The 288,358-nt window shown below is 38.9% G+C and overlaps 1 protein-coding gene across 1 annotated transcript; it reads left to right on the forward strand.

The window, feature by feature from the left end:
- Positions 1-38,404: 38,404 nt before the first annotated feature.
- On the forward strand, positions 38,405-219,701 carry LOC150085857 (SH2B adapter protein 2-like). The gene is made up of 6 exons (XM_090374274.1): positions 38,405-39,449; positions 129,485-129,586; positions 176,581-176,696; positions 193,614-193,684; positions 207,047-207,234; positions 217,698-219,701. The coding sequence occupies exons 1-6, from the start codon at positions 38,697-38,699 to the stop codon at positions 218,094-218,096; spliced, it is 1,629 nt and encodes a 542-aa protein (XP_090230400.1). The 5' UTR covers positions 38,405-38,696; the 3' UTR covers positions 218,097-219,701.
- Positions 219,702-288,358: the final 68,657 nt, after the last annotated feature.

Below are 288,358 nucleotides of genomic sequence, written 5' to 3' on the forward strand. Positions count from 1 at the left end.
TCTCTGGCCTCCACAGAGTTCTGTGTCACTCAAAAAGAATGCAACGCGAAGATGGGGGAAACCCCTGGTGCCGTCAGACAATTAACACACGTTACACTTTAAAAAAAAAAAAAATTTAATGGTAATGAGTATCTTGGTAGGATGGCCATATTCCGGTGTGACCGAACACTCCGGTGTGAAGTGGTTTCTCCACCAAGACAATGCCAGACTTCATACGACTAATATTGTGCAGGCAGTGATCACTGCGAGAGGTGCCGAGGTTCTGCCACATCTCCCTATTTCACCGACTTAGTCCCGTGTGATTTCTTCCCCTGTTTCCACGTCTGAAGAAAGCTCTAAAAGGCAAGTGTTTCGCGTCCGACACAATGATTCTCGCAGTCTTTCGAAAAATGGCTTGCAAGAAGAATTTAATGCGTGGATGAAGTCGGTGGGTGGTGAAGGTGTGTAAAGTTCAAGGGAGAGTATTTCGAGAAGCAGAAATCCATAGAAGATTCAGATGATAACATTTAAGATAAGGTCTTGCACCAGTCCGCGAATTAATTGATCACCCCTAGTATAATGGGTCAAATAAAACATTTATTTAACCAAAGTAAGTAAATAAATACAATAAACAACAACAGCAAATCTTAGTGGTAACGTTTCTCGAGCCTAGTAGGACTTCTTCGACGGTAAACACTTTTGATCTAGACTTGCCAGACGAAAACCGATTGGAATCAGCACCCGAAGATCTATCTAGTATATCGCGTATAACATCGGATCGGATCTCTCCGCTGTCTTTTTTCCTTTTTCCGTTTTATTCTTCATAATCACGTAATTTACATATAATTTATTATTTCGATTATTGGTTATAATCGATTATGCCCATCATTAGTCCTGAATTGATCCTCAAAGTACGACCCACATGTTATGAAACTTCCTATACGTTGCGCGGTCAAGACCAAAGGCAATGGTAGCTAATACAGACAAAATCCAACCAATTTGAAAATAAGTACATTTGTATGTGTCTAGTTAACCGGCTGTCGAGCAAACGATTTTTATTGCTTCAATTGCGGAGAAGATTTTTTTTTTATTCTATAATCAGTATTATTATTATCCTTCAGCTAAAAAAGGAAGGTGACTGAACCTCTTGATTTAATCCATGCCAACTGAAACTGCCAGAGGTAATGTGAAGCCTCAGTTCTTGCTCAAGTTTTATTTATGATATAAAACAAGTTCAGTTATTGTTTCGACATCAAGAATTTTAATATGCAGTTACAAGCGTTGATGATTCGTGTATGAATTTCAAAAACAATTTCGTGCTGCGTGGGGAACGGAGATTATACAGTGTGATGCCAAAAATCAGAACATACTTGAAATTTTAGGATATTTGGTTTTATTCAGTTTATTTATTAATTTATTTCATTTATTTGTTATAATGTATCAGTTGTCATTTGGTTATTTAAGTGTAACGTTCTAAATCTCGTGGTAAGATTTAGTCATTTTTTTAATATAATTTAATTTGTAATGTAATTTGTTTAATGCCAGTTCTCGTCACCTTAATGTCTTATGTAAATTAACGGCACCCTATATCATTTAATGTCATCTTGTTTTGTTATTTAATGCCTCTTTTCATCTGTAAATCCCTGGCCTTTTGGCCGTGAAGGGAAAGTGCAATAATATTTAACCTTTTAAGAAAGGTCAATATCTAACTTACACGTTCTCAGTGGGTGGGAAACACAATCTAATAGCCAGTTTCACTTGGGTTAGTCTCTATCAGTACATGTCGCAATCAGGTAAGCATACTGATCTAAGTATGGTGTGGGTGTCTCACAGTCTGGGTTAGTCATAGCATGGTTGTTTCTACTGGTCTCAAAAACTTTTTGAGCCAACTCAGAGAAGGCCATGTAATGGGTTTCATCAGAGATGAGTAGTTTCTCATCTTTGTGGTTTATAGGCCCAATCTTGGACATAAGTCCACATCAGTGGGAAAGGTAATTGGGGTAGCCATAAAGAACATGGGCCCAATCCTCATTAGCTACATTTTGGATCATGGGCAAGGCCCAGTTGGTACAACTTTGCGTTCAGAGAACCACGCCCTGTTAACAATAATGTGGCACAGAGTCCAGGCAAACTAAGGGGGAGGTTTAGAGAAAATTAACTGGCCCACGAAGTGGCTACTGACATCGGCCACGAGTGCAGAGTACCCTATCTCCTCGTGGTGTGGGCTGGGTAGGTGCATACCTGGCGAAAGTGGTGCACGCTTTTCTCCCTGTCGGGTCAGGGCTATCAATTCCCGGGACGAATCGTAGACGCAATGAGGAAGCTCGGTAGCCACCTGCTGTCGACGAATTGATACCACCGCACCTTGCTGTGTCGTCCTCTGAAAGAGGTGGGGGACCCACCAGTTCCATCAACTTGGAGTTGTTCTGTTTGCCAAAGGTGTTTTTCCACCAAATCGGACTCGGGGGTGTGCTTTCGTCGAGCTCATCCCATCGTAGCTAATGCGAAGATTGAAACCGGAAGATCCCGTACACGTTGGGCAGAAGAGGTCCTTCTCCTGGCTCATTCTAAGGTAGTGCTCAGTGCCTTCCGCGATAAAAACATCAACCAGCTTCTATAGACTCGTTTTCCCCATCGTTCCATAGAGGCAATTAAGAGACGGAGGAAAATGCCTTCTTATCCAGTAATTGTGCAGCGACTTCTGCGTGAGAGTACAGTAAGTGAAAGCTCTATAACATCTGTCCCAACAGGTGGGACTGACTCTGTTATAGCATCTGCTATTACTGACCATACTTCTCCAGAGCGTCCCGAAGAAGAAGAAGAAGAAGAAGTGTGATGAGAGTAGTGATGTTCCATCAGCGAAGGAGGCTTTGTATGATCAGAAAATCCATTAATTTTCCCCACTGCCGGATTAAAACCTTCGGTCATCGTATGTTGAAAACCTCTCTCGCAGAGGCACTGGACAACAGAAGATTTTGAAGAATTCAACAGATATATTGCAACGGTTCTTATGGAATCCGACGTCACCATTCATAGACTGGCCAGAATCATAGAGACTCAGCAAGAGGCTCAAGTGGTTCGTGATCCGGAATCTCTGCTGACTAGACGCAAGAAACGAAAGACGGAATATGCAAAGGTCCAGAGTTTATATCTGAAGAATCGTAAAAGAAATGCGGTTCGGATCCTGGATGATACATAATTAGATAATGGTGCCATTATTATTAACAGTTTAACAGTAGTAATGGGAGGGAATTATAACCGAATGCTTTTCAGTACACGTGTAGGCGCCTCCGTAGCCAGGTGGGAAGGAGCAGCAGTGCCTAGCACACGCTTCTTGATTAGACCGGCGTTCGAGCCCGTCACCACCAAATACGGAGGATGCGGAAAGGTCAGGGAATGACCACCGCATATCCCGGAGCAATATGGCCTTAGTTGCTAATGCTCCTAAAATCCAAACAACAACAGTACACGTGTTTGTCTTGACCATAGCCTGAGGGGGTAAGGGAAAAATTGGTTTATAATTTACGGCGGTTGTTTATTTTTCTCTCGGTAGATGGTGTTAGTTCTAATTTCAGAATTTAGGTTTTAGATTATTGTTTTTTGGAAGGGCGGGGCGCAAACTGCGATCGTTATGCGTGGCGAGCAGAGATTTTCGTGCAACTGTGCGGGTTTCCTCGTTAGATTTGGGTTAGATGTAGGTTTTGAATGTATTGGTTGTGACATCATAGTAATTTTTTCTGAATAATTTTAACGTTAATTTTGTGGCAATGCATTTTGGGTCTTGGGAAAGGTCTATTTTGGGGATAGTGTGTGTGTTCGTGTCTAACGGCACGTTCTATTATGGGCATTTTATTTTGGCGTGGTTATGGGGACTGTCGCCCGCCCTCCGTCGCTAACCCATGTGAGCGGGATAGAAAACCTTGCGGGATGAAAAACTTTTTTTTCCTGAAAGATAAAAAATTCTTTGCATCTGCAATGATTGTTCTTTTCTGAAAACTGTAATTTGTGAAAATCGAGAACTAGACAATTCGATTTTATTCTGGTTATATTGTTCTTTGGAATTAATGGATATTTTCCCGTTGAAAACAAACCTATACAGAATATTTTTTTCTATCGTCAACAGTTTATTTTTATTCCTATATTTCTTTCCGCAGTAATGTTTACGAATCACAAGGACTGATAAAATTTCAAAAGAAAAGTATTCAAAAGCATACAGCCCTTGTGATTCCTAAACATAATTACTGTGGATAGTACACACAGTAATTATGTTATCCACGGTGTGGAGTAAATAACGTGAGTCATCCGACCAGCACACCTTTTTCCAATCTTCTAACGTCCAACTTGCATGCTCTTTGCACCAGGCGAGTCTTTTACGCCGATGAACCTTGGTTAGGAGAGGATGCCGTAGGGGTCTTCTACTGGTATAACCCATACGTGCGCGCGTGCGATGCATGGTCATGCCAGATATTGTTCCGGGTTTGCCCACGTTATATTGGGTAATCAACTCTTTAACAATGCTGCGCCTGTTCGCCTTTAACATCCTGACGTTTGCTTTTATGCCGTCGAGTCGTTGTTTGACCATTCTGACGCCAGTCCTGGTACACTTTAACTACGGCGGCTCTCGAACACTCCACCAGTTCAGCCGTTTGGAAAATCGAGGCACCAACTCGTCGAGTACCCACAATCTGTTCTTTATCAAAGTCCGATAAATCCTTCCTTTTACCCATCACGCTCGGAATTTTACTACATACTGAACCACTGACACCTTCTCTATGCTACGTAGATCGACTAACTCCGCACTCTCGTACCTCACGTGGTCGCATTGTTTTCATAGGGATGGTCATAATTCAGTGATCACTCAGTGTATGGTACAAGAGTTTTAGATCGAAAACAGTTCGCCGAATTTCCGAAGATTGAAGCTTGAAGTAAGAGCAGAGATTCTGTTAGAAAATTCAGTGGTAAACATGGGATATATCTGGAAAGATAGTGGATGAATTTCATTTGTTATGATTCAATTTGCTGTATCAAATATGTATAGTGCGGGTTCCATATAAGAGCAGCAAACTCTGGTATAGGGAGTACAGTTGCTTTGAATAAAATCAGAGGTTGTTTGAATCTACATGTCTGCCGATTGATGAAGGCAATTTGTTTTTTCGCTTGGAATAATATATTTCTGATATGTTTATCAAACCCACATCTAGCGGTAAAAGTAACACCCAGATCTTTAACATCAGCAACTCTGGTAATCGGAATATCCTTGATGTAGTATTGGTTTACTAAAATCATAGATTTTCTCGAACCTGCAAAACAGATTGAGCTGCAATTCCTAGGATATATCTCCAGACCGTTTAAAGTAACCCAATTACCAAAACAGCAGAGAGCAGGTTGAAGATTATCTGCAACAACTTCTTTGTTGACCAGTGAGCAAAGATTCCCATCATCTGCAACCATTAAAATCTTAATGCCACCTCCCTCTACAAATTGCGGTAGATCATTAGAATTAGCATTAGTTGAAGCATATGATGCAAGAAACCAGGCTTATACAGCATCAGCCAAAAAAAAAAAAAAAAAAAAAACCCTTCCCATTTCACCCATCAGTTCACTCCCAATGTTTGTCTAGTTCAGACTTAAATTTATTTAAGCTATCAACTTCCACAACAGATGGAAGTCTGTTCCAGCAATCAACTACCCACTAGCTAAAGGCAAACTTCCGCACATCGATTCTACAACTATCTTTCTCAATTTGAATCTATGCCACTTCGGGTTCTTAATCTGAGAAAGCGCAAGTACCCGGTGAGCATTGAGCCTGCTCAAATCATTCAAGGCCTTATAAACCTCAATCAGATCACCTCGCAAGTGCTAGTCTCCAGATGCTGCAACTTTCAGACCTTAAGCCTTTCATAGTAAGAGCACCCCTTTGTTTCTCTCACAAATCTTGTTGTCCTTCTCTGTACTCGTTCCAGCAACTCCACATCCTTCCTAAAATGAGGCCTCCAGATCTGTACGCAGTACTCAAGGTGTGGCTATTACCTTATACAAAAGGGATAATCACCTCCTTGTCTCTGTAGAAAAATTCCTATATATCATTGACAAAATTCCATGACCTGCTCTGGCAGTCCGTCTGCACTGCTCAGAGAACTTCATATCTAACTGCACAATAACCCCCCAGGTCTTTTTCATTCTCCACCTCACTGAGTGTAATACCACACACTTCGTACGTTTCTCTTCGGTTACTGCTACCCATATGCAGTACTCTGCATTTGCCACTTCTAAGTCCATCTGCCTAACTTTTCTAGAAATTGTTTCAGTATCATACTGTCTTTACTCACATGAACAACCCAGACAACCTTTGTATCTGCAAACTTGGACATTAAGCCTGATTGTTATTTGTTATTTGGTTTTTAGGAGCATTAGCAACTAAGGCCATATTGCTCTGACCTGATATAACTTCATCGATATCATTGATAAATACACAAAACAACAATTGGACCCAGCACCGAACCCTGGGGGACTCTGCTAATAACATTAGTTATTAGCAGTACTCAAGGTGTGGCTATTACCTTATACAAAAGGGATAATCACCTCCTTGTCTCTGTAGCAAAATTCCTATATATCATTGACAAAATTCCATGACCTGCTCTGGCAGTCCGTCTGCTAATAACAGTATTTATTAGCAGAGTCCCCCAGGGTTCTACGTAGAGCAGAGTTCATTTATGACCACTCTCTACCGTCTCCCACCCAACCATCCCTTTATACATTGCAGCAACTTGCTTTTAATGCCATATTGCTCCAATTTGTACAGAAGTCTTCCATGTGCAACAATATCAAAAGCTTTCCTAAAATCCAAGAATATGATATCAAAATTATTTTTTGCATCCAGTTCCTTTGTAACCACATCGTAGTATTCAATAAAACTGGTCAGACAAGACTTCCCCTTAACAAATCCATGCTGTACCTGAACTATTACAGCAGACTTGTGTAGGTAATCCTATATCACCACTTTAACCAGGGACGCAATTATTTTACCCGAAACAGAAGTTAAAATAACAGGTCTATAATTATTTGTGTCACTCTTTACATCCCCTTTGTGATTTGGGGATATATCTGGTCTCAACAATGCTCTCATAATTATGGCTAAGGGTTTGCTAACTTCCCTTGCTGCCTCCTTCAATATAACTGAATAGATTCCATCTTCCCCAGGTGCCTTTTTTATGTTTAACTTCAACAATTTCTCCTCCATTTTGCTCCCAGTTATTACAAAATCACTTAGCTCCCTTTTAGAGTTTGATAAACGTTTGGCATTCCCCTCCTTAAACAACTCCTCATGTATGAATGTGGATGCAAAATACTCATTCAGTTTATCAGCTACTTGAGCAGGACTATTCATAGTTGAACCATTTTCTAGAGTTTACATAAGTAAATAACTCTTTGCTGTTTTTCTTTGCATCCTTTGCCAAAGATTTCTCGTAATCTGCTTAATCGACTGCCTAATCTCTTTTGTGACTTTATTACAGACTAGCTTATATCTGGCGTAGGCTGCTGTGTCGTCTGATAATTTATATGCATCCCATGCATTTTTCTTCTCTGCCACGAGCCTCATTAATTTATGTCATCCATTTAGGCCTGAACCTTGAACAGTGTTTCTTAGTTGGTATGAAAAGCCCAGTAGCCTCCAAGATTAAGTCCCTGAATGCTGCTCATTTACAATTCACCGTTGGTATCATCATTAGTTGATCCCATGGTATAGAATTTAAAAACTGTCTGAGACCACTGTAGTCACCTTTACGAAAACAAAATACCTTCCCTTTACCCTGTATGGTAGTTACATCTTTAAGTAAATCCCACAGCAGTACACTATGATCACTGTCACCTAGTGGTTCCTTTATCTGCAAATGCTTAATGCATGAATAATCACTGCGGATAATCGGTTCAAGAGTATTATTCCCTCTGGTTCCCCTGGAACATGTTGGTGTAGAAAACAATCCCCCAATAAATCCACAGAAGTCTTGGTAGCGTGCGAGTGATCAACTCACAAGTTCCAGTCAATATCTGGAAAGTTAAAATCCCCCATTACAAGACTTCTGATTTACTCGCTCATTCTATTTCTCTGCACAATTGTTCGTTGCACTCATCAGAGTTATTATCCTATAACACTCTCCTACTTTCATTTTTACTTTCACAGTGCTTATGTCACGCCAAATAGACTAAACATTGCACTGTCCACCAATGTCAACTGGATGCGCTTCCTTATATTTTATGTTTCTTGACTAAAAGCATAACCCCTTCTCCTTTCCTACCCTGTCTACCCTTTCTGTACACAGTGTATTCCTCAAATTCCACTTTTATACCTCATATCTGTGCGACACCATGTCTCTGATATCCCAACATTATCTGCCTTTGATGTCTTGATCAGCACTTCAAATTGATCAAATTTATTTATTATACTTCTAGCATTGGTGTCCATGCAAAATTACATGCACCTGTTCCTACTCTTAGTTATCCTAACACAGCCCATGTGTTTACTTGTTCCATGATGACTCCCAGCAGCTCTTGAAATCCCCAGCAACTTCCTCTCTAGGTTGCTGCTCATTACAATAGAAGCAGTGCACGAATCACTTTTGCCTCTGCCTGCAGCTACTGTTAATCTTTCTGTGAATCCCCCCAAGCTAACAGTTTTCCGACCCACCTAACACTGCCTTGACAGTATAAGCAAATATTTTTGCACCATTTTTACTTAAGTGTATCCCATCCCTGTAGAAGCAGTCTCTCCTGTTAGCAATCACAGACCATGTTGAAAAAAAATTGTACCCCGTGAGCCTTGCACAATCTCTGCAGGGGCGAATTGCTTGACGAGGCTCTCATCATATACCCCCACCTATCGTCTCTGGGTAGAAATGCAAACACTCTCAAATTTAATCCTAACTCGCGACTTCTTTTCAACATTGACCTGTACTTGTCAAGTAAATCTGCCGATCTCTTACTCTTGAAGTGATTAATGCCAACGTGTACAACAATATCACCTTTTGTGCCCTCAAAAGATGATATCTGCCCTACAACGTCATGAACTTTCATCCCTTGCAGACATACCCTGGTCTTGTTCCTCCTGACCTTTTTTGCATAATATATTCCCCGTCTCACTGACAATAGGGTCACCAACAATAACTAGTTCCTGTGGGACCAGCTCATTCTGCCTTGAAAATTGTCGCTATGTTTCCTGATGCACAGGAATGAGCTCTGGCGTTCAGTTGGGCAGCTGAGAGCTTGATGGGGCCCTCATATTACTTTCTTCGAAGGCATCTACCCTGTACCTCAAACTCTCATAGACACCCATCAGAACACTGAGTTGGTGCCTTTTTTCTTCACACACAAAGACACCCTCCTTGGCTAGATCATGTCCTATTCTAGAAAGATGTGCAAACATTTCACATTTTACACATTTATTATTTATTTTTTTATTTTATTTTTTTTTAAGGACCTAGCCGCCGAAATCCCAGGAAATTACACGGGGCGTAAGTAGGACAACGTTGGGCCTTAATAGGGGTCCAACGGCTAAATGACCAGATGAACAACGGTACAGAACACAACACATGAACAATTCCCACACACTTTTAAATCTCTGGCATTTCCCAGTGAACTGGTTCACCACAATGAAAGCAACGCGGAGATGGGGGAAACCCCTGGTGCCGTAAGACAACAACACACACACACGCTTACACTTACATTTTTAGACAGCAGAGATGGGGGAAACCCCTGGTGCGGTTTGACACGAACACACCTTACTTACAATTTTAGACTGTGATGCGTTGGAGAATCGCCCCCTTGGTTCTCCCCGAGCCACAGTACTTCTGTTACTTTGTGCTCGTTGCCTTGCTGCTCTATTCTAGGTCGTGATTCCGTTTAAGTATAATTTAATTAACAATGAAATTTAATAAGATTAATAAATTTACTAAATAAATGATGATACTATACTAATCTAACAGATTTCTAATACAGTGCTACGTATTTTGCGATCTGGTTTAATGTTAAACCGTACGTTATAAAGTTCGGGATTTACGTTACGCTATTCCGTATCGTATAACAATGGGCGCAAGTTATGAACAGTGAATTCTACGGTCGCTAAGTATTAACTTTCAAAATCGCTATCTAAATTTAAAATAAACCACGGAGACTAGAAGTATAAAGCTACATATCGAAAATAATTTAGTATAACAATTACGTCAATAAAACGACTAAAGATAAATAAAAACTTAGCATTCGCTGGAATTGAAAAAATCTTGGTCAACATATGGATCTTTGACAAAGATGGTGAATAAGAGAGTCCCAGATTAAACCGGACGAGTTCCTTAAATTTTGGAAAGACCTCTTCTATGCCGAGGAGACTCCACATAGTTCTCAGATAGATACCCAACACTCTGTGAATGAAGATTTGAACAGGAGCTCGTATAAACCGATTACTCCAAGTGAATTGAAGAGTTCCTTTCCAGATATTTCGTCATCTCCTGAGCCAGATAGAATTGCCCATGTTGAGGAACATTCCTATAGATTGCCTGAACAGTCCAACAGATTGTCTGAATCCTTATATTTGGCATATAGCTTGTTTGTACTTAAAAAAGAAGTCTCCTACTTCTGCAGAGTATCGACCAGTATGTGCGTCCTCGGTTAACCAATTAGTACGTCATAAATAGTATGCTTTACCTCTGAGCTTGAAATGAACAATCATCGAGTGCTGACAGTTTCATCTCGCATTCAGATTCGTAATAAACTTGCCGACTCTCAACAATGTAGTTTTATGTACGCTTAGTAGAAACTAACATTGTTACTTGATTTCAGTCTATTTATATTGTTATACGCATTTATATTGTAGGCGTATATTGTATATACATTTTTTTTTTTCTTTTTTCCCTTTATGAAACCCGCAAGCAGGAAAGGTATCAAAACCTAAGTTACTTAGTACTGTGCATGTGTTGAAGGAGATGGGGAGGAAGAGGATGCTGGAAATTCTGCTCTGGTGACTAAACATGGGTTTCACCACTTCAAGCCTCCAATTATATTATATTAGTGCTATTTTATATTAGTATTAGTACTGGTAGTACCGTTCATGGGTTGAGGAGAGAAGGTGGGTGATGCCGGAAACTTTGCTCTAGAGACTAAACATGGGTTTAATATTGTACCCATTTTTATCCTGCAAGAAATTTTCGAAATCATTATCAGGTACACACGAGAGGTATAATATTTACTGTGCTAAAAGTAAATATACTTTATTTGCTTTTAAAATTTTTAAATTTCTATTTTTATTATTTTAATTATAACCAATATTTGCCAAATATGTTTATATTTTTAGTATAAAAATAAAACGCAATCACACGATTTTATTCGTTTATTATTCATTTTTGTAAATACTGTATTATATTATTTCGTGTTTGTAACTTAATTTTTGTATTGTTACATATTTCCTATCTTTATGTACATACTTTAGAGTTTTCAAATGTTAAAATCTTTTGATATGTATAAACAGTTGTTTCCATATGTAAGCCGAATAATTCCCACCACCTTTTTTTTAATGCGAACAAACAAAATTTGTGCCAAATTTGAATTATTAGGAAGGGGAGCAAGAGAGTGAAAACTTTTCGTACTCCTGCCTCCCTTCTGTTTTGTACGTCGTGCAAAATTAAACTTTGTTCCTCATAATTTATAGTAGCTGGCACGAAAGGTGAAGAATAATAATACATGCATAATAAATGTTTGCTGGTGATTTAAAGGTAGAAAGGGTGAGTCCTTTCTACCTTTAATAACCAGAATCAGGCCATTGTGCTTCAAATTGACTTAGACTGGTTGTACAAATTGTCTGAAAAATCAAGTGATTTTACTATTTGTTCTCAAAGAATATTCAATGAAATTTAACCGCAAGTGTGGCTAATGATGTGTGTCTCGCCTTGATAATCATTTTCACTGACATTTAATGCTTCTAATGCTTCTAAATGCAAGACTGCATCTGAGAAACAGAAATCCAGAAGTTAATTATAAGCTTAGAGGGGGTAGTCAAACGTTGTTCAGAATGAAAAAGACTTCGAGGTTACGATTCAAGACATGAAATTTTCCATGCAGTGTATACAAGTAGTATCCTATATATGATATAAATAGGACTTTCTCAAGTAGGAAAAGGGATGATATAAGACGTTGGTAAGACAGCATTTAGAATACTGTGTTTAGGTCTGGAGGTCACACTTGAAGAAAGACATAGAGCTTCTAGAAGAGTTCAAAGAAAGGCAACCAGATTGGTGAGGGATTCTAATCCACATGAAGAACGGCTTAGAATAGAAAGTGCGGACTTTAAAGCTTGGTAACTAGACTTCTTAGGGGGGGGGACCTAACAGAAGTATATAAGGCACCGAAGGAATCAGTAAAATGAAGGCGGGAAGTATCATTTTACTGGTAGAAGAGAGAGAACCAGGAGACTAGGAACCTCAGAGGTTTCTAATCTACTGGAAGTATTTAAGGCTTTTAAAAGCAAAATAAAATGAATGACGGGGATATATTCGCGTTCGCAGGGGAAACTAGAAAAGGGCGCAAACTATATAATTTTGGGAAGGATAAGAAGATTAAAAATTATTCCTTTTCGGATAGTATGTTCTTTATCACTAGAATAAACTGCACCCATAAGGTAGCTGAAGTAGAGTCTGGCAAACTTCAAGGTAGAATTGGACAATTATTTTTTATCGACGGAATTTTGCGATCGATTGAGGGATTTATTTTATTTTTTTATTTTACTTTTTATTATTTTTTATTTATTTACTGATACAGAATAAGTTGGCTTCTTTGCACCGTTTGGCTGATTTATACTAATACTAATCAGTATTAAAGGTCTCCACGTTGCACAACCACAAATAATATTACACAATAGTTGGACCAGCAATCCAACAAATGGTATTCAATAAAGTCATTCACGAGTTCTATCCTAATGAAGATTAAATTATATACATTATGTCATCATCTGACGTCATGTACAGTTTAAAGTAACTTTTTACTGTAACTTTAAACTCGGTTAACCAAACTTAAGCAGATAAATACAATATTTTCCAGATTGCGGTCTTTCATTTACAGTATAAATATAAAAATAAAATAAAACACTTTTAGAGAATAGTAGGTTAGGTAAACAATTTTTGAATAATAATGGCATTTTTTTATAATGCGCAGTGAGTTAAGTAAAAATTAATATAATAATATGAGGTAAAATGAATTACAAATAACAGCATAGAAAAAAGAGAGAAAATAGATAAATAAATAAATAATCATAAACAAACAAACAAACAAATAAATAAATAATCATAAACAAACAAACCAATAAATAAATAATCATAAACTAAGATGCATATTATCTTATCAAGAGGCCACAACATGACTATGGTTTATGGAAGCACAAAGTACATGTACAGTATTTCGATTAGCCAGACAGTCAATGACAGAAGCCACTACCATTCAGTTCACTACCAATAAAGGCATCTACAAAATTTTAAATAAAATAATTTAGTAAAATTTTTACTGAATTTGCACTAAACTATCTGGCTAATCGAACTACTTTGTGCTTCCATAAGCCATAGTCATTTTGTGACTTCTTGATAGCTAATATGTACCTTGGTTTACGATTATTTATTTACTTATTTATTTTTTATTTATATATTCTTTCTATCTTTTCTATGCTTTTAACTGAAATTCATTTAACTTCATCTTATTACATTAATTTTTATTTAACTCACTGCGCACACCCTTAGCCATAATTATGAGAACTCCCTTGGACTCAGGGGAAGTCCCATGGATTGGAGGTGACGGGGATACATGTATCACGAATTCACAAAGGGGGTTTAAAGGGGGGGTGCAAATGTATCACAAATTCACAAAGGGTGTTCAAAAAGTGGCACAAGTAACTACAGACCTGTTAGCTTAACTTGTATTCCGGGAAAAATAATGGAATCACTGGTTAAAGAAGCATTGCAGGATCATCTAGACAAGACTGCAGTAAATAGTTAAGACAGCATGGGTTTTGTTAAAGGGAGGTCTTGTCTGACCAATTTGATTGGATACTATGATGTGGTCACAAAGGAACTGAATGACAAAAATAATTTTGATATCATATACTTGGATTTCAAGAAAGCTTTTGATACTGTTGCACACGGAAGACTGCTGTACAAATTGGAGAGGTATGGCATTAAGGGTAAGCTGCTACAATGGATAAAGGGATGGTTGAGTGGGAGACGACAGAGAGTGGTAATCAATGGACACTGCTCTTCATGGACAAATGCTATTAGTGGAGTTTCCCAGGGTTCGGTGTTGGGCCCATTGTTGTTTTGTATATTTATCAATGATATTGATGAAGGTATATCAGGTTTAATGTCCAAGTTTGCAGATGATACAAAGGTTAGCAGGGTTGTTAACGACAGTATGCTACTCCAACTGGATCTAGATAAGTTGGAAAAATTGGCTAAGAAGTGGCAACTGGAGTTTAACATTGACAAATGCAAAGTACTGCATATGGGTAGAAATAACCGAAGAGAAATGTACCAACTGGGTGGTACTACACTCAGGGAAGTGGAAAGTGAAAAAGACCTTGGGTGGTTGTGCAGTCAAATATGAAGTTCGCTGAGCAGTGCAGACGGGTTGCCAGGGCAGATCATGGAGTTTTGTCAATGATATATACGAATTTTGCTAACATGGACAGGGAGGTGATTATCCTGTTATACAAGGCAATGGTCAGGCCACACCTCCAATACTGGTTACAGATCTTGAGGCCTCATTTTAGGAAGGATGTAGAGTTGCTAGAACGACTACAAAGGAGGGCAACAAGATTGGTGAGGGGAACAAAGGGGTGCTCTAACCAATAAAGGCTAAAGTTCTGCAAATTTCAGCGCCTGGAGAGTAGGTTATCTGATTGAGGTGTATATGGCCTTGAATGGGTTGAGGTGAATGCTGATGGGATTCTTCCTCTTGCTCAGACTAAGAACCTGAGGGGGCACAGTTTCAAATTAAGGAAAGAGAGTTGTAGAATAGATGTTGGGAAATTTGCCTTTAGGGTTTTTTTTTTTTTTTTTTTTTTTTTTTGGCTGGTGATGCATAAGCTTGCTTTCTTGCATCTACTAATGATAAAAAAAAAAAAAACCATTATTATTTAAAAATTGTTTACTTAACCTACTATTCTCTAAAAGTGTATTTCATTTTACTACCCGTTCTCCGCTATAGCTTCTTATGCTTGTAACAGTGTGGGTCCCATATGTTCTACGTATTCGCCAAATTTTCATAACCATTCCGTACTTTTGTTTCCCCTAGTAAAAAAGTTTGTAGAAAGCCCTCCTAGGCCTTTGCCCACTTTAACCCACGGTTGTTCACATTAAGGCAGGCGCACTGGTATCTCACTTTATTGAAACCGTAACTATTCGCCCTCCTGAACACAAATTTTAAAAAGTCTAAAAAAAAATTTTATTATCACAACAGCTAAAGTAGTAATTTCTATATATATATATATATATAATGTTTTCCCTAGCTTTACTGGAATGGCTTGTGAATATTTATCAATGAAGGACATCAGCAGATTGAAATACAGCTTATTTCACAATGGGTAAAATCATTCTCCTACCCCTCCAATGTGACTGGTGACTGACTTTTATGTAAGAATTTTTTAGTGCCTTATATGAAACTTGTCATAGCCAGTGACTAGAGGTTTAACAAACGTAACCGAAACAGATACTACATTATAGTCGAGAAAATTTCCAAACGCGGGTCCAAGTCATTCGCTAGCTCATTCTGTATACATTTCACCCACATAATTCTTTGTGCTGACTGCTTACGTAAGCAATGCATTTCTGGGACCAATGGTTAGCTGATGAAGAGGGATGGAAATATAAAGTGAATTCGTCGCGGAATAGGTAGTAAATGATGTTGACCCGCTTGTGAAAATTCTCTCAACTATAATTTCCAAAACTTATGTAACGCACCTACTTTGTAACATATTTTCCACCTACACTAAATATACAAATTAACAGATCATTAACTGCCCAAAGAGCGCTTATCTAAAATACATCGTTTCAAATAACATAGCCTGACTCAATGCTTTCGTAACCGCTGACATTGCCCGTATAGCAACATAAGATGTGCTGAAGTCGTTGACATAATGTAGAGTATATCATAAAGTAGCAGGCATAAAAGTGTGCTTATTTGGTGAACTGACCAGTTACATTAGGAATCGCCAATGTGTTAGGAACGGCTGAAAGGAACAACGTACCTGGATATTTGTGTTGAAGAGACATTGAAAGGCATAAGATAGATTTTGCATCGGGTCGGGTCATGGGCGTCCCCAGAGGGGGGGCAAACGGAGCACTTGCCCCTCCCTGGGATCGAGTAAAAAATTCCACAAATTATAATCGTAAAAGTGATTGAAATATGTAACCTTACACCCTCGACCATGGGACGCTTTGTCTGCCTTAAAATTTTATTACGGGTTGACCGGTTTCGGCCCTCGGCAGGATAACCATAGAACACGTGTTTCATCTATTGCAGCAATAAAACACGTGTTCCTGTTTTTGGTTCATCGACTGATATTCCCTAAATTTTACCAGAAGTTTTGGAACATTGCAACTATTTCCCTTCTATTAATTCGGCAATAACTATTGGTATGACATTACCTGTTACGACCTGTACCATTGAAAGAAGTTTCAGCACCTTGAGACGTGTGAAAACATGGTTAAGGTGTCCACTATCTCAGAAACTCGCTTATCAGGTTTATGTATGATTAGTGTGCACAGGAAGAAACTAGAAGAGGAAGCGGTAAAGAAGAAATTTATTGAAAATGTCATCAATAGGTTTGCAAGCGATAGACGGAGAATTCAATTTTTATACAATACGTGATTATTGAAATTATTATTATTTATGTATATATATGAAGTTATGTAAAAGAATATAAGAAATAGAAAAGGAGAAAGAGTGACAGAACAGATTAATTCCATCAAATTTATGATTGTACATGACATCTGTCTATATATAACAATTTTTTAGTTAATTATAATACCAACTATTAGTAAATTAATAAGAGGAGTTTACCTCAATATAGTACGTGGCACACTTCCGTATGATACCCTCCAGAAATTAAAACGGAAAAAACGAAAAAATCGACAACTTACCGGTACATTAAAGTAAAATATAAATAATTAAATAATCAATTTAACACAATTCAAAATCAATTCAAAACAATTAAAATTCAAATTAACTCAATTAAAAGAATCTAACGAAAATATTCAAAACGATTTTCCTGAAGGAATTGAAGTCCAGAACATACAATATTCCTGCACTTTTTGGTCAGGTAAAATTACACAAGCCTGGATTTCCGATTCGACCTATTGTTTCCTACAGGAACTCGGCATTTTCGGCCTTAGCCACACATGTATATAACATTATAAAACCTTTTAGACAGGTTATACAATTTGGGATTAAGAATTACGATACATTATTTAATAATCTTAAAGACTGTAGACTCGGCGACAATGACAATTTATTCTCATTAGATGTTACCTCATTATATACGAATGTAAACGTTGAATACACATTAGATATTATTTGGGATATGTTAAATAAAAACTCGACACCGATTAATTATACGAAGCTGCCTATTAAGGAAATTTTTCACTTAATTAAACTATTAGTTGAGGCTAACTACATCACCTTTCGAGACAAGGTGTACAAACAAATTTTTGGATTACCAATGGGTTTGAGCCTGAGTGGCTTAATGTCAGAGATCTATCTCTCAACGATTGAGCAGATACATTTGACACCTTTTCGTCCCCGTATCACATACTATGGGAGGTATTTAGACGATGTTCTAGTTATTACCGATAGTAGTACTATCCAAGACATTTTACATTCGTTTAATAATATTCATTCTAGACTCAAATTTACATTGGAAAGGGAAGATACGGATACTAAGTCATTAAACTTTCTAAATTTCACGCTTACCCGGGACTCGAACAAAATACAATTTAGCATCTATCGAAAACCCACAAACACCGGTATGCTTCTACATTATAATAGCTACCACCCGTTCACCTACAAAAGATCGATTATCTTTAATCAATTTCTTAATGCCTATAAATATTCAACGACGGATTCTGTTTTGGACTCAGAAATACAAATATTAACTAGCAGATTCTTGAACAGGGGTTATCCCATTAACACAATAAATCGAATTAGGGTACAAGCTAAGGATAGGATACAAAATACTGCACCAATCAACAATAGTAATATCAAAAAATACTTTATTTCTGTCCCATACGTTGAACAGTGGCACAAATAGCTTAACAGATTCTTTAAAGATACCGAATTTAAAATTATAGCTAGGCCTATACGGAAGTTACACACTATACTGAACAATCGCTCGGTTCTTTCCGCGTTCGCAACACAAATTAATGATCTAGTATACAACATTTCTTGCAGTGATTGCGACTCGTCTTATCAGGGTTCGACGCGGTTTTCTCTTAATATTCGTGTAAATCAACACGAAGCCTCAGTTCGTGCTTCTCGTTCAGCAGCCGTCAGAATTAGCCTTTCATGCCATTAACGAAAAACATACTTTTTTATTTAACGAGGCCAAAATACTTAACGTTCAACGTAATTATACGCGACTATTAATTGCAGAAACCGTTGAAATTAAATTACACGAGAATTCTGTTAATGTTCGGCGGCCATATTTGATCTCCGATGCGTGGACCTTTACGCGCATGCGCGAAGACACATAATCACTATTTAAGTTGCAGGTTTAGCCTGATAAAAAAAAAAGGAAGGTAAATCGTTTTGAATATTTTCGTTAGATTCTTTTAATTGCGTTAATTTGAATTTTAATTGTTTTGAATTGATTTTGAATTGTGTTAAATTGATTATTTAATTATTTATATTTTACTTTAATGTACTGGTAAGTTGTCGATTTTTTCGTTTTTTCCGTTTTAATTTCTGGAGGGTATCATACGGAAGTGTTCCACGTACTATATTGAGGTAAACTCCTCTTATTAATTTACTAATATTATTATCAACGTAGAACATATTGAGTATTACAGCTCTGATTCATACTATCTAATAACAACTATATAAATTGGAGAATTTAGCATTAAAGTATTAGGGGTGCAAACTATACTCATTAGTTCAAAGGGCCAAGTTTAGGTAACCTAAGTTGGACTTCTTTGTTGTACCCTATAAATAAACATAAAATAGTAAAATTAAAATGGGGCCTCGAATTCTGGGTGCTGAAGTGGGCCAACTTGTGGTCGCACCAGAACTACACAACATCTAAATCTACTCTCTGTTGCAACCTGCAATATACGCCCATAGTCCACAGAGCCCATGTGCTAAAAATAAAGTCATTCCTTAATCTGTGCTCAGCTAAGCAGGATCACATCAACATCTGGAACACGGTTGGTTGGCGTTTGCCAGGCAGACATCTCCGTAGTACTCCCTCCCTGTGCTCAAGGCTCCAGCGGTTACAGAATTTCAGGAGACACTTCCCTAATGTGACTCTGGACACTCTCAACTCGCTCAACATCGACATCGACCTGTGGACTATAGACAAGGCATATCGCGATGGCATCTTGGCCCATCTTGCTGTTTGTAAAGGACATTTGTGTAAGTGCCGATCTTAGCTAGCCGATGTCATTTCATGTTCTGCTCAACTTATAGTCCGTTTTCGCTGTAATTACTACTTCATTCATTTTACATTCTGATTATCATCTTTGCTTTGATCTATTAATTATTATATAGTTATTATTATTCTTATTATATATACATATATATATATATATATATATATATATATATTTTTTTTTTTTTAATATAAAACAAAATCACTTGTATAAACAACAAATTGTAAGATTCCTCTGGATTTCTGTGTACGGAATCATTATTGTATAAAATTTATGTTAATAAAGAATCTTATTATTATTATTATTATTATATAGCTAATTATAGACATATGGATACATTGAATGGAACGTTAACTAAGACTAACTCAACTCAATATATCCCATCAACAATTAGCTGAAGCTATCTGTTTCTGTTTGCTATTTGCCATCTGGAAAATGGCAAACAGAAATGAGTATAGTTTGCGCCCCTAATAATTTTATGCTAAATTCTCCAATTTATCTAGTTGGTATTATAATTAACTAAAAAATTTGTTATATATATATATTAATTCTTGTTTCCTTTATATTGTAAATTTATATACATTACGTATGTGTTTTTGTATTGATGCAATACTGTATTCTATAATCTACTTGTTTAATTAAATAATTAAATAAAAATTTACTGATGTAATTATTTGTCTCCAAGCTTCCCCCCCCCCCCCGGAAAATTTTCTGTGGACGCCCATGGGTCGGGTGCAGTTCCAGTTTTTGCATGTAAATAATTTAATCCAATAATACCAAAAAGTAATATATTAACTCATAAAGCAATTGTTTTATTAGTTTTTTTGCTAATTAACATTATTTACTAAATTATCATGAATGTACCATATATTTATTGAAATACAGGCAACACAATTACACTACTGATATTTTTGCAAATTGCATACATTCCCCTAAAAGGTACGATTGGTTTTCTAGATTTCAAACTACTGTATTATTTTTTAACCTCTCTCTCTCTCTCTCTCTCTCTCTCTCTCTCTCTACTATCTCTCAATATCACGTTAACAGGTGCGAAAAGAAAGAAAAAAAAAAAAAAATAGACGCCCTTTGTCGATTTCAGATCTATCTATGATTATGACGTTATTATTATCTCTTTCTTCACTATATGGTTTCCCCCCTGGTACCGGAGTCGGGTACTAGAACCAGGCGCGTGTGGTTCAGTTACAACCATTACTGATTGAGCTCTCTGACCACCAGCGATCCTGAACACACTACCCAGTGTTTAGATGGGACCATCTAATGCCACATATATAAACTATGAGGACCTGCAATGCCTCCTAATAACAAGGACAAGATTTAAGCCTGACGTAGCCCAGTCAGGAACGAGAGTGCATAGCACGCGTTCCTTGAGGGACCGGGGTTCAAGCCCATGACTACTAAATACGATAAATATTTGTATTGACGATTTATTAACTCTACTGACTTGGTTATCGTGTCGGAGTATAAACAGAAAATTTAAATTAAATTAAATTAAATTTTAATTTTTACACGCCGCTGAATCAAGAGTCGCACTTACTCGAACGGAGGACGACTACAGAGCGCTCTCACGCTTCGCCCAGGACTTATTCTCCAGGAGAAGAACGTTGATTGCTATTCAAGGTACAAAAAACAACTCGAACTAGATGAAGTGACAACACACACAGGAAATTCGAAATTTGGGATATTCCATTGCCTGGTTGGACAACAAATAACCCAGCCAGTCACGCAAATTGAACCTAGAGTGGACCAAAAACTACCAACATCAAGAAAAGAAAAAAAAAAAAAAACCTCATCGGACGGGGCTTTCCCCACGAATGAGTCACAGTGGACCTCCGACAACTGATATGGACTAACACTGACTGAGAAAACTCCAATCTGGCGTCATTAGCAAGAGGGAGACCGTGCTGTCCCCCTCTCCTTTCCTCCCCTCCACCTCACTCTTCACCTGGTGAGGCATGGGCCTGCCTCACTGATACTCTGGGGCCAGTCTGCGCGGGTAGCACAGTGGTATCGTCACCGTCCTCCCCACGCCGGGTGGAAAAGGCCTGGGTTCGAATCCCGTCGATGACGCAAGGAACTTTAATGGGCTTTTTTCACTCCGTTGCTGAGTTAGTTGGTCTCAGGCGTAGATAGCAAGGTTTTTCTCCCCAGTAACTGGGGTTTTTCCGTCCAGCAAAACAGGCAAATCAACCATAGAACATACGTAATTTACAGACACAAGTACGGGTTAATGTATTTAATTACGGGCAACCCTTAAATAATAATTTGATAATAATTTGAATTGATACTCTGGGGCCGTCTTCCCTATTGTCCCCATACTTCTGTCTCTCATCCCCCTAGTCTTCAGTCTCCCTTCCCTCTCTAGCTATCGCACTACTAGAGTTTGACCCTTGTCAAAACTACACAAGCCCCCACATTCAAAATTTCTAACTCTACCCAGCATATAACTATATCTCTTTAGGCCTGACCTAATTTCTAGCGTTTCTTTCCCCTATCCTCCATTTTTTTTTTTTTTTTTTTTTAAGGTCTTAGCCACTGAAATCCCAGGAAATTAGGTGGCAGGACCTGGCAGAGTAAATATCTAAAATACTGGTGTACCTGGTTTGCCTCCACGGCGCTTAGTGTGGGCAATGGTGGGTCTCATGGGCTCCAACGGCTAAAAGCCAGATGAACAACAGAACATAACACTACACATATCCAACCATATGATTACAAACCAGACCCCATTTCTAGTCCACATGATGAGCTGTTTTCCATTCAAATCGATCGACAGCAGCTTCGTCAAGCCATCAACTCGCTGCGTCCGTCATGCACCGCTGGCATCGATAAAGTCCCGCATTTCATCGTAAAGTGCCTCAGTCCATATATCCTTGATCCTCTGCTCTACTTGTTCAACTCCATCCTCTCTCATAGAGTGTTTCCTGCATCCTGGAGCAAATACAGTCTTGCCCCACTACCTAAAGTTCAACTACCAAGCCAGCCGAAGCACTATAGACCGATTTCCACTTCATCCACGCTCCTAAAGCTACTGGAAAAAGTCCTTCTTCCGCATATAACACGCCATCTTCTTCCACAATCATCAAAACAACTCCATTATGTTCTCCCTAATAGATCAACTGTCTCCAACCTTCTGGCAGTCCAAACGGAAATTTTAAATGCATTTGAGGCCAAATCAGAAATGGCGGTTGTTTATGCCGATATTGAAGCTGCTTTTGATAGCCTCAACATCTCAGCCCTTCTGAATCTCCTAACCAATTTCTTTCGGATCAAAGGTGACGTTTTCGCTTTTCTGCACTCGCTCCTCCGGAATAGAACAGTGTACCTCACTCATCATAAGCTCTGCTATACCCGATCCATCAATGCTGGTGTGCCGCAAGGTGGCGTTTTATCGGGGTTACTTTTTACCGCCCTCCTTATTCCATTTGTGTGTAACAGAGATGATGTCATTACCTACGCCGACGATATAAAGTTCCTAACGGAAATACCACCATCAGCCGACAGGGGAGTGATCACATCGGAAATCTGTAATAAGATCACAGCTTTCTCTAACCACCTCATCCATTTCGGTCTCAAACTGAACCCCCAAAAATCCGTTATTATGGTTTTTTCTCTGAAGAAGTGTCCCACATCCATACAACCCTCACTGCAGGGTGCAGTTATTCCAAGTGTTACTAAACACAAAGATCTCGGTGTAACCTTCGACCCAAACCTTAGGTTCAACTGTCACATCGAATGTGTTCTACGCAAGATCAACCGAATGCGCTGGATTGCCCGTCAACATCTTCTTCATAACACAGACGCAAGAACCACAATCAGATATCTGGAAACCATTGTGTATCCTACCTTTCTGTATGCCTCTGAAATATGGGCATCCGCAGTACCTTCTCTCATGAAGCCCATCTTCGCCAGTGAATACTGGATGTTGAAGTGGGCAACCCACAAACATCGACTCCCCCCTCAGCAGAGGACCACCAGCATGGCCGACCAACTCCAAATCCCGCGGCTGCCTCAAATAATCAGCATGAGGAGAACTGCGACCACAGTCAAAATGCTGGTTGGAAAAATCAACTCCCCTGACTTCTGGGATATATGCCAGTGGCATGTTCCACTTCCTTCCTTACGAGCCACCCCTCTTCTTCAGCTACAACGGAACAGGCTGAAGATCAGTGACAGATTCCTACCTGGACAAGTACTTCCTACAGTACAAGCCCTGCTAATGATCGGAGTTGACCTGCAGAAATTCGCTTCTGATCGCAATTACAGGCGCTCGTTGGCCGAACTTGTTCCCCTTTTGTTTGGCCCCTGATGTCGACTCATACTGAAAACTCCATCTACTATCTCCTATGAGGCGCATAACGGCACGTCGCAGGCAAATCGACGAACTGTCTCACAAGAAAAGACGATACCGAACATCAATTTGGCACTGTGAAAAATTCTGACTCGTGTGAATATGCTTAAATATGTGCTTAAATATTATGCACATACCTTGGTGTACTGTCTGCCTCACAACTATACATACTCGTATCTATTGAATGGCTAATGCTACGTTTTTAATTGTTATGTAATCTTTTATACTGCAAATTCTTATACTGTACATATTTTTATATTACCCTATATCATTGTCAAGCCCCTGGCCTCCTGGCTGTGGCGGGCACATTATTGTATCTGTATCTTTACTGTACAATAAAGATTTTCTTCTTCTTCTTCTTCTTCTTCCAATATCCATACACTTTTAAACCTCTGGCCTCTACAATGTTCTTTATCACATCACAATGTATACTACGCGGAGATGGGGGAAACCCCTGGTGCCGTTAAACCCTAAACACACTAAACACTGTACCCGGTGTTCAGGATCGCGGCTTTCTTGAGTTCCTTGTAAGTGCTCTCTGGGAGGCCTATTGCTGCTAGGTTTTTATGGAAGCTCTTTGGCACCAAGCCTGTGATTGATACGATGAACGGAATGGCCGTTACTTGTTTCATATGCCACATTTCTTTGATTTCCTATCTAAGGTCTGTGTACTTCCTAATCTTTTCTTAGTATGCTTTCTGGGGGTTTTTGGTGTTGGGTACCTAGGTCGATCAGGTAGGGCGCCTTTTCCTTCTTGTCAGTGAAGACAAGAAGGTGTTACATCCAGTCTACTGTGCGGGATCGTCTTCTCTCATCTTACGGAGCAGCCCTACAACTTGTGCGAAGGGGTTTCTGGTACAGCCTGAGGTTCCTACTTATAATACAGTATACAGTACTTTCTTTGATGGACTGGTATTTCTTCGCTAGCTTCTGATGAATTATCCTGGCGACCTGGTCGTGCCTATGAGTGTACTGCGTGAGTGATCACTTGCATCCCGTGATGTGCTCGATTGTTTCTGAGGAAGGTAGCATCATCGACATGTGTTGTCGTCTGTCACTTCGGGATAATTGGCAGTGTATCTTCTGTAGTTCCTGGCGTTGATTACTTGGTCTTGGATGGAAAGCATCAATTTTTCGGTCTCGGGAAGATTCTCCCGCTCATGAGCCATGCGTTGAAAGTCTCATAACATACATATAGTCTTGATGGAAGACATTGTAGTGCCTGCCATACAGTGCCTTCTTCGCCCATTTTTCTTCTTCGTTTCTTCTGTCTAGGTAGGTGGGGTCTTATCGACTGAGATTGAACGGTTGTGCCATTTGCCTATCTTCCTTATGCCCTAGTAGATTGGCGCTGTGTGTTTTTCTGGAAGTAATCCTTCAGGTTTTTAATCGCATTATTCTGTTGTTCGATGAGGTCTGCAAATCTCCTACTTCTTTCTGGGTATGGTCAGTGTCTCAATGGCTGCCGTTGGAGGCCCTTCGTCATCACTGTCCTAGTCCTCATGATCTCTTCCGGCTAGATGCCCTATGATCCCGATAAGTTAGTACAGGGACTGCGTAGGTCTTTATGGCTTTGACTGTGTTCCTTCAGTTTAGTTTTGCCTCCGTAGCCAGGTAGGAAGGAGCAGCAGTGCGTAGCACATGCTTCTTGATTAGACCGGGGTTCGAGCCCGTCACCACCAAATACGGAGGATGCGGAAAGGTCAGGGAATGACCACCGCATATCACGGAGCAATATGGCCTTAGTTGCTAATGCTCCTAAAATCCAAATAACAAACAAACAATCAGTTTAGTTTTGCATTTAGCAGGCTTCTGAGTCTCTGATGACATTTATCGGTCAGGCGGGAATTAGTCTGATTGTGTTTTAGATGTTCAGTTTGCATCATTCCTACCCACTTATAGATTTCCCCCACTATCATCGTGGCTTCGATCTGTTTACCAGCCAACTCGTAGATTATTCCGATGTTCGTGCTGAACTCTTCGGTGATTCGGCATAACTGTTTGAGTTGTTCCTCGGATGCCGGTAGAGATTGATCATCCATATACATCAGGTGGTAGAGGAACTTCCTCCATTCTTTAAGGATATATCCATACTTGCTAGTATTAAGCACGGTGGATAGTAGGTTGAGTGCTAAAGAGAACCATAGTGAGCTCAGAGTGTTCATCCCCTGATGGGGATCGGTTTTGTCGTGATGTTCCCGACCTTGATGGCAATCTTCCATTTCGTCATGGTTGCTTCTTTGCTTCTATGAAGTTTGTCACTGTCGGGATGATTCTGTAGATATTCAGTGTCTCTTTCAGCTATCTATGGGACACGAAGTCGAAGGCCTTGCAGTAGTCGATGTCTACAGATTGCGGTGCTTCTTGTAAGCTTAATTAATAATTGCCGTATCGTTATGCAATTGTTCCATGAGTCCTCTGCTTATCTGGTTGCAAATTTTCTGTTGTTCCGGCTCTCTAAGTGATCAGATATCTACTTGGCAATGCATATGGCCAAGATCTTGTACGTTGTTGGGAGTCAGGTGATCGGTCCCTGTACTTCTCAAGATTTTTGATATCTTGTCTTTAGCCTTCAACTAGGTGATTTTCTGAGTCAGATGCTCTGAGATTGTCTTGGTGTGCGTTATCATCACGGTACACTGCTCCACTAGATGCGTGTGAGTACTGCTAAACTTCTTGTACCAGCAGTTGTGGATGTTGTCTATACTTGCTATTCGCGAGCTGTGGGACTTCCTGAGTACCTGCTGTTGTTCTTCTTCCTCATTAATCTCCCATCCTGCTCTTGCTTCCTTGGTTTTCTTCCGTTCTAGGTCTAGTTCCTGGGAATTATGTTTAACTACTGCTCCAATGGAGCAGTGAAGTTAGACGTAATGTCCAATACTTCTCGATCGCCTTCTGGTCAGGTGAGCCGTTATCCTCCTTCTGCTCTTGTTCGATGATCCTGTAGAAAATTCTTTGGTTTTCATTGAAGATCCGGTTGTTTGTTTTCCTCTGTATCGTTAGCTTATATCTGCAATAGGCTTCTGTGTCGCCTGATAATTTATATGCATCCCATGCATTTTGACTCTCTGCCAAGAGTCTCAATAGTTCATCTGACATCCATTTAGGCCTAAACCTTGAAAAATATTTCTTAATCGGTATGAAAAGCCTAGCAGCTTCTAAGATTAATTCCTTGGATGCTTCCCATTTAGAATTTGCAGTTAGTAACATCATCAGCTGGAGCTGGTCCCACTGTACAGAATTTAAAAACTGTCTGAGACCACTGCAGTCACCTTTACGAAAGCAAAAACCCTTCCCTTTACCCCTCATGGTAATTATATCTTTAAGTACATACCAGATCAATTCAGTGTGATCACTGCCACCTAGTGGTTCCTTTATCTTCAAATTCTTACTGCGCGAATAATCATTGCTGATAACCAGATCAACAATATTATCTTCTCTGGCTGCCGCTCAAACATGCTGCTGCAGAAAACAATCATCCAATAAATCCGCAAAAGTCTTGCTAGGGTGCGAGTGACCATTCCACGAGTTCCCGTCAATATCTCGGATGTTAAAAGCCCCCATTATAATAGAATCCGATTTACTGGCCTACCTCTGTACAATTGTTCGTTGTACTCATTAGAGCCATCGGGCCTATAGCACACTCGTACTCTCATTTTTGCTTTCCCAGTGCACTGGGAAAGCAAACATTGCACTGTCCATCTATGTCAACTAGATGCTCTTCTTCATTAGATTTTATGTTTTTCTTAATTAAGAGCATATCCCCTGCTCCCTCCCTATCCTTTCAGTACACATTGTACTCCCCAAATTCTAATTCTGCATTCCTTATATCTCTGTGACACGACGTCTCTGATATCCCAACAATATCCGCCTTTGATGTCTTCACCAGCACTTAAAATTCATCAAATTTATTTACTATACTTCTAGCATTGGTGTACATGCAAACATACATGCACCTATTTTTATACTTAGTTACTCTAACACAGCCCATGTATTTTTTTGTTTCATGTGACTCCCATTGAGTCTGTGAAACAATCAGCACCCCGCCCTCCAGGCCGCTGCTCATTCTAATAGAAGCAGTGCAAGAATCACTTTCACCTCTGCCTGCGGCTTCTTTTAAAGTTTTATTAGTCTGTGAATCCTCCCACGAGCTAGCAGTTTTCCGACCCACCTAACACTGTCTCGATAGCATCAGCAAACACTCTTGTACCACTCTATTTAAATGTGTCGCATTCCAGTAGTAGCAGTCTCTCCTGTTAACAAGCCTACAAAAACTCTATCTAAATTAAAAATAACGACCGGAACTAGAACAATAAAGCTACTTATAAAGTACAATAAAATATGACAATTAAGTAAATAAAATGGCAAAACACTTATGCTTTTTTGGAGCTTGTAATTTACATCTGGAACTTGAAAGAACAGTCAGCGCCCTCCTTGTTGTTGAGCTAATGGTACTATTCGTTGACTGAGGTGGTGTGTGACCTGTCAAAGGATTCTGATGGGTCTCTGTTTCGGTATGATGTGGATTTTTGTGGGTCCATTTCCTCGAATTCTGCGGAGGCATTCTTCTATCCGTCTTTTATTCTGAATATTGCAACCTCGTCTGTTCCTATTTCGGCTGTTCCGTATTGTACTTCTTCCTCCTCCTCTAATTCTGGTTCGGTATTTTCCTTATTAGTTCTTTTTTTGTAGTTGGCCACTCTCATGCTACTTTATTTTTCCAAAAAGATTGCAGGAGCTATCAGTTTCTTCGTTACGATGGTCCGGCGATGGTCGGCTTTTCACTGTGTTTATGTTCTTTGTATTTATAAAAAAACAAAAAAAAAAACAGAATGATCCTAAACTCCTTTGGGGCATTCTGTACAAGGTAATCGATCTCCACCATGGTTCAATCATAGTTGTGGACCACCTCCTCATGTAGATGGGCACTGGGCAGTCTTTCCAAGTGATCGCCTTCCTGGTGGCAAGTGGTGCCAGACGATTAAACAACATAACAATACAAACTGCACAAACCCAACATTACACACATTTCTAGCCGTTTTACAGAGTTTTATATCACCATAGAGAACCATGACAGAGAGTTGAGCTAATCTACTGAAGCTGCCCTACATAAGAATAATATACACTCCTACATGTTTCCACACAGCCACTTAACAAAAAAAATTGCGTTGTTGTTGGCTTTTAAGCGTATCAGCAACTTTATACCACATTGCTCCAATGCGTATTATGGTGGCATGTGTGTTCACGGGTCGATTTACACGTTGTGCACGATGAAAAACCTGAAATAACTCACTGAGAAAGCTTCACTTCCTTCGCCTTAGATAGGCTAATCACAGTCTCCCTAAAGAAGACTTTACCAATTCTTTCAGTCACAGACGGAAATCGAACCCAGTCTCTCGGAGCAGAGAAACCACTATACTGTCACGAACAACATAAATTTGTAAAATTAATTATATTAGTTATATACTGGTTTGCAAAACTTAAGGACCAACACTATTTCTAAAGGTTACAACCACAAAATCTTTACTTAAGGTACTCTTTACTGATGAGAGTAGATTCAGTCTCAGCAGCGATTTTAGACGTCAGCTAATCTGGCGAGAGGTTGGCACAGGGTATCACCCCGCAAACATCACTGAAAGGGATCAATATGGCGATCGAGGTGTTCTCGTCTGGGGAGGCGTATTCCTGAATGGATGTACACAACTCCAGATACTGGAAGGCGGTACTGTAACTGGTGCACGCTACTGTACTGAGGTAATATTCCCTATGTGTGTTTGTTTCGAGGTGCCATTGGCCCCGAGTTCGTGTTTATAGATGATAACGCCACACCCCATCGCACTGCAGAGGTTGATATGCTTTTGGAAAGTGAGGATATTGTTCGTATGGGTTGGCCTGCCTGTTCCACCACCGATCTAAATCTCATCGAACACATATAGGACGCTCTGGGGAGACGCCTAGCGGCACGTCCACACCCGCCAGAAAATGTTCACCAGCTGAAGATTGCGCTGACAGAGGAATGGACGATGTTACCGCAAGAACTTATCAACAACATTGTTTCTAAGTATGGACATTCTTTTGGTCTTAGAGGTCACCTTCCTACTTTTTTCAGAATTTTTTTTTTAACACGACTCTTCCAGGTTCGTTTTAAATCCAGTGTGTCCTGCTTTTTTTTTTTTTTTTTGTCAAGAGCAATGAGTTCTCCAAGGCTCTGTCCTCAGTGTTACGCTGTTTGCAGTCAAAGTTAACTCCATTACAAAACAGCTGGACCTTCAGTAAATAGTGACTTGTATGTAGATGATTTTAGTATTTTTTTGTCACTGCTGTAGCATGAGAGTGATTGAACGACAATTGCAACAAGCAGTCAATCATCTTAGTTCCCGGGCTTTAACCAATGGGTTTAGGTTTTCTGCCCAAAATACCGTTTGAGTGCATTTCTGTCGGAAACGGAATCTACATCCTGACCCGGAACTCAGACTTGGACAGAATCCAATTCCTGTGGTAGCAGAAACACAATTTTTGGGATTCAACTTTGATCAAAAGCTGGCATTCCTACACCATATCCGTCAGCTTAGAGCAAAATGCATGAGGGGTTTGAACGTGCTCACTGCTATCTCCTCCAACTTTTGGGAAGCAGATAGAAGCACTTTATTGTGTCTATACCGAGCACTCGTTCGCTCTAAACTTCACTATGGTTCCCAAGCTTATTCTTCTGCTAGAAATTCTGAACTCCGATGGCTTGACCCAATCCACCATAAAGCCATCCGGATTGCAAAGGGGGCATTTCGTACTTCGCCTGTCCAAAGCCTATACGTTGAAGGCAAAGAACGACAACTGCTGACGTCGAAGCATTAATGGTGGTTCATTGGCTTCAACGTATAAAAATAAAATCCTTGCCTGACCACCCTACGTGGACATCTGTTTATATGCCATGGTGGGAAAATCTATATAATACGCGTAAAACTGCCAGTCGGCCTTTTGGTATCAGGATTCAAGAGTTGGTTCATGATATTAACTTCATGTTGGATAATATATCCACGTCAGACATGCAAGTTCTTCCTCCTTGGAATATACGATTTCCATCTTTTGACTTCACTCTTAGGAGTTGGCTGAAAGCTAACACATCAACATGTATATATCGGCAACTCTTTGCAGCACACCGTGCCGAATATCCCGACTTCATGCCGGTTTATACAGATGGCTAGAAGTCTGAAGAGTACGCGGTATCTACTTGTGTTTTTCCAAGCAAAACAATCTGCAATCGTATTCCGTATGAATGTAGCATATGCACTGCAGAGCTACACGCAATAGAACTATCCTTGGATCATATAAAAACCCGCCAGTATCAAAGATGCATGTTATATACCGACTCCCTAAGTGTATTACAGGCCTTATACAACGTGAGAAGCACTCACCCAGTATTATGTTGGGTGCAGCAAATATTATACTCCCTTTCAGAGTTAAACTTTGATATTCGCTTTTGCTGGATCCCTAGCCATGTTGGTATCAGAGGCAGTGACTTGGCTGATGTAGCAGCAAAATCAGCAACGCCACAAAGTCGCATCCGCTTGTCAGTCCCATATACAGACTGCAATAATCTACAAAATATTATGCGCACGTTGGCAAGGATCTTGGACTCGGTGCCCTACCATCAAGATAAATGAAATTAAGCCTGTAATAATGCATTGGCTTTCTAGTCAGCGTAGGGTTCGCCGAGAGGAAGTAATTCTTGCTCGGCTACGCATAAGACATTCTCACTTGAGGCATTCGTTTTTGCTGAGGGCTGATGATTGTCGTGTGTGTAGCCATTGTAAAGAAAATTTAACTATTCGTCATATTTTAGTAGAATGTACATTTTTTAGTAATGAATACCGTTTATGTTTTACCCATCTGTCTGAGCCTTATACTGTACACTCAGGCAGATTTTTATCGGACGATGACAATGTGTCAGATGTATTCAGGTTTTTACAACTGATTAATCTATATAGTTTTATTTAGATCGCTTTAATGTTTAATATATTATAAAATGTTTTATGCCATATATCTGTTTATAATATATTAACTAGATATGTTACTTTATATTTATATTTTATTACCTTAGACTTGGCGCAGAATAGCTTTAGATGCTGGATGCGCCATAAAACTCCTAATAACCAACCAACCTTTATAACAGTGAGAATTCCACCTTCATTCATTTTACTAACCTCTCAGTGCCGTATAAGCCTCAATCAGGTCACCGCTGAGGCCTGGATTCCAAGTTCTGTAGCCAACATAATCGGAGTCTTTCCTCATACGGTCGTCATTCGGCCGTCTCACCATTCGAGTTCTCTGTCTTCGGACCCTTTCAAGAAGCTCGATGTGTTTTTTCAGATGAGTTCTCCATACTTGAACACAGTGTTCCAAATGTGGTCTTACAATTGCCTTATACCTTGGGATTATGACCTCCATTTCTCTACAGGATAACGTCGATAAATCATCGATTGAACACCATGGGCTTTCCGGGCTGCCTGTTTACGCTGTTCAGAAAAACCTGAAATCTGCTCGTATTGTAACACCCAGATCCTTTTTCCTTTGCATTGGACTGTTTTTAACTTCAAATCTGCTCGTAATGTAACACCCAGATCCTTTTTCCTTTGAATTCCACTGTTTTTAATTCTACTCCACCAAGTGTATAATTTATTTGTGGGTTGCTATTTCCCAAGTGTAAGACATTTAGCACCATTAAAACATAGCTGCCACTTCTCTGACTATCTTTGAAGCCTGTTCAAGTCATCCTGGAGCGCTGCTTGGCACTGATCATTAACGACTCTGCCAATATTTACGTCATATGCAAATTTCAACATCACGCCATCTATCCCTTCGTCGATGTCATTTATGAAAATGAGAAACAAGTCGTACAAGAACCGATATATGAAGTACCCCCCCCCCCCCGCTGACGTTACACCAATCTGAAGAATATCCATTAATCACAACCCTCTGCCTTGCAGCCACCCAGCAATCCATCTCTGAATCTTACCAGTAATCCCAACCTGTTCAAGCTTACAGTAACCGCTCATGAGGGACCGAGTCAAATGCTATGCTAAAATCGAAATAAACTATGTCGAAATTGTTCCCTAAATCCAGCTGATGAGTAACTGTGTCAAAATAGCCTACTAAGTTAGTTAGGCATAATTTAATCATTGCCTCTAAGATTATTCCTACCACTGAAGTCAGATTAACCAGTCTGTAGTTACCAACTTCCCTCTTAGAATTGCTATGTATTGGTGATACATTGGCACTCCTCCAATCCAAAGGAATTTCTTCTGAGTCTAAATATGCCCTCAAAATTAACCTCAACGGTTCAATACACTCCCTCGCCCTCTCCCTCAAAACTACAGGGTATATCACATCAACACCGGGAGCCTTATTTGCCTTGATGCTCAAGAGTTTTTGATGAAAAATCATCTGTAGTTACGATACCACTAATTCCATATGGCCAAGCCTCATCGTACAATCTTTTCTCAGTACGAAGGATCTTTCGTCAGTAAAGACCAATGCAAAGTACCTATTCAATTCATCCACAACATCGGCTGGGTTATCTAAGACTTTCCCACACCTAGTACACAAGGGTCAGATCAGATTAGCTTTCTTCTTCATTGTATTCACATACACGAAAAATTCCTTGTGCCCATTCTTTGCTCTCTTTGCTAATGCTTTCTAATATGGAGCCTTGGCCTCCCTGACCTTATTGTGGTGATATTACAGATCAACTTGTACCTCTTGTAGGCTTCAGAACTTTTCATCGCTCTGTAACTGTCCCACGCTATCTTTTTCTGCTCTATCTGACCAGCCAGCTCCGCAGTCATCCATTTCGGCATCCTCCTCCAGCAATATTTTCTTAAAGGTATGTATGCGTTCCTGGTATCCGTGAAATTTGCTTTAAAAGTATTCCATAATTCAAATGTATTGACCATCCCTTGGCAATCCGCCGAATTCACAGATTCCGGCGGATTGCCAAGTTGTGTATGGTGTATCTACACCGATATTATAAAAAAATAAATAAATTTTCTGTTTAAACTCCGGGACGACCAGACGGTCAGAGTTCACAAGATAGACAGAATACAAGAAACAGCACCGTATTTAGTAGTCACGGTCATTCAAGGCACACGCGCGCCTGACCACTAGGCTACGGCAGCCTGTATATATAGCTATAGTAACGTATTTATGCATTCATAGCTGAGGAAGGGACACACACAGAGTCGAAAGCTTCTGTATTTTTTTTATCAAAAGAAGCGAGCTCAGGGGGCGAAGCCCCCTAGTTATTATTAAAATAAATGACCATGGATTTCTGGTTGAAAAAAGGAACTTTAAAACGAGAAGCAATTACTTCTAGTATTGCATCTGTGGTCGATGAAAACGAATACAATATTGTCACACTTCAAAGCGAGGAAAAACAATCGCAGCCTTTTGTTCCCCAAAAATTCGAAGTGAAAAAACAGGAACCAACTAATAAAAGACCAAAACGAAAGTATGATGACAGTTATTTGAATTTCGGCTTAACATGTGTTGGAAATAAAGATGCTCCTGATGCACAGTGAGTTGTAGTAAACAGTTCTTTGGCTCTCGCTAAACTTGTGTTTCGTAAGCGTTCATTAAATATGTGTTCAGTAAATATACACGTGTTCCGTAAATATATTGTGAGAATATGAGATGAAAAGTGTTCTGTAAATATATTGTGAGAATATGAGATGAAAAGTTTTCTGTAAATATATTGTGAGATGAAAAGTGTTCCGTGACTAAAAAAAAAATTGAGAAACGCTGGTCTATAGAAACGATGAGGTCGCGACTCATACCGGAAATGCCCGCGGGCATTTCCGTTTGAGTGCTGATTTCCTGGACTTTGTATTGTAAGTGGACCTTGTAGCAACCATAATCTAAGTAAAATCTGAACTTTACAAAGATCACGAAATTTAAATTTACAATATATTAGAGAATTTATGTTAACAAAATATTGCAGAAATTACACTGTTGACAAAATTTAAATCACTAAAGAAGTTAAATTTAAGCTACTGAAGAACGTTACGAAATTCCCGCCAAAATATCGATAACAAAGGCTATCTGAATATTAAGCTGCAACTTTCCGAATACTTCACAAATTTAAACTTACAATATACTACAGAATTTAAATTAACAGAGTATTACAGAAATTATACTGCTGACAAAACTTTTAATCACTGCCGTTAGCGGAGTGATCAGGCACGAGAGTGCATATGTACATGTACTTTGAATGACCGGGGTTCAAGCCCGTGACTGTTAAATACGGTTCTCTTTCTTATTATCTCTATCTTGTGAACTCCTCTGACAGTGTGGTCATTCCGGAGTATAAACAGCAAAGCAAAAAAAAAAAAAAAAAAAAAAAAAGCTACCTACCGAAAGTTACGAAATTTTCGCCAAAATATCGATAGCAAAGGCTATCTGTTTAAGATAAGGCTGCAGCTTTCCAAATGCTTATCTACACACAAAAATAACGTAACCAACGCCACTATATGAATTCAAACTATATATTAATTACAGTTTAGTATATTAAAATAAAATAAAAACTCAAAATTATTTCAAAAACTGAAATGAATATTATGAATATGTTTCTTCCTTTTTATTTCCAATTCAAATGCATTTTAGTATTACTTTTATGATTGATTTATTTTAATTTTAAGCTAATTATTGCATTATTGCATTAATTTTAAGCTAATTATTGCATTGCACCTATTTGTAGAAAATTTCATAAAAATTTCCTTAATACGTTATTTCATTTCACTTCACCTTATTTATTTCTCTTCTTCTTCAGTGTTCCTCTCTTTGCAGAGGTTGGCTGTCATCTTCGCAATGGATGAACGTGAGACAGAAGCCCTAAACAAACCCTCGTTACTCTGATCATACCACTCTCTGAGATTTGCTAACCAAGATTTCCTTCTTTTCCCACGACTTCCTTTTCTATTGATCTTGCCCTGGATTATCAATTGCAACATCTTATATTTTTCATTCCTCGTCAAATGTCCTAAATATTTTAGTTTCCTCTCCTTATGGTGTTAGTTATTTCTAACTTTTTTTTTTTTTAATATTCGTCTCATGATCTCATCATTCTTTATCTTATCAGTCCTTGACACACTTAACATTCATCTGTAACACCACATCCCAAAAGCATTTATCTTATTCTGGATCTTCTTTGTCAGTGTCCAGGTCTCAGCTCCATAAAGGAAGACAGACAAGACAAAACATCTCAATATTCTTGTTCTTATAGGAAGCGTAAGATCACTGTGGCATAGAAAATTCTTCATTTTAAGGAGGGTTGCACATGCTTGTTCAATTCTTGAGCGTACTTCAATAGAATGGTCTCGGTCCTCGCTCAGCATACATCCAAGATTGTGATAACTTTTAACTCTTTCAATTTCTTCATTATTGATTATAATTTTTGTTTGCACTTCTTTCTTAATAATCACCATAAATTTTGTTTTCTTGATGTTTAACTTCAGACCAAAATTTTCACTTATACTATTAACTCTATCCATTAATGCTTGTAAACCCTTCTCAGAGCTGGCCAGCAATATAGTGTCATCCGCATATCTGATCACATTTATTGTATTGCCATTAATCTTTATCCCTTCTGTACATCTCTCTAAAGCTTCTTTAAAATTTTCTTCAGCATACGCGTTGAACAATATACGTAAAAGCATACAACCGTAACGAACTCTTCTTTTAATTTCTATCTCTTCCGATTTTTCTCTTATGCATATCTTTGTTGATTGTCCCCAATACAAATTCGCCATTATTCTGATGTCTTTATTATCAATTCTAATCTTCTCTAATATTTGGAACAGTTTGTCATGTCTTACCCGATCAAAGGTTTTTCCATAATCCAAGAAGTAAATGAATACCTCTTGGTTCACATCTCGAGTTCTATTAGAGTCCGAACTGCAAACAGGGCTTCTCTGGTATCCAGTCCTTGTCGAAAGCCAAATTGAGAATCACTAGGTGTTTCCTCACATCTTTTATAAATTCAGTTGTGTATTATCCTTAGAAGTACTGTATCTTCAATGCATGTCTCATCAAACTAATTGTTTTAAATTGAGAACAACTATTTGCATTTGCACATTTCTGTGTAGGTATGAAGGACGATCTCAACCGTTCTCTGGGAATTTCTTCAGTCTCATACATCTTTTTAAGCAGACCAACCAGCACCTCCACCTTTATTTATTCTGTTTTTGCGGATATGCTTCCAGTTACTGAAGGTGCGGGTCTAATAGTACGGCTTTTTTTTTTTTTTTTTTTTTTTTTTTTGGTAGTTGTTGGCACATCGGCTTCTGTGGCCATAATGCACCTCCCAAGGTTTTTGCAGTACTTTGATCCAGGACCGAGGCGGGATTCGAACCCGCGACGTTTGGGTTGCCAGGCGGGAACTTTACCCACCCGGCTAGCCCGGTCGGCAATATTAGGGCTGCACAGCACTCTGGCTTGAGGTATCAAACAAATATAGCCGGGTGGCTCAATGTTGATTGTGCGTTTGTTCATAGACTTGAGGTAGTTCCAAAAGTCCAAGACTGATACCAGATGATCTGGCGGAGATAAGACCAAGGTCAACAACCTGGAATGAAGACTTGAGTATTTTCAACTGCTAGCACAAAGCACGACAATCCCATCTTAACTGAGTTATAATCCGATGGTTGCCAAAGGAATTTCTGTGTGATCCTCTATTATACCAAGTTGTACTTCTAAGCAAGACGGGCAGCCGATGATGTTTGTATCCTCAACATCAAAGGAGACAGAGTGAGCCTGAATCTGTGTAGACAGCACGCTATTTATTTACAAAAATTTCAGATTTAATAAATATGCATTTAATATCGAATAATGCACATTACGTTTGTATACCAGTAAGAAACGCTGGTTTACATTAAAAAAATGCCTTTCGAAATAGGTTTTTTTTTTTTTTCCCCATATTTATTTTTGCCATATACATCAGAGTGTTTTTTTTTTTTTTTCCCTGTATTCACAGTTAATTCAATTGTATTATCAATTCTGCCACTTTCTCACTTACACACACACACACATGCGTACGCGACCGCACTAACGCACGTCAATGATTACACTAAAGGAAACTACACTGCACTAAAGGCGGTATACCGTTTACACAGTAATATAAATTTTATACTTAACCAATATTTTGCGAGCATCTGGAATACGTGATACGATTATATTCTCGAATAATAATCTTTTGAGTGTCCTCTTAGCTTTCATATACAGAAAAGATAAGAAAATGTTTCCCCCTAAATTTCGCTTTGTGACGTTCCTGACACTGATTGAACGTCTTTTGTCCTCAATGCGTTCGCTCTCTGCTGGTTCATTCAGCTCGCGTGCAGCAGGCTGCCGCCACTACTACCACTAGGCTGGCTGCGCTGCTGGAAGTTTCAATTTAGTCCATTAGCTAGAAATCCCTGTTGTCATTGTCGGCTACTCCCGTCCTCGATACGTCATAAGTTACTCCCACCCCCTTAGTTTACGTTTCCCCCAGATTATAAAACACTAGTTTAAATATTAAAGTCTGTCTCCTCGTTCCGGACTTGCCGTAGTGCCCGCAGCGGTTATTGACATTGCGCATCTTCGGCTGCGCATTCAACTTCTATCATGGCGGCAGGGTGGGGGATAGCTCGCTGTGTATGTGGATAATCTCTGTTTACCAGTTTCTGGTGTGTGTGTACGATCTATCAAGTATGGCTGACCTAGTCGTGGCCGCCACGGATGAAAGTGATGTGCGTTCACTTTGGCCTGACTTTTGTCGGAAACACGCTCGAGTGGCTGCTACAGAATTCGCTCAAAGTTATCGAATGTTCGTCCTCGACCATCCTACCACTGGTCGCGCAGTATCGAGCAATGACTTTGCCAGGAAATTCCTCGATTTTTTTCTTGATCATTTCGAAGCAGAGGTCAGGAAAAAAAGTGGAGACCCTCGAGGAATTTCTGGAGCTACTAACGGACATGGGGGTCAAGAAACTGTAGTAACTGACTCCTCTAGAACGCGATCTAAAGCGCAGGAGACGACGCAAGACAACCTCCGCGGACTTGCTGCCAATCATGAAGATTACAGTGACCTCTCCGACCCAGAGGGAGAATCTCCGAAGAGTCACCACAGGCCTTTCTTTCGAAGGCTTTCATTCAAAGGATTAAAACGAGGAAAAGGGCTATTCCACAAGCAACACTCAGATGAAGTAGAATTGTCCCACCACGAAAGGAGAACCAGGGGGCACGAGAAAACAAAGTTAGCTAAAATAGTAGTAGAATGTGTCAGGGAGGGGACTGTAAGTTATCTTACGGGGGACAATTTGGATGGCAGACATAAATGGGAGAAGTGTCGGCTCGCTCTAGTCAAGACGACAGGCGGATATATGCTAGAGTTCTATTCTCCACCAAAGGTAGGTCTCATTTATGTTTCATTACAGAATACGTATTCTGATTGACAGTAGTTTAAGCTCAACGCGATATATACAGTATTAATTTATATTCTGCCCGTCTTTAACTTACTCGAGGAATCTCCATCGCCTTGAATTTTCTAATTTGATATGCGAATGCGCCCTCTACTGCACCCTTTTAACGTTCATGTTAATCGGCTCTCATCCCATTATACAGTATTTCATTCCGAGTCCATTTTTCATCTCCTTTAATTTATACTCCTCCCTCTACTCTACCTGAGCTAGCACACAGACGAAATTATTATTAAAGGCTTACATATGAATTAAAACATATTCAAAAATAAAAATGCTGCTTACGGCATAACTGAACACAAATCAATCGAAATCATATACGTGCAAGGGTTAAATATATAAATGAAAGTAATGCATTATATATTTCCTACAATAATTTCTAGTCCTAAATATATTCCCACATATATTTTGGTACAATACGGCATTTTTCATATATTTAAATTTCTTATGCATAAATAAATAAAGCTTAAAAACATATAAAAATAATTCATACGATAAATGACAGTATTATACTACGTGAAATTATTAATAAAATAGGTTTTATTAAACTCATATAGAATACAAGCTCAATTTCTACACTACATTGTTAGCAGGTGACGTTTTAGGATACTTACTGAACCCTATCATCAGACAATAAATGCTATGGCTCTATGGATATTGCCCTCTTACTTCCTACATCGCACAATTTAATATAGTATATATAGTATATAATTTACCCTATGGAGAGAAACCACGTAAGTTGTCCTTCCACAACTATATTAAAAAATAATTTCTCTTATATGTAAAGGTTATTAATAACTATCCTCTAAAGATATTGCGACTATCCACATAATCTGGGGAAAAAGCAATGCATTCTTTGATATTTTAACTTCAGATTTGCTTTATGGGAATGGTAGCAATATTTTCAAAAACAGCAAAATCTATTGTAATTTCATTCATACATGCATGCATGCATTGTAATTTCATTTATTCAAGCAAAATAACAACAGAAGCACTGCAAATAAGAAATAAATGCACATGCTACAAAGAAAAGGAATTTTAGGTTAATTAAATAAAAAAACTTTTTTCGCTATAATAAGGCAATAAAATCTCTCTCTCTCTCTCTCTCTCTCTCTCTCTCTCTCTCTCTCTCTCTCTCTCTCAGGACTAGGAATGGAAATTATTATATTGTTATAGTCATCTATGATTGAAGGAATAATAAGAAAACTGAAAATTAGGTTTCCAAATATGCGAAATAGTACGATAATCACACTGCAATTAGAAGTGTATTTTTGCTTGGAAAACCCCTGTATTTCTTTATTTTTAAATTATTTGAAAAACAAACGCTTCCGTGAAATTAATTTCACAAGAATATTTAGGTGTGCTCACTGTAAGTTAGTGAAGATCATGAGTAATTCAATACAAATCTAATAAACAACACATATAGTATTTCTACTATATCATTACGCTGACCGTTCAGCTGAAATTCAAGATCTACAGTGAAATATTATGAATTGTTTTTCGTTAATATACTTCCATTGTGTCTTATGATTGATATGATATGAGTTTAATGTAGCCATTAATATTTTACATATATACTGAGCCTGCACTTTATCTTTCTCTCAACAATGATCACATCATACATCACTTAACTGAGCTATTTACAGTGCACGCGGAAGCGTCGGATAACGCATACAGTACTGTATACCGATTTCTTTTTCTGACTCACTGTCACATAACTGTCACTGTTTACCACTGCGCTCATTTCGTTTTACATGCAACGCCCTCTACGACAATTAATATATTTGTTCCTTACTGACTGACTGACTTGCAGCCTGCAATTTGGTAAATTCCAACGTTTGTTGCTGCCGTATATGTGCAACTTTCTTCGTAAAAGTAACTGCTTGATCTTTTTAACTTTTATGTTGCAATAACCCGTTTATAAACAGCTGGCACAAACTGGATTTATATTAGTCAACATACTGGAATAACAACGTTACATTTGGTCTTACTGGGTTTAAAACGTGTACACAGATAAAAAGAACTTCCGCAACATTCACTAACAACTGTATAAATTAAGACTAACTGAAGCAGCGCTGAAAGCCATTTTGGCCTGGACCTCAAGTTTTTCAATATATATATATATATATATATATATTTTTTTTTTTTTTTTTTCAATAATTACGGCGTTTGCACATCAAAAAACTAGAAAGTATCTGTTAGAGGTATCTGAAAACTTCAAAATTTTAAGTGGCTGGTTTCTCTGGACCTCTGAGTGGTCCAGTAAGAATACACAATAAATGCGAACTTAGCAATGTTAATTTGCATTGAATTATACATTTAGTACTGAAACGTCTATCTCTAATTCCCAGTAATATGAATAGGGTGATGCGAATGTGAACTCTGGCTACAGGCCCAAATGGAATTAAAGAAAAGACTCAGAAAATTGAATTTATAATGGAAATGCGACCACAATTTCTAAATTTATTATTGTTGTTATTGCTGTTATATTATTTCTCCCTTCATGGGGTGCAACTCCACGAAGGGTATTGCTACCAAGTGCATAGAATGGTTGTTATGACTGGTGTTACTGTTGGTCGAGGAACTCTGACCATCCTACAGCAGTCTGTAGGAATAAAATTAGCAGAAGGTATACCTGTGAATGTTACGTATGCAGTATTGCCTAAGAATCATATTCTAATAAATTTTATTATTTTAATTTTCAGTAAATATTTTTATAATATTTGTTTTTTTTTTTTAAGTCTTTCAAAAACCAGAATGTATACGCTATTCACCTAAAAAAATCCAGGGGTATACTGCGTATACCTGGGTTGACCTTCCACTATAGCCCTACCTGCAAGTGTTCAGGATTGCAATTTATCTAGAGTTCCTTGTAGGTGTTCTTTGGGAGACCTATTGCTGCTAGGATGTTATGTATGGTCTTCGGCACCATACTGGTGGTTGGCGCGAGTAATTATTATTATTTAAATCAATTATTATAAAAGCCTATTTATTATTTTTTTTTATATACAAGCTAACGACAAAAAAATTATTTTTATATACCAGATACAAAATTTTGGATAACAAATTTTAAATAATTATTGTTTATTTTATACTTCGTTTCAATTATTAACTTAATAATATTAAGTTAATTATTATAATATAAGTTTATGATATTATTATTATTTGACAAATAAATTTAACATAACTTCATTATTAAATAATAATTAATTGCAAAGGTACATTTCTGATACAGTATTTGGTTCGTAGATGCCAAAAATCCTAATTGGCGTAAAGCACCACAGCAACTAAGTCATGAGCCATCAGTACGTTTTTTTTTTTTTTTTTTTTTTTTATATAGTGTGTCTGTATTTATGTGTATTCCTCGGCTTCCTTGTTTTCTGGACGAAAAACCCGAGTTTCTGGAATATAAAACTACTGTCCCCGTTTGAAATTACATTAACCTACTAACTCGGCCACGTGAAAAAATGTGATAATGTTTCTGCGATCGAGACGGGATTTGAACCTAGACCTTTCGCATGTGGCTGGAAGGACGGTGATTCAACTACCGTTAGGGCCATTGTAGATAATAAAACGATATCTGTAATAGTGTAGGGAATTATTATTAAATGCATTTTATTACTTTATTTAAAAAAAAAAAAAAAAAAGGAAGAAAGAAAGAAAAAAAAGGAACAAATGATTAGCATCTCAGAACTGAATGCTGAACAATTTACGAGTATAACTGTGTTTCTTATGTTTTTCTCTTCTCGCAAAATCCTGGCTTACTTGCACCATATGACCAATACAATGCGGGGGGACACTTGTTTGAGTTCACCAAGGGTCGAGAACACATGACTGCTAAATACGGTTAATTACTATGTTCAAAATGATTAGTTCTAAACCCTTCTGACTCATGTGCTGGAGTACAAACATAGCATTTTTTAATACTGTTTTACTAAAATTACTTATTTTGAGAATCGAATAATTATTGCATTAATAACTCGACAATAGTGGGAACTGGAACAGTGGGAGAAGATGACAATGACTCCCCAATTTTATTATTATTATTATTATTATATTTATTTATTTATTATTTATTTATTTTTCTGGAAAGGACAAGGTATGTATCCTTCACTGGAGGGGAAAAAATTCAAAAATGAATATGTTAAATTGTAAAATAGAGTGAAATCTGCACAAATGTGTCACCTATGAATTTATAAATATCTAACCGACTCAGACAAGTTGGTACTTGTGGAAGTTTACTATAAGCTGACATTAAATAAGCCATAATCGTTAAATATGATTGGTTCATAACCTTTGTTAAAATTAAATCTGATATGCAGTATAAAAAAAATTATCAATGAAAAGTTACTTTTATTATAAACTTCTATTGTACTAAATGCATATGTAAGGGAAGATCGGGTTTAGCTGTGACAACGTCTAATTGTTACTCTGTTAACTCACATTTTGCTAGTTACTGGAGACTGTTTCTTATAATAATAAATTCTCCTTATCAATGATAACAATATACTATTAAACAGAAACCAATATCGTCTTTATAAAGTTGAGTAACTAAAAATAATAAATTAGGAAATCTGTATGTAGCACATACAGTTTCCTATTTTCTCAAAATTACACTTATAAAAATTGTGCTAGTGTATCTGTATTTTGCGTCGACAGTCCACAAATCAGATTAATGCCAAAGTTATTAATTAATAAAGCAATAAATCCTCTGGCCTTATGAGGTTGTCCCAGAGTATAAACAGAAAATTTCCTTATTATTTAAATTCTTGATCCGATTATTAGATGAGATTATAAATTTAGATGACTCATAAATAAGCATTAGGAATTCTTCAGGAAATGCAATCCCAAAAAATGAATGGAGGAGTAAATTTGACATTTCATTCAAAACAAATATGACTTTTCCCAAAGCGGTAAAAGAAGGGGGCGCTGGGAAACTTACCTAATAACAGTTTTCAATCGGGGTGAGCCCATCTCAGAAATCATATTTCCACAAAGGCAAGGATTAGGAGAGAATGAAATGAGCAAATTGGGGTAAAGCACCGCTGAATATGGCGGTTATCTCTCTATACAACAAAATAATTTTGATATCATATACAGTACTTGGATTTCAGGAAAGCTTTTCACTGTTGTACATGGAAGACAGGGGTCTGGTTTCGCAGGGCAACTATTTACAACAACAAACGTAAACTGGGAACCATCCAGCGCACCATCCTTCTTACTATTACAAGGGCATGCTGCACAGTTAGCAACCCAGCCCTTCAGGTTCTTGCGGGCGTCCTTCCGCTTGATCTGGAGGTTATTCGAAGGGACCCCCACTACTGTCTATCCAGGGGTATACCAGCAACTATCCTTGGACACTCCATCAATAACCTGAATGAAATCAGGCAGGAAAAGAAAAAAATTGCCATCCTACTACTTCAGACCTGGCAGGACAGATGGACTGCTACCGACAAGGGCCCAATCACCAAGAAATTTATACCTTATGTGAATGCCGTATTTCCTAAATCTCCAACTTGGTTTTCTCCTGGTCTTCATACCACCTACCTCATCACTGGACACGGATCAATAAACCATAAATTAACATCCATGGGAATCATTGACAACCCCTACTGTGCTTGTGGTGAAATAGAAGACTGGAACCATCTAGTATATACCTGCCAACACTATGAGGACCTCCGCAGCATCCTGTTTACTCGTATACAAGATAACCCTCAAGGAAACGAACACTTATTCATCACAGAAGAAAACTACTACTATGAGTTTACCAAGTTTGCACAAAGCCCTCTTCACAAGACGGAGCACCCTATTGCCAACACAAAATAGGAACAACCCAAACATCTGATCCTAACTGGCCAACCGATCTTAACCTGGATAGGATCAACTGACGTATGGACCATCTCATTCCTCAGTGGCAAATTGCACACAGCTCTCTTGCTGCCTTATTTATCGTCCTTCCCGGGTTCCCCTTTCAACTGATGGCGCTTATTGCTCCATTGATAACCTGGAGGATACCTTCGCCTACATCCTCCATATTTCTAGCTATACCCTCCTTTCTTGCGTACACTCTGTACTTCCCCAACTCTACCTTTTTTTTTTTTTTTTTTTGTCTCCGTCCAGGAAGCTCTGGCGACCCTGGCGGAGACAAGCCAGAGAATAATGGGCAGACTGGCTACCTCCTAGTGGTGTGTGCGGGCAACGTGGAGTCCCACTAGGGGCCCTGCGGCCAAATGCCAGGACACACAACAGAACCTAACGCAATATGTCATATACAACACACAACACTTTTCTGGCATTTACAGTAGTACTGTATTCCTTCACAGCGAACATATGGCGCAGATGTGGGAAACCACAGGTGGCGCCTGACCCTAATACTATGCACACTATGTACATGGAAGACTACTGTACAAATTGGAGCACTATGGTATTAAGAGTAAGTTGCTGCAATGGATAAAAGAATGGTTGAGTGGGAGAAAACAGAGAGTGGTAATCAATGGACGCTGCTCTTTGTGGACTAATGTTATTAGTGGAGTCCCCCAGGGTTCGGTGTTGGGCCCACTGTTGTTTTGTATATTTATCAATGATATTGAAGATAGTGAGAAGTAGCAACTGATGTTTAACGCTGACAAATGCAAAGTACTGCATATGGTTGGAAGTAACCCCAGGGAAACGACCAACTGTGTGGTACTACGCTTAATTAAGTTAGTAGAAAATGAAAAAGACCTAGGAGTAATTGTGCAGTCAGATGTGAAGTTTTCTGAGCAATGCAGACAGGCTGCCAAAGCAGGTCTATCTCTTTGTATAAGGCAATGGTCAGGCCACGCCTTGAGTACTTCATACAGGTCTGGAGGCCTCATTTTAGAAAGGACGTTGTTGTTGTTGTTTGGTTTTTAGGAGCATTAGCAACTAAGGCCATATTGCTCCAGGATATGCGGTGGTCATTCCTTAACCTTTCCGCATCCTCCGTATTTGGTGGTGACGGGCTCGAACCCCGGTCTAATCAAGAAGCGTGTGCTACGCACTGCTGCTCCTTCCCACCTGGCTACGGAGGCGCGAAAGGACGATGAATTGCATGAGCGTGGAACGAAGTTGTGCGCTTACCACGAAAGGCTAAAGTTCTGCAAATTGTAGCGGCTGAGGACTAGGCACCTCCGGTGTGAGGGGGGGGGGCATAAATTCAAATTTGGGTTGAGCACGCTGAATTCTGATGGGAACCTTCCACTTGTTCAGATTACGAACCAAAGGGGGCATAAATTCAAATTAAGAAAAGACAGATGTAGAATAGATGTGCAGTAATTTGCTTTTAGCCACGGGGTAGTTAATTGCTGGAACAAACTTCCATCTGTCCTTGTGGAAGTTGATAGCTTAAATAAATTCAAAGAGGAACTGGACAAAATTTTAGAGGGAATAGTTGTGTGAAATTGGCTTTTCTTTTCTTTTCTTTTTTTTTTTTTTGGCTGATACTACAGAAGCTCACACGCTTGCTTTTTTGCATCCCATTCCTTCATTACTACTACTACATTAAAGTTTTCCTACTAGTGATATTTATTTTTTTTACTTTTAGTTTTCCTACTAGTGATATTTATTTTTCCTACTAGTGATATTTATTTATTTTATTAAAGTTTTACTACTAGTGATATTTGCTTTTTTGCATCCCATTCCTTCATTACTACTACTACATTAAAGTTTTCCTACTAGTGATATTTATTTGAGCCAATGGGAGAAGTGGGCGGGGCAATTATATCATTACAAATGCGCAGGTAAATAATTACATAGGTAATTTCTTTAATTAAATTTCGATCAGTGCGTTATAATGTTAGCATAATGTTATTATTATACAATAGAAAACTATACAAATATTTACAAAAAACAACTATTTGCAATCATACCTCTTCTATATTGAGATGATGGGACCCTTCATCAACTGACATTAATATACAAAACTCGTTACAATGGAACATCAAATGATGCCGGGCATGATCGTGTAATCGACAGTGAAGCACGTGCACGATGTTGGTGAACGTTAAATGGAAGGTACACAAATGGGTTACTGGCCAGTTAGACACTTGCTATTGACAATCTCGAGTGTGTATGGGACACATACCAAAGTTCGCCGATTGAAAGACAACTTCCTCCATAACGTTCACTAACCTCGTGCACGTGCTTCACTATCTAATACATGACCACGCCCAGCGTCATTTGATGTTCCATTGTAATGTCAGCTGATGAAGTGCCCCGATATAGTTTTTATATTTGTAAATAGTTTAAATATTTGTATAGTTTGTAAATATTTTAGTCCTGCTCTTTCGAATGCAACAATATTCCTCATGCATTATGGAACCCGAAGCAAAAGGCCTTTTCCTAAGTGACCTATGTAAATGCAGGTAAATACAGGTAAAATAATGGAGTCACTGTTTAAAGATGCTTTGCAGGATCATCTAGACAAGACTGCAGCAATAATTCAGACACAGCATGGGTTTGTTAAGGGAAAGTCTTGTCTGACAAATTTGATTGGTTATTATGATGTGGTTACAAAGGAACTGGATGCAAAAAATAATTTTGATATCATATATTTGGATTTCAGGAAAGCTTTGGACACTGTTACTCATGAAAGACTATGTACAAATTGGAGCAAAATGGTATTAAGGGTAAGTTGCTACAATGGATAAAAGGATGGTTAAGTGGGAGAAGACAGAGGGTGGTAATTAATGGGTGCTGCTCTTCGTGGACTAATGTTATTAGTGGAGTCCCACAGGGTTCGGTGTTGGGTCCACTGTTGTTTTGTATATTTATCAATGATATTGATGAAGGTATATCAGGCTTAGTGTCGAAGTTTGCGGATGATACAAAGGTCGGCAGGGTTGTTAATGACAGTAATGTCAGTGTGCTACTGCAACAGGATCTAGATAATTTGGGCAGATGGGCTAAGAAGTGGCAATTGAAGTTTAACCTTGACAAATGCAAAGTATTGCATATGGGTAGAAGTAACCCCAGAGAAACGTACCAAATGTGTGGTACTACACTTAAGGTGGTAGAAAATGAAAAAGACCTGGGAGTAATTGTGCAGTCAGATATGAAGTTTTCTGAGCAATGCAGACAGGCTGCCAGGGCAGGTCATGGGGTTTTGTCAATGATATATAGGAATTTTGCTAGCAGGGAAAAGGAGGTGTTGTCCCTCTGTATAAGGCAATGGTCAGGACACGCCTTGAGTACTGCGTACAGGTCTGGAGGCCTCATTTTAGGAAGGATGTCGATTTGCTTGAGCGTGTACAGAGAAGGGCAACAAGATTGGTGAGGGGAATGAAGGGATCCTCTTACTAAGAGAGGCTTAAGTTCTTCAAATTGCAGTGGCTGGAGAATAGGCACCTGCGCCGTGATCTGATTGAGGTGTATAAGGCCTTGAATGGGTTGAGCACGCTGAATTCTGATGGGAACCTTCCACCTGTTCAGATTACGAACCAAAGGGGGCATAAATTCAAATTAAGAAAAGACAGATGTAGAATAGATGTGCGGAAATTTGCCTTTAGCCAGCGGGTGGTTAATTGCTGGAACAAACTTCCATCTGTCGTTGTGGAAGTTGATAGGTTGAATAAATTTAAGGAGGAACTGGACAGGCATTTGGAGGGAATGGTGTGATTTTTTTTTTTTTTTTTTTGGCTGATGCTGCATAAAGCATATGATGCAAGAAAGCATACACTTGCTTTCTTGCATCACGTGCCACTACTACTAATACAGTCGGATCACTATATAACGAAACTGATCGTTCGCTTGAAAAAATTCGTTATACAGAAATTTCGTTATAAAGAAATATGACCTTTTCAACAATGAAAAATACTGTAATTCACATTCAGTAATACAGTAAAATATGGGAAATAAATCAGAAATAAGTGGGAATGAATATATTTTCTTACATTTTAAAACAATTAATTTATTAATATCACATATTAAGAAATGACTACTTACATGATGCGCACAATATATTAGTAGACTTAAGAATTATGTCGTAAAATATTTAATTATTTTTTTTTTTTTTGTACACGGGATTTTACTGTACATCGTTCATAAAAAATGTTCGCATTTGTTGAAGCATCAAATAGATTTTCTGGCACATTTTATTCACACTGAAGGCCTCGACGCAGTTTAAAATGCTCTCAACATTTTATGTTTGGAAGGTTTAACATTGCCCTAATTTTCATCCAACTCATCGTCGATATTGTCACCAGTTCTTTGAATATTCTCCAAAATGTTGGAGTCACTCGGATATTCTGCTACTGTGACATCGTTATCAACTCTTAAAAATTCTTCAAGAACAATTTCACCACTGATCAAACCTCTCGCTTGGAATTCTTCCCAAGATTGCTCAATATCTGGTAGCAGTTCATCCCTCTCATCACTGTTAAACGGCGTTTAAACAAAACCTACTTTTGCAAACCAATTCTTAATCGTTGTTTCCGTCACATCTTGACTCCACACATTTGCCAACTCTGATAAGCACATCCGCAAATCTATAGGTTGGTTGGTTTCTATTCTCAGTATAATTTTTTTCAGTATTCCAGGCATTAGAAATTCTTGATAATGCCTTGGTCCATTGTTCATTAGCTGCAGTTTAGACGAGGTATTCGAAGGGAAGAAAACAAGCTTCACACTTGTAAGTTTCGAAATTACCAAGTGAAGGTGGGCAGGCCAGTTGTCGACAATCAAAGCGATTTTTATGTTTTCTTTCGTTCTTTCTATCGAATCTTAAAATCCACTGTTCAAAAGTTTCATTTGTCATCCAAGCTTTTTTGCTGTAATTGTAGTCCAACTCTAACGACTTTACTCCTCTGAAACATCAGTGGAGTAAAGAGCCTACAAGAGTATAAACAAGGTGGGAAACACGCAAACGGACCACCCGAGCAAAAGATGATCGAGGAGTTCTGGGGAAACGTATGGAGCGGTGAAAAAAAAAAAAAAAAAAAACTTTATTAGGGTTACCCGTAAATGATTACATTAACCCGTATTCGTGTCTGTAAATTGCGTGTGTTCTCTGGTCGATTTGCCTGTTTTGCTGGACGAAAAAACCTCAGTTTCTAAGGGGAAAAACCTTGCTATCTACGCCTGAGACCGACTAACTCAGCCACGAAGTGAAAAAAGCCCACTAAAGTTCCTCGCGTCATCGACGGGATTCGAACCCGGGTTCCACCCGGTGTGGGGAGGACGGTGACGATACCACTGTGCTACCCACGCAGACTATGGAGCGGTGAAGTAAGACATAAGGACGTACAAGAGAGAATGGGAGGTTCAGGAAGAAGCACAACAGTCGATCAGGAAGTTCCATAACTCGCGAACCGCAGGAATAGATAACGCCCACAACTATCAGTACAAGAAGGTTCAATTGCCCACACACAATCACCTAGCAGAGCACTTCACGCGAATGATAAGTCACCCAGAGATCTTACTCAAGGAATCACATATCTGAAGGCTAAAGCCCAAGATACAAGAAACTCGGCGAAATACAGACCGATCACATGTCTCGCGATGTACAAGATCCTGATCAGCTGCATAACCAAGAAGATATCAGACCAACTGGAGAGCCAGAACACCATGCCCGAACAGCAGAAAGGAGCAATTAACCATTAATGCCACAGTTATAAAGTAAAGCTACATGAAGCGCCGCAACCTATACACGGCCTACACCGATTACAGCAAGGCCTCCGACTCTGTGCCTCATAGCTGGCTAATAAAGACGCTGAAGATCTACAAAGTCAATCCGACAATGACAAACTTCCAAAAGCAACCATGACGAAATGGAGTGCCACCATCAAGGTCAAGAACATCACAACTGGACCGATCCCCATCATGAGAGAAATCTTTCAGGGAGATGCCCCCTGAGCCCACTGTCGTTCTGTCCAGCACTCAACCTGCTGTCCACCATGCTCAACAATATCAAGTATGGAGATAACCTCAAGGAAGGAAGGAAAAACCTGTACACTCGCTCCCTCCTGATGTACATCGATGACATCAAGCTCTACCGGCAATCAAGAAGCAACTACTCTGGATCACTGAAAAATTCAGCAATGATATCAGGACGGAATTTGGTCTAGACAAATGCAAGATCCAAGAAATGCATCAGGGAGAATTAGTCGGCTGAAACTACCAAGTGCAGACTGGTAAAGAGATCGAAGCCATGACAGGGTAGAGACCTACAAATACCTGGGGATGATGCTGGCTGAGCAGTTAGAACACAAGGAAATCAAGGCCTTCCTGACTGAAAAATACCATCAGAGACTTAGAAGCCTGCTCAAAGCAAAGCTGACCGGAGGGAACGCAATTAAAGCCGTGAAAACACCTATGCAGTCTCAGCGCTAACATACTCTTTCGAGATCATAGGTTGGACTAACACCACGCTGGAGGCTATCATGAGAAAGACAAGGGCAATAATGACCAAGAGCCGCCAACATACCAACCGAATTAGCCATGTAGAGATTGACAACAGTTCCGAAAGAGGGTGAGGCCTGATAGACCTTATCGAGCAACAGAAAACAGGGATAGCTAACCTGAAGGATTACTTCCAGAAAAACACAGCAACAGTCTACCAGGCCATAAGGAAGATTTCTTATATAATAAAGATTTCTTCTTCTTAGTTTCCACTTTTCATATGGAATTTAAATAAGCAGTGCCAAGAGGAAAGTTATCTTTATAAAGAAGTATTTATTTCATTTATGATTGTTATTTGGATAACTAGAAGACTTATGACGCTAGTAATATTATTCTTATAATTATTATAAGAACCACACTATGGTGTGTTAATTTTAAGCCTGTTTTTAGCTTAATGGGTGAATAAGAGAAGGATCTACAAACGTATTCCACTACATAACCGCATTAGATTTCACTCTTGTATTGTAGAGTGAGGCGGTATGTGCGTTAAACACAAGTTTGATAAGGATTCTGAAGCTGGCAGAATCGAATGCTGATGCCAGATCAAGATAGCATCAATTTAGCATTTAAGTTTATTGCATCAGTGGTATGGAATGTAGTCTCAAGGATTAGTAATCATCGAGGTATTTTTTTCACAGTCATAGTCAAGTCTGACTTTTGGAAAGCAGGAGATGTCGTAATTTATCAAAAAGGGGGGAAAATGCAAGAGGTTGCTGAAGAAAAGCAGAGAAACACGGGATTTTTTTTTTTTTTTTTTTAAATCTAGACTTGGTACTTGAAATAAAATTTCACTAACAACGTACATATTTTATAGTAACATGCAGCCATTGTACTGATTACAAGTACAGTATGCTTTCAAACATGGGTACATCTAGGACGTTTGTCTGTGGATTTTTGTTTAAATTGGTTGCCTGATAGCACAAACTGGTTATGATTGCTCCAAGGAAGATACTGTTTCAGACTCTGTCCTTTTCGGAAATATTAAGTCAGATTTTGTCTACAGCAATGGCCTTGATGTCTGGACTTAACTGACAAGAGCATTTCCACAGTTTCATCCAACGGGAAACTGAACTTTTTTTCTTTTCTTTTCTTTTCTTTTTTTTTTTTTTTTTTTTTGTCATCTCTCTGAATATCTTTTCAAGCTCGGCACTGCTACGAGAAATTGTTAAAATGAACATAACTTTAAATATTTTATTATATTTCAAGTTTCCTTCTGCGCTTGTCAGTTATCCAACCAAGGACCACTGTATATCATTCTTTTTTCTTTAATAATAGATTCCGGTAGGTTCTCACACTAAAATTGGCAATACTGACTCTGAATTGATACTGGAAAACACCGGAAACTTATCCAGAAAAAATTTCAAATATTAAAATGATTACTGCCAAGTCTGTAAATACAGAACAAGGTACATGTGAAAGTACAAGGCTTGTGCTATCTTGGCATTTAAAAGAACGTTTTGGTTACCACATTTGTGACTACAAAATGCAATCACGTGCAGCCATACAGTACTTCCTCACTGAACATAAGAACAAAATCTTCTCTTATTTTACAATCCTTGACCTTGCCGATAGAGCTGCCTTTCATACGAAGTATCACATATTAATCATAGCTTCCTGAGCTAAAGGAAAGATAAACATCATATTATACTTAACACGTACTGTATATTTTAGTATTACTTTTAAATCCTTAACTTTTATAAGGTCGAAAGTGAGACACCAGAATAATTTAGTATTTTTTATTTTTATTATTATTATTTTTTTCTAAATTTCTATATGAAATTTAAAGGTAAGTTCCTAGAGAAGAGATAGAGATATAAGTTTAGAAAGTTTAAAGAAAGTTAGGTTTACTTTGTTTTCAAGGATTGTACTTTCTAAGAGTAAATCGGTGCCGATAAAGAAAAAAAATTATATAGTTCGTTTTAGATTTAACAAATTAAAGAACTTATTGAACTCCGAGATTAGTGAGGAGATAGCAACAGCATTTTCGGTTAACTGAGTAGATTTGCACTCGGTTTTGATGGAGGGGTAAAAAAAAAAATCTTCAGTACATCCCCAGAAATTATACTGTTGAAATGTAGAGGCAAATACAGTGTGGAATTAAAGAAACGAGTCATGTATTGGTTTTAAAAACAATACTACTGTGCCATTTATTAAACAGTAGTGTCGAAAAAGCAAAAGCAATAAAGGTTTACGTCTGTAGAGTGTGTTAAGCGTCTAAATTAATTGTGTCTATAATGCGTGCATTCCTTGGTCGGATTTGCCGTTTGCTGTACGACAAAACCGAGTTTCCGAGATTGGGGAGAACCCATGCAATCCTCACCTGTGACTAACTGACCCGATCACATTGTGAAAAAAGCCCATAAAAATTCTTCACATCAACGACCGGATTTGAACTCGGTATTTTCCGCACGGTATGGGAGGACAGTGATTATAAACACTGTTGCTCACTAGGATCGCGAAGATTCATGAAGCCAAATGCTGCGGAGATGTTAACTGCTATAATATAAAGATTGGATTTAATATTCCAAGGGTTGGTAATTTTACAGATAATGATATCTAAACAGGTGGTATCTGAACTCTTCGGAGTACAGTAAGTAGGCCATAGTCTCCAGTAGGATACGAGAAGCAACTTTGAAATATGCATTTCTCCAGAAGTTTTATTGTGAAAAGAGATAGAAATCGGTAACTATACATACAGTTTTAGTTAAATTTCTTCGCTCAATCGTAGAAGCTTAAATTTAACCTATACTAACCTGTATGCAAACTACACAATTTTAAACACTGAATACAGAATATTTAACGATTGGTTACTGGTATAATGGCTACAAGACACATACCGCTTTAGACAGCTATACAATTTCCACATGTCTGATCCTGTGAGGCAAGGGCGGACTGGCTAAAAGACTTACCGTGGAAACCCCGGTGGGCCAGAGGCCAAAGACCGATGGACGCCGGTGTTATTTTGGCCATAAACACTAGTATGAGGCCGCTACGAGTTTTCTCCAGTAAGAATTTTTGACGCCTCTGCTGTGAGGTCTAGTTGAACAACAAAGACGAGTATATCCGTAACACTGTTTCAGTGACCCTTCTACTTCGTTACAGCATAACTTGAATAAAATTTACTTTCTGCTTGTTTTTATAAAGAAAAATAAAATAAAAAAAATCTACAAAAAATTCAGTGATTCTTGTATTTTCCTTGTTGATTTTAAGTTCATTAGAGATTCCGTTTGAATTACAGTATATGGAATTTAATAATACTGTAAATGGTTGCTAGTTACTGGAATTTTTCAGTGTAATGAAAACTGATAGCGGTCCTACATTTATACCCATTAGGCGAAAGTTAAAAAGTCATACAACTTCATATACTAATATGAAGATAAATGTGTATCTTTAGCATCTACATCAAATTATGTCTATCATTAGTAACTTTGATGAAACTCAACCAACAACTTCAAAGGAACGTAAATCATCTAATTTCCTCCGCGAAGTCATAGGTCGTTGAACCAAAGCTTTTCCTGCGAAAACCTAATTCGAATGGAGACAGGAAGAAGAGAAAACCTAAAATATAAGCAGATAAGCTAGAGAAAGCTGTCAATTTTAAAGAGGAGAAAATCAGGCTTCTGCTATATGCATTAAAAAAATATATATATATATTTATAATGTAACGAAGAATAGAAATCATAGAAGTAACCTAGTCTTATGATGTGCGACTCTCCTTCAAAAATCGTTTCCAAATGATTAAAAATGTATACGGCGCCTCTGGGCAACATGACAGGAAATTATAAGCATGCAGAAACATGAACCATATAGGCCTCTGTAACATATATACAATAAGCTAAATTTAGTTATCTCAGCTACATTCTCAACAAAATAAATTTATTGCTAAAAAGTAATGATGGATCCTAAGACGTTTGAACGGGGTTAGAAGTGATCCATTCGAAGACATCTTTCACGAAAACCATCTCTGAGACGCCTTATTAGACACGATTCAATATAGACACCATTATGGACAAAGATTTGTCCATGGCTGCCAGTGATTAATGGAAAGATAGATGCATCTGAAATATAGGTAAAATAGGTGCACTGCGAGAAAGCTGGAGGTAGAAGGCAAACAAATGAGCAGAAGCCTGAAAAACAAGATGCAGGATATTTCAGAGACTACTGGGAGTCATTGGGGTACAAGTAAACACATGGGTTGTATTAGGGTAGCTAAGAATAGAAACAGGTGCATGTATACTTGCGTGTACACCAACGCTAGGGGTTTAGTAAATAAATTTGATGAATTTGAGGTATTGCTCAAAACATCAAAGGCAGATACTGTTGGGATATCAGAGACGTGGTGTCACACAGATATAAGGAATGCAGAACTGGAAATTGGGGAGTACAACGTCTACCCAAAGGATAGACAGGATAGGAAGGCAGGAGGGGTTATGCTATTAGTTAAGAAACACATAAAATCCAAAGAAGTGAAGCCAGTCGGCATCATTGGATAGTGCAGTGTCGAGTCAGTTTGGTGTGACATAAACATTGGGAGATCAAAATTGAGAGTAGGAGTGTGCTATAGGCCTAATGACTCTGATGAGTATAATAAGAAACTGTACAGGGAAATAGAGTGGGCCAGTACATTAGAGAGTCTTATAATGGGGGATTTTAATTTCCCAGATATTGACTGGAATTTGGGGGCTGGTCACTCACACACTAGCAAGGCTTTTGTGGATTTATTGGATGATTGTTTTCTACATCAGCATGTTCGGGAGGCAACTAGAGGGAGAAATACTCTTGATTTGATTATCAGTAGTGATTATTCATGCATTAAGAATCTGCAGATAAAGGAACCACTAGGTGGCAGTGATCACAGTGTGCTGAAGTGGGATTTACTCAAAGAGGTAACTACCATTAGGGGTAAAGGGAAGGGTTATTGTTTTCGTAAAGGCGACTACGATGGACTGAGACAGTATTTAAATTCCATACAGTGGGACCAACTGATGATGTTACGAACAGCAAATTCAAAATGGGAAGCATTCAAAGAACTTATCTTGGAAGCTACTAGGCTTTACATACCAACCAAGAAATATTGTTCAAGGTTTAGGCCTAAGTGGATGTCAGATGAACTAATGAGACAAATGGCAGAGAATAAAAATGCATGGGATACATACAAATTAACAAGTGATACAGAAGCCTATGATAGATACAAGTTGATCTGTAACCAAGTTACAAAGGAGGTTAGGCAAGCGAAGGCAGATTACGAGAAATCTTTGGCAAGAGTTGCAAAGAAAAACAGCAAAGAGTTCTTTACTTATGTAAACTCTCGAAGGAAGGGCATGAATCAGATTGGTCCACTTGATATCGATGGGTCAACTGTTGATGATCCTGCTCAGGTAGCTAACAAACAAAATGAATACTTTGCATCGACATTCACACATCAGGAGTTATTCAGCGAGGGGAATGCCAGAGGTGTATTCAACTCGGGCAGTAACTACAGAATCTTGTAATAACTGAGAGTAAAGTGGAGGAGAAATTGTTGAAGATAAACACAAGAAAGGCACATGGGGTGGATGGGATCTATCCAGTTATATTAAAGGTGGCAGCAAAGGAAGTAAGCAAACCCATAGCCATAATTATGAGAGCTTCCTTGGACTCAGGGGAGGTACCCACAGACGGGAGATGTGCAAATGTGACCCCAATTCACAAAGGAGGATCAAAGGCTGACACAAGTAATTATAGAACTGTGAGTTTAACTTTTGTTCCAGGAAAATTAATGGAGGCACTGGTTAAAGAAGCACTACAGGATCATCTAGACAATACTTCAGTTATAGCTCGGACACAGCATGGCTTTAAGGGGAAGTCTTGCCTGACCGATTTGATTGGATACTATGATGCAGTCACAAAAGAACTGGATGCAGGGAATAACTTTGATATTATATACTTGGATCTTAGAAAGGCTTTTGATACTGTTGCACATGGAAGACTGTTGCACAAATTGGAGCAGTGTGGCATTGGAGGCAAATGGCTGCTATGGATAACGGGGTGGTTGGGGGGGGAGAAGACAGAGAGTGGTAATCAATGGACACTGCTCATCGTGGACTAATTTTATTAGTGGAGTCCCTCAGGGTTCAGTGTTGGGTGCATTATTGTTTTCTGTATTTATAAATGATATTGATGATGGCATATCAAGCTTAATGTCCAAGTTTGCAGACGATACGAAAGTTGGCATGGTTATCAAGGACACTACTGACACTATGCTGCTGCAACAGGATCTGGAAAGGTTGAGCAGATGGGCTGAGAGGTGGCAAATGAAGTTTAACATTGACAAATGTAAAGTACTACATATAGGAAACAGCAACCCCAGAGCAACGTATCAACTCTGTGGTACTACACTGACAGTGGTAGAGAATGAAAGGGACCTGGGGGTGGTTGTGCAGGCAGATATGAAGTTCTCTGAGTAGTGCAGACGGGCTGCAAGAGTAGCTCATGGTGTATTGTCGTTGATATATAGGAATTTTTCTAGCAGGGATAAAGAGGTGCTTATTTCCTTGTATAAGGCAATGGTCAGGCCACACCTAGAGTACTGTATACAGGACTGGAGACCTCATTTCAAGAAGGATGTAGAGATGCTGGAACGAGTACAGAGAAGGGCAACAAGATTAGTGAATGGAACAAAGGGGTGCTCTTACGAAGAAAGGCTTAAATTTTGCAAATTACAGTCTGGAGACTAGGCACCAGCGAGGTAATCTGATAGAGGTGTATAAGGCCTTGAATGGTTTGAGCATGTTCACTGCTGATAGGATTCTTCCTCTTGCTTAGAATAATCACCTGAGAGGGCATAAATTCAAATTGAGGAAAGACAGATGTAGGATAGACGTGCGGAAATTTGCCTTTAGCCAGCGGGTGGTTGGTTGGTGGAACAGACTTCCATCCTTTGTCGTGGAAGTTGATAGCCTAAATAAGTTTAAGGCTCAGCTGGACAGGTATTTCGAGCAAACAGAGGGGTGAAGTGGAAGTGGTTTTTTTTTGGCTGATGCTGCATAAGATTGCTTTCTTGCATCAAATGCCTCTACTATTGCTAAATCTACAATGCCCTTGGAACTGAACCCGTGATATTCGTGGAGGAAAAATATATACAGAAACGGGCACTGAACAACATGGTCTTTCTCACAAAATCTGCAATGTACACCATTGCAAAGACTGAGTTGGTCAAATACTCATCATCATTAGGTAGCTTCCTATTAAGAGTTGCATGTGTCTAGAAATTCCTTTTCGCCATTCGTCTCTATCACGGCAGTCTGCTTCATCTGACTTATTTTCTTTCATTGCCTTTGTCTCGCACCTTTGATCCATATTTGATTGGTTTGCTTTGATTCCTATTTTCTTATGGTTTCCATTCACGTACCTTTTTTGGTCATTTTTTATTCCATTCTTTTTACATGTCCAAACAAGACGTCTTATTTTAAATTCTTTCATTAAGGAACTACTGTACTTGTTTCCATTTGCCTTAGAATCCTTTCATTCCCAATGGGATCATTCCCATTACTAACTATGTTAGTATTGGGAATGATCCCATCGACGCATGGGTCGGGGAGGTTGTACAGAAATTGCACTATACCCGTTCGACAGTATGAAGAGTGTATCGGGAATACGCCGTTTCCGGAATAACTGTCATCGTGGATAGCGCTGTGGGCGGAGAAAGGTGGTGGATGAACGTGGCTGTCGACGTCTGTCTCGCATTGTTTCAGCCAACCGGAGAGCGACAGTGGCACAAATCACAGCCGGCCTTCAACGAAGCAGGTGCTAGAAACGTCTCCACCAAAAACCATCACGCGATAATTAGCTGCAATAGGTTATGGGAGCCATAACCTATTGCAGGTGTTGTCAATGGGACCCATTGCTAACACCACGATACAAGAAAGAACATCGGAACTGGACCTTGGATGGCAGACGGTCTCCTGGTCCGATTAGTCAGTTATTTCGAGCGGACGGGAGTGTGCGTAACTGGCGGAAACCGCACGAAGCTATGCACCCGTCATGTCACCAAGGAACTGTTCAGGCAGGTGGTCAGTCGGTAATGGCCTGAGGCGTGTTCAAGTGGCATACGTTGGGTCTGACCTCTGGTGCGTCTGGACGCATCTCTGAACGGCCCAGGTTACGTGTCCATCCTTGTAGACCATCTGTATCTCTTCATGGTTATTGTGCAACCACAGGACAATGGACTCTCCCAGCAGGACAATGCACCTTCCCACAAAGGCGTAGTGACTAGAGCATGGTTCTAAGAGAATTCCGCAGATTTTATTACCATGGAATGGCCTCCCCGTTCGCCGGACATGAACCCTGTAGAGCATCTTTGGGATGCTGTGGAAAGGTCCGTTCAAGCTTTGGATCCTCCACCCAGGAATGCTAAGGAATTATAGGCAGCGGTGCAGCAAGCATGGTTGGAAATACCTGTGGAACGCTTTCGTGAACTAGTGGACTCAATGCCTCGCCGTGTGACTGCTCTTATCAGGGCGAAAAGAGGGCCTATCATTACTAGGTAGGTATCCCATGATTTCTCTCCACTCAGTGTATACATGCACCTCTCCTTACTCTTAGTTACCGTAACACAGCCCATGTATTTACTTGCTCCATGATGACTTTCCCCCAGTCCCTGAAATCCCCATACCTTGCTTCTCAGGCTGCTGCCCATTCTAATAAAAGCAATGCAAGAATCACTTTCGCCTCTGCCTGTGGCTACTGTTAATCTTTCAGACTGTGCTTCCCACCAAGCTATCCGTTTTCAGACCCACCTAACACCTCGATAGCATCAGCAAATATTCTTGCACCCTTTCTATTTAAGTGTTCCCATCCCTGTAGAAGCAGTCTCTCCTGTTAACAAGCACTGACCTATAATTGATAGAGCTTAACTTATTTCATTTTCGCCTACTTAATGTGAAATTAATTTATCCATATCTTATATAGTGCACGCCGCTTATTGTGATCATAGATAACGTTACCATTCATGTAATCTTATCACTTTTATGAAGTCCCGATCAGACGTATACTAATACATAGAAAAAAACGGCATTCATTGTTGTAAGCAGCGTTCGGTTTTGTTATTTTTTTTATTTTATTTTTTGCCTTAACATCCCAATTTGTTCCTGAACTCATATGTTGCGTAATTAGTTACTGCTCTTGCTTCGTATAGTTCGTACAGTTGTCGGTTTCATTACTCCGTGAAAAAAGTACTGTATCTGTGACAATATGACTGTTTTACAGCAGATCATTAACCCTTTCTAATTCTTCATTTTAATATTTTCTTTATTTGTTTTTAATGGTTTGTTAACAGTTTTTCGGAAACATTGAGTTAACTTTTTTTTTTTTATGACTTTCTCGAAGAAACAGTGGACATTCAAATTGAAGTATTTTAGTCTGCTTGATTTTCAAGTTTTCTTTCATTCCACTTGCACATTTTTATATACATGTACATATTTTCGCTCTGCTTCAACAAACAACTGCATTGTTGTGTCATGGGTACTGTTATCGATAAAGCTGTGTCCCGAAGTGATTCTAATAAGCGGCGTAAAGTTCATTTATTTTAATAAATTTACTTTCAAGTTAATTTAAATTTTTTAGCTAATTTCAATAAAAGTTGAAATTTTTTAATTTCAACTTTTATTATAATATTATCTACATATTTATATCCAAATGCAGTTCATTATTCAATCAGTTGATGTTACCTCATTCGCTATAACTATAATGTACTTCTATGCACATTGTTACTGGAACCATCGCTGTTATGTACGTATTCGATTTAAAAATATATATAATAATAAAATAAATACTGTAATAAAATACAATTTCGCTGCTATAGCTGGAGAAGGCCAATTGGACACAGCTGGACAATTTCACTGCGTTACGACGATTGAGACAGAATAACAGGTGCTTATGAATTGAGAATTAAAATTTCATTTTAAAATAAATAATTTTTCTTTTTCCTGAAAGGAAATGAAATTCGCAGTAACTGAAAACTGTGAATTGGTATTAATCACTGATGCTATTTACAGAACATACAGTAAAAACCTAGATAATTCCGACTAGTGAAAAGTATGAATTACAGAATACAAAGAAACATAAATATTTGCAAGTCACAGTTCATAAAACGAAGCATATTTATTCACAAACGAATAGTACGATTATTTTAAGTGTTAATACTTAACTATAAATGTAATCATGTGCAGACGGTCCTTCCAAATGGCACTGATGTTTTTTGAATAAATTACAAATTTTCTTGAGTACTGTCCTATTGTATTGCTGTTTCATAACGTCATCCTTCATTTCTCTTCAAGCGAAAAAATTTTTCGAATTCCTCGTCAAAATTAGCAAATTTAAGAATAGTACTGAGACAACTTTTGGCTTCGTAATTTTAGATTTTTCTTTATTTTAGCCTTCCGTAGCAGCCTAGTCGGCACGATACATCGCCATCTTCCACTCGTTTGGAGAGGTCTGGGTTCGACGATTGTAGGAATTTCTGAAATCCTCTTCACTTGAGGCTGTAATTAGCCGATCTCAGGTGGAGGGTGTACAGTTTTCTATGCGAGTTATTCCAGATTTGTAGTCCACACAACATGCAAATCGGCCCGTGAACACACACTTCTACAGAAAGAAATACACTTGCGGTTATGGGAACATACTTGGGGGCCGTTAATAAAAATATTTATTATTATTATTTTATTTATTTATTATCATTAATTTTTTTTTTCCTCTCTCTGCACTTCCCACTTTACTTACAGATTTTTCTTCTTGAACTGCTTTTGCCGTTTTTTTCCCACCTTACCATACAGTATTCTGTTTTGTATTCATTTATTAGCCACGTTCTTATATCAACCAAATTAATACACATTTTGAACACTTTCTCTTTGAAATCAATCAGTTTACACGTCTAAATAAATAAGAACATCGCCATCGTTTAATAGCGGTTTTTTTTTTTTTTTTTTTTTCCCCTGACATTTACGAATTGTACTCTGCTGTACAGTTAAAAATAGTACATTTTATGTTATAATTTTTAATACTGTACTGGGCACTGTTCGTCCCCCCCCACTCCTTTCCCCATATTGTGTCCTGCTCACCGTCGTTAAAATCTCCACAAGAGAGAGGGAGAGAGAGAGACCGTATGCAGCTGGGTATCATTCCTTAATCGATAGATTATAATTATAAAATTCTTGCTTAGGAAAACTCTCCGATCTCCATAAAAAATATATAAAAAAATGCAGTACGAATACTGCATTTTATAAAAAGCGAATAGTTTCATAGTGATCGCCTGGGGATGTAGATATAATCTTCCGGTACCATCCACACAATTTAACTGGCTACACGACTGTAAGGACAAAACCGTTCTGATAAATTAGTGGCCTTCCCTCACTGACGATCTAAGCCTGCAACACTCCTTAAATATTAACATTAATGATAGCTATTACATAAACTTTTTTTTTTTTTTTTCTAGCTGAAATTAACGTATATTTCATGGCATGCCTTACCAAGATGGGATGATGTCCTTGACGCTGACGGCCTGTCGAGTGTTTAGACGGTCTGACGAAAGGGTTAAGAGCGGAAGCAATTTCCTATTGTTACACAATGCATGATACTGTCCGTACAGGAAACAAACTACTAAAAAGTTCGAGTATGGTTTTCTAGCAATAGCAGTCAAAATCTGAAGCTAATCCCTGTTTTACCACCTACACAGCCGAATTTTTCAAGCGTCAGTGGGAGTTATTTTATTCTGTTCCATAAGAGCTCTCATCGGTGTCTCCCTCATGAACACTTATTCTTTCTTCTATTTTTTTAAACATCATATACACTATTTTGACAAAATATATTCATACTAATTTATTATATATGAAATACTCACAATGAAGTCCAATTCAGCTCTCTCAGATAGCACAATGATTACGATCGCTAGTCTTCCACCACACGCTACGGAAAAGACCTGGATTCGAATTCCGTCAAGACGGAAGAAATTAAGTTCGTTTTCTCGCACCGTGGCCGAGTCAGTAGTGAAAGGGTTGCATGGTTTGTTCCTTGAAAACTTGGATTTTTCTCGGTTAGTGGTAGTAAAAAATGCAAGCAGCTGAAATGGACTATCGAATGAACATATTCTTATTATCCTAAATAACGCACGGATTAGTGCAATCGCATCATTTTTATACATAGCAAACTACCCAAAGTAGGTAAATGGCATCGTTTTAATTACCGTATATCTCATATTGTGAAAACCTTCACAACGAGTTGCCTTGATATTGCACCTCCAATAAGTAGCGCTTCATCAATAGAGAAGACTATTGTTACTTTTTCTCGGCGGATACCACGACCCAGACGGTACCGTTTCAAGGCTTTTTGACTTCTCTTCAGTGGATGGAAAGGTGCCCTAGTGTTGCTCTAACCAGTACGTCAGTAAACTCCCACGTAGCTTGAGGCCTTGCTGAAGGATGCTTTTTTTTTTCTAAACAAATGAACGATGTTCAATTGTTTAGAATAATAACAGCATGTTCACTCGTTTTGCATACGAATAGAAAGCACTATAGGTCCGGCAAATTCGTAGGCCCAGATTTGCGCAAGGGAAACAAGTGACTTGGATTCTTCTCCATTATCTTTATTATTTTAAGGAAGTATTTCTCATTTCTGGAATTTGCTTAATATGTGTGTACAGTAGCATAAGGAAATAAAATTTCTCAAAATTTAATGACTATTGAAATTTACATTATTTAAATAATTCAATGAACTTAAGTAAATATGTTAAATACCAAAGTAAAAATTCTGAGCAAAAACTTCTTCCTGTAGAAGTTTAAAGAAAAACTACTTTTGCTTGTTTTGGAAAATGTCTCTTCTGTGCATAGCTAACAGATTTCACCTATTTAGCTTAAAACAAATGTTAGACACTTTCAGCTAACAATGGGCATTCTATATTACTCGTTTCTCCTTTCAAGATTAATGAACTGGATTATAAACTCAATTCTGATTAGATGAACTTCTAAGCATGTTTTGTTCCGTGCCAACAAACTTGGCGACGGCTGTAAGTAATGCTGCAAAGCAGTATTACATATTCATTCGACTCTTTCAGAAGCCACTAAATACTGTAGTTCGATAATGGTGCCTCTTATAAAAAAAAACTGAATGCACCATTTTCTTTAGCGCCTTAGAAAACCCCTGAGGGAAGGTGAACGGGGTCTCTTGGGCTATTTTGAACAGTGCTGTTCCCCCCCACTACATCCTCCCTGACTTTTAGTCTATATCTTCGCCGGCTTTTTCTCAGAAACTATTATCGTAGAGGGACAATTAACCCCTCTATCTTTTCCTCTAAGAGAATCCTTGTAGCCTGTGCTAACGGATTTCCGCTAATCCAAAGATATCGTTAATCCGACCTTAACGGTCACTAAAGAGGAAGCTGCAAATATACTAATCTGTATATTAGTATATATACTAATATACTAATCTGTATATTTGCAGCCTATTGACATGGACCATATAGATGCCAGATCGCTCTTACCCTCACCAGGGCCAGATGGATCATGAAATCATAGAGGCTCCGATGACTCGCGATCGGGACTCGTAAATACCAAGCGGACTAAAAGGACTGCCCCTAAGATAGCCAAACGAGCTGAAGATTTGGAGAGGTCCTCCGCCCCAAATAGCGACCAACATGAAGCTACAACCTTAATTCTCCTCCCGGGACCCACAACAGACCAAGTCCTGACTTTACGGACGAAACTGGAAGCGCTCCTGGCCCAGCAATCAAATCGCATAACAGCGACGGTCAGGAGTGAGTTTATCCGCTTGTGGTCTAACGTGGAGCACATTTTGCTTGACCTCCATATCGACAATGTAAGGCTGAAAGCAAGAGGTTTATAATGAGGAAAGGGAAAAACAAATGCAACACTGCCACCAATTCTATACCAACATGTTGAGGACACCCACTTCTGCGGACATAACCACTGCTAAGTTGACTTCAAAACTAAAGAAGACTATCATCAAAGACCCACACCTAGTACTCCTTAAGCAAAAAAGAGGACTCCAGCTCGGAATCAAGCGAAGCAGTCAAAACGACTATAGTCCAAATTCTACCTAATGACCTCAAGAAAACTGAAATCAAATCATTAAGAAAAACCAGAACTGCTGGAGTAATCACTGAACTGGTCACTAGAGAAGAAGCTCAATCTATTCTCGACAATCCAAGTATAGCGTCAATTGGACTCAAGCTAAAACTCCTAGAAAGAAAGACCCCTCTATTCTTGTTTGACGTGGACAGCGAATTCGGCCCAACTCGACTAAAGGAGGAATTTATACGTAGGAACCTCCAGTTTGCTTAAATGGGGACGATCTCCAAGGTGCACATCAAACCAAAATGCAAAACCAAGGCGAAATCGTCTCAAGCCTGCAACTGGGTTATTGACCTTTTTCCTGCAGCCTGGCAAACTGTCAAGCTACAAAAGAGGATTTTCCTTGGCTGATCTAACTGTCTGCGCGGTAGCACAGTGGTATCGTCACCGTCCACCCCCACACCGGGTGGAAAAGGCCCGGGTTCAAATCCCGTCGATGACGCGAGGAACTTTAATGGGCTTTTTTCACTCTGTGGCTGAGTTACTCGGTCTCAGGCGTAGATAGCACGGTCCCCCCCCCCCAGAAACTGGGGTTTTTCGTCCAGCAAAACAGACAAATCCACCGTAGAACACACGCAATCAACAGACATAAGCCACACAGCACGGCAGATGAATTTAATTATTCGGGTGGCCTAAAAATAATAGATTGGTTTAGTTTTTTTTTGGCGAGCAACTTTAATGGGCATTTTTCACTCCGTGGCTGAATTAGTCAGTCGGTCTCAGGTGTAGATAGCAACATTTGTTTCCTCAGAAACTGGGGTTTTTTCGTCCAGCAAAACAAACGAATCAACCAGAGAACACACGCAATTTACAGACATAATTCATATATGGATATATGTAAGAAATTACCTGGAGACCCTAATATAACAGTTTGGTTTTGGTTTTTAGATGGTCTAGATACCGCTTCTGGGAACACACACACACTACTGTCCCTAAATGCTTCCTGAGTTGTTATTATTATTATTTGGTTTTTAGGAGCATTAGCAACTAAGGCCATATTGCTCCGGGAATGTGCGGTGGTCATTTCCTGACCTTTCCGCATACTCCGTATTTGGTGGTGACGGGCTCGAACCCCGGTCTACTCAAGAAGCGTGTGCTACGCATTGCTGCTCCTTCCCACCTGGCTACGGAGGCGCCCATCCTGAGTTGTAAATTTGGTCATACAACCCACACTTGTGCCCAACTGAACTCGACCAGCGGCTATTGAGCCCAAACGGGACATGATTTCTTCACTTGTCCACACAAATCTGAACCTCTCACTCTCGCAAAATGCAAGGCAGCCAGGCTAGATGCTTTTCACTCTATCAGAGGCAGTAAGTGTGCTGTATATATATCAAGGCTAGAAGGAATCAACAACTTAGAGCCGACTATGTCAGCAGGCCTAAGCTATTTAACACCAGATCTCTTAAATTTATTCAACTAAATACTCAACAGTGGACTCCCAGGCTTTCGCCTGGAAGGCCACTGTTGTGCACATTCCGTCAATAACCACTACTATGGTTGCTTCACTCTTTTTTTTTTCATCGTTAGTGGTTCCATGGGCTCCTGCCCAGTCATCTCCATACATTGCTGAACAGGACAAGATACACTGGCGTGCAAAACTTAAGGATCAACACTATTTCTAAAGGTTACAACCACAAACTCTTTACTGATGAGAGTAGATTCAGTCTCAGCAGCGATTCTGGACGTCAGCTAATCTGGCACACGATATCACCCCGCAAACATCACTGAAAGGGATCAATATGGCGGTCGATGTGTTCTCGTATGGGGAGGCGTATTCCTGAATAGATGTACACAACTCCAGATACTGGAAAGCGGTACTGTAACCGGTGCACGCTACTGTACTGAGGTAATCCTTCCCCATGTGCGTCTGTTCCGAGGTGCCATTGGCCCAGAGTTCGTGTTTATGGATGATAACGCCATACTCCATCGCACTGCGGCTGTGATATGCGTTTGGAAAGTGAGGATATTGTTCGTGTGGATTGGCCTGCCCGTTTCGCCGCCGATCTAAATCTCATCGAACACATATGGGACGCTCTGGAGAGACGCCTAGCGGCACGTCCACACCCACCAGAAAATGTTCACCAGCTGAAGACTGCGCTGACAGAGGAATGGACGATGTTATCGCAAGAACTTATCAACAACATTGTTCTAAGTATGGACAGGCGGTGCAAAGCCTGCATCGACATTAGGGGTGGTCATATCTCCTACTGAGGACCACCTCTTCCCTTTGTTGTATCTTTGGCAGTGACGCATCTGTATCATGGCAGCCAGTTCTATGTTGCCATTTTTGAATAAAGTCCCTCTGTACTGTTTTGTTTCCGTTGTGTTGTCGGTGTTGTTTCCTTCCTCAATTTTGTACCTCACGAGGTTCCTTTGGTATGCTTTTCCCATATCCAAGCCACTCCTATGAGAAGCTACAGGTGAAAACCTGACTGGTCCTTAAATTTTGCACACTAATGTATTACACTGGCTATAACATACCTGAGAACCGTTGCTGATACTCTTCCTAACAGCAGTATGATTATAGGGGATGATGTTAACTGCAGGCCTCCCTTCCTGGCATAGCTCCACAGAAGATCAGGAGGCCAAGCACAATAGTCGGCACCTAGACGAATACCTTGTAAACTCACCCTTCCTAATTCTGTTGTTATTTTGGTTTTTAGGAGCATTAGCAACTAAGGCCATATTGCTCCGGGCTTATGCGGTGGTCATTTCCTGACCTTTCCGCATCCTCCGTATTTGGTGGTCACGGGCTCGAACCCCGGTCTGATCTAGAAGCGTGTGCTACCACTGCTGCTCCTGCCCACCTGGCTACGGAGGCGCCTTCCAAATTCTGAACTGTCCCAATAATCCTCCGACTTTTTCAAGTACACTCTGTGAAGCCAATATCAATGCCACAATAGCAACCAGCTCTATTTCCAACAGTTTCCAACTGGTGAGTCAATGAGGGGTTGGACCACATCTGACCATAGAGCCATCACCTTCTAGCTCTCTAGGTCTATAGATACTTCTCCACCTACTGGACAGATGGACAACTATGCTATTCGCAAGGCTCATTGGAACTTCTTCTCTACCGTTTTACAACCTTCCTTCCAAAATGCAAGCTTTCTTCAGGAACTGGCCCCTTCTGACTCCAATAGTCACAAAAGGAAAATTGCAGAAGTTATCATCCAAGTATCAATTACAGCCATGAACAGGAAAAATCCTTTCCCTGGTGCTGTTCTGTGGTGGTGCCCAGAGCTGGCCCTTGTTTGTCGCGCGGTCCACAGGAAAACCTTCCAGTGTGCCAGTACCTCATGGTCCCAAGTTGAAGCCTTTAGGAACAACTATAGGAACGATAGGAACTAGTACACGGCTCTCATTCGTTCCAGGAATGAATATTCCAGGTCTCCGTGGGAAAACTTTGTTGTCACCACGGGGATCTTGGACCCTTGTTGAGATGTATATAAGATCATCACCAATAAGCCCCCCAGAGGGGAGGTGGTTAATTCTACTCTTACCCTGCAAGGATCCATGAACACTACCTGACACGATTCGGTAACAATATATCGGATGCTCTCTTCCCTTCTGAGGAAAAAACTACAGCGGTCCTAGTCAAAATGAAAAACAAGTGTCCTGGCCCTGATCAAATAGAAACAAAAATCCTTTAAAAAAATCGCCGAAATGAATCTCAATGCTCTTCTGGAGCTTTACAATAATTGCCTAAATTCTGGAACCTATCCGGATGATTGAAAAGTGGCCAACATAAAACTGACTCTTAAAAACCCCGTCAAGCCCCTGGCAGAACCAGCCTCCTACTGCCCCACTGCGCTGCTCTGTTATCAGCAAACTCTTCAAAAGACTTCTTTTCTACAGACTGGATCAGCACTACTCAAATCAGACAACCCAATTTGGATTCCGAATGGGCAAATGTACCGAGGATGCCATGCACCAGATAATCTCTGCCAAAACCAGCAGTAAAAACATCTTAGCTTTATCTGTTGACTTTGCTGGGGCTTTTAATATGCTCTGATAGTCCAGTACACTTAGGCGTTCTCGTCAGGCCAAAGTTACAACAAATCTATATGGATGCCTTCAAGAGGAAGTAACAGGAAGATCAACGTTAGTACCACCAGTGCAGCAGCCACCATCATGTCCACAGGGGATTCCCCCAGGGCTCTCTCTTCGGCCTTTCCTGTGGAACACCGTGCTCGATGATTGTTCACAAACAACTTGAGTTCTGTTCCAAAATTTGTGGCCAGAGTTAGAATGCGACGACTTCATTCTAACCCTGTCCACAAATACCAGAATCCCTCGAACCTCAGGAAACCACTCTCTACAGTATCTTTAGAAAGGGCCGATCATCATAAGCTACAGATCTCTCCGACAAAACCCAAATCCATTCTCCTCAAAGGCACCCTTCAAAACTATTAGACCACCACAGATCAAACTATTCACAGAATTGAAATACCTTGGGATTATTCTAGATATTAAACGTAACTTCTTTTATCACCTGTCCTATCTTCATGTTGTTGTTGTAATTTCAGGAGCATCGGCAACTAAGGTCATATTGCCCCGTATCTACTCTCTGTAAATTGCTTGTGTTCTAGGGTCGATTTTCTGTTTGCTGGTGGAAAAACCCGAGTTTCCGGGAGAAAAAACCATGCTACCCTCGCCAGAGACCGACTAACTCAGCCACATTGTGAAAAAGGCCCATAAAAATTCCACCCGTCGTTGACGGGACTCGAACTCAGGTCTTTTCCACCCGGTGTGGGGAGGACGGCGATCCTAAGAACTGTGCAACCTACAAGGATAATATCTTCATCTAAAAGTCCGTAACTGCACCTCCTTGATTAAAAGAATCAACTGGACTGATTGGGGGTTTGCACTGCTATTCTCTTTTACTACTTTATAAAGCAATCTTTCTTCCTGTTACGACTGATGGCGCTGGAGTGTGCTTCTCCAGAGCTACGAATTTCAGGAATTGCAAGAAACTTTACACAATCCAGCGATGCATCTTCTGGCGATCACCTGGCCTGCAGGTGTCCTCCCCTACATCTAATTTATAGAATAGGACTCCACTTCTGCCTCTCCCGAGCTATTCCAGCAACAATACTTGACCACTATCAATACTAAGAAACTGTTTCTACTAAAAAACCGATTCCCAGAATTTTGTACCGGACATTGCACTTGTATATCCCAGTCCTCCTCCTCAGTTCTTTCCAGGCCTATATATCATCTTTACTCACTGAACTATATAAATCAGAAACTGACATCACTGGGTATTTCTGCTGACCCCACTGCCAATCTTGCACCTGACCACAGGGTCAGGTGAAAGATTGGCACCTCCTAGTTTACACCTGTCCACTCTATGAAAACCTCTGCTGCCGACTCATATCTACCATCCACGACCTTCCCAGTGACAGGGAACATCTCTTTATCACGGAGCAGCTGTACTATCAAGCCTTTACTAAGTTTGTGCAGAAACGTTTTGCAAACAGACCAGCCTCGTGGCCACAGGAAACTGCACTATCCCTGACTTTGACTGACGGAACCTAATTAAATTCATTCCTCAACTGAAGGCAGTGATTCATTCACACCAACTTGATTGACGATGCCTCATAACCTGTACTTAGCTGACACCAACCTTCTCGGGCAGAGACACTAGAGATACTAGGCTGGCTCCCTGGACTTCCAGGGTAGGATTGCATACCTGATACAGAAGCGGATTACTGAGTTCTCCTAGCTCACGCCAGATGACCATCACACGCACCTCCCTTGACGCGTGACTCTTTCCCACTCTTTAGAGGGCCCCTTCCCTATGTTTTGCCTTAGTGGGGGCAGTCCCATCACAGCCCGGCGGACGCCATCCTCTACATTCACCCCGACACTCTTTTTCCCCCTCCTGTGACCTCCTTATCATTTCCTATATTTTACTGCCTGGCCTACTTCATGGTGAGTGAAGGGCAACATGGGGTCCCAACAGGAGTACCTGCAGCTAAACTGCCAGAAAAACAATGACGGGATTTGAACCCCATCCTCCACACACTGGGCGGAAAAGGCCAGGGTTCAAATCCCGTCATGATGCGAGGAACATTTATGGGCTGAGTAAGTTGGTCTCTCAGGCGCAAATAGCAAGGTTTTTTCCCTGCTATTTCTGGTTTTTCCAGACCAGAGAACAGATGTAATTTATGGACATATTAAACATGGGCAGATGACTTGGTTCTCGTGTGGCCCTAATATGACAATTTATGTGCTTATTACTTGGTGTACATAATGAGTCAGTAGTATACCTATTATTTATAAAGGCAAAGCGCGCACACCACGAGCCTATATATATATATATATTTTTTAAATTATAATTTTTGGCATCAGTTCACTATACAGAATCTGTATTTACATAAAATTACTTTTCTTCTAGCAGGCTGGGCACTGAGGGTAACATAGTTTTTCTCCCAGCAACTCGGATTTTTCGTCCAGCAAACAGAAAATTGACTACAGAACACACTCAATTTACAGACAGTATACACGGAGAAATATGGCCTTAGTCGCAGATGTTCCTAAAACCCTACTGCTACTGCAACAGTTCGGTACTGAATCCCTTGGGTATTCGAAAACTAGAATCAGAGATTCAGTGAGATTCTTTCTTTCGTTAAAGGCTACTGCTGCTATGATAATGATGACTTATTTCGAAGGGACTCGATGACTCAAGTCACTGATTCGTGACGACTGAGTCGAATCAGCTACATGACTTGTTTTGCCCATCAATAGTGTAATAATTTTTAGTTAACTCGTAATAGAAATAACCCGCGAAGTAAACGATCTTTTAAAGTCATGATTAGGATTATCTACTCCGCGTTCTTCAATGAATTCTCGAAACAATCTACAAGAGAGCAGGCGTTTTTCTTGTTCCGGCTTATTCAGTTCTTGGACCCAGTGAACATAACATGGACGGAGGTGTAAATCTTTCAAAACCTTGTATGTGCTACCATATGACAAACCTGGCTGCAATACAACACTATTCGAAAGAGACCACTTCAATCCTTCAGTCACTTCATCCACTTTAATTTCGATCACAATGTACGGTCTTCCATTCCGTTTTGACTGACTTCAAGCAGTTCTTATTTTATGGAAATGGTCCACCAGTCTTGCTATTATCGTCTTACGAGGGAATGAATGCAGCATCCAGATATTTCCTGTGTAACTCTTTGAACACTGTGCATATGAATTGAACAGTCTTTTACAATTATGAATACACGCTGGACCAGGGAACACGGCATCTTTCTGGGCAAGTAATACTACTATCGGCGACTACTGTGCTTAACAGCATTCTTCTAATTATATCTATGGACAAAAATGCAAGTAATAACAGCATTTTCAGGTAAATGTGCAGCCATCTAAACTTTGGGTTACTTGACACTTGACTTGTATAATGGTTTTTAGATTTAACTGTACAGACCAGTTATATTTTACTAAAACCCTTTTATTTAATTTACTAAAAGTCAATCAATGACTACCGTATGTAATGAAGTATGTAACGCCCTCGTGGGTAGCACAGTTGGTAGAATCGCCGTCCTCCCCACACCGGGTGGAAAAGACTAAAGTTCGAGTCCCGTCGATGACGTGAGGAATTTTTATGGGACATTATTCACAATGTGGCTGAGTTAATCGGTCTCAGCGATGGCGGCATGGTTTTTCTCCCGAAAATTCGGGTTTTTGTCCAGTAAATAGAAAATTTACCACAGAACACACGCAAGTTACAGACAGTACATACGGGGAAATATGGCTTTAGTCACATCAGCAAGTAAGGCTATACTGATATGTGCTGATGCGCCTAAAACAAACTCTATAACTCATTGTGTCATTAGTTTTCCAGTATAATGTGCCCTCTCTTTCAAGAGGATGTTAGGGGTGAAACCAATAATGGTTTAAACTGCTATAAGTAAATAAATAAAACTATTTCACATGTTTTACATTTTCCACTCTTGATCTGTTCATTAACGTGAACAATTTATTCCATCATTTGTTTATGTCTGTTTATTGGAAAAGTTCTGCATATCCACTGAAATTTTTAACCGTCATTCTAAAGGGCAGTTGCAAGAGGTTTCCCTAGATCCGCTGATGAGAAGGGTGTCTACAGTCCAGCGGTTCATTAAAGTGTTCCAAGGGGTTCGCACTAAAATTTCTGTAATGGCCTCTGCTTAGATTTACATAAGTATATTTTTGTAAACTAAAAATAATTTAATATTAATTTATGCTGTTGGGTTCAAAATTGTATTTATTTCTGGTTTGGGTCATGCGCCCTTACATAGGGAGCATGCGCTACAGGATATTAGTGGGTGGGGGATATTGGGTGCGAACGTGCTGATCATCATCCCCCCCCCCCTCTCTCTCTCTCTCTGGGTAACTCGGAAAGTAGGCGCCTCCGTAGCCAGGTGGGAAGGAGCAGCAGCAGTGCGTAGCACAAGCTTCTTGATTAGACCGGGGTTCGAGCCCGTCACCACCAAATACGGAAGATGCGGAAAGGTCAGGGAATGACCACCGCATATCCCGGAGCAATATGGCCTTAGTTGCTAATGCTCCTAAAAACCAAATAACAAACAAACAACAAACTCGGAAAGTTTTTTTTTTTTTTTTTGGCCGGTGCAGCATAAGCCTCAGGCTTCCTTGCGCTATATGATATGGCTGTTAATAATAATACGTATCGCTCCGTTCAGTCACGTGTTAGCCTAGTGCAGTGGTTTTCAACCGGGGTGTCGCAACAATATTCCAGGGGTGCCACGTAATTTGGGTTTAAGTTACTTAAACTTATTATTTTTTAATTTATGTTTATTTCATTATAAAAAGGTGTACAGTATCTTTTTAATTTTGTGGTGATCTATAATTTATGTTTACTTAGTACCTCTATATAAAGAATAAAATTATATACTGTATATATATAATTTGTATTATGAAATGTAATTTTTATAATTATATTATTGTAATAAATATCATATAACATATTTTTTAACATTATATATATATATATATATATATATATATATATATATATATATATATATACGGATATATACAGAGAGAGAATCGGATCTAACAGGAAGAAAATTGAGTAGGGGCGCCGCTGTTGTTTTGGTTTTTAGGAGCATTAGCAACTAAGGCCATATTGCTCCGGGTATATGCGGTGGTCATTCCATGACCTTTCCGCATCCTCCGTATTTGGTGGTCACGGGCTCGAACGCCGGTCTAATCAAGAAGCGTGTGCTACGCACTGCTGCTCCTGCCCACCTGGCTATGGAGGCGCCAGGGGTGCCGCAAAATAAAATAAATTACTTAGGGGTGCCGTTATTAAAAAAAAAAAAAAAAAGGTTGGAAACCACTGACCTCGTTACTAAGACTTATAATTAATTTAATATCTTACAGTATATCTACTATTTACTATCTTACAGTATAAAGTAAGATAGTTTACTATCTTACTTTATTTATCGTGCTAAATAAAGATGTTTTCCATACTATATTTTTTTTTTCATTCTCAAAGACCGTTGTTATGTGTAGGTACTTAATAATCATTTTATATTATTACGCAGTATTGCTTATAAAAACGTAGTACTGTATTTTATAATAAAAATTCAGAACTATTATACGATTTCAGAGAATATAGGCTTAGTGGTTAGCGATAAAATTATTATTTTGAAAGGGGTTCGCGAATCCAAAAGGTTGGTAACTGCTGGAATGCACAGCCAGTCGTTGTCAGCGTTCTCATTTGGGATAAATGCAAAATCAGTACACATTCGGAGGTGCAGTCTGAGTTCATCTTCATTCTTTTAGTCGCTTGTTAGTGCTATGTGAATCCACTAATCTTAGCGGCAGATTTTTATGACGATAAAAGAATAAATAAATAAATAAACGAAGCAGATTTCTCAGAACAATATACGTAGTTCTAGCACAGCCAATAATGATGGCTGCTTGTTCACAGTTCAATGATACCAGCAAAGGTGTATCAGGTATATATGTACCGGTATATCAGGCTCAGTATTATCAGTAATGCATTGTGCTGTATCCATCTACCTAATGAGAATTCTGAATCGATTATGATAGCATTGGAAAAAAATCAAGAGATATTTCAACCGCAGGTGAGGGGTTAAAAAAAAAGTACGCGAATAAATAAATACATTTTCTGTTTAGGTTGCCGGTCAACCACATTATGGTGAAAGGAATTCTTAACTAACATTATTGCAACAGTGCCAAATACTGTTTGTAGTAATGAAATTCGGTATTATCTAAACAGTTTGTAATTCCTTGCTAAAAAGGAGAACAATATGCCAGCCTTAAATTTTTTACATAACTTTTTTCACGACAAAGTTTTCAATCCATATTCATTATATTTTATCAACTTGCGTATTCTCTGTATGTCAATTAGGCACAATTTATATTGAATAATGCACTTACAGGCATTCAAATCCTCTTTTTAAACTTTTGCATTTGTCCTTGATTTAAATTCATTTGGGGATTCATATCGACTTTTAAATTCGCTTAAATATACATATACAGTTTATAGGCGCGTTAGCATATATGCATAATGCGCCTATTGTCTTCAACATGTCCGTCCAGCTGCACGTAACAACTCGACCAAGTGAACACATTTTTATGAAGTTTTATGTTTAGGCCTTTTAAAAAGATTTGTCGAATCATTCCAAATTTCATTAATATCAGACCAATAGAAATTCGGCAATTATGGTTTCTTTATTTATTTTCGTCCCTCGTGTTCCAGCGAATGAATTTTCATGAAATTTTATATTTTAAGAACGATTTTTATCAAGCTTTGATAAAAGGCTTGATAAATCGGACCAATAAATAATTAAAATCGGACCAAGAGAAATCCGGCATAATCTTCCCCCCCCTCCACAATAGAAATCACATAGGCTATTCATACCGTACATTGCAGTTGAAGTACTAGATATCATGCTTGTTGGAAGAATGAACAAGCAAAGTAGCGGATCCGCAGAAACGTAATTTTCTCGGTTAGAGCATAAAAGTCGTTACTCTTTGCTCCGATTTTCGTTTCTTTTTTTTTTTTATAAATCATGAATTATTACTATTTGATAACGTGTCTGAAACACAACGCTCTGTGTATATTAACTTGTTTTTTAAATGCATCATTACATTTTTAATTATATTATTTACATTATATCAAAGCACATCACACAGTGCTAAACTGGAGTGTTTTACCTGATTCCAAATGTTAAGTAAAATAAAAATCCAAAAAAAAAAAAAAAATACTAGAATGAATTAAAATATACTTTTATCTGAGCTTTATTTTAACTATCTTTATTTTATCTGTCTATACATTTATTTTAATGTATAGACAGATATAGCAACATTAATTAAAATATAATTAACTAATAATAATAATTATTATTATTATTATTTATCATTTGTGCGCCATGCACCTATAATCTGTTTGTTTGGGAATTTTTAGGCGCATCGGCATCTATGGCCATAGCGCGCTACCTATAATCCGTCCATTCGCTGATTAAGCAAGTTTCAGTAGCTACAGAGCTCTAGAATTCGGGTGCAAGAATTAGTGTTGGGACTACCCAGTCTTTCGTGCCGCGACTAAGATGGAAGGAACTCTTTGTTTGGATTTAGGATCTTTATCAATTGTGGGGCTCGAATGCATTAAACCCGCAGCACTCCCTCCTCTCTAGAACCCGCTCTGTAAGCCACATCAAGTTTGATTTTCTTCCCTGTTTATTAACATTTCTCGTTTACGTTGCCTTACGACAATTAACAAGTATGAATAATTTTTTACAAATCGTACTACGAATGAGAAGTGATTAAAGAGCAGTAAGTTAACATTGTGTGAGATATTAGATCTGTTAGTGAAGACGGAAGTAATCAAAGTACCGGGTGGTTATAAAATAAGTTTCCCTATTCAGGAGAGCCTAGTGTCAAAACGGTTAGAGACAGCGCTGCCAAAATCGGTGGGTATGTCATTTAGGGTATGGGAAAGTGATTTGTAGAAGAAAAAAAAATTAGTTCAAATTTCCGCCACCAGAGTAGAAATTGGCACTGTAAACATGAGATGGAATACTTAACTTAGGATTAGATTTTAATATCAGAACTTAAGAAATCTATAGATATTGTTCTATGCGCTTTCCTTCACTTTCCTTTAAATATTGTTCTATGCGCTTTCCTACGACACAGTTTCGCGTAGTATCTCATTGGGGATGTTGGCTACATGCTGTTTAATGCTTGCTTTCAAATCGACAAGCGTCTGTATGCCGCCACGGTAAACTCTGTCTTTTAGGTATCCCTATATCCAGAAATCACAGGGATTGAGATCTGCTGATCGGGCTGGCCAGAACTGCGGAAAATCTCTAGAAATTATGCGATCATTTCTGAATGTTGAACGGAGCAGTTCCTTCACTTGTCGACCATGAACACTACGGTCTCCAAGCATTGCCTTTCTTGCAGAGCGGGAATAATGTGATCTCTTAGAAAAGCGCAGTACCGAGCACTAGTTACCGTACACCTTACGAGGCCATGAGGTGTAGACTCTTCAAAGAAAAATGGCCCAATTATAAACTTTGCTGTGAATCCACACCGTACTGTAATGTATGGACTTTGTAGTGGTCTTTCATACACAGCAGATGGACGAGAAGTTCTCCATATTCGGCAGTTTTGTGCATTTACAGCCCCACGAAGGATGAAATGTGCCTCATCAGACCAAAAGATCATTCGAGCCTATGTATCGTCAAGTTTCATTCGAGCCAGAAATCGTAGGGCAAAGTCTATTCGTTGTTGCTGATCACAAGACTTTAGTTCTTGCACTACGTGAATCTTGTACGGGAGTCGGCGTAAAATTATTCGAAGCACTTGGCGTACAGTAGACCAAGGAAGGTTCAAGTCTCTTTTCACACCTCTGGCACTACTGACTGGTAGCGTTTCGCATTCTGACCTGGAGGCCATTGCAACCGCCACTTCATCCACTACCTCCGTTCCGATACGTGGTCGTCCCCTACCTGGAATTACACCTAACTTCCCGGGCACTTCAAATTTCTTTATTAGTTTTCGAAGCCTCACTGACGTCAAAAGGTCCTTTACGCAAATCTTATCTGATATTCACGTAGTGCTGCATTAGCACTACTATTATTCTGGTAGAACAGTTTTACTAAAAGAGCACTTTTTTGTAAGAGCCATAATGATTATTGACGTTGGTCCTTCTGCTTTTATCTACAGGATGTCATTTGCGTAAGCAGCGTGTCACAAGTAAATGAGTTCAAAAAAATTTGAACTAATTTTTTTTTCTTCTACAGATCGCTTCCCCATACCCTAAATGACATACCCACCGATTTTCACAGCGCTAACTCTAACCGTTTTGACACTAGGATCTCCTGAATAGGGAAACTTATTTTATAACCAACCGGTACATAACGCAGTGCTAAACTGAAGAAGAATTTAACCCAAAATTTGTGGCTATCCAATTTAATGTAATTCATGCCGCTGCTGCATAAAGGCATATTCACTGGTATAATCGCATCAGACAGAAAAAGGCTTTTGAAAGTCCAGGGATAAGTGATATGCAATGTAAACCATTCGTCGCCCTATCCTTGTGGTTTTTAATTAAGATATACGATTACATATAAGCATACTAATAAATGTGCTCTTCAAGGATTTCCTTACTCTTTCTCTTTACAATGGCCGAACTGACAGAAGAGAGAGAGAGTTAAGAATTTAAACGTTAAAAGATTTACATTACGTCACAAACTACAAACTTGCTTGAGAAGTCGATGGCAGGAGGGGAGGTGAAACATCCAAACTTTCCCCATCCTTAAGATTATATATATACAGGGTGTTTCAAAAGTGATGGTCAATAATTTAAAAGTGAACTGTGCACACTCCAATATGAAAAAAAAAGCCTAGTAAACATGGGTCCTTAATGAATCGTTTTCGAGATATTGCACATTTCTAGTTGGGATTCACCACTGACTTGTTTGTTTAGGTTAAGTTATAGAATAGTCAACATGGAAAGCGGTTACAGCAACAAAGAGTACGCAGACATGCACTTCATGGATGGTAAAGCCAATGGCAGTGCACTCGAGGCTGCAGGTTTGTACCAAGAAGCATTTCCCCACCGAAGGCAGCCCAACAGGCGCACATTCATCAGGGTACATCATCACCATAGAGAACATAGGCGCTTCGCACATGGAGTACGAGCAGGTAGGCCCAGAAGCATGATGTTGAGGAAAGGTTGTTAGAAACAATAGAACAAAATCCAGGAATTTCGACAAGGAGGGTTTGCTCTGCAAGAGCGTGTACTGAGTCTGAGCAGTGCGTGGCGAATTTTACATCGCCAATTACTGTACCCCTACCATATCCAGCGTGTACAAGGTCTCGGCATACAGACTACCCTCCCAGAGTGAACTTCTGCCAGTGGATGCAACAACAGTATGTCCTGAACCCCCAATTTTTAAACCACATTTTGCTCACTGACGAAAAAAATAAAATAAAATTTCCTGTTTATACTCCAGTAAGACAACCAAGTCAGTAGAGTTTACAATAAATAGTAAATACAAATATTTATCGTATTTAGTAGTCACGGGCTTGAACCCCGGGCCCCTCAAGAAACGCGTGCTATGCACTCTCGCTCCTGACCACTGGGCTACGTCCAAGCTGGGTTTACTCGTGATGGTATTTTTAATTTTCATAACTGTCACGTTTAGTCCGCCGAAAATCCTAATGCAATTCACGACATCAGCAACGTTTCTCGTTGAATGTTTGGGCAGGACTACTAAGAGACTGTCTAAATGAACCACACTTTCTGCAAACAGGCTAATAGGAGAGCTGTACCTTCAGTTCCTGCAGAATGTTCTTCCAGACCTCCTTGATGATGATAATGTTCCACTTCAGCAATGCCAGAACATGTGGTTTATGCATGATGGTGCCCCGGCACATTTTGCTCGAGTTGTGATTCGGTATCTAACTAGAAGGTATGGTCAACGGTGGATAGGTAGAGGTGGGCCTGTAATGTGGCCTGCCAGATCACCAGACTTAAATCCTATGGATTTTTGTATCTGGGGTCCTGTAAAAAGCTTGGTGTACACTACTGACATTAACACAGTTGAGGAATGGAATTGCAGCGTCGGGTTGAAGGAGCCTTTCAAAACAGAAATGACTCGGGAATGCCTGAGAGAATTCACAACTCAAGTGCAGAGAAGACTACAAAGCTGCGTAAGGATGCAAGGACAGCATTTTGAACACCTTTTGTAACATCCTGTAAAATCCTGTAGTGTTGAAACCAAAAATTAAAAATGTATTACTTTAAGTTTAATAAAACCACCCTTAGCAAAGGATTCACAGCTTTTTGTTAAAATAGTGCTCCCATAGTCAGTTGTGGATCTTAACAGAAAATGTGCATTATCTCGAAAACGATTCATTTGCGGCTTGATGTTCACTGGGACTTTTTTGCTTATTTTAGTTTGTACTTTTCAACTTTAAATTTCAAAAATGACCATCATTTTTGAAACACCCTGTATATATATATTCCAGGAAGTGTAGGCCAGTTACTATTATTGGTATTAGTATTGATATTCGGGTTGATCGAAAGATATCTAATAGGAATATTATGTCAAAACTAATAGAAATTTGGCAGGAAAGATGGAATTCCAGTGTGACCGGAGCTGTGACCAGGAGGTTTATTCCTGATGTAACTTTTAATGTAGATTATAAGAAGAATAAGTTGTTTAATTTGAGAACGGAGACTTCTTACTTATTAACTAGTCACGGATCCTTGAAGGGCAAGTTGTGCGAGCTAGGGATAGAGTCTGACCCGTATTGTGTTTGTCAGGCTTTAGAGACTTGAGACCATGTGCTATTTGATCGTTCGGTTTACGATCAGATGAGAATTAGTAAATGCTGATTTATGCAGAGGTAATGAACATAAATTGTTATCTAGGTTTGAGTATTTTCAGACATTTCAGGAGTTTGCCAGAAGAGTAGGTAGCTTAATGTTCTGATTGACAGTGATTAAGTTTTGTTTTGTATCTATGTCTCAGCCGTTTTTTTTTTTTTTTTTTTGCGCTGGCATCTTATAATGCGGGATTATTGCTGAATCAGCCTAGATAAATGTTTTTTTTTTTCTTTTTTTTTTTGCAGACAAACAGAATAATTTTTTTAAAATTTTATCTATTTATTTTTATTATTTCATTTTTATTTTTTTTTTTTGATGGCATCACGAACTGATGATGTTTGTGAACTCCTGACTGCTTGCATTTTTTTTTTTTTTTTTTTTTTTATTCCTTTGCGCAGGCAAAAGAATACAAAAAAATACTTGTGTGGGCAGCCAGGATGCGGTGAAGATGACACCTATCGGTATTGCACTTCATCCGATAGGTGTGGAGTTCGTGCACTGTGCACAGACAGGAACAGCTGACCCAGACCGGGCTCTAGGGATGGGCACCGGAAGGCAATCGCCAATTTGGTGTTTGCTCCCCGGTGACAATGCTTTTTTTTTAATTAATTTTTTTTGCTATTGGTAGATGTTCTGCTTGATACTCATACGGTGGAGATGGACTTTAAGTCTAGGTGCCACCTTACATACATCAATATACCATACTATACTGTATATATATATATTTCAAAAGGTGAGAAATATGAAAAGGGAAACAAAAAAATACTGAAGTTTGCAGTGAAAGGTATACAGTGAATGATAAGACACGAAGAAAGCCATATTCAGCAGCCATACACGAGATAAAAGGTGTGTGTCCTCTTTAAGGAACGACCTTTCCCCTACCCCTTACGAAAGGTTTCCAGTTTAAACAGCACATGAATTTATCTCGTATGAAATTACTGTGCGGTTTTTATTCGTATTTGTGCAGGTGACGTTTTACGAAATACAACGTCCGTTAGTCAGGGGTAAGGCCTCCGTAGCCGAGTGGTCAAGAGCTGGAGTGCAGTAGCACACGCTCTTTGAGTAGACCGGGATTCAAACCCCTTGACTGCTAAATACGGTCGATCTGCCAACTCGCACTGGACTAGCGTGGCAGATTATGGTCCATTTCCCTTAGCATGAATTGTTGAGAAGGCTTCCATCCTGCAGTAGGGTGATAATGGCTGCAGTTTACTTTTACTTTTTACAGAAGCCTACAGAAGTATTGCCAAAGGCAGTAACCGAGACTTCATTGAATGGTACCAGTACCACAAGACGATTTCATTTCGTTTATTTTATTTTATTCACGTAAGAGGTATAGTCCATTTACAATCTCCATAACATTGACAGTTGGACTTGGCAGTTAATGTACTAAGACAGTTAATATATAGCTGTCGCTTCTATTTTGAAATCTGCACACAAACACGACATCACATTGCTTATCAGTTTCTGAAGTAAACATTTAATTCAGTTAATCAACTGCTTAGTTACCGGAAATATAGTAAGGAAGTTTCATAATCAGACTGTCTTCAGTATCAAGTTCATACCAGTCTGTGCAAAAAAAGAAAGAAGGTAACTGGTACAGGTGTTGGATGAATGCACTACTTTCTGTCGTCAGAAGTGAGGGACCTTGAGTTAGTCGTGCCTGGATCAACAAAGGAAAAGTAGGCCAGCTTGTCGTTTTAAACTCCACAAATAGTAACACACCGAAGTCTAGGTAAGCAGCCTGCATACAGGTGACGTCTTTTGCACGTGGTAATGGATAAATATAACGAGTGATAAAGTATTTTGTTTGTCGCTGTTCGCGAAATGGCCAGTTCGCGAAGGCGCGTCAAAAATGTTCGTCCGATAGGTCTGTTTCCATAAGCAACCATTGTCAAATTATTATTATTATTATTATTAGCCATATGGCAAGGAAGCCTGAGGCTTATGCTGCACCAGACAAAAAAAAAAAAAAAAAAAATTCTGAACCACCCCGAGGGAGAAAAAACAAGAGGAAGAAGGGAAGGGAATCACTAAGAAAGAGAATGTTAGTGTCAATATTTAGGAAAGGCTACCTTCAGTTACTTGTTCGTAATTCGACAATGAACGGGTAGGCTTTACTCTCCTTTCATTTTAATTGATACCTTATCAAGGTCAGCAATGAAAAACAGCGTTGTTTTCGGTATCTTGTCGCAAAATATTTTCCTAGAGCACTACCATGATCCTGGAGCCACCCACAGTTCCATGGAACCGGAAGTTGTCTCGTGACTACTGTTTGCGTCAGAGGCAGGTAGTAGCAGTAAACAACTCAAATGACGTCATTTCTAATTACTTCTTAGAGGCTCTTTTAAGGCTCGTGAATTTGAGTCTGTAGAACATTGTGACATAGCAGAGAATAATTCCGTAGGTTGTACTAAAGAGCAGGGCATTTGTTTTAGGCTTGGGTGAATTACGTGAAACAAATACTCTATTGGCTTTCCTGCTAACTGCATTTCAAGCTCCCTGATGTTTTACTGCTAATAAACCCCTGGCTTGTAGCCGTGAAGGGAGTTGTATACAGCAATGTGCTTTCTGTATATAATAAAGAATTCTTCTTCTTCTTCTAAATCTGAACCACGTTTTCTGGGGAAATTTTTAAAGTTACTTAAGATTTGCTCTAATTTTTTGCAAAAAAAAAAATATATATAATAATAATAAATAAAAAACCCCGAAAATATTGGTGGAGATACTAGTGGTTTATTTTGCATTTTAATAGATTTTAGATATGGGTTATTTTTATATACCAATGAAAATACGTAAAAACAACCTGAGCAATATCAAAGGCTACGTCCTCCTGTAACGTATAAGATGACCGGACACTGAATTTCTTATACACTAGACCGGGTTAAAACCATTTTAACTTCCTCCGACTGCTGGTTTCTGTGATTCCTCTTTTTACCATTCAGCAGTAATTGGCCATCATATTGACATTCCATCCTGCTTGATATACTTTTTTCCAGTTCTTTTAATATCCAACCCCCAGGGGCTCACATCCAGTGAGTATGGGCTTGGCACATCCAGGGTCCTGAACTGGATATCATCATTCTTTTCTTTCTTGGTGATTCCTCTCTCTCTCTCTCTCTCTCTCTCTCATTGTAACTCGGGAACTTTTTTTTGGCTGGTGCAGTATAAGCCTCAGGCTTCCTTGCACCATATGGCAAAATAATATCCAGATGGAATCTTTCCCACCTGCTCTTCACTTAAACTACCTCACTTTTCCGGGAAATTTGAGAGTGCAAGAAGTCTCCTTGACACTCATATTGCAGCCAAGTCTTCTGAACTTCACCAGTATGCCGCTCACGATCGTCTCATCTGGGTGTTTATTGTTTCCCAGAAATTGCTTACTGCATATTTCAAGCCAGTTCAAGTGTCTATTTCAGTTTGGTTCATGGATCTTTCAAATGCAGAGCAGCGACGTTTTGTGGATTTGATATTCAACAAAAAATTCCGATTTTTTCGTATGTAAGCGATGGGAATTAAGTGCAAACGTACTTGAAGCAATTTTTTTTTTTTTTTTCCAGAGTTTGAGCGAACCGCTTCATTAAACCTACACTGTGCTGCCACTTTATTAGGTACATCTACCTAGTAGCGTGTTGAGCCTCCTTTAGCCTTCAAAACAGGCTGAATTCATCTACGCGTGGATTGAACAAGAAGCTGAAAACATTGTGCAGGAATGGAGTACCATGAAGACATGAGTGTGTCACGCAGTTCCTTCAGATTCAACGGAGGTGTAGGCCTGCAGCAAACTGCCCTTTCCAGCTCATACCAAAGATGTTCAATAGGATTGAGATCAGGGGAACTGAGCGGGCCACTGCAGCAAGGAAAAGTCATTGTCATGTTCCTGGTACCATTCTATAGTGATTCGGGCTTTGTGCACCGGTACATTATCCTGCTGGAAGTAACCATCTGACTGAGGATAAACTGTTAACATGAACAGATGCACTTGGTCAGCAACAATGTTTAGGTACGATGTGGCATTCAGACGTGAATCTATTGGTATCAATGGTTCCAACGTGTGCCAAAAACAACATTCCCCACAGCATAACACTGCCCCCACCACCTTGCACGGCAGTCATCTGACATGACAGGTCCATGGATTTATGTTGTTTTCACCAAATTCTGAGCCTTCCATCAACATGATGCACCAGGAACTTCGACTCATCAGACCAAGCAACTGTTTTTCAATCCTCAATAGTCCAGTGCTATTGTAGCTGTGCCCACAGGAGGTGTGCTCTCTTGTTCTTCACTGATAACAAAGATACGCGATGTGGCCGTCGGCTGTTGTAGCCCATTCACAACAAAGTCGACTAGTAGTCCGTTGCGATATTTTGTTCTGTGCACCACGGTTGTATTCTGACATGTGCGACATTGTGACTCTTCTGTTTGCTTGCACAATTCTTGCCATCCTCCTCTGACCTTTCTCATCAATAAGCTATTTTCTTCCACAGGAGTGCCGTTGAGAGGATGTTTTCTGTTCGTTGCACCATTCCTGATACACCCTTAAAACTGTGGTACGTGAAAAGTTCAGGAGAACTGCCGTTGCAGAGATGCTTTGTCCAGCATGTCTTGCACCTACTATCATGCCACATTCGAAGTCTGTTAGATCACTCCTCTTCCCCATTCTTGCTATGGTTTGTACACTTAACTGATGCTAGAAAGGTTGTTCTGCTGCATTTATATCCACAACTGTGGTCATGTGACTTGCAACGTTGTGGGACAACCCATTTGCGTGCACAGCAGGGGTGTACCTAATAAAGTGGCAGCATTGTGTAGCTTTATATGCAGAGGAGATAAAAGTACCTTGTTTTGATTTACTAATGGCTCGTCTTTAATATTCTTTGAATCTGGTGTCAGGCACTGTCTTGATGGCCACCTTTTCTTTCCTAATGTTCGCTCCTTGTTCAAAATCTCACTAGCACCGGAAGCAATTCATTTTTATGTAACCAAGTTGTTGGCCAAATAGCAGACCAATAACTTTAAATAAAATTCCACACACTAGCCACTCATGATCCTTGTAGTGATTTGTTCCCAAAAGAAGTTTAACATTTTTTGTAGTTTCATTTTAAGTAATCTACGTTTCCATTATGACCAACTGCTTTGAGGCTTTGCTTCGATGATTCAGTAAATAGCCTCCATTCTGTTGGTTGGTACAAAAGTCATAACTGCAGGTTCTTGCAATATATCACTGAGCCCTCTTCGGAAAATTTTTTCATGAAGTCTATATTGTGAAAAGACTTCCTCGGTCCAGATTCTTAGATTTCAGTCTTGACCCTAAAAGCTTAGTAGACCCTGTGGGTAGATTTAAATCTCTCATCTTTAATTAATAAATAACCTTTCTGTTTATATGGCAGGATAGTCACATCGAGTCACAGGAATTTACACGGTAGAGACTAAACACGGTAACTAACATATTGTGTAGTTATCACATGGGCGAAACAGACCACATGCACAGCTTTTTACTGGAACACGGCTACTCGGCCTAAGGCCCAGCATATAATTATGGCAAAGTGCCTGGACCATGCATCATTGAAAGAAAGACTATGAATAACTGAATTTGTAATACATTTTAAAAATATGCCTATAACTATTATTATCTAAATCCATTATTATAAAAAATAAAACTATTTTATATAAAAGCATCAAGGATAATAAAGTAATAATTATTATTTTCTACTATTGGCCTAAATTTAAAAATAAACTAATGAACGTGACTGGAAATAAAAATCTAAATACAGAGTACCATTTAATATGATAATTAGGTCAATAAAATGGGTACTATCTTACTAGAATTCAGCCTTCTGATGGGCATTTATGAGGAACAGGGTAGATACCCTTGAAGGAATTAAGTTGGGTGCCCATTAAGCTCTCAGCTGACCACCTAAACGCCAGAACTTGGGCGCATCAGGCAAGCAAGGCGGAAACCCCCAACAAAGTATCTATTGTCGGTGACTCCATTGCAGTGGCATAGCCAGGGTACATTGTAGCCCTGAAGACGAAATCTTGTATTGTGGCAGTTTTTTTAGAAATATTAAGCATATACATTGTACAACTTACTTAAGTATTTATTCAATAGTTTTAACTTTTATATCTATAATTCATCATTCTTTACAATTAAATTACATACAGCATACACTGACTTTAACTGTCATTAACACGCTTGCACCACTACGTTACAATAGTGACGTCCACCCCAACTAGCCCGTAGCAACAGTCTCACACGTGATTTCTATTGGGTATAATATTTCTTGAGTATTTTGGAAGTTTTCGACGTTCTTTAGGAATGGATTATAATTTTCACAAGTGGTAGAGTTCTGCTCATTTTACCTGAAACAAGAAAGAACTATGAATGAAATATTACTGTGCTAACCAGGCATGGCTAGATTTAAACTTGTTGTGACCCTAAGCTATAACATGTATGAGATCCATCTCTTTCTTACAGTTCACCTGTGACAATATTAAAAAAAGGATTTTTTAAGATGGAACAAGATACCTTGTAACATGAGACCCTAAGCTGCAGCTTGTTTCGCTTATATGTAAATCTGGCCCTGTAATCAGGAGGACATCTAAATTGAAGACCCTTTGATCCTCGCATAAGTCAATGACGTTCTGAAACTGATCTTTGCATTGGGACAAACCCCCTTCCAGTAATTCGCATTTATCTCCTGGTGTTCAGACAAGAAGTGTTAGCACTGGCATTAGTAGAGGCATTTGATGCAAGAAAGCAAGCTCATGCAGCATCAGCCATAAAAAAAAACCACTTCCACTTCACCCCTTGAATGGGTTCGTTCGAAACACCTGTCCAGCCGAGCCTCAAACTTATTTAGGCTATCAACTTCCACGACAAGGGATGGAAGTCTGTTCCACCAACCAACCACCCACTGGCTAAAGGCAAATTTCCGCACGTCTATCCTATATCTGTCTTTCCTCAATTTGCATTTATGCCCTCTCAGGTGATTATTCTGAGCAAGAGGAAGAATCCCATCAGCAGTGAACATGCTCAAACCATTCAAGGCCTTATACACCTCTATCAGATTACCTCGCTGGTGCCTAGACTCCAGACACTGTAATTTGCAAAACTTAAGCCTTTCTTCGTAAGAGCACCCCTTTGTTCCATTCACTAATCTTGTTGCCCTTCTCTATACTCGTTCCAGCAGCTCTACATCCTTCTTGAAATGAGGCCTCCAGACCTGCATACAGTACTCTAGGTGTGGCCTAACCATTGCCTTATACAAGGGAATAATCACCTCCTTATCCCTGCTAGAAAAATTCCTATATATCAATGACAATACACCATGAGCTACTCTTGCAGCCCATCTACACTGCTCAGAGAACTTCATATCTGCCTGCACAACCACCCCCAGGTCCCTTTCATTCTCTACCACTGTCAGTGTAGCACCACAGAGTCGATACGTTGCTCTGGGGTTGCTGTTTCCCATATGTAGTACTTTACATTTGTCAATGTTAAACTTCATTTGCCACTTCTCAGCCCATCTGCTCAACCTTTCCAGATCCTGTTGCAGCAGTATAGTGTCAGCAGTGTCCTTGACAACCCTGCCAACCTTCGTATCGTCTGCAAACTTGGACATTAAGCTTGATATACCATCATCAATATCATTTATAAATACAGAAAACAATAACGGACCCAACACTGAACCCTGAGGGACTCCACCAATAAAATTAGGTATAAGCTAATATCCACTAATAAAATTAAGATGAGCAGTGTCCATTGATTACCATTCTGTCTTCTCCGCCTCAACCACCCCTTTATCCATAACAGCAATTTGCCTCCAATGCCACACTGCTCCAATTTGTGCAGCAATTTTCCATGTGCAACAGTATCAAAAGCCTTTCAAAGATCTAAGTATATAATATCAAAGTTATTCCCTGCATCCAATTCTTTTGTGACTGCATCATAGCATCCAATCAAATTGGTCAGGCAAGGCTTCCCCTTAACAAAACCATGCTATGTCCGAGCTATAACTGAAGTCTTGTCTAGGCAGTGCTTCTTTAACAAGTGCTTCCATTAATTTTCCTGGAACAGAAGTTAAACTCACAGGTCTATAATTACTTGTGTCAGCCTTTGATCCTCCTTTGTGAATTGGGGTCACATTTGCACATCTCCAGTCTGTGGGTACCTCCCCTGAGTCCAAGGAAGCTCTCATAATTATGGCTAAGGGTTTCCCTACTTCCTTTGCTGCCTCCTTTAATATAACTGGATAGATCCCATCCACTCCAGGTGCCTTTCTTGTGTTTATCTTCAACAATTTTTCCTCCACTTTACTCTCAGTTATTACAAGATTCTCTAGCTTACTGCCAGAGTTGAATACGCCTCTGGCATTCCCCTCGCTGAATAACTCCTCATGTGTGAATGTCGATGCAAAATATTCATTTAGTTTGTTAGCTACCTGAGCAGGATCATCAACAGTTGACCCATCAATATCAAGTGGACCAATCTGATTCATCCCCTTCCTTCTAGAGTTTACATAAGTAAAGAACTCTTTGCTGATTTTCTTTGCATCCCTTGCTAAAGATTTCTCGTACTCTGCCTTCGTCTGCCTAATCTCCTTTGTAACTTGGTTGCAGATCAACTTGTATCTATCATAGGCTTCTGTGTCACGTGTTAATTTGAATGTATCCCATTCACTTTTCTTCTCTGCCATGTGTCTCATTAGTTCATCTGAAATCCATTTAGGCATAAACCTTGAACAATATTTCTTAGTTGGTATGTAAAGCCTAGTAGCTTCCAAGATAAGTTCTTTGAATGCTTCCCATTTTGAATTTGCTCTTGGTAACATCATCAGTTGGTCCCACTGTATAGAATTTAAATACTGTCTCAGACCATCGTAGTTGCCTTTACGAAAGCAATAACCCTTCCCTTTACCCCTAATGGTAGTTACCTCTTTGAGTAAATCCCACTTCAGCACAGTGTGATCACTGCCACCTAGTGGTTCCTTTATAAGCAGATTCTTAATGCATGAAGAATCACTACTGATAATCAAATCAAGAGTATTACTCCCTTTGTTGCCTCTCGGACATGCTGATGTAGAAAACAATCATCCAATAAATTCACAAAAGCTTTGCTAGTGTGTGAGTGACCAGCCATCAAATTCCAGTCAATATCTGGGACATTAAAATCCCCCATTATACGACTCTCTGATGTACTGGCCCACTATTTCCCTGTACAGTTTCTTATTATACTCATCAGAGTCATTAGGCCTATAGCACACTCCTACTCTCAATTTTGATCTCCCAATGCTTACGTCACACCAAACTGACTCGACACTGCACTGTCCACCGATGTCGACTGGCTATAGGCCTAATGACTCTGATGAGTATAATAAGGAACTGTACAGGGAAATAGTCCTCCCTTCCTATCCTGTCTATCCTTTGTGTAGACGTTGTACAACCCAAATTCCAGTTCTGCATTCCTTATATCTGTGTGACACCAAGTCTCTGATATCCCAACAATATCTGCCTTTGAAGTTTTGAGCAATACCTCAAATTCATCAAATTTATTTACTAAACTCCTAGCATTGGTGTACATGCAAGTATACATGAACCTATTTCTATTATTAGCTACCCTAACACAACCCATGTGTTTACTTGTACCGCAGTGACTCCCAGCAGTCTCTGAAATATCCTGAATCTTGTTTTTCAGGCTTCTGCTCATTCCAATAGAAGCAGTGCAAGAATCACTTTCACCTCTGCCAGTGGCTACTGTTAATCTATTAGTCTTTGTATTCCCCCAAGCTAGCAGTTTTCCGACTCATCTAACACTGCCTCGATAGCATCAGCAAATATTCTTGCGCCTTTTCTATTTAAGTGTATCCCATCCCAGTAGAAGCAGTCTCTCCTGTTAACAAGTACAGTCCAGGCTGAAAAAAATTCTACCCCTTGAGCTTTGCGCAATCTTTCCAGGGCCGAATTGATCGACAAGGCTCTCATCATATACTCCCTCCTATCGTGTCTGGGCAGAATTGCAGACACTTTCAAATTCAACCCTAATTCACGGCTTTTTTTCAACAGTGACCCGGCAGAATTACTTGTTAAGTAATTCTGCCGGTCTCCTACTCTTGATAACATTAGTGCCAAAGTGTACAACTATATCACCTTTTGTGCCCTTAAAATGACCAAGCAGAGTAAAGCGTCTGTTTCAATCACTCCAAGGCATGCAGTTTTGGAGCAAATTAACTTTTCAAGGAGACATTTTCTCAATGATGACATTTCGAAAAAATGTATTGTGCAATCTTGGCTAATTTATTCACCAAGAGCAAAAAAATTTATGTTATTGCTTTTGTTGCTGATTATATGCTGATAAAAATAATAAACACTACAATAAAACTACAATAAACACTGATTAATAAGCACAGTATACTCTCTGCATATGTAGCCATTCACAGAGTATACCTTCTGCTAATTTTAAAACTACAGCACTGCTCCATGGGATTAGACAATAAGGCTAAGAATATTAAAAATATAACTTTTATTCAATAATTAGAATTACTGTATCGATAACTATAAATAATAGTAATCAATACAGTGACAATAATAATTTAAACATTCTAACTTAAGGGATATTTTTAAATATATACTCTATTGATATTAATTTTTTTATTTTAGAGTATGCAATGTAAGTTTTTTAAAATATAATCCACTGTTAGTAGAATAATTAATGGCAGCATGATTATGAGGGGTTAATGATAATTATTAAGAATACACACTTGATTAAAATAATGGTACAAACTATTTAATACTTGAACACCTTGTCATAAAAACTTGACTCCTCATCTCATGTACACACAAAATCCAAAACAGCAGTACTGACTGTCCAGAGTTGATGATGTGTTTTTTTTTTTTTTTTTTTTTTTTCAAGATCGACTTCTCTGCTTATTGCAAACTCATGTAGCTCAGATTTTGAAAGAAATCTGATTTAGGGCAGTTTGCAATACATCAAAAAATTCTCTGTTGAAAGACAGAACATTTGTCTTAACTCTCTGTGCAATATTTCTGCATTCTTACAAAAAAAAAATTCTTATGTTAGAAATGCTCAGTAGAAAAACTTGTGTTGTAATTCTAATTAAATCAATAATAAAGTTTTGTGATTTGTGATATTTCTACATCTAATTAACCTTGTTTAGAAAAATTAAAAAATATACAATGTATAATGTGCAAAATATTATTATTAAGAACAGGATTTTTTTTTTAACAAACTATTATAGGTAAAGAATGCATATGTCTCATGTTGAGTAGACCCATATGTCTCATGTTGTTGATTTTTTTTAAAAATAAAAGTAGTTAAAGTACTAACCTGAAGTTTTTTAACAGCAAAATCCTTTTCCCATTTTCCCATCACACTCTGAGAACTTCACTCCTGAATAAACTTTCAAAGGTAAAGATTGTTAAAGCATTAATTTTAATGCCATAAACACTAATTTTTCTGTCCTGTAAACTCACCTATAAAATAGAGGAAGGAAATGAAATATTTAAGGAAAGAAAGAAAGAGAGAGAGAGAGAGAGAAAAAAAAAGAGATATAAACTATCATAACAGTTTCATTTTATGAAATACAGTACAGTAAAACTTCATTAATCTGGACCCTCTATAATTCAGACCGCTTTTTTGTGTATGTAATTTACTTATACAGAATGGCCATTTTTTCCTAAATAAGAATTTATTTATACAATTCCACAACTTTTTTCTGAAGGATTTCACAATCACTTTGTAAAAGAAGTGAAGGTTAGGGAGGCTGAATATGAGAAAAAAAAAAAAAAAGGCTAAGAGAGTAAAGAATGGAGACAAGGAGTTGTTCATGTATATGAATACATGCGTTGAATATTTATTCAACAAGTTAACCAAGTAGTGAATAACATAAAAGAAACACGACTTCCTAAATTGAATACACATGACAGTTCAGCTTTACGAGAACTTCGGGAAATAAGGACATTATTATACAGAGGGCAGATAAAGGAGATACAGTGGTAATACTAGATAAACATGATTATATTAATAAGCTAGATTCAGTTGTGTCTGATACCTCCACTTATCGTGAAGTAGACCCGGCACTGTTTACCAATTTGGTAAATCAATAAAATAAAACGTTAACCACGTATCGTAAAAACGACTACATTACTATGGTTCAGTTGGAGCTGAAATCCAGAATACACAATATTCCTGCACTTTTCGGTCAGGTAAAATTACACAAGACTGGATTTCCTGTTCGACCTATTGTTTCCTACAGGAACTCGGCATTTTCAGCCTTAGCCACACATGTATATAACATTATAAAACCTTTTAGACAGGTTATACAATTTGGGATTAAGAACTACGATACATTATTTAATAATCTTAAAGACTGTAGACTCGGCGACAATGACAATTTATTCTCACTAGATGTTACCTCATTATATACGAATGTAAACGTTGAATATACATTAGATATTATTTGGGATATGTTAAATAAAAACTCGACACCGATTAATTATATGAAGCTGCCTATTAAGGAAATTTTTCACTTAATTAAACTGTTAGTTGAGGCTAACTACATCACCTTTCGAGACAAGGTGTACAAACAAATTTTTGGATTACCAATGGGTTTGAGCCTGAGTGGCTTAATGTCAGAGATCTATCTCTCAACGATTGAGCAGATATGTTTGACACCTTTTTGTCCCGGTATCTCATACTATGGGAGGTATTTAGACGATGTTCTAGTTATTACCGATAGTAGTACCATCCAAGACATTTTACATTCGTTTAATAATATTCATTCTAGATTCAAATTTACATTGGAAAGGGAAAATACGGATACAAAGTCATTAAACTTTCTAAATTTCACGCTTACCCGGGACTCGAATAAAATACAATTTAGCATCTATCGAAAACCCACAAACACCGGTGTGCTTCTACATTATAATAGCTATCACCCGTTCACCTACAAAAGATCGATTATCTTTAATCAATTTCTAAATGCCTATAAATATTCAACGACGGATTCTGCTTTGGACTCAGAAATACAAATATTAACTAGCAGATTCTTAAACAGGGGTTATTCCATTACCACAATAAATCGAATTAGGGTACAAGCTAAGGATAGGATACAAAATACTACACCAATCAACAATAGTAATATCAAAAAATACTTTATTTCTGTCCCATATGTGGAACAGTGGCACAAACAGCTTAACAGATTCTTTAAGGATACCGAATTTAAAATTATAGCTAGGCCTATATGGAAATTACACACTATACTGAACAATCGCTCGGTTCTTTCCGCGTTCGCAACACAAATTAATGATCTGGTATACAACATTTCTTGCGGTGATTGCGACTCGTCTTACCAAGGTTCGACGCGGTTTTCTCTTAATATTCGTGTAAATCAACACGAAGCCTCAGTTCGTGCTTCTTGTTCAGCAGCGTCAGAATTAGCCTTTCATGCCATTAACGAAAAACACTTTTTTATTTAACGAGGCCAAAATACTTAACGTTCAACGTAATTATACGCGACTATTAATTGCAGAAACCGTTGAAAATAAATTACACGAGAATTCTGTTAATGTTCGGCGGCCATATTTGATCTCCGATGCGTGGACCTTTACGCGCATGCGTGAAGACATGAAGACATAATCACTATTTAAGTTGCAGGTTTAACCCGATTTGGTAATTTTCATTCCTGTGATCACGACATACGGTCGAAAAGCGTTGTCAGCTTCAGGAAGGAAAATCATTTTGAATATTTTCGTTAGATTCTTTTAATTGCATTAATTTGATTTTTAATTGTTTTAAATTGATTTTGAATTGTGTTAAATTGATTATTTAATTATTTATATTTTACTTTAATGTACCAGTAAGTTGTAGATTTTTTCATTTTTTCCATTTTAATTTCTGGAGGGTATCATACGGAAGTGTTCTACATACTATATTGAGGTAAACTCCTCTTATTATTTTACTAGTATATGAATACAAAGGAGAAAACGAATCAGATCAGACCTTGTGTACCATGTGCGTGAGAAAGTCTTAGATAACCCAGCTGATGTTACTGATGAATTGAATAGGTATTTTGCATGTGTTTACTAATGAAAGACCCTTCATGCTGACCCTTCAAGTAAGGCTGAGCCATATAAAATTAGTGATTTTGAAACAGATGACTATTTAGTAGAAAAACTTTTGAGCCTAATGGTAAGGCTCCTGGAGTTAATAGAAGTATACTGGGTAATTTTGAGGGTAACAACCAGAGAGTGTGTTGAACCATTAAGGCTAATTATGAGGGCACTGTTGGACTTGGAAGAGATTCCTTTGGATTAAAGAAGTGCCAACATATCTCCAATACAGAAAGGCAGCTCTAAGAGCTATAAAGGCAGTTCTAAGAGCTATATTATGGTAGATATAAGCTATATTGACACAGTTACTCATGAACTAGATGCAGTGAACACTTTGAACATAGTCTATTTGGATTTTAGCAAAGTATTCAAGACATCAAAGGCAAATATTGATGGGATATAAGAGACATGGTGTTACACACGGATATAAGGAATGCAGAATTGGAATTTGGGGAGCACAATGTGTACAGAAAAGATAGACATGATAGAAAGGGAAGAGGGGTTATGCTGTTAGTTAAAAAACACAAAATCTAAGGAAGTGCATCCAGTTTATGTGGGTGGACAGTGCAATGTTGAGTCAGTTTGGTGTGACATAAGCACTAGGAAACCAAAATTAACAGTAGGAGTGTGTTGTAGGACTAATGACTCTGATGAGTACAACGAACAACTGTACAGAAAAATAGTGGATTTTAACTTTCCAGATATTGACTGGAACTTGTGAGTTGATCACTCGCACACTAGCAAGACTTTTGTGGATTTATTGGATGACTGTTTTCTATCACAGCATGTTCGAGAGGCAACCAGAGGGAGTAATACTCTTGATCTGATTATCAGCAGTGATTATTCATGCATTAAGAATCTGCAGATAACGGAGTTACTAGGTGGTTCAGTTATCTGTAATAGATGGCAGTGATCACAGTGTACTGATGTGGGATTTAGATATAATTACCATCAGGGGTAAAGGGAAGGGTTTTGCTTTCATAAAGGTGACTACAGTGGTCTTAGACAATTTTTAAATTCTGTACAGTGGGAACAACTGATGATGTTACCGACCGCAAATTCTAGATGAGAAGCATTCAAGGAATTAATCATGGAAGCTACTAGGCTTTTCCTAGCGATTAAGAAATACTGTTCAAGGTTTAAGCCAAAATGGATGTCGGACAAACTAATGAAACTCATGCAGAGAAGAAAAATGCATGGGATGCATAGAAATTATGAGGCAACACAGAAGCTTATGGTAGATATAAGCTAGTCTGTAATCAAGTCACAAAGAAGATTAGGCAAGCAAAGGCAGATTACGAGAAATTTTTAGCAAAGGATGCTAAGAAAAACAGCAAGAACTTCTTTACTTGTATAAACTCTAGAAGGTAGGGGATGAATCAGATTGGTCCACTTGATATCGATGGTTTGACTGTTGATGATCCTGCTCAGATTGCTGACAAACTGAATGAGTATTTTGCATCTACATTCACACATGAGGAATTCTTTAGGGAAGTGAAGTACAGAAGCTTATTAAACTCTAACAGGAAGCTTAATGATTTTTTAATAATTGAGAGCAAAATGGAGGAGAAATTGTTGAAATTAAACACAAGGCACCTGAGGTGGATGGGATCTATCCAGTTATATATAAAGGAGGCAGCAAAGTAAGTAAGCAAACCCTTAGCCATAATTATGAGAGCATCCTTGGACTCAAGGGGAGGTCTGCATCGTGGACTGGAGATGTGCAAATGTATAACCAATTCACAAAGCGGTATCAAAGGATGACACGAGTAATTATAGACCTGTTAGTTTAACTTCTGTTCCAGTGAAAATAATGGAGTCACTGGTTAAAGAAGTACTGCAGGATCATCTAGACAAGACCACAGTTACAGTTCAGACACAAAATGGGTTCGTTAAGGGGAAGTCTTGTCTCACCAATTTGATTCAATAATATGATGTTGCAAAGGAAATATATGCAAAAAATAATTTCGTTTGCATATACTTGGATTTTAAGAATGCTTTTAATACTGTTGCACATGGAAGATTACTGTACAAACGTGAGCTGTATGGCATTAAGGACAAGTTACTGCTATGGATAATGGGATGGCTGAGTGAGATAAGACAGAAAGTGGCAATCAATAATGGACACTTGAACTGATGTGGAGTCCCCCAAGATTTATGTTGGGCCAATTGTTGTTTTTTGTATTTATCAGTGATATTGAAGGTATATGCTTAATGTCCAAGTTTACAGACGATACAAAAGTGGGCGGGGTTTTATTGGCAGTAAAGATAGTACACTACTGCAACAGAATGTAGAAAGTTGAGCAGATGGGCTGAGAGGTAGTAATTGAAGTTTAACATTGACAAATGCAAAGTACTCCATATGGGTAGCAGTAAACCCAAAGAATTGTACCCACTGGGTGGTATTTCACTTAGGATGGTGGAGGATTAAAAGACCTGGGGTAACTGTACAGTCAGATATGAAGTTTTTTTTCCTGAGCAGTGTATACAGGCAGCAAGAGTAGGTCATGGGTTTTTGTCAATGACATACATGAATTCTGTGGGCAGGAATAAGGAGGTGATTATCCCCTTGTATAAGGAAATGGTTAGGCCACACCTTGAGTACTGCATACAGTTGTGGAGACCTCGTTTTAGGAGGAGCTGCTGAAATTTGTACGGGATATAGAGCTGCTGAAACGAGTACAGAGAAGTGCAATGAGAGTGGTGAGTGGAAGGCTTAAGTTCTGCAAAGTGCAGTGTCTGGAGACTAGGCACCTGTGAGGTGATCTGATTGAGGTCTATAAGGCCTTGAATGGCTTAAGCAAGCTCAGTGCTGATGGGATTCTTCCTCTTGCTCAGATTAAGCACCTGAGCGGTATAAACTGAAATTGAGGAAAGATATTTGGAGAATAGATGTGCAGAAATTTGCCTTTCCCCAGTGAGTGGTTGATTGCCAGAACAAACTTCTATCTGTTGTTGTGGAAGAAGATAGCTTAAATAAGTTAAAGCAGAACTAGACAAACTTTTGGAGTGAATGAATGGGTGAAATGGAAGGGGTTTTTTTTTTTTTTTTTTGGCCAACGCTGTCTAAGCTTGCTTTCTTGCATCATATGCCTCTACTAATGCATTTGACTCAGTCCCACACGACAGGATACTGTACAAGCTATAACATGTTGGGATTACTGGAAAATTTCTAAGATTGACTGCTGGGTGGCTGTGATTAATGGATATTCTTCATATTGGTAGCATCAGAAGTGGGGTCCTCCAAAGATTGGTTCTTAGACCTCTGTTTCTGATTTTCATAAACAATGAAGGGATAAAAAACATTATGTCAAAATTTGCGGATGATGTAAAGAGTGAGAGAGATATTAACGATCAATGACAAGCAGTGCTCTGTCAGGATAACTTGAACAGATTTCAAGATAAGTGTCAGCTATGTTTTGATGACATGTTGTTGTTTGTTTGATTTATTGGTGCAACGGCTACTAAAGCCAAAATGCTTCTATTACAGTCTTAATTGGTATGGGTTTGGGTGTTACAGTTGCCGAATACCAATCCCAAAATAACTTATACACTTTGTGGGGTTGAATTAAATCAGTAGAGGAAGGTATCCTGAAGAGATAGGGAGGTCAACATATTTCCAATTCAGAAATAAACATAATTATACAAATATGGATTTGAGTGCTTTATTATCTTACCACTCATCACAAAAAATGTTATCCAATCACAAAAAATATCTATCATAGGGCATAAAAAAGTCTAATATCTGCATCTTGCAAATTCTTTGACTCCCTATATGATTTTTCTGTATTACAAACAGAAAATTTATTTTATGAGTATTTGTTGGGGGGGGGGAATATGCCAAAGAGTTTCTCATTATTTCCCATAGACTATCCTTATGGATACTCTCTTTATCATATATTCTCCTTATGTTGTGAAAAGACAACTAAAATTATAAGGGTACAAAAGGTGATATAGTTGTACACGTTGGCACTAATGATATTAAGAGTAGGAGACTGGCACAATTACTTAACAAGTTCAGGTCACAGTTTATGAGAGCCTTGTCGATCAATTCGGCCCTGGAAAGATTGTGCAAGGTTCAAGGGTTAGAATTTTTTTTTCAGTCTGGTCTGTACTTGTTAACAGGAGAGACTGCTTCTACAGGGATGGGATACACTTAAATAGAAAGGGTGCAAGAATATTTGCTGATGCTATCGAGGCAGTGTTAGGTGGGACGGAAAACTGTTAGCTTGGGGGGGATACAAGGATTAACAGAAGCCACTAGCAGAGGTGAAAGTGATTCTTGCACTGCTTCTATTGGAATGAGCAGCAGACTGGAAAACAAGATGCAGGATATTTCGGAGACTGCTGGGAGTCATTGCAGTACAAGTAAACACATGGGTTGTGTTACAGTAGCTAAGAATAGGAACAGGTGCTTGTATACTTGCATGTGCACCAATGCTAGGAGTTTGGTAAATAAATTTGATGAATTTGAGTTATTGCTCAAAACATCAAAGGCAGATATTGTTGGGATATCAGAGACGTGGTGTCGCACAGGTATAAGGAATGCAGAACTCGAATTTGGGGAGTACAATGTGTACAGAAAGGATACACAGGATAAGAAGGGAGGAGGGGTTATGCTAATAGTTAAGAAATACATAAAATCCAAGGAAGTGAAGCCAGTCGACATCGCTGAACAGTGCAGTGTCGAGTCAGTTTGGTGTGACATAAGCATTGAGAGATCAAAATTGAATAGGAGTGTGCTATAGGCCTAATGACTCTGATGAGTATAATAAGAAACCGTACAGGGAAAGAGAGTGGGCCAGTAAATCAGAGAGTCTTATAATGAGGGATTTTAATTTCTCAAATATTGACTGGAATTTGTGGGTTGGTCACTGACACACTAGCAAGGCTTTGTGGATTTATTGGATGATTGTTTTCTACATCAGCATGTTCGGGAAGTAACAAGATGGAGTAATACTCTTGATCTGATTATTAGTAGTGATTCTTCATGCATTAAGAATCTGCAGATAAAGGAACCACTAGGTGGCACTGATCACAATGTGCTGAAGTGGGATTTACTCAAAGAGGTAACTACCATCAGGGGTTAAGGGAAGGATTTTTGCTTTCGTAAAGGCGACTACGATGGTCTGAGACAGTATTTCAATTCTATACAGTGGGACCAACTGATGATGTTACCAACAGCAAATTCAAAATGGTGAGCATTCAAAGAACTTATCTTGGAAGCTACTAGGCTTTACATACCAGCTAAGAAATATTATTCAAGATTTAGGCCTAAATGGATGTCAGATGAACTAATGAGACATATGGTGGAGAATAAAAATGCATGGGATACATATAAATTAATGGGTGACATGGAAGCCTATGATATATATAAGCTGATCTGTAACCAAGTCAAAAAGGAGATTAGGTAGGCAAAGGCAAATTATGAGAGATCCTTGGCAAAGGATTCAAAGAAAAACAGAAAAGGGTTCTTTACCTATGTAAACTCTAGAAGGAAGGGGATGAATCAGATTGGTCCACTTGATATCGATGGGTCAACTGTTGATGATCCTGCTCAGGTAGCTAACAAACTAAATGAATATTTTGCATCGACATTCACACATGAGGAGTTATTTAGCGAGGAGAAAGCCAGAGGTGTATTCAACTCTAGCAGTAAGCTAGATGATTTTGTAATAACTGAGAGGAAAGTGGAGGAGAAATTGTTGAGGATAAACATAAAAAAGGCACCCGGAGTGGATGGGATCTATCCAGTTATAATAAAGGAGGCAGCAAAGGAAGTAAGCAAACCCATAGCCATAATTATGAGAGCTTCTTTGAACTCGGAGGAGGTACTCATAGATTGGAGATGTGCAAATGTGATCCCAATTCGCAAAGGAGGATCAAAGGCTGACACAAGTAATTATAGATCTGTGAGTTTAATTTCTGTTCCAGGAAAATTAATGGAGGCGCTGGTTAAAGAAGCACTGCAGAATCATCTAGACAAGACTTCAGTTATAGCTCAGACACAGCATGGTTTTGTTAAAGGAAAGTCTTGCCTGGCCAATTTGATTGGATACTATGATGCAGTCACAAAAGAACTGGATGCAGGAAATAACTTTGATATTATATATTTGGATCTTAGAAAGGCTTCTCATACTGTTGCACAAATTGGAGCAGAGTGGCATTGGAGGTAAATTGCTGCTATGGATAAAGGGATGGTTGAGGGGGAGAAGACAGAGAGTGGTAATCAATGGACACTGCTCATCGTGGACTAATGTTATTAGTGGAGTCCCTAAGGTTCAGTGTTGGATCCATTATTGTTTTCTGTATTTATAAATGATATTGATGATGGTATATCAAGCTTAATGTCCAAGTTTGCAGATGATGCAAATGTTGGCAGATGATACAAAATGTTGGCAGGGTTTTAAGGACACTACTGACACTATGTTGCTGCAACAGGATCTGGAAAGGTTGAGCAGATAGGCTGAGAGTGGGAAAATGAAATTTAACATTGACAAATGTAAAGTACTGCATATGGGAAACAGTGACCCCAGAGCAACGTATCAATTCTGTGGTACTACACTGACAGTGGTAGAGAATGAAAAAGACCTGGGGGTAATTGTGCAGGCAGATATGAAATTTTCTGAGCAGTGCATATGGGCTGCAAGAGTAGCTCATAGTGTCTTGTCAATGATATACAGGAATTTTTCTAGCAGGGATAAGGAGGTGATTATTCCCTTGTATAAGGCAAGGGTCAGGCCACACTTTGAGTACTGTATACAGGTCTGGAGGCCTCATTTCAAGAAGGATGTAGAGCTGCTGGAATGAGTACAGAGAAGGGCAACAAGATTAGTGAATGGAACAAAGGGGTTCTCTTACAAAGAAAGGCTTAAGTTTTGCAAATTACAGTGTCTGGAGACTAGGCACTGGTGAGGTGATCTGATAGAGGTGTATAAAGCCTTGAATGGTTTGAGCATGCTCAATGCAGATGGGATTCTTCCTCTTGCTCAGAATAATCACCCGAGAGGGCATAAATTCAAATTGCAGAAAGACAGATGTAGAATAGATGTGTGGAAATTTGCCTTTAGCCAGCGGGTAGTTGGTTGATGGAACAGATTTCCATCCCTTATTGTGGAAGTTGATAGCCTAAATAAATTTAAGGCTCAGCTGGACAGGTATTTCAAATTAACGGAAGGGTGAAATGGGAGTGTTTTTTTTTTTTTTTTTTTTTTTGGCTGAGGCTGCATAAGCTTTCTTTCTTGGATCATATGCCTCTACTAATGTTAAATTATTATTATTATTATTACTAGCCATATGGTGCAAGGATGTCTGAGAGGCTTATGCTGCACCAGCCAAAAAAAGAAAAAAAAATTCTGAACCACCCCAAGAGTGAGAGAAGTAGAAGTGAATCACCAAGAAAAAGAAGAATGATGATATAGGTTAATTTAAGGTCTAATAATTTCTCTGAAAATTTTTAATGGCAATGTCTGCTGCTTGAACATTGATGCTGCAAATAATTCGTCTTCATTCTAGTCACTAATCATTTTTCTTTCTTTTTTTTTTCTTTTTTACGTTTCTTGGGGATGTCATCATTCTCAGTCACAATTATTTTAAGATAACAGTCATCTTATAAACTTTTAAAATAATAGATATCTCAGCTATTATAGTTTGAAAAAAACTAAACATGGATAAAATTCATAAACAAACCGTATTAATATGTTGAATATCTGAATATGAACAGCAAAATGCCAATATACATATATATGTATATTGCTAATCCTTTGAAATAATCCTATGCCATTCACATTATATTAACAATAAAATGAATACTGGACCCACTGTATCAACTAACTGTTGCATACCATAAGCAAGTGATTCATGTAAAGCAACTCTTTGAACATTGCATGCCATGGCAGCCTCACACAACAGCCCACAGTGAGAATTTTAAAGTTTCTATTATTGCAAAAATTTGGAAAAGTGCTAAGTGTAATGTACAGAAATATTTGAGCTTTTAACAGTAATAATATCATATGTATGTGTTGTAGTGATCATAAAACTTGAGAACAGCAGAAGTGGCATGGTCCTTGAATTGCATTTGTTGTGGTCTCTGAATATTTAATATTCTTTATGTTATGATAAAACTTGAAAAGAAGCACTAAATCTGGTATGTGCCAAGCCCATACTCACCAGATTTAGTGAGAATCCCAGGGTCCTGAGCTGGATATCATAATTCTTCTTTTTCTTGGTAATTCCCTTCTCTCTCTCTCTCTCTCTCTCTCTCTCTCTCTCTCTCTCTCTCTCTCGGGATAATTCAGAATTTTTTTTTTTTTTTTTTTTGGCTGGTGCAGTATAAGCCTCAGGCTTCCTCACACCATATGGCTAATAATAATAATAAAACTGAGAGGGAAAGGCTTGCTAAAGAATATGCACAGGCTTTCTTTGGCAAGAAACACAGATCAAAGGGAACATAAACTTTGGATTGTTGGAAAAGACCTATCTAGTGTTGTGGAAGTGGGTAATTCAAATAAATTTAAAGATTAAATAAATTGTTAGAAGGTGTGCATAAATGAGGCTGGTTCTCTTTTTTTTTTTTTTTTTTTTTTGGCTGATGCTGTTTAAGCTTCCTTATATAAAGCAATTTTCAGCTTGCAATTTAGCAGTTAGCCAGCCCTTGAACCTTGCTACTTTGACAACTAAAAAGCAATGACTAAAATAACCAGATGTCGGCAGGTTTGAAGCAGACCACATTTTTCAATCCATAATCACCCACACCATCAAATCAAGTCATGACTCCCAGTCCATATTTCCTCTTTCAGCCTTCCATCCATCCTCCAATCCCTTCTGTCCCATGGATGACATCATTTCTCCCTATTCTGATTATAAATTCTTGGATTCTGACCATCTAGTGAATATATGTGGAATCACCTCGTGTGATTTCACATATAATAAGTAGATGGTCAGAATAACTGCCTCCTTATGCCTGCTAGTAAAATTCCTGTATATCAATGACAAAACCCCATGAATCGTCCTGGCAGCCTGTCTGCATTGCTCAGTGAACTTCATATCCCACTACACAATTACCCCCAGGTATTTTTCATTTTCAACTACCCTGAGCATAGAACCACACTGTTGGTATTTTACTTTGAGGTTACTGCTGTCCATATGCAGTACTTTCCATTTGTCAATGTTACGCTTCAATTGCCATTTCTCAGCCCATCTACCTAACTTTTCTAGATCCTGTTGTCATTAACCACCATGCCAACCTTTGTATCATCTACAAACTTGGACATTAATAGTAGTAATAGCATTTGCCATATAGTGCAAGAAATCCACAGGTTTTTGTTGACTGGCAAAAAAAAAAAAAAAAAAAAAACCCAAAGGCCAGAAAGAAAATACGGCTAAGGTAAAGGAAAGCCAACACAAGAACCACGCGAAACTTTGAGAAAACTTACCAGGCAAAATCATTTCTCGCTACCACAGTTTTTCCCTGCATTCTTAGTAAACAGATGGTGCGTGTTATCGGTAGTGGCAGTAGAAGTCGATAACAATGTATTGATTAGTTTTTTTCTCATTATTAAAAGCATATTATCAGAGTTCATGAGTGCATTGAAATTTACTTATGGGTACACCCTCCAGACTGCCTCAGCCTTAGGGTGTTTATCCCTTTCCCCTCTCGCTGTTTTAAGCTGATACAAAAACGACTTCTACAGACGGAGCTGTTGTTATTGTTGTTGTTATTTGGTTTTTAGGAGCATTAGCAACTAAGGCCATATTGCTCCGTTGTTGTTGTTGTTAGGTTTGTTGGTGCATCAGCAACTGTGGCTATAATGCACTGATTTCTGACTAGTATATCTTTGCTGTTGATGCTGATTCTGATAAAAATTTAAACAAGGTGATATTTATCAATTGATTTTAGGAAAACAAAAACGTCATCCATATCTTGACGATCTTCCAGAATATTACGTAGTGTTAATTGATTGCAATTTTTGGAAAGTAAGGAGAAAGCAGTTTTTCGTTCTCTTAGATATAGCGGGCATTCGATAACGATATGCTTTACAGTGAGTGGACATGAACAGTTACTGCATTGTGGGGCATCTTCCTTTCTTAATAGATAACTGTGAGTGAGGTATGTGTGACCTATGCGCAGTCGTGCTAGTACAGTTTCTTCTTTTCTATTTCCTCTCAGACTGGAGCGCCACTGTTTGGGTTCTTTCTTTATTTCAAAAAGTTTGTTATGTAATTCTTTTTCCCATATATGTTTCCACTGTTCTTTAGAGGTCTGCTGTATAATGGATTTATAGTCAACATAAGGTGTCTTGAAATTGTAAGAAATAGGATTTGAAGCATTTTTGGCAGCTAAATCTGCCTGTTCATTTCCTGGGATTCCAGAGTGACCAGGAATCCAACAAAAAATAATGCGGTGACCACGTGCATGAATTGCCATTAACTGAGTCCAGATTTGTCGTACCAGAGGATGACTGTTGGGGCGTTTACTTTGCATACAATTGACGGCACTTAATGAATCGGTATATATTATGGATTGAGTATATGAGGCTTCTTTTATTTTCTCCAGGGCTAGTAAAATACCATACAACTCAGCAGTATAATTACTACATTCTGAGGGAAGCTGTTCAGCAATGATAGCATCCGGCAGGACTACAGCTGTACCAACCTTACTGGCAGTCTTGGATCCATCTGTATATATCTGCATATAACTCCTAAACTGAATTGAGTGGGCCAGATGTAATTGTCTGATGTTAATATCTGGAAGATTATTCTTCCCCCATTTCTGAAAATATCTGTCAACGTATATTGTGGGTATTTGCCATGGCTGGATTTGCATGCTAGTATCCTGCATTATGTTATTCATGCTGATTCCCCAGCTAGTGTTTAGAGCTTGAAGCCTAATGCCAGATGGTTTGTTGAGACGTGATTTAGTACGATAGAGGTTTTCCCATTTTGGTCTGAAGAGATATTGCCATATAGGGTGATGTGGAAGGCTGCTGATTTTTGCGGCATAGTTTAGGAGAAGAATTTGTCGCCGAAGGTCTAGCGGCGGTTCATTGGCTTCCGTATATAGACTTAAAATGGGAGATGTACAAAAGGCACCCAGTGCTATTCGAAGTGCGCTATGATGAATGGGATCAAGCCATTTCAGTACACTTGGCCTGGCTGAGGCGTATGCAGGAGATGCATAGTCTAAGCGGGATCTAATTAATGAGCGGTATAAATGTAGCAACATGTACCGATCTGCACCCCATGACATAGAGGAGATTACTCTGAGAATATTTAGTTTCTTAAGACAGCTGGTACGAATATATTTTATATGTTCAAGGAAGTTTAATTTTTTATCAAGTATTATACCAAGAAAACGAGTGCTTGGTTGAAATGTAATACAATGGGAGTCTAACTGGAGGTTTGGATCAGGATGTAATGTACGTTTACGACAGAAGTGTACTGCAGTTGTTTTCGGTTTAGAAATTCTGTAGCCATTGTTTTTGGCCCAAGAGACTATTCTATTAATGGTGACTTGTAGTTGTCTCTCAATAAGTCGCATATTTTGAGAATGACATGAGATGGCAAGGTCATCAGCATACAGGTATGCATCAACTGTGTTAGGTATACTATTAGTTATAGAATCGATCCTGATGGCAAAAAGTGTTGCACTCAGCACTGAGCCCTGGGGAATTCCCTCTTCTTGAACATATGTGCCAGAAAGTGACGAGTGGTAGAGGACTTGGAAGGATCTGTTAGATAGGAAGTTCTGAATGAATTTCGGGAGATGACCCCGAAGACCAGATTTATGTAAGTCCCGAAGAATCCCATAACGCCAAGTTGTATCAAATGCTTTCTCGATGTCAATGCATATCATAACAAAGTGCTCATTTCTTAGAAAGGCGTTCCGAATATTTGCTTCTGCTTTGATAATGAGATCGAGCGTCGATCTACTTCTCCGAAAACCATATTGGCTTGGACTCAGAATGTTTTGAGTCTCCAAATACCACGTTAGTCGGGTGTTAAGCATTTTTTCCATTGTTTTTCCCAAGCTACTTGTTAAGGAGATAGGTCGATAGTTTGCTGGGTCTGTGTGGTCTTTTCCTGGTTTCGGGAAGGCTAGCACATAAGAATGGCACCAGCTGGTGGGGTAATATTCCTCTAAGAAAATTCTATTATAGAGTAGTAAGAGAGCACTTAATGATCTTTCACTTAAATGGGAAATCATTGAGTAATAAATTCCATCAGGACCTGGAGCACTGTGTTTCACTTTTGTGAGCGCATTAAGCAATTCAGTCATGGTCAACGGCAGATTGTATGAATGTTGGAGAGCGGAATTAAAATTCAGTTTATACTTTTCTGTATTGCGTTTTAGCATCTGAAAGGCTGGTTCATAGGCGGAGACAGCTGAGAGTGATTCAAAAGACGAGCCAAATGCATTAGCAAGTTCTTCGGGTTCAGAAATTTCGTTTCCTCTCAGAAATTTCGTTTCCTCTCAGGAGTGTAAGGAGATAAGGCGACAACTCAGCGTTGTTATGGGCCTATATGAGAGCTTGAAGGATAGGGTGGATGCCCTCGAAGGATTACAAGTGAGGGGCCCATCAAGCTCTCAGCTGCCCACACCAATGCCAGAGCTTGCACTTGGTCATCGCGGAACACAGCGGCAACCCCCAAGGCAGAATGCGCTGGTCCCAAAGGAACTAGTAGTTGTTGGTGACTCTATTGTCAGGGAAACGGGAAACATGCTTTGTAAAAAGGATAGGTGGAATAGGACCAGGGTATGTCTGCCAGGGGCAAAAGTTGATGACGTTGTAGAGCGGATATCATCTTTTAAGGGCACAAAAGGTGATATAGTTGTACACGTTGGCACTAATGACATTAAGAGTAGGAGACCGGCGGAATTACTTGACAAGTACAGGTCACTGATGAAAAAAAGCCGTGAATTAGGGTTGAAATTGAAAGTGTCTGCAATTCTGCCCAGACACGATAGGAGGGAGTATATGATGAGAGCCCTGTCAATCAATTCGGCCCTGGAAAGATTGTGCAGGGCTCAAGGGGTAGAATTTTTTTCAGCCTGGTCTGTACTTGTTAACAGGAGAGACTGCTTCTACAGGGATGGGATACACTTAAATAGAAAGGGTGCAAGAATGTTTGCTGATGCTATCGAGGCAATGTTAGGTGGGTCGGAAAACTGCTAGATTGGGGGGATACAAGGACTAATAGATTAACAGTAGCCACTGGCAGAGGTGAAAGTGATTCTTGCACTGCTTCTATTGGAATGAGCCGCAGCCTGGAAAATAAGATGCAGGATATTTCAGAGACTGCTGGGAATCATTGGGGTACAAGTAAACACATGGGTTGTGTTAGGGTAGCTAAGAAAAAGAACAGGTGCATGTATACTTGTGTGTACACCAATGCTAGGAGTTTAGTAAATAAATTTGATGAATTTGAGGTATTGCTCAAAACATCAAAGGCAGATATTGTGGGGATTTCAGAGACGTGGTGTCACACAGATATAAGAAATGCAGAACTGGAATTTGGGGAGTACAATGTCTACAGAAAGGATAGACAGGATAGGAAGGGAGGAGGGGTTATGCTATTAGTTAAAAAACACATAAAATCCAAGGAAGTGAAGCCAGTCGACATTGCTGGACAGTGCAGTGTCGAGTCAGTTTGGTGTGACATAAGCATTGGGAGATCAAAATTGAGAGTAGGAGTGTGCTATAGGCCTAATGACTCTGATGAGTATAATAAGAAACTGTTCGGAGAAATAGAGTGGGCCAGTAAATCAGAGAGTCTTATAATGGGGGATTTTAATTTCCCAGATATTGACTGGAATTTGGGGGCTGGTCACTCACACAGTAGCAAGGCTTTTGTGGATTTATTGGATGATTGTTTTCTACATCAGCATGTTCGGGAGGCAACTAGAGGGAGTAATACTCTTGATTTGATTATCAGTAGTGATTCTTCATGCATTAAGAATCTGCAGATAAATGAACCACTTGGTGGCAGTGATCACAGTGTGCTGAAGTGGGAGTTACTCAAAGAGGTAACTACCATTAGGGGTAAAGGGAAGGGGTATTGCTTTCGTAAAGGCGACTACAATGGACTGAGACAGTATTTAAATTCTATACAGTGGGATCAACTGATGATATTGCCAACAGCAAATTCAAAATGGGAAGCATTCAAAGAACTTATCGTGGAAGCTACTAGGCTTTACATACCAACTAAGAAATATTGTTCAAGGTTTAGGCCTAAATGGTTGTCAGATGAACTAATGAGGCATATGGCAGAGAAGAAAAATGCATGGGATACATACAAATTAACACGTGACACGGATGCCTATGATAGATACAAGTTGATCTGTAACCAAGTTACAAAGGAGGTTAGGCAGGCGAAGGCAGATTACGAGAGATCCTTGGCAAGGGATGCGAAGAAAAACAGCAAAGAGTTCTTTACTTATGTAAACTCTAGAAGGAAGGGGATGAATCAGATTGGTCCACTTGAGATCGATGGGTCAACTGTTGATGATCCTGCTCGGGTAGCTAACAAACTAAATGAATATTTTGCATCGACATTCACACATGAGGAGTTATTCAGCGAGGGGAATGCCAGAGGTGTATTCAACTCTAGCAGTAAGCTAGAGAATCTTGTAATAACTGAGAGCAAAGTGGAGGAGAAATTGTTGAAGATAAACACAAGAAAGGCACCTGGGGTGGATGGGATCTATCCAGTTATATTAAAGGAGGCAGCAAAGGAGGTAAGCAAACCCTTAGCCATAATTATGAGAGCTTCCTTGGACTCAGGGGAGGTACCCATTGACTGGAGATGTGCAAATGTAACCCCAATTCACAAAGGGGGATCAAAGGCTGACACAAGTAATTATAGACCTGTGAGTTTAACTTCTGTTCCCGGAAAATTAATGGAGGCACTGGTGAAAGAAGCACTGCAGGATCATCTAGACAAGACTTCAGTTATAGCTAGGACACAGCATGGTTTTGTTAAGGGGAAGTCTTGCCTGACCAATTTGATTGGATACTATGATGCAGTCACAAAAGAACTGGATGCAGGGAATAACTTTGATATTATATACTTGGATCTTAGAAAGGCTTTTGATACTGTTGCACATGGAAGACTGCTGCACAAATTGGAGCAGTGTGGCATTGGAGGCAAGTTGCTGCTATGGATAAAGGGGTGGTTGAGGGGGAGAAGACAGAGAGTGGTAATCAATGGACACTGCTCATCGTGGACTAATGTTATTAGTGGAGTCCCTCAGGGTTCAGTATTGGGGCCTTTATTGTTTTCTGTATTTATAAATGATATTGATGATGGTATATCAGGCTTAATGTCCAAGTTTGCAGACGATACGAAGGTTGGCAGGGTTGTCAAGGACACTACTGACACTATGCTGCTGCAACAGGATTTGGAAAGGTTGAGCAGATGGGCTTCGAGGTGGCAAATGAAGTTTAACATTGACAAATGTAAAGTACTACATATGGGAAACAGCAACCCCAGAGCAACGTATCAACTCTGTGGTACTACACTGACAGTGGTAGAGAATGAAAGGGACCTGGGGGTGGTGGTGCAGGCAGATATGAAGTTCTCTGAGCAGTGCAGACGAGCTGCAAGAGTAGCTCATGGTGTATTGTCAATGATATATAGGAATTTTTCTAGCAGGGATAAGGAGGTGATTATTCCCTTGTATAAGGCAATGGTCAGGCCACACCTAGAGTACTGTATACAGGCCTGGAGGCCTCATTTCAGGAAGGATGTAGAGCTGCTGGAACGAGTACAGAGAAGGGCAACTAGATTGGTGAATGGGACAAAGGGGTTCTCTTACGAAGAAAGGCTTAAGTTTTGCAAATTACAGTGTCTGGAAACTAGGCACCAGTGGGGTGATCTGATAGAGGTGTACAAAGCCTTGAATGGTTTGAGCATGCTCAATGCTGATGGGATTATTCCTCTAGCTCAGAAAAATCACCTGAGAGGGCATAAATTCAAATTGAGAAAAAACAGATGTAGGATAGATGTGCGGAAATTTGCCTTTAGCCAGCGGGTGGTTGGTGGGTGGAACAGACTTCCATCCCTTGTCGTGGAAGTTGATAGCCTAAATAAGTTTAAGGCTCAGCTGGACAGGTATTTCGAACGAACAGAGGGGTGAAGTGGAAGTGGTTATTTTTATTTATTTATGTTACTTTTTTTTTTTTTTTTTTGGCTGATGCTGCATAAGCTTGCTTTCTTGCATCAAATGCCTCTACTAATGCTAATGCTAATGCTAAATAGAATTGGGGAAGTAATAAGTGGGTATTTGCCATTGATACGTTTGATTTTTTTCCAGACTGTAGCAGTATCTGTGAATCTGTTTATTGTGGCAGCATAGCGTGACCATGCTTCTTTTTTACTCGTTCGTCTTATATAACGAGCCTTAGCCCTTGCTCTTTTAAACTGTAGGAGGTTGGCTGTGGTTGGATGTTTTCTAAACTGATTCCAGGACTTATTTCTTTCTCTTTTAGCAATGCTACATGCTTCGTTCCACCACATTTTTGGATGGAGTCGGATTTTAAATGATGATTTTGGGATAGCGGATTCAGCGGCTGTCATTATTCGTTCTGTGATATAGCTTACTGCAGAATCTATCTTGTCAGTAGCAATGATAGTGGAATCTAAATGAGCTATTTCTTGATATTTAGCCCAGTTGGCCTTGTCAAATTTCCAAATTGTTCTAATTCTGTTGATCGGAGGAGAACGTGTACAGAAGTTACAGATGACTGGAAAGTGATCACTACCAAGAGGATTGTCAGTAACTGTCCAGTCAATGAGAGGAAATATTGTTGGAGAACATACTGTTAGGTCAATGGCAGAGCTTGAGCCAGATGGTACATGAATATATGTGTGATCACCTGTGTTTAAAATAGTTAGATTGTGTTTATCCAGGAATTTCTCAATTATTTTCCCTCTGCAGTCAAGTTGTTGAGAACCCCATAGAGGGTTATGGCCATTCCAGTCACCCAGAATACAGAAAGGAGCGGGTATTTGTCCTACTAGGTCATCTAAATCAGCAAGGGTGTAAGCGTGGTTTGGTGACAGATACAATGAGACTAAGGTTATTGTTATGCCTATGGTGATACGGGCTGCAATTGCCTCCAACGGTGTTTGCAAGGGAACAGGTCTGGAGGGAATTGAAGAGTTTACTAACAGCGCCACTCCTCCGTGTGCTGTATTAGAGCAGTTTCTATCTTTTCTGTACATGGTGAAGTGTTTAACTGTTATAGATACTGCATTCGTCAGGTTTGTTTCTTGTATGCATGCTGCGACGGGCTTATATTCACTTAGGAGATCGTAGAATATTGCTCCGGGATATGCAGTGGTCATTCCCTGACCTTTCCGCATCCTCCGTGGTGGTGACGGGCTCGAACCCCGGTCTAATCAAGAAGCGTGTGATACGCACTGCTGCTCCTTCCCACCTGGCTAAGGAGGCGCCGCATACGGTGCTCCAGCCTGCCTGCCTGTCTTACGGTGTTTATCCCCCCCCTTCCTGCTGTTTTTACCCGATACGAAAACAACTTCTACAGATGGCGCATGTTATCAGTAGTGGCAGTATAAGTCATTTTGCTATCAAATTAAAACAACAGGAAGGAGGGGATAAACACCCTAAGACTGAGGCAATCTAGAGGGTTTACCCCTAAGTAAATTTCAGATGCAAAAGCGTTACATTCATGAATTCCAATAAGCTCCTCTTAATAATGAGAAAAAAACTAATCAATACATCATTATCTACTTCTACTGCCACTACAGATAACATGCACCATCTGTTTACCAAAAAGGCAGGGAGAAACTGTGGTAGCGGGAAACGATTCTGCCTGGTACGTTTTCCCAAAGTTTCTCATGGTTCTCGTGTTGGCTTTCTTTCCTTTTAATGAAAATACAAATTATATGATTCCCTCCTCACACAGATAGCTATCCAATTGACCTTTGAATTTATTCAAACAATCAGCTTGAACTATCTTTGAGGGCAACCTCAAATTTGATGTTATTCAAATTCAAATTTATTTATTCAAACCTGAATTTATTCGAACAATCAGCTTCAACTATCTGTGAGGGCAACATTTTCCAACCCACCTAACATTGCCTGCTATTGAGGCAATGTTAGTTGGGTCAGAAAACTGCTAGCTTAGAGGGATTCAAAGACTAAAAGATTAACAGTAGCCACAGGCAGAGGCAAAAGTGATTCTTGCGCTGCTTCTATTGTAACAAACAGCAGCCTAGAGAGCAAGTTGCTGGGGATTTCAAGAGCTGCTGGGAGTAATCATGGAACAAGTAAATACATGAGATGTGTTAAGGTAACTAAGAGTAAGAACAGGTAAATATATACTTGCATGTACACCCCAATAAATCAGAATGTCTTGTAATGGGGAATTTTAACTTTCAGATATTGACTGGAACTTGTGCATTGGTCAATTGCACGATAGCAAGACGTTTGTGAATTTATTGGGGATTGCAGCAACATGTTCAAGGGACAACCAGAGGGGATAATACTCTTGATTTGATTATCAGCACTGATGACTCATGCATTAGGAATTTGCAGATAAAGGAACCACTAGGTGACAGTAATCAGTGTACTGATGTGGGATTTACTTAAAGATGTAACTACCATCAAAGGTAAAGGAAAGGGTTTCTGTTTTCATAAAGGAGATTACAGTGGTCTCAGGCAGTTTTTGAATTCTATACAATGGGATCTACTGATGATGTTCTAAAAACAGTGAATTCTAAATGAGAGGCCTTCAGGGAATTAATCTTGGGAGCTACTAGGCTTTTCATACCAACTAAGTTCAAGATTTAGGCCTAAATGGATGTCAGATGAACTAATGAGGCGCGTGCCAGAGAAGAAAAATGCATGGGATGCATATAAATTAGCAGGTGACACAGAAGCCTAGGGCAGATATAAGCTAGTCTATAATCAAGTCACAAAGGAGGGAAGGCTGATTGTGAGAAATCCTTGGCAAAGGATGCAAAGAAAAACAACAAAGACTTCTTTACTTATGTAAACTATAGAAGGAAGGGGGTGAACCAGATTGGTCCGCTTGATGTTGACGGTTCGACTGTTGATGCTCCTGGTCAGATAGCTGACAAACTGAATGAGTATTTTACATCTACATTCGCACATGAGGAATTCTGTACAGAAGGGGAGGACAGAAGTTTACTAAACTCTAACAGGGTGCAAATGATTTTGCACAAAAGGTGATATAGTTGTACACGTTGGCACTAATGATATCAAGAGTAGAAAACTGGCAGAATTGCTTAACAAGTACAGATCACTGTTGAAAAAAAACCGTGAAATAGGGTTGAATTTGAAAGTGTCTGCAATTCTGCCCAGACACGATAGGAGGGAGTATATGATGAGAGCCTTGTCTATCAATTCAGCCCTGGAAAGATTGTGCAAGGCTCAAGGGGTAGAATTTTTTTTCAGCCTGGATTGTACTTGTTAACAGGAGAGATTGCTTCTACAGGGATGGGATACACTTAAATAGAAAGGGTGCAAGAATATTTGCTGATGCTATCGAGGCAGTGTTATGTGGGTCGGAAAACTGCTAGCTTGGGGGGATACAAAGACGAATAGATTAACAGTAGCCACTGGCAGAGGTGAAAGAGATTCTTGCACTGCTTCTATTGGAATGAGCAGAAGCCTGAAAAACAAGATTCAAGATATTTCAGAGACTGCTGGGAGTCATTGCGGTACAAGTAAACACGTGGGTTGTGTTAGGGTAGCTAAGAATAGAAATAGGTGCATGTACACATACTTGCGTGTACACCAATGCTAGGAGTTTAGTAAATAAATTTGATGAATTTGAGGTATTCCTCAAAACATCTAAGGCAGATATCGTTGGGATATCAGAGACTTGGTGTCACACAGATATAAGGAATGCAGAACTGGAATTTGGGAAGTACAACATCTACAGAAAGGATAGACTGGATAAGAAGGGAGGAGGGGTTACGCTATTAGTTAAGAAATACATAAAATCCAAGGAAGTGAAGCCAGTGGACATCGCTGGACAGTGCAGTGTTGAGTCAGTTTGGTGTGACATAAGCATTGGGAGATCAAAATTGAGAGTAGGAGTGAGCTATAGGCCTAATGACTCTGATGAGTATAATAAGAAACTGTACAGGGAAATAGAGTGGGCCAGTAAATCAGAGAGTCTTATAATGGGAGATTTTAATTTCCCAGATATTGACTGGAGTTTGGGGGCTGGTCACTCACACACTAGCAAGGCTTTTGTGGATTTATTGGATGATTGTTTTCTACATCAGCATGTTCGGGAGGCAACTAGAGGGAGGAATACTCTTGATTTGATCATCAGCAGTGATTCTTCATGCAATAAGAATCTGCAGATAAATGAACCACTAGATGGCAGTGATCACCGTGTGCTGAAGTGGGATTTACTCAAAGAGGTAACTACCATTAGGGGTAAAGGGAAGGGTTATTGCTTTCGTAAAGGCGACTACGATGGACTGAGACAGTATTTAAATTCTATACAGTGGGACCAACTAATGATGTTACCAACGGCAAATGCAAAATGGGAAGCATTCAAAGAACATATCGTGGAAGCTACTAGGGTTTACGTACCAACTAACAAATATTGTTCAAGGTTTACGCCTAAATGGATGTCAGATGAACTGATGAGGCATATGGCAGAGAAGAAACATGCATGGGATACATACAAATTAACACATGACACAGAAGCCTATGATAGATACAAGTTGATCTGTAACCAAGTTACAAAAGAAGTTAGGCAGGCGAAGGCAGAGTACAAGAAATCTTTGGCAAGGGATGCAAAGAAAATCAGCAAAGAGTTCTTTACTTATGTAAACTCTAGAAGGAAGGGGATGAATCAGATTGGTCCACTTGATATCGATGGGTCAACTGTTAATGATCCTGCTCAGGTAGCTAACAAACTAAATGAATATTTTGCATCGACATTCACACATGAAGAGTTATTTAGCGAGGAGAAAGCCAGAGGTGTATTCAACTCTAGCAGTAAGCTAGAGAATCTTGTAATAACTGAGAGTAAAGTGGAGGAGAAACTGTTGAAGATAAACACAAGAAAGGCACCTGGGGTGGATGGGATCTATCCAGTTATATTAAAGGAGGCAGCAGAGGAAGTAAGCAAACCCTTAGCCATAATTATGAGAGCTTCCTTGGACTCAGTGGAGGTACCCACAGACTGGAGATGTGCAAATGTGACCCCAATTCACAAAGGAGGATCAAAGGCTGACACAAGTAATTATAGACCTGTGAGTTTAACTTCTGTTCGAGGAAAATTAATGGAGGCACTAGTTAAAGAAGCACTGCAGGATCATTTAGACAAGACTTCAGTTATAGCTCGGACATAGCATGGTTTTGTTAAGGGGAAGTCTTGCCTGACCAATTTGATTGGATACTATGATGCAGTCACAAAGGAACTGGATGCAGGGAATAACTTTGATATTATATACCTGGATCTTAGAAAGGCTTTTGATACTGTTGTACATGGAAGACTGCTGCACAAATTGGAGCAGTGTGACACTGGAGGCAAATTGCTGCTGTGCATAAAGGGGTGGTTGAGGGGGAGAAGACAGAGAGTGGTAATCAATGGACACTGCTCGTCGTGGACTAATGTTATTAGTGGAGTCCTTCAGGGCTCAGTGTTGGGTCCATTATTGTTTTCTGTATTCATAAATGATATTGATGATGGTATATCAGCTTAATGTCGAAGTTTGCAGACGATACAAAGGTAGGCAGGGTTGTCAAGGACACTACTGACACTATGCTGCTGCAACAGGATCTGGAAAGGTTGAGCAGATGGGCTGAGAGGTGGCAAATGAAGTTTAACGTTGACAAATGTAAAGTACTACACATGGGAAACAGCAACCCCAGAGCAATGTATCAACTCTGTGGTACTACACTGACAGTGGTAGAGAATGAAAGGGACCTGGGGGTGGATGTGCAGGCAGATATGAAGTTCTCTGAGCAGTGCAGACGGGCTGCAAGAGTAGCTCATGGTGTATTGTCAATGATATATAGGAATTTTTCTAGCAGGGATAAGGAGGTGATTATTCCCTTGTATAAGGCAATGGTCAGGCCACACCTAGAGTGCTGTATACAGGTCTGGAGGCCTCATTTTAAGAAGGATGTAGAGCTGCTGGAACGAGTACAGAGAAGGGCAACAAGATTAGTGAATGGAACAAAGGGGTGCTCTTACAAAGAAAGGCTTAAGTTTTGCAAATTACAGTGTCTGGAGACTAGGCACCAGCGAGGTGATCTGATAGAGGTGTATAAAGCATTGAATGGTTTGAGCATGCTCAATGCTGATGGAATTCTTCCTCTCGCTCAGAATAATCACCTGAGAGGGCATAAATTAAAACTGAGGAAAGACAGATGTAGGATAGACGTGCGGAAATTTGCCTTTAGCCAGCGAGTGGTTGGTTGGTTGGTGGAACAGACTTCCATCCCTTGTCATGGAAGTTGATAGCCTAAATAAGTTTAAGACTCAGTTGGACAGGTATTTTGAACAAACAGAGGGGTGAAGTGGAAGTGTTTTTTTTTTTTTTTTTTTTGGCTGATGCTGCATAAGCTTGCTGTCTTGCATCAAATGCCTCTACTAATGCTAATGCTAATAACTGAGAACAAAGTGGAGGAGAAATTGTTGAAGTTAAACATAAAAAAGGCACCTTGAGGGAGATGGAATCTATCCAGTTATATTGAAGGAGGCAGCGAGGGAAGTAAGCAAACCCTTAGCCATAATTATGAGAGTATCATTAGATCCAGGGGAGATCCCCATGGACTGGAGATGTGCAAGTGTATCCCCAATTCACAAAAGGGTTTCAAAGGGTGATACAAATAATTATAGACCTGTTAGTTTAACTTCGGTTCCAGGTAAAATATGGTCACTGGTTAAAGAAGTAATACAGGATCACGTAGACAAGACTGCAGTAATAGTTCAGCCACAGCATGGAGTTGTTAAGGAAGGGTCTTGTCTGACCAATTTGATTGGATACTACAATGTGGTTACAAAGGAACTGGATGCAAAAAATAATTTTGATATCATATACTTGAATTTCAGGAAAGCTTCTGATATTTTTGCACATGGAAGACTGCTGTACAAATTGGAGTGATATGCCATTAAGGGCAATTGGCTGCAATGGATAAAGCAATGGTTGAGTGGGAGATGGCAGAGAGTGGTAATAAATGGACACTGCTCTGAGTGGACTATTTTTTTTTTTTTTGTTAGTTGTTGGTGAATCAGCTTCTGTGGCCATAATGCACCTCCCAAAGGTTTTGCACTACTCTGATCCAAGCCTGAGGTGGGATTCGAACCCGCGACCTTTGGGTTGTCAGGCAGGCACTTTACCCACCTAGTTAGCCCAGTCAGAATGCAGACTAATGTTAGTAGTGGAGTCCGCCAGGGTTTGGTGCTGGGCCATTGTTGTTTTGTGTATTTATTAATGATATCGATGAAGGTATATCAGGCTTAATGTCCAAGTTTGTAGATGATACAAAGGTTGGCAGGGTTGTTAATGACAGTCAAGACAGTATGCCACTGCAACAAGATCTAGAAAAGTTAGGCAGATGGGCTGAGAAGTGGCAACTGAAGGTTAACATTGACAAATGCAAAGTACTCCATATGGGTAGCAGTAACACAAGAGAAATGTACCAATTGTGTGGTACTACACTCAGAGAGGTGGAGAATGAAATAGACCGGGGGATAATTGGGCAGTCAGTGAAGTTCTCTGAGCAGTGCAGATGGGCTGCCTGAGCAGGTGATGGAGTTTTGTCAATGATATATAGGAATTTTGCTAGCAGAGACAAGGAGGTGATCATACCTTGTATAAGGCAGTGGTCGGGCCACACCTTGGGTACTACATACCAGTCTGGTGGCCTCATTTTAGGAAGGATGTAGAGTTGCTAGAGCGAGTACAAAGAAGGGCAACAAGATTGGTGAGAGGAACAAAGGGGTCCTCTTAAGTCTGCAGAAGAGGTTTAAAATTCTGTAAGTTGCAGCCTCTGGAGACTAGGCACCTGCGAGGTGATCTCATTGAGGTGTACAAGGTGTTGAATGGTTTGAGCAGGCTCAGTGCTGATGGGATACTTCCTTGTGCTCAGATTAAGAACCTGAGGGGGCATAGCTTCAAAATGAGGAAAGGCAGTTGTAGAACAGACGTGCAGAAGTTTGCCTTTAGCCAGCAGGTAGTTGATTCTGGAACAGACTTGCATTTGTTGTCGTTGAAGTTGATGGCTTAAATAAATTTAAGACTGAAGTAGACAATCATTTGGAGCAACCAGATGGTTGAGTTGAATGGGAATTTTTTTAAAATTTTTATTTATTTACTTATATATTTTTTTATTTTTTTTCTGGCTGATGATCAACAAGCTTGCTTTCTAGCACTAATGCTAAAGAATTCCTCATGTGTGAATGTAAATGCAAAATACTTGTTCAGTTTGTCTTTAACCTTAGAAGGATCATCAGGAGTCGAGCCATCAATATCTAGTGGACCAATTTAATTCATCCCCTTCCTTCTAGTATGTACAAAAGTAAAGTTGTCTTTGCTGTTTTTCTTTGCAACCCTCACCAAAGGTTTCTTGTAATCGGCTTTCTCTTGACTATTCTTCTTTGTGACTTGATTACAGACAAGATTATATCCACCATAGGCTTCTGTGTCGCCCGATAATTTATATGCATCCTATGTATTTTTATTTTCTCCCATGAGTCTCATTAGTTCATTTGACATCCATTTAAGGCTATACCTTAAAGAGTATTTCTTAGTTGGTATGAATAGTCTAGTAGCCTCTATGATTAATTCGTTGAATGCTTTACATTTAGAATTAGCATTAGCATTAGTAGAGGCATTTGATGCAAGAAAGCAAGCTTATGCAGCATCAGCCAAAAAAAAAAAAAAAAAAAAAAAAAAAAAAGTAACATAAATAAATAAAAATAACCACTTCCACTTCACCCCTCTGTTCGTTCGAAATACCTGTCCAGCTGAGCCTTAAACTTATTTAGGCTATCAACTTCCACGACAAGGGATGGAAGTCTGTTCCACCCACCAACCACCCGCTGGCTAAAGGCAAATTTCCGCACATCTATCCTACATCTGTCTTTCCTCAATTTGAATTTATGCCCTCTCAGGTGATTTTTCTGAGCGAGAGGAAGAATCCCATCAGCATTGAGCATGCTCAAACCATTCAAGGCTTTGTACACCTCTCTCAGATCACCCCGCTGGTGCCTAGTTTCCAGACACTGTAATTTGCAAAACTTAAGCCTTTCTTCGTAAGAGAACCCCTTTGTCCCATTCACCAATCTAGTTGCCCTTCTCTGTACTCGTTCCAGCAGCTCTACATCCTTCCTGAAATGAGGCCTCCAGGCCTGTATACAGTACTCTAGGTGTGGCCTGACCATTGCCTTATACAAGGGAATAATCACCTCCTTATCCCTGCTAGAAAAATTCCTATATATCATTGACAATACACCATGAGCTACTCTTGCAGCTCGTCTGCACTGCTCAGAGAACTTCATATCTGCCTGCACCACCACCCCCAGGTCCCTTTCATTCTCTACCACTGTCAGTGTAGTACCACAGAGTTGATACGCTGCTCTGGAGTTGCTGTTTCCCATATGTAGTACTTTACATTTGTCAATGTTAAACTTCATTTGCCACCACGAAGCCCATCTGCTCAACCTTTCCAAATCCTGTTGCAGCAGCATAGTGTCAGTAGTGTCCTTGACAACCCTGCCAACCTTCGTATCGTCTGCAAACTTGGACATTAAGCCTGATATACCATCATCAATATCATTTATAAATACAGAAAACAATAAAGGCCCCAATACTGAACCCTGAGGGACTCCACTAATAACATTAGTCCACGATGAGCAGTGTCCATTGATTACCACTCTCTGTCTTCTCCCCCTCAACCACCCCTTTATCCATAGCAGCAACTTGCCTCCAATGCCACACTGCTCCAATTTGTGCAGCAGTCTTCCATGTGCAACAGTATCAAAAGCCTTTCTAAGATCCAAGTATATAATATCAAAGTTATTCCCTGCATCCAGTTCTTTTGTGACTGCATCATAGTATCCAATCAAATTGGTCAGGCAAGACTTCCCCTTAACAAAACCATGCTGTGTCCTAGCTATAACTGAAGTCTTGTCTAGATGATCCTGCAGTGCTTCTTTCACCAGTGCCTCCATTAATTTTCCGGGAACAGAAGTTAAACTCACAGGTCTATAATTACTTGTGTCAGCCTTTGATCCCCCTTTGTGAATTGGGGTCACATTTGCACATCTCCAGTCAATGGGTACCTCCCCTGAGTCCAAGGAAGCTCTCATAATTATGGCTAAGGGTTTGCTTACCTCCTTTGCTGCCTCCTTTAATATAACTGGATAGATCCCATCCACCCCAGGTGCCTTTCTTGTGTTATCTTCAACAATTTCTCCTCCACTTTACTCTCAGTTATTTCAAGATTCTGTAGCTTACTGCTAGAGTTGAATACACCTCTGGCATTCCCCTCGCTGAATAACTCCTCATGTGTGAATGTCGATGCAAAATATTCATTTAGTTTGTTAGCTACCTGAGCAGGATCATCAACAGTTGACCCATCGATATCAAGTGGACCAATCTGATTCATCCCCTTCCTTCTAGAGTTTACATAAGTAAAGAACTCTTTGCTGTTTTTCTTCGCATCCCTTGCCAAGGATCTCTCGTAATCTGCCTTCGCCTGCCTAACCTCCTTTGTAACTTGGTTACAGATCAACTTGTATCTATCATAGGCGTCCGTGTCACGTGTTAATTTGTATGTATCCCATGCATTTTTCTTCTCTGCCATATGCCTCATTAGTTCATCTGACAACCATTTAGGCCTAAACCTTGAACAATATTTCTTAGTTGGTATGTAAAGCCTAGTAGCTTCCACGATAAGTTCTTTGAATGCTTCCCATTTTGAATTTGCTGTTGGCAATAGCATCAGTTGATCCCACTGTATAGAATTTAAATACTGTCTCAGTCCATTGTAGTCGCCTTTACGAAAGCAATACCCCTTCCCTTTACCCCTAATGGTAGTTACCTCTTTGAGTAACTCCCACTTCAGCACACTGTGATCACTGCCACCAAGTGGTTCATTTATCTGCAGATTCTTAATGCATGAAGAATCACTACTGATAATCAAATCAAGAGTATTACTCCCTCTAGTTGCCTCCCGAACATGCTGATGTAGAAAACAATCATCCAATAAATCCACAAAAGCCTTGCTACTGTGTGAGTGACCAGCCCCCAAATTCCAGTCAATATCTGGGAAATTAAAATCCCCCATTATAAGACTCTCTGATTTACTGGCCCACTCTATTTCTCCGAACAGTTTCTTATTATACTCATCAGAGTCATTAGGCCTATAGCACACTCCTACTCTCAATTTTGATCTCCCAATGCTTATGTCACACCAAACTGACTCGACACTGCACTGTCGCGATGTCGACTGGCTTCACTTCCTTGGATTTTATGTGTTTTTTAACTAATAGCATAACCCCTCCTCCCTTCCTATCCTGTCTATCCTTTCTGTAGACATTGTACTCCCCAAATTCCAGTTCTGCATTTCTTATATCTGTGTGACACCACGTCTCTGAAATCCCCACAATATCTGCCTTTGATGTTTTGAGCAATACCTCAAATTCATCAAATTTATTTACTAAACTCCTAGCATTGGTGTACACACAAGTATACATGCACCTGTTCTTTTTCTTAGCTACCCTAACACAACCCATGTGTTTACTTGTACCCCAATGATTCCCAGCAGTCTCTGAAATATCCTGCATCTTATTTTCCAGGCTGCGGCTCATTGCAATAGAAGCAGTGCAAGAATCACTTTCACCTCTGCCAGTGGCTACTGTTAATCTATTAGTCCTTGTATCCCCCCAATCTAGCAGTTTTCCGACCCACCTAACATTGCCTCGATAGCATCAGCAAACATTCTTGCACCCTTTCTATTTAAGTGTATCCCATCCCTGTAGAAGCAGTCTCTCCTGTTAACAAGTACAGACCAGGCTGAAAAAAATTCTACCCCTTGAGCCCTGCACAATCTTTCCAGGGCCGAATTGATTGACAGGGCTCTCATCATATACTCCCTCCTATCGTGTCTGGGCAGAATTGCAGACACTTTCAATTTCAACCCTAATTCACGGCTTTTTTTCATCAGTGACCTGTACTTGTCAAGTAATTCCGCCGGTCTCCTACTCTTAATGTCATTAGTGCCAAATGCTGATGGTAACACCACATTTGCTGATGGTAACACCACAGTTAGACCCACTGTATAAAATTTAAAAACTGTGACCACTGTAGTTATCTAAGTGTGTTATAGGCCTAATGACTCGAATGAGTACAATGAACAATTGTACAGAGAAATAGAGTGGGCCAGTAAATCAGAATGTCTTATAATGGGGGATTTTAACTTCTCAGATATTGACTGGAACTTGTGGGTTGGGCACTCACACACTAGTCAGAGTTTTGTGGATTTATTGGATGATTGTTTTCTGCAGCAGCATGTTCGAGAGGCAACCAGAGAAAGTAATACTCTTGATCTGGTTATCAGCAGTGATCATTCATGTAATAGGAATTTGCAGATTAAAGAACCACTAGGTGGCAGTGATCACAGTGTACTGACGTGGGATTTACTTAAAGATTTAATTACCATCAGGGGTAAAGGAAAGGGTTTTTGCTTCCGTAAAGGCGAGTACAGTGGTCTCCGACAGTTTTTAAATTCTGTACAGTGGGATAAACTGACGATGTTACCAACAGTAAATTCTAAGTGGGAAGCATTCAAGGAATTAATCGTGGAAGCTACTAAAAGTTTCATACCTATTAAGAAATATTGTTCAAGGTTTAGGCCTAAATGGTTGTCAAATGAACTAATGAGACTCGTAACAGAGAAGAAAAATGCATGGGATGCATATAAATTATCAAGCGACTCAGAAGCCTATGGCAGATATAAGTTAATCTGTAATCAGGTCACAAAGGAGGTTCGGCAGGCGAAGGCAGATTACGAGAAATCCTTGGCAAAAGATGCTAAGAAAAACAGCAAGGATTTCTTTACTTATATAAACTCTAAAAGGAAGGGGATGAATCTGATTGGTCCACTTGACATCGATGGTTCGACTGTTGATGATCCTGCTCAGATAGCAAACAAACTGAATGAGTATTTTGCATCTACATTCACACATGAGGAATTATTAAGGTTTGAAAATGGCAGAAGGTTATCAAATTGTAGCAGGGTTGAGAGCAAAGTGGAAGTGAAATTGTTGAAGTTAAACGTAAGAAAAGCACCTGGGGGGGGGATCTATCCAGTTATATTAAAGGAGGCGGCAAGGCAACTAAGCAAACCCTTAGCCATAATTATGAGAGCATCCTTGGACTCAGGAGAGGTTCCCACGGACTGGAGATGTGCAAATGTATCCCCAATTCACAAAGGGGGATCGAAGGGTGACACGAGTAATTACAGACCAGTTAGTTTAACTTCTGTTCCGGGTAAAATAATGGAGTCGCTGGTTAAGGATGCATTGCAGGATCATCTAGACAAGACTGCAGCAATAATTCAGACACAGCATGGGTTTGTTAAGGGAAAGTCTTGTCTGACAAATTTGATAGGATATTATGATGTGGTTACAAAGGAACTGGATGCAAAAAACAATTCTGATATCATATATTTGGATTTCAGGAAAGCTTTTGACACTGTTGCGCATGGAAGACTATTGTACAAATTGGAGCAGAATGGTATTAAGGGTAAGTTGCTACAATGGATAAAAGGATGGTTAAGTGCGAGAAGACAGAGGGTGGTAATCAATGGGTGCTGCTCTTCTTGGACTAATGTTATTAGTGGAGTCCCACAGGGTTCGGTGTTAGGTCCACTGTTGTTTTGTATATTTATCAATGATATTGATGAATGTATATCAGGCTTAATGTCGAAGTTTGCAGATGATACAAAGGTTGGCAGGGTTGTTAATGACAGTAATAGCAGTCTGCTACTGCAACAGGATCTAGATAATTTGGGCAGATGGGCTAAGAAGTGGCAACTGAAGTTTAACCTTGACAAATGCAAAGTACTGCATATGGGTAGAAATAACCCCAGAGAAACGTACCAACTGTGTGGTACTACACTTAAGGTGGTAGAAAATGAAAAAGACCTGGGAGTAATTGTGCAGTCAGATATGAAGTTCTCTGAGCAATGCAGACAGGCTGCCAGGGCAGGTCATGGGGTTTTGTCAATGATATATAGGAATTTTGCTAGCATAGAAAAGGGGGTGATTATCCCTCTGTATAAGGCAATGGTCAGGCCACGCCTTGAGTACTGCGTACAGGTCTGGAGACCTCATTTTAGGAAGGATGTAGATTTACTTGAGCGGGTACAGAGAAGGGCAACAAGATTGGTGAGGGGAATGAAGGGATCCTCTTACCAAGAGAGGCTTAAGTTCTGCAAATTGCAGTGGCTGGAGACTAGGCACCTGCGCGGTGATCTGATCGAGGTATAAGGCCTTGAATGGATTGAGCACGCTGAATTCTGATGGGATCCTTCCACTTGTTCAGATTACGAACCTAAGGGGGCATAAATTCAAATTAAGAAAAGACAGATGTAGAATAGATGTGCGGAAATTTGCCTTTAGCCAGCCGGTGGTTAATTGCTGGAACAAACTTCCATCTGTCGTTGTGGAAGTTGATAGGTTGAATAAATTTAAGGAGGAACTGGACAGGCATTTGGAGGGAATGGTGTGATTTTTTTTTTTTTTTTGGCTGATGCTGCATAAGCTCATACATTTGCTTTCTTGCATCACATGCCACTACTACTACTACCTTTACGAAAGCAAAAACCCTTCCCTTAACCTTGATGGTAGTTACATTTTTAAGTAAATCCCAAATCAATACACTGTGATCACTGCCACCTAGTGTTTACTTTATCTGCAGATTCTTAATGCATGAATAATCACTGCTGATAATCAAATCAAGATTATTATTCTCTCTGGTTGCCTCTTGAACATGCTGCTTACTGGTCCACCCTCTTTCTCAGTACAGCTGTTTGCTGTACTCAGAGTCATTAGAACTATAACACACTCCTACACTCATTTTTTGCTTTCCCAGTGCATATGTCACACCAAACTGACAACTTATCACTGATCATCCACTTCAACTGGATGTACTGCCTTAGATTTTATGTGCTTCTTAACTAAGAACATAACTTCTTTCCCCTTTTATCTTGTCTGTCCTTTCTGTATCCATTGTACTTCCATTATTCAAATTCTGCATCTTATATATGATATGAGTGACACCATATCTCAACAATGTCTGAATTTGATATCTTGACCAGCACATCAAATTTATTTACCATGCTCCTAGCATTGGTGTACATTCAAGTATACATCCACCTTTTCTTACTCTTAGTTACTCTAACACAGCCCATGTATTTACTTGTTTCACAATGACTCCTAGCGTTCCTTCAAATCTCCAGCACCTTGCTTTCCAGGCTGCTACTCATTCCAATAGAAACAGTGCAAGAATCACTTTCACCTCTGCCTACAGCTATTGTTAATCTATTAGTCTGTGTATCCCTAACCCAAATTAGCAGTTTTCCGACCCACCTAACACTGCCTCGATAGCATCAGCAAATATTCTTGCTATTTAATTAAGTGTATCCCATCCCTGTAGAAACAGTTTTCATGTTATCAAGCACAGACCACTGAAAAAAATTCTACTCTGTGAGCCTTCCACAATTTCTCCAGGGCCGAGTTGACTGACAAGTCTCTCGCCATATACTCCCTCCTATTGTGTCTGGTCAGAATTGCAGCTGATTTCAAATTTAATCCTGATGTGACTTTTTTCCAACGTTGCCCTGTATTTAGTAAGTAAGAGCGCAGATCTCGTACTCTTAATGTCATTATTGCTAAGATATCATCATCTTTTGCGCCCTGAAAAGATGATATCTACTGTATGTAACAACTTTTTCCCTTTGGTGACATACCCTGGTTCTATTCTACCTCTCCTTTTTTGCCCAAAATATTTTCAATTTCCTTGAGAATAGAATCACCAACAACAACTAACTCCTGTGGGACCAATGTATTCTTCTTTGGGGTTTCTGCTGTGTTGCCTAATGATCAAGTGCAATTTCTGGCATTGATTTGGGCAGCTTAGAGCTTATGCCCCCCTAATTTAATTCCTTCGAGAGTATCTATCCTGTTCTTCAAGCTCTAATAAAGGCCCATAACAACGCTGAGGTGGTGCCTAATATGCTCGTACTCCTTACATCGAGCACACACAGACACTTCCCTTGGAAATATGGGGGTCCCATTTCTGATAGTCTGCAAACATCAAATAAGCCATACAATTCATAAAGCCATTGTTCGGAGGATAACCCCCTTACCCTTCAGTTCTCACCAGAGCCTGGCACACCTAATAATTTTACCTCTTTGCTTTACTGCTCTGAAGCATGATTTTCATTCAAATTCAATATAATTAAAAATACTACACTAAACAAATACATCTAATGCAGTAATAACACTATGCACCGGTTATGCTATGAAGTTGCATGACAGCAGGAAAGTTAACAAACTGTATTATAAATTTTGGCCACCAGCCCATAGTAATATACCCAGCATTGAGGGATAAAAGTTAAATTTGCAAAAAAATACGTTAAAAGCCTTTTCATCATGTATGTAGAATACTCTTTCAAACCAGTGATATAATCCACACGGTGTGAATCTACATTTATTACTTATGAAAGTTATCATATGCCTTTTGAACATTTTGGTTTTAGATGTACAATGAAAAAGGAGCTCCACTCACAATTAGTTTTCTTAGATAATTTATACTGTTACTATCAGTGATATTCATTAATGTTGCAGCCCTCAAAGTCTCTGCAACTTCTTGTCTAATGTCAGACAATGTAATAGCAAATAAGATTATGCATCAAACAAATTGATTGGCAGGCAAGCTTACTAGATAAAATCAGCCAAGAAAGTGATCAAATGATAGGCATTTCCAGGCCAGTAAGTACACAGTTATGGAAAAGTTTCTTGTGGGTGTATATAACTGCCAAGCAGGGTTAAATACAGTGTAAGATTGAATGTCTGAACCATGATGGGAAAAAATCATCTAAAGGAAAAACAGCCAGTAGTCAAATCAGCTGTCCACAATCCAGAAAACACACTCAAAACCTTAATTACAAATATGACCCCAGCTCAATGAACTGTAATGAACTGCAGAGTTCTCCGATACAATAGTCTGGTTTGCTTGTGAAGTCTACATGTTGATGAAAGTGTATTACATTTTATTTTGTCTGTATGAAAAGATATAAAATAAACAGTAAATACTGTTGTTCTTTTCATACAGAACTATGAGCTAACCTTATTATGATTTTTGTATTATAGTCTGTAAAACCTAGGAGTGGAGTCTTTTGCTTTCTTATAAATGAAGCCAGAGAAACAACAGCACTTGAAATGCCAGACAGAGAAAATACTTTTGTTTTAAAGGTAAGTAATTTACTGTTCATCCTATATACACATAACAGAAGTAAGGAAACACTTCCTTCTACTATAAAACATATACTGATGTAACAACACACACTGTTTCACAACACCTCCAGGGAGGTTTGTGAAATTATGAAATAGCTTGCTATTTTGATCATAGTGTGCTATTTCATAATGGTACACTACAGAGAGGTTTTTTAATGGTTATACTTTAGAAAAACAAAATGGAGCTAACCACATCACTCACCCACCTCAACCATAGTGTAAATGTATGTCCAACCTTGATTGTTTCATGATTGAGCACAGTTCTTTTAACTGCAAATTAGAAACAAAATTATATTAAGCTATCTGCATTTTCTCAACCGAACTGAATGTAACTGTTTCACTGAGATAGGTTTGGAGAAAGTAAGAAAGAAGAAGCCTTCATCAAGGGAATCAACAGCAAATTGCAGTCACCAGCATTTGATTATTTCATGGAACATTACCAATGAGTGTATAGCATAAAGTTTAATTACTTATCATAATTAAACTTTACATACAGTTAGGTTTAGGTTAGAAAATTTACTAAAGTCTTACACAGAATAAGATAAAGTGTTTAGTTCTAATTTGTAGCTAAAAGAAGATAGTGCAATTGTTCAACAGCATAATGTATCATGAAATAATAAGTAGTTGCAGTTTCCCTTGCCATCAGCAGCACATTACACCACCAGCATTTTCATTCAGTTAGCTTCAAGCAATACAATGTAGTGATGCCTACTTTAAATAAAAATGGTTGCCTTTATTAAAGAAAATGCTGAAAGTGGTATCCATTGGCTTTGATGCACTCTGTATGCCCAAAAAGATTCTGGCTCACACTCTGCAGTTGTTCCCTGGATATGTTGGCCACTTTAATGATTTCCCTGAGTTCTCTTATCATGTGAGGATTCATTCTATATCTGGAGGTTTAAATGGAAAATTTTATGAAGTGGAATGTGCATTAATAAACTTTCTTATTTTTAATAATCAAGTATGTACATGACTACTAATGCATATGATGAACTCGATCAGTGTTCCAGTGCACTCAAGTCCATTCTGAGCCCTGTTCTGTATACTCTATCCTTTGAACAACTTCACAAGAAAAAGTCACAGGGAGTGACAACGGAAGAACAGGGTACCCATAATCCATGACTTGTTATTCTTCACCAAACACATGCTCAATATTTGCACTGAGCAATTCGAAGTATATGCAGTAGCAAAATATTGTGGGAAATCTCCACAGAACTTTTCATCATTTATTAGTTACTTAAAAAATCAATGCAATGCCATATTTGCATATCTCTCCAACTTAACTGTCTCTGTAAATAATAGTCACAATACTCCTCCTTGCACTAAAATTGCACTAGCTAACAACTTTTACATTGTGGAGAGCAACTGTCAAAAAATGTAAATTCTGGAGTTAATTTCTCTGTTGTAAACTGACTGAAGGAACCATCTGCAGTAGTTGACTCTGGCTATAGCAATGGTTCTCAACCTTTTTTGCCCCATGCACCCTTTTCACCATATGTCAGAATGTCATTCCCCCTTTCCAAAATTGTCTGACTCAAAAGGTGTATTCCAAAAAGATAAAAAAGTGAAATATTTATCTTTGTTTTTAATTTAATATGTGACATCCAATAAAGTGTGATCTCCTGTATATTATGTACAATCTGTAGAATTGTAGTTTGTAGAAAGATCAATATTCCAACAGTCTGAGTCTGTCAATCTGTGGTCCCAACCCTAAAATTCTCCCCTGGTTGAGAACCCCTGAGATATAGGATCTCGTGGCTTCAAAGACTGCACCACTGTTGTTTTGTAGGGTCACAGTTTTAAAACTTTTTTTGCCATTTGTGCAGTACACTTCAACACACTCAATGCTTGTGCAAGGTACATAGGAGACTTACACAGTGACTATCACAGATGAAGACCAATTTCATCCAGTTTACCTGTTTTAAATACTCACCAGTCTCACTATAGTTTACTTTTGATTTATTTACTAAGTGATGAACTGTATTCTTGTGTGGAATGTATTAGTAATAACTGAGAGTAAAGTGGAGGAGAAATTGTTGAAGTTAAACACAAGAAAGGCACCTGGGGTGGATGGAATCTATTCAGTTATATTAAAGGAGGCAGCAAAGGAAGTAAGCAAACCCTTAGCCATAATTATGAGAGCTTCCTTGGACTCAGGGGAGGTACCCATGGACTGGAGATGTGCAAATGTGACCCCAATTCACAAGGGAGGATCAAAGGCTGACACAAGTAATTATAGACCTGTGAGTTTAACTTCTGTCCCCAGAAAATTAATGGAGGCACTGGTTAAAAAAGCACTGCAGGATCATCTAGACAAGACTTCAGTTATAGCTCAGACACAGCATGGTTTTGTTAAGGGGAAGTCTTGCCTGACCAATATGACTGGATACTATGATGCAGTCACAAAAGAATAGGATGCAGGGAATAACTTTGATATTATATACTTGGATCTTAGAAAGGCTTTTGATACTGTTGCACATGGAAGACTGCTGCACAAATTGGAGCAGTGTGGCATTCGAGGCAAATTGCTGCTATGGATAAAGGGGTGGTTCAGAGGGAGAAGACAGAGAGTGGTAATCAATGGACACTGCTCATTGTGGACTAATGTTATTAGTGGAGTCCCTCAGGGTTCAGTACTGGGTCCATTATTGTTTTCTGTATTTATAAATGATATTGATGATGGTATATCAAGCTTAATGTCCAAGTTTGCAGACGATACGAAGGTTGGCAGGGTTATCAAGGACACTACTGACACTATGCTACTGCAACAGGATCTGGAAAGGTTGAGCAGATGGGCTGAGAGGTGGCAAATGAAGTTTAACATTGACAAATGTAAAGTACTACATATGGGAAACAGCAACCCTAGAGCAACGTATCAACTCTGTGGTACTACACTGACAGTGGTAGAGAATGAAAGGGTCCTGGGGGTGGTTGTTCAGGCAGATATTAAGTTTTCTGGGCAGTGCAGACGGGCTGCAAGAGTAGCTCATGGTGTATTGTCGATGATATATAGGAATTTTTCTAGCAGGGATAGAGAGGTGATTATTCCCTTGTATAAGGCAATGGTCAGGCCACACCTAGAGTACTGTATACAGGTCTGGAGGCCTCATTTCAAGAAGGATGTAGAGATGCTGGAACGAGTACAGAGAAGGGCAACAAGATTAGTGAATGGAACAAAGGGGTGCTCTTACAAAGAAAGGCTTAAGTTTTGCAAATTACAGTGTCTGGAGACTAGGCACCAGCGAGGTGATCTGATAGAGGTGTATAAAGCCTTGAATGGTTTGAGCATGCTCAATGCTGATGGGATTCTTCCCCTTGCTCAGAATAATCACCTGAGAGGGCATAAATTCAAATTGCGGAAAGACAGATGTAGGATAAACATGAGGAAATTTGCCTTTAGCCAGCGGGTGGTTGGTTGGTGGAACAGACTTCCATCTCTTGTCGTGGAAGTTGATAGCCTAAATAAGTTTAAGGCTCAGCTGGACAGTTATTTCGAATGAACAGAGGGGTGAAGTGGACGTGGTTATTTTTTATTTATTTTTTATTTTTTTTGGCTGATGCTGCATAAGCTTGCTTTCTTGCATCAAATGCCTCTACTAGTGCTAATGCTAATGCTAAAATCCAGTGCTCACTAAATAACACCAGCATTGTTCTGCCAAAGAGAGAAGCTTTGTTTAGTAATGAAACTAATTAATGATGAAATTAATTTGAGTCGCAGTACTGCTTGTATAGTTTCTGACAGTTATGGTGAATCTCTAATCTCTACATGTTTCACGTATGATCAGGACTGATGGTCTGGGTATTTTTTTTGAGCTAGTAGTGTGGGAAAACTGAAGTACTTTGCTAACACTCGGAATGCCAAAGACACCCTTTCTTCTCAAATGATGACCTGAGTGAAGAACAACGCAACAATGGAGAATTCATTTTTCAGACTTGTTAAGAACTTTTTGTTGTCCAGAAATATTAAAACGTTTTGGTCTGATGGCCAAATCGCTAGATTTAAATTCCACAGAAAGTCTGTGGTGCAGAAGAGGGAGAGGGTTTACTAACAAACCTCTATATGTTATGTAGCTTGACAAAGGCACCAGAGTATGGTATTGAAATACCACAAGAAACATTAAAAAAAACCTTTCATGCTCTATTATGCCCAGATGTAAATCTGTTACACATTCTCTTCAATATCTGACAAATACTAATTCTGGTTTTAAGGTGAATAATAAAACCTTTTTGTAAAAATTGCCATTAGCTGCTATTATTTTGTTCATTAGTAATATATGCATTTTTACTCCCAATACAGATTTTTTTTTTTTTTTTCAGTCAATATCATAAATTATGAATTTCATAGTACCCAGTTCCTTAAAAAAAACTGAAACAAAAATGCATAAAACAGGTTGAAACAGAAGATTCAACCTGTTTTATGCATTTTTAAGAAGATTACTATTAATTTGTTCAGCATTGCATATCTATATATAAATATATACACATATCTTCCTTCATATTTTCTTCCTTTATTCTTTTTTTTCTTTACTATTCAATTATGAAGAAAAACAGTTACAAAATGCATAAAGATATATTTGTATGAATTATGGGATAGGGCAACTGCAGTCATTATTCAATACTACGACCGTAATGGCATTATAAAACCATCCTTTAAGAAACTATATGAAGGTTAAGGCCTGTTTTAAGGCCTGCATGCTAAATCCAATTGTTGATTAAACTCCAAAGAAATACATATAGCAACCAAAGTTGCTAAAATGCTAAGAAAAAGTGCTGTACTATGAAATGAAGACATTAAATATAATTTTGTATTTTACTGCACTTATTATGTGGAAAAGAAACACTTAAAAATTTTGCCCTGTCATATACAGACAGTGAAAAAACAATGACTAAAGCTTATTCTGAGTCTAAGGAGCTCTTGAGCACCCATGCTCGAGATAAAAATGTTACCCGACTGATGTCTAATATGTTCAGAAGGTTGCAGTCCACATTAAAAATTCCATTGAGGAAAATCCTGTCTCCTTAGCATCCTGCTTTATTGTAAAAATAAAATCAGATGTATTTACTGTCACACTGAAACGTTACATCACTGGGTTCCCTAATGAAAAATTACTAAACCAGGATAAAAAACCCAATTCAGCAAATTAAATGCTGTCCATTATTTCTGAAGTTCTTAAATTGAAATCTGTATAAGTGGACTATGTAGGATTATTTGTATGAAAATAATAGGATATGTGAAAGACATAAGCATAAATTCTATATAAATACTGAAGCAAAGCTATGGAGTATATGTAGGCATAAAATATACTTTGTAGTTTATAATCAGGGCCAGCTTGAAGTAGGCACAACAAGTGCAACCGCACCCAGCCCCATACCTGGAGAGGTCTCATGCTTGGAAAAGTCCCACGCTCAGACAGGCATTTATTTTTAATTTTACTGCAGTTATTTTAAAAAATTAACTGAAATATTTTGTATTGTAATATGCAATACAAAATAATTTTGTATTGCTATTATATAGTAATTAGGTACACATAGCACTAGACAGTTTACTTCCCCATGTTGGTTGGGAGACCCAGCTTTGCCCTACAGAAAAGCAAAAGCAGCAATTGTTGAGTGCTTCAAAAGGCAGTCCATAGGCCGTCGTGTTACAGGAATAAAAGTTAACAATACCACACTGGTGTGCAAAACTTGAGGACCAACACTATTTCTAAAGGTTACGACCACAAAATCTTTACTTAAGGTACTCTTTACTGATGAGAGTAGATTCAGTCTCAGCAGCGATTCTGGACATCAGATAATCTGGCAAGAGGTTTGCACATGGTATCACCCCGCAAATATCACTGAAAGGGATTGATATGGCAGTCGAGGTGTTCTTGTCTGGGGAGGTGTAATCTTGAATGGACGTACACAACTCCAGATAATGGAAGGCGGTACTGTAACCGGTGCACACCACTATACTGAGGTAATCCTTCCCCATGTGCGTCTGTTCGGAGGTGCCATTGGCCTCAAGTTCATGTTTATGGATGATAACGCCACCCCATCGCACTGCAGCTGTGATATGCTTTTGGAAAGTGAGGACATTGTTTGTATGGAATGGCCTGCCCTTTCCACCGATCTAAATCCCATCAAACACATATGGGACGCTCTGGGGAGATGCCTAGCAGCACGTCCACACCCACCAGAAAATGTTCACCAGCTGAAGATGGCACTGACAGGGGAATGGACAATGTTACCGCAAGACCTTATCAACAACATTGTTCTAAGTATGAACAGGTGGTGCAAAGCCTGCATCGACATTAGGGGTGGCCATATCTCCTACTGAGCACCACCTCTTCCCTTTGTTCCATCTTTGGCAGTGATGCATCTGTATCATGGCACCCTGGTGGTTCCCAACATTGCCCACACTAAGTCCCGTGGAGGCAGACCAGGTACACCAGTAATTTGTTTTACTCTGGCAGGCCCTGCCACCTAATTTTCTGAGATTTCAGTGGCTAGGGCCTGAGGGAAAAAAAAAAAAAAAATTGGGGAGATAACGCTAGAATTGGAAAAGCCTGGTGAATGCGGTTTAATTTTGTCAAATTTAAATTTGGACATGTGGAACGTACGCTAGTGTGACAGCCAGAGTAGGGGAGAGAGATTTAAGGCTGGTGGAAAAGTCAGAAGTATGGAGACTAAAGAGAAGATGACTCTGATGATATCCATTGGGGCATGCCCACCAGGATAGGGAAAGAAAGTGGGTGAGGCTAGGTGCCCTACTCAGATTGCCAACTGGCGAGGTGGCAGCTTAGCTGCATTCAAAGTCTTGGTTTTCACAATGTGTCCAGCCAGGACTGCTCAGGCTGAGTTTCAGTGCAGGGTTCGTTGTGGAGGTTGTTCTCGTCATGCTAAGTGGTTGCCAAGTTTCTCGGTTGCGGTAGGGTTCTGTGCCTTGTGAACAAGTCTTGGGAAAACTTTGTGAATGGTTTGTAGTTCTGTTCGTCATCAAGTAGGCAGTGTTCCTGGTTCCTGGGATTGTACTGGAGCTGAGTGATGAGAAGGGCTCGGAGATCTTCGTACAGATGGCAGTCGAACATCAAGTGGTCCCAGGTTTCATGGGAACCACATGCACATAGGGGGTTGTTTTCGATGCCTAGCATGGTGAGTTTGCTGCAGATGGCACCATGTCCAGTTAGAAGATAGGTAGTTTGTAGTCCTGGTGAAAACAAGGTTGGGGACTGGGGAAATACTCTGTTGATGCCCGGTATAAATTTGAGTTATTTCTCCTTTGGTGGAGGTTGTCCACCTTTCCTGCCAAATTTGTTGTAGGTAGGTCAGAAGTCTTCTTTTCTCGCTGGGTCTGTTGCTTAGTGGATCTGTTGTATGGTCAATACAGGTAGCGGGTTTGTCCCTACTGAGTTGATAGAGCATTCCAACATGTGTGACCTCCAGGTCAAGGGGTTGCACCCCTGCCAGTACCTGCAGTGCATGCGTGCTAACCGTGTTACATGTCCTGGTCATGTTAAGAAGAATTGGCCTGTGAATGGACTCCAATTTTCTCTTATTGACTACGGTGTAGGCCTTGTGAAACTACACCCCAGAGGGATAAGTGATTGCAGGAATGAATACAGCTTTATAAAAGAGGGCCAGCATGCATTTTTTTCAACCCCCAGTCTTGGCGGGTCACCCTGGCCACCATTGCTGTGTAGGTCCTGATCTTTCTTTGTATATAGTTCAGGTGTGGGAGGAAGGATAAGTTCTTATCTATTACTATTCCCATGTGCTTTAGTTCAATGACAAGTTTGACTGTAATGCCACTGATCTTGATCTATGGTGTTTTCTTGTTGGTGCCAGGGAGCCTTTTAGCAAGATGGATTGAGATTTTGTGGGTGATACTGTGAAGTGGTGGAGTCGTAAGGGTAGTCCGAGCGCAATTTGCATAGGTTTCAAGTTGAGCCCTTGAGTCAGAACTCATCCAGGACATAGGTCCAGAGCAGCGGGCCAAAAACCGAGCCCTGGGGGAAAACCTCGGTAGATTTTCCTCTTCACTTGGCAATAAGGTGCCTGGACTACTACACTTTTGTTTGTTAGGTAGTTTTTTTATGCAGTTATAGAGGTTGTTAGGGAGTTGCGCTTGTCACAGTCAGCTGAGGACGCTCGGCCACCAAAGGGTGTCGAACGCCCCAACAAAGTCGACCTAGATAACTAGGAGGTATTTCTTGTCACAGTCGTTGGCTGCATTGATGAGATTTTCCAATGCATCGACAACTGACCTTCCTGGCTTGAAGCTATATTGATTTGGAGCAGGCATCTGTGCAGCGCTGTAGTGGTTGTCTATTTTTTGACGGAGTAAATGTTCAAACACCTTACTCAACACCGAGAGTAGGGCGATGGGCCTATACGAGTCAAGAAGTTCTTGAGGTTTAGAAGGATTCTTCCGAATTAGGCGAATTCCTGCCGTCCCCCAGTCTGATGGAAACCACCCCTGTTGTAGGCAGTGGTTATAGAGATTTAGAAGCAGGTGTGGAGTGTATTCTGCTACTTTTTTCACAATTTCCGGTTCTATCAGGTCAAGTCCGGGAGTTTTTCTGTTTCTTATCTTGTTGACTGCGAGATGGAGATCAGTTATGGTGAGAGGGTCCTCTGTCCGGGTAGAGTGGTAATTTTCATTTTCCAGGCAAATCCGCTGTTGGTCAAGAGAAATTTGTTCGTCTAATTGTTTGAATAAAGTGTTGAGGATGTTACTGAGTCACTCCAGATGGTGGTCATTAGCCCTAGTGAGGTTCTCGTTGACTCTGTTTCCTCACCTCTGAGGAGCTTGTTTGTGTTCACTTTATAAAAAAGTCCCCAGGGGTCAGTGTTTCCTATTGTTGAAACCAGGTGCTCCCAGGACTGCTTTTTGTGTTGCCTGATCATTGCTGTGTAATCATTCCTGGTCTCACAGTATTGTTGCCGCAGGTATTCAACTTCTGGAAACGACGTGCCTTCCAGAGGGCAGGTGGCCAGGTCCTCTTTGCCCTCTAGAAGGCACGTCGTTTCCGATTCACCTCTTGCCTCAGTGCCTGAAGTTCTCTAGACCACCAGTATTCAACTTCTGGAAACGACGTGCCTTCCAGAGGGCAGGTGGCCAGGTCCTCTTTGCCCCTTTGCCCTCTGGAAGGCACGTTGTTTCCGATTCACCTCTTGCCTCAGTGCCTGAAGTTCTCTAGACCACCAGGGGACAGCTCCTGGAAGGGGATTTCTTTTGCTGATGGCTTCATTAGCTGCACTCACAATTGCATCCATTACTGCCTGTTGGTGCCAGTCAGGGTCTTGGTCTTGGGGGTTCTTAGCCAGTAATTGTTGCTCTTTTTCGGTTAGCATCTCCTTAAATAGGTTCCAATTTGCCTTGTCCGTGGCGTAGCATTGGAGTCTCTGTCCTGTGACCGGGGTACGGGTTATTGTTCTGTTCATATTGAAAGTAATGACACAATGGTCGGAAGTGTTCCACTCCTCCCACACAGTCCAATCGGGGATGTAACCTGAAAACGGTCCGGTTGATAAAGTTACATCTATGGTGGCTTCCCAGAGGGTGCTGGAAAAGAGGTTGGCAGATTGTTAGGATGATTATGGAAGACAAAGTTTCTGTTTATTATGAAGTCTTCTAGATGCTGGCTGTTTCTTGCCTGCCCCTGCGTTCCGGGGTTTTGCTGTGCCAGAGCGGAGAGCGGAAATTTACATCCACACAGATTAGGATTTTTGCTCCTTCTAGCTCAGTGAGAAGGTGTTGAAGGTACTGTAAAGCTGGCAGGATATCCTCTCCTGGCCGACAGTATAGGGAAAACTGCATAGAAATCCCATAGCATTGTAACTATGTGTGTGTGCACACCGCCCAGAGATGGAAAATCTTTGTGACCACGAAGTTGGGGTTTCGCACAACTATGGCTGTCCATGGAATCTCTCCTTCCACCTGGACCACCTTGTAGGATAGAGGATAGCCTTTTATTCCATTGGCAATGGCATAGGGCTCCTGGATCAGGAGAATATCTATATTTTCTTCTTCGATCTTTCTTTTCGATCGATCTTATTTTCTTCTTCGATCTTCGACCTTAGCTCTCTGTGCATTAATTTGGAAAAATTTAAGCCTGGTATTATTATAGTGTCTAGGCATAGTCCCCATATTCAGTTATTTGTTGCTGTGTGCTCTTTACCTTAACATATATAGGGCATTTGTTGTCATGGATTGAGTGGGTGTGTCGTAATTTTAGGCTTTGGCAGTTTGCACAGATTGGGTCACTGATTTTATTAGGACATGTATCATAGCTATGACCCTTTATCACACACAGTGGCCGCAGGTCTGCTCCGCCTGTGTACATATGTGTGTTGTGAAACACCAAGTGTTTCAACTGTTGCCGAAGCGGCAACACTTGAAACACTTGGTGACAGCCACGTGTTCCCTAAAACGGTGTGAGCCCCAATTTATATAAACTCTTGTATGATGAGTGAGTGAGTGCCTGCCAGGCTTGCAGCGCAAGCTCCACAACCCAGTTTGCGGCATTTCCAGTCCTGGATTTAGTCTGGTATTTTGGTGTTATGAGTTCCTCCAGCTTTCCATCCGGGAGGTACTGCTGCAGGTTTCGGTAGCAGATTTCTTCTCGGAGGGTGGTGTGTATGTATGAGTGTCTAATGTAAGGCGGCACCAGGAAAGTCAGTTCAACTCTGCCATGATTCTCTGTGGAGATACAAACTCTGTAAAATAGGCCAATATGTGAATTGTATGTTGTTTATGTGGACTGTGTAGAGTTATGTTGTTTGGTCTTGTATTCACCAGGAAGGCTGCCTCCCAGTAACTGTCCCTGGCAAGGAGCCAGGACTCAAATAACACTGTCTACCCAGGGACGACAAGTATCGTGCACCCACTGGAGGAAGTGCAATACCAGTGGGCATATCAGAAATAAATGAATAAATTACCTATTTGATAGCAATATTTATACATTTACTTCAGAAACTCCATATTCAGAAAAATCTGTGAAACACACTGGCCACCAAACAACAGGATTAACAGTTTCGGTCAGGTAAAACAATGGTCGTCTTATAGAATTAGATTCCTAGAAATCTGTGTAATACAATGGTTGCCTAACAACAGGGTTAATGGTCATGGTTGAGTAAGACAATGGTTGTCTTAAAAAATTATAGATTCCTAGGAATCTGTGGGATACACTGGCCACCAAATATTACGATTAACAGATGCAGTTACACAGAGTGGTTGCCTTAGAGAATACAGTTTTAGTACACAGGACACTTATTTAAAACTGTTCTAAGAAATAATTGTCTTTTGTAAAGGTGGTTGATTAATTATAGAGGTTTCGCTGTATTCATTAATGATTCTGGTGTAGGTATTTCAAGTTTAATGTGTAAGTTTACTGATGATACAAAGGTGTTCAGGATGGCTAATAACATTAACAGAGTATGCTACTTCAACAAGATCTAGCTAGACAAGCAAGATAAATGGGCTGAAAAGTGAAAGTTGAGGCTCAACCAATCAATGGTGCTGCCCAAATGCAGCTCCTTGCTGCATTTGGGCAACAATAATCCTATAATATACTATTTTGGTAGCAGTTTTTAGTCTTGCATGTTTTTGCTAGTGTTTATTCATAATGAATAAGTCTTTAGCCACTCTCATACAATGGTGAACTTGAAGTTAAACAATTAGGCAGACCACTACCTGATTTCATTGTGGAAAAGCAAAGTGCAAATGAGAAAAAAAAAAATTTATTTTGGCACTACCAGCAGCCATTACTGGGATAGGCAACATCTTTAATACTACATACATTTTTAAAAAGGATGTAGATCTATTGGAAAGGGTGCAGAGAAACAAAAACAAGAACGGTTGGGGATACGTAAGGGTAGTAGTATGGGAGGAAAAACAAATTTTGTAATTGTAGTCCTTGTTAGCTAATTAGGTATTTGCATCAGATTAGCATTAGTTAAGACATATGATGCAAGAAAGCAAGTTTATAGAGCATCAGCCAAAAAAAAAAAAAAAACCCTTCCCATTTCACCCATCCAGTCACTCCAAATGTTTGTCTAGTTCAGTCTTAAATTTATTTAAGCTATCAACTTCCACAACAACACATGGAAGTCTGTTCCAGCAATCAACTACCCATTGGCTAAAGGATAACTTCTGCACATCTATTCTACAACTGTCTTTTCTCAATTTGAATCTATGCCCCCTCAGGTTCTTAATATGAGCAAGCCGAAGTATCCATCAGCATTGAGCCTGCTCAAACCATTCAAGACCTTATACACCTCAATCAGATCACCTTGCAGGTGATCTGATTGAGTCTAGTCTCCAGCTTGTTGCCCTTCTCTGTACTCGTTCTAGTAACTCTACATCCTTCCTAAAATGAGGCTTCCAGATCGGTATACAGTACTCAAGGTGTGGCCTGACCATTGCCTTATACAAATGACAAGGAGGATAATCACCTTCTTGTCTCTGCTAGTAAAATTCCTATATATCATTGACAAAACTCCATAACCTGCTCTGGCAGCCCATCTGCACTGCTCAGAGAACTTCATATCTGACTGAACAGTTACTCCCAGGTCTTTTTCATCCTCCACCTCCCTGAGGGTAGTAACACACAGTTGGTACATTCCTCTTGGGTTACTGCTACTCATATGAAGTACTTTGCATTTGTCGATGTTAAACTTCACTTCTCAGCCCATCTGCCTAACTTTTCTAGATCCTGTTGCAGTAGCATACTGTCTTTAATGTCATTAACCACCCTGTGAACCTTTGTATCATCGCAAACTTGGACATTGAGCCTGATATACCTTCAATATCGTTGATAAATACTCAAAACAACAATGGGCTCAGCACCGAACCCTGCGGGACTCCGCTAATAACATTAATCCACATAGAGCAGTGTCCATTTATCAGCACTCTCTGCCATCTCCCATTCAACCATCCCTTTATCCATTGCAGTAACTTGCCCTTAATGCCATACCACTCCAATTTGTACAGCAGTCTTCCATGTGCAACAGTATCAAAAGCTTTCCTGAAATCCAAGTATATGATATCAAAATTATTTTTTGCATCCAATTCCTTTGTGACCACATCATAGTATCCAATCAAATTGGTCAGACAAAACTTCCCCTTAGCAAATCCATGCTGTGTTTGAGCTATTACTGCTGTCTTGTCTAGGTGATCCTGTATCACCTCTTTAACCAGTGATTCCATTATTTTCTACAGAACAGAAGTTAAACTAACAGGTCTATAATTATTTGTGTCACCCTTTGAACCCCCTTTGTGAATTGGGAATACACATCTTCAGTTCACGGGGGCCTCTCCTGACTCTAAGGACGCTCTCATAATTATGGCTAAGGGTTTGCTTACTTCCCTTGCTCGGCACCTCTGTAGCCAGGTGGGCAGGAGCAGCAGTGCGTAGCACACGCTTCTTGATTAGACCGGGGTCCGAGCCCGTGAGCACCAAATACGGAGGATGCGGAAATGTCAGGGAATGATCGCCGCATATCCCCGGAGCAATATGGCCTTAGTTGCTAATGTTCCTAAAAACCAAATAACAAACAACTTCCCTTGCTGCTTCTTTCATTATAACTGGATAGATTCCATATGCCCCCGGTGCCTTTTGTTATGTTTAACTTCAACAATTTCTCCTCCACTTTGCTCTCAGTTATTACAAAATCACTTAGCTCCCTGTTAGAGTTTGATAAACTTCTGGCATTCCCCTCCTTGAATAACTCCTCATGTGTGAATGTAGATGCAAAATACTCATTCAGTTTATCAGCTATTTGAGCAGGATCATCAATAGTCGAACCATCTCTGTTAAGTGGACCAATCTGATTCATCCCCTTCCTTCTGGAAGTTTACATAAGTAAAGAACTCTTTGCTGTTTTTTTTTGCATCCTTTGCATAAGATTTCTGGTATCTGCCATAGGTTTCTGTGTCGCCTAATAATTTATATGCATCCCATGCATTTTTCTTCTCTGTCATGAGCCTCATTAATTCATCTGACATCCATTTAGGCCTGAACCTTGAACAGTATTTCTTAGTTGGTATGATAAGCCTAGTAGCCTCCAAGATGACATGCCAGCAAAAATAAATTTAAATTTAAAAAGGTTGGGTGCAGAATACATTGCATGGGAATTTGCCTTCAGCCAGAGTGTAATTGATTTTTGTAATAAACTTCCATCTAGTGCTGTGTAAGTGTAAAGAAAAAACAGAAAAATTATTAAAATAGATAAGCAAACAAAGTGGCTAAGAGGGTAATTTTTTTGCTGATATCATATACGCTTCATTTTTGTATCATGATTATATATTATTTAAGTAAATTGGGTGATTTACTTAATGCATTGATAATACTTAAAATTGAATTTATTTCTATCATTACAAACATCGAGTGTACATGGGCCATTAAATGTCTAATAGGGATACAAAATCACAAAAGCCCACAAGTTTTGCATCTGTAAAGACACAACATCATATATTATTTGAAAGGCTTTGGCAAGGAATTGTGTTTATGATATTAACCGATTTTAACAGGTTACTAAGAACTGAATAGGCTCTTTTTAATTATGAACCTGTGCAATTCAAGAAGCGCTTTTGTTTGGAATTTGGCTGCTCATTATTGTAGCCTATCAGTTAATCTCAATAAGGGCATTATAAGTAATTTAGCAAAAGTAGTATAGTGTATTATAGCCTATTAGGCAAATCAGTTTCATGCAGTAGAGTTGTTCCTTGGTAATATATAATCAAATCTTATTGTGGGCATCAAGCATTCTTTTTTTGTTTTTTTTAACTCCTTGTTTTTGATTCTTCGGACAACAATAAAAAATGCAAAAAAAATTGAAGTAATATAAATGAGAAAGCAAATCACTGGAACAGAGATTGTACACTAAATGTAGTCCTTATTTCAGATATAAAAATAATAAATAATTTATGCAAAAATGCTATATAACAATGTTTTTATGTTTGCTTACAGTCTAATAACTAACCTCTCTGGGCAGAATGGCGGGGATTCTGTGTCTACTTTGATCCCAAGTATCACAGACAAGTCGATCAGAAAACCCTGTACCCTCCGGGTAAGAGTAAAATTACCGCCTTGCTTACATAATGTACCAAAGAACACTAAACTTATAATCATAGTTCTAACTTTTATCATCTATCAATACACATTATAAAACATCTTTGAATACAGTTGCCTTTTAAAAACTATTTTATTATCATATTAGAGTTATGACTAATTACTATGGAAGAAAAAAGAAAATAAACTTTTTTCATTTTTTTTTATTTGCTTTATTGTTTTTTTTTTTATTTGCTTTTTTTTTTTTTTTTTTTTTTTTTTTAACTTGGAATCTGTAGCTCACAGTTCATAACGGTATGAATTTAACTACATGGCATGAATTCAGCAAATCACATATTTCAACCCTGGAATGATAATGCAAGCTGAGTAGTAAATTTGTTAAAGTCAGTATTGCACAATTTGGTTAAGTTTCATAAAAAAATCTCAGAAAGTTCTCTGTTCTTTGTCAGAACTTAGCAGTTCACAGTTTATAACAAATTTGCTGAAATAACAAATGGCACTCATAGGAAACATATGTAATAGGTGTGTAACTGTTCACAGTTAGTGGGTACAATGAAAGATCCCTGTATGCTTCTTTTGCTTTAATAATTAGTAATATGAGCAATCCTTTGTGAATGTATCACAACTATAGTTATGCCTGAAGAACTGAGACTAGGCAAAAGAAGTTTTATCAAGCTTCCTCTAGCAATGCTACTTTACTTAATTTACACTATACTGCACTGAAACTGAAAGATACTACTTTTAGTTTTAGAACCACTTACAAAAATACACTGGAATTCTCTGAGACGATCTCATCCCCTCTGCAACTACTCCTTTCAAAAGTTGTGATTTGTGAAATAAAAATGCAAAAGGAAAAAGCACAAAGTACAATTAAACAGAAATAAGTGCTTCTAAAAATAAAAATCTTTATTTCGCCTTCAATGCAGGTGTAGAGTAAACTAAAAAGATTTGTAGTCTTCTTACATATTTTTACCCTTTGCATACATATATTACATAATTGGCAATATCTTTAGAAATAATGCCTAAATTTTAGTTTAATTTCATTAATATCAATATCTTTTGATGAAATTCAATGGGTGGATGGATCTGCTGGGTGAAGGGGACATTTCCAACTCCAAAACTGGATTTGTTTGTAAGACTTGTGTATTATACAATCAGTTTACCTTCTGCTTAATGATTCCATAATATCCCTTTTCCCAGACAAACTAACTCAGCCATCAGTTAAAACAGCTCTCTCTCTCCCGGCCCTCAACTTCAGCTACTGAATGGAGTTGAACCGAGCCCAGTTTGAGTTCCTTCTCACTTTGAGAGAGCAGCCATGTTATCCACTGTGCTGCATGTAAAGGCACTTATTTCATTTAGCATTTGTACTGACAATTAACAAATACATGGCTAGTCAATCAACAAAGATGAAATATATCTGCCTAACTCAGCATTTGTTCATGGTCAATTTTATATTGCATTTTATAGAGCAACTTCATGAAATGGTATCAAAGGACTGAAGATAATGCATGAAAAATTGCAATGGATTGAAGATAATGCATGAAAAGATAAGACTCAAACTTCCCTCAAGAAAAGTCCCCAGTGAAAATATTGTCAGCCAAGAAATTTTAAAAAGTAATATAGTTTTTGGGGTCACTAATAAACAAAAAATTCAACTAAAATTCAAGCAGTATACCCAAAGGCAGTGCTATCAATTTTTTTTTAAATGAAACATTCATTTTATTCTACTGATTAATAATTATTTACATAATTAATTTTGGCAATGAAGTATTTTCAAAAAAGTCAACTGTATTCAAAGATACGTTAGCTAAAATGTGTGCTTTGTTAAATGTTTATAGTCAGTATTATGATTATAAGTTTAATATTCTTGGTGCAAATGCATCAGTTTATAAATTCTATTAAATAGAAATTCTTTAGCTCTAAAATATTACTACACTTTTAATATTCTTTTAATACAATACATATGCAAAGCAGTAATTTTACTCTTACCTGGCAGTATGCTGGGTTTTGGTCAACTTAATTAATAATATTACTTCAGTTTTCATGTAAAGGAACTTTGATTAAAAAAATAGGTAACAATATATAGGTAACTCTAAATAAACCCTAAATAGGTAAGAATAAATCATTTCATTTGAATCTGATGACAGGCTTTAACTTTATATCCTGCCAGACAAGAGTAGCACTATTTGACACCAGATATGGAAATGCTTAATCACAGACTACTGTTAAAATTGGACAAGGGCTGACTAAACAAATCCTTTATCATTCCAAAAAAGTTTGCAATAACTTTGGTAAATCAAGCTTGCATCATATGAGTAAATGTAAATTATAATCAATAGCCAGAAAGGAATTACTACAATTAGGAACAAAAAAGGCTTTTAAATTTTTTACAAATTTAAATTATATTCCTATTAGCGGCTTCCAGCCTCTCCCCATCTCTTCTATAATGCAGCAAATGTCATCTTTTAAAGTTATTACAGACTTCACAAAATCAAGTGTGAGGCCTCTGAAAGTGCAAGGAATGGTGCAGTTCCACCTTTATTCATGCTCTTTCATCAGTTTATTAAAAGAATATTGGAGACATTGTTCAGGGACACTGGTTTGCTACATGTACACTGTGTCTCTTATACAGCATTAAAATGGTTTTTGAGACCAGATGCTAGATTGCTCCACCAAATCGAACCTAATCAAACCTACTGGTAACTAGAAAGCATCCAGATCAGCTTCTGAAAATCTTGCCACATGTAACTGGAAGAAGCCTGAAGTAGTATGCATTCAGATGACACTGCCAAACAGGTTATATTAAGGAGCTGGGCATACCATGTTATCTGTAAGGCACATCTAAAAATCCCATCACTTCTTAAAGTTAATACATCATGAATAGTCAAACTAATGAAACAAACTCAACTGCAAAGAGAAAAAAAACCTCCCAAAACCAACACAGATATATTTGATCTCATTTCTAATCTCAGTGATGACTATTTCCATCTACATTCGTCCAAGTCCCCACTTCACTTTCCAACAGAATCTCAACCAAAGCCATAACTAGGTATTCTAGCATCTGGAGAAAATAAAAACATGCCTCCTGCCAGCCAACTGTAAACTGGGAGACAACTGGGGGGCAGGGGGGGAATAAAAATTCAGCAACCAATGTTTACATAAATTCATGGGCATTCAAAACTAAAGGTATAGTAAAGTAGAATTTTAACAAAAAAAAAAAAAAAAAAATAGAGCATATAATTAAAGAATCCAGTTTAGTGAATGCACCTTTCTAACAATGAAAATATTATCTGCCAAGTAGTGAAGTGTGTTCATGTATTTTCCTGTTTTTCAAAATTAAAAAAGCAACAATATATATTGATTTTATGTATATATAAAAATGTCTTATTTTTAAATCATGTGCTTTTGCACTCCTGGTTTTGATGTGCTTGGGGCAAGTTTTCCACTTGCTCTGCCTTAGTTATGTCTCTGATCTTAACTATCACTTATCTTATTTGTCCTAATTACTCCCTCTATGGTTTTTCAATTTTAAAATTGCATATGTCCAAGATATTCTTTGTCAAAAACTTCCTAATCTGGAATTTTCCATTTTTGATAATTTTTGCTCAAAGCCCTTTTATCCTTATTCTGTCATATTAATTTTACTTCTCTATTACTCTTGCAATGTGTCAGAACTTCCTTGACTTTCTTTCTTTGAGACTTGCCTATCTCTACCCTAGCTTGCCTAACAGAGATCAGTCATTTTTCTTGATTCTTATAAGTTTTTAACTCTTCAGCTTCACTTTTTTGGTTATATAGCTAAGCTAGTAATGATGTTCAGGCATTTACTATGACTAATGAACTTACATAACTTTTTTCATTTACCTACTAGGATACCAGAAAATTCTGACTGCACACTTAATACTCTCAATCCTTTGCTCACACAATTAACCCTTCAAAATACACAGTTAAAGTTAGGTGTCCTCTAAGGTACCTCGTCACAACTTGGTAATGATCTCTTCTCTAATGGGGTATCTATCCCGTGATCATTCATAGCCTTCTTTTATTTGACTTAACAATGTCAAATAGAATGATGCATGTGATTTCTATTCTCCTTTATTTTCATTGTACTACCATTTGAAATCTGATCCAAATGTTTGCTCAGATAATGTCACTGGAATATTTCTGTAAGGGTGAAATTTGCTATTTCTCATTTCACCTTAAAATCTCATCCTTTGTCTATACTAATAGTTTCCAACCTTTTTCAGTTGATGTGCATACCTTGTGTGACCTAAATCAAGCATCACTTGGTCTTGGTGAGAAACTTCATGTATCTCTCTTTATTTCCCCCCCCTCCACTCCCCAATAGTAACAAACAAATTTTTTTTTTTATCAAAATAAAATTTTTAACTGATTTCAGAGACATTTCAGCAGTATTTATTTTGTTTTTTCCTCTTTATTCTGCTCATTTATTTTAATGAACAAAATAAAAGCCAAAACAGCCATATATCTGCAGTTATAATCAGATAGTTTCTACAAGTTATAGTGAGTTAGATCAATAATCCCATACATACATTCACTTATGTAATGTACCTTTAGTACATAAGTAAATTTCCCTAATATATATCACAAATATCACTATTTAAGTTGATTATATATACGTTTATTTTATATAATTGTTTCACTATATGCACAATATGCACATATTATTGCCAATTATCATTGTTTTATATATCTTCCCCCACCCTAAGTGAAACTTCAGGTACCTTTAGGAATCCATAGGTCCCCCAGCTGGGAACTGCTGATCCAAACCATATTTCTACAAAAATGCATCAGTTCTAAGGCTTTTGATTATGTTTGGCATAAAGGATTAAGCAAACTTTCATCTTATGGTTCATCTTCCAATTTTTGTAGTTGGGTAGATAGCATCCTCTGTTATCACTCATTACATGATGGTAGATAGCTCTCTGTCTTTAACTTTTCAACTAATGCTGGAGTTTCTCAAGGTTCTATTCTTTCACCCAGTCCTTTTCTCCTGTATATTAATGACTTTTTCCCCACTGACTGGAAATTCTAATCGTAATGCTGCTCTGAACAAAGCAACAACTTCTCAAATATCTCTAGTTCCTTAAATGTTGATTATCAAGTAACTTTCCAGTGGGAGAAAAGAAAAGAACTTACTTCAATCCTTCTAAAACCCAGTTCTGTCTTATTTCTCACAAAAAAAAAAGATAAATAAAAAAAAAACTTCCAAGCTTCTATGCTCATCTTCTACAGCACAAGTTCTTAAACTTTTTTTTTTTTATCGACGACCCCTTTTCATAAGATGAAATTATTCGTGACCCCAGATTCTTTTTTGCGACCCCCAGAGGAGTTGCAACCCACAATTTAAGAACTGCTGGTGTATAATAATTTCAATACAGTAGTTCTATAATAAATATTTAATTTAATCACATTTATCAATGTTTGCTGCAAACCCCAGAATCATTTTCGCAACTCCTCCGGGGGTTGTGACCCACAGTTTAAGATCCCATTCTACAGCACCTCCTGTTTATAGACTAGAACTTTTAACTTATCTTGGCATAAGCACGTCACAAATATTGGTTTCTCTGCTTTGAAAAAGTATGCTTTCTCTTTTCCTCTCAGCATTCTCATACTTCTAAACAGATATTTCTGTACAATTCACAGATCTATCCTACCATGGAATATTTCCCAAAAGGTTCTAGGTGGCATCTCTAGAACCTCTCTTTAACTCCTACTATTCAAAAGAAAGTAGTGTAGCAGGTTAATTAATAATGCCTCTCTTACAAACTCACTCCACTCGTTATACAGATGACTGATCTGCTGCATGCCTTTCTACAGAAACCTCTGAATCTACACTATCTGTAATTCCATCTTTTTCTTCAAAATGTCCAAAGCCATGCATCAAATAGTTAACATCCATTCACAGATCATCTCCAAATTCACCACAACTTTTCTTCATTTATTCCTTCTTATGTGTTTCCAAAAATACAATTTGCAAAAATTTAAGTCCAATTTCAACAAATATCCTATGACTGCTTGATCTTCAACCCATCTATGATGCAAGAAAGCAAGCTTGTATAGCCTCCTTCAAAAAAAAAAAAAAAAAATCTCCACTAGTTTGTCTAGTTCCAACTTGAATTCAGTCAAACTATTCACTTCCACAACAACAGATAGAAGCTTGTTCCAGCAATCAACCACTCACTGGCTGAAGGCAACTTCTTCACATGTATTATGCTTTTTCAGACTCTATAAACTTAATTTGATAATGTATACTTGGTTAGACTTTGATTTACTGTTTGAAATCTACAAAAATCCGAAAACTGGCTACCTCAGAGTTCTGGAATTCCCAATTTTGGAAGTTTGTACTGTACACACAAAAATCTAAATTTCTTTTATGTGCAGTAATTCCTTTGAAGTTTTTATAGTGGGAAAACAGTGAATACTGAAAATAAACTATACACATTTTGTAAATTCAGGTTCATGGCCATGCAAAAGGGGATGTGCTGGATGTGATGCACCTTGGGCACCAACCCAGAAGGAGCCCTCCAAAGCATTTCTTAAATGGTATAAGATAGCTAAAGCAAAATAAAAGGAGACCTTGGATATCACTGCAATTTGCAGAACTTAAACCTTTCTTTGCAAGAGGGCCCCTTTGTTCCCCTCACCAGTCTTGATGCCTTTCTCTGTACTCATTCTACCAACTCTACATCCTTCCTAAAACGAGACTTCCAAACCTGTATGCAGTACTCAAGGTGTGGCCTGACCTCTGCCTCATGCAGGGGATAATCACCTCCTTATCCCTGCTAGCAAAATTCCTGTGAATCACTGACAAGACTCCATGACCTACTCTGGCAGCCTGTCTACACTGCTCAGAAAATTTCATATCTCACTGCACAATTACCCCAGGTCTCTTTCATTCTCCACTACACTGATTGTAACACCACCCAGTTAATACATTTCTCTGCGGTTACTGCTACCCATATGCATTACTTTGCATTTGTCATTGTAAAACTTCAGTTCTCACTTCTCAGCCCATCTGCCCAACTTTTCCAGATCTTGTTGCAGCAGCATACTGTCATTAGTGTTATTAATAACCCTGCCAACCATTGTATCATCTGCAAACTTTGACATTAAGCTTGATATAACTTCATCAATATCATTGATAAATATACAAAACAACTGGGCCAACACCAACTCCTGGGGGAAACCACAAATTACCACTTTGTCTTTGCCCACTCAACCATCCTTTTATCCATTGTAGCAACTTGACTTTAATGCCATACTGCTCCAATTTGAAATCCATGAAATCCAAGTATATGATATTAAAATTATTTTTTGCATCCATTTCCTTTGTGACCACGTCATATTATCCAATCAAATTGGTCAGACAAAACTTCCCCCTAACAAACCCATGCTGTGTCCGAATTATTACTGCAGTCTTGTCTAGATGATCCTGCAATGCTTCTTTAATCAGTGACTCCATTATTTTCCCTGGAACAGAAGTCAAACTACCAGGTCTGTAATTACCTGTGTCACCCTTTGATTCACCTTTGTGATTTTTTTTTTTTTTTTTATGAGAACCCCAAACACGAAAGGTATTAGCATTTTAGCATTAGCATTAGCATTAGTAGAGGCATTTGATGCAAGAAAGCAAGCTTATGCAGCATCAGCCAAAAAAAAAAAAAAAAAAAAAAAGTAACATAAATAAATCAAAATAACCACTTCCACTTCACCCCTCTGTTCGTTCGAAATACCTGTCCAGCTGAGCCTTAAACTTATTTAGGCTATCAACTTCCACGACAAGGGATGGAAGTCTGTTCCACCCACCAACCACCCGCTGGCTAAAGGCAAATTTCCGCACATCTATCCTACATCTGTCTTTCCTCAATTTGAATTTATGCCCTCTCAGGTGATTTTTCTGAGCTAGAGGAAGAATCCCATCAGCATTGAGCATGCTCAAACCATTCAAGGCTTTGTACACCTCTATCAGATCACCCCGCTGGTGCCTAGTTTCCAGACACTGTAATTTGCAAAACTTAAGCCTTTCTTCGTAAGAGAACCCCTTTGTCCCATTCACCAATCTAGTTGCCCTTCTCTGTACTCGTTCCAGCAGCTCTACATCCTTCCTGAAATGAGGCCTCCAGGCCTGTATACAGTACTCTAGGTGTGGCCTGACCATTGCCTTATACAAGGGAATAATCACCTCCTTATCCCTGCTAGAAAAATTCCTATATATCATTGACAATACACCATGAGCTACTCTTGCAGCTCGTCTGCACTGCTCAGAGAACTTCATATCTGCCTGCACCACCACCCCCAGGTCCCTTTCATTCTCTACCACTGTCAGTGTAGTACCACAGAGTTGATACGTTGCTCTGGGGTTGCTGTTTCCCATATGTAGTACTTTACATTTGTCAATGTTAAACTTCATTTGCCACCTCGAAGCCCATCTGCTCAACCTTTCCAAATCCTGTTGCAGCAGCATAGTGTCAGTAGTGTCCTTGACAACCCTGCCAACCTTCGTATCGTCTGCAAACTTGGACATTAAGCCTGATATACCATCATCAATATCATTTATAAATACAGAAAACAATAAAGGCCCCAATACTGAACCCTGAGGGACTCAACTAATAACATTAGTCCACGATGAGCAGTGTCCATTGATTACCACTCTCTGTCTTCTCCCCCTCAACCACCCCTTTATCCATAGCAGCAACTTGCCTCCAATGCCACACTGCTCCAATTTGTGCAGCAGTCTTCCATGTGCAACAGTATCAAAAGCCTTTCTAAGATCCAAGTATATAATATCAAAGTTATTCCCTGCATCCAGTTCTTTTGTGACTGCATCATAGTATCCAATCAAATTGGTCAGGCAAGACTTCCCCTTAACAAAACCATGCTGTGTCCTAGCTATAACTGAAGTCTTGTCTAGATGATCCTGCAGTGCTTCTTTCACCAGTGCCTCCATTAATTTTCCGGGAACAGAAGTTAAACTCACAGGTCTATAATTACTTGTGTCAGCCTTTGATCCCCCCTTTGTGAATTGGGGTCACATTTGCACATCTCCAGTCAATGGGTACCTCCCCTGAGTCCAAGGAAGCTCTCATAATTATGGCTAAGGGTTTGCTTACCTCCTTTGCTGCCTCCTTTAATATAACTGGATAGATCCCATCCACCCCAGGTGCCTTTCTTGTGTTTATCTTCAACAATTTCTCCTCCACTTTGCTCTCAGTTATTACAAGATTCTCTAGCTTACTGCTAGAGTTGAATACACCTCTGGCATTCCCCTCGCTGAATAACTCCTCATGTGTGAATGTCGATGCAAAATATTCATTTAGTTTGTTAGCTACCCGAGCAGGGTCATCAACAGTTGACCCATCGATCTCAAGTGGACCAATCTGATTCATCCCCTTCCTTCTAGAGTTTACATAAGTAAAGAACTCTTTGCTGTTTTTCTTCGCATCCCTTGCCAAGGATCTCTCGTAATCTGCCTTCGCCTGCCTAACCTCCTTTGTAACTTGGTTACAGATCAACTTGTATCTATCATAGGCGTCCGTGTCACGTGTTAATTTGTATGTATCCCATGCATTTTTCTTCTCTGCCATATGCCTCATTAGTTCATCTGACAGCCATTTAGGCCTAAACCTTGAACAATATTTCTTAGTTGGTATGTAAAGCCTAGTAGCTTCCACGATAAGTGCTTTGAATGCTTCCCATTTTGAATTTGCTGTTGGCAATATCATCAGTTGATCCCACTGTATAGAATTTAAATACTGTCTCAGTCCATTGTAGTCGCCTTTACGATACCTTAGGATGCAAGGTATCAAAACCTATAGTACTTAGTACCGTGCATGAGTTGAAGGAGAAGTATTAAGAGAAGGGGGGGATGCCGGAAACTTTGCTCTAGAGACTAAACATGGGTTTCACCACTTCAAGCCTCCAATAAGCAAAGTGGTGGTATTTCACCGGTTGATGAAAGTCATCTACCACCTGGAGTTTGGAATTACATTTGCAGATCTCCAGTCTGTAGGGACTTCCCCTGACTCTCATAATTAGGGCTAAAGGTTTGCTTACTTTCTTTGCTGCCTCCTTTAATATAACTGGATAGATCCCATCCATCCCAAGTGATATTAGAATTAGCATTAGCAGGGCACAGGATGCAAGAAAGCAAGCTTATATAGCATCAGTTAAAAAAAAAAAAAAAAACACGGACCCTTCTCATTTCACCCATCCACTCGCTCCGAATGTTTGTCTAGTTCTGCCCTGAATCTGTTAAAGCTATCAACTTTCACGACAGATGGAAGTTTGTTCCACACATCTATCCTACAGATGTCATTCCTCAATTTGAATTTATGCCCTCTGAGGTGATTATTCTTAGGAAGAGGAAGAATCCCATCAGCATTGAGCAAGTTCAAACCATTCAAGGTTTTACACACCTCAATCAGATCACCTCGCAGGTGCCTAGTCTCCAAAAATTGTAATTTGCAAAACTTAAGCCTTTCTTCATAAGAGCAACCCCTTTGTTCCATTCACTAATCTTGTTGCCCTTCTCTGTACTGGTTCCAACAGCTCTACATCCTTCTTAAAATGAGGCCTCCAGACCTGTATACAGTACTCAAGGTGTGGCTGGACCATTGCCTTATAAAAGAGGATAATCACCTCCTTATCCCTGCTAGAAAAATTCCCGTATATCATTGACAAAACACCATGAGCTACTCTTGCAGCCCGTATGCACTGCTCAGAAAACTTCATATCTGCCTGCACAATTACCCCCAGCTCCTTTTCACTCTCTACCACTGTCAGTTTAGTACCACACAGTTCATACGTTACTCTGGGGTTACTGCTTCCCATATACAGTACTTTACATTTGTCAATATTAAACTTCAGTTGCCACCTCTCAGCCCTTCTGCTCAACTTTTCTAGATCCTGTTGCAGCAACTTAGTGTCATTAACAACCCTGCCGACCTTTGTATCATCCGCAAACTTGGACATTAAGCCTGATATACTATCATCAACATCATTGATGAATACAGAAAACAACAATGCACCCAAGAATGAATCCTGGGGGACTCCACTAATAACATTAGTCCATGAATAGCAGTGTCCATTGATTACCACTCTGTCTTCTCCACCTCAACCACCCCTTTATCCATAGCAGCAATTTGCCTCCAATGCCACACTGCTCCAACTTGTGCAGCAGTCTTCCATGTGCAACAGTATCAAAATCTTTTCTAAGATCCAAATATATGATATCAAATTTATTCTTTGCATCCAGTTCCTTTGTGACTACATCATAATATCCAATCAAATTGGTCAGACAAAACTTCCCCTTAACAAACCCATGCTGTGCCCGAGTTATAACTGAAGCCTTGTCTAGATGATCCTGCAATGCTTCTTTAAACAGTGCCTCCATTAATTTCCCTGGAACAGAAGTTATACTAACAGGTCTGTAATTACCTGTGTCTCCCCTTGATCCGTAATTGTGGATTGGGGTCATGTTTGCACATCTCCAGTACATGGGTACCTCCCCCTGAGTCCAAGGTAGCTCTCATAATTATGGCTAAGGGTTTCCTTACTTCCTTTAATATAATTGGATAGATTCCATCCATCCCCAGATGCGTTTCTTATGTTTATCTTCAACAATTTCTCCTCCACTTTACTCTCAGTTATTACAAGATTATCTAGCTTACTTCCAGAGTTTAATACATGTCTGGCATTCCCTTCCCTGACAACTGCTCATGTATGAATGTAGATGCAAAATATTCATTCAGATTGTTAACTACCTGAGCAGGATCATCAAAAGTTGAAGTTGAACTATCGATATCAAGTGGACCAATCTGATTCACACCCTTCCTTCTAGAGTTTACATAAGTAAAGAACTCTTTGCTGTTTTTCTTTGCATCCTTTGTGAAAGATTTCTCAAAATCTGCCTTTGCCTGCCTAACCTCCTTTGTGACTTGGTTACAGACCAGTTTATATCAATCATAAGCTTCTGTGTCACCTGTTAATTTATATGTATCCCATGCATTTTTTTTTCTCTGCCACATGTCTAATTAGTTCATCTAACATCCACTTAGGCCTAAATCTTGAACAATATTTCTTAGTTGGTATGAAAAGCCTATAAAAGTTGGTATCAAAAGCCTAGTAGCTTTCAAGATTAATTCTTTGAATGCTTCCCAATATAGAACTTGCTGTTGTAACATCATCAGTTGGTCCCACCGTATAGAATTTAAATACTGTCTCAGACCACCGTAATCACCTTCGCGAAAGCAAAAACCCTTCCTTACATTTACCCTTGATGGTAGTTTCCTCTCTGAGTAAATCTCACTTCAGCACACTGTGATCACTGCCACCTAGTGGTTCTGGCGAAGGTAAAGAAAGTCTGCACGAGAAGCACACAAAAGTTCAATGAAATTTACTAGGAAAATTACTTTGCTGTGACAGCATTTGTATTGTTGTTCGCTCAGTAAACATACAGTGGGTGTTATCGGGCAGGAATAGAAATTGAATCCCACTGGAGATTGAAACCCTCCCGAAGTGGAGGGGGTTACCTGACTTTTTTCTTTAGAATCACTGGTGGACTAGTGGATAAATTGTTTATTAAGAGAAAAAAAAAAAAGGCAAAGGAAGCCCATGCGAGAAGCACGACAAACTTCGAAAATGTTTACTGGTGAAACTACATTATGAATATTTTTTACGACACCAGAGCTTCCAATATGACTCTGTTCGTGATTCAATTAGTGATTCTAAAGAAAAAAGGTCAGGTTACCTCCCCTGCACTTCGGGCGGGTTGCAAGCTCCCACGAGATTCAACTTCTACTCCAGACATCCATAACACCCACCATCTGTTTACCGAGTGAGCAACAATACAAATGCCATTACGGCAAAGTACTTTTACCGGTAAATTTCATCAAACTTTTGCATGCTTCTCGTGCAGGCTTTCTTTACCTTAGCTGTGGTTCCTTTATCTGCAGATTCTTAATGCATGAAGAATCACTACTGGTAATCAGAACAAGAGTATTACTCCCTCTAGTTGCCTCCTGCACATGCTGCTGTAGAAAACAATCATCCAATAAATCCACAAAAGCCTTGCTAGTGTGTGAATGACCAATCCACATATTCCAGTCAATCTCTGGGAAATTAAAATCCCCCATTATAAGACACTCTGATTTACTGGCCCACTATTTCTCTGCACAACTGCTCATTATACTCATCAGATTCATTAGGCCTATAACACACACCTACTCTAATTTTTCCTTTCTCAGTGTTTATGTCGCACCAATATCCCAACAATATCTGCCTTTATTGTCTTGACTAGCACTTCAAGTTCATCAAATTTATTAATTATACTCCTAGCATTGGAGTACATTTTTTTTTTTTTTTTTTTTTTTGGCTGATGCTGCATAAGCTTGCTTTCTTGCATCAAATGCCTCTACTAATGCTAATGCTAATACATGCAAGTATACATGCATCTGTTTGTACTCTTAGTTACCCTAACACAGCCCATGTATTTACTTGTTCCACTATGACTCCCAGCAGTCCTGGAAATTCCCATTGCCTTCCTTTCCAGGCTGCTGCTCAATTTCATTTGAATAGAAGCAGTGCAAGAATCACTTTCACCTCTGCCAGCGACTACTGATAGTCTATTAGTCCGTGAAAGCTAGCAGTTTTCTGACCCAATTAATTCTGCCTCGATAGCATTAGCAAATATTCTTGCAACCTTTGTATTTAAGTGTATCCCTTTCTATTTAAGTGTAGAAGCAGTCTCTCCTAAGCACAGAACAGGCTGAAAAAATTCTACACCTTGAGCCTTGCACGATCTCTCCAGGGCTGAATTGTCAACAAGGCTCTCATCATATACTCCCTCCTATCGTGTCTGGGCAGAATTGTAGACACTTTCAAATTCAACCCTAACTCACAGTTTTTTTCAACATTGACCTGTACTTGTTAAGTAATTCCACCAGTCTCCTACTGTTAATATCATTAGTGTGTACAACAATATCACCCTTTGTGCCCTTAAAAAATGATATCTGCTTTACAACATTATCAACCTTTCCCCCTGGCAGATATACCCCAGTCCTGTTCCACCTATCCTTTTTGCAAAATATGTTCCCCGTTTCCCTTACAGTAGAGTCACTGACAACTAGTTCCTTTGGGACCAGCGCATTCTTCAGAGTCACTGACAACTAGTTCCTTTGGGAAATCACGCAACACGGAAACCCCCAAGGGTTGCCACTGTGTTACATGATGTTCAAGTGCAAGCTCTGGCATTGATGTGGGCAGCTGAGAGCATAATGGGCCCCTCAATTTAAATCCTTCTAGGGCATCCACCCTGTCCTTCAAGCTCTCATATAGACCCATAACAATGCTGAGTTGGCACCTGATTTCCTCACACTCCTTACATTCCTCATGCACACACAAAAACATTCCTCGTGGCTCGTTCCTGATTTATCCACAAACATCAAACAAGCAGTGCATTTAAAAGGCTGTGATTCAGAGGACAGCTGCCTCCCTCAGTTCTCTCCTGAGCCACAGCACTCCCATTAGTTTGAGCCTTTTGCTTTGTTTCTCTGGTCTGAGTCATGATAATACAAAATACAACCCTAAACTTATATCCCAATGCAGTTATAATGTGTGGTTTGTAGAATAAATAAAGTGTCTATGAAAATGGAAATGAAAAGTACACAAGATGCAAGAACTAAGAGAAGTTTAAGGGATTGTAGAAAGTGGAAGTGAAGTAGTGGTTAAACAGGTGAAAGAATCTGAAAAACCTAGTGCAAAAACGAACTGGGCCTGAGTTAAAAAAAAACGAATATATATATATATATAAGTAAATAAATAACACTATATTCAGATATGGGAGGGTAATTTTAGCAAGAGGTCGAATCAGGGGATGGAAAGATGCAAAATCTGAATATAGTAGATGAAAATATGATAGCCAGGAAATTCTTCAGGGGACTACTCCCGACCATGTATCAGACCCTGCATTTCCAAACTTGTCTGTAATATTAGAAGGGGGGGGGGCAAATATGCAGCCTTTTATCGTAATATCAGTAGACAAGGTAGTCCCTACGCAGTGTAAAAAATGTAAATTAAAATAAATACAAATTTACAAAAGTGTAATGTGGAATATAATACAAATGTATGTGAAGTGCAGAAGGGGTGAAAGGTAATGAAAAAATGAATGTAATTTTTAATATAATGTAGTTTTTAATGTAATGTAATTAATGTAATTTTTAATATAATGAAAGATAATGAAGTAATTTTTCATTACCTTTCACATTTTTTACACTGCATAGGGACTACCTTGTCTACTAGTATTACAATAAAAGGCTGCCTATTTGTTCCCCTTTTTCTAATAATACAGACAAGTTTGGAAACGCAGTGCCTGATACGTGGTCAGGAGTAGTTCCCTGATGAATTTCCTGGCCATGTATCATATTTTCATCTACTATATTCAGATTTTGCATATTTTCCATCCCCTGATTCGACCTCTTGCTAAAATTGCCCTCCCATATCTGAATATAGTGTTATTTATTTATTTATTTACTTATGTATTCCTTTTTTTTTTCCCTCCTCAGTTCCAGTTCACTTTTGAACTAGGTTTTTTTCAAATTCTTTCACCTGTTTAACCACTACTTCACTTCCACTTTCTACAATCCCTTAAACTTCTTAGTTTTCGCACTTTGTGTACTTTTCATTTCCACAGACATTTTATTTACTCTACAAATCACACATTATTTATATCCTTTTGCTTCCTCTACTGCTGCACTGCACGTTTTGGAGCATTAGACATACTATAACTTTTGTTATTTTCCTTTTTCTGCTTATTTTTCTTCTTAACTATAATATATTACTACTATATATAAATATATATATTTTTTTTTTTTTTTCAGTTGTGACAATGCTGCAGTTATATAGTATTAACTCTATTGTAGGATTAAACAGTTAAACATTATATGCACATTGATATATTAGAAAACAAAAATCAATCAGGAAAAGTCCTAATATATACACAGTAGAATCTCGTTAATACAAAGTTCAAGGGACCTAAATTTTCACGTTTTGTAATAATGAGGTTTGTAGTAATGAGGTCCCCCAAAAGTGTCAAAATTTTATCTTTTTTTTTTTTTTTTGGTGCATACTATATATCTAAGAATAATAATAAATAATAACAATATCAAAATAAAATAATAAAATAAAATAACAAAAATTAAATAAAAACAAAAGCCTTGTCTAACAATACAGTAATAGGAACAACATACTTTTTAAAGATTTTATTTTATTTGTAAGATAAACTAAGAGAAAAGCAATATTAATGTATATGAAAATATTGTACAGTATATATTTTGATATATACAATATTTTAGTATCACAGTAAAAAGAATTACAATCTTAATATAAAAGAAGACATACAAACCATTAAGTTTTTAATAAATTAATCTAATTTAAAGAAAGAATCCAAGTTGTTTGCACAGTTTTTGTCCTATATGCATTTTTAAGTACAGCACAGACGTTATCAAATGCAATAGTTGTTTCTTTATCAACGTAACTGCAGGCCAACACATTCTCTGTTATGTTCAATGCATTTTGGGCATCTTTTTTAGATGGCAGTGTGTGTGCTTCTTCACTGTCACTGGTAACAAAAACATCATTTTGTTTGGTACCCAGCAGCTCTTCTGGTGTTGGCGTTGTAGTGGTAGCAACTTTATCCACTTTTACAAATTCTTCAAATTCGCCAACAAAATCCATATGCTCCTTCAAATACCTCCATTCCTCACTGTTGCTGTCACATTCGTCTGCTGGACCATGTTTTTCGATGATGTTCTCTCCAAAGTCACTCTTTCTGAAGCAGTTGATTATTACACTTGATGTAATACTTTCCCATGCAATAAAAGATTATGGATACATCCAAGACATTCCAATTTGGCTGAAAATTGTTTCCTCCTTCTATGTTGTGGATCAAGTACCTTATCAGGTGGGCTCTATATGCTCTCTTGAGGTTATAAATAAAGCCTTGGTCTAGTGGTTGCATTAAACTGGTGGTACTGGGGGTAAAAACAACAGCCGTATATTTGTTAACTTACGTGTCTCAGCAGAATGTGCTGTTACAACAGTCTAGAATCATCAAAATGTTCCTTTTTTCTGAAGCCATTCTTCTTTCCAATTTTTATAACCATGAAAAATTTTGACCGTAAGCCAAGCACTATTCTATTGGTCTCATAATCACAGGGAAGTTGTTTCACTGCTTTAAAACATCTTGGCTTGGAAAACTTACCAATCACAAGTGGGTGTAGTTTTGTACCGTCATCTGAATTGCAGCATAACAGAACAGTGAGTCTTTGTTTACTTAATTTGACTATGACAAGACTCTCCTCAAACAGCAAATGTTTTTTTTTTTTTTTGGCAGCAAATTATGGTACCTCCATAGCCAGGTGGACAGGAGCAGCAGTGCCTAGTACACGCTTCTTGGTTAGACAGGGGTTCGAGCCCGTGACCACCAAATATGGCGGATGCGGAAAGGTCAGGGAATGACCACCGTATTTCCCTGGAGCAATATGGCCTTAGTTGCTAATGCTCCTAAAAACCAAATAACAAACAAGCAGCAAATTATAAAATAAACCTGTCTCATCAAGATTAAAAATATCCTTTGCCTAATATTTTTCAAGGATGGACTGTACAGAACACAACCAGTCTGCAGGCTTTTCTTTGTCGACTAATCCAGACTCACCGCAACCATTTTGCAAAACCAAGTTATTCCTGTTTTTAAAACTTTGGAGCCAGCCACTGCTGCATTTGAAGTCGCTAATCACATGTTGCTGAGCTAGATAATTTGCCTTTTCGTGGAATCTGATATTGGCAAATCAGATGTACGTATTTGTTGGTACCACTCGAAAAGTTTTGTTTCAAGCTCCTAGTGTTTTGCACCACGAATTTGTTTACTGTTTTTCATCGCTGCTCCAGTGTCACGCACTTCTTCAAGTCTTTTTCGGTTTTTCAGTATTGTAGATAAAGTAGGCATTATAGATAGAATCAATGTTGTAGCTACAATTTCTAACAAGTCAGTGCCATCCTTCGGGAAGTATGGAACTAGGTGGCCGGGGGCAATAATCAAATCACTCTACCAAGATTTGTATTAAACATACAAAATGACAATATTTATTTCTCAGGGGGTTGAAAAAGAACTTTGTAATACATATTAATCGAATTTTGTAATAAATGAATATATTTACATAGAAAAGTCTATACTTTCGTAGGGGAACAGTATATGCTTCATGTAAACAACTACTTTGTATAAACTGAGTTTGCATTAACGAGATTTTACTGTGTATATATATATAACGAATGGGTCAGAGCATATCTGAAACGGCACGGCTGGTGGGATGCTCATGGTCAGCCGTGGTCAGTACCTACTGAAAGTGGTCCGAAGAGGGGAACCCACAAACTACCGGCGAGGTATTGGACGACCACGGCTCATCGATGCTCGAGGTAAGCAAAGGCTCCCTCGGATGATACTTGGCAACAAAAGGGTGACTGTGGAGCAACTCACCGGTAATTGGAATGCTGGTGATGGGGGAGTAATGTGTCACAACACACAGTACATCGAAACCTGCTGAAAATTGGCACATAGCCAGAGGCAGCTCTGAGTGCACATGCTAACCATGTGCACTCAGAGCAGCCTACACAATGGACACACAATCATTGAAACTGGACCTTGAGTGATTGGAAGAAAGTCACCTGGTCCAATGAATCATGTTTCCTGTTGCAGTATGTGGATGGCCAGGTACATGTGCGTCATTTACCTGGGAAAGTGGGAAGTGATGGCACCTGGTTGTGCTGTGGGTTGAAAACAAGCCGGTGGCAGCAGCGGCATCATGCTTTGGGTGATGTTCTGCTAGGAAACCCTGGGTCCAGTCATCCATGTGCCATGCACTCTGACATCTACCACCTACCTAAACATCAGCCTACTCTATTGTCCCCATACTTCTGACTTACTCCCCCCAGTCTACAGCCTCCCCCCCCTCTATCTTTCCGCAAGCATATGCCCCCACACCAAAACTTTAAACAACTCCAAATTAACTATGCCCACTTTCGGCCTTCTTACATCTAAGCGATATTTTCCCACGCAGTTGAAGACAAGCATATATTTACATATTACACAAACATATTTTTTATATGTGCGTGTGTATATGTATATACTCAATATATATATATATATATATATATATATATATATATATATATATAATTTTTTTTTTCTTTTTTATAGGTCCTAGCTGCAGAAATATCAGGAAATTAGGCAGCAGGACCTACCAGAGTAAAAATAGTCTACTAGGCTCCTGGTCTGCCTCCATGGGGTGTAAGTGGGGCAACATTGGGCCTCAGTAGGGGTCTAGCAGCTAAACGACCAGATGAACAACGGTACACAACATAACACAAATTCAATACCCACACACTTTTAAATCTCTGGCTTTCCCAGCTGTTATATGTTGTTGTTGTTATTTGGTTTTTTGGAGCATTAGCAACTAAGGCCATATTGCTCCGGGATATGCGATGGTCATTCCCTGACCTTTCTGCATCCTCCGTATTTGGTAGTGACGGGCTCGAACCCCGGTCTAATCAAGAAGCGTGTGCTACGCACTGCTGCTCCTCTTTCCCGCCTGGCTACGGAGGCGCCACTTTCCCAGCAAACTGGCACACCCACAATGTAAGCAATGCGAAGGAAACCTCTGGTACCGCTAGACATCAACACACTTTACACTTTACCTAAACATCATTGCTGACCAGGTACACCCTTTCATGGCTACGGTTTCCCCCTCTGGCAGTGCCATCTTTCAGCAGAATAATGCGCCATGCCTCACCGCCCAGATTATTCAAGACTGGTTCGCCGAACATGAGGAAGACTTCCAGGTATTGTCCTGGGCTCCAAATTCCCCAGACATCAATCCCATCAAGCACCTGTGGTTTGTGTTGGAACAGCAACTATGATCTGCGGCATCTCAACCATGGACCTTACAGTAGTTAAAGGATCTGCTGGTTACGTGTTGGTACCAGATACCACAAGACATTTAGAAATCTTGTAGAGTCCATGCCTCACCGGGTACGAGCTGTTTTGGCTCATCAGCGTATTTATATACACTGTGCTGCCACTCTATTAGGTACACCCCTGCTGTGCACACAAATGGTTTGTCCCACAACATTGCAAGTTACATGGCCAAAGTTTTGGATATAAATGCAGCAGAACAACCTTTTTAGTATCAGTTAAGCACACAAACTGTAGCAAGAATGGGAAAAAAGAGTGATCTAATGGACTTCGAATGTGGCATGGTAGTAAGTGCAAGACGTGCTGGACAAAGCATCTCTGAAACAGCAGTTCTCCTGAACTTTTCACGCACCAACGTTTCAAGGGTGTATCGAAAATGGTGCAACGAACAAAAAACATCCTCTCAACATCACTCCTGTGGAAGAAAATCGCTTGTTCATGAGAGAGGTTTGAGGAGGATGGCTAGAATTGTGCAAGCAAACAGATGGGCCACAATGTTGCACATCAGGTCAGAATACAACCTTGGTGCGCAGAACAAGATATCGCAACGGACCACTAGTCGCACTTTGTTGCAAATGAGCTACAACAGCCGACGGCCACATCATGTACCTTTGTTTTCAATGAAGAACAAGAGAGCACACCTCCTGTGGGAACAGCAACACCACCACTGGACTATCGAGGATTGGAAAACAGTTGCTTGGTTTGACCAGTCGATGTTCCTTGTGCATCACGTTGATGGAAAGCTCAGAATTTGGTAAAAACAACATGAATCCATGGACCCGTCATGTCTGACGACTACTGTGCAAGGTGGTGGGGGCAGTGTTATGATGTGGGGAACATTTTCTTGGCACACGTTGGGTCCATTGATACCTATAGATTCACATCTGAATGATACATCGCACCTAAACATCGTTGCTGACCAAGTGCATCTGTTCATGTTGACAGTTTATCCTCAGTCAGATGGTTACTTCCAGCAGGATAATGTGCATCGGCACATTATCCTGCTGGAAGTTCTCAATCCTATTGAGCATCTTTGGGATGAGCTGGAAAAGGCTGTTTGCGGCAGGCCTACACCTCCGTCAAATCTCAAGGAACTGCTTGACACACTCATGTCTGCATGGTACTCCATTCCTGCACAACGTTTTCAGCATCTTGTTCAATCCAGGCCTAGACGAATTCAGGCTGTTTTGAAGGCTAAAGAAGGCTCAACACGCTATTAGGTAGGTGTACCTAATAAAGTGGCAGCACAGTGTATATATACAATAAATACAATATAGATATATGTATATATTACTAAAAGCAAGATTTGCTGCAATTTTATATAAACTGCCATGCCTTTTTTCTTCCATTTTCAGGTTTAAAGCCATTTTAAACTGCAGAATGGTAGGAGCTAATAGCTTCATCTTTATATTTTATGCCTGTAATGTTTTTTTTTTTTTTCAGCAGACTTAAATTTCTTTGAAAATAAAATAATACAAATTTTAAATATTTCATTTTTGATTAAAAACTAAAATAATGCATAAATAAGTATTAAAATCCAATAAGAAAAGATAAAATATTGGTATACTCCAAATAGAATTCAAAATGTCTCCAGAAACTTTATCCAGAAATTAAGAAGATAATTTACACTTGTTGGTTGTAGTTTCAATGACCTTGTTACAATGTAAGGTGTCACCACTGCAAGGTTAATTTCCCACTGCTTCCAATAACTTGTTCAAACCTTCCTTAAATTTATTCAAACTACTCACCTTCATAATATTGGGTGCACACTGTGGAGGCTCTGCAAAATAGGTCTAAAGCCCCCAAACACTTCCTCACTCATTTCACAAGTATACAACATCTCGGTTCAATCTCAATGATTTCCATTTAAACTAAAACTTGGCCCCACTTACTTTTTCTGACAGAATCCCAATTATCAATTGATTCAACCACTGCTGCTCATCTCAGCTGTCTGAATTATTCACCTTACAATTCCTTTCTCTCAAAAGGTAGTACCTGTATATATGTCTGCTCTGATATTTCCTGTCAGAAACTTAGTAATTTGGAATTTCCTCTTTTTGATTTCCTTTGGCTTAAAATCTCTCTACCTCATTCTGTCAAATTCATCTGTTGCCACTATCATTCTCTTAACTCTACTGATTATTGGAACTCTTTAACTCCCTTTCTTTGAATCTTAACTTTCTGCAATATAACTTTCCTAACAGAAAGTTAATTTTCTTTGATGATATTAACGTTCACAACTCCAGCTGTCTTCTGTTTTCTAGTCACATGGAGCCAGATGGTTAATATGCTGAGGCTTTTACCGTGGCTTTGCATGGATGGTTCATTTACCTACCAGAATATCAGGCAATCCTAACCACACAGCCAATACCCTTGATCTTTTTCTCATGAACAACCCTTCCAATTCCACAGTCAACATGAGTGGTCCTCTGTGATCCTCAGATCACAAGATGGTGATGGTCTCTTCTCCAATGGGCCTTTCTCTCGTGTCTATTCTTGGCCTTGTGTTGTTTGTGATTACAAGAATACAAAATACAGTGGATTATGGTTATTTGGGCCACCAGTTAATCGGGGCAGCCGTTCACTTGGGGCAAATCTTAAAAAACAGAAACCAATCGAGAAAATAGCCAGGGTTTACTTCACTTAATTGGGACAGCATGCCGTTTAATCGGGGGCAGGAGACTGCAGCACTGGAAATTACCCTATGATTGTCTCCGATGGTACCACGTGGTTCGGTCGAAATTCTGGAGGTCAACAACCATTGTTGTTATTGTTATTGTTATTTTTGGTTTTTAGGAGCATTAGCAACTAAGGCCATATTGCTCCGGTGCAGTGGTCATTCCCTGACCTTTCCGCATCCTCCGTATTTGGTGGTGACGGGCTCGAACCCCGGTCTAATCAAGAAGCATGTGCTACGCACTGCTGCTCCTTCCCACCTGGCTACGGAGGCGCCTCAACAACCATAAAACAATAAAAACAATTCTGAAAATCAATTTTCAGATCTTCTCTTCATTCCTATTTTTAAAGCTTTGTAACTTGTTACTCCGTTCTCACTTGCACGTATCGTGTTACTTGCAATTTGTGTGTGCCGTGTTCTTTGTTATTGATTGCTTATCTTCTTACTGTTTTAAATTTTAACTCCCACCCACAAATGTCAGTGAACAGAAATGTCAACTAGTTTAGTTAGTATGTACATATTACAGTGCGTATTAATTATTCTGATTATCACGTATATTCTTCCGATTTTCACGTATCATTTAATTTTTTAATTGGTAAGGTAATAAAGGGTAAATTTGTGCTTAATATATCTTTGCTTTTATAGCCTGGGTTCCATTTGCAGATAATATTCCTCCTATTTTCACTAATTAGAATCACTGTTTAATAGAATTAAAATTCAATTCACAAACGTGATCACAATGACCGGCGCTTACTGCACATCGTATAATGAACGGTACTTTACTATGGTGACTCCATCGTAACGTGATTTGATTGTACAGTGAATCAGTTGTAAGGGGGGGGTAGAATCACTGTTTAATAGAATTAAAATTCAATTCACAAACGTGATCACAATGACCGGCGCTTACTGCACATCGTATAATGAACGGTACTTTACTATGGTGACTCCATCGTAACGTGATTTGATTGTACAGTGAATCAGTTGTAAGGGGGGGGATGTGCATTGTATTTTTAACTATAATTGGGGCAGCCGCTTAATCGGGCCAAAATGCACTAGTCCCAATGTGTCCCAAATAACCGGAATCGACTGTAGGATGATCTGCGAGATTTCTTTTCTTTTTTTCCTTGGCTGGATTACTGTATTACATCTTCTGATGTCAATGTTTGCTCAGATCGTGTCAGTATTTTTTTTTTTTTTTTTTTTTTTTTTGTTTAGGAGCATTAGCAACTAAGGCCATATTGCTCCGGGGCTATGTGGTAGTCATTCCCTGACCTTTCCGCATCCTCCGTATTTGGTGGTCACGGGCTCGAACCCCAGACTAATCAAGAAGCGTGTGCTACGCACTGCTGCTCTTGCCCACCTGGCTACGGAGGCGCCTCATGTCAGTAAAATTATTCTTGCAGGAATAAAATACTTTATTACACATACAATCTTGTCCTTTATCTAAACCTTGGTTTTCTGATAAATTTGCTAAGGCTGTTCAAGATAAGGATATTGCAATTAGCTTGCATCCAAGTCACCAGGTTTATTTTCTGCTTACAATAAAGCTTGCAACAATTGTAAAGCAGTTATTAATCAGTCCAAACCAAAATTTGAGTAGTTTGGTCTCTGGCCACAACACTTTTGCCCATCTCTACTCTCCCCTCTGTTAAAACCTGATGGTTCTATTACCACAACTAAAGATAAAGCTGAACTGGTAGCATCCTACTTTTTTTTCTAACTTGTGTATTGATGATTTGAAAAACCACCTTCCCAGTACAGTACATTCGGTCTTCTGTCAAAAGAATGTCAGAAGAATTTTGAACAATCTTGATGCCAAGAAAGCCCCAGGTCCTGATGGGATTTCTCCATTTTTTCTCAAAGCTTGTGCTTATAAGCTTACTCCTTTTCTCTGTTGCCATTTTGCACTTTCTTATTCCACTGGTGTTTTTAATTATGCTTGGAAAGTTGCTCATATCCAGCCAATTCGTAAAAAGGGTGATAAATCTCTCCCATCCAATTATCATCCCATTGCACATACGTCTACTCTTTCTAAAGTAATGGAGAAATCCATTAACTGCCAACTCCTAAACTAAATATCTGATCAATGATCACTAATATGGATTCCAGATAAATGTCAATCCACTGGTAATATAGCGGCTTATGTTACCCATCTAGGAACAGATTCAATGGAAAAGTTTATTGAAACTCCAGCAGTTGCTCATAGCATTTCAAATGCTTTTAATCATGTATGGCATAAAGGTCTTTTAGGTAAGTTTTCATCTTATGGACTGTCAACTGGGTTTTTTTTTTTTTTTTTTTTTTGTAGTTGGGCATCCCATTTTCCTTCTGACTGCTCACTGCAAGTAATGGTGGATCTCTGTCTTCTAACTTCTCCACTCATTGGAAATCCTATCTCCACAGTTTTGCTGATGACAGCACATTGCATTCCATGGAATTTCAGTTTTAAAAATCTTGTCCTTGCCAAACAGCTTCAGCTTCTTGAATATCCAGTATGAATTCCTTAAATTCTGATCTACAGGGCAAAGATAACTTAATTAATTTCAATCCAATTAAAACTCAGTCCTGTCCTGTCCTATATCCTGCAAAAAGGAACTTCTGCTCCTACGCTTATCTTCAATGATACTCAGATTTCTAGACAAGATCACATATCTCTTCTAGAGATTACCTTGACTTCTAATCTGTCTTGGCATAATCACATCAAATATATTTCTTCCTCTGCAGCCAAAAAACTGAGTTCTCTCTTTCACTCTCAGCATTACTTTCCTTCTCACTCTGTACAAATCTCAAATTTACTCTACCATGGAATACTGTTCCCACATCTGGGAAGTACCTCTGAAACCTTTCTCAGGCTTGTAGACTCCATTCAAAAGAGGACAGGTAGGTTAATTAATGACCTATTTCTTACAAAGTCTCTGTACTCTGTCTCACAGACACTGTTTCTGCTGTATGTCTTTTCTATAGATATTTCCATGGGCACTGTTCTTCTGAATTGGCTTCTATAATCCACCCCCACCTCTGTCCTCCAAACCAGTCTGAACACATGCTGCAACCAATCAGCATCCTTTTACTAGCCAACCTCAAACTTACAGAACCAAATTTTCATCTTCCTTATTTATTCCTTCAACTTTCATTTTCTGGAACAACCTCCCTTCACACATTTTCTGAAAATTACAATCTAAAGAAATTCAAGTCAAATGTCAACAAGTATCTTCCATCTTCTCAAACCATGCACAGTACTAAGTATTACAGGTTCTAATAACTTTTGTGTTTGGGATTTTCATTAAAAAAAAAAAAAAAGTGAACGATTATTCACCTAATGTTGTGGATCAGATGAAAGATTATTCCAACAACTGATTACTCGTGACTGAATGCAAATTTCTGCACAACTATTCTGCAACATTCTTCTCCCAATTTAAATTTATGTCCCCTTGTGTGTTTCATCTGAGAAAAGGTAAATATGCCATCAGCATTTAGTTTACTAAATGCTAACTAAATGCTTTATACACTTCATTTAGGTCATCAAGCAGATGCTTAGTTTCTAGAGACTGCAATTCATAGGACCCTTGAGGTAAGAATACCTTTTTGTGTCCCCAAATAATCTTGTTACTTTTCTCTGCACCATTTCCAACAGAACTGTCCTTTTCTAAAATGAAGTTTCCAAACTTGAATCCAGTACTGTATTCCCATATGTGGCCTAACCATTGCTTTATACAATGGGATAATCACAGAGTTCCTATATATCACTGACAGAAGCCCATGGCCTGATCTAGAAGCTTGCTTGGACTGCTCAGAGAATTTCATGTCAGGCTGTACAACTACCACTATATCTTTTTCATATTCCACTACCTTCTTGAGAATGGTATCACCTAGATGGTGCATTAATCTGGAATTACTTCTACCTAAATGTAGTACCTTGAATTTATCACTTAAACCTCAATTGCTATTTTCCAGCCCATCTGCCAAGTTTACCTATATCCACTTTAAATAGCATACTTGACAACTGTAATTAACTACTGTCCCCACCTTTGTGTCACCATCAAACTGAGATATCAAACTTGAAATACCTACATCAATATTATTAATAAATATTAAACAGTAATCACAGACTCAACACCAACCCATGTGGAATCAGACTCATCACATTATAGAAGATTGTGGAGTGAATATAATTTTGATGTGTGATAGAATATCTAAAACTGCTTTGCCTGTGCTTCCACTTCCTCACAGTAATGCAGAATATGAATGCATTTTCAATCTTTTCAAAAACAAACAGAATGAAGTTCAGACTATCATATAAAATAAAAAGTTAATTTTGGATTTAAAATACAGAAAATTGGGTCTTTGTTATGAGAAAATTTTAGTACAGATTTCCTGAAGTAATCAAAGAAAGTTATCACTTCTTTAACATGTTAACTGCCATGTGAAACAACATTCATGTTCAGCCATTTTGGTTTTACAGGTCTTAAGATCTCTCTGCCATGTCACATACTGTTTAGTCATTCAGGATTTGTGTGCTGGAAGACTCTTCTCACTGTGTATTGTATTGTTTTATACAGGTGTTTCAAATACATGGCACTGAATATGCCTTTACCCTGCAGTTACATGACACTATCTAATACAGGGTAATTCAAAATTATTACAACCCAAAATGAAAGAGCCAATTTTTCAATCTTACACAAAACCACACAACGATAAGATAACGATATATTTGATGTCTGAACATATGTTTATATTCAAACAATACTCTTGTCAAAATTGTAGTGAACATCAAAGCAGAATATATACATTTTCAAATATATACAATTTCAGTTATAATTTTTTATAATTACTTATTATCATTATAGTTATTATAATTACCTGTTAACACAATCTGATAACAAAAGAACTAATAAATTTTAATTATTGATATTTCTGATGCAAATTTTAAATTACCCAGTATATAATTTAGGCTGCTTTACTGAACACCTGTTTTTATGCTTCCTTTAAATAGGTTCTTCTTTATACTCCGGCACGACCACCAGGTCAGTGGAGCTCACAACAAATCATCAATACAAATGTTAATCGTATTTAGTAGTCATGGGCTTGAACCCTGGTCAACTCAAAGAGCACGTGTTACTGCACTCATGCCCTTGACCACTTGGCTGTGTCATCCCAGAGCAAGAACTATATGAAAGTTCTGTAAAATGCAGCAATGTAAATATAATAAAGCACAATATTTTGAATTGATATGAAACTATAAACTTTATAATCCAATCTTGCTCAAATTATGACTGTATTCATATAAACTTCTATGCTGGAAAATTTTAAATAATAACAGTGTTACCCAGTAAAGCTCTTTGTAAAATTTTTGTCCACATATTTACTATTTTTTTGGCTTATTTTTTATAACAGAAGTCCATCAAACAAAAAAATTTGCTGTTTTGCTAGTTTTTGCTCTGAGATAAGGGCTAATGGCCTTTGCTTGTCTTTGCATCACATGAACATTTCAAGTAGTGGCAGCAATTACATTGTTTTTCTTCATAGATTAATGCAATTACTATTTATATTATGACAACTTCACAAACTCATATCAACATGAAGAAATAAGTGGCATAAATATAAAAAAAGCAATATGAGAGAAGCTGTAGCTTCATAGCCACATTTTTTTACAACTGGACTTCATGACATGTGAAGGCACTGATCAGGTGACACCTCGAGTACTGCATACAGGTCTGGAGGCTCATTTTAGGAAAGATGTTGAGCTACTAGAACGAGTACAGAGAAGAGTAACGAGATTAGTGAGTGGAACAAAGGGTTGCTCTTACCAGATAGGCTTAAGTTCTGCAAATTGCAACATCTGGACACTAGGCACCTGCGAGATGATCTGATTAAGGTGTATAATACCTTGAATGGCTTGAGCAAGCTCAAGCTCAGATTGTGCACCTGAGGGGACATAATTCAAATTGAGGAAAGACAGATGTAGAATAGATGTGCAGAAATTTGCTTTTAGCCAGTGGGTGGTTGATTGTTGGAACAAACTTCCATCTGTCATTGTGGAAGGTGACAGCTTAAATAAATTCAAGCCTGAACTAGACAGACTTTTGGAGTGAATGGATAGGTGAAATGGGAAGGATTTTTTTTTTTTTTTTGGCTGATGCTATATAATCTTGCATTCTTCCATCATATGACTCTACTAATGCTAATGCAAAGTCGGTTGCACAAAAAAAAAAAAAAAGAAAAGAAAAAAATTCCCCCACTTTCATCATACAAGTGGTTAAGTAAACAGGTTACGCACACTATCAACTTTTTCATTAACACTGCAGCAGCTGAACTTGTTAAAGTGTTCCACATCAAAGGTTAAAAAATACATCTTGTACAGGTAGCCCTCGATTCACATTGGAGTTAGGTTCCTGGGGGGACAGGCACAAATGGAATTTCTGCAAATGGAACCCTTTATGTAATGGAGTCAATTGGACATCACAGTGTTAGGTTCTGGGCACCAAAAATTTTACCTACTAGTTTGCATCGATTGTTTTATTTTCTTAGCATTTTTCATAGTTGTAGTAATAGTTGATGGAGGCATATTCACAGCCCTACGCACATTAAGGTGGCTTTCACCGGATTCCATCCTCTGAATATTGCACTAGGATTCAGTGAACTTCTTTTATTTACATCTCTTTATTCCATTAAATTAAAATCTTTATAACACGATTGGCAAAAACTGCACACAGATATCACTATTATTATTATTTAATTTATTAATAGCACAATTAAGAGGACAGGAATTGGGTTAATAAAAAATGTTAGCATAATAAATTTCCAACACGTGTAAATAGTGTAAACAACAACCAACTGAATGCTTTAACGCATGGACCTTTAATACTATGTGGTTACTTTGAGGGTGGGAATCTTTCTCGTCTGTGATATGGATACGCTAATTGCTGATTGGCTCAGTTGTCTTAAATAATGTGAACAGTACATGATACATAGCATAGTATGATGCCAATAAATTTTGTCTAACAATTTTAAACTTTCAATTTATAAAAAAATTTTCAAAAAAAATTTGCATATAAAATAAATAAAAATGGCATAATGGTTAGTGATTGGTACAAATCAGACCAGCGCAAAACGAGGACTACCTGTATCTTGTATGTGATGATAAGTATGTGTACGTATTTATTTATACTGGAGAATATTTTAATAGCATTGCCTTTTAATATCTTGTAATTTCAATGCCTCTTTTTTTAAGTATAGGCAACCCCCGTATAACACAGTACTTCTACAACACTGTTTTCCTCTAACATAACTGACAAATTGCGGTAATCTTCACATGACACGGTACTTATATAACATGGTTTCATTCTAACACGGTTACAGAATTTCAGCAAACCTTGCATAAAAAGGTAATTTTGAGTGTTTGTGCAGAGGAAACCCTACTATTATTATGTTGGATGTAATTTTTCAACATGTCCATTCTTTTTTTATTTTTTTTTAGTGAATCCCCACTGACTTGCTAGTCGTTATGCAAAAAAAATTATTGGGAAATCCATGTATTTTATTTTGTTCAGAAATCCCCATGTTCGGTTCTGTGTTATTGAACTTCTGCTTGTTTTGATACCACAAAAAAAAAAATTGTGACTTCGAAGCATTACTAAAATTTGTTCTTAAGAACCATATCGAATAATTTCTTTGTTGTGAATTAAATTCCAGCCCTAAATTATGCTTAAGGAACTTAGCATAATTTGGGTAACTTCCGATTTATTAAAAGAATGGTTTCGAAATTGTTTTGTGCCAGCTGTGGAAAACTCTAGTAAAAATTTTATTACTATTGGATAATGCTCCAGGCCATCCAAAAGATTTAAGTCATCGAAATAATACAGCTTCTTTAATTCAGCCATTTAATCATGGCATTATATCTACCATTAAAACTCATTACATCAGAAAATTTACAATGGATTTTGGAAAAAATTGATTCTGAATCTATTGAAATGATGGAGGCATGGAAACATTTCTCAATTGTGGACTGTATCGCAATCATAACTTTATCGTCCAAAGAAATAAAACCGTCAACATTAAAACTGTGTTGGAAAAATGTATGGCCAGAAAATGGAATCAGTACAATAGTAGATATTGCTAAGTCAGCAGGAAGGGAAAGGTTTGACAATACGACTACTGAAGACTCAAGAATTACTCGCAGAAAAGAGGCTGGCGAAACGAATTTGGTGGAAATGGCATCGGAGGTAAACCAAATCAATTCAGAAGATGATAGCACAGATTAAAATTCTGAAGTTCCAAATTTTACACTAAAAAACATCCTGGAAGGCAACTTAGCCGAGCAATTAGAATATTATTTTCTGAATGCAGATCCTTCGACTGAGAGGAACACAAATTTCAAAAGGGAGCTTCAAAAATGCTTAGCTCCGTACCATGCCAATTTACAAAGATCTATCAAACAAAAGCAAACAAACCCAGATAACTAATTTTTTGAAGAGAGCAAAAGATACATAAAACTAGATGCTGCAGAAGAGAGTTCAGAAGGTGAAGATATTCTGAAACAGAGAAAGTTCTCATCTGATTGTGCTTAGCAGCAGTGAAGAGGCAGAAAATTAAATTAATTATCATTATCTGATATAACAGTATATGTATCACAGTTTGTAAGACGTTTGTTCAGTTATTACTATTTTTAATAAATATTAAGTTTCTGATTTATAAAAAAAAATGGTGTATTTTTGTTAGCTTTTGGAACATAAGCAACCTTTTAGTACTAGTTCTTAGTCCCGTATAACACAGTTTCTCATTACATGATATTTAACCTAATTACCATGTTATATGGGGGTTACCTGTAATGTTAATTAATCACATTGGCCTTATTACACTTGTAAATGCTATAACAATAATGCAAATAAAACAACTTTAAAATACAGTTTAATGGATTTTGTAATGACGTGTAATTTTTCCATTACATTTTACGATATTAAAGAAGCATTTCAGAACACCATTCTCCTAGAAAGGCAGATATGTAATAAGTTTTCTACAAATTCTGATTTCTGAACATCGCTGGCAGGCACAAGCGTATTAATAATTCCAACTGTTCTCTCTTTTAGACAGTCCTCTGCAACATTGCTTAAAATTTTGCAATGTGGTAGTGTCAGAAACAATAAAATAATTCATTATTCTACTGTTGCAGGCTGATAACCACATGGAATATGTTATTGAGGCCCATGACACTGAGGACATGAAGGCTTGGTTGTCTATTATCAAATACTGTATGCAACACCTAGGAGATGCCAGTCTAGAAAACTCGTAAGTTGTAAAATATATTTGATAAGATAATACAGTTGTTACACTAAATAGATATTAATTATTGCCATTAATTAATGATAATTAATTAAGCTTATGATATTCCAAGAAACATAGACCATATTTAATTGGAATATGCAGAGGATACAGTTTGTGTTCATTCATAAAATATGCATTTCTTGGCTTAACCAATGGTGTTAAACCATTCCAAGGCACTATATATATTTCATGAAATAACCTTGCAGAATTCATTTGGGGGAGGAGGGAAAAGTTCTATGGATATTTTATCCATCAACACAATAGCCATTGGATTTTCAAAGCAAGGATGTTCCTTGATATTGAAAAATTCAAATGAATCCATGACTTATGGAAAATAAACCCTTATACCTTCCTGCATTTCACAATGACTAACATTGCTTTTCGAAAGATAATGTCTTACTGATTGCATATTATTTTGAAGCAGGCTGTTGCTGATGGTTTGTAACAATCTGTTATGAGGTAAAAATTTTTAAATATTTGCCTGAAAAAACTTTAATATCAATCTTTATTTCAACTTTGAATATTTAACGATGCAAGACAATAGAGGACTATAAAGTGCCACTGAGCCATGGCAATGCCATAATAACACTAAAAAAAATAAATAAATACCCTTTATATTTTATAATTCTTTTGTATTTATAACTGATGTTATTAAATGATTAAATGTTACATATATTCATATTCATAAGTCAATGGAAAGAAAAAGTAACATACCATTCTCAAACTGGCTCTCATAGTTTACATATAGCAAATAACTTGCACATGTACATAGTGATGCTTTGAAACTCTTCTGACCTGTAAGATGAATGAAAGTGTCAGATTAATATTGACCCCAGTTTATAGTCTTGCATGATCTTGTTAGTGTTTATTTATGGCAAATAAGATAATTTATTAAAATAAAACATTGCTGTCATACAATGATAAACTTGAAATTTAATGATTAGGCAAACCTTTAGTGATTTAAATATTATGAAAAGCAATGTTCTAAAAGAAAAAAAAAAAAAAAACGTTTACTTTGGCACTACTAGTTCAAATCACCAGAGACTGCTACTTTAAGGCATTCATTTAATGCCAGAAAGGCATACGTCTACATCCCATCCTGGAGACAACCGTTTTATTGCTGGATGATCAGTGGCGTAGAAAGCAGCACACGTCCGCAACAACAATGACGCATGATTAACGTGCCTCACTCAGCTCGTTGTATTGTATTTAAATTTGTATTTAATTTGTCAGTTGACAAAGGGACACGCGTCCCGAAAGCTACTGATTTTTGTTAATATATTTGTATAACTGGTTTATAACTAACTTAAGTGTATATTAAACTATGGACCCCAGTACTCCAGGCCCATTCGTTACTAACTTTTGACTTTCAAAAAGATGGAGATCAGGCATTTGTAGGCAGGAGGAAATCAGATTTTGAGTCAAAATGGACAAAATATAGGAGGTTTTTTTGCAAAAAGCAGAAGTTTGTTGGATAAAATAGGAAGAAAACAGATTTTTCAGAAAAAGCATGGTTTCTATCAAGTCAACACTATACCAGATGCTAAATTTCACTGACAACATACACATTTTATATTAAAATAAATATAAAGGATAGTTTAATAGTATAGAATTCTTTCAAACGTTAGCTCACCTAGGAATTTTCTACCTGTGGATTTATATTTGGATATTCCATTAGACAGCAACTGATTTTGACTGCATCAAGAAAGATATTACTGAAGACTTTTCCCTCTTCAGAAATGTCGAATCAAACTTTTGTTTGTAGCAATGTCCCTGCTGTCTACACTTCACTGTAAGGAACATTTCCAAAATTTCTCCAGAAAGAGAAGATCTGAACTCTGTTTTTGTTTTTCTAACCTCACTGAATATTCTCACACACTCAGCATTGCTATGAAGAATTGTTAAAATACCAAGCATGACTTGGGATAATTTATTATATTTCAAGCTTCCTTGTGCACTTGTCAATTCTACATCAAAGGAATACTGTACATCAATTCTTTCATAATAGTGTCTTAAAAGGCACTCACACTCGAACTGACAGAACTGATGCTGCAAAACATCTATTGCTTCACCTATTTCTTTAACAGTGCCAAGAAGTGCTAGAAATCTGACCACAAAAAATTTCAAGTTTGAGAATGCACGGCCAAATAATGAAATTTTTGCTGCTTCTGCATTTATAAGAACATCATTTTTCAGTGGGACCTTGTGCAGCATATAGTTACATGCAACAATAAAGTACTTCCTAACTGAACAAAAGAATATAGCTTACTCCTCTTGTTTTAGATTCTCTAAGACATTAGCAGAAGGATGAATCTAGCTAAGTCGGATTCATCCTTCTGGTTCAGTATGCTGTGGTAATCAACTTCTAAAATGAAGGTGAAACTATTTTAAAACAATTGTTAAACTAAATTGGTATATAACATAATTCTAGGAGCACAGTAAATAAATATAATAATTTGAAACACTGATTAAGTCATCAAATGCAGATATTGCATGGATACTGAAAGCATGGTCTCACTCAGAAATATGGAATGTAGAATTTGAATATGGAGAATACAACACGTACAAAAAGGAGGAGGACAGGAAGAGGTGGGGGGATTTACACTCTCAATTAAGAGGCACAAAAAATCCAAGGCAGTGCATTTGTTAACATGGTGTACACAGTGCATGCAATGTTCAGTTGGTATGGTGTGATATAAGAACTGAGAAAACAAGAATGATAGTAGGACTGTGTATAGGCTTAATGACTGTGATCAGTATAGTGAGAAACTATACAGGCAAATAAAGTGGGCTAGCAAATCAGAATGTCTTATAATGGGAGATGTATTGTCTAGAGTTTGTTGGTTGTTTACACACAGAGTGGCAAGACTTTTATGAATTTATTAGATAAGTGTTTTCAACATCAGCTTGTTTAGTGCAGCCTTAAATTTATTTAAGCTATCAACTTCCACAACAACAACAGATGGAAGTCTGTTACAGCAATCAACTACCTTCTGGCTAAAGGCAAATTCCGCATATCTATTCTACAACTATCTTTCTTCAATTTGAATCTATGCCCCCTCAGGTTCTTAATCTGAGCAAGTGGAAGTATCCAGTCAGCAATGAGCCTGCTCAAACCATTCAAGCCCTTATACACCTCAATCAGATCACCTCGCAGGTGTCTAGTCTCCAGATGCTGCAACTTGCAGAACTTAAGCCTTTCTTCATAAGTGCACACCTTTGTTTATCTCACCAATCTTGTTGCCCTTCTCTGTACTCATTCTAGCAACCCTACATCCTTCCTAAAATGAGGCCTCCAGACCTGTATACAGTACTCAAGGTGTGGCCTGACCATTGGCTTATACAAAGGGATAATCACCTCCTTGTCTTTGCTACCAAAATTCATATATATCATTGACAAAACTCCATGACCTACTCTGGCAGCCAGTCTGAACTACTCAGAAAACTTCATATCTGACTGCACAATTATCCCCAGGTCTTTTTAATTCTCCACCTCCCTGAGTGTAGTACCACACAGTTGGTATGTGTCTCTTGGGTTACTGCTACCCATATGGAGTACTTTGCATTTGTCAATGTTAAACTTCAGTTGCCACTTCTCAGCCCATCTGTCTAACTTTTCTAGGATCTGTTGCAGTAGCAACAGATTCTAGAAAAGTCATTAATGTCTTTAATGTCATTAGCAATGCTGCCGACCTTTGTATCATCTGCAAAACTTGGACATTAAGCCTGATATACCTTCATTGGTATCATTGATAAATACACAAAACAACAGTGAACCCAGCACCGAACCCTGGAGGACTCCGCTAATAACTTGAGTACATGTAGAGCAGTGTCCATTTATTACCACTCTCTACCGTCTCCCACACAACCATCCCTTTATCTCATACCTCTCCAATTTGTACCGCAGTCTTCCATGCACAACAGTATCAAAAGCTTTCCTGAAATCCAAGTATATGATATCAAAATTATTTTTTGCATCCAGTTCCTTTGTGACTACATCATAGTATCCAATCAAATTGGCCAGACAAGACTTCCCCTTAACAAACCCATTCTGTGTCTGAGATATTACTGCTGTATTGTCTAGGTGATCCTTGTGTGAACATAGATGCAAAATATTCATTCAGTTTATCAGCTACTTGAGCAGGATCTTTTCCTGCCTAACCTCCTTTGTGACTTGATTACAACTAGCTTACATCTACCAAAGGCTTCTGTGTTGCCTGATAATTTATATGCATCCCATGCATTTTTCTTTTCTGCCACAAACCTCATTAATTCATGCAACATCCATTTAGGCCTGAACCTTGAAGAGTATTTCTTAGTTGGTATGAAAAGCCTAGTAGCCTCCAAGATTAAGTCCCTAAAGGCTTCCCATTTAGAATTCCCATTGGTAACAACATCAGTTGATCCCACTCCATAGAATTTAAAAACAGTCTGAGACCACTGTAGTCACATTTACGAAAACAAAAACCCTTCCCTTTACACTTGATGGTAGTTACATCTTTAAGTAAATCCCACATTGTGATCACTGTCACCTAGTGGTTCCTTTATCTGCAAATTCTTAATGCAAGAATATTCACTGCTGATAATTAGATCAAGGGTATTACTCCCTCTGGTTGCCCCTCGAACATGTTGCTATAGAAAACAATCCTCCAATAAATCCACAAACGTCTTGCTAGCATGCAAGTGACCAACCCACAAGTTCCAGTCAATATCTGGAAAGTTAAAACCCCCATTACAAGACTTCTGATTTACTGTTTTCTGCCCCATTCTATTTGTCTGTACAACTGTTCATTGTATCATCAGAATCATCAGACACAACCTATATATTTACTTGTTCCATGAAAAGTAAATATATAGGTTGTGTTAGGGTAACTAAGAGTAAGAACAGGTGCATGTATACTTGCATGTACACCAATGCTCGGAGTGTAGTAAATAAATTGGCGAAGGTAAAGAAAGCCTGCACGAGAAACGTCGGATAACTTACGCGGAAAATTAGTTTGCCGATACGGCACTCTAGCGCAGCTCACTCGGTAAACAGACGGTAGGTGTTAACGGTCTGGAGCAAAGTCGAGAACGATATACTGATTGACAGGTAGGCGTGGCAAACGACGTGCTGATTGGTGCGCGAACACAACACACGATAACATCGGTTTAGTATCACTGTAGCAGCACTAATGGTAACTTGTCCTAATCGTACATGCCCTAACATTTACTGTAACGGTGAAAAAAGATCAGGTTACCTCGACTTGAATCCCATGGGAGCTTGAACCCCTCCCGAAGTGGAGGGGGTAACCTAACCTTTTTTCTTTAGAATCAGTCATATTTAGAAATACATTCATAAAAAAATAAATTTTTTTATGACCGTATTTTTATTTTCTTGTTCAATAATATGCCCTAATGGTGAAAATAGGTCAGGTTACCTCCACTTGAATCCCATGGGAGCTTGAACCTCTCCCGAAATGGAGGGGGTAACCTAACCTTTTTTCTTTAGAATCATGAGTGGACTAGCACATAAATTGTTTATTAATAAATCATTTCATTGTTTGCCACGCCTACCTGTCAATCAGTATATCGTTCTCGACTTTGCTCCAGTCCGATAACACCTACCGTCTGTTTACCGAGTGAGCAGCGCTAGAGTGCCGTATCGGCAAACTAATTTACCGCGTAAGTTATCCGACGTTTGTCGTCGTTCTCGTGCAGGCTTTCTTTACCCAAGCCAATAAATTTAATGAATTTGAGGTGCTGGTGAAGACATCCAAAGGTTGATATTGTTGGGATATTAGAAACGTGGTGTCACACAGAAATAAGGAAAGCAGAATTGGAATTTGAAGAGTACAATGTGTACAGAAAGGATAGACAGGATAGAAGGGGAGGAGAGGTGATGCTGTTAGTAAGAAATGCATAAAATCTAAGGAAGTGCATCCAGGTACAGCTCTAAAACGGTGTTCACAGGCCGGCCGCTAGTTAGTACACTGGACCAAACCTATCGGTAACTCTCTAGGAGGCTTCCGGATCAGCTAGTGTATAATTGAAGGCTTGAAATGGTGGAACCCATGTTTAGTCTCTAGAGCTAAGTTCTGGTCAACCCTTCCCTATCTCTTCCATCATGCAGTATGATCGATGACTTTTGAGGTTATGATGAATGTTGTGGCGAGATCCAATATTCCTTACATTTCAAGGGTACAGCTCTAAAACGGTGTTCGCAGGCAGGTCACTAGTTAGTACACCGGACCGAACCTATTGGTAACTCTCTAGGAGGCTTCCTGATCTTGCCACCTCTACTCTGCCAGATAGTGACTGGAGGGAGTCCAAGTAGTGTGTATGTGGGGAGCACTGTCGAGGCCACGTTATGTCAAGGATCTGGGTATATTCTTACCATGTGTACGCCATATCGAGTCTTATAATGGGGGATTTTAATTTCCCAGATATTGACTGGAATTTGTGGGTTGGTCACTCGCACACTAGCAAGGCTTTTGTGGATTTATTGGATGATTGTTTTCTACATCAGCATGTTCGTGAGGGAACAAGAGGGAGCAATACTCTTGATCTGATTATCAGTAGTGATTCTTCATGCATTAAGAATCTGCAGATAAATGACCACTAGGTGGCAGTGATCACAGTGTGTTGAAGTGGGATTTACTCAAGGAGGTAACTACCATCAGAGGTAAAGGGAAGGGCTTTTGTTTTCGTAAAGGCAACTATGATGGTCTGAGACAGTATTTAAATTCTATACAGTGGGACCAACTGATGATGTTACCAACAGCAAACTCAAAATGGGAAGCATTCAAGGAACTAATCTTGGAGGCTACCAGGCTTTACATACCAACTAAGAAATATTGTTCAAAGTTTAGGCCTAAATGGTTGTCAGATGAACTAATGAGACATGTGGCAGAGAAGAAAAATGCATGGCATACATACAAATTAATGGGTGACATGGAAGCCTATGATAGATATAAGTTGGTCTGTAACCAAGTCACAAAGGAGATTAGGCAGGCAAAGGCAGACTACGAAAAATCCTTGGCAAAGGATGCAAAGAAAAACAGAAAAGAGTTCTTTACATATTTGAACTCGAGAAGGAAAGGGATGAATCAGATTGGTCCACTGGATATTGATGGTTCAACAGTTGAGGATCCTGCTCAGGTGGCTAACAATCTAAACGAGTATTTTGCATCTACATTCACGCATGAGGAGTTATTCAGGAAGGAGAATGATGTAGGTAAAGTAAATATTGGCAGTGAGCTGGATGATTTTGTAATAACTGAGAGGAAAGTGGAGGAGAGATTGTTGAGGATAAACATAAAAAAGGCATCTGGGGTGGATGGGATCTATCCAGTTATATTAAAGGAGGCAGCAAAGGAAGTATGCAAACCCCTAGCCATAATTATGAGAGCTTCTTTGGACTCAGGGGAGGTACCCATAGACTGGAGATGTGCAAATGTAACCCCAATTCACAAAGGAGGATCAAAGGCTGACAAGTAATTATAGACCTGTTAGTTTAACTTCTGTTCCAGGTAAATTAATGGAGGCACTGGTTAAAGAAGCACTGCAGGATCATCTAGACAAGAATTCAGTTATAGCTCAGACGCAGCATGGTTTTGTTAAGGGCAGGTCTTGCCTGACCAATTTGATTGGATACTATGATGTAGTCACAAAAGAACTGGATGCAGGGAATAACTTTGATATTATATATTTGTATCTTAGAAAGGCTTTTGATACTGTTGCACATGGAAGACTGCTGCACAAATTGGAGCAGTGTGGCATTGGAGGCAAATTGCTGCTATGGATAAGGGGATGGTTGAGTGGCAGAAGACAGAGAGTGGTAATCAATGGACACTGCTCAACGTGGACTAATGTTATTAGTGGAGTTCCTCAAGGTTCTGTGTTGGGTCCGTTGTTGTTTTCGGTGTTTATGAATGATATTGATGATGGGATAGCAAGTTTAATGTTCAAGTTTGCAGATGATACAAAGGTTGGCAGAGTCGTTAAGGACACTACTGACGCTATGCTGCTGCAACAGGATCTGGGAAGGTTGAACAGATGGGCTGAGAGGTGGCAAATGAAGTTTAACATTGACAAATGTAAAGTACTACATATGAGAAACAGTAACCCCAGAGCAACGTATCAACTCTGCGGTACTACACTGACAGTGGTGGAGAATAAAAAGGACCTGGGGGTAATTGTGCAGGCAGATATGAAGTTCTCTGAGCAGTGCAGACGAGCTGCAAGAGTAGCTCATGGTGTCTTGTCAATGATATACAGGAATTTTTCTAGCAGGGATAAGGAGGTGATTATTCCCTTGTATAAGGCAATGGTTAGGCCACATCTTGAGTACTGTATACAGGTCTGGAGGCCTCATTTCAAGAAGGATGTAGAGCTGCTGGAACGGGTACAGAGATGGGCAACAAGATTAGTGAATGGAACAAAGGGTTGCTCTTACGAAGAAAGGCTTAAGTTTTGCAAATTACAGTGTCTGGAGACTAGGCACCGGCGAGGTGATCTTATAGAGGTGTATAAGGCTTTGAATGGTTTGAGCATGCTCAATGCCAATGGGATTCTTCATCTTGCTCAGAATAATCACCTCAGAGGGCATAAATTCAAATTGAGGAAGGACGGATGTCGGATAGATGTGCGGAAATTTGCTTTTGGCCAGCGGGTGGTTGGTTGGTGGAACCGACTTCCATCACTTGTTGTTGAAGTTGATAGCCTAAACAAATTTAAAGCTCAACTGGACAGGTATTTCGAACGAACGGAGGGGTGAAATGGGAGTGGGTTTTTTTTTTTTTTTTGTCTGATGCTGAATAAGCTTGCTTTCTTGCATCATATGCCTCTACTAATGCTAATGCTAATGCTAATATCCAAAAATTTCATTACTTCATACAGCATGTCCCACCCACTTTTTCTTACTATTGAATACACCATGAATTGTCAAACTATGGTCAGATGGAAGACCATCTGACAAGGCTAGTAGGGGCCAGACATGTTCAAAGCCGCTAAGTGGATTTTTCTTATTTATTGATTTGAAATTATTGTTTTTCTAAAACTTTTGATTTAAATTTAGTAGTATAGCATTATTTTGTGCTTTTCTGATTAATTTGGTGTATTTATTCTTTACTCGGCCTTGCAATTGCATAAAAGTATCGGTAAGGGTATCCATGTGTTACAAGTCGCAACTCCGCTGAACGAGAAGTTTTTTAGCCATATTTAGCCGCTTATTGAATATTTTTTACATCAAATTATTTTTTGTAAGTAGCTTATAGACCTAGTAAGGATCGTTAGTTTATTCTGAATTGAGACAGCGAGATTTGAAAGTTAATTAATACTTAAGTGTCCATAGATTACCGTTCGTAACTTCCCGCCTTTGTCCTTGTCATACGATCGTTATATATCGAACTTAGATAACATTAGTATAGTATAGGTTATAATATTTTCGGTGATCGGTAAAATCTATTAAACTTGTTGAACTTCGTTGGCATTTAAACTGTACTTTTAACTAAATACATATACTGTCTTAGATTACAAAAGTAACATAATTAATTAATACATAACTGATACGGAAGTTATATAAAGGGAACTCGGAGATAATTAAAACTTGACACTAAAAAATATATATCCTGTTATGACTGTGTTGGGAGATAAGTTAGGGTTATAAACTGAAATTGAAATTTTATTTAAATTAAAAGAAATCATGACTCAGACCAGAGCAGCAAAACAAAAGGCTCAAGCTAATGGAAGTGCTGTGGCTCAGAGGAGAACTGAGGGGGGGCAGTTGCCATCTGAATCACAGCATTCTAAAATGCACAGCTTGCATGATGTTTGTGGAGCATTCAGGTACGGGACATGATATTGCCATGGGGGATGTCTTTGTGTGTGCGCGATGCAAGGAGTGTATCGAAATCAGGCAACAACTCAGCGTTCTTATGGGCCTATATGAGAGCTTGAAGGACAGGGTGGATGCCCTCGAAGGAACTAAATTGAGGGGCCCATCAAGCTCTCAGCAGCCCACATCAACGCCAGAGCTTGCACTTGGTCATCGCGCAACACAGCAGCAACCCCCAAGGCAGAATGCGCTGGTCCAAAAGGAACTAGTAGTTGTTGGTGACTCTATTGTCAGGGAAACAGGGAACATGCTTTGTAAAAAGTATAGGTGGAACAGGACCAGGGTATGTCTGCCAGGGGCAAAGGTTGATGACATTGTAGAGCAGATATCACCTTTTAAGGGCACAAAAGATGATATAGTTGTACACGTTGGCACTAATGATATCAACAGTAGGAGACCGGCAGAATTGCTTAACAAGTACAGGTCACTGTTGAAAAAAAAGCTGTGAAATAGGGTTGAATTTGACAGTGTCTGCAACTCTGCCCAGACACGATAGGAGGGAGTATATGATGAGAGCCTTGTCGATCAATTCTGCCCTGGAAAGATTGTGCAAGGGTCAACGGGTAGAATTTTTTTCAGCCTGGACTGTACTTGTTAACAGGAGAGATTGCTTATACAGGGATGGGATACACTTAAATAGAAAGGGTGCAAGAATATTTGCTGATGCTATCGAGGCAGTGTTAGGTGGGTCGGAAAACTGCTAGCTTGTGAGGAGACAAAGACGAATAGATTAAAAGTAGCCACTGGCAGAGGTGAAAGAAATTCTTGCACTGCTTCTATTGGAATGAGCAGAAGCCTGAAAAACAAGATGTAGGATATTTCAGAGACTGCTGGGAGTCATTGCGGTACACGTAAACACATGGGTTGTGTTAGGGTAGCTAAGAATAGAAATAGGCGCATGTATACATGCGTGTACACCAATGCTAGGAGTTTAGTAAATAAATTTGATGAATTTGAGGTATTGCTCAAAACATCAAAGGCAGATATTGTTGGGATATCAGAGACGTGGTGCCACACAGATATAAGGAATGGAGAACTGGAATTTGGGGAGTACAATGTCTACAGAAAGGATAGACTGGATAGGAAGGGAGGAGGGGTTATGCTATTAGTTAAGAAATACATAAAATAAAAGGAAGTGAAGCCAGTGGACATCGCTGGCCAGTGCAGTGTCGAGTCAGTTTTGTGTGACATAAGCATTGGGAGATCAAAATTGAGAGTAGGAGTGTGCTATAGGCCTAATGACTCTGATGAGTACAATAAGAAACTGTACAGGGAAATAGAGTGGACCAGTAAATCAGAGAGTCTTATAATGGGAGATTTTAATTTCACAGATATTGACTGGAATTTGGGGGCTGGTCACTCACACACTAGCAAGGCTTTTGTGGATTTATTAGATGATTGTTTTCTACATCAGCATGTTTGGGAGGCAACTAGAGGGAGGAATACTCTTGATTTGATTATCAGCAGTGATTCTTCATGCATTAAGAATCTGCAGATAAATTAACCACCAGGTGGCAGTGATCACAGTGTGCTGAAGTGGGATTTACTCAAAGAGGTAACTACCATTAGGGGTAAAGGGAAGGGTTATTGCTTTCGTAAAGGCAACTACGATGGACTGAGACAGTATTTAAATTCTATACAGTGGGACCAACTGATCATGTTACCAAGAGCAAATGCAAAATGGGAAGCATTCAAAGACTTATCTTGGAAGCTACTAGGCTTTACATACCAACTAAGAAATACTGTTCAAGGTTTAGGCCTAAATGGATGTCAGATGAACTGATGAAGCATATGGTAGAGAAGAAACATGCATGGGATACATACAAATTAACACATGACACAGAAGCCTATGATAGATACAAGTCGATCTGTAACCAAGTTACAAAGGAGGTTAAGCAGGCGAAGGCAGATTACGAGAAATCTTTGGCACGGGATGCAAAGAAAAACAGCAAAGAGTTCTTTACTTAAGTAACTCTAGAAGGAAGGGGATGAATCAGATTGGTCCACTTGATATCGATGGGTCAACTGTTGATGATCCTGCTCAGGTAGCTAGCAAACTAAATGAATATTTTGAATCGACATTCACACATGAGGAGTTATTTAGCGAGGGGAAAGCCAGAGGTGTATTCAACTCTAGCAGTAAGCTAGAGAATCTTGCAATAACTGAGAGTAAAGTGGAGGAGAAATTGTTGAAGATACACACAAGAAAGGCACCCGGGGTGGATGGGATCTATCCAGTTATATTAAAGGAGGCAGCAGAGGAAGTAAGCAAACCCTTAGCCATAATTATGAGAGCTTCCTTGGACTCAGGAGAGGTACCCACAGACTGGAGATGTGCAGATGTGACCCCAATTCACGAAGGAGGATCAAAGGCTGACACAAGTAATTATAGACCTGTGAGTTTAACTTCTGTTCCAGGAAAATTAATGGAAGCACTAGTTAAAGAAGCACTGCAGGATCATTTAGACAAGACTTCAGTTATAGCTCAGACACAGCATGGTTTTGTTAAGGGGAAGTCTTGCCTGACCAATTTGACAAAGGAACTGGATGCAGGGAATAACTTTGATATTATATACTTGGATCTTAGAAAGGCTTTTGATACTGTTGCACATGGAAGGCTGCTGCACAAATTGGAGCAGTGTGACATTGGAGGCAAATTGCTGCTGTGGATAAAGGGGTGGCTGAGGAGGAGAAGACAGAGAGTGGTAATCAATGGACACTGCTCGTCGTGGACTAATGTTATTAGTGGAGTCCCTCAGGGCTCAGTGTTGGGTCCATTATTGTTTTTTGTATTCATAAATGATATTGATGATGGCATATCAAGCTTAATGTCCAAGTTTGCAGATGATACGAAGGTTGGCAGGGTTGTCAAGGACACTACTGACACTATGCTGCTGCAACAGGATCTGGAAAGGTTGAGCAGATGGGCTGAGAGGTGGCAAATGAAGTTTAACATTGACAAATGTAAAGTACTACACATGGGAAACAGCAACCCCAGAGCAACGTATCAACTCTGTGGTACTACACTGACAGTGGTAGAGAATGAAAGGGACCTGAGGGTGGTTGTGCAGGCAGATATGAAGTTCTCTGAGCAGTGCAGACGGGCTGAAAGAGTAGCCCATGGTGTATTGTCAATGATATATAGGAATTTTTCTAGCAGGGATAAGGATGTGATTATTCCCTTGTATAAGGCAATGGTCAGGCCACCTAGAGTACTGTATACAGGTCTGGAGGCCTCATTTCAAGAAGGATGTAGAGTGCTGGAACGAGTACAGAGAAGGGCAACAAGATTAGTGAATGGAACAAAGGGGTGCTCTTACGAAGAAAGGCTTACGTTTTGCAAATTACAGTGTCTGGTGACTAGGCACCGGCGAGGTGATCTGACAGAGGTGTATAAAGCCTTGAATGGTTTGAGCATGCTCAATGCTGATGGGATTTTTCCTCTCGCTCAGAATAATCACCTGAGAGGGCATAAATTCAAATTGAGGAAAGAGAGATGTAGGATAGACGTGTGGAAATTTGCCTTTAGCCAGCGGGTGGTTGGTTGGTGGAACAGACTTCCATCCCTTGTCGTGGAAGTTGATAGCCTAAATAAGTTTAAGGCTCAGCTGGACAGGTATTTTGAACGAACAGAGGGGTGAAGTAGTGGGTTCTTTTTTTTTTTTTTTGGCTGATGCTGCATAAGCTTGCTTTCTTGCATCAAATGCCTCTACTAATGCTAATGCGAATGCTAACTAATAGAGCAACCTTATCTGTGAAAAGATCTAAACCTCGCAAGCACATCCTAATTCATTTCACAAATATACGTGGTCTCAATTCTAATCTCAACGATGTCCATTTCCACTTGCAGTCTGCCAAACTCCATGTACTTTTTCTAACAGAATCTCAGTTATCGGTTGATTCAACTACTGCTCATTTCAGATGCCCAAATTATTCGCTGTATGATTCCTTTCGCCTCAAAGGTGGTACTTGTGCATATGTCCATTCTGATATTCCCTGTCAGAGACTTGGAAATTTGGGATCTCCTCTCTTTGATCTTCTCTCACTTAAAATCTCTGTACCTCATTGTGTCAAATTCATCTATTGTCTCTACCGTTCTCCCAACTCCACTAATCACTTGGAGCTCTTTGACTTCCTCTCTTTGCAACTTGACTTTCTCCAGTGCAACTTTCCTAACAGTGAGGTAATTTTCCTTGGTGATTTTAATGTTGACAACTCCAGCTGGCTTCTGTTTTCTAGTCACACTGACCCAGCAGGTCGAGATGCTGAGGCTTTTGCAATTACTAATGACCTAGCACAGATTGTTCATTTACCTAGAAGAATACCGGACAATCCTAATCATACAGCCAATACGCTTGATCTTTTTCTCACAAACAACCCTTCTAAGTACACGGTCGAAGTGAGAGGTCCTTTAGGCACTTCAGATCACAACTTGGTGATTGTCTCTTCTCCAATGGAACCTTTATCTCATGGCTATTCCCAACCTCGTGTTGTTTGGCATTACAAGAATGCAAAATGGGATGACCTGCGAGACTTCTTTTCTTCTTTTCCTTGGTCGGATTACTGTTTCAAAATTTCTGATGTCAACGTTTGCTCAGATCGTGTCAGTGAAACTATTCTTATAGGAATGGAATCCTTTATCCCACACTCCACTTTAAAATCTCGTCCTTTATCTAAACCTCGGTTTTCCAATAAATGTGCTACGGCTGTTCAAGAGAAGAATGTTGCATATCGTAATTGGCTTGTTTCTAATTCTCCAGTTTCATTTTCTGCCTACGCCAAAGCTCGCAACAATTGTAAAGCAGTTATTAATCAGTCCAAACTACAGTTTGAACAGACTAAGAGTAGAAAAGTTGCTTCTTGCCCTAATGGTAGCCAAGCATTCCGGTCTGTTGCCAAAGCTATTGGCCGCAACTTTTGCCCATCTCTGCTCCCACCTCTGTCCAAACTAGATGGTCCTGTTGTCACTTCAGCCAAGGATAAAGCTGACCTGCTAGCATCCCATTTTTCTTCCAGCTCATGTATTAATGATCTTGGTAAAACACCTCCCACTATTCCCAACACGCTCCATTCAATGCCTCCTGTGGTCTTCCGTCAAAAGGATATCAGAAGGATTTTGTCGAATCTTGATGCTAAGAAAGCTCCAGGTTCTGATGGTATTTCTCCACTTGTTCTCAAAACCTGTGCTCCTGAACTTACTCCTATTCTTTGCCACCTTCTCTGACTTTCTTATTCCAAAGGTGTTTTTCCTTCTGCTTGGAAATTTGCTCATATCCAGCCAGTTCCTAAAAAGGGTGACAAATCCCTCCCATCCAATTATCGTCCCATTGCAATTACTTCTATTCTTTCTAAAGTAATGGAGAAATCAATTAACCGCTAACTCTTAAACTACCTAGAAACCTTCCGTCTGATCAATGATTGCCAGTATAGATTCCATCAGTGTCGATCCACTGGTGATATTCTTGCTTATGTTACCCATTTATGGACTAATTCAATGGAAACGTTTGGTGAAACACAAGTAGTTGCTCTTGACATCTCAAAGGCTTTTGATCGTGTTTGGCATAAAGGTCTTCGAAACAAGCTTCCATCTTATGGTTTGCCAACTATTTTTAGTAATTGGTTATCCAGTTTTCTCTCTGATCGCTCACTGAGGGTGATGGTAAATGGCTCTCTGTCTTCTAACTTCTCCACTATTGCTGGTGTCCCCCAAGGTTTAGTTCTTTCCCCCACTCCTTTCCTCTTGTATATTAATGACCTTCTTCCATTGACTGGAAATCCTATCAATAGTTTTGCCGATGATAGCATATTGCATTTCACTTCCATTTTGAGAAACGTTGTCCTGCCCAATCAGCTTCAACTTCTTGGAAATCTGCTAACAATTCCTTAAATGCCGATCTTCAGGTAATTCTCCAGTGGGGCAACGACAACAGTTGATTTCAACTCTTCTAAAACTCAGTCTTGTCTTTATCTCGCAAAAAGGATTCTTCTGCTCCTATGCTTATCTTTAGTGACACTCCGATTTCTAGGCAAAATGATATATATCTCTTTTGGGGATTACCCTGACTTCTAATCTCTCTTGGCACAAGCACATTACAAATATTGCTTCCTCTGCATCTAAAAAACTTGGTTTTCTCTTTCGCGCTCTCGGCGTTACTTTTCTTCCAAACAGCTGTTCACTCTGTATAAATCGCAAATCCGCCCTTTCATGGAATATTGTTCCCACATCTGGGGTGGTGCCCCCAAAACCTCTCTCAGGCTTCTTGATTCCATTCAGAAGATGGCAGTTAGGTTAATTAATGATTCATCTCTAACAGAGTCTCTCCACTCGCTTTCTCATAGACGTACTGTTTCTGCTGCATGCCTCTTGCCAACCAGAGACTGATAAGATAACAAATGGCCTTATCATATATGATAAGGAGTGTAATCTTGATCTGCTCAGAAGGTTGATATGTGTGCATACACTAAAAGCCAAAATAGCAAAAAAATTCTTGAAGGCATCCCAGACTACAAAGCAGGTTCTGCTGTAAAAGACTAAACAGATGAGAAATGCATATAGAAACAGGAAGGTTGTATTTGGAAAAATATTTCAGAATGTCTGGGATTTGTGAATCAGAACTATATTATGTGCCAAAAAGGATGCAAAACAGAAATAACGGAGCTTGGGGCAGTGAAGGAAAAACAGTAGTTCAGTCTAAATGTATTCCTAGAAACTTGAATTTGCTTACTTGAGGAAGAGACGTACTGAGAAATTCTGACATCAAGATGAACAGGAGATTCTGGTAAGGGTAAAAAGGTAGATATTTAGATATGCAAGTGTGATGTTACATAAACCTGGCTTCCTTGAACAATCATGCCAATGCTATAGTTTACCTCAAGGATACAATACTTTTCTAGAAAATATATGCTGATATGCTACACACTACATGCTTATTGTAACTCTATGATTTATAAAATATATCCAAAAACTAAATAAGGAAGTATTCATTAGTTTTCTATCTTAACAGGCCTCGTCTACCAACTACATCATCAGACAGTTTAACAAGGTTACGTGATCGAATGTCAGGTGGAGTTAAGAGTAAGTGCTACATTTATCTTATTTGTTCACTGAAATCATATTTATTGGCAATTAATAACAGAAAACTACTTTACACATGTTTTAACTGTCATGGGCTATACTTCAGATAGTGGTCTTACGAGTATGTTCCTCAAGTTAGGATTACCATGTTTAAAATCTAATCACAGGACTGGAAAACTCAAAAATCTAGATAAAACCCAGACATCTACACTATTCATGCACTGAGACACTTGTGTTTTCAGATTTAATATCTTTAATTTAAGAATGTAAATATTGACTATGTATATAAAGTGCTTAGCATCATAATACACAGCCATTTCTGAATAAACAGAAAATTTTTAAGGTGGCATCGTTTTAGGTTATATCTCATATTGTGAATGCCTTCACAACGAGTTGCCATGATATTGCACTACTTCGAATAAGTAACGCTTCACCTAAGGAGAAGACTAGTGTTACTTATTCTCAGATAGGTACCACCACCCAGACAGCACTGTTTCAGGGCTATTTGGCCCTTCGTCAGTGAGTGGGTAGGTACCCAAGTGATGCAATGATGGCAAAAACAGTTATGAAGTATAACTCCACAATATGAGAGATGCCTGATGGTATATGATGTATTTAGACTAAGGCGCATTTAGGGCTAGAGCCTCAAGCTGCGAACAAATTTAGACTATGTATATAAAGTGCTTAGCATCATAATACACAGCCATTTCTGAATAAACAGAAAATTTTTAAGGTGGCATCGTTTTAGGTTATATCTCATATTGTGAATAAGTAACGCTTCACCTAAGGAGAAGACACTAGTCTTCTCCTTAGGTGAAGCGTTACTTATTCGAAGTAGTGCAATATCATGGCAACTCGTTGTGAAGGCATTCACAATATGAGATATAACCTAAAACGATGCCACCTTAAAAATTTTCTGTTTATTCAGAAATGGCTGTGTATTATGATGCTAAGCACTTTATATACATAGTCTAAATTTGTTCGCAGCTTGAGGCTCTAGCCCTAAATGCGCCTTAGTCTGAATGTAAATATTATAATTTATTAACAGTGCATGCCTCTGCACTGTGTGTTACATAACCCCTTAAATTTAAATTATCAGAATGACATCAATATAAATTTTAGTATTCACAGTCTCACATTTGGCATACTTCATGCAAAGTGTATCCACTCAAGTAATGTGATTAACTTGCATAATTAAAAGAATAACAGCATTACACTGGTGCCCATTTGTTGAAACAAATGGACACTAGAGGAATTTATTCAGAATTTATTCAAATAATATGCAGCCATGATGTTCGACACCTCCCACAGCGAAAAAGATTGGGAAATCTGAACAAAATAGCAAAGTTATTGAAAGATTTGGAGAGAAAGAGAGGATTGACAATGGAGATAGACTATGCAATCTTTGTGAACAGTTCGAATAAACAACACATTTTTCCAACACAAGGATATCCATAAATATACTTGGTCACAGGAGACAAGACAAATTAGATCAGTTATAGATTACATTATTTCAAAACATTCAGGGACATATGTATTGAAAGATGTCAGAGTTTATAGAGGAGCTGAATGTGGATCTGACTATTTTCTTGTTAAAACAACACTGAGGTGGAACTGGATTAATAAAATATGTGTGGACAACCAACAATGCAGGGAAGGAGAAATGCTACAAGTGGATCAATTTAACATTGACCTACTCCAGGACGACAGCATTAGAAACAACTTCACCCAGAGACTGGATGCTGCAATTAACATAGAGATAAAAGGTAATACTGAAGAAATCTATGAATATTTAAAAAATACTGTTAAAAAAATAGCTCATGAAATCCTAGGCAAAAAGAAGAGTCAAGGACCAAAAATGACCTGGATTACAGAGAAAGTAAGAGCTGCTGTAGAGGAAAATAAACTTGCATATCAGAAATGGCTGGGTGATAGGAATGATGCACATAGGAACATTTATGTTGAAAAAAAGAAAATAGCTAATCGGTTGGTAGTAGAAGCAAAAAATGAAGAATGGGAAAGGAAATGCGCAACTATTAATAGCAAATTGGGCTTCAAGCAATCAGCAGAATCATGGAAGGTCCTTAAAGACTTGAGAAACAGAATAAACACAATGCTGGTTTGCAATTAATACCTTTGAAAGACTGGACGGAGTACTATGAAGGACTTTTAAAAGAAGACCGGGAAGAGTTCAAGACGATGGAGGATTTTGGTGTAGAAGACTCAGGCTTAAAAGTTTCTGTTAGAGAAGTGGAATTCCTGCTAAAGGACCTTGAATGGAACTTACATGGAACTTTTGGAGGAAGAGGAGTGGCTGTTCTGATACAAAAACTGTTAAATAGTATACTGAGAGGAGAAGAAATACCAAAAGAAATGATAACAGGATATATTACATCAATTTATAAGGGCGATCGGAAAAGCTGTTCAAATTACAGAGGAATATGCATCCTGAACCCACTGTTAAAGATCCTTGGAAAATGGATCAGGAACCATTTAGAAGCCCGAATCGAGGTATCAGAAAAACAAAGTGGTTTTTCAGCTGGGAGGTCATGTATATATCATATCTCAACAGTACAACAGATCCTTGAAAAATGCCAATCAAAAGGGAAAAAAATCTTTATGATTTTCATTGACCTTGAAAAGGCATATGACAGTGTTCCAAGAAAACTCTTATGGGAAGCACTGAAAGAGGCAAATATTGATGGACAACTGAATAACATTATTAAGGCAATTTACAGGAATAATAGATGCAGAATTAAAGTGGATCGGCTTTGTCACCTGAATTCCACACTTCAAAAGGCTTATTATAAGGTTGTTGCATGTCACCAACACTTTTCAAAATTTATATCGACATCTGCCTAAGATCCTGGTCAAAAAAATGTAATAAAATGGAATTGCCGATTAATAAAAACACCTATATTCACAATTTACTTTTTGCAGACGATCAGGTGGTGATAGCACAAGACTTAGAAGATGCAAAGTATGCATGTCGTCAATTGTTTGAGGAATATAAACAATGGGGTCTAAAAATCAATTTTAGCAAGACTGAAATGTTGTCTTCGGGGCCAGGACACATTCTAAATATTGCAGGTTTTAAAATCAAACAAGTCGATAAATTCAAATATTTGGGATCAATCTTACAAAGTGATGGATCATTCCAAGCAGAGATCAATAAGAGAATTGCAGACGGCAGAAAGGCTATCGGCATGTTAAACTCTGTTCTGTGGAGCAAAACTTTCCTACTTAAAACAAAGAAACTTATATTTCAAAAGATTGTACAAAGTCTTCTACTGTATGGAGCGGAAACCTGGACATTGAATAGGCGAGCAGAAAACAAATTGCTCTCCACAGAAATGGATTTTTGGAGACGCTCAGCAGGAACTTCTAGAAGAGACAGAAAACGGAATGAAGACATAAGGGAAAAAATGGAAGTGAAAAAGACTATTATTGACACCATCAGAGAAAAGCGTCTAACATGGTATGGACATGTAAAACGGATGCAAGAAAACAGATATCCAAAGGCTATCCTGGAATGGATACCACCTGGAAGAAGGAGAAGAGGAAGACCTAGGAGGACATGGATGGATGGAGTACGGGAATGCATGACAGCCTGAGGCTTAACCGACCAAGACACCTTGAACCGCACTTTATGGCGGGAAAAAAATCCTAACAAGAAATAACTTGTAGGCTGAGGAAACCCATTGTAAATGGAAACACTCCTCTTGAAGAAGAAGAAGAAGAAGAAATCTGATATTCACACAGATATCAGGTTTCTCAAGACAGTGAACCACCATACCTTACTCCTAGCGAGGTACAATTTTCAGGGTTACAGAATGTTGTCTGCTTGTATTCTGTTAAGTTTATTTCCATGGTATTGTTTTATAAAAGCAATTAAAGGATAATAAAAAAATCTAAATTTGTAAAGATGGTTTCCACTTGAACAAAAGTGGTGCAAGAATTTTTGCCAGCATCATTGAGGATACCTTAGAGGTTCAGGGAAACTGCTAGTCAGGAGGAACGGGTAATATAGATATGTATGTATCTGATGATATGGGGTCAGTAGTTCTTGTTTGTTGCTACAGCAGCCAATATTATCTAGATGTTCTGATCATAGTGATGTTTAAAATCAGCAGGGAATCCAATTCTAGGTAAATAACCTGAAATAACTTCAAAGAGTTTGTCAGGATACAAGAACACTAATGTCAGGAGTCTTGTCAATAAAATGAGTGAATGCAAACTCCTGGTTAGAACAACTAACACAGGTGTTACCCTGAAGTTGGGGGCAATGACTTTCAATACAGTATGTACAATGTATTTAGGAAGGATAAGGGATAGTGGGGTCATGCTTCTTATCAAAAGCAGCCCGAGTGCAACAAATACTTTTGCAGATTCAGAAGTTATGCATATACTAGTTGGTTGAAAGCAAAAGGTTTTATGAGTGGGAGTAATCTACAGACTAAAAGACTGACAATTAAAATCAGAACCTATACAGGCAAATGAAATGGGCAAGTGTGAATGTCCTATTATGGATAATTTCAATTTACCCCTTAACTGATTGGAGAAAGTGGGAGGGAAACACCAAGGGGGAACAAAATTTTTAAATAGTGGATTACTGCTATTTGCAGTAGCATGTTAGGGAAAGTACTAGCAGCAAGAATATTCTACACCTAATCATCACTCATGAACCAGATAATATCATAGGGTTGTCAGTACAGGAACCACCGGGTGGGAGTGACCAAGGAGTTTTAAGTTGGATGGAGGGAGAGAGGTAGCAGTTTTTAAAGGCAAAGGAATGGGTTTTAATTTTATGAAAGGAGATTATGAAAACTTAAAGTGCTACATGGCCTCTATCAACTAGAAAAATAGTACACAAAGTGAAAATACATTGGAATTATGGAATACATTTAAAGCTATAGTCACAGAAGCCTTGAAAGCATAGTATATTATTAAGAAAATAAAACATGAGAAGGATGGCAAGATGGATGAATGGTGAGCTTGTCAGCCTAATAAGAGCAAATAAGGATGGCACGGGACATTTACAGAGCAAAATGTTTGAAGCCTATAGCAGCTTCAAATTGATCTGATTCAAAGAAAGGGATAAATTGGCAAAGGCAGATTATGAAAAATCTCTGGATAGCAGAGCAAAGAACAGGGACAATGAATTTTTCAAGTATGTAAATACCACGAAGAGAAGAATGAATCAGATTGGACTCTTGTGTGATAGTCATGGGAAAGTCTTTAATTCCCACAGCAGATATTTTGGAAGAACTGAACAGGTACTTTGCATTAATATATACAGAAAAAAGCTCCTTTGTAGTAAGGGTGAAAATGTGCACATGAAGCAGGGAAGCTTGAAATTAGCAATATTGAAATTTCAAAAGATTATTTATTAAAAAAACTTTCTGAGCCTAAAGGTAAATAAGGTTCCTTGAATTGATAGCATATACCCAGTTATTTTGAGGGGGGGGGGGGGCAGGGAGAGCAGCAAGACAGTGCATTGAACCAATAAGATTAGTTAGGAGAGCATCTCTGGATTCAGGAAAATCCCCTGAAATTGGAGATGTGCCGATGTATCACGAGTACATAAATGTAGTGCTAAGAGTGAAGTGGATGGCTACTAGCTGTGGTAGGGAAAACCATGGAATCAATTATCAAGAGTGCAATACAGGATCATTTGGATAGAAATGAAATTCTGAGGCAAAAAACGTGGTTTTGTAAAGGGAAAATGTTTAACCAAACCTGGTAAGCTATTTTGATTGAGTCATGAACTAGAAAATAATTTTGACATTGTTTACTTAGATTTCAGCAAAAAAGTTTGAATCTGAATGGGATGAAAAGTTACTCTATTAGCTGGAACATACTGGAATTACAGGAAAAATCTTTATTGGGTGGCTGCAGGGTAGAAGGCAGATGGTTTTGACTAATGTAAAAAGTGGGGTTGTCCAAGAACCTCGCAAAAGAATAATTTGAACGCGGGGGCTCACATCTGGTGAGTATGGGCTTGGCACACCCAGGGTCCTGAGCTGGATATCATCATTCTTCTCTTTCTTGGTGATTCCTTTCTACTCTCTCTCTCTCTCTCTCTCTCTCTCTCTCTCTCTCTCTCTCTCTCTCTCTCTCTCTCTCTGCATAACTTGGAATTTTTTTTTTTTTTTTTTTTTTTTTGGCTGGTGCAGCATAAGCCTCAATCTTCCTTGCACTGTATGGCTAATAATAATAATGATGATGCCATTAAACCATTGTTCTTTTTGATTTTTTGAAATGATGTTGACAAAGGGATACAGGGCATGAGATAAAAATTTGCAGAGAATATCAAGATCAGTAGACTAATTTATGATCAGTGCTAAGTAGCACTTCTTCAGGAATGGCTGGAAAAGTAGCAATTTTAATGCAGAAAAATTGAGGTCTTACACTTAGGGAATAGCAACTATAGAATAACTTATACGCTTTTTGGGGTCAAATAAAAAAATAGCAGAGGAAAGAATTTTTTTTTTTTTTTTTTTTTTTGGTAGTTGTTGTCGCATCGGCTTCTGTGGCCATAATGCACCTCCCAAGGTTTTTGCAGTACTTTGATCCAAGCCCGAGGTGGGATTCGAACCCACGACCTTTGGATTGCCAGGCAGGCACTTTACCCACCTGGCTAGCCCGGTCCGTGAGGAAGGAAGTGATTTAGGAGTTAGTTACAGAGTCAGACATGAAGTTCAACAACAGAATAGAAGGCCCATGGTGGTGTTGTTTATTTTATGACTCAAAAGCTGCTTCAGCTATATTGTGCCTGTTCAAGTTTTGCTTTTACTGGTTAGGTTGTTGTTGTTGCTAACATTGATGTATTAGATGCAGTTGGAAAGATTTATTAAATGGAGAAAGTAAACAGTTCATTTATGTCTAATTTTTCTCCAAGGATAAGTTGAAGAGTTAATGGTTCATGTGCATGTGATTTGAATGCTGACTGGTGGGCTATTTTGTATCATGGGCACTTCATGATTAAGTGCTTTACTGTGAGTTGGGAATAACACTGAGGGCATTGTGGAGGATCATCTTTCATTAGGAAGTAAGAGTGCATTAAACATTTGTGTCTGATACGAAGCTGGGCAAGGATATCCTCTTCATGCCTGTTTGAACAAAAACTTGGTTCAGCATTTCAGCTGCTGTTTGATTTACCATACATTTGCTTATAGAGATAGGGATATCATAATCCTCCTGCATAAATCAATTATAAACCACACTTGGAATACTGTGTTCAAGTATGGAAACTACACCTAAAAAAAAAAAGACATTAAGCTTCTTAAAGGGTCCAAAGACAGGCAACATGCCTGGTGAGATCAGCAAAGGGATGTCCATACAAGGAAAGACTCCAAACATGTAGGCTATAGAGATTTTATAGGTATACAAGGCTCTGAGCAGAGAAAAATGAACAGGGCTAAATTTTCACTGTTATAAATGATTTCAGAAGCAGGGACCATAAATTCAAATTATGAAGGAAGAATATTAGATTGGATTGCAGAAAGTTTTCTTTTAACCAGTGAGTTGTTGATTATTTTGAATCTCTTCTCAAACTGTCAGTCTCAACCTCCATGGATGGTTGAGACTGACAGTTTGGAAGATTCAAAGTTCAACTGGATGGGTACCTAAATGAGGAGGAAGAAGTCAAATAGGTGGTTTGTTTTGTTTTATTTTATTATTATTTATTTATTTTTATTTTTTATTCATTTTTCTTTTATTTTATTATTTATTCATTTTTCTTTTTATTTTATTTTATTTTTATTTTTTTAATTTTATTTTTTATTTTTGGCTGGTTCAGCAAAAACCTCAGGTTTCCTTACACAATATGGCTAATACTGATACTAAAAAACCAATTTTTCACCAAGTAGCACATGCGATAGGGTAAAAATTATCCAATGAATCTTGAAAACAGTACAACTTCAGTACTTGCAAGAACATTTCTGGCAATAACATACTACAGGAGTTCCTTGAGTTTCTCAAAGAATGTCCATGTAAATGAGATGCGTGGTAGAGAAGAAAAGTGCATGGGATGCATATAAATTATCAGGTGATACAGAAGCTTGTGGTAGATATTATTATTATTATTAGCCATATGGTGCAAGGAAGCCTGAAGCTTATGCTGCACCAGCCAAAAAAAAAAATTTATGAATTATCCCGAGAGAAAGAGAGAGTCAGAAGTAGAAGGGAATTACCGAGAAAGAGAAGAATCATGATATCCAGCAGCTCAGGACCAGTGTTTGCCAACTCTTAATAATATTTCCCGCTAGCCGCATACTCAAAATCCGCTATTTTAGCACTTGACCCGCCAATTTTTTTTAAATTTTCATTTGTTTGTACTTTGTAGTGAATAAAAACAAACAAACAAATAGTACATATAAATAGTTATTTATTTTTCTCTTTTTAATATAAAATCAATATCTAAAAATCTAAATTAATTTCGAAATTCATACCGCCTCATCTTTTACCTTCTTCAGGTAAAACATAATTTTTACAACACTTTTCAACTCTTTGAGCCCGTATCGTACTGATAAGATTGGCATTAACCGTGCCAACACTCATTCTGTTGCGTGTTTTGTTTTTTACTAGATTTAAGTTGCTGAATATTCTTTCCACATCTGCATTGGATAATGGCAAAATTAAAATACCCAATGCAAATTCGCTAATTTCTTTAAATGGTTTTCACCGCTTGCATATCGATATTTCGAAACTTCTAACCAAAACTTCATTGTATTGTTGAAGTTTTCCCATTTAATGAGAGTAATGTTTATATACTGTTTCTCAATTTTTTCAATTTCTACTTCAGACAATTTTAAGTTTTTGTAATAAATTTAACAGAAAATTTTTCTTTAATATATTGTTAACTGAGATTAATGATATTTTTTCTAATTCTTTTATGTTGTCTAGAAGGCGTTGTTTTAATTGTTGATACAAACCAATCAAGAAATTACGGCATCTCTCTCTTATTGCCATTTCATCTGTTGTTGTGATAAGTTTATTCATTATTAATTCATTTATTTTTCTTTCAAATTGGTATGGATTAGGGTCTAAATAATTATTATTATCCTTTCAATATGTGTATTTGGTAAAAACATTTTATTGGCAATCATCGACAATAGCGTGTTTAAATCATGTAGTAATAATGTAGGATCGGCAGTATTTGATTCAAAAGATTTGTTTACTCTTTGTACTTCAGATAAGACAGGTTTCAAAAATAAAAGATACGCTAAATTACTTTCATCTTTAAACATTGAATAAAGAAGTTCTGCAGTATAACATTTGTCAGTCAAACGAGTTATTTCAAAATGGGCTTTTAATTCAATATACTGTTCTAAAATTCTTGTTATAGCAACTTCAATGGATAACCACCTTGTTTGACACGAATGAACTATCTTTTTCGGATCTGCACCATCGTTTATGGCACTGTATAAATATTTGAATTGATTTTGTCGGCTGGTGGATTTACTAAACCAATTATAAGTTTCAGCTATCATGAATTCTAGACTTCTAGGGAATGTTTCGCGGGTTGCATGAGATACTGCTAATTGCAAAGAATGACATACGCATTTAATTAATATCAAGTTCGGTACATCGGACTTCAAATGTGTATAAACGCTGTTATTAACTCCAATCATAACGCTAGCATTATCTGTCCCAATGCCACAAGATTATTTAAAGGAAGTTTAAAATTTCCCAGCGTTATTTTAATTGAATTTGAAATATTTTCAGCGTTACACTTATCTAATTCTACAAGAGCTAAGAATGTAGAAACTCTTTTATCGAATTGCTCATCATAATACACAATTGCAATACCTAATAGTTTTGTTACACTAATATCGTTTGATTCATCTAGTAACAAACTATAGTTTGAAAAGCCATTGAGCACTGACTTCAATAAATCTTTCTGAAAGCGGGGGTGTAGGATATATTTTATAATGCCGCTGCATTTTGTTCGATGAATTTTTAAAGTTTTGGCTGTTTGATCTTGGAATGCATTCTTACATAATTCACCAAGGTGGTCTATTGCCAGTATTGACGAGTGAGCACAAACAAACAAACTTAACTTTGCTTCAGCTTCCGCTGTTTGTAAATTCTTGGTGGGAAAATTTAAGTTAGATTGGTTGCCTGATCTATTAGGTGAAAATGGTTCTGCTGACTTAATAGGTTTGAAAGTTTTTAAATGACTTTTAATGTCCGAAATTTTAGCAGTAAAATCAGACTTGCAATATTTACTTCTTGCTCGAGTTGGATGTCCTGGAATCTCTACTAACCAGCCTTTGAATTGTGGAAAAGCTAACCATTCCTTCCGAAAATTTTGGGTATATTTCGTTTTGTTTTTGTCCGCCATCCCGTAAGGTAAGGCTTATGGCCAGTTCGCCTCTATCGATAGAGAAAAAAATATGAAATCGTGAAACGCTTTGAGCGAAATGAAAGACCATGTGATATTGCACGTGCTACAGACCTAAATGAGAGGCAACGCCGAGAATTACAAAGAATGCGGAGAAAATAAAAACAACTTTGATAGCAGGAACAACTAAGTGTAATTAAAATCCATTAGATTAAGACAAAGAATTGGAAGAGATGGAACGGCTGTCATCTGTTTGGATAGAAAATCAAACAAAAAACAAGTTTGCTTACGATAGAAGCAAAAGCATTAGCAATATTTTATTACGACCTTTACGTAATAAAAAAATACGTAATAATCGTAATAAAATACGTAAGTATTTTATTACGATTATTTATTGTGTTTGGTAATGTTTTGGTTACAAATGTGTGTTCAATCTTGGGTGGTCGGCACCTAACCCAATTTTTCCCATAGGGCCTGTTGTTTATATTGCACGAGGATTTCTAGGAATACAACTATCGTACTATACGAGGACTGACTATACTAAGATATTATTACACTGTGGTTATTAGAAATAATTATTACTTATTACTCTTATTACTTATTGCTCTGTGGTTATTAGAAACGTTGAAAGAGATGTCGGTAATTCGGATCGCATTTCTTTGAAGCCAAACAAATACGACGAAGAAAAATTATCCAATGCCATTCCTTCGCAGTTTCAAAAAAAGGCGTCATTAGAATTTTTTCCACATTTTTAGATTTGATCCAACAATTTAAAGCTATGACCCAATGATCAGGTCGTTTGACCGCGAGCGTAACTATGTAAAATTGTTGGGGTTCTCCTCAGGGAAATCCAGAATAATATAAAACCGATTCTTCGATTTATAAAAAAAAAAACTATGAAATATGATATCCCTACTATTTCAATTATGAATTATTTTTATTATTAATTAAATAATCAATTGAACAATTAATTTAATATTTCTTAAATGAATATTTCTTAATTTAAATGTTACATTGCCAAATTACATAAAATGCTAAACATTTACACTCCTCCCGCTAAAAAATCCGCTATCCGCTATTTCATATTTTTATCCGCTAAACCTGAAGCAATTCCGCTAAATCTAGCGGGAAAACCGCTAAAATGGCAACACTGCTCAGGACCCTGGGTGTGCCAAGCCCATAACTCAGTAGATGTGAGCCTAATCTGCAATCAAGTCACAAAGGAAGATAGGAAAGCCAAAACATATTGTGAGAAATCTTTGGCAAAGGATGCAAAGAAAAATAGCAAAGACTTCTTTATTTATGTAAACACTAGAAGGAAGAGGATGAATTACATTGGTCCACTTGATATTGGTAGTTCAACTGTTGATGGTCCTGCTCAGGTTGCTGGCAAACTGAATAGATATTCTGCACCTACATTCACACATGAGAAATTCTTTAGGGAAGTGGATGCCAGAAGTTAATCAAACTCTAACAAGGAACTAAATGATTCTATAATAATGAAGAGAAAATTGGAAGAGAAATTGTTGAAGTTAAACATAAAAAAGCATCTGGGGTACGTGGGATCTATGCAGTTATATTAAGGGAGGCAGCAAAGGAAGTAAGCAAACCCTTAGCCATAATTATGAGAGCATATTTGGATTCAGGAAAGGTCCCTGTGGACTGGAAATGTGTGTATGTATCCCCAATTCACAAAGGGGAATCAAAGGGTAACATGAGTAATTACAAACCTGTTAGCTTAACTTCTGTTCAGGGAAAATAATGGAGTCACTGGTTAAAGTAATGAGGATCATCTAGACAGAACTGCAGTTATAGCTCGGACACAGCATGGGTTTGTTAAGGGGAAGATCTTGTCTGACCAATTTGATGGGATACTATAATGCAAGTAACAAAGGAACTGGATGCAAAAAATAATTTTGATATCAGTTAATCTTTATAACATGGTAACCTCTCCATGGATTTTTGCAGGTGTGGCCTAATTAAGGGTATGAATTTATTCCAATTAGCTAATTAATACCAATTACCAGTTCTAATTACTACTATTTACATTCTCTTAATTAGGGCTAATTTGCATAATTAGTTTTAATTATGCAAAAGTCTTATATGACTGTGGTCCAGCAAGCTCACTCTGGTGCAAATATGTGACAGTTGCAACAACTATGGTATCAGGCCATGCCTTTGCAAAAATCCACGAAGTGGTTACCACGTTGTAAAGATTATCCTATATTCTAGCTTACCCATAATGATATAGTGCACTTAGCACTTAACTTGCACTAACACACTGCCTGAAAACAGCATATGTCACTATGATATTTTTCATATTCATATGTGATCAATACAAATTACGTGGATAGTTTGCTGTAGCAAATGATGATCAAAGTGAACTATATGGATAATCTATTGTACCTCCCATCCTAAATGTTAACTGTACTCCCAGGAATACTGTTTGTTGTTATGTTCTTTAGCTTTCATTCTCTAATTTTTATAATGTGCTTAACATTCTTCATGCATATATCACGCTTCTTTACAATATTGGTACTGGTCTTTACAATATTGGTCATAATAATATCAAATGAAATGTGTAAGTGAAACTACATCCTTTATTTGCACAACTTCAGACTAGTGTTCCCCAAACTTTATATAGTTCCTCCCCCCCAGTATCTTTTTCGTAGCCCAAAAATATAAATGCATTTAAAAAAAAACAATAAAAAATGAAGACATTTTCACTCTTTATTTAATCTAATAACAATAAGTAATTTATTAAGTGTCCCCTTTATAGCTTTTGATATGCTGTGTTCATGAATGTTGTCTGATAATAATAGGATCATACAATTATTTGTATATTTTCTAAGGAACAGTATTTTAACTCACACTCAGGAAACTGCTCTAAGCAGCCTAGATCTAGGCTGGCCCAGTTAGCAGATCAGAAATACCTGAAAAAGAAAAGAAGAAAATGTATGAATGCGAAGACTTCTGCAAATTATTTTATTATTATTTTTTTTTTAATTTAATAGCTACTGGACCTGATATCTACCAAACGCTACGTGAGTATCCTTGGTTTCATGGAATGTTATCTCGAAGTGATGCAGCACAGCTAGTATTACGTGAAGGACCAATAGGCCATGGAGTGTTCTTAGTAAGACAGAGTGAGACACGCAAAGGAGAGTATGTACTCACCTTCAATTTCCAAGGACGTGCTAAAGTAAGTGATGCTTTTTAATTCGAACTATTTAGTGATATATACATATAAAAAGCTAACCACTGTTACAGGTCCCCCCCTTCCTCCTCTAAACTTTTGTCTTATATGAGCTTTTGGTCAGATCAACTAACTGATATTGTAGGAATAACTGAAACATCCTGAGACAGAGGATGAAGGCAAAGGGAGTAAGTTATTCTGTTTACTAAAAACTTTCTGAAAGTAACAAGACAGTTCCAAGTTAATAATGAGATCCTCGTTACATTCAGAGATTACTCTCCTAGACTGGAGAAGTACCAACATCTTCCCAATCAATAAGGAAGGAGCTAAAAAAGTGATGGGCAATTACAAACCAGTGAGTTTTGTTTGTGGTTGACAAGATTATGGGGTCTACAGTTAAAGACAATACAGGATCATCTCAGCAAGAATTGGATATTACATGGGTCTCAGTATGGTTCCGTACAGGAAAAATCTTTCCTGATAAATCTCATAAATTCCCATGACAAGGTTATAAATCAGTTGGATTCAAGAAACAACTTTGGCATTATACAGGGTGTTTCAAAAATGATGGTCAGTAATTTAAAGGTGAAAAGTACAAACTAAAATAAGCAAAAAAGTCCCAGTGAACATCGGGCCTCAAATGAACTGTTTTTGAGATAATGCACATTTTCTGTTAAGATCCGCCACTGACTATGGGAGCACTAGTTTAGCAAAAAGCTGTGAATCCTTTGCTATGAGTGGTTTTATTAAACATAAGATAATACATTTTTAATTTTTGGTTTCAACACCACAGGATTTTACAGATATTACATGTTACAGGATGTTCTTTCTAACATCCTTTCCTCAACATCAGGTGTTATGCTTCTGGGCCTACCTGCTCGTACTCCATGTGTGAAGCGCCCATATTCTCTACTGCATTGGTGTACCCTGATGAATGTGTGCCTGTTGGGCTGCCTTCAGCAGGGAAATGCTTCATGGTACAAACATGAAGCCTTGCGTGCACTGCCGTTGGCTTTACCATACATGAAGTGCATGTACACATACTCTTTGTTGCTGGAACCTCTTTCCATGTTGACTATCCTTGGACGAGTACTAGCATGCCTGTTATGTCTCAGAGCATTGAGAGAGGGGAAACAGAGAGAATGAGCATAACCTAACCTAAACAAACAAGTCAGTGGTGGATCCCAACTAGAAATGTGCAATATCTCAAAAACGATTCACTTAAGGACCCATGTTTACTAGGCTTTTTTTGCATATTGTAATCTGTAGAGTTCACCTTTAAATTATTGACCATCACTTTTGAAACACCCTGTATATCAGGATTTTAGTAGAACTTTTAATGCAGTTCCTCATGTTCCTGCATAATTACAGCAGATTGAGACACCAGAAGAGATTCATATTAGTGGATTAAGAGTCGAAGGACAGGAAACAGAAAGAGAGTGGTCATAAATGGGTATTAGTCAGAGTGGACTTCGACTCTAACTAAACAGGTTATCTCAAGGATCAGTACTCAGACCTCTCTCTTGTTTCTTATCTTAAACAATACTGATGAGGAACTGCATTACTCCTATATATATAACATTTGCTGATGACTTGAAGGTTGAGAGGGTTATTGTTATTTGTTTTTTTTTAGGAGCATTAGCAACTAAGGCCATATTGCTCTGAGGTATGCGATGGTCATTCCCTGACCTTTCCGCATCCTCCGTATTTGGTGGTGATGGGCTCGAACCCCGGTCTACGTTGAGAGGGAGGTTAGCAACAAGAACTAGATTACAAGTATGATCTGAAAAAATTGTAACTAAAGTTCAATGCTGCTAAATGCAAGGTATTGCACTTGGGCAACAGAAACCCAAGAGTAGTTTACAGATTAGGGGAAGAAAGGAATTAAAGGATGTTCTGGATCAGAAAGACAAAATTCTATGTGCAATGAAAATAGACAATAAGGCAGGCACATGGTATACATGGTATTTATCCATGATTTATTGGAATTTTGCAAGTAGAAAGAAAGAGGTCATTATCCCTCTCTATAAGACAATGGTGAAACCACACTTCCTATGCTACTGCATGTCACAACAGAAGCAATGCAAGAATCAATTCCATCTCTGCTTATGGCTGTCATTAAACTATTAGTATGTTGTACCTGCCTCCCCAAACTACAGTTTTTCAATCCATCTAACACTGCCTCAAATAGAATCAGCAAATATTCTTGCACACTTTCTATTCAAGTGTATCTCATCTCTGTAAAAACAGTCCCTTCAGTGTATCCAGAGATGAACCAATTGAAAAGGCTATCATCATAAACTTCCTTCTATCATTCGTATCTTAGCAAAATTCAGAAACTTTCAAATTCAGCCTAACTTGCTGCTTTTTGTCAATATCACATCATACTTGTTAAATAAAGCCTCACAGTGGCACGTTATCCTATAAGCAAAAAAGACATCTGCCTAGGGCTCCCGATCAGAGGGACCCCAAATCACCGTTTCAAAACTCATTGCTATTTTTTGCTAATATTTTTTTAAGTGATTTTTTATCGGAAACTGAACTTTCTACCTGCCAAGGTCAATGAACTTTACTTGAAGATTAATTTGAAAATTATGTTGTTGTTTTTTTTTGTTTTTCAAAATGGTTTTACCATTTTGATGAAATTTTATATTTAGTTCTTCCTTAAATAGTTGAGTTAATTGAAAAAATAGACTGCCTAGTATGTAACTGATGCCCTTATGCTTAAGGCAGTTCAGTAGCAGGGAGAAGGTAGCCATGATCTTATTAACCAGTCTTGAGTGAATGCCTAAGTAGAACTGAGGTGCAGCAGAATAATTCGACATTTTTTGATTTTAATGAGTGTTAAGAAACTTAAATGAACAAGTTTGAGAAACATAAAAAATGAGTATAAGAACATTAAATATTGAGTGACAGAAGAGCATGGTGAGCTGAACAAAGTTCAGCTCTCTGTGTTCTTCTGTCACTCAATATTTAATGTTGATGGTGTCCCCCCCCCCCATTTTCTTTAGATGGGCCCCCAAATTGCATTTTGCCTTGGGTCCTATGAAGGTATAACACACCACTGAAACCTCAGATTGATTATGCTTAATCATTACATGCATAAACATGCTTTGCTTAGTAAAGCACATTTATGCAAAATCATGAACCTAGATGTCCCACTATTTGGGGGGCACCTGAAAGTTGAAATATTTTTTTCAGAATTTCATCAAAACATCACTATAGTAAAGAAGAAGAAAAATATAAATGAATATAGTATAAATTTCTATATTATTGACAAGAATTACAAAGTTATTAAAATATCAGTCACACACCCTCTTCACGCAATCAGCAAAAGTCACTGTATATTGTCTGAAAAAAGAAAAAGGTTCCAAAATGCATCCCCTCAATCCCTGACTATTTATAGTTAATTTTAGAGTTTTCAAGGTTTTATTTAAATAATTCAACAAATTATTAACATCTCAATTAATATCAGCAATGTATGCATTTAAATAACAATATTTTACTATGTGAGAATTAAATTTTATATGTATATAACATCTGGTTAAGTAAAGTTCTGGAATTGCAGTGTAACAATTTCATTAGTAAACTTCCTAAATATGTATGTATAGCACTGTGACAGCGAGGTTTCCACTACAGTTGGAGGGAATTTTTCATGGAACTTTTAAAAAATCATAAAAATGAAAACTTTCTTTTAAATGCTTTACATATTAATTTATCAAAATCATAAATTTTATCAGTTTTTTTTTTTTTTTTTTTTTTTTGTAAATATCAAAAAAGTCTTGGTTATTGCTATTTTTCACTGCAGTAATATTCTTTATATGTTCTTGTTTATATTCTGACAGGAGAGTTTACATGAATCACGAAATATAATTATTATTATTATCTGTTTATTGCTCTGCTCTAGAGCCACCCCCTGGACAGCAGTAAGCTAAGGGGTGATTATTACATTCAAAGCTTAAGGCAGAGACGTGTCTGGGTTACATGGAGCCACATGTGTGCTTAACCTGAAAGGAATTCAAGTATGTCATTAAAGAATTCTGCTGTATATGCAGAATTCTTTAATTACATACTTGAAAATTGTGGAATACCATAGCATCTCAAACTAAGCAAGATAATATTTGATCAAAAGGACAAAAACAAGAAAAATATGTACAAAAAGGTATTTCCTTGGTTGAGGCAGTCCATATTTTTCTTCTGGTGGTGTTCCTGTGAGTCATAATGGTAGATTTGTGAATGTGTCCATTAGCTTCTGGTGTCTGTAAGTGTGCTGCTGGCAGAATATATCCAGGTCAATGGTTAGACTGTTTATCAAATCAACCGTGTTTCCTGGGAACATGCATCTCAGGCCTCTTGAGGTTTCTGAAACTGATGCTCAGTGGGAGTCTTGGGTCCACTTGACTTCTTCCGGCACTACGGGGAGTTTTTATTAGGTCACCGATATCTGGGCATCAAGTCGTCCTGTGATTAGTCTAGCCAGTGCAAGAAGGTTAGTTGCCACAATTCGTTGTTGTTTCCATGGTGTGACTTCAAGATTGATGTAGAGTTGGCCCCAAGAAATAGTGTACTGGTTGCCAGTCAAGCCATTTCAGGAGCCAATATTCCAGGCTGAGGAACTTGTTGAAGTGTGTTGTAGGGGCCGATGACCAAATAGTTGCTGCATAAAGAGGAATGGGGTAGAGACGTCAAAGGACATATTTCTTGACCAATTCAGCATGATGTATCCCTGTTAGTTACTGGCAGATTGCCCACATAGCAGAATACATTTTTGTTTCCATGTTCAAGAGGTGTGCCTGGAAAGTCAGACCTCATCCCATACTAACCCAGATCCTTGTGCATTTTAACTTTTTTAATGGGTGATCCATTGATGGTAACGTTGATATTATTGTGTGACTTCTTCCAGGTGAATGATATTTGGGCTGTCTTTGCTTGGTTAATCTGTAAACCAATCAAGGCCAGAAATTATTCAAGTTGATGGATTTTTTTATTTGCCTGCAGAGTATTGGTAAGAGCCTACTTTTTGTTAGAAGATGTAACGTAAAATTTCAGGTCATCAGCATATGACTGGAAATTAGTTTGGGATCCCAGTAAGGGCTCTAGCACTGCAGCAAATAGGGTTTATGATAGAACTCTCCCCCCCCCGTGGGATACCCCTATTAGTAGTGCATGTTGTCCGAAAGCTACGATGTGAGATGATGAGATACCTGTGCTCCAGGATTGATTTAATTATGCTGAGAGTATTTCCTGTAATGTTGAAGTAATGCTGGAGAATGGTGATTAGAGCTGTTATATCTATTTTATCATAGGCTGCTTTAATATCAAAAAAAATAAATAAATAACATCAAGCTGTGTCCTGTCATTCCTCACCCTAATAGACTGTCTAGCACTTCATTGAATTTATTCAAACTACCCACTTCTACAATACCAGATGGAAGCTTGTTCAACAATCAACTTCCTACTGGCCGAAGGCAAACCCCCACATATCTGTCATATGACCATCCTTAATAAATTTAAATTTATATCCCCCTAATTTGTAAAGTCTGAGCAAGAGGAAGGATTCCATCAACATTAAGCTTATTCAGTCCATTCAAAGCCTTAAACACCTCAATCAGATCACCTTGCAGGTGCCTAGTTTGCAGAACTGAAGCCTTTCTTTGTAAGAGCACCCTTTGGCTCCTCCCCCTGAGAAACCCCAGAGAAACGTACCAACTGTGTGGTACTACACTTAAGGAGGTAGAAAATGAAAAAGATCTGGGAGTAATTGTGCAGTCAGATATGAAGTTTTCTGAACAATGCAGACAGGCTGCCAGGGCAGGTCATGGGATGTTGTCAATGATATACAGGAATTTTTTTTAGCAGTGAAAAGGAGGTGATTGTCCCTCTGTATAAGGCAATAGTCAGGCCATGCCTTGAGTACTGCATGCAGGTCTGGAGGCCTCATTTTAGGAAGAATGCAGATTTGCTTGAGCGTGTACAGAGAAGGGCAACAAGATTGGTGTGGGGAATGAAGGGATCTTCTTATCAAGAGCGGCTTAAGTTCTGCAAATTGCAGTGGCTGGAGACTAGGCACCTGCACGGTGATCTGATTGAGGTGTATAAGGCCTTGAATGGGTTGAGCATGTTAAATTCTGATAGGATTCTTCCACTTGTTAAGATTACGAACCTAAGGGGGGCATAAATTGAAATTGAGGAAGGACAGATGTAGAATAGATGTGTGGAAATTTGCCTTTAGCCAGCAGGTGGTTAATTGCTGAATAAACTTCCATCTGTTGTGGAAGTTGACAGGTTAAATAAATTTAAGGAGGAACTGGACAAATATTTAGAGGGGATTGTTTGGTAATTTTTTTTTTTTTTTTTTTTTTGGCTGATACTGCATAAGCTCATACACTTGCTTTCTTGCATCACATGCCACTACTACTACTAAATGAATCACAGTATATTACTGTTCTCAAGTGGTAGGTGGTTCTGAAATGCTCAGGGCTATCTGAACTAATACTAATTCTACAGTGTATACACTGCATTCTTTTGGGAGTTGGCACGACAATGTAACATCTGGGAATACTGCTGATGCTCCTACATAGTTCTCTGATTTTGATCCGTCTGTATATATTGGTATGTGATTGGGATATTGCATGCTATGTGCTGCATGAGTGTTGAAAGTTGCTGTCTGATAAAGTATTTTTATTCTAGTTTTGTGTGAGGAGTTCATAAGCTGTGGTATGGTTTATCCATGGTGGAACTATATCCTTCTAGGTTTGCAACATTATCTATTTTGAGATCATGCTTTATCAGTAGCTCCTACAGTCGAATGTCTAGAGGCTGGTTTGCTCTTTTGCTGTTCCTATATGTTTTCCCATTTTGGTGAGAATAAAGTTGTCCAAGTCGGATGTTCTCTTATAGGTCTTATCCTGTAAGCATACAGCAATGACAACTGTTGTCTCCTCAGGAATAGTGGTGATTCATTAGCTTCTGTATAGAGACTGTATGTAGGGGATGTGCGGAAAGCTTCTGTTGCTATTCGTATTGCACTATGGTGAATCGGATCTAGCCATTTGAGGGCGCTCTTTAAACTGTGTACCACCTGTTCAGTTCCAGTCCTAAGCTGTGGGAATTACTACAAAACCGTATTGGTTGTTCTCTTTGTGGTATGTCTGAAACAAGATGGTCCTATCATGTTGAATATGTAAAGCCTTTTGCAGCTCACTTGCCTGGCATTAAATTAGCACTGGAAGACCTCCTAGAACTAAATTTTATGGCAAACAAGAAATGAAGTCCATGGAGTTCTATTATATCTGACATCTTTTGCCTGTATGTTAATGTCAGCTGTGTGGTACAAAATATTAGCTGGCATATATATTTGCAACAAGGTCATCCAATCTAGAGATGCCACACTGGATGTTGAAGTAGCAAACATAGAAACTCTCCTCACAGATCTTACAAAACTTCAAAACAACTGGAAATTCATGTGGAATGAAGCCAAATTGGTTGCATCAAACCCAAAGATAGAAATAAAACTCTCCCGTAGATGTGGTGGAGTTAATTTTTTTTTTTTTTTTTTTTTTTGTTTGGTAGTTGTTGGCGCATCGGCTTCTGTGGCCATAGTGCACCTCCCAAGGTTTTTGCAGTACTTTGATCCAAGCCCGAGGCGGGAATCGAACCCGCGACCTTTGGGTTGCCAGGCAGGCACTTTACCCACCTGGCTAGCCCGGTCGGCCGGTGGAGTTAAGCGCTAGATGGCAAGGCTGCATGATGACAGCACGCCTGATGCTAACTTGGAGGAAATGAATGACACAGATGATATGCCAGAAGAGGCCTACTTCAGAAAGTGTGTTTTACGTTTTGGTAGACAATGTTATAGCAGGATTAACTGTCAGCTTCAATGCTGTTAAGCAATTGGAAGAAAAATTTGATTTCTTGTGGAAATATCTGACCATGTCTGAAAGTGATGTGAAGAGAAAAGCTTTAACTTTATCAGGGCAATATCCTGCTGACCTTAATGGTGATGATTTTGGAAAAGAAATGCAACATTTACCCTCAGTACATAAAGCAAATTTTGTAAATGCACAGTTAAAGCCATTAGATCTGTTGAACTTGTTAACAGAGTACAGACTTGGTGATCTGTTTCCAAATGTTTGTGTTAGCTTAAGAATACTATTAACAATTCCAGCAACAGCAGCTTCTGCAGAGAGGTCATTTAGCAAACTCAAGCTGATTAAGAATTATTTAAGGTCTACAATGCCTCAGGAACATCTTATGGATTTGGCCAGGCTAAGTATTGAATCAAACATTGCCAGAACAATTAATTTTCATGCTGTGATTCGAAAATTTTCACAAAAAAAGCCCAGGAAAGCTCTTTTTTTAATTAAAGTAAATACTAAGCCTATCTACTTTTTTTTTTTTTTTTTTTTTTTTTTACTTCTTACTAATAACTATATGTCTTCTGATGATCTGATCTGTATTGCAATATAAAATGTTTCAATGTGAATTCTTTCTCCTTATCTGTATTGTAGCATAAACAAAGATGTTCAAATCAAATGTGCTTTCTTCTCTCTGATCCTCTTTTATTTTATTTATATTTATCATGGAGGGAATATAGGAGCATAAAACCTCAAATGCAGAAAATCAACAGAGTGCTCCATTCCACCCCTCTCTCATCTTCCACACCCTTTTTAGCCTTACAGGCTACAGCTCATGGCATAAAACAGTAGTGGATAAGAACAGGATGACTAAAGGAAAAGGGAAGGGGACCAGAAAGAAACTTTGTACCCCCTGATAAAATTCCTCTCAGAGGCCCTGCCACCACACATTGCTCAGCACACTGTGGCAACACTATTCTATGCTGGAAAGTAACTGAGCATCTACCATATAGTCCAGACTTGCAATTTTATTTTATAATTTTTTTCCCCAGAGAGCAAAAAATAAACATCCTGCTATATTATTCCAGAGGGATGTTGATTCTATATAGATAAAGTGAAGGAAGCTATCAAACAATGGTGCCAACAACAACTAAAAGACTTTTATGAACTGGGTATAAAAATTGTCTGTTCATAAAAGTTTTTATGAACAGAGATTTTTTTTTTTTTTTTTTTTAAGGTAAAAGTATTCAATTTTTATAACTTTACAACTTGTACTCAACGATAACAACTTTTAACTAGTTATTGGTTAAAAAAATTCATTTTAATTTAATTCACCCTCAGAGATAATTCTAAAGTTGATAAAAAAAAATTCTGAGATCATTTTAATTTCATCATGCTTACATTTTATAAGCTTATAAAAACAAATAAGGAACACAGAGAGAGAGAGAGATAGAGAGAGGAGTAATGAGCCAATTACTTTTATTTGCATACTGATGAGTGTTGGACCTTTGACAATGTGCATATCAATATGTTTGTTTGTTTATGGGCTTTACAGTGCAAGGGCAGCAAGGCCATACTGCACCTATAATCAATATGTAAAGAAAGAAAGTGGATTTAATATAAAGCAAGTAATTGGATTTAACGTATAACTATCATAATTATTTTTTTATGTTAACTTTAGTACATATGAGTATACAGTGGCGGATCCAGAAAAAAGTGACAGGAGGGGCACTTTATTCTGTGCATTATTTTGTGTGCAAACAAGACACAAAATAATGCACAGAACAAAGCGAATATGACACTCAAACATAATGTGACTGTCGGACATAAGTACACAGCTAAAGTCTGAATTACTTTGAAGTAAACATTACGCACGACCAAACTGTGTGATGCCTTGAACTAGAATGGCGATCACATCAGCATCGGTGTTGCCAATAGTAGTCAGTTGAAAATAGCTAAGCCACAATGCAAAAATAGATAAAATCCTATGTTAACAAAGGGAAAAAAATTGTTTTTTGTAGCTAAAGGGAACTGAAACGATCGGTGAATATTCTCCAAAAAAAAACAACAAGGAGGGCACATGCTTCGGTACCCCTCCCCTGAATCCGCCACTGGGAGTACAGCCATACAGAGAGAGATAGAGAGAGAGAGAGAGAGAGAGAGAGAGAGAGAGAGAGAGAGAGAGAGAGAAGAGAGAGAGAGAGAGAGAGAGAGAGAAAGAGAGAGAGAGAGAGCATGGCTACCTTATATCACCCATCACTGTTATATTGTAGTGTTAGCCTTGGTCAATATGTAAAGCAAGTAATTAGATTTAATGTATAACTGTCATAATTATTTTTATGTAGTCCATGTATCATTTCTATGTACCATCTTTTGCTAACTATCATTATTATATTGTAGTGTAAGCTAATACTATTCTGATTTGTATAAGGTAAAATTGATAAAGAGAATATTTTCCAGCATAATTTTTTTTTCATTCTAAGTTACAATATATCGATCACATTATGATTGTATTACAGTGGCATTAGGGATCACTAGTACATTACTCTTTAAGTAATGTTTACGAAAATTTTACTATAATGTATATTGTATTATATTTTGCCTGTTTTATAGCATCTACGAATGACAATAAATCCTGAAGGCCAGTGTCGTGTGCAACATTTATGGTTTCAAACAGTGTTTGACATGATGGAGCACTTCAGGGTTCATCCCATACCTCTCGAGTCAGGTGGAACATCCGATGTCACACTCACTGAATTTGTGGTCAATATGGAATCTCAGCAACCACCTCTTCCAGTACGAGCTTCACCCTCTCATACAGAAGGAAATCGGCCAGCCAATGCCGCCAATAGCAGTCATCCTCATCGTGCTCCTAGTATCCCAGAATTACGAGAAGTGGTAACATATGGAGGTTCCGTTCGAGTTAGAACTCAATCACTGGAAAACTTGCATCCCCATTCTCATCAGGCCTCCCACGGCCGAGCAGTAGAAAATACATACTCTTTTGTCTGATAATCCTTGAAGTTTCTGTGAAACTGTGCAATATGCCAGACATATGAGTTCAAGGATCATAAGTTATTGCATGACAGATGCAATGCTGTAAATATAAATACACAACATTAATACCAACCAAAGACTGAGTTTGATAACAATTATTTATTGCTATTAAATGTCATGTTGGGATACAGAAGGCATGCAAAAGAAAAGAAGGCATGCAAATCTCACATGAAAAACAAATTTGTCCTTATGACCAAATGCAAAAAAACTTTCAGACCAGCACAATATGGATAAATGGCTTATTTCTTTTAAAGAAAATGCAGTAACTTAAAGTATTGGTGGGGAACAGAATAATGGAAACACTCACCAAAAGCAGGTGTTTCCATCACTATGGTGGACCAATGGTACTAGGCCGCAACGTGCAACTAGAATGGTAGTGATGTGGGGGGGAGAACAAAATAGTCTGACAGGGATCTAGACTATTTACTACAAGAAAAGGTACTGATTCACACAGGCTGATTTATGACAGTGGTGGTGATGAAAACTTATCATAGGCTTATCCCACAAATGATCTGTTGATTGATATTAGGTGAACTGGGAGAGTCATAACAGATATTCATCTTTATCTGCATGATATTTAAAATACTGTTTGAAAATATGGAACTTGTGAGATGTAGCAATGTCATCCTGGGAGACACCCTTCCTGGATAGGCAGAAATGTTTTAGCATTGATTGTGGATGAGTAATCAAGGTATTCATATAGCATATTCCAGTGAAATGGTTGTCTACCAGCCATGTCAGGTAAATGCTCCCCATCCTATTACAGAAGTTCCAGAACCCTTGACACTCCAGAAATTCAAGTGTGTCCAGGGTTCTGGTAGAATGCAACATACCACTGGTCAGTGATTGATGGCCATGTCTCAGTACCATTAGACATAAAAGCATAGAGGAGTATTATAAGCAGTTTGTGCATAGTAATTAAAGTGTGGTATCCAGCTTTCTGCGATCTCTTTCTGACTATTTTTTCAGAAATAATTGTCTATGAGCCAAGTTGAATTCTGCACACTTAGTCTTCTGTTGTTTGTCTGCTGTATTTTGCAATCAAGACTAGATTGAACATCCCTATTGCCTAGTATGCCCTGTTAAGCATGTCTAGATTTTGACAACTTCTGCTCTCTCTCACCTATGTTGATATTAGCTTTGCAAGAGTTCTCCACAACACATTAGTGACTTCTTTCATCTTTATCACAGATGCTCATGCCAACTAGGATCCAGCAAAGTCATTGGGGTCTGTATTTGTAGCTATGCATGCTCATAATATCAACTCATGGTGTGGCCCCCATTTACATTCAAGACTAGACTAGGGCTGCCTAGGAAGTGATTTACATGTGGCACTAGCTGGTGATATGTGTGCCATTTTCCTGCTTTGTAAGTCATGGAGCCTGGTACCCAAGTGTTTCCATATTCTGTTCCCCATCTGTAGAATGGCTCAGCTGTTGTTAGACATTAGCATGACTTCTTACCAAATTAGAGTGATCTTCAGAAGTGAAAGCTAACTCATCTTTGCCCCAATAAGTGCAATATTATATAAATGAATAAAGCCAATTGCACATGCTCATTTCCCATCCCTCACTGTGGTGATTAAAGTTTTATTTAAACCTTTGTTTCTATTGTTCACTGTATCTCATTATTGCTGGTTTATAACAAAATGAAATGTAAATACATAATTATGTTATTAATCATTTAAGGACAGGTTAAAAATTTGAAAATTATCAGTCTTACATGATTTTTAAAAAGAATTATGTAATGAAATCAAATGAAGGATGATAAAAGGTATTTCACACTATGTGAAGTGCCTTTTATTACCAGCAAGTTACAGCCTTTCATGAGCAACTAATCTACTTTAAAGTAAACTACCTCTGGTGAAACATCTTATGCCAATTTCAATATAAGAGTAAGAGACCACTAAAGAACAAGCACCGAACCCTCAAAGGAGTGTGATTACAAACAGAGTAACATTTCATTTCATTCCAATCATATTCACCAAAAACAAGAATAGCAGGTACAGTATGACCTGTCAACAAAAAAGGTGTTTACTTGAACTGAAAGGAATAGCATTTTATAACCATTAGAAAGTATAGGGTGAATTCGGAATAATGAAAATAGTATTGTGTTAGTAGTGGCAAATTATGCAAGGATACAAGCTTATATTGCATCAGCCAAAAAAAAAAAAAAAAAACATATCCCCTCTAATAATATGTATAACTCTTCTTTAAATTTATTAAAATTATCCATTTTCAAAACACCAGATGATAGTTTGTTCCAACAATCAATTATTCTCTGGCTGAAAGTAAACAGAATATACTAGGGTGGGGTGGGGACATATTTTGACCCGTTTGTGAGTCCCCTTCACTACATTGGATAGACTGGGGTTTGAGCCCGTCACCACCAAATACGGAGGATGCGGAAAGGTCAGGGAATGCCCACCGCATATCCCGGAGCAATATGGCCTTAGTTGCTAATGCTCCTAAAAACCAAATAACAAACAAACAAACTACATTGGAGGGGAATTAAAATTTACTTGCAATTGAGATAACAAAATATGCAAGTAAAATGGATAACACATTACGATTATACACCAAATACAGCTCGCCATATTAGAGGCAAACAAAGGAAGAAACAGTGTTTACTTTGGCTTTTCAGTTAGTGTTAGTGTTAGTGTTTATTTGGAGCATAGCTAAGCTCAGTGACCTTCTCAACACTCTTCTATCACTAATGCTAGTTATCCCTCCAATGCAGATCCCATATGTGCCACCAACAGCATCCAACTTCTCTGCCCAGACACGTTGGAACAGCAGTTGTCACACTTTGCAACCCTAACAGGCCACCTACGTAAAACTTGGGATGAAAACCCTATATTACACCAATATGATTAAATACCTAGGTATAATAATAAATAGGGGGCTAAACATCACACATATGAAAGAGAAAATCAAAACTGTAGAACTTTTCTTTCCGACAGTAGCCAGATCTACTGGCTAAAAGGCAATTCTTCAAACTGAAAACATCCTATGGTACAGCAAGCATGTGGTTCAGTAGAGCAGACATTTATCAAAAAGAAACATCTCAAGGCAGCAGGGGCAGATGTTCCTGTGGACCACCAAGGTCTGTAGGGCACTGTCTGGTTCGGTCCTACACCATGCTTGCTGAGAAAATCCCAACTAGACCTGAAAGTAATTTATTCAGGACAACATACTGCATAAAGAAAAACACCAAGATGAAGATATTATGAATCCAGCTCAACCTCACTACAGATATTAAAGTAGAGAAAATAAAAATACAAAAATAAATTTAGTGTTGTCTGACTAGAAAGGCAGAACGAAAGCACCAATTCCTGATCTATAACCTTCAGACAGGTCCACAAATTGTTGGCTCTCTCCAGACTACACTTTCCATTGGCCATGGAAAAGAAAGTGCACAGAGCTAGCAATCCAGACTGCACAGTACTGAGTGCATAGCAAAAATAATCACTTGACACATCACTAACTGCAATGAGACTTCAGAGAGCTCCTATGAACACGGGATCTGGATGAAGAAGAAACAGAAGTTCTGGACATGAAGGAAAAATATGAAGAATTCAGCAAATTCTGCAAGAGCATTTTCTCCAAATGGCAAGATTTAATAACAGCAAACAAATAGAAGAAAAGAGAGTAACTACATGTGGTATACTTGCTCAAGTAGAAATCTATCTCCTTGTAGTAAGGACGGAAAACAAGCTCTTTCATGGGCTAAGAGACCAAAGACAAAAATCTTAACTTAAAACCAACCACAAAAGTGAGATAAAATACCAGGAAAGAGCAAATATGGCCCTAGAATTAAATACTGGGTGCCACAAAGGTAAGAGGAAGGAACAAAAGTCAGTACGTGTGGTATGACAGCTATTCTAATCATCTACAGTATTTTTTCTAGGAATCTCTTTCAGGCATAACTACCAATGCAGGCAGCAAACCATTCATTTTCAAATAGTATTGTGTTAGTGTTCACCGTGCTCAGTGTAATAAGTTTCTTGTATTTTATTACATGCTTTTTCTGTAAAAAGTGGCAGTGTTTAACAAATTAGAGTTCACCAGTTTTCATATCATAACTGCCTACCACACACTGATAGGGCAGAATTTACCAAGGCAAAGCAGTACAGTTGCTCCAAGGTTCCCCTTCCCAATGATTTTAAGGCCTTCTAAAAATATGTGCTCCAGGACCTGAGACTACCTAAATCTGACGCTGCACACTGCTACCTCTCGCTTTAGTCAGCTTTACAGGACATTAAAATTCATGCTACTGCTGCTAAAAGGAGTGATGACTAATGGGCCTCTGTAGTATGAATGCTTTGGAGTGGGGGGAATGCTTACATTTGACAAAATATCCAGTGTGTATGTGGGACAACAGTTCTTCCATTGTTCTGGTTCAAATTTTAGGTACTTCCTCTTATAAAAATGTTTCTAAAGGCTTTCTTTTCTTAGTATTTTCTTTTATCTAGGATGGTAGGCACTATTAAACTGAAGGTGTGATTCTCTGTCCATTTGTAGCTGGTGTTGCCATGTTAGTATCACAGGTGTGATCCTTCATTCTTATCTTCACTTTCCTGCAAGAGCCCTATGCCCTTTGTCCTACGCAAGAGCTACTGCATTCAGATGTAATTTTGTATACTGCTCCTCTTCAGGTTACTAAATAAACTTGGACAGGTTAAGATCATGGATTTCTGTACATTCGTCCTATGTAGGAGCTACAATGTTTGTATCTGATTTTTGAATACTGCCCCTCCAGTTTCAAATTCCTGAATAAACTAGGATGTGTTGAGATCACAGGTAAGATGTTTAAAGAGATAACAGAGTGCCTGCAGAAGAGGAGACACAGCATTGCAATTAAGAAATTTCTTCAGATTAGACTGGTTTAAAATTGGTGTCCCAGGACCATATCATTAGCTGATCAGTACTGGGACCACTGTTGTTTCTAATTTTCTTAAATGGCATTAACAAAAGGATATTAGCATTAGTTGAGGCATATGATGCAAGAAAGCAAGCTTATACAGCATCAGCCAAAAAAAAAAAAAAAAAAACTTCCCATTTCACCCATCAGGCCACTCGAAATGTTTGTTTAGTGCAGCCTTAAATTTATTTAAGCTTATCAACTTCCACAACAACAGATGGAAGTCTGTTCCAGCAATCAACTACCTTCTGGCTAACGGCAAATTCTGCATATCTATTCTACAACTATTTTTCCTTAATTTGAATCTATGCCCCCTCAGGTTCTTAATCTGAGCAAGCAGAAGTATCCAGTCAGCATTGAGTCTGCTCAAACCATTCAAGGCCTTATACACCTCAATCAGATCACCTCGCAGATGTCTAGTCTCCAGATGCTGCAACTTGCAGAAATTAAGCTTTCTTCGTAAGTGCACCCCCTTGTTCCTCTCACCAATCTTGATGCCCGTCTCTGTACTCATTCTAGCAACTCTACATCCTTCCTAAAATGAGGTCCCCAGAACTGTATGTAGTACTCAAGGTGTAGGCTGACCATTTTCTTATACAAAGGGATAATGACCTCCTTGTCTCTGCTACCAAAATTCCTATGTATCATTGACAAAACACCATGACCTTCTCTGGCTGGTTGGTTGGTTTTTATTGGCACATTAGCAACTAAGGCTATAATGCACCAAAACCTGGTCATAAAAAAGACACAAAGAATTGGAAGAGATGGAACACCTGTCATCTGTTTGGATAGAAAATCAAACAAAAAACAAGTTTGCTTACGATAGAAGTAAAAGCATTAGCAATATTTTATTACGTAATAGTCGTAATAAAATGCGTAAGTATTTTATTACGATTATTTATTGTGTTTGGTAATGTTTTGGTTACAAATGTGTGTTCAATCTTGAGTGGTCGGCACCTAACCCCATTTTACCCATAGGGCCTGTTGTTTATATTGCATGATTTTGCATTGCACAAGGGTTTCTAGGAACGCAACTATCGTGCTATACGAGGACTGGCTGTACTAGTGGACTGAGTAATCGATGAAGTAAAACGGATCCACGATTCCTTTTGACTCTGACGGCGGATGTAGCGTGCTTTGGCTCGTGCATGTTTAAAGGTTGGTCGTGGTAGGATATAGGCGGAATATCCCCCACACTTTGTTTTGAGCCTTTTTTGCTGCTGTGCATTGTGAATTCCACCAAGGTTTGGGAAATGGTGGAAACCGGGCAGATGTTTTTGGAACAGCATTCGCAGTTGCTTGGACAATAATTTCTGTGATGTACGTTACTGCATCATTGATAGGCTCCTGACTGACGGTACTGAGGTCAAAATTTGCCTGATGTTGGAAGGCAGACCAGTCAGCCTGATCAATCTTCCACCGTGGTAACTTGAAAGGAAGACACGGTCTCCCACTGTGTAACGAGGTTATCACAGGGAAGTGATCACTTCCGAAGTGAGTGAAGGGAGTAGAGAAGGGGAGCAGATAGAGAGATCAATGGCAGAAAAAGTACAGGTAGGCATGTTGAAGAATGTGTTTGTTTCAGTATTTAGAAGGGAAAGGTCATTGTCATTTAGCATACGCTCTATGACTCGTCCCCTTCCATTGATGTTAGCACTACCCCCACAGGGTGTTATGTCCATTAAAATCCCCGAGAAGTAAGAAAGGGGGAGGCAACTGCATTACAAGATCATCAAGGTCTTCCTGGGAGATGTCAGTCCCAGGTGGCAAATAAATAGAGCAGACGGTTAATAAAAATCCCACTGTAAGGCGAATTGCAACAGCTTCTATGCTGATTGCAACTAGCAAGGGCTGAACTGGGGTCTGGTTGCCCACAAGGATAGCTACTCCTCCAAGAGCAGGACCATCCGCAATTTTATTTTTATGAAAAATTGTAAGGTTATGCGTGGTGGGATCATCATTTAGATAAGGATCATCATTTAGATTTAGATCAGCCTTTAGATAAGTCTCCTGCAAGCAAAAGCAAACTGGCCCGTGCTTTTGCAGGAGGGCCTTGATGTCATCTGTATTTCGCCGGAATCCACGACAATTCCATTGTAGGAATTTAGTCATTATTTTGGCTTGGTGGGTCCGTCAGGCGGCTTCCGAGGTGCTGAGGGCTTACTTTTGTCAGTCTTGGATTTATCTTTTTTGGGGAAGAATGGATGCTGTCCCGTGTCCATTTCTTCCTCCGCAAAGAGTTCCAAGACTGATTCATCTGGTACCTCCTTGTTCTCTACATCCATTGTTTCTGTTATTACTGGAGGCTCTTTACCACTTGGTTTTGGTAGTGGTGGAGCACTAGAAGGTACGGTTATAGGAGTGGCAGCTGACTGTTTTTTTGGTGGGCTTTTGTGAACTCAATAAATAGCATGCAATCGGGGTGAATGACTCTCTTAGTGGTATAGTCATCTCAGTTTGTGTACCGATAGTGCACTTAGCAGAAACCTTCTGGGCATATGAAGGTTTCCTGCTATTTATTGGTTGGATACGTTTTCTGGCCTTTGGGTAGGAGACATTCAGCTCTGTTTTCAGTTTTTGGATTTATTTTTCATCCTTCCGCCGCTGGCATGCTCTAGAGTAGGCGGGGTGCTCTCCTTGGCAATTGACACAGATCAGTTTTGAAGCTGAACATTCCTTGCTCTCATGGTCTTTAACACCACATCGAGCACAGGCAGGATTACCACGACAAGATGTTTGTGAATGGCCATATTTTTGGCATCTAAAACACCGCAGTGGGTTTGGGATATAAATCCTCACTGGGCAGTTTAGATAGCCTGCCCTGATGGAACTTGGAGGCCGTGGGGGGTTAAACGTGAGGATAAGAACTCGGGTAGGGACAAGATTCCCATCCTTTCTCATTGATATTCTTTTGACAGCCGTCACTCCTTGTTCTTTCAATTCAGAGATCTCTTCTTCAGAAACATGAAGAAGGTCCCACTCTGAAATGACACCTCGTGAAGAGTTCAAAGTTTTATGGGGGGTTACGATGATAAATATTTCCCCTACTGATGTGGCTTTCAGGATTTTTTCCGCCTGTTTAATAGTTGTAGCTTCGACCAAAAGGTTGCCACAACGCAGTCGTTTAATGGATTTTGGTGAACCTGCCAACCCTTCTAATTCTTTCTGGATAAAGAAGGGTGACATCTTTCCAATTGACTCTCCGGTGGAATGGAGAATGAGTTAAAGCAGTGTCACTGGTGGTGGTGGTGTATCCTCAGTCCTGGCTCTTTTTGCAGAGGTGTTTTTCTGCGTCATCATCTCGATTAGATAGGGGCCTTGTTGGGGCCCAGAAGAATTTGAATTTATAATACTCATGGGAGTAAAATAAAAATTTCCGATGCCTTAAGTACCTCACCCACCACGGAGCCCTACGAGGGGACGCCCACTCGTGAATTAGCAGGAACTGCGTACATGAATGGGACGCCAAGTTAGCTTAGAGGCACCATACCCACGTTTCCAATAAGCCTAGATCCCGTCCCAGGACCAAAGGGAGGGAGGCTTATTGGAACGCAGTTGACCCTAGCAGTAAGAACCACCCGCCGATTGATCCCAGTCGGGCCGGTCTGGGACCACCCGTCTTGTCAAAGCAGGGGCCAAAGTGGTGTATTAAGGCTGGGCCCCTCAACCACCAGGATCCCCCTTTCCGAATTCCATGGGTCACGGCGCATGGCTGCACACGCCGGATTCCAAAGATGTAACCCTGGAACCAAGGTATGGGCGTTAGATCCCAGTGATGCTAGTCTGGAAGTCCAGCAGTGTCACTGGGAGGTCCCCTCACCATGTACAGGTGCCCACGTCGAGGGTCCCTTCTCTGGCAGCCTATCTGCACTGCTCAGAGAGCTTCATAACTGACTACACAATTACTCCCAGGTCTTTTTCATTCTTCACCTCCCTGAGTGTAGTACCACATGGTTGGTACATTTCTCTTGGGTTACTGTTACCCATATGGAGTACTTTGCATTTCTCAATGTTAAACTTCAGTTTTCACTTCTCAGCCCATCTGCCTAACTTTTCTAGATCCTGTTGCAGTAGCATACTATCTTTAATGTCATTAACAACCCTGCCAACCTTTGTATCATCTCAAAACTTAGACATTAAGCCTGATATACCTTCATCAATATCATTGATCAATACACAAGACAACAATGGGACCAGCAACGAACCCTGGGGGACTCCACCAATAACGTTAGTTCACATAGAGCAGTGTTCATTTATTACCACTCTCTGCCATTTCCCACCCCTTTATCCATTGCAGCAACTTACCGCTCCAATCTGTACAGCAGTCTTCCATGTGCAACAGTAACAAAAGCTTTCCCGAAATCCAAGTACGTGATATCAAAATTATTTTTTGGATCCAGTTCCTTTGTGACAACATTGTAGTATTCAATAAAATAGATCAGACAAGACTTCCCCTTAACAATCCCATGCTGTGTCTCAATTATTACTGCCGTCTTGTGTTGCTAATTCTGTATCACCTCTTGTATCACCTGTATCACTTTGATAACATATATCTGGATCTTAGAAAAGCTTTTGATACTGTTGCAAAAATTGGAGCAGTGTGGCATTGGAGGCAAATTGCTGCTATGGATAAAGGAATGGTTGAGTGCGAGAAGACAGAGTGGTAATCAATGGACACTGCTCTTTGTGTAATAATGTTATTAGTGGAGTCCCTCAGGGTTCGGTGTTGGGTCCATTGTTGTTTTCTGTATTTATTAATGATACTGATGATGGTATATCAAGTTTAATGCCCAAGTTTGCAGACAACACAAAGGTTTAAAGGGTTGCTAATGACAGAACGCTGCTGCAACAGGATCCAGAAAAGTTCAGCAGGTGGGCTGAGATGTGACAACTACAGTTTAACATTGACAAATGTACAGTACTGCATATGGGAAGCAATAACCCCGAGAGTAACGTATGAACTGTGTGGTACTACACTGACAGTGGTAGAGAATGAAAAGGATCTGGGGGTAATTGTGCAGGCAGATATGAAGTTCTCTGAGCAGTACAGACGGGCTGAAAGAGTAGCTCATGGTGTCTTGTCAATGATATACAGGAGTCTTTCCAGCAGGGATAGCGAGGTGATTATCCCCTTGTATAAAGCAATGGTCAGGCCACAACTTGAGTACTGTATACAGGTCTGGAGGCTTCATTTTAGGAAGCGTGTAGAGCTGCTGAAGCGAATGCAGAGAAGGGCAACAAGATTGGTGAATGGAAAAAAGGGTTGCTCTTATGAAGAATGGCTTAAGTTTTGCAAATTACAGTGTCTGGAGACTAGGCACCTGCGAGGTGATCTCACTGAGGTGTATATAGCCTTGAATGGTTTCAGCCTGCTCAATGCTGATGGGATTCTTCTTCTTGTTCAGAATAATCACCTCAGAGGGCATAAATTGAAAAAGACAGTTGTAGGATAGATGTAAAGTGTAAAGTGTGTTTGGGGTCAAGCGGCACCAGGGGTTTCCCCCATCTCCGCATTGCTTGCATTGTGATGGGTGTGCCAGTTTACTGGAAATGCCAGAGATTCAAAAGTGTATGGATATTGTACATGTGGTGTCGTGTACCGCTGTTCATCTGGTCATTTAGCCGCTGGATCCCTACTGAGGCCCAATGTTGCCCCACTGTAGGATAGATGTGTGTAAGTTTGCCTTTAGCCAGAGTATGGTTGATTGCTGGAACAAACTTCCATCTGTCTTCAGGGTCGCTGCAACCCTATGTGTCGCCAGTAAGTGAAATCAAATTTTCCACCCCAAAATATTTGGATTAAAAATTAAAAAAGGCGTAAATAATTATTATTACTTTATTAAAAAAGAAAAGAATTACAGCATACACTGTGCTGCCACTTTATTAAGTATACCCCTGCTGTGCACACAAATGGTTTGTCCCACAAAGTTGCTAGTTACATGACCAGAGCTGTGGATATAAATGCAGCAGAATAACCTTTGTAGTATCAGTTAAGCGTGCAAACCGTAGCAAGAATGGGGAAAAGGAGTGATCTAACAGACTTTGAACGTAGCATGGTAGCAGGTGCAAGATGTGCTGGACAAAACACATCTGAAACGGCAGTTTTCCTGAACTTTTAACGCACCGCAGTTTCAAGGGTGTGTCGAGAATGGTGCAACGAACAGAAACATCCTATCAATGGCACTCCTGTGGAAGAAAATCGCTTGATGATGAGAGGTCAGAGGAGGATGGCAAGAATTGTGCAAGCAAACAGACGGGCCACAATGTTGCACATCACATCAGAATACAACCTTGGTGCACAGAACAAAAATCGCAACGGACCACTCACCGCACTTTGTCGTGAATGGGCTACAACAGCCGACGGCCACATTGCGTACCTTTGTTATCAATGAAGAACAAAAAAGCACGCCTCCTGTGGGCATAGCAACACCACCACCACTGGACTATTGAGGATTGGAAAACAGTTGCTTGGGCTGACGAGTCGAAGTTCCTGGTGCATCATGTTGATGGAAGGCTCAGAATTTGCCAATAACAACATGAATTCATTGACCCATCATGTCTAACGACTACTGTGCAAATTGGTGGGGGCAGTGTTATGGTGTGAGGAATGTTTTCTTGGCACACGTTGGGTCCATTGATACCCATAGATTCACGTCTGAGTGCCACATCGTACCTAAACATCGTTGCTGACCAAATGCATCCATTCATGTTGACAGTTTATCCTCAGTCAGAAGATTACTTCCACCAGGATAATGCACCGGTGCACAAAGCCCGAATCACTATGGAATGGTTCCAGGAACGTGACAATGACTTTTCTTTTCTGTAGTGGTCCGCTCAGGCCGTAGATCTCAATCCTATTGAACATCTTTGGGACGTGCTGGAAAGGGCTGTTTGCTGCAGGCCTACACCTCTGTCGAATCTCAAGGAACTGCGTGACATAATCATGTCTCCATTCCTGCACAACGTTTTCAGCATCTTGTTCAATCCATGCCTAGATGAATTCAGGCTGTTTTGAAGGCTAAAGGAGGCCAACACGTTACTAGGTAGGTGTACCCAATAAAGTGGCAGCACAGTGTATCTCACGTGTAATATAATCAAACAACAAACAAAAAAAAAAAAAAAAAAAAAGTTAAATTCTAAATCACAGTTAATCATACCCACAATGATAAAATAAAAAGAAAATTATAATGCTAAAAAATTATACAAATTTATGTTTCCTTCCTTCAAGATGTGCGAATTTATTAATTAATTAATTTATTATTAATTCATTTATGTTTATTTTTTTCCAAAAGATCATCTTTTTCTATTGAAATTATTGCCAAATTAGAGATTTATTATTATTATTGACCATATGGTGCAAGGAAGCCTGAGGCTTATGCTGCACCAGCAAAAAAAAAAAAAAAAATTCTGAATTTCCCCAAGAGACAGTCAGAAGGAAAAGGGAATCACCAAAAAAGAGAAGAATGGTGATATCCAGCTCAGGACTCTCTGTGTGTTGAGACATCGTCGATCGTAAATAATTTTAATTTTGAGAAACTTCATTCACCTTAAGTATCTGGAACTGGTAAAGTTAAAAAAATTCTTAATGCATCTACTACATTTGGAAAAGTATCTGTAAAATCGTTTTTAAAAATATATTGTAAAACTTCAAATGGAGTAAGTAATATTGTTTTTAATATAAATTTGAAGTACTAAGTTCTTCAGATAATGCTAAACCATCAATATCGAACTCATTACATTAACGTCACTTAACGATTTAATAAATTGCATCTGACCATTTTTTTTTTTTTTTTTTTGATGTTATGAAACATTTTAAATATTTCTACATGTTCCTTCATATTTGTAAACCTTTCAGTTAACGAGAAAATTATTAAGGTCCATAATTTAAAAGAAAAAATAAATTTTGAAATTTTATCGCGGATCCTGAATAGCTTCACCTGTACTTTCATAATCGAAATGACGTTTTTTCAATCCTTTCCTTACAATGCTTACTTCTCGAAACGAAGTTTCAATGCCAATGATAGCAGCCATATTATTAGCCGAATCGAGAATTGTTTGGACTACTTCCTCTGCTCTATTTTCTGCAAAATATTCCGTGATATTTTCTATACATTCAAGAGCTTCAAGTGTATCAGAATCCTTTTTTTTTTTTTTCCCCTTTTTTTTTTTTTTTTTTTAGCATTTTACTTACCGCCGGATTAATTTTGTTTAAAATATTATGCCAAATTATAATTGAACAAAGAAATATATTATTTTTAACATATATCATATATTTATTTTAATCTTCAGTGATTATAGTAAAATCATAGAAAAATATTTAGCTTTTCTAGTCATATCTACTATTTTATATTCAATATTTTGTGAAATTATTTCATTTTGTTTTTGATCACCCAAATAATGCACGATATTTTTCCATTCAGATTTCTGAATACGCATAATATGTTCTGCCATAACTGAATCAAATTTAGCAATTGTTTCAAAAAGTTACCATTGTCATTTACGTATAATTCTTCTGAAGATCCCCTGAACGCTGTACATAGTCTTGCTAAAAATAGTATTATATATCTTATTCTGGCTGAACTACAGAACATGGTATCCCCGTTGCGGGCGTAGCCGAAGAACGGAGTGATTGTCCGGTCGAGTTCAGTGATTGGCTGACTACGAGGAATCCGTAATTTACCTCATTTTGCGTTTCTGTTTGCTTGTTTCGGTGCAAATTCACTTCCGATTTTAGCGTGAAATGCGAAATTATTGTTCTGTTGTTTAGTCGTTGTCGTGCTGCTCCACTACCTCGGTTAGTAGTAGTAGTGGCATGTGATGCAAGAAAGCATGTGTATGAACTTATGCAGCATCAGCCAAAAAAAACACACCATTCCTTCCAAATGCCTGTCCAGTTCCTCCTTAAATTTATTCAACCTATCAACTTCCACAACGACAGGTGGAAGTTTGTTCCAGCAATTAACCACCCGCTGGCTAAAGGCAAATTTCTCCACATCTATTCTACATCTGTCTTTTCTTAATTTGAATTTATGCCCCCTTAGGTTCGTAATCTGAACAAGTGGAAGGATCCCATCAGAATTCAGTGTGCTCAACCCATTCAAGGCCTTATATACCTCAATCAGATCACCGCGCAGGTGCTTAGTCTCCAGCCACAGCAATTTGCAGAACTTAAGCCTCTCTTGGTAAGAGGATCCCTTCATTCCCCTCACCAATCTTGTTGCCCTTCTCTGTACACTCTCAAGTAAATCTACATCCTTCCTAAAATGAGGCCTCTAGACCTGTACGCAGTACTCAAGGCGTGTCCTGACCATTGCCTTATACAGAGGGACAATCACCTCCTTTTCTCTGCTAGCAAAATTCCTATATAGCTTTGACAAAACCCCATGACCTTGCCCTGGCAGCCTGTCTGCATTGCTCAGAAAACTTCATATCTGCCTGCACAATTACTCCCAGGTCTTTTTCATTTTCTACCACCTTAAGTGTAGTACCACACAGTTGGTACGTTTCTCTGGGGTTACTTCTACCCATATGCAGTACTTTGTATTTGTCAAGGTTAAACTTCAGTTGCCACTTCTTAGCCCATCAGATCAAATTATCTAGATCCTGTTGCAGTAGCACACTGTCATTACTGTCATTAACAACCCTGCCAACCTTTGTATATCTGCAAACTTCGACATTAAGCCTGATATACCTTCATCAATATCATTGATAAATATGCAAAACAACAGTGGACCCAACACCGAACCCTGTGGGACTCCACTAATAACATAAGTCCACAAAGAGCAGCACCCATTGATTACCACCCTCTGTCTTCTCCCATTTAACCATCCTTTTATCCATTGTAGCAACTTACCCTTAATACCATTCTGCTCCAATTTGTACAATAGTCTTTCATGCGCAACAGTGTCAAAAGCTTTCCTGAAATCCAAATAGATGATATCAAAATTATTTTTTGCATCCAGTTCTTTTGTAACCACATCATAATATCCTATCAAATTTGGCAGACAAGACTTTCCCTTAACAAACCCATGCTGTGTCTGAATTATTACTGCAGTCTTGTCTAGATGATCCTGCAATACATCTTTAACCAGTAACTCCATTATTTTACCCGGAACAGAAGTTAAACTAACTGGTCTGTAATTACTCGTGTCACCCTTTGATTCCCCTTTGTGAATTGGGGATACATTTGCACATCTCCAGTCCGTGGGAACCTCCCCTGAGTCCAAGGATGCTCTCATAATTATGGCCAACAGTTTGCTTAGTTGCTTTTCCGCCTCCTTTAATATAACTGGATAGATCCCATCCACCCCAGGTGCTTTTCTTACGTTTAACTTCAACAATTTCTCCTCCACTTTGCTCTCAGTTATTACAAAATCATTAAGTATCCTGCTACAATTTGATAACCTTCTGCCATTTCCAAACCTTAATAACTCGTGTGTGAAAGTAGATGCAAAATACTCATTCAGTTTGTTTGCTAACTGGGCAGGATCATCAACAGTCGATCCATCGATATCAAGTGGACCAATCAGATTCATCCACTTCCTTTTAGAGTTTATATAAGTTATTGCGTGTTATTCCGTTTACAAAAGGATGGATGTAAGAGTGTAATTGAATAGTGTATGAGTGTGAATCTGATAGGTTCGGAATACAAGTGTTTTCAGTGTGGATGTTTGAAGAGTACCAGCTGGCATGCTAGGGCTGATGAGGTGAGGGTTTTTTGTTTGTTTGTTTGTTTGTTGTTGTTTTCAAGTTGTTTCTTAACGATTTGATGTTTTTGCAGTAATTGTATGAGTTGTTAGTATCAAGTTCTCCTTATAGTAGAAGGATGTGGGAACAGGAGCATTCCTGTTAACGTGCATGAGCAATTCTCGTTAATGCACATGAAACTGTCTAGAAAAAGGGAAATGTCGTTTTCCCGTTTATTTTTCTTCGTTCCTTCTAATTCTTGCTTATTAGCGCAAATTAAGAACCAAACCAATTGCCTGAAGACCAGAGATTCGAACAATACGTTCCCAATTAAGTCTCTCGCAATCCGTTCGTTTTATGGAAATTTTCTTCATTCTAGGGAAACTATTTTAAACGTAATTACCGAGGGAAGTTCAAAGAATATTGCTTCTTTAAGGAACTTCTTTAAAGAAGTTCCTTAAACCTGTATTTGTCAAAATAAACTTTGGCGCCCTCCTGAACTGCCGCCCGTAAGCGATGCTTACCGCACCAAACCACTTACGGCGGCCCTGTCTGTCGTTGAACTTGATAGCTTAAATAGATTCAAGGCAGAACTAGACAAACATTTGGAGCGAGTGGATGGGTGAAATTAGAAGGGGTTTTTTTTTTTTTTTTTGGCTGATGCTATATAAGCTTGCTTTCTTGCATCATGTGCCTTTACTAATGCTAATGCTCTTCGTGAAGTAATGTTATTAGTGATGTCCCCCAGGGTTCAGTGTTGGGCTCATTGTTGTTTTGTATGTTTATCAATCATATTGATGAAGGTATATCAGGCTTAATCTCCAAGTTTGCAGATGATACAAAGGTTGGTAATGATAGTAATGACAGTATGCTACTGCAACAGGATCTAGAAGAGTTGGGCAGATAGTCTGAGAAGTAGCAACTGAAGTTTAACACTGACAAATGCAAATTACTGCATATGGGTAGTAGTAATCCCAGAGAAACATACCAACTGTGTGGTACTACACTGAGGGTGGTAGAGAATGAAAAAGACCTGGGAGTAATTGTGCAGTTAGATATGAAGTTTTCTGAAAGAGCAGACAGGCTGCCAGAGCAGGTAATGGGATTTTGTCAGTATATACAGGAATTTTTGCTAGTAGGGAAAAGGAAGTGATTATCCCTTTGTATAAGGCAATGGTCAGGCCGCACCTTGAGTACTGCGTACAGGTCTGGAGACCTCATTTTAGGAAGGACGTAGAGTTGCTAGAATGAGTACAGAGAAGGGCAACAAGATTGGTGAGGGGAAAAAGGAAGGGTTCCTCTTACCAGGAATGGTTCTGCAAATTGCAGCGTTTGGAAACTAGGTACCTGCTAAGTGGTCTGATTGGGGGTGTATAAGGCCTTGAATAGTTTGAGCAGGTTCAATGCTGATGGGATTCTTCCTCTTGCTGAGATTACGAACAGAAAAGGGGCATAAATTCAAATTGAGGAAAGACAGTTGTAGAACAGATGTGCTGAAATTTGCCTTTGGCCAGTTGATTGCTGGAACAGACTTCCTTCTGCCATTGTGGAAGTTGATAGCTTACACAAATTTAAGGCTGAACTAGACAAACATTTGGAGTGACCAGATGGGTGAAATGGGACTTTTTTTTGGCTAATGCTGTATAAGCTTGCTTTCTTGCATCATATGCCTCTAATGCTAATGCTAAAACAGCGAGTTTATTAGATTATACAATTTGTATGTTCATATTTATTGGTAATTCCGGGCCACAGCGCCAGCTGCGAGCAAATATTTTCTTTAATGGAAATATAATGGACTGATGAGAGTAACAGGTTAGAGATAATTACAGTTAATGCAATTATTACCTGTGTTTTTAATTTAAAGGACTTAAACTGCAGAGATTTTAAGAATAAAATTAAAAAATAATAAAGGTCTGTTAAGTACCGTGAAGAGTTCTGCTGAATACGTTAATAAAAAATAGTTTTAATTCATATTTAACATATTCATATTAAACAGAAATGTGTTCTGTTTATTCTACATTTTGAAAAAAAAAAATTTTTTTTTTAAATTTTATTACAACAAAATTCCGCACATTTTTTTTCCAAGAGATACCCCCACTCCCAGATAACAACGTCACGAGATGTGTCCTGGTTTTGTGTTCTTCCAATATGGACACCCTAGACTAAAGATTATATATATATATATATATATATATATATGTGCCATGGACGGAAACCAAAGGTCGGCAGTGGTCTGCGAGCTTCTGGTCAAGAAGCCAGTAATAACAAAACAAACAACCTATCAGGATATTGCTCTACTCTACCGATTGACCTTTATCACCAACGGTTCCATCACCTTTACGCCGCAGCGGTTTGTCCGATGCGCAGGAGCTGTCTACATTTATGGAAATAAATAAGTAATATCTACTTACGCGAAACAGGAATTTGGGAATATTATTATTATTAGCTATATAGTGCAAGGAAGCCAGAGGCTTATGCTGCACCAGCCAAAAAAAAAAATATATATATATACATATATATTTCTGAATTACCCTGAGAGAGAGAGAGAGAGAGAGAGAGAGAGAGAGAGAGAGAGAGAGAGAGAGAGAGAGAGAGGGGAATAACCAAGAAAGAGAAGAATGATGATATCCAACTCAGGGGTGTGCCAAGCCCATACTCACCAGATATGAGCCCTGGGGGTTAATATGTGAAACCAACAGTTGTTGGGTTTTTCTGAGGGGATCACTCAAAACGCCAGTTACAAAGAAGCTATAAACACGTCTAGCCATCTCAAGCCTGTATCGCAACAAAGAAATTTTACGTATACATGAGAAACTATATGAACACCAGATAAACAACAAGAGGAACACCATTACGATGATTGCCACTTTACAAGGATTGGAGTTTCTAAAGTGGTGTGACATTGCTTACAACAGACATCGTACTGTTTGCTTTCCATCGACCGCGATGGAAAGCAAACGCGCGTTTTTGTATTCTTATACTTGAATGACACATATCCATGTTCTCTGGTATGGTTAGAAATTCTTGCCATGAACTAGTGTTGTCACTTCTTTAGATTGTAAATAAACAGGTTCGAGTTAAGAATGCAGCAATCTTTTCTGAAAGTAAGTGAGCAAAACAATATTTTCATATTTACAAAATACACAATTTACAAAATTACATAAATTTGTACATTAAATTTTTTTTTATTTTTGTAATTTAAAAAAAATGCACAAATGTACAATCTACCAAATTGCACAAATGTACAATCTACCACGAATTGTATTATAAATTTACCTTGCTGTATAATAAGGGCTTCTGACACTACAATATTAGTGAATTGGCTATCATTCAGTAAAACCACATTAATTTGGCCCATAGGCGCACCCATGAAAGGGAGGGGACTATGGAGATAAAACTCCCTAGTTAATTAATGATAATCAAAATCTTAGCCTAATACGATCTTATCAAATAATAATACGTATAATTAAATAACAAAGCTTCATTTTGTGGTGAGTCACTCTGAAATGGAAGCTTTGCTATTTGCATCTTGTATGGGCTTGGCGCACTCAGGGTCCTGAGCTGGATATCACTCTTCTCTTTCTTGGTGATTCCTTTTTATCTCTCTCTCTCGATTTTTTTTTTTTTTTTTTTTTTTTTGGCTGGTGCAGCATAATGGCTTCCTTGCACCATATGGCTAATAATAATAATAATAATAATAATATTATTATTTCAATTGATTGCCTAATGCAAACCCGTCGACAGCCGCTGGACTATTGGGAAGAGGGTAACAACAAAGATAATTTAACAATATTGCGTTATATATAGTGCTTTTTTGAAAAGAAAATAGGTGCTGGTACTCATTCTTTGCTATCAGGAAAAATTGAAAATTAAAAGGATATGAAAAGAATTCTAAATTTTTTTTTTTTTCCTGATATTGTTACTTCAGTATACTACATTAACACAGTTTAATAAGCATAAATTTATTATTCAAGTACTGTATATAAAAAAATTAGTAAAATAAGTAAATAACTCTGTCAACTGCTGAGTTGAAGGATGAAGGGTCAGCAGTCAAGAATGGTTGTTAGTGTAGTATCTCAAATAGAGAACTTTATGGTAACTGAAAAAAAGTTTCTAGTCCCCCTGCTTGGCCTAAAACTGAGGAACTGTTTGGTTGTTTGTTATTTGGAGCATTAGCAACTAAGCCCATATTGCTCCAGGAATATGCGGTGGTCATTCCCTTGACCTTTCTGCATCCTCGGTATTTGGTGGTGACGGGTTCGAACCCCGGTCTAATCAAGAAGAGTGTGCTACGCACTGCTGCTCCTTCCCACCTGGCTACGGAGATGCAACTGAGGCGCGAATCGACATATTTGCTTGATCGAAGCGGATCAGCCGCGGGCCACAATTTTAAGAAACAGTAGTGAAGAAACTGTTTTTATCATCAACGAAGCTCTGGTTGGGCTGACGATGAGATTCATTTTTGAAGATCCTCGTTCACATTCACTCGATGAAACTGGTATCGTACTCAGAGCGTCTATCAAATGCTTCAATTCTTCCGAAACCATCTTTTCAATTAGGTATTCCAGAAATTAGCATTTAGCATTAGCATTAGTAGAGGCATTTGATGCAAGAAAGCAAGCTTATGCAGCATCAGCCAAAAAAAAAAAAAAAAATAATAATAATAATAAATAAAAAATAACCACTTCCACCTCACCCCTCTGTTCGTTCGAAATACCTGTCCAGCTGAGCCTTAAACTTATTTAGGCTATCAACTTCCACGACAAGGGATGGAAGTCTATTCCACCAACCAACCACCCGCTGGCTAAAGGCAAAAAATCCACGAATTGTATCTCTTTCATTTAACTGTAACCTAATTGACAATTTTCTAACTTCATTTTCACAAAATGGCGACAATTCATGTTTAGAACGTTTAATATCTTCGTTGTCCCCATTTTCCTTCTTTCGTCATCGATATTGTCGCTAGTTCTTAAATTTGAATTTTTTCTTTTCTTTCTTTTTTTTTAATTGTCCGAAATGTCGTTGTCATTCGGATATTCAGCTACTGTGACCATGTAAACAGAGAGAGAGAAAATATTTAAAAATTTTTTTATAACTTTTATAAAATCTAAAAAATAAATTTGTGACATAGATTTGTTACACATAAGTGTTAGGAATTTGCATTTTTTTATATATAGCCTGAAAATAAAAAAGAGTAACATGGAAACAGAAACTTCTTTTTACATGTAACAAGATATGGTAAATGAAACACTAATTTTTCTCGAATTAGTCACTGCGGCCCCGGAAAGAAATCTAACTTTGAATATGGCCCCTGTACGGGAAAAGTTTGGACACCACTGCAGTAGAGGGTGGACCAGAGCCCATTGGGAATACCCCTTGATCTGCTCACTGTTGACCAGCGCGACTTCTCCGTATGTGTGACAGGTGGTTAGATAGGTTTTACCAGGTACTACTAAGTTGTAGAATGGTAATCCCTTTAGTTCTCTCAATTCTTGCTTAGCAGCAGCAGCACTAATTTCCTAAGTTGCTTGAAGGCCAGAAGTGCGAACAGTACATACTCTGTTAAGTCTCTCCTAAGCAGTTCGTTATATGAAAATTTTCTTCGCTCAACGGAAACTATTTTAAATGCAACTTCCAGGGGGAATTTTAAAAAAAATGCTATAAAAGGAGTTCGTTAAACAGGGGTCCGACTGAGTAATTTAGAATTATAAAAATGGTTATAAAGTTTTATACAGAAAATATCTTAACAACAGACAGTGAAAAATGCAAACTGAGTTAAATAATTTTAAGCTTATTTGAATAGTAGGTAAACATGTGAAAAAATTTACGGAATATTACAAATTTCGAAGTATATTGCATCCAAATGTCACACGTCACTGTTAATAAAGGTGCCAGTACGCTGTACCTTTAAGTACCGTCCCCAAAAGTGCACTATATATATAGTGCACTTATCTACGGTCGCGATTTTGTATATATATAGCAGACGCTCGATTTACCGGGATCGGATTAACCGGGACACTTCAAGACTTCAAATAATAATAAAAAAAAAAAAAAAAAAAAAAAAAACCACAACCAAAAATCATAAAATTCAAGTAATAACTAGAATAGTTATAAACAGAAGTTTTGCAAGTTCGTTATATGAAAGCATACCACAGTTCAAATGTATTCATCGCGCAGAGAATGAATACATTTGAACTGTGGTATGCTTTTAAAACATTAATCACAGATGCCTTGAATGCGTTTTTACCATCTAAAAAAAATACTCCACGAAGAGGGTTCCAAGTTGGATGAATAGTGAAGTTGCCACATTACTTGAGCAGAAAAAGGTGGCATGGAAAGGTAAGAGAGCAATAAAAAGTACTTGAGCAGAAAAAGGTGGCATGGAAAGGTAAGAGAGCAATAAAAAGTACTGAAGCCTATAATAGCTACAAGATGATCTGTAATAGAGCCACAGAAAAGGTTCGACAGGCAAAGGCAGTTTATGAGAAACATCCACGGTCGCGATTTTGTCACCCCCCTCCACTGTTTTGACCGGGAAAGATGATTTTAGCCACGCCCATGTTTTTTATGGCGGAAAATGTTCATGGCGATTTAAAATTCACATTTTTTTAGGTTTCATTTTATATTAAATCAGCGAACGTAAAATAAAATTTAAAAGAATAAAAAACAAGATATCGCACTTGTTAATTTTAATTAAAAACATAAAGAGTTTCAAAATAGAAATAAAGAAAATGAGTACTGTACTGACATAATATATGTACTGTACATACATATTTATTCAACTTTTATTGGTATCTTCTTCGGAGTTCAATATTTACCACATAAGTGACACTAGGTGCAGATGAGATAGATGGAAGGGCGTCTGATAATGAAGAAACAGCTAGATCGTCCACTTTTTTAAAATATGTTTTTATAGAAGATTGCGTAGTTAGATTCTTTCTTTATTTATTTATTATTTATTTTATTTTATTTTATTATTATTATTTTTTTTTTTTTGTTAGCGCATCGGCTTCTGTGGCCATATTGCACCTCCCAAGGTTTTTGCATTTTCTACTCTGATCCAAGCCCGAGGTGGGATTCGAACCCGCGACCTTTGGTTTGCCAAGCCGGTCGGCTTATTTTTTCTTCAAAAATCTCACAGTAGCATGCTAGACAGTCAAACGCTTCTTTTAACTTTTGCAATTCTTTCCATATTTGCATCTTCTTCAATGATTGCCAACCCCTCAGAAATTGATTTAAAAGCTGCAGCCATTTTCTGCCTTGTAAATGTTCTGGGAGGCTGTGGAATATCAGGTTATTCTGTTACTTCAGAATTTAGATGTCTCTACTTCAATATTTCATCCGTTGTTAATTCCTCAAAATGCGAGTCCAAATGCTCTCTCACGTCAAGGTCGAGGTCCATTTTATTGCCCAGTTCAAAAATTTCCTGATAAGAACAACCCAAGAAACTAACTTGAACATAGCATTTATTTTTCAGTGTAATCACCGAAATTGCATTTTTTTTAAAGTTTATTTAAATATTACAATTATGTTCACTATACGTTTAGTATTTCGTTTTATAAGGAATTCTATCTACTGGCAACTTTAAGAAAGTTTGAATGATTGTGACGTTCGTTAATCGAACGTTCGTAAACCGAGAGTTACCTGTACATGGAATTTGATTGTCCTATTACGAAAGTGCCAGGAGACAAAAGAGTCAAATATCCCCGGCAAATGGAAAATTTTAAGCAAGCTGATTATGTCAAACACGATGGTTATGTACGGTATCTTATTACAATTAAATGATCAATTGCTCTCATTTCAATAAATTATGTGTAACTACAAAACAGTTAAATATTTTGGCCTATAAAAATAATGTTATGTTTATACTCTGACACCACTACTAGCTCAAAGTTCACAATTAATCATTTTGGGAATGAATCCAATTGTTAACCGTATTCAGAAGCCAGACGGGCCAGTGCCACTGTCCACTCGAAAGCGTGCGCTACTGCACTTTGGTGCTTAAACACTCGGCTAAGTCGAGCCATAAAGGTTATCAACGGTTATAGTTCGATGTTCACTTCAAACGTATAGACCAGTGGTTTTCAGCCGGGGTGCCGCGGCACCTTAGGGTGCTGCAACAACATTCCAGGGGTGCCACATAATTTGAGTTTAAGTTACTTAAATTTATTATTTTTTAATTTATGTTTATTTCATTATAGAAAGGTGTACAGTATCTTTTTAATTTTGTGGTGATCTATAATTGACGTTTACTTAGTACTCTATATAAAGAATAAAATTATATGCTGTATATATATAATTTGTATTATGAAATGTAATTTTTATAATTATATTATTGTAATAAATATCATATAACATATATATTTTTAAAAATTATATATATATTTATACAGAGAGAGAATCGGATCAAACAGGCAGAAAAGTGAGTAGGAGTGCCGCAAAATAAAATAAATCACTTAGGGGTGCCGTCATTAAAAAAAGGTTGAAAACCACTGGTATAGATCAAAACGATGAGCACACTAAATGACAGCCAATCTAACAATCCCAAGTCAGCAACTGGCAATATTCTGAAAAAACAGAAGTATAGAGATGACATCGAGCTCAAGAAACAACCAAGTAGGCATAAACTACTAACTGATAGGAGTCAACCCATCTTGAGACAGCTGGTTACCATATTTCCCATCAGACCGTAGAGAATGTGAGTTTGGAGCTGCGAATGATCACAACCTTACCACTTGACATGTGGAAAGCTGCAGGCCATGAAAGAGCTGAAGCCCAGAAACGTTCAACACACACACAGCGTTGTATAGTACTTTAGTATTTAGTGCCCTTCACTGCTATCAAAACATTTAGGTCCTTCTAACATTTCCTTCACCATTGCTTTTCCATTAACTATAAGAGGCCGGTTGTTACATAAAACTTTCCTTTCGTGATAGCCACGGTGCCATCTCTACATATTACGTGACTTGCTATCTCTTATTATTGTTATCTTTCAGGATATGCGTTCCTCTGTGTTTTCTCAGTTATAAATGTAATAATCATAAGAAAATTAACCACTTTGTGATGGTATTATTACTTCTCTCGAAGACTACAACACGCACAGGGCAATCTCGTGTTAACGTCTACTAACAGAGCCCCGAAAGAAAACTGCACACATCAGCACAAAAAGTAATATTAGAATATCTGTGTTTTTCCCTCTGCGCCGGAGCACTGGTATTGATCTCCACGTGGTCTAAGTCGTCTTTACCTTTCTCTTGCTCTGGAGATCCGAAAAGTAAAAGTGATTTCTGTGTAGTTTTGCTTGGCAAGTCTGATTCGCTAAAAATAAGGTAAGTATTTTCAAATTAATTTCTTCCCCAAACCCATGTGAGATGCATTCTGAATCATGTTACACACTCTTCTGTCACATTCATAATGTAAAAATTCATGCACGAGATAATTACGAGCACACAAAACGAATTACCAGAATTGACTATAACAGGCGTGACGAACCTTTTTAAAGGTACGTGCCAAAATGGGCTAAATCTTTTAAAAAAACTACCCTCCCGTGCCGCTTGGAATTTTGCAAAGTACAGTAGAACGTCGATTATCCGAACCACCGTCGCTCCCCCAAAAAAATACAGTATCTACTTTTAATGCACTGGTTGTTAAGCTGAAATATTACTCCTGCCGCTTAATGCATTTGAAGGTCCACTCATGCGGAGGCCTCCACTGCGCTAAAAATTGCAATGGCATAGTGTGAGTAACAATCTGAATGCAGTTCTACGAAGATACTGCTATTTTAAAGAGAACAAGAGATCTCGCAGCGAAAAAAAAGACAATCTCGCATGGTTCAAAGAAAAATTCAAGGTTACATATTTTAAAAAATAAACCGTCCCAAGATTCAGCATACTCTTATTTGTGTCCAATTACTTTATTTCTGTTTATGTAAAAAAAAAAAAAAAAAGTGGTTTATAGTTGAAACCATGTAAAACAGTGAGGTAAGTTCAAAATAAATATAATACACATTGTTTATTCAAAATGTTTTGGTTATTATTTACAAAGCATTTCATAAATCAATTATTTTTTTATAATACTTCATATTTCAAAATACCTTGCGTACAATAAATGATTTGTAGGCCTAATTACACTGTTTCGTAACTGGCTATTCTCATGTATGTTTGATTATCTGAACTATGCAAGGCTTTAGATATCTTAAAATACCGTGTAGATGGACTAATAATAAAATAGCAAATGCTTAAAAAAGCGGTACTCACCTTGAATAAATCGGCATGGTTTAATTAAAAAGGGTTGGTTAATATTTAGGATGAATATTGAGTTAAAAAGACTATGGGAGGGACGAAAAAAATTAGGTGTTATTTCGGAAATAAGAATAAGCGCAAGGAAGCAGGTGGGTATACATCTAATCCTTGGTTGTCATTAAAATAGGGAAAAATAGTTGGAATTAAATAAATAATGTAGTGGACCAAAAGTCATTACGGGGACTTTCGTTGGATTACAACGTCTTCAGTTGGCAATTGAGTGGGTAGAGAACAAGTGCGATATTTAAGAAATTATTTATACTCTCATGATGCACTTTTTGACATGCGGTAACTTCAACTGTGAGAGGCTGAGGTTACCTCAAGAGAGTATAAACAAGTCCCCGTAATGACTATTGGCCCACTACATTATTTATTTAATTTCAACTATTTTTCCCTACTTTAATGACAACCAAGGATTAGATCTGCGAAAAGATCTAAACCTCCCAAGCACTTCCTAATTCATTTCACAAATATACGTGGTCTCAATTCTAATCTCAATGATGTCCATTTCCACTTGCAGTCTGCCAAATCGCATGTACTTTTTATGATAGAATCTCAGTTATCGGTTGATTCAACTACTGCTCATCTCAGATGCCCAAATTATTCCCTGTATGATTCCTTTTGCCTCAAAGGTGGTACTTGTGCATATGTCCGTTCTGATATTCCTTGTCAGAGACTTGGCAATTTGGAATCTCCTCTCTTTGATCTTCTCTGGCTTAAAATCTCTCTACCTCATTGTGTCAAATTCATCTGTTGTCTCTACCGTTCTCTCAACTCCACTAATCACTTGGAGCTCTTTGACTTCCTCTCTTTGCAACTTGACTTTCTCCAGTCCAACTTTCCTAACAGTGAGGTAATTTTCCTTGGTGATTTTAAAGTTCACAACTCCAGCTGGCTTCCGTTTTCTAGTCACACCGACCCAGCTGGTCGAGATGCTGAGGCTTTTGCAATTACTAATGACCTTGCACAGATTGTTCATTTACCTACAAGAATACCGGACAATCCTAATCATACAGCCAACACGCTTGATCTTTTTCTCACAAACAACCCTTCTAAGTACACAGTCGAAGAGGGAAGTCCTTTAGGCACTTAAGATCACAACTTGGTGATTGTCTCTTCTCCAATGGAACCTTTATCTCATGGCTATTCCCAATCTCGTGTTGTTTGGCATTACAAGAATGCAAAATGGGATGACCTGCGAGACTTCTTTTCCTTGGTCAGATTACTGTTTCAAAACTTCTGATGTCAACGTTTGCTCAGATCGTGTCAGTGAAATTATTCTTGCAGGAATGGAATCCTTTATCCCACACTCCACTTTCAAATCTCGTCCTTTATCTAAACCTTGGTTTTCCAATAAATGTGCTAAGGCTGTTCAAGAGAAGAATGTTGCATATCGTAATTGGCTTGTTTCTAATTCTTCAGTTTCATTTTCTGCCTACACCAAAGCTCGCAACAATGGTAAAGCAGTTATTAATCAGTCCAAACTAGAGTTTGAACAGGCTAAGAGTAGAAAAGTTGCTTCTTGCCCTAATGGTAGCCGAGCATTCTGGTCTCTTGCCAAAGCTATTGGCCGCAACTTTTTCCCATCTCTGTTCCCATCTCTGTCCAAACCAGATGGTTCTGTTGTCACTTCAGCCAAGGATAAAGCTGACCTGCTAGCATCCCATTTTTCTTCCAACTCATGTACTAATGATGTTCGTAAAACACCTCCTACCATTCCCAACACGCTCCATTCAATGCCTCGTGTGGTCTTCCGTCAAAAGGATGTCAGAAGGATTTTGACGAATCTTGATGCTAAGAAAACTCCAGGTCCCGATGGTATTTCTCCACTTGTTCTCAAAACCTGTGCTCCTGAACTTACTCCTATTCTTTGCCGTCTTTTTTCACTTTCTTATTCCAAAGGTGTTTTTCCTTCTGTTTAGAAATTTGCTCATATCCAGCCAGTTCTTAAAAAGGGTGACAAATCCTTCCCATCCAATTATCGTCCCATTGCAATTACTTCTACTCTTTCTAAAGTAATGGAGAAATCAATTAACCGCCAACTCTTAAACCTAGAAACCTTCCGTCTGATCAACGATCACCAGTATGGATTCCGTCAGTGTTGATCCACTGGTGATATTCTGGCTTATATTACCCATTTATGGACTAATTCAATGGAAAGGTTCGGTGAAACACAAAGTGATCGAAAGCCTTTGACATCTCAAAGGCTTTCGATCGTGTTTAGCATAAAGGTCTTCTAAACAAGCTTCCATCTTATGGTTTTCCAACTGTATTTAGTAATTGGTTATCCAGTTTTCTCTCTGATCGCTCACTGAGGGTGATGGAAGATGACTATCTGTCTTCTAACTTCTCCACTAATGCCGATGTCCCCCAAGGTTTTCTTTCCCCCACTCTTTTCCTCTTGTATATTAATGACCTTCTTCCATTGACTGGAAATCCTATCCATAGTTTTGCCGATGATAGCACATTGCATTCCACTTTCCATTTTGAGAAACCTTGTCCTGCTCAATCAGCTTCAACTTCTCGAAAATCTGTTACCAATTCCTTAAATGCCGATCTTCAGGTATTTCTCCAGTGGGGCAAAGACAACTTAGTTGATTTCAACCCTTCTAAAACTCAGTCTTGTCTTATATCTCGCAAAAAGGATTCTTCTGCTCATATGCTTATCTTTAGTGACACTCCGATTTCTAGGCAAAATGATATATTTCTTTTGGGGATTACTCTGACTTCTAATCTCTCTTGGCACAAGCACATTACAAATATTGCTTCTTCTGCATCTAAAAAACTTGGTTTTCTCTTTCGCTCTCGGCGTTACTTTTCTTCCAAAGAGCTGTTCACTCTGTATAAATCGCAAATCCGCCCTCCCATGGAATATTGTTCCCACATCTGGGGTGGCGTCCCCAAAACCTCTCTCAGGCTTCTTGATTCCATTCAGAAGAGGGCAGTTAGGTTAATTAATGATTCATCTCTAACAGAGTCTCTCCACTCGCTTTCTCATAGACGTACTGTTTCTGCTGCATGCCTCTTCTACAGATACTTCCATGGGCAAGGTTCTTCTAAATTGGCTTCTATAATTCCCGCTCTCTCTTTCAAAACAGTCCGAATACGTGCCGCGAACAGCCAACATCCATTTACTGTCCAACTTCAAACTCACAGAACCAACTTTTCATCTTTCTCGTTTATTCATTCAACTGCCGTTTTCTGGAACAACCTTCCTTCTTACGTATTTCCTGAAAATTACAGTCTACAGAAGTTCAAGTCCAATGTCAACAAATATCTTCTTTCGTCTTCTCAACCTCCAACCCAAGCACAGTACTAAGTACTATAGGTTCTAATACCTCTCGTGTTTGGGGTTTACATAAAAAAAAAAAAAAAAAAAGTTGTGTACACACCTGCTTCCTTGCGCTTATTCTTATTTCCGAAATAACCGGCGCCTCCGTAGCCAGGTGGGCAGGAGCGGCAGTGCGTAGTATAAGCTTCTTGATTAAACCGGGGTTCGAGCCCGTGATCACCAAATATGGAGGATACGGAAAGGTCAGGGAATGACCACCGCATATCCCCAGAGCAATATGGCCTTAGTTGCTAATGTTCCTAAATAACAACAACATAACCGAAATAACACCTAATTTTTTTTCGTCCCTCCCTTAGTCTTTTTAATTCAACTATTCATCCTAAATATTAACCAACCCTTTTTAATTAAAGCATGCAGATTTATTCAAGGTGAGTACCGCTTTTTTAAGCATTTGCTATTTTATTATTATCTGAACTATTTAATTAACCAAACCAACCTTGATCCAAATTAGTTCGAATAATCGACGTTCTACTGTATTCCTATTTTTCTCATACACGTTTGCTTGACAAAAGCATAACCAAAAAAAAAAAAAAAAAAAAAAAATGAATGAAATAAAAGACATTATTTCAAAGATGCTTTAATAAAGGTATTAAAATAAAACATAACAAAAATGTAACTTTTAGCTTACAGAACAAATTTAATATAAAATCATAAACCTCTTATATTATACAAATTTGTAAATATAAACCATCAGTGAGACTTCTGTTGCTGCAACATTGACAACAGATACTAAACATCAAGCTTACACTTTGCAACGTTTAGAGCTATGCATTGAACACTAGTTCCATAAGACTACTCCTATGACTATACTTAACAAAGTTCATCGCTGAGAACAACTCGCAAGAATATGTTGATGAAAAAATTGTTAGCAATGCAGAATTTTTAAACAGACAAAAGTTTCAGGAATGGAATTCCAAACTTTTAATACCTCATTTTCTGCAGTTTTTTTTTTTTTTTTTTTTTGCTAATCCCGTCACTAATCATTCACTTTCAGTATTTTCTAAATAAGCTCTGAGGTGGATATATTTTTGCCTCCAAATTGAGCTGCTCTGAAAATCAATCAGTTGCATCTCAAAGTCATCCAGGTCGATCCACTGAAACATTTTCAGTTTCAGTTCGGCTGGTTTTACGCTGTCTGCAACTTTAATGAATTTTGCAGTTTCTTCCAATTCTCTGAACTTGACGAATCTTGAAGAAAACTGTTCAATAGTTGACTCAATATTTTTGAGACGCTCTGAATACCGCGTGCTCAAACATTTGTATGCGTGCCCCTTCGGGTACAGGTGTCACAGATTCGCCACCCCTGGACTATAACATCATGAATATAACTTTTGTCCGGCACAATGTTGCATTAAGTTAATGGTAGTCAAATGGAACAACGATGCATGATTTAAAATGAGTTCAAGAAATAAACATTTATGTAAACTATTCCTTAGCTCAGTGTTTCTCAACCCTCTACTTCTGCAATCTCCTTTTTTTTTAGCAAAGCCAAAAGCAGCGATCATTCCATAATTACTTTATTGATCACAATTTGTAAATTTAAGCAACCCCTCAAGATATCCTTTGAAACTCTCTGGTAGTCACGACCCACTGCCTAAGAACAATCGTGTACACAGCTCAGTTCCACAGTTTCAATAGTAATTAGTAACCGGGATGCCGTCCCACAATTTTAACAACTTGTATCAAGATAAGAAAAAAAAAAAAAAAAGCATCGATAAAACTGTACTCACATCATAAGACATAAAGAGTAATAACAGTTAAAGCAACAAAGCAGAACGTTTTGTGCATCCAGTTCCACAAGCTAGAAGAAACAGGTTTTAGGTTACATACAATTCAGATGCGTAACAACCACAACCCAAAAATTAACAAACCATAAGGGTTCATTACGACAGCAGCCTACGGGTTTTTCTCTATACTTTTTTTATATAAATATTACCAAAATATACACTTAAAATTTACATTATAAATAATATTTTTACGAGTAAGCCTTTACTCGTTTGTGCATTACTGCATGCACTGTCCTAAAAGTCATGCAACGTCCCTTCTGATTGCAGGAATTTATGTGATTGATTGGTAGAGGTTTTTAGGTATTTTAGTTGTTTTAGGCTCATCAGCAACTTAAGCCATGTTTCGCCGTATATAATGTTTGTAAATTGCGTGTGTTCTGTGCAGGGGCGTATTCAGAGGTGGACAGAGGGGGAATATGCTCCTACTTAACCAAAAATTTTAAATTAAAGAAAAAACACAGGAGGCGTTCTAAAAAAAACTCAAAAGCCTGGTTGCCATGTCTCCCCCCACCCCCACCCTTTACGGTGATGGCTGGATACGCCACTGGTTCTGTGGTTGATTTGCTTGTTTGCTGGACGAAAAACTCGAGTTTCCGGGAGAAATAAATCATGGTACCCTCTCCTCAGACTGACTAACTCAGCCACGTTATGAAAAAGACGCATAAAAATTCCTCGTCATTGACAGGATTCGAACTCAGGACTTTTCCACCCGGTGTGGAATGGATAGTGATTATACCAGCCATGCTTCTCACGATCAGCGGTAGCCCGCAATTAAGGTAAAATGTGTATGCCAAACGAGGAGCATGTAAAAAGCTAAAAGTATAACATATAAACACCTAAATGTTTACCAGGGGAATGACAGTTGGATGTCATATGGGAAAAAAGCCTGCACATGCTTTTTCTCAGGAATTAAACATCACAGTCGACACGGTAATGAAGAAATTGTAGTTCAGAAGGTGACGATAAGCACAAGAAACGATCAGGCATAAAATACTGACAGAAGTCAATGCACTTTGAGACGGCTCGTTACCCAATCTCGCTATCAGAGCCTAAAGCGTGAGACAACAGTTATTTTGATTCGCGATAAATATTAGAAGGAAAAAAAAAGTACTTCATCGCGGTCCGGATCCCTTATTAACATAAAATTAATAAAGTATCAAATAAATATTAGGTAAAACTCCAGATCTTGGGTACAAGTCCATATTTCAATTAACGGTCAGAAACAAAGCAGTGATTGACAGGTGCCACTCACTGCATTCCCCGCCCACATGTAACACGCCAAAAACATCATAATATATCCAAGTCTAAATAAAGATAATGAGAAATGGCAATATGGAATTAAAATAAGCGAAAATAACTACTATTTCTGCTTAAAAAAAAAAAAGGGGTAAACTGCAGCCATTATCAACTCACTGCAGGATGGAAGCCTCCTCAACAATTCATGCTGAAGGAAATGGACCATAATCTGCCACCCTGGTCCAGTGCGGGTTGGCAGATCGACCGTATTTAACAGTCAGGGGCTTGAATCCCAGTCTACTCAAACAGCGCGTGCTACTGCACTCCCGCTCATGACCACTCGGCTACGGAGGCCAATCCCTCCCGAAGTCGCATAAAAACTCATCTTTGTTAAAATATCTATTACCGCTGTTTCTAAATAGGGATCTCGTTTTCAGTTACAAAAATTGCGGTATGGCAGGGGATAAACGGGCGCCTCCGTAGCCAAGTGGGAAGGAGCAGCAGTGAGTACCACACGCTTCTTGATTAGACCGGGGTTCGAGCCCGTCACCACCAAATACGGAGGATGCGGAAAGGTCAGGGAATGACCATCGCATATTCCGGAGCAATATGGCCTTAGTTGCTAATGCTCCTAAAAAACGAAACAACAACAACAACAGGGGATAAACACCCTAACTAAGACTAACGATAGTGAAGGCATTCACAATAATCACCCAATCACAGAACTCGACCGTACAATATCTCTGTTTAAGACCACGCCCACTGTGCAGAGACAACTTGTATCCAAGATCTGGAGTTTAGCCAAATATTATAACAACATAATTTTTATTTCCTTTCATTATTATACAATGCTTAGATAAACATTTGTATTTATATCTCTATACATTAAAAAAGTGATCCAACTAGTGATATTTATTCGAGTTAATGGGAGAAGAGGGTGAGGCAATTACGTCGCTAAAATGCAATTAATTATTGACAACTGCCTCCATAATATTCACCAACCTCGTGCACGTCGCTTCACTGTCTAACATTTGATTTTCCATTGTAACGTTTTTTGTATATTAATGAATATTGTATATTTGTAATAGTTTAGTATTTTGTAAATATTTGTATAGTTTGTAAATATTTCAGTTAAACATTTTAGTCCTGCTCTTTTGGATGCAAAAATATTTCTTATGCATTATGGAACCCGAAGCAAAAGGCCTTTGGCTAAAATCTATTATTTGAAGACTACTTATCTCCGCTCAGTGGGCGTGGTCATAGAGCGGAGTGATTGTACGGTCGAGTTCTGTGTTTGGGTTATTATTTTGAATGCGTTTTGTTTCTGATTGTTTTGTGTTGTCGGGGAGGGAGGTGCTTAGCTTAGGTGGGGTGTTTATCCCCCACTTGCCGCGTTTTAAAATCGGAAAACGAGTTCCCGATTTTAAAACAGCGGCAAGTGGGCGATAAACACCCTAGGCATGTCAACCTAGGAGGAAAGGGAGTGGGGCAAAACCTGAAAATCACTGCCTTCTTCCTGATTTTTAGTCGAAGTATGGAATGGTACCCAAGATCTGAATTTTTACCAGGCCTTTTCTTAAGTGACTTATGTACGTGCAGGTAAATAATTACATAGTGATATTTATTCGATCTTGAGAATGCCGCTCACTACAAATGCACAGGTCAATTACATAGGTCATTTCCTGATTAGATATCGATCAGTGCGTTTCGACAGGCGTGTCTTTTACGTAAAAAAGATTTGACTTACTCCATCATGGCTTACTCCTACATATTACGTAGCAAAGTGTGCGCGGGGTTGGCGACCAGAGCTCCCTAGTACATATTGCATTAAATTGTTTTTACACACTTTGCACGAGAGAACTGGTGAAAATTTTGAAAAATTACTTCAGAATCGAAGGAAACCTACTCGTTATTCTAAATCAACTTCTTAACAACTGAAAAATTCTTATCAAATATAACCGTAGATTGGAGAGCACCACTACGACCTCTGTCGTCGGCATCTCACAAGGGGGAGTTCTTTGCCACAGCTTTAGAGCCCTTCCTTGCGAAGCACCCAAACTTCCTCTCATATGCTGATGATCTCAAGATGCTCATCACATCAGATAATCCAGCAGAAGTAAATGCAACCGCCTTTGAAACAGAACGTCCTGATTGAACTCCTGGATTATCTACAATGTCTTTTTTTTTTTTTTTTTTTATGTGAACCCCAAACACGAGAGGTATTAGAACCTATAGTACTTAGTACCGTGCTTGGGTTGGAGGTTGAGAAGACGAAAGAAGATATTTTTTGACATTGTACTTCAACTTCTGTAGATTGTAATTTTCAGGAAATACGCATGGAGGAAAGGTTGTTCCAGAAAACGGCAGTTGATTGAATAAATAAGGGAGATGAAAAGTTGGTTCTGTGGATTTGAAGTTGGACAGTAAATGGATGTTGGCTGGTGGCGGCACGTGTTCGGACTGTTTTGAAAGAGAGAGCGGGAATTATAGAAGCCAATTCAGAAGAACAGTGCCCATGGAATTTTCTGTAGAAGAGTCATACAGCAGAAACAGTAGTCTATGAGAAAGCGAGTGGAGAGACTCTGTTAGAGATGAATCATTAATTAACCTAACTGCCCTCTTCTGGATGGAATCAAGCAGCCTGAGAGAGGTTTTGGGGGCACCACCCTAGATGTGGGAACAATATTCCATGGCAGGGCGGATTTGCGATTTATACAGAGTGAGCAGCTGTTTGGAAGAAAAGTAATGACGAGAGCGAGAGAGAAAACCAGTTTTTTAGATGCAGAGGAAGCAATATTTGTAATCTGCTTGTGCCAAGGGAGATTAGAAGTCAGGGTAATCCCCAAAAGGGTCTCAGGCTAAAACTGAATCCTCAGAAAGGAGTTCAGATGATCTTCACATAAAGGAAAACAAAGAATGAAATAACACTTAAAATCAACGGGACCGTCACTGAAAAAGTTCACTCTCACACCGATTTGGGGTTGAAGCGGGATGACATCTGACCTTCAGAGACCACCTCAATATGGCCACGCAGAAAACGCTCGTGGTTCTCTGGGCAATCCGACAGGAGCTGGTCGGTCTTAGACCCCGAGGGTTTCTCTTTGATTTCGTCCAAAGAAATTTGATCCTCGTACCGCTCTATGCATCTATGCTTTGGTCAGAGCCTCCGCTGCTCAACTCAAGAGATTTCTTTGGGCAGAGTATTGTCTCCTGAGATGGTTAAAAGGGCGATGAGTCACCCTTTTACCATCTCTCGGAGCGTGCTCTACGCAAACCTTGGCATGAAACCATGGGAAACCATCATCAAGGAGAGAAATTTGCACACCTTGGCACAACTGTTTTGTGGCAGAATGGATTCACCCGACATTTGGGAAGTGACGACAAACCCTCGGACCACCGAACGAACCCGGTGCAGTGCAACACCTGCCTTAGATCTCCATTACAAAACCTGCAATACCTAGTGTTTTCGGCGAATACGTTCGGACCATATAACTCCCTGGGAATTGATGCCTCCGCTTTCTGCAGCTCGAAGCGCTACAAACAGGACATCCTGAAAGAAGTGTATAAAGTAGAACTATTGACTGTACCACTTTCACAGTTTTGAAATTTCAGTGTCTGTGTGAGTTTACTTGTAAATACAATATGTTTACCCATCTTTTAATTCAATCAATGTAATCGCATTGAATATTTATAATATACACCCCTCTAGCTGAAATAGGCTGTTCCGGGGGATACCCACTTATGTAGAAATAAAAAGATATTAATAATAAAATATTAGGTTAATAACTTTTATTATATATTTAAAATGCATCACACGTACGTATATTAGTATTATTTTATTTATTTATTAATTAAAGCGGTCCCAGCCAACCTATGGCAACCATGCAGTCAGTTACACATAATTTATCAGTACAGTACTCACTTATACAAGGCCTCCATAGCCGAGCGGTCAGGAGCGGGAGTGCAGTAGTATACGCTCTCCGAGTAGACCGGGGTTCAAACCTCTATTGCTAAATACGGTCGATCTACCAACCCGCACTGAACCAGCGTGGCAGATAATGGTCCATTTCCCTCAGTATGAATTGTTAAAGAGGCTTCCATCCTGCAGTGGGTTGATAATGGCTGCAGTTTACCTTTTTTTTTTTTATTATTATTACTCAAATATACAGGGTAATTCACTACCAGTGCGACAAACTTGCAGGAGGTGTAGGGGGCACAAAGACGAATCGGAATCACATAGCATTGCGGGGTCCGAAACGCCTTCGTCATGCGATAGAGGACGTTGAACGGGAGGTCGCGTGAACAGCGATCCCGCTGGAAGTCAGCATTTGCGAACCGTTTCTGTTGAAGAAACCAAGTAGCAAAAGTCCTCCAGAGTGGATAATCCGCAGGCTCCAATGATTGCACGCGTTGCAGATGGTATGAACTCATTTGGTTTGTTGACAGTATCCTCCATACAGTGGATTGGGAAATACCCAATCGTTGGCCTATCGCTCAAGTACTCGTACTCAGATTGCCTTCTGCAAGATGTAGGACATTCTCCTCTTTGTCTGGCGTCCTCGCCGTTCGCTCTCGATTCATGGTACCTCTCGTGAAACAACCAGTCTCACGTAACCTTCTGTGCACACGTGCGAAAATCGTATGTGAGGAGCACGCCTGTGCGAGAAACGTTCCTGGTACAAGCGCAGAGCGGCGCGCCCGTTACAGTCCGCAGCTCCATACGCGAGGTGCATGTCGGCCAGTTCAACGTTTGAATACTCGTCCATCCTACTACCTCGGGAACCGGTTCGCAAATGCTGACTTCCAGCGGGATCGCTGTTCACGCGACCTCCCGTTCAACGTCCTCTACCGCATGACGAAGGCATTTCGGACCCTGCAATGCTATGTGATTCCGATTCGTCTTTGTGCCCCCTACACCTCCTGCAAGTTTGTCGCACTGGTAGTGAATCACCCTGTATAGTACTCCCTCTCCTGTTTGCCCAAGTACAGGAAGAAAAAGACTGCCACGGCCAAAACAGATACATACGAAAAAACTGCAAATAATCAAATTACATAAAAATAAATATAATTAAATATCAGACAAATTCCAAACTTCCGTACAAAGAGCTACATATGCTCAGAGTCTGTCGGTACCAGGAACTACGTTTAGGAAAGCCAGCAGCACAAGGAGCTACCGAGAACAGAACTGCCAGTACAAGGAGCTGGAGTTGCAGCGGATACAGCAGATTCATGCCTCCACTACAGCAAAGCCATTCAAAACGACTGCACGGAACTCTAGGTAATCCAGTACTACATCATACCGCATTACCAATCTAAGGCTTCCAGATGCATTTTTCCGCCTAACAAATATAACAGTACGTATTGCAAATACCTGGAAAGCGAAGAAGTTCTCCTGTTTATTAAGGAGACTCGTCTCGCAGCCTTCTGCCATGAGATTGAGATTACTCACCCAAGATACCAATTCAACTCTTAGATCGCTATGTACTCCTCACGGTTTTATATAATATGTTCTCATGATTTCCTTTCGCCACAATGGCAACTATATCTTTCAGTAATTCCTAAATCGTGCAACTTTGCATTAATCGAACCATGACCAGTGAATAAGAACATAACTTGTAAATTTGGTGCAAACCATTTAAACTTCATCGAAGCTGCATTTCTTTTATCTGGAAAAATTTTTGTGTAATCCGTCCTTTATCACACACTCCAACGCTCCTGCAGACATTTACCAGAGCGTCTCAGATTCTTCCCTTTTCATTCTTGAGATCTGCCAAGATGTCCACCTCTGTATTCAGAAAAGAATTGGGAATGCCACGGCGACGGAGTAATCTAACGTATAATACACCAAATGCAGATTAATAGGCAATTTTTCAGTCACAACCTGCAAAGCTCGCATCTGTCAGCAGACTCATGTTAGACTGGTGTGACTTTCTCAGAACCACGGAAGATCTGTATACAAAGCGGGACTGTCCTTAACTCTACATAATTTATCGTATGTATTCTACTCTTCCATTTACATTTTATTATTACGTTATTTCTTGTTTTAGCTGTCCCATTCACACATATGTGTAACTTTACCCCGTACAGGGGTAAAGTTACACACCTCAAATTGAGTAAATAATAATGAAATCACTCCCGTCAGGATTCGAGCTCAGGCCTTTTCTACCTAGTGCGGGTGGATGGTGATTAACACCATTGTGCTACAGGCGAAGGCTGGCACAGCTATGTACCTGGCACAGAGTAATGTTTCCACTATCCGCCATGATGAGTGTTTGTGATTTGGTGTGGACAACCTCCACCATAGGAGAAATAACTCGAAAATTTATACCGGGCATCGACAGAGTATTTCCTAAGTCTCCGACCTGGTTTTCACCCGGACTACAAACTACCTATCTTCTAACTAGACATGCGCCATCCGCAGCAAACTCACCATGTTAGGCATCGAAAACAACCCTCTATGTGCCTGTGGCTCCCAAGAAACCTGGGACCACTTGATGTTCGACTGTCACCTGTACGAAGATCTCTGAGCCCTTCTCATCACTCAGCTCCAGTACAATCCCAAGAACCTGGAACACTGACTACTTGATGACGAACAGAACTACAAACCATTCACAAAGTTTGCCCAAGACTTGTTCACAAGGCGCAGAACCAAGAAACTTGGCAACCACTTAGCATGACCAGAACAACCTCATCACTATGAACCCTGCACTGAACCTCAGGGGCGCCTCCGTAGCCAGGTGAGCAGCAGTGCATAGCACACGATTCTTGATTAGACCGCGGTTCGAGCTCGTCACCACCAAATACGGAGGATGCGGAAAGGTCTGGGAATAACCACTGCATATCCCGGAGCAATATGGCCTTAGTTGCTAATGCTCCTAAAAACCAAATAACAAGAACTGAACCTCAGCCTGAATACCAACACTGGTAAAACTGAATAAGAAACAACCACTATCTTGTTATCGAAAAAAAAAAATCTGATCACAAAACTGAACAGCCTCTTCTCTTCCTCTACAAAGATCTGATGTAACAAACGCTAAACTAGACACTCTCCCATTAGGATAAAAACTGCATGTAACTAACTGTGCTGGATGAAGCCAAACTGGTGTTCCTGTAATCACGATAAGACAAGACAAACACCGAAACTGACTCTCCAATCAGACCACAGCTATGCTGCCACCGTGTCAGTTGGCAGCCCAGGCTGGATACCTTCTGAAACCCACTTTGCCGGCTGAAGCCAAGACTGAAGTCCCATCTTCTTCTTACGATAAGACAAGGAAATCACCGAAACGAACAATCTCCAACCAAGACTTTGAATGCAGCTAAGCTGCCACCTCGCCAGTTGGCGATCTGGGTAGGGCACATAGCCTCACCCATTTTCTTTCCCTATCCTGGCGGGGGAGGGGACGATTTGTTGTCTCCTTCCTTCCCCGCCACCGACACTTTCTTCTGGTGGGGCAGGGGCAAGCCCCACTGGAAATCATTGGGGCCGTCTTCTCTTTCGTCTCCATACTTCTGACTTTCCCCCCCAGCCTTCAGTTTCTCACCCCTACTCTGTCCGTACATAGCGCACGTTCCACACGTCCAAATTTAAATTTGACAAAATTAAACCGCGTTCACCAGGCTTTTCCAATTCTAGTTTTATCTCCCCAATTTTTTTTTATATGCCCTTGCCACTGAAATCTCAGGAAATTAGGTGGCAGGGCCTGCCAGAGTAAAACAAATTACTGGTGTACCTGATCTGTCTCCACGGGGCTTAGTGCGGGCAACGTTGGGACCCACCAGGGTCCCAGCGGCTGAATGGCCAAAAGAACAACGGTAGGTACACGACACGACACTACACACCACAATATCCATACACTTTTAAATCTCTGGTTTTAAATCATACACTTTTAAAACCTGTGCAGTGTACTTATCACACGACAATGTAAACTACGCGGAGATGGGTGAACCCCTGGTGCCGTTAGATCCTAAACACTATACGCTATACTATACACCTTATGTATTAAAAAAAAAATAAGCAAGTCATGGCGAACCATGAAGCACCTTAGTATTTACTATGAGTGTAACATCCAATGCATAAGCGGCACCGGTACAAGGTTTCCGGGGTCGCCTTTTCCCCTTCACTTTCTCCTTTCTATAATTTCCACGATCCGCCCTCCGCTACACGATTTCTGGGCCTGGGGAAGCTGGTTAGCCTGCCTCCCCCCCTCTCGATGCCCTGTCTGTAGTCATTATCAAGAGCATCATAAGTTCATAGTTCACTCCTGTATGCAACAAAAAAATAATAATAAATATAATATATAAAACCAGTCACAATGGCACACGAGTACATTACATACTCGTATATCCAATGCTGAAATTTCGAGCAAGTAAGATAAACGTAAAAACAAAATAAGGAAAGAAATTTTTGAGGTATTCATGAGAAAATACCGTAAATGCATTGTTTAACTTACAAATTTGTGTACGCGGTTATGTAGTGCTTTTTTTCACGTGACACGCCAGTTCTTAATTTTTTGTTTAATCTTGTTTCCTCTCGTTTTGTACTTCTTCCATCATACAAAGAAATCCGCTTTCGCAATATCAATTTGTTACTTCACAAGTAAATTAATCGAACAATAACAAACTCATGTTACCTAGCAACAACAAATAGAAAATCTATTATTTAGCACAGAAATTAATCAATGTCACCTTAGGATGATTAAAACTTAAGTAGTATTAATTAATACTTGTTGTCACAAAACTGTCAAGCAGCAAGACGGGAGTAATGCAAGAAAGTACAAAAAAATAATAATAAATAAAATAATAGATAAGCAGATATTTATTTTGGTGGCAGTGACCTTCACTGGGTTCTGCATAATAACTGTTTCCGTTTAAGATGATAATAATAAAAATTAAAAAAAAAAAAAACTAATTTAGTGTAGGGGTGGGCTTTGCAGAATGAGAAACTTCGTGTGCATGACAAATCTGTAATAAATTCCACATTATTTTCATACCCATATTTTATACAACCTCTCACAAGTCTACAAGGCGCCTCCGTAGCCAGGTGGGAAGGGGCAGCAGTGCGTAGCACACCCTTCTTGATTAGACCGGGGTTCCAGCCCGTCACCACCAAATACGGAAGATGCGGAAAGGTCAGGGAATGACCACCGCATACCCCGGAGCAATATGGCCTTAGCTGCTAATGCTCCTAAAAACCAAATAACAACAACAAGTCTACGGGCCTAATCAAGAGGAAAGAGGGAAAGGGTGGTTTCATCTCCAGAATTTTTCTTTTTTAGCAAAAATAAAAAATAGCAACACCAAATAAAACTTGGAAGTGTTCATGTAAAAGTCGTTACAACAAGATGGCGTAGCCGGAAAAGATTAAAAAATAATATAAAAAACACGTTTTTCAAAAATATACCTTAATTCCGATAAAATATAAGGTGTGGCCTTTACCGTTTTCTAAAATTAAGCATTTTATGCTGCAGGAATAACGGCCACATCTTATATTTTATCGGAATTAAGGTATATTTTTGAAAACCTTGTTTTTTTATATTATTTTCTTTTCTTTTTTTATTATTATTTTTTCTTTTTTTTATTATTGTTTTTTCTTTTCTTTTTTTATTTTTATTTATGAATAGAAATTTTCATACATTTTTTATAAATACAAAATACGTCAAAAGTATGATTACGTCAAAAGAGATTGTTTACTACAAAATTACACCCTTTTAATCATATAAAAAGTGGGAAAAACGTCCGAAATCCGGGTCAGGTATAATTCCAGGTAGTTAATATTTGACATGAAACTTTTGATAAGACCTCCCTCCATAATTTTTTTACACTATGTCGACTTTTAAAAGAATGCATTGTCACGCGAATTAGAAATATGTACAAAGCCTTCTATCTCTATTAGAAGTGACTGAAAAAACGATCGGCAGATTTGATGACAAAGCCAGTGACTTAAACCTACAGGTAAAAAGAAATCCAAAGAAGAAAAAAAAATTGTCAAGAAACACTTGTCATGATGAACCGAAGACGACAAATGAAAAGCAAATTAAACACTGACAAGGAGAAAATTGAGTATACTAAGTTATGCAAAGCCATTAGAAAGAGACTCTAAAAGGACGTAAGAAGATTTAACACAATAAAAGTAGAACAAGCATTAAGGGAAAACAAAGGACTTAAATCAGCAGCCATGAGCAGTAATACAGAAAGACAAATGATACTGAAACTGAAGAATAGCGATGGTATACTTATAAATAGCAGAGAAGGCATAATTCAAATAGCAGAAGACTACTATAGAGAATTATACAAGGAGCGAGGGAATGATGCCAGCAGTGGGGAAGATGGATCGCAAATTAATAACACATACGACATACCCGATATTCTTCCTGATGAGATAGAACATGAATTGAAGAAAATGAAGAATCAGAAAGCCCCGGGAGAAGATGAATTTCCTGTACAGTTGTTAAAATTGGGAGGAAGAGACATGGCACAAAAACTGGCAAGACTCTTCACAAAATGCATTAGAAAAGGTGTGATGCCTAAGGAGTGGAATAATGCAACCATAGTTTTGCTGCATAAGAAAGGAGATAAATTGTAAATTATAGAGCAATTAGCTTGTTATCTACAAGTTGTTCACAAAGTTCATTACTAACAGATTGGAAAGAATACTTGACGAGAATCAACCGAAAGAGCAAGCTGGCTTTAGACAGGATTCTCAACTGTGGATCACCTTCACGTAATGTCACAGCTAATGGAGAAAGCAAATTAATATAAAACACCATTATGCCTGGCATTTGTGGATTATGAAAAGGCATTTGACTCCATACAACATAAGGCAATGTTTAGGGCACTGGAAAGACAAGGCATAGATACCCCATATATTATGATTTTGAAGAAAATATATGAGAACGCTACCTCCTTTACTAGACTAGACAAAGACAGTAGCAAATTTAAAATTGAGAAAGAAGTTCGACAATATCTCCAAAGTTGTTTACTGCTGCCCTTGAGGAAGCTTTCAGAAGATTAGACTGGTCGCAGAAAGGAGTCAATGTGAATGGAGAGTTCTTAAACCATTTACGATTTGCAGATAACATTGTGATCATAAGCCACGATCCCAAAGAATTAGAGGTAAATCTTAATCAGTTATGCACAGTTAGTAAAGATTTTGGACTAAAGATGAATATGGCTAAAACAAAAGTAATGATGAACAAGTACACCATAGAAAGGGATATAATGATTGAAGGAGCAGTTATTGAAAAGGTGGAGTCATATACTTATCTGGGACAAGTCATCAGCTGTAATAATGATAAATGGCTGGAAGTCAAGAGAAGAATAAATTTTGGATGGATATCATTACGGAAATATAGTCACGTACTGAGGAGCAATGTCCCAATTTGTATGGCGCCTCCGTAGCCAGGTGGGCAGGAGCAGCAGTGCGTAGCACACGCTTCTTGATTAGACCGGGGTTCGAGCCCGTGACCACCAAATACGGAGAATGCGGAAAGGTCAGAGAATGACCACCGCCATATCCCCGGAGCAATATGGCCTTAGTTGCTAATGCTCCTAAAAAAAAAAAAAAAAAACCAAACCAAAAGAAAACCCAATTTGTATGAAACGTAAAATAGTGAACCAATGTATACTAACCATCATGATTTATGGAAGTAGTGAAACTTCCCTTTAACGGACAGCCATGGGGAACGAAAATGTGTCCGTTAGAGAGAAGTGTCCGCTAACAAGAAGTCTGAGGGAGGAAAAAAAAAAAAGAAAGAAAGAAAAATCGTTAAACGTTTAATGTAAAATTAAATTAAAATATATACAGATTTTGAACAATATTTTTGTAAATAATATACAATTACATACACAAGAGATAAAGAAAAATCGTTAAACGTTTAATGTAAAATTAAATTAAATTATATACAGATTTTGCACAATATTTTTGTAAATAATATACATACAATTGTGCTATGCATATTATGACTTTATCTTAAGAAAAATACATACAGTAATCACTTATTTTCTTCTGCACCTTCTTTCGGCTGATAGTTTTGTTTTCAACATTTGTTTGGAGTGAAGAAACCATCGAAAGTCCTTCAGTATCTTCTTCAGCGGCGAAAAACATTTTTAAACGATTAATTTGTATGAGCGCTTCTATTTTCATCGGTGGTTCGTCGTCAATATGTTCTTCGACAGAATGACCTTCCATTTCTTCATCCTCATGAGGAACTTCTTGAAAAATATCGATGATGTTGTTGATATCTATAGCACCATCTTCTGTAGTGAGGTTCGAGTCTATATCTTTGTAGCCATGGTCACTTGTAGCGGAAGTATCGTACATTATCCATAGATGTTGAAGTTCTTGTTCTTCTTGGTGCTCCACATTGCTATTCACAACTTCAATTTTTGCGTTTGAGAAGCCAGACTTTAAAAAACAGTTCACGACAGTTTGTTTTCTAATTGCGTTTACTGAAGAGGAAATCCATTGAATCGCAACTAGGATGCTGATTTTCTTTGCAAGGTCACTCGCACATGTTACATCGTTCATGTTTGCAATGAGATGTCTTAAAACACGTTTTCTGTAGTGAAGTTTAAAATTTTTTATTATCCCTTGATCCAAGGGCTGACACTCTGCAGATGTGTTTGGTTGTTGTTATTGTGTTTTTTTTTTAGGAGCATTAGCAACTAAGGCCATATTGCTCCGGGATATGCAGTGGTCATTCCCTGACCTTTCCGCATCCTCCGTATTTGGTGGTGACGGGCTTGAACCCCGGTCTAATCAAGAAGCGTGTGCAACGCACTGCTGCTCCTTCCCACCTGGCTACGGGGGCGCCCAGATGTGTTTGGTGGCAGAAAAACGATTTGAATGATACAATTCAATGTGCGGGTGAGATGCAGCATTATCCATGAAAAGAATAATTTTTCTGTTTTGACGAATCATGTTTTGGTTAAAGTGACTTATCCATTCGCTCATGATATCTCGTATCATCCACGCTTTTTTATTAGACTTCCAGTCAACATTCAAAAGATTCAACTTTTTGCCCTTGAAACAACGAGGATTTTGTGGTTTTCCTATAACAAGAGGTTGTTCAAAGTCTCCCAGCATATTTGAACAAAATAGTACAGTCAAGCGTTCCTTAGAAATTTTTCCGCCCTGGCACTTTTCGTTTTTTAGACTCTGTTTTTTCAGGAAGAGCTTTAAAAAACAACCCTGTTTCGTCACAGTTGTAAATATCCTGAGCTTCAAAATCATGACATAAATCTTCCAATTTGACGGTCCACTCTGTTACAACCCCAGTATCAACAGATCCACCTTCACCACTTACGGTTTTACTAGAAATTTTATGCCGAGAAATTTTATTTTATTACGGTTTTTTTGAACTTGTCTAGCCATCCCACAGAAGCTTTGAACTCATTTACTCCCATAGATTTCGGAACCTCCAAAGCCTTTTCCCTAATAATAGGTCCATTAATGGGAATTTTTTTAGCACGTTCGCGACAAAACCACTCATGCGTAACATTGTCAATTTGAAGTCCAACAGTTTTCGGGAATGATTTTTGAACCTGATTATTTCCGTGTTGCCAAAATTGTTTGAGCATTTCATTTTTTTTCCTTTAGGATGTCGCTTACCTGCGTCTTCCCGATTTTGAATTTTGCAGCGAGATTGCGAACACTATTTTTTTGCCGATCATACGCATTAATGAATTCGACTTTATCTTTTAAAGTTAAATGTTTACGAGAAGACATTGTGCCCTTCACACGACACTGAACAAAACTGGAAACTGAAAAGACGAAAGGCCCACCAAATTCCCACCCCCCCACCTCTGCACACACCGAATTCATCAGAAGTTTTACACGTGCCTTAAAATTCTCGAAAAAGGTCTCGCGACGTAAACCTTGATAAAATTCAGAAAATCGGAAATAGAAAATAAACACACGATTGAGACAATACGTGGAAGAAAGGTTCCTAGAAAAAAGGGCCGTGAGCTCGTTATGGGGAGATCAAATTAAGTGCTAATCTAAACGAAACAGTGCAGATTGCCTGTCCGCGTCCGTTACAGAGAATGTCCGCTAGACAGAAGCTGAAAACACGTTAAAACCAATGGAGGTGAGTTGGGGAATTTGAAAATGTCCGTTGTAGAGAGATGTCCGTTAACGGGAGGTGTCCGTTAGGAGAAGTTTCACTGTATTAACTTGGATTGGGAATCACTGTTAGATAAGAAGATAAACACATGGATTTGGCAGCAAACTCAAGTAAAGGACATTCTTATCAAAACTAAAGAACTAAAATGGTCTTGGGCAGGACACATAGCTCGAAGACATGATGACAGATGGACTAAGAAAATAATAGAATGGTACTCAAGAGGAGCTAGAAGCAAACCTGGCAGACAACGACGGAGACGGACAGACGAAATTCATGAGTTTGTGGATAGTAAATGGATGGCCATTGCACAAAACAGAAGGAACTGGAAAGTTGCTGGAGAGGCCTTCATCCTGTAGTGGATTGATAATGGCTGATGATGATGAAAAAGAAAAAGGTTTTAAATATAATTTAGAGTTACCAAAAATTTGACAGAGATGAAATTCTCCATTTCGGTCAAATACCCATTATACTACGAACACAGTTATAGTCCCTACCCGATGAGATTACAAAAAAAAAAAACAGTCATCACAATATAGTGTATTCCAATTAACATACAGAACGTAGATCGTATGTATAGCTTAGCTTAATTTTCAGCACTCACCTCATAGTAATCCGCTTAGCTGGTGGAGGGATTTTCAGCACTCACCTCATAGTAATCCGCTTAGCTGGTGGAGGGATTTTCAGCACTCACCTCATAGTAATCCGCTTAGCTGGTGGAGGATCCCTCCACCAGCTGAGCGGATTACTATGAGGTGAGTGCTGAAAATTAAGCTAAGCTATACATACGATCTAGTTATTACATTACAGCACATAAGGACTCCTTAAAAAATCAAGAGTCATACAGAACGTATTAAGAGTTGTATTTTTTAATAAAGAAATGTTATGTCTGCTTTTGAATTTATAATTAATATGCATTATTATTATTATTATAAAAACAACTTTTTCTCCTTTAAGGGGATTTTTTTCGCCCCGTGACGGGTACCTGTACCAAGTGCATGCGGTGGTTGGTTGAGTCCGGTTACTATTATTATTGTTTACTTACTGTTGGTTGAGGAATTCACTTACTGTCTCACAGGTATTCAGTATCGCGGCTTTCTGGAGTTCTGTGTAAGTATTCTCTAGGGCCTATCGTTTCTAGGTTCTAATGGAGATTCTTTGGCATCATGCTGTGGTTGACACGATGATTGGGATGGTCATTACTTGTTTCATATGCAACATTTCTCTGACTTCCTGTCTTAGGTCTGAGTACTTCCTGATATTTTGCTCGTATGTTTTCTATTATTATTTTTTTTTTTTTTTTTACTTTTTATCCTAATAGGACTTTTTCCACCCAGTGACCAGTACTGGTACAAAGAGCATGGGGTGGTTGGTGCTGTCCGGTTGCTGTAATTATTATTATTATCTTATATTATTTCTCCCTCATTGGGAATTCCATCGCGTGACGGGTATTGCTACCAAGTACACAGGGTGTTGTTATGTCTGGTGTTACTATTGGTCGAGGAACTCTCTGACTATCCTACAAGTGTTCAGGACTGCGACTTTTTGGAGTTCCTTGTAGGTGTTCGCTGGGAGATCTATTTCTGCTAGGCTGTTATGTAGGGTCTTTGGCACCATACCAGTGGTTGACAATATTGATAGGGATGGTCGTAACGCTGCATATGCCACATTTCTTTGATCTCCTGTCTTAGGTTCGTGTACTTCCTGATTTTACTTCATGGGTTTTCTGGAGGTTGCCAGTGTTGGATAACGCTATGCCAATCAGATAGGTAGCCTTTTCCTTCTTGTCGACAAGGGTTATGTCCAGTCTGTTATACGGGATTGTCTTATCCGTTATTATGGCGCGGTCCCGCTACAGCGTACGGTACACTTTCTTCAATCAACTGGTATTTCTTTGCTAGCTTCTGATGTATTATCTGGCTACTTGATCGTGCCTACGAGTGTACTCAGTCTCACCTTGCATCCGCAGTGGTGTGTTGGATCGTTTCAGAGGCCAGGTGGCATCATCGACATGTGACATTGGACACTCTGAGCTCATTAGCGATGTATTTTCTATAGTTTCTGGTGTAGATTACCTGGCCTTGGATGGCGGCATGAATCCTTCAGTCTTGGGGAAGAGCGTCCCGCTCGTGAGCCATGCATTGGAAACAATTTTATCTAAGTGCTCTTTGTGGAGCTCATTGTAGGGTCTGCGATGGAGTGTCTCCTTTGCCATTCTTTCTAGCTTCGTATGTGCAGTCTGGGCAGAATGGAACTCTTCGCTTAGGTTGAGTGAGGGTATGCTGCTTACATTATTATGATTATTATTGTTGTTGTTCCTCATATTATTTCTCCCTGATTGGAGTTCCACCTGGTGACAGGCATTGTTACCAAGTACACAGCGTGGCTGTTGTTATGTCTGGTGTTTCTGTTGGTCGAGGAAATCTCTGACTGTCCTACAGGTGTTCAGGATTGCGAATTTCTGGATTTCCTTGTAGGTGTTCGCTCGTAGACCTATTGCTACTAGGTTGATATGTACGGTCTTCAGCACCATACCGGTGGTTGATAAGATGATCGGGATGGTCGTTACTTGTTGCATATGCCCCATCTCTCTGATCTTCTGTCTTAGGTTCGTATACTTCCTGATTTTTATCTCATGGGTTTTCTGTAGGTTGCCAGCGTTGAACACAGCTATGTCAATCAGATAGGTAGCCTTTTCCTGCTTGTCGACAAGGGTTATGTCCGGTCAGTTGTGCGGGGTTGTCTTATCCATTATTATGGCACGGTCCCAGTACAGCTTGTGGTTTGGGCTCCAGTAGTGCCATGGGGTCCGTTTTTGTAGTACCGTACACTTTCTTTGATAAGCTGGTATTTCCTTGCTAGCTTCTGATGTATTATCCAAATAGTATTATTATTATTATTATTATTATTATTATTATTATTATTATTATTATTATTATTTCTCCCTGACTGGGGCTTCCACCTTGTGACGGTTATTGCTACCAAGTACACAGGGTGGTTGTTATTACTGGGTGTTACTGTCGGTCGAAGAAACTCTCTGACTATCCTACGGATGTTCAGGATTTCGACTTTCTAGAGTTGGTTGTAGTTGTTCGCTGTTAGACCTATTGCTGTTAGGTTGTTATGCAGGGTCTTTGGAACCAAACCAGTGGTTGACACGATGATCGGGATGGTCATTACTTGCATATGCCACATCTCTTTGATCTCCTGTCTTAGGTTCGTGTACTTCCTGATTTTACCTCATGGGTTTTCTGGAGGTTGCCAGTGTTGGGTAACGCTATGCGAATCAGATAGGTAGCCTTTTCCTTCTTGTCGACAAGGGTTACGTCCGGTCAGTTGTGCGGGATTGTCTTATCTGTTATTATGGCTGGATCTCAGTACAGCTTGTGGGTTGCGATTTCCAGGACTGCTGGGGGTTTCGTACTTGTTATATGGGGCACTTTCTTTGATCAACTGGCATTTCCTTGCTAGCTTCTGACGTATTATCCTGGCTACCTGATCGTGCCTACAAGCGTATTGAGTCTGGGTGATCACCTTGCATCCCGCGGTGATGTGTTGGATCGTTTCTGAGTCCAGGTGGCATCGTCGACATGTGGGTGTGGGCTCAGGGGTGAAGCATATGTAATAAATTGAATAATAAATAAATAAATGTGTCATCTGACACTCCGGGCTCCTTGGCGATGTATTTTCTATAGATTTTGGTGTTGATTACCTGGTCGTGCCTACGATTATTATTATTTCTCTTATATTATTTCTTCCTGATTGGGGGTTCCACCTCGTTACGGGTATTGCTAGCAAGTACACAGGGTGGTTGTTGTTATGTCTGGTGTTACTGTTGGTCGAGGAACTCTCCGACTATCCTACAGGTGTTCAGGATTGCGACTTTCTAGAGTTGGTTGTAGATGTTCGCTGTTAGACCTATTGCTTTTAGGTTGTTATGCAGGGTCTTTGGCACCATACCAGTGGTTTACACGATGATCGGGATGGTCGTTACTTGTTACATATGCCACATCTCTTTGATCTCCTGTCTTCGGTTCGTGTACTTCCTGATTTTTTTCCCCATGGGTTTTCTGCAGGTTGGGTACCGCTATGTCAACCAGATAGGTAGCCTTTTCCTTCTTGTCCACAAGGGTTATGTCCGGTCTGTTTTGCGGGATTGTCCTATCCGTTATTATGACACGGTCCCAGTAAAGCTTGTGGGTTGGGGTCTCTAGTACTGCCTGGGGTTCGTACTTGTATTACGGTACACTTTCTTTGATCATCTGGTATTTCCTTACTAGCTTCTGATGTATTATCCTGGCTACCTGGTCGTGTCTATGAGTGTACTCAGTCTGGGTGATCACTTTGCATCCCGCGGTGATGCGTTGGATAGTTTCTGAGGTCAGGTGGCATCATCGACATGTGTCATCGAGCACTCGTACACGTTGGCACTAATGATATTAAGAGTAGGAGACCGGCAGAATTACTCAACAAGTACAGGTCACTGTTGAAAAAAAGCCGTGAAATAGGGTTGAATTTGAAAGTGTCTGCAATTCTGCCCAGACACGATAGGAGGGAGTACATGATGAGAGCCTTGTCGATCAATTCGGCCCTGGAAGGATTGTGCAAGGCTCAAGGGGTAGAATTTTTTTCAGCCTGGACTGTACTTGTTAACAGGAGAGATTGCTTCTACAGGGATGGGATACACTTAAATAGAAAGGGTGCAAGAATATTTGCTGATGCTATCGAGGCAGTGTTAGGTGGGTCGGAAAACTGCTAGTTTGGGGGGGGGGATACAAAGACTAATAGTTTAACAGTAACCGCAGGCAGAGGTGAAGGTGATTCTTGCACAACTTCTATTAGAATAAGAAGCGACCTGGAGCGAGGGGTGTTGGGGGTTTCAGGGACGGATGGCAGTCATCATGGAATAGTTGGGTATATGGGATGTGTTAGGGTAACAAGGAATAGGCATAGGAGCATGTATGCTTGCAAGTATACCAATGCTAGAAGTATAGTAAATAAATTTGATGAATTTGAAGTGTTGGTCAAGACATCAAAGGCGGATATTGTTGGGATAGCAGAGACGTGGTGTCACAAAGATATAAGGAATGCAGAACTGGAATTTGGGGAGTACAATGTGTACAGAAAGGATAGACAGGACAGAAAGGGAGGGGGTGTTATGCTGTTAATTAAGAAAAACATAAAATCAAAGGAAGTGCACCCAGTTAATATAGATGAACAGTGCTCTGTTGAGTCAGTTTGGTGCGAGATAAGCACTGCGAAAGGAAAAATAAGGGTAGGAGTGTGTTATAGGCCTAATGACTTGAATGAGTACAATGAACAATTGTACAGAGAAATAGAGTGGGCCAGTAAATCTGAATGTCTTATAATGGGGGATTTTAACTTCCCAGATATTGACTGGAACTTGTGGGTTGGTCACTCACACACCAGTCAGACTTTTGTGGATTTATTGGATGATTGTTTTCTGCAGCAGCATGTTCGAGAGGCAACCAGAGAAAGTAATACTCTTGATCTGGTTATCAGCAGTGATCATTCGTGTATTAAGAATTTGCAGATAAAGGAACCACTAGGTGGCAGTGATCACAGTGTGCTGAAGTGGGATTTACTCAAAGAGGTAACTACCGTCAGGGGTAAAGGAAAGGGTTTTTGCTTCCGTAAAGGGGAGTACAGTGGTCTCAGACAGTTTTTAAATTCTGTACAGTGGGATCAACTGACGATGTTACCAACAGTAAATTCTAAGTGGGAAGCATTCAAGGAATTAATCGTGGAAGCTACTAGACTTTATATACCGATTAAGAAATATCGTTCAAGGTTTAGGCCTAAATGGTTATCAAATGAACTAATGAGACTCGTGACAGAGAAGAAAAATGCATGGGATGCATATAAATTATCAGGTGACGCAGAAGCCTGTGGCAGATATAAGCTAGTCTGTAATCAGGTCACAAAGGAGGTTCGGCAGGCGAAGGCGGATTACGAGAAATCTTTGGCAAAGGATGCTAAGAAAAACAGCAAGGATTTCTTTACTTATATAAACTCTAAAAGGAAGGGGCTGAATATGATTGGTCCACTTGACATCGATGGTTCGACTGTTGATGATCCTGCTCAGATAGCAAACAAACTGAATGAGTATTTTGCATCTACATTCACACGTGAGGAATTATTACAGTTTGAAAATGGAAGAAGGTTATCAAATTGTAGCAGTGTGCTTAATGATTTTGTAATAACTGAGAGCAAAGTGGAGGAGAAATTGTTGAAGTTAAACATAAGAAAGGCACCTGGGGTGGATGGGATCTATCCAGTTATTTTAAAGGAGGCGGCAAAGCAACTAAGCAAACCCTTAGCCATAATTATGAGAGCATCCTTGGACTCAGGGGAGGTTCCCACGGACTGGAGATGTGCAAATGTGTCCCCAATTCACAAAGGTGGATCGAAGGGTGACACGAGTAATTACAGACCAGTTAGTTTAACTTCTGTTCCGGGTAAAATAATGGAGTCACTGGTTAAAGATGCATTGCAGGATCATCTAGACAAGACTGCAGCAATAATTCAAACACAGCATGGGTTTGTTAAGGGAAAGTCTTGTCTGACAAATTTGATTGGTTATTATGATGTGGTCACAAAGGAACTGGATGCGAAAAATAATTTTGATATCATATACTTGGATTTCAGGAAAGCTTTTGACACTGTTGCGCATGGAAGACTACTGTACAAATTGGAGCAGAATGGTATTAAGGGTAAGTTGCTACAATGGATAAAAGGATGGTTAAGTGGGAGAAGACAGAGGGTGGTAATCAATGGGTGCTGCTCTTCATGGACTAATGTTATTAGTGGAGTCCCACAGGGTTCGGTGTTGGGTCCACTGTTGTTTTGTGTATTTATCAATGATATTGATGAAGGTATATCAGGCTTAATGTCGAAGTTTGCAGATGACACAAAGGTTGGCAGGGTTGTTAATGACAGTAATGGCAGTGTGCTACTGCAACAGGATCTAGATAATTTGGGCAGATGGGCTAAGAAGTGGCAACTGAAGTTCAACCTTGACAAATGCAAAGTACTGCATATGGGTAGAAGTAACCCCAGAGAAACGTACCAACTGTGTGGTACTACACTTAAGGTGGTAGAAAATGAAAAAGACCTGGGAGTAATTGTGCAGTCAGATATGAAGTTTTCTGAGCAATGCAGACAGGCTGCTAGGGCAGGTCATGGGGTTTTGTCAATGATATATAGGAATTTTGCTAGCAGGGAAAAGGAGGTGATTGTCCCTCTGTATAAGGCAATGGTCAGGCCACGCCTTGAGTACTGCGTACAGGTCTGGAGGCCTCATTTTAGGAAGGATGTAGATTTGCTTGAGCGTGTACAGAGAAGAGCAACACGATTGGTGAGGGGAATGAAGGGATTCTCTTACCAAGAGAGGCTTAAGTTCTGCAAATTGCAGTGGCTGGAGACTAGGCACCTGCGCGGTGATCTGATTGAGGTCTATAAGGCCTTGAATGGGTTGAGCACGCTGAATTCTGATGGGATCCTTCCACTTGTTCAGATTACGAACCTACGGGGACATAAGTTCAAATTAAGAAAGGACAGATGTAGAATAGATGTGCGGAAATTTGCCTTTAGCCAGCGGGTGGTTAATTGCTGGAACAAACTTCCATCTGTCGTTGTGGAAGTTGATAGGTTAAATAAATTTAAGGAGGAACTGGACAGGCATTTGGAGGGAATGGTGTGATGATTTTTTTTTTTTTTTTGGCTGATGCTGCATAAGCTCCTACACTTGCTTTCTTGCATCATGTGCCACTACTACTACTACTACTACTACTACTCCTTGGCGATGTATTTTTGTAGTTCGGGAAAGTTGTTTCTCCTTTTATTCTCAACCTGTTTAATTCTTGTCTGCAACATGGAATTTTTCCTAAAACCTGAGAAATTGCAAATTTTAAGATACTCCTTAAACATCCTAAGAAACCTGAGAACGACCCGGCTTCAAACAAGCCGATTGCCTTGCTACCAGTTATGGGCATGGCACTGGAAAAAGTGATCGCTAATCGGCTATTAGTTATTCACACCAATAAAGCATTATCATCTCCAGATGAATTTGGTTTTACTCGTGGCAAGGAGACTGAGGATGCAATTGCTAGACCCCTTTCTTTGCAAAAGGAAACTGATACAAAATACCTTCTTGGCATCTTTGTGGACTTCAAATGGGCCTTTGACATCCTTTGGTAGCAGAGTGCTCTGGAGAGGTTCCGGGAGGCTGGGGTTTCTAGACCAATCTTAAAATTACTTACTAGCTATTTTTACCAGCGCTCTATCATAGTTAAGAGTGGTACTATATACAGTAGGTCTCTAGACATGTTAGCATTAGCATTAGCATTAGTAGAGGCATTTGATGCAAGAAAGCAAGCTTATGCAGCATCAGCCAAAAAAAAAAAAAAAAAAAAAAAAACCACTTCCACTTCACCCCTCTGTTCGTTCAAAATACCTGTCCAGCTGAGCCTTAAACTTATTTAGGCTATCAACCTCCACCACAAGGGATGGCAGTCTTTTCCACCAACCAACCACCCGCTGGCTAAAGGCAAATTTCCGCACGTCTATCCTACATCTGTCTTTCCTCAATTTGAATTTATGCCCTCTCAGGTGATTTTTCTGGGCTAGAGGAAGAATCCCATCAGCACTGAGCATGCTTAAACCATTCAAGGCTTTATACACCTCTATCAGATCACCTCGCTGGTGCCTAGTCTCCAGACACTGTAATTTGCAAAACTTAAGCCTTTCTTCGTAAGAGCACCCCTTTGTTCCATTCACTAATCTTGTTGCCCTTCTCTGTACTCGTTCCAGCAGCTCTACATCCTTCTTGAAATGAGGCCTCCAGACCTGTATACAGTACTCTAGGTGTGGCCTGACCATTGCCTTATACAATGGAATAATCACCTCCTTATCCCTGCTGGAAAAATTCCTGTATATCATTGACAATACTCCATGAGCTACTCTTGCAGCCCGTCTGCACTGCTCAGAGAACTTCATATCTGCCTGCACAATAACCCCCAAGTCCCTTTTATTCTCTACCACTGTCAGTGTAGTACCACAGAGTTGATACGTTGCTCTGGGGTTGCTGTTTCCCATTTGTAGTACTTTACATTTGTCAATGTTAAACTTCATTTGCCACCTCTCAGCCCATCTACTCAACCTTTCCAGATCCTGTTGCAGCAGCATAGTGTCAGTAGTGTCCTTGACAACCCTGCCAACCTTTGTATCATCTGCAAACTTGGACATTAAGCTTGATATACCATCATCAATATCATTTATAAATACAGAAAACAATAATGGACCCAACACTGAGCCCTGAGGGACTCCACTAATAACATTAGTCCACGATGAGCAGTGTCCATTGATTACCACTCTCTGTCTTCTCCCCCCAACCACCCCTTTATCCATAGCAGCAATTTGCCTCCAATGTCACACTGCTCCAATTTGTGTAGCAGTCTTCCATGTGCAACAGTATCAAAAGCCTTTCTAAAATCCAAGTATATAATATCAAAGTTATTCCCTGCATCCAGTTCTTTTGTGACTGCATCATAGTATCCAATCAAGTTGGTCAGGCAAGACTTCCCCTTAACAAAACCATGCTGTGTCTGAGCTATAACTGAAGTCTTGTCTAAATGATCCTGGAGTGCTTCTTTAACCAGTGCCTCCATTAATTTTCCTGGAACAGAAGTTAAGCTCACAGGTCTATAATTACTTGTGTCAGCCTTTGATCCTCCTTTGTGAATTGGGGTCACATTTGCACATTTCCAGTCTATGGGTACCTCCCCTGAGTCCAAGGAAGCTCTCATAATTATGGCTAAGGGTTTGCTTACTTCCTTTGCTGCCTCCTTTAATATAACTGGATAGATCCCATCCACCCCGGGTGCCTTTCTTGTGTTTATCTTCAACAGTTTCTCCTCCACTTTACTCCCAGTTATTTCAAGATTCTGTAGCTTACTGCTAGAGTTGAATACACCTCTGGCATTCCCCTTGCTGAATAACTCCTCATGTGTGAATGTCGATGCAAAATATTCATTTAGTTTGTTAGCTACCTGAGCAGGATCATCAACAGTTGACCCATCAATATCAAGTGAACCAATCTGATTCATCCCCTTCCTTCTAGAGTTTACATAAGTAAAGAACTCTTTGCTGTTTTTCTTTGCATCCCTTGCCAAGGATTTCTCGTAATCTGCCTTCGCCTGCCTAACCTCCTTTGTAACTTGGTTGCATATCAACTTGTATCTATCATAGGCTTCTGTGTCATGTGTTAATTTGTAAGTATCCCATGCATTTTTCTTCTCTGCCATATGCCTCATTAGTTCATCTGACATCCATTTTGGCCTAAACCTTGAACAATATTTCTTAGTTGGTATGTAAAGCCTAGTAGCTTCCAAGATAAGTTCTTTGAATGCTTCCCATTTTGAATTTGCTGTTGGTAACATCATCAGTTGGTCCCACTGTATAGAATTTAAATACTGTCTCAGTCCATCGTAGTCGCCTTTACGGAAGCAATAACCCTTCCCTTTACCCCTAATGGTAGTTACCTCTTTCAGTAACTCCCACTTCAGCACACTGTGATCACTGCCACCTAGTGGTTCATTTATCTGCAGATTCTTAATGCATGAAGAATCACTGCTGATAATCAAATCAAGAGTATTACTCCCTCTAGTTGCCTCCCGAACATGCTGATGTAGAAAACAATCATCCAATAAATCCACAAAAGCCCTGCTAGTGTGTGAGTAACCAGCCCCCAAATTCCAGTCAATATCTGGGAAATTAAAATCTCCCATTATAAGACTCTCTGATTTACTGGCCCACTCTATTTCCCTGTACAGTTCCTTATTATACTCATCAGAGTCATTAGGCCTATAGCACACTCCTACTCTCAATTTTGATCTCCCAATGCTTATGTCACACCAAACTGACTCAACACTACACTGTCCAGCGATGTCGACTGGCTTCACTTCCTTGGTTTTTATGTGTTTCTTAACTAATAGCAGAACCCCTCCCCCCTTCCTATCCTGTCTATCCTTTCTGTAGACGTTGTACTCCCCAAATTGCAGTTCTGCATCCCTTATATCTGTGTGACACCACGTCTCTGATATCCCAACAATATCTGCCTTTGATGTTTTGAGCAATACCTCAAATTCATCAAATTTATTTACTAAACTCCTAGCATTGGTGTACACGCAAGTATAACTGCACCTGTTTCTATTCTTAGCTACCCTAACACCACCCATGTGTTTACTTGTACCGCAATGGCTCCCAGCAGTCTCTGAAATACCATGCATCTTGTTTTTCAGGCTTCTGCTCATTCTAATAGAAGCAGTGCAAGAATCTCTTTCACCTCTGCCAGTGGCTACTGTCAATCTATTGGTCTTTGTCTCCCCCCAAGCTAGCAGTTTTCCGACCCACCTAACACTGCCTCGATAGCATCAGCAAATATTCTTGCACCCTTTCTATTTAAGTGTATCCCATCCCTGTAGAAGCAATCTCTCCTGTTAACAAGTACAGTCCAGGCTGAAAAAAATTCTACCCCTTGAGCCTTGCACAATCTTTCCAGGGCCGAATTGATCGACAAGGCTCTCATCATATACTCCCTCCTATCGTGTCTGGGCAGAATTGCAGACACTTTCAAATTCAACCCTAATTCTCGGCTTTTGTTCAACAGTGACCTGTACTTGTTAAGTAATTCTGCCGGTCTCCTACTCTTAATATTATTAGTGCCAACGTGTACAACTATATCACCTTTTGTGCCCTTAAAAGATGATATTCGCTCTACAACGTCATCAACCTTTGCCCCTGCCATGTTACAAGGGGTTGCCCACAGGGATCAATCCTTGGCCCCTTGTGTTGAAAAGTTGTGTTTGATTCATGGCTCACCAAGAAATTTGAAGGAAAAAAGATGATTGCCTATGCAGACGATCATACCATTCTTGTCCGCGGAATTTCAAGGAAGAACCGGAAGACATAGCTAACTCCGTCTTACAAGAACTTTCAACTTGGTCTGAAGTTTCAACAACTAAAACATCGCAGATGCTTTTAAAAGGAAAATTAGATAGCGATCGACCGCCCCACTTCTAAAGTATAGAGGACAGACAATTAAATATACCGCCATAACAAAATATTTAGGTATTCAACTTGATGATGCCTTAAGTTTTCTACCCCATGTAAGATATGTAAAAGAGAAGTGCAAGTCCTTCTTATCCCGATTGAGACAGGTAACCAGGCAAGAATGAGGCCTAAGAGGTCATTCACTTAGGTTATACTATAATTGTGTTTTTTTACCTATCATTGCTTATGCAGCTGGAGCGTGGGGATATAGGGCCAACAAGCCCGCAATTATGAAACAGCTTCTGGAGGCCCACCGTGCTGCCCTCCTGATGATGTCATGGGCGTGTAGAACCACTTCAACTATGGCTTTGCAGGTGTTATTGGTAAAATTACCCCTACACTATGAAATACAATGCAGATATATGATGTATCACCTGAAGAAATCAATACCTGTCACTTTGAATGATGTGCAACTTGACCTAGATGCTTCTTTAACAGCTGAGAAAAGAAGGCTTCGTTCTATTTATGTAGATAAATGGCAAAGAGACTGGTCAGCTTCGGAACTTGGCACTGTGACCAGAGAGTTTTTACCATCAGTGAAGGAGTTAAGGAAGAGAGAATCTTTGTGGTTTGCACCTGGCTTGCATGGTATATTTTTACTCACCGGCCACGGGAGTATTAATAGCAAATTATTAGCGGGGTAGGAGACAGTCCTATGTCTCTGTGGACAGGAAGAGAATGTTGACCACATTATTTTCGATTGTCAATATTATCAAGACTACAGGCGTGAACTGCAGCTTGTTTCAGATACCTTCACAGTGGGAAATAAACCTGCGCTTCTCCAATCTCAAGTGGCATTTACAGCACTGAACACCTTTGCCTCACGTGCTTTTAAAAGAAGAGAGGAGCTTATAATTTTATCAGAAGTTGATGATGATTGGATACTCATTGTAATCAAATATACCCTGCTGGACATTGAACGTGCTCCTGTATCTAGTGTGTGTAAATTCTTCGTGTTCTTCTGAAGATGTGGAACCTGTTTATAGCGTGATTGGGGTAAAAAAAAAAAATTATAAGTGCTTGGAACAATGTCTACAGGAGGTTAGACATAATTATATTTCAAGAAATCTTGCTGATCCTAGCTTCTACGATGAGATTCTCCGTGGGATTATTTCCAATAGCATGAGAAGTCAGTCCATTTCTCCACCTCTATCTCCTTGAGTCTTGCTTCATTTCTTCTACCTTCTAACTATTAGAGGGTTCCTCTGCTTGATCCTCCTCTCTTCTATTCTTTCCTACCTCTCCAGCTCGCAAACTTCTCCTTCTATAGCCTTTTCATTTCATCCTAATTTGGGCTCTCTCGGGTCTTTTGCCATGGGTTAGTCCAGCGCAGGTGATAGTAGATCCTGGCCGCCTCCACGTGGCGGGGATGAGGGGGGTGGGACATGGTGACCAGGTGTTGCTACTTCCCATCTGCTAAGAGCCAGGTACCGGCAGAAAACATAACACACCATATCACTACACTTACACATCCAACACACTACATAAAAATGGCCGGTTTGGGCGTAAGCTTCTACACAAGATGTACAACGGCGGCTGATGGGGGAAACCCTGGGATCCGCCTCACCAACACATGAATATCCCCCTGTAGTTCCTGGTGTTGATTACCTGGTCTTGGATGGCGAGCATTATTATTATTATTATTAAAATAAAATTTTTCATATAACGTCGTCCTCGTCGGTACGAACATGTCAACAATCCTCATTCCTTCTGTTACACCTGTAGACATTTTAAACCACGAAACATACCAAGAATTACTGACATTTATATGAAAGCGTGTAATCCTTATGTTGTGTGATAGAAATTTTGACAAAGACAAATGATGGTCCCCACATTGTCTACCACCCATGTATTTAAAATGGCACTGGGATGATGGAAGAGGAAAATCGCTTGCATTTGGTGTGCCTATTGTGTCTCAACTGCACATCGGATTGCAAATTTTGCGTATGCAGTATTACAGGATACAACGCCAAGATAAAGTTACAATATACAAATATGCTAACAGTTATCCCCCCCGCAATGAAGATAAACGATTACCAGCCAAACACAGCTTTTACACTCCCAGAAAGACTCTTACTGCTTGTTAAAGAAAACAGTAATTTATGCAAGCCTCCGCAGCCAGATGGGCAGGAGCGACAGTGCATAGCACACGCTTCTTAATCAGACCCGAGGTTCGAGCCAGTGACCACCAAATACGGAGGATGCGAAAAGGTCAGGGAATGACCACCGCATAATCCCGGAGCAATATGGCCTTAGTTGCTAATGCTCCTAAAAACCAAATGACAACAACAACAATGCAAGCTGAAGTTAAGGTGTGTGTGTGTGTGTGGTAAGGGCCAAACTAAGTCAATATATTGGTTTTTAATTAGAATTATTATTTCTGGCGGTTTGTTTACTGGATGAAAAACCCAAGTTTCTGGGAAAGAGAGAGGGGGAAAAACTATGTGACGTTCACTTGAGACCGATTAACTCAGCCACCCAATGAAGCTGCTTTCGACTCCATCAGTATCCCCTCACTTGTTCACCTCCTAGAAAACTACGTCTACATAAAAGGTGACATGCTGTGGTTTATCACAGCCCTGCTCTCTGACAGAACCATTCTTCTTAAAGCGGATCAACACACAATCCGGAGAAAGATCACTGCGGGAGTTCCCCAAGGCGGAGTTCTCTCCGGAGCATTATTCACCGCAGTTATTATTCCGTTTGTGCAACAGAGAGAAGACATACTCTGCTATGCCGATGATATTAAAATATATACTCAGATTAACCCTGGCGAACATCTCTCAATCATCAATAAAAAGATCTGTGAAAAGTTACACGACTTAGGATCATATCTTCATCAATTCGACCTCCTCATTAACCCTGCCAAATCAGCTCAAATTGTCTTTTCTCTGAAGTGCCAACCCACTGAAATCCAAGCTTCTCTAGACGGCATCCCCTTCCCAGTGGTCAAGATGCATACGGACTTGGAAGTCGTCTTCGAATATAAACTGAGCTTCAACCCCCCCCCCCCACATTGACAAGCTCACAGCAAAATTCTGTCAAATGCGCTGGACTACAAAACAACAACTGCTCCACGTTAGGGATCTGGATGTGACTCGTCGGTACATATACACCTCAGTATACTCCGTCGTACTGCATGCCTCGGAAATTTGGGGGTCCGCGGCCCCTACCAACATCAAGCGCGTGTACTCCGCCGAATACTGGCTCCTTCGTTGGTTCACGCAAAAACATGGTCGTCCACCCCAGCAAAGGACAACTGCGATGGCGACGTCACTTCACTTTGCCCGACTTCCAGATCTTGTATTTGAAAAACGCCTCGTTCTCACTGTCAAGATGACAACCGGAATGGTCTCGGAGCCAAGCATCTGGGAACTGTGTGGCTGGAGGATCCCTCTACCCGGACTGAGGTCAGCTCCCACGCTCACAGCTCTCTATAACAGACTAGCACTCAGTGACCGCTTTCTCCCTAGGGAGATGCTCCCCACAATCCTTTCAATTGGCGGCGACCTCTGTAGGTTTGTGAAGGATCGGAGGTACCGAAAACAGATCCTTAAGAGCCTGACCTTGGCCAGGCAAAATGCACATTGATAAGGGCAGCATAATAATGCCCAATATATTGTAAATAATGTTCAAAGCACGATGTCTTTAAGAATATGTCGTAAATAAAGTCAAGAATATCTTTATGAATATAAATATCAATATAACATAATGTAAATCTGAATATCTTTATTATTTCATTGTAAATTTGTGCAAAGCATAATATCCTGTAAATAATCTGACACTGATTCTATTTTATTGTTGGCTCTGGGGGATGAGCCCGAACTTCGATGTGGGCCCCGTCTCCCCAAGGCTATTATTGTCCACCATCCAATGTAAAACCCCTGGCATTGCTGCTGTGAAGGGTCTATTGTATATACCACGTTTGTATACAATAAAGATTATATATATATATATATATATATATATATATATATGAATATGAGTTAAGTTAATAGTGGTAAGAGTTTTTAAAGGTAAAATATGATATTCTAGCTTATCAGGTAAACCAAAAACCATAGCAGGTACCCAACGTGACCTGGAAAAAATCAATATATGCCATGAAATAAGCAATAAATTATAAAAATATATAAAAATACCATTAAAATGTTAATTATGGCAATCAGATATATTGAAAGGGACTTTTTCGAGGGCTAACCCTTTCAATGTATCAACCATAATTAACGAGCTATCCGTTTCTGTAGTCATCGTCCAGCATAACTATGTCCAAATATATGTAAAATAGTAAGATAGAGCCAAAAAGTAGTGACGAGAATAAAATTATGTTGATTAATCCCAAATTTAGCAGTAAGCTGGCAAGATGACTGTTAGCCCGACGGATAGCCAAAATTTAAATTAAAATTAGAGAAAGAGCTATAATTATTATTAGGCATATGTGCGTAGTTGATAGTAAATGCAGTCACAGTAGTCTAAGCAAAAGTAACAGTGGGAGCTATCGCTAACCAAGGCGAACGGAAAACTATCAAATCGTCGATATATCTGTATAGAACCATACTGTGTTTAAAATTATATTTTAATTTTAAATATATAATTTTTTAAAATACATGTATAATTTTAAACACAATATGGTTCTATACAGATATATCGACGATTTGATAGTTTTTAACATGCCTGACTTCCTGACAGAAGCAATTAAATATTATCCGCCTGAATTAACATTAGAACGCACCAATAATTCCAAATCTGCTACCTTCCTGGACTTGGATATAAGGATAGATAACAATACCGTACACACCAAGCTGTATGATAAACGCAAAGATTTTCATTTTAATACTATTGACCTCACTAACTGGAACTCGAATATCTCAAATATGATACATCGTAATATCATAATCGCACAAAGCATCAGAAGATTATGCACATGTAACCAGACTGATTATATTATAGATACACTCATTGAATTCAGATCCAAGTTATTAAAAAATTGCTTCCCACACCACATAATTACACGATATCTTTATAAAGCCATATTGATAGCAAACAACAAGGGGAATTATAACCTTAACGCACAGAGTATTATAGATAAAGTCCTAAACAGGCGCTAATATAACATAGCCTTTGTAAATGTTCGTAGGTGTTTCTTTGGCTTAGATAAATTTCGTTGGATATGTAATTATGTAAATAGTAGGCACTGCTCATGGAGTAAGTTGCATATAGCTTACACGCATTAAAAACGTCGTACCTATATCTGCTCCATGGGTAGGAACTTATTCTGTTAACTTCTACTATGACTTCGAGAGATACTTATTTGACGGCCTTTCTATGTGTAATATTATGCAGGATATAAAAACTGCATAGGGCGCTACATGTAATTATATTTAATTTAGCACTTAACTTAGCTATTACATTTCCTAGGGGGGGCTACGATCGGTAGTTATATATGCTACACGTGCCAATACACGTGGTCTTTTAGTACTTTGGCTATACGGTGGTAAGCATTCTTATTTTAATCTTAACGCATTCTAACCAGGATACCTTACTATAAGGTTGCATCCTATGTTAATTATTTTACTTTTTCTTTTCAGTTTAACTTTCACTTTCTTATCCCTATTTATTCATACCTCATGAACTATTAGAGTGTTCGAGGCGGATTGAGGTACTATATCTATTCTTATACCTTTTTCCGTTCGCCTTGGTTAGCGATAGCTCCCACTGTTACTTTTGCTTAGACTACTGTGACTGCATTTATTATCAACTACGCACATATGCCTAATAATAATTATAGCTCTTTCTCTAATTTTAATTTAAATTTTGGCTATCCGTCGGGCTAACAGTCATCTTGCCAGCTTACTGCTAAATTTGGGATTAATCAACATAATTTTATTCTCGTCACTACTTTTTGGCTCTATCTTACTATTTTACATATATTTGGACATAGTTATGCTGGACGATGACTACAGAAACGGATAGCTCATGGTTGATACATTGAAAGGGTTAGCCCTCGAAAAAGTCCCTTTCAATATATCTGATTGCCATAATTAACATTTTAATGGTATTTTTATATATTTTTATAATTTATTGCTTATTTCATGGCATATATTGATTTTTTCCAGGTCACGATGGGTACCCGCTATGGTTTTTGGTTTACCTGATAAGCTAGAATATCATATTTTACCTTTAAAAACTCTTACCACTATTAACTTAACTCATATTTATACAGACCGATGTAATGTTTAATCGTCCTAGATGGCATTAATTGGTTATGTGACTATTTAATATTTATTATATTATTTATATTTATTATAACATTTACTATTTGCTTTTTCATACTTGGATATATATATATATATATATATATATATATATATATATATATATATATATATATATAGTTTTTGGTCTAGTTTCCGAGCCAGCACTGTTATGGGAAAAATATAAAGACAGCTTTCTAGATGATATTCTACGGCAGGCGCAAAGGGAATTTCTCTTACCCTGATATAAATATCAAGGGAAGAGAAATTACTTATAACAAGACATTAATTTTGTTAGAAGATGCGATACTTTCATTAGGAGGTCAATCCTTTGGCTTTCCCCAACCGAAACATTCCGATCAGGTCATAGGAAATAGGGACTATTTCAGAAGAGATTAGTTACGATGTTGATGCTTTGTTAAAAACAGTTGAAAACAATGTAATGCAGTTTACAGATCAGAAGAAAGTGTACTTCAAAATTTTGGACAGCATAGACACAGATTCTAGGAAAGTTTTCTTTTTAGATGCACCTGGAGGTTCAGGTCAAAAACACTTAATAAATTTTTTGTTAGCCAGAAGTGAGAAGTACAAGGAAAATCGCAACTGGTTTCGCTTTTCCAAGGATTGCTGCTATATTATTAGAAGGCGGTAAAATTTCCCATGCGGCGTTATTACCACTCAATCTGAACCGAGCGTAGACTGCAGTGTGCAGTATTTCCAATTAAAGCACTATCGCACAAGTGTTGAGATTTTAACTTTATTGTATGGCAGAGGTCAGCAACCTTTTTGAGTGAAGAGCCATTTTTGTTCTAATTAAAAGAAAAAAAGAAGATAATCCGAAGAGCCGCACTTCAGCTCAAGATGGGAGAGAGGGGTTTAAGAAATGGAATAGAGTGGGAAGGTGTTTTATTAAAAAAAATATATTTTAAAATATTATTTATTAATAATATTTCTAATTAATGTGACTTTTGCTGCTGAACTTCTTGAGCGAGTATCAGGGACGTATGCCGTAATTTTGATCTTTAAGCATGCTGAGAGACTCGCATTGTTCAGTCGGTTTCTTTATATACACTAGGTGATCACTGAATTATGACCACCCCTATGAAAACTGAATGCGACCCGTTGACCACGTAAGATACGAGAGTGCGCAGTTAGTCGACCTACGTAGGATAAATAAGGCGTTAATGGTTCTGTAGGAAGTAAAATTCCGAGAGTGATGGGTAAAAGGAAGGATTTATCAGACTTTGATAAAGGACAGATTGTGGGAGCCCGACGATCTAGTGCCTCGATTTCCCAAAACGGCTGAACTGGTGGGGTGTTCGAGAGCCGCCGTAGTTAAAGTGTACCAGGACTGGCGTCAAATGGTAAAACAACGACCCGATGGCAAAACTGCAAAGGTCAGCGAAAGGTTGACGTTAGAGGTGAACGCCAGGTCCGAATACTCGGACAGGCGAACGGGCGCAGCACTGTTGAAGAGGTGACTACCCAATATAACATGCGCCAACCCGGAACAATTTCTGGAATGACTATGCGCTGCACGCTCGCACGTATGGGCTATACCAGCAGATGATCCATACGGCATCCTCTCCTAACCAAGGTTCATCGGCGTAAAAGACTCGCTTGGTGCAAAGAGCATGCAAGTTGGATGTCAGGAGACTGGAAGAAGGTGTGCTGGTCGGACGAGTCACGTTATTTACTCCACACCGTGGATGGTCGTGTAGGGATTTGGCTTCAACAACATGAGGCTCTTGATCCATCATGCATGGTATCAAAAATGCAGGCCGGCGGAGGCGGTTGTATAGTGTGGGGCATGCTTCACTGGCGGGAACTTGGACCCATGGTGCATGTGGAACAACGTATCACTGGTCTCTGCTATTGTCAACTGCTTGGAAACCCAGCTATGTTACACTTTTTCCCGAATGGCGATGGTGTCTTCCAAGATGACAATGCGCCGAGCCATCGGGCACTTGATGTGCAGAAATGGTTTGGGGACAACAGTTGACTTCTAGTATATCGATTGGCCTCCGAACTCCACTGATATCAATCCCATAGAGCACGTCACATTGACACTATGGAAAGGCATATCAGGCGTCTGAACACATAAATCACCTCCATACTTGCATTGCTAGCCGAATTATACACAGCTTGGTTGGCAATACCTCCGAAACGCTTCCGACATCTTGTTGAATCATGCCACGTCGGTTAGCTGCTGTACTGAGGGCAAAAGATGGATCGATGAAGTATTAGGTAGGTGGTCATAATTCAGTGATCACTCAGTGTATTTTTAATACAGTTCAGGTTCGAAAATATTTGCCCGCAGAAATTCTCCGAAGAAAAAACTGAGAGAAGTCCAAACGCAAATATTTTCAAATTTATATAAGTGACCGGTAAACTAAACCACGCATCGAACACAATTTGGTCTTGCTTTTTCAACTCATCTATCGGCATCCATTTGTGTAGAATTGCAAGGGCAGCCTTTTGCCTCTCCAAATCCTCAATTTCAGTTTTAAGGCATTTTAGTCTTGCACTCCACATGTCCTTGATTTTTAAGTCCTCTAACTCCATTTCAAACATTGCTTCATGTGGGTTAAAAGTTAAAGAGCCGCAGGTTGCCGACTCCTGTTGTATGGGATGAGCGCACGATGTTGCACACAGCCGGCGCAGAAGCACTTGGCAGAACACGGAAAGATATTCCTGGCATGACGATCTGATGGCAGGAGTCACCGTGCGTTTTACCGGAGACTTCAGACAAACTCAGACTCTGCCAGTTATAGTGTGTACTTGCGCTAATGAGATGAAGGTCAGTTTAAAATCTTCATACTTGTGGCACCAAATAGAAAAGTTGTCCCTTTTCAGAAATGCAATTGAATTACGATATATCTTTAAAACATTAATCATAGAAGCCCTAAATGCGTAAATACCATTTAAAAGGCGCCTCCGTAGCCAGGTGGGCAGGAGCAGCAGCACAAGCTTCTTGATTAGACCGGGGTTCAAGCCCGTGAGCCACCAAATACGGAGGATGCGGAAAGGTCAGGGAATTACCACCACATATCCCCGGAGCAATATGGCCTTAGTTGCCAATGCTCTTAAAAACCAAATAACAACAACAACCATTTAAAAATATACTCCATAAGGAGGATTTCAAGTTGGGTGAATAATGAAGTTGCCAGATTACTTGAGCAGAAAAAGACGATGTGGAAAAGTTACAGAGCAATAAAAAAGTACTGAAGCCTATAACAGTTATAAATTGATCTGTAATAGTGCCACAGAAAAGGTCAGGCTGGCAAAGGCAGATTATGAGAAATCGCTGACAAAGAGAGAAAAGAATGCATAAGGAATTCTTCACATTTTTAATTGCAAAGAAGAGAAGGACAAATCAGATAGGACCCTTATATGGACGTGGGATAGCATTAGATACTACACTGAAGTTGCAGATGAACTAAACTGTTACTTTTCATAGATATTTACAGAAAGAAAATTTTATATCAATGAGAAATTTTGGCAGTGAAGTTGAAAAATACGTAATTAATGATATTGAAATTTCACATGATATTTAATGAAAACCCTTTCGAGCCTACAGGCGAGTAAGTCTCCTAGGGTTGATGGCATTTACCCAAGTAAGTGCCTTGAACCATTAAGGCACTCACTCGGGAGTGCCTTAATGAGCGCATTACCGGACTCATGAGAGATTCCGTCGGATTGGAAAAGTGCCAATGTATCGCCAATACATAAATGCGGTTCTAAGAATGTAGCGGGAAATTATCGAAATGAAATGGAATTCTGAAAGATACACACCATGGTTTTGTAAAGGGAAAATCATGTTTAACAAATCTGGTTAGCTATTTTGATAGGTCATTCATGAGCTGAATTTAGATAATAATTTCAGCATTGTTTATTTAGATTTCAGCAAAGCATTTAACTCAGTCCCATATGAGCGGTTACTTTATGAGCTGAAATAGGTTGGAATCATAGACAAAATCCTTAGTTCGATAGCAGGGTGGCTTCAGGGAAGAAGGGAGAGGGTTGTAATAAATGTTTATTCCTCACATTGGGTTAATGTACGAAGTGGAGTTACCCAAGGATCAGTAATGGGACCACTATTGTTTTTGATTTTCTTAAATTACATCAAGGCACAACTTCCTCAGAGTGACTTAGATGAACTTCAGGGATTGTCAGAGAAGTGGCAGCTGCTTTAATTCAGCAAAATGCAAAGTCTTATACCTGGATGTCGAAAATGTGGGTTGCCCAGCTTGGAAACTAGGAACCTTAGAGGAGACTTGATTGAAGTGTTTTAGTCTCTGAGAGGCAAAAGTAAAATGAATGAGGACGAAATTTAAACGGTTATAAATGATTCAAGAAGTAGGGGCTATAAATTCAAGTTACGGGGGGGGGAGATGTTTAGATTGAATTGCAGGCAGTTTCATTTTAGCCAGTGAGTTATAAATTACTGGAATAAGTTGGGTGGTTGAGGCTGACAGTTTGGGGAAATTCAAAGGTCAGCTGGATGGTTACCTACAGGAGGAGGGAAATGTTTTTATTTTTTTTCCTTTTCTTTTATTATTTATTTTACATACTATTTTACTTTTTTTTTGGTTGGTGGGTCCAGCACAAGACTTAGGCTTCCTTGCACCATGTGGCCATTACTAATACTAATATTTTAGCATTAGATTAGGCATATGATACAAAAAAGCAAGCTTATACAGCATCAGCAAAAAAACCCCTTCCCATTTCACCCATCCGGCCACTCCAAATGTTCGTCTAGTTCAGCTTTAGATTTATTTAAGCCATCAACTTTCACAATGAAAGATGGAAGTCTGTTCCAGAAATCATCCAGCAAGCACTAAACAGTAAGCAGCAGGTGGACGTAGTCTATTTAGATGTGGCATCCGCGTATGATAACATATCCATCCCAGCTCTCATAGTCATTCTGCGGGACTACTTCCACATTACAGGAAATGCCCTCCATTTATTAAAGAGCACTCTTCGGCGCAGACAAATTGCGGTGACAAACGAAAACATGTGCGCAACGTATGAGGTTGATAAAGGTGTCCCGCAAGGCGGAGTATTGTCTGCCACACTTTTTGCCATAGCCCTCGAACCCTTCTTAGCCCAGAACAAGAAGCACTTCATCACATACGCCGATGATATAAAATTTTTTATTACCTCAGGAGATCAGAAATCAGCTGACTACCACAACCAAGTGGCTAATACTAGAATAAAAGAACTTCAAGAGTACCTAGATTGTATCGGGCTGCAGTTGAATGGGAAAAAGACGGCACATATGACTTTCACAAATAAAATAAAGCCAAACAAAATGGAAATATTTGTGAACGGCATCCTCGTCCAAAAGGCACAGTCACACATTGATCTTGGTCTCAAGTGGGACGAAGGCCTGACCTTCCGCCCGCACTTCGCATACATCCGTA

This window comes from Mastigoproctus giganteus, chromosome 5, assembly GCF_048544385.1.
Source record: "Mastigoproctus giganteus isolate SK-2022 chromosome 5, ASM4854438v1, whole genome shotgun sequence".
Taxonomy (NCBI): domain Eukaryota; kingdom Metazoa; phylum Arthropoda; class Arachnida; order Uropygi; family Thelyphonidae; genus Mastigoproctus; species Mastigoproctus giganteus.

Bases quoted from the DNA above. Each gene is read 5' to 3' on its own strand.
- LOC150085857 (XM_090374274.1), top strand. From the start codon at position 38,697: ATGTGGATAATCTCTGTTTACCAGTTTCTGGTGTGTGTGTACGATCTA. The intron at 129,587-176,580 runs GTAAGTAATTTA...CTACTGTTGCAG, and splicing joins AAAATACTTTTGTTTTAAAG to GCTGATAACCACATGGAATA. The intron at 176,697-193,613 runs GTAAGTTGTAAA...CTATCTTAACAG, and splicing joins GATGCCAGTCTAGAAAACTC to GCCTCGTCTACCAACTACAT.